Source organism: Ovis canadensis, chromosome 3, assembly GCF_042477335.2.
Source record: "Ovis canadensis isolate MfBH-ARS-UI-01 breed Bighorn chromosome 3, ARS-UI_OviCan_v2, whole genome shotgun sequence".
Taxonomy (NCBI): Eukaryota; Metazoa; Chordata; class Mammalia; order Artiodactyla; family Bovidae; genus Ovis; species Ovis canadensis.
Genome location: NC_091247.1, coordinates 126,029,759 through 126,318,116, shown reverse-complemented (window position 1 = coordinate 126,318,116; position 288,358 = coordinate 126,029,759).

The window sequence follows — 288,358 nt, the reverse complement described above, 5'->3', positions numbered from 1 at the left end:
CTACAACTCCTGTGGTCAGAGATAAAACTTTCCCTCCCTTTCAGTTAAGGCAACTGTCTGACCCCCACTGTGCTTTCTGTTGCCACCACCACCATAGCAGTCACTCATGGCTGAACTGAGGCAGAAAAAAAAAAGAAAGAAAGAAAAATAGAACACTCCCCACTGTGACCATTAGAAGTTTCCTTTTCCCACTTTTTGGTTCAGAATATGAGCACTTTCTTTGGAGATTTTTCTTATTGCACACTTCTGGTCTGTGGCTGTCATTGAATCTAGGATGAGTAATAGGAAAGGAAAAAAAAAATCTCACCGCTGGTTAAGTGATGTTATTAATACAAAGTCTAGATATCTTCCATGATCAGTCTGCAGCCATGACAAATATACTGGGGAAGATGTTTTGTCTGATCATAGCAGCAAGGGGAGCTGTGACTCATGTAAGCTGCAAAGTTCTAATCTTAGGATATAATGAATATTTTATAATATGCTCTAATTTCTTAGTACCATTTAGGTGTTACAAAGCTTGTATTTTTAAAAATTTGACCTTTTATGTACACTGTATATAGGAAATGGCAATCCATTCCAGTACTCTTGCCTAGAAAATTCCATGGACAGAGGAGCCTGGTAGGCGACAGTCTATGAGATTGCAAAGAATCAGACACAGCTGAGCAACTTCACTTACTTATAAATCACGCATAGCTACATTTCTGGCTCTTTTTAATCTCAAAATCTTGTTAATTTTTCTTTACTTTCTCTATTTAAACAATGTCATTATATTATTGATATGTTCTTTCAAGCTTCTTTAAACAAACAGGATAAAGATGCTTTTTTCCTCTATTTAGTGACAGGTACAGAGGTGTACTGCTCAGATCCCTTCTGAGAGATGAACTGGCTGCCAAGTTACAAGGAATGCAATTATCTGACAATTCCCACCTGTAAGTGCCTAGCTTAATTTTTGAGCTAATTCAATTTGTTTCTTAGGATAGTCCCAGACCAGGCAGTAGTACAAAGGTGCCATCCAGGTCTAGGCACTTTGGTCAAGTGAGAAGAAAGTGTTGATAGAAAGGAAATTTTATCTAGAACCCCAAATGTATTTAAAATTCCAGGAGAAGGTAAAAATTAAAGAAGTTCAATAGTTAAAAATTACTGAAGAATGTTTTCCTGAGTTGAAAAGACTCATCTAAGATTGAAAAAAGCTCAGACAATTCACAATGAATGGATGAGAAAAAACAAAAAACAAAACCAAACAAAATACAAACCTTAGAATAACCTGGTAAAATTACTAAAGGATAGTAGTAAGGAAAAATATCTAAATTCTTTCACCTTTAACAAATCATCACTATTAAATTTCATATGCAACATTATATAGAGTGTGCTGTGCCTAGTCGTACAGTTGTGTCCAATTCTTTGGGACCCCATGGACTGTAGCCTGCCTGGCTTCTCTGTCCGTGGGGATTCTCCAGGCAAGAAATCTGGAGTGGGTTGCCATGCCCTCCTCCAGGGTATATTCCCAACCCAGGAATCGAACCCAGATCTCCTCCTCTATGGGATCTTCCCAACCCAGGGATTGAACCCCGGTCTCCTGCACTGCAGGTGGATTCTTCACTGTCTGAGCCACCAGACAGTCCCAAGAATACTGGTGGGGGTGGCCTATTCCTTCTCTAGGGGATCATACGGACCCAGGACTCCTGCACTGCAGGCGGATTCTTTACCAGCTGAGCTAACGGGGCAGTCCCATATGTAATGTAGATAGATTTTCCACTTCTGTAACGTGTTCTCAGGTTGGGTTAATGTGAAACAAATGAACTAAATTCTGTTTCCTAATGGCAATCCACTCCAGTACTCTTGCCTGGAGAATCCCATGGAGGGAGGAGCCTGATAGGCTACAGTCCATGGAATTGCAAAGAGTCGGACATGACTGAGCGACTTCACTTTCACAAACAATGATATAATTAGACTAAGTGATAAACAAAGATTGAAAATAATAATTTGTAATAAAAAACAGTTACATGAAAACAAAACAAGCACAAATACAGGCATATTCATATTAGATATACTAAAATTTGAGAATAAATATATTTAAGAAGAAATGTCATTGATTTATTTCAAAACAAAATAAATTCCATAATGAATTAAGTTAATTTTATAATAAAATAAAATAATACATCATAGATGAGAAATAGAAGAAATGAAAAAGGAATTAGAGGAGGAATAAGGGTTAGAAAGAAGAGAAGGAAATTAGAAAATTAACTTTCTCAAACAAAAAATATTCATATATTATATAAATATTCACTCATATAAGCTGTTAGTAAAACCTCTCAAGTTGTTGCCACAAGGAAAATTTAGACAATTAAGATTTTATAGGCTCTTATTATAATATAATGAAGTTAGATACAAGTAATAAAAAGGGTGTTAACAGACATCTTAACTACTTGGAAATTTGGAAAACCACATATAGGTGCCTCCAGAATCAAACTTAAAATAATGAAATTTCAAACTATCTAGAAAAGGAATAAAAATAATATATTTTATACTTATACATATGGAATAAAGTAAATGCTTAAGTTGAAAAGTTATAGCCATAATTCATTAAAGAAGAAAGAGGAAAATTTTCAAAGAATATGGAATTATCTTTTGAGGTTAGCTAACCTACAAAAACAAAAATACAATAAACTATTTTAAACAGTTATTTAACAACTAATACAGTTTATAAGCTCTCAGCAAATTAAATAAGGAAAAAGAAATAAATATGTAAGTAATATTAGAAAAACAGGTTAAGCTATTTTAAAGAAAATATTAAATGTAACTTTATAAAACAAATGTATATTTGTCTAGAGACATGTGAATCATCAAAACTGATCCAAGAAGAGGCGAAAAGTTTATGTAAACTAATTGTATTTAAAAAGATTAAGTTCAATTAATACATATTGAAAAATGAGCTAGTTCTAGTTGTATAATGGCATAATTTTCCCACTTAAAAATGAGGTTAAGTTTGATGTTATTTAAATTAAAATAAGCTATAGAAAATATAGAATTTCAAAATTTATTTTATAATGTCAAATTCCAGTTATCGTCCATGAAGAAACCTTTCTGACCACCTGTAATTCATTAAACACTCCTGAAAAGTCAAGTAGGGATAAACTATTAACAGATCAGCAGTCCCAATCCTTCATGGCATAAGGGACCACTTTCATGGAAGACATGTTTTACAAGGACCATGAGGCAGGCTGAAGGTAGTTTGGGATGATTCAAGTATTTATTGTGCACAATAAAATAATAATAATTAACAATAAATAAATTTCTAGTATTATTACATTACCTCCACCTCAGATCAACAGGCATTAGATCTTGGAGTTTGGGGACCCCTGCTATACGTAACAGCTGCCAACAGACATCAACCTCAAGAAAGTCAAGCTGATTCACAAGTAACTTATGTACCAGCCACAGGAAATTATATATTGATTAACATAAACTAAAGATGAAAAAAGTAGAAGATTCAACTGTAACTTGGGATGAAATGAAAAGTAATTTAGAATGGGCATGCAAAAGATCAAGGAGCTTTATGGCATAGCAATATAAACTATCAAAACCATAGTTTGGAGAAATAACACACCAAAAAGAAAAATAACGTGAGATTCAGAGACTTGTGGAACTGTACTGGAAACTCTAAGAAGCTTATAGAAATATATTTGAAAATACAATTAGTGGAGTGGCCTCCCTTATTTATTCTCCCTTATAGCTCCAGGGTCTATCTTGTGGCTAACAATGTCTTGCTTTGCTTCCTTTATTTTAATTTTAGTTTGAATCCTCATCCTAAAATGGACAAGAGGAAAGTTATATTCTCACACTCAACGTGGATTGCAGAAAGCCATTTTCAGTACTTACTTCCTAAACCTTCTGCTTTTAGAAGATTACTATTCACTACCCACTTCAGTATTCTTGTCTGGAGAATTCCATGGACAGAGGAGCCTGGCTGGCTGCAGTCCACGGCATGGCAAAAAGTCAGACAGAACTAAGTGAGCACACACTTAGCACTGAGCACTCAACGTTACACTAAGTACATCTCTGTGTTTGGAAATGTACTCAATGTTTGAAGAAGTAGACAATACAGATAACCTGTGTTTTTTCTATATGCTGCTAAGTCGCTTCAGTCATGTCTGACTCTGTGTGACCCCAGAGACAGCAGCCCACCAGGCTCCCCCATCTCTGGGATTCTCCAGGCAAGAACCCTGGAGTGGGTTGCCATTTCCTTCTCTAATGCATGAAACTGAAAAGTGAAAGTGAAGTCGCTCAGTCGTGTCCGAATCTTCGCAACCCCTTGGACTGCAGCCCGCCAGGCTCCTCCGTCCATGGGATTTTCCAGGCAAGAGTACTGGAATGGGGTGCCATTGCCTTCTCTGTTTTTCTATATAAATACATATTATTCATAATAATATAATCGTAAGCACATGTGCTCCAAGTATAGTAGGCCAGAATATACCAAAAAGGAAACAAGTCAACTGGCAATTCGCACACTTTCAAATAGAAAATTCACTAGAAATGTCTCTGATTAATCAATAAAAACATGAAAATGTTCTCACCATCATTAGTTATCAAGAAAATAAAAACCAATACCATAATAAAAACACAACCAATGATAAAAGGTTGTGCAATACCTGGAACTTATATTACTAGTGGCAGTGTTAAAAATATGTTATAGCCAAAAAACAATATGTGCTATACACATTTGGAAAAATGTATTTAAGCTTCTTATAAAATTAAAACTATACCTATCCCATGACTTTGCCATTCCAATTCTAAGTATATACCCAAGAAAAATGAAAACGTGTTCAGAAAATATTGTATGAAAATATTCATAACAGCTTTCTTTTTAATGACCCCAAACTGGAAACATTCCATATGTGTATCAATAGGAGAATGGACGAACAATAAAATAGACCACTGCTGCTGCTGCTGCTAAGTCTCTTCAGTCGTGTCCGACCCTGAGTGGCCCCATAGACCGCAGCCCACCAGGCTCCTCTGTCCCTGGGATTCTCCAGGCAAGAAAACTGGAGTGGGTTGCTATTTCCTTCTCCAAAATAGACCACTACATAGAAATAAACCACTGGTACATGCAACACCATAGGTTATTCTCCAAAACCTTATGCTGAGTGAAGTTTTCTTGCAATTTTAGGAGCTTAAATAAATCAAGCAAATCTTGTTTATGGTGGCAAAAAAATTTGGAAAATCATTATTTTCATACACATGGGGCAGGAGTTGATGGTAAAGAGCATTCAGAAAATTCCTGGAAATATATAATAGTTAGATTGCATGTCTTTATATTATGGGTCACATGGGTGTATGCATTTCTCAAAACTTCATGAAAACACTTAATATATTTATTTAGAACTAAAGTTCATATGCTGAATTTTATTCCTTTATGCTCTTAGCAGTTTATAAAATATATTGACTATTTCTCTCAAACTTTAATAAATTATAGGAACCACTGAACTTATTTATTAAAACCGTGGAAACCCAGGTCTTTTTTCAGAATATTCTGATTCATTTTATATGTATATAATTATTTCAATTTTAGTAATTTGCGAAATTCTACTTTACGAAATAGACATTTCTACGCTATAAGTCAAAAATGTAAGGCTCACTGACTTTCCTGGAACTTTGCTGTTTTTATTTATTTCCTTTGTCAGTGATATTGAAAATCAATTTTTACAGTAATGCTGTTATTTATAAAATATGCGGAAAATCATGGACTTCCTTACAAAGAACTAGTCTTTATTTATAGAAAATAATTGTTTTAGAGAAAATATAAGCTGTGATTTTTAGAAATATCAAAAAATATCTCCAGGGAGACTTATTTTCCATAATTACTATGCAATTAGAAAGAAATTTAATGTTATTAATTCCAGAATTTGGTAACATCCATTTCCTTTGGGTAAACTTAATTCCTCTGAACTTCTATTAACCATAAAAGAAGATAGTAATAGATTCGCCCATTAACTAGACACTGAATGACAAATTCTGGGAAAAGATCATTTTTCAGACTATAAAAAAATTCGCAAGTATTAGTTGGACTGTTTTGAAATTGCAAAATATGTATGTATAGATCTTTGTGGAATAATGCAATACAGTTAAGCAGAAAGTATTTAGAATATAAACACTGTATGCAGGTATGCTTAGTTAGAGGAATTTTCTGACAAGCTTAAAAATAAAGACCTTAACTTTTTCAATTTGTCTGCCAAAATGTGTGTCAGTGTGCATTTGTGTGTGTGTGTGTGTGAATATCTGTGTATTTGTTAGTTCTTTCTTATAGTTTGAATTAGTTCTTTTTGACAGTTTACATCTGTTTATTCAAGCAAGGGGAAGGAGAAAGTAATCCCTTTGTTAAAATTGTCCACGCTGCAATGCTCATGTTCTGCCTTTTTTCACATTTACATTCAAGATTGCTCACTATGTTTTGACTGAACTTGCCTCAACCTCAAGACTCCAAGTGCCCTGTGACTTTTCATCCAGACACATGAAAGCTGGGAGTTGTCAGGAACACCTAGATGTATATGTAGCTTTCACAAGTAACATCAAGCATGCAGGTGAGAGCAGAGGTTAGCTTATTTAATATTTCCCATAATCTATAAATAAAAATGGCCTTTTTGGATGAAAGGCAGAATTGAGCAGGCTATTATTGTTACTAGGAGGAATTTACAGTTGTTATTAGAAAGAAGATAAATTTTGTGAAAGTAGATATATTGCAAGAGCCATCAAACACTCCTTCTGGAGCAAATGAAATGTTTCCTACATGTTTAGTTACTGCTATTCTGATATTTATAAGCACATACTTCTTAATTTGACATTATTTTGTTCTACAATAAAAAGTTATTGGCCCAAAGGTAAATCTCTCAATGGAACTACTTTTTGGGGAGGGGGTAAAAATGTGTAATAGCAAGTTGGATATTTTCTGTGTTTACACCTGTTACTCTATTCTTTTGCTGTTGTTTATTTGCTTTAATTTATTTTTTAATTGGAGGAAGTTTGCTTTACAAGGTTGTAATGGTTTCTGCCATACAAACAAAATCATATATAATTATGCATATAACACATATCTCCTGAACCTCCCTCCCTCCCCCTCCCTCATCCCATCCTTCCAGACCATCAGAGAGCATCTGTCTGGGCTCCCTGTGTTATATAGCAATTCCTCATCAGCTCTCTCTTTTACACATGATATTGTATAAATGTCTATGCTACTTTCTCCGTTTGTCCTTCTCTCTCTTTCCCCTACTTTATCCACAAGTCAGCTCTTTATATCTGTAGTCTATTCTTAAAAGAAATGTTTTTTGAGATGTTTAGATTGAATCATTCTACCATGTTAGTTTCATGACTGCAGCCATGAAATTAAAAGACGCTTACTCTTTGGAAGAAAAGTTATGACCAACCTAGATAGCATATTCAAAAGCAGAGACATTAGTTTGCCAACAAATCTCCGTCTAGTCAAGGCTATGGTTTTTCCTGTGGTCATGTATGGATGTGAGAGTTGGACTGTGAAGAAAGCTTAGCACCGAAGAATTGATGCTTTTGAACTGTGGTGTTGGAGAAGACTCTTGAGAGTCCCTTGGACTGAAAGCAGATCCAACCAGTCCATTCTGAAGGAGATCAACCCTGGGATTTCTTCGGAAGGAACGACGCTAAAGCTGAAACTCCAGTACTTTGGCCACCTCATGTGAAGCGTTGACTCATTGGAAAAGACTCTGATGCTGGGAGGGATTGGGGGCAGGACGAGAAGGGGATGACAGAGGATGAGATGGCTGGATGGCATCACTGGATGGACGCGAGTCTGAGTGAACTCCGGGAATTGCTGATGGACAGGGAGGCCTGGGGTGCTGCGATTCATGGGGTTGCAAAGAGTCGGACATGACTGAGCGACTGAACTGAACTGAACTGAACCATGTTAGTTAAAAAGAATTTATTAATGGAGAGATTACATAAGAGGTTGCTCCTTCTTTATGTTAATTTGTTTGGTCTGTTACCAAGGAATGATTTTGTTGCTGTTCTATACTTTGTGTTTTACGGAAATTGCTAATTATATGTTCACAGCATGGAAATCACGCACTCACCTTTTGAAGCCAATGGGATATAATGAAACAAGAAGTTATTTTGAAGTAAAACAATTCTCCTTTTTAAAATTTTATTTTATAAAAATATCAATTTTCCATCTCACATGCAGGTATTCTGTAATTATTAGCCATTCATTATTCAAGAAGACTCTTTAAACTTGCTACCTGTGGTTTGAATTTCCTGGGTATTTTGGCTAAAGTGATATAATAAATGTGAGTTGTTCTTTGAGCATGTTTGTGCATCATTGAGCCCTGGAGATATGAATATATTGAGGTTATGTAAGAAGTCTCTGAGTGTCTTTCCCCTTTAGGTAAACTTACAATCTTTCCAATTCTGCTGGGATATATTAAAGTTATCTGATTACATATGACACATATTTGTAAATGAATGTTATCAAATTGGTCTATCTTTATGCTGTCTATCCTTAAGTTTATGTTGTTAAAATCTGCAATCAAGGTAAAAAGTTTGTGTTGGTATTTCTGAAATGGTTTCTATAAAGTTTTAAGTACTTAGATTTTAGAATCTTGAGATTTGCCTCTCTGGAAAAAAAAAATCCTGCTTTTGATTGTCTTTGCATTAGTCACACTGATTCTTCATAAACTTTGTTTTTCTGCCACGAAACCATTTTGCAACAAATTGGCACATAGAATTTAAAACAATGTTTTATGTTTTCAAATAAACATCAAGTTTAAAATTTTGCTTTATGTGACTGTTTTGTTTTGTTTTCTACTTACTTCACTTCAAGAAGGATGAATTTGACTGGAAACCAGTGCTGCTGCCATCCTCTTAAAAACTGATGACTATTGCCGTTTCATTCTTTTGTCTGTACTCCCAAATTCCCTAGTTCTTTGGAAACAACAGCAATCAGACTCCAGTTCCCACTACTCCACTGAAAACAAGTCAACGTCACTAGCAAGCTCTATTTTAACAAAACCTATAATTACGCCTTTGTCTTAAATTTTCTTAACCTCACTGCAACATTCTAAATAGTCACAATCTTCTTTACTACAGCTGTAAGGAAGAAACGCCTAATCAATACCTTATTTATTTTTTCCTTCTTCAGTAGTAATAAAGTTTTAGCTGGATACACTTCCATCTTTTTAAAAGCCACTATTTTCAAAGTCTACAGCAGGTAGTTAAAGCGATGAAATTAGGTACTTGCCATTTGGATGTGTGCAGAAGCGACGTGTGCCTCTTTACAATTAGCACCTTAAATAGGAGTAAGCTCCTTTTGCCACTTTTTGTTTTTCCTTTTCTTGCAGCTAGGAGATAACTAGAACAGAAGCAGATACATGGATCCAGAGTTGGAAGCTGTTTTGAGAATAACAAAACTGTCCTAACAACCTGGACTGGAATTACTAGACTAACACATTAAAACAACTGTGTTAACCCAGAATGTGTTTCAGTATGTTGTTTCACAGTATCTTATCTTGTACACAAAATTCTTCAGTACACTTATAAACTACTTACTGTGCTGGTTTCCCTGTCACTTATTTGATCATGACTGACGCTTACTCCTCAGAAGAAAAGTTATGACCAACCTAGATAGCATATTCAAAAGCAGAGACATTACTTTGCCGACTAAGGTCCGTCTAGTCAAGGCTATGGTTTTTCCTGTGGTCATGTATGGATGTGAGAGTTGGACTGTGAAGAAGGCTGGGCGCCAAAGAATTGATGCTTTTGACCTGTGGTGTTGGAGAAGACTCTTGAGAGTCCCTTGGACTGCAAGGAGATCCCACCAATCCATTCTGAAAGAGATCAGCCCTGGGATTTCTTTGGAAGGAATGATGCTAAAGCTGAAACTCCAGTACTCTGGCCACCTCATGCGAAGAGTTGACTCATTGGAAAAGACTCTGATGGTGGGAGGGATTGGGGGGCAGGAGGAGAAGGGGACGACTGAGGATGAGATGGCTGGATGGCATCACTGACTCAGTGGACGTGAGTCTGAGTGAGCTCCGGGAGATGGTGATGGACAGGGAGGCCTGGCGTGCTGTGATTCATGGGGTCGCAAAGAGTCGGACAGGACTGAGCGACTGAATTGAACTGAACTGATGTTTCCTTTATATGCTCTCTTTCTCTCTCTCTCTCTTTTTTTTTTTTTTTGCCCAAAATTTAGCTACCTAGGGTTTAGTCTCCCGCTCCTTTCTCTTTTTTTATATAACATGGCCTCATGGCTTTATATGCCCACCTATATGTTGTAACTTCTATGGAATATTGTTTTTTTCAAAACCCCATGAAGTCATGTTTTCACTTGAAAAACTACCAGAAAGTTCAAATGTAACATGTGTTGAACAGGAATCTTAATCTTGATCTCCTTCCAAGTTTCCACCTCTGTCACCTCATCTTGGTGTAAGGAACATGTCAACCTTGCACTTCTGGCTCTCACATCCAAATGCATCAGGAAGCTGGAGTTAATTTTTACATTTAAAATTTAAGAAAACCTGTTTCCAGGGCAGGAATAGAGACACGGATGAGAGAATGGATATGTGGGATGAATTGGAAGATAGCATTGACATATATACACAATCATGTGCTTCACTTCGTTGTACAGCAGAAACTAACTGCAGAAACTAATACAACATTGTACAGCAATTATCCTCCAATTAAAAAAAAAACGATTCTCAGAGAAATGAAGAAATTCGAGAAAGTTAAGGAAGTGATGTGTGAAGAAAATGAAACAAGATAGATTTCAAATCAACAACCCAACTTTACAACTGAAGGAACTAGAAAAAGAGCAAATTAAAGAGCAAACATTCAATTACTAAAATCAAGAATGAAAGTGAGGTCCTACTACCAATTCTAGAAAAATAAAAATGAATATGAATGTATCCATCAATAAATTAGATAACCTTGATGAAATGAACATGTTTCTAGAAACACAAAACCTTACCAAGAAAGGATCACAACACAGAAAATATTTATAAATATATAAAGAGTTCAAATGAGTAATCAAAACTTACCACAAAATGAAAGCCGAAGACCAGATAATTTTATTGGTGAATTTTATGATAAGAAATAATATCAATCTTTATCAATCATTTCCAAAAAATAATTAAAAAGGAAGGCACTCTTTCTAACTTATTCTGTAAGACCAGCTTTGCCCTGATACCAAAGCCAGACAAGCACAGTAAAGAAAAACACGATACAGTATTACTATAGACAAATATCCCTTATGAGCGCTGATGTAAAAATCCTCAATGAGATGCTAGCAAATAGAAGTCAGCAGTAGTGAAAAGAATTACACCATGTCCACTTGGGTTTATTCCAAGAGTTCAAGGATCATTCAACATATAAAAATTGATGAACACAAAACACTATGTAAAAAGAATGAAGAAAAAAAAATAGGATCATCTCAGCTGATGGAGAAAAATCATGTGACAAAATCCAATACCCTTTCATGATAAAAAACATTCGGCAACCTAGCACTAGGAAACTACCTCAACATAACAAAAATCATATGTGAAAAACACATAGTGACCATCACAGTCAGTGGTGAAGCACTAAAAGCATTTCCTCTAAGATCAGTAACAAGGAACAAATGCCCACTTTTACCACATCTATTCGACCACGGAAAGTTCCAACTAGAACAATTAAGAAAAAGAATCAAAATACATTCAATATGGAAAGGAAGAAATAAAACTTAACTACCTTTTAATGCAGATGATATGATCTTTTTCATAGAAAACGCTGACAATCACACATATACACACATACACACACACACACATACATGCACCTATTAGAGTTACTAAATGGATTAGTAACTTTAATATCTCTAATAATAATAATTAGTAACCCTAATTATCAAACTAACAGGATAATAAAGTCAAAATGCAAAAATGACTTGCATTTCTATGCATGAACAATCTGAAAAGAAAATTACAATAAAATTCATAATACCAACAAAAAGAAGAAAACACTTAGGAGTTAACTACAAAACTATAACTCATTACTGAAATAAATTAAAGGTGTAAATGAATGGAAATATATGTCATATTCATGGCTTGAAAGTCTGAATATTGTTAAAATGTGAATATTAAATGTCAATTATTAAAATACCAAAGCAATCTATAGATTCAATGCAATCCCTATCAAAATCACAGTGACATTTTATGCAGAAATAGAAAAACCCATTCAAAAATTTATATGGAATCTCAAATCCAAAATCACTAAAACAATCTTAAAAATAAATACCAAAATGGGAAAACCGACACTTCGTGTTTTCAAAACTTAGTACAAAGTTATGGCAATTAAAATAGTACTGTATTGACATAAAGACAGATAATATAGGCTAATGGGATAAACCAGATAGTTCAAAAATAAGCCCTCATGTATAAATAAGTTTATAAGGTTAAATAAGTTTTGACAAGACCATTCAATGGGAAAAGTAGTCTTCAATAAATGGTGCATTAAAACTGTATATACACATGCAAAGTAATGACTTTGGAGCCTTACCTGACACCATACACAGAACTTAACTCAAAAAACATCAAGGTTATAAATGAAAGAGCTAAAGCAATAAAAGTCTTAGAAGGCAGCATAGGGCAAAATCATGACATTGAAATTGCCAGTGATTTCTTAAATACTATACCAAAGGCACAGGTAACAAAAAAATAAGACAAAATGGACTTTATAAATTTTTTTTTAAATATGTGGATTAAAATACACTATCAACAGAGTACAAAGGCAAATTGTAGAATGGAGATGTTATTTTCAAATCATATATCTGATAAAGATAAATCCATAATTTGTAAAGAACTCCTAAAACTCACTAGCAGCAACAACAAAAACCTAATTCAAAACCACGCAAGAAACTTGAATAAATTATTCTCCAAAAAAGCTATACACATGGGCAATAACATACACATGAAAAGATGGTAAACATCACCAATCATTAGGGGATGTACAAATTAAAACTACAAGGAGATACTAAAAAAAAAAAAGCTAGAACAAAATAAGCATTAGTAAAGGTGTGGGGAAACTGAAACCACTGTGCACTGCTGCGGATATGAAAAAGGTATACCTTTATAGGAAACAGTACTGTGGTTCCTAAAAAAAATATTACCATATGATCTGCAGATCCCTCTTCTGGGTATACACCCAAAAGAATAGAAAGTATGTTCTCAAAGAGACATTTGTACACATATGTTCATAGAATAAGTTGTGGGTTGTCATTTCCTCCTCCAGGATATCTTCCCAACCCAGAGATCAAACCACACCTCCTGTGTCTCCTGCATTGGCAGGCAGATTCCTTACCACTGCACCACTTGCAAAGCGCCAAAATATGTGAGCAACCCAACTATCCATGGAGGGATGAATGGATAAGCAAAATGTGGTACATACACATAACAGAATATGATGCAACAGAAAAATGAAGGAAACTCTGACATAGGTGACAAGATGGATGAATTTTGAGGACATTATTCTAAGTGCAATAAGCCAGTCACATAAAGACAAACTGTATAATTGCACTTACATGTCATAGAGTAGTAAAAATCATAAAAACAGAGAATATAAAGATGAGTTCCAAACAGAGGGGCAATGAGGACTTATTTATTCTTTAACAGATACAGTTTCAATTTCAAGATGAAGATGATTATAAGGATGGACTTGGATGGTCACAAAACAATAAGAATATCCTTAATGTTACGAACTGTGCACCTAAAATGTTAAATTTCATGTTATGTGTATCTTACCAAAATTTTTACAAATTTTTACTTTAAAAACATCATACTTAACAACACATATGGACACCTTATCTTTGACAAAGGAGGCAAGAATATACAATGGAGTAAAACAATCTCTTTAACAAGTGGTGCTGGGAAAACTGGTCAACCACTTGTAAAAGAATGAAATGATCACTTTCTAACACCGCACACAAAAATAAACTCAAAATGGATTAAAGATCTAAATGTAAGACCAGAAACTATAAAACTCCTAGAGGAGAATATAGGCAAAACACTCTCCGACATAAATCACAGCAGGATCCTCTATGATCCACCTCTCAGAATACTGGAAATAAAAGCAAAAATAAACAAATGTGATCTAATTAAAATTAAAAGCTTCTGCACCACAAAGGAAAATATAAGCAAGGTGAAAAGACAGCCTTTGGAATGGGAGAAAATAATAGCAAATGAAGCAACTGACAAACAACCAATCTCAAAAATATGCAAGCAACTTATGCAGCTCAATTCCAGGAAAATAAACGACCCAATCAAAAAATGGGCCAAAGAGCTAAATAGACATTTCTCCAAAGAAAACATACGGATGGCTACAAACACATGAAAAGATGCCCAATGTCACTCATTATTAGAGAAATGCAAATCAAAACCACAATGAGGTACCACTTCACACCAGTCAGAATGGCTGCGATCCAAAGTCTACAAGCAATAAATGCTGGAGAGGGTGTGGAGAAAAGGGAACCCTCCTACACTGTTGGTGGGAATGCAAACTAGTACAGCCACTTTGGAGAACAGTGTGGAGATTCCTTAAAAAAGCTGCAAATAGAACTACCTTATGACCCAGCAATCCCCCTGCTGGGCATATACACCGAGGAAACCAGAATTGAAAAAGACACATGTACCCCAATGTTCATCGCAGCACTGTTTATAATAGCCAAGACATGGAAACAACCTAGATGTCCATCAGCAGATGAATGGATAAGAAAGTGGTGGTACATATACACAATGGAGTATTACTCAGCCGTTAAAAAGAATACATTTGAATCAGTTCTGATGAGATGGATGAAACTGGAGCCGATTATACAGAGTGAAGTAAGCCAGAAAGAAAAACACCAATACAGTATACTAACACATATATATGGAATTTAGAAAGATGGCAATGACGACCCTGTATGCAAGACAGGAAAAAAGACACAGATGTGTATAACGGACTTTTGGACTCAGAGGGAGAGGGAGAGGGTGGGATGATTTGGGAGAATGGCATTGTAACATGTATACTATCATGTAAGAATCGAATCGCCAGTCTATGTCTGATGCAGGATACAGCATGCTTGGGGCTGGTGCATGGGGATGACCTAGAGAGATGTTATGGGGAGGGAGGTGGGAGGGGGGTTCATGTTTGGGAACGCATGTACACCCGTGGTGGATTCATGTCAATGTATGGCAAAACCATACAGTATTGTAAAGTAAAATAAAGTAAAAAACAAAAACAAAAACATCTGGAGAAGGAAATGGCAACCCACTCCAGTACTCTTGCCTGGAAAATCCCATGGATATAGCAGCCTGGTAGGCTATAGTCCATGGGGTTGCAAAGAGTCAGACACGACTAAGCGACTTCTCTCTCTTTCTTAGCAAAACATCATACCTTATTTTCCTGTGAGGAGGAATGAAAAAAGGTAGGAAATAATTGACAAGTAAGAAAAAAGTTCTTACATGCCAGATTTCATTGCTATTGTGTTCTTTTACCTAAAAGAGTAAACTGCTTAGAAAATTGATCTGTGGAACAATGAGACATCCAGGAATCTTGGAAATATTTTGAGGTTGGTTTGTATCAGGTTTTTGAACCAAATAAACTGGCCAACACCTAACCTGTATCTAAGAACAAAGTCAAAGAGTAAAGAGGTGAAACAAAATTAATCAGAGTCAACCATGTTATTTCTATTTCTCTTAAATTCATAGATTAGAAGATTCTAAAGGTTATATTTCTAATAACATATTAGAAGGTTTCACAACATTCCTCCAATAAATAGTAAACATTCATCAGTTTCACAACAACTGGATTAATCTAACTAGAAAAATTCTATCTGTTATGGAGTTGGCCTCATCCTAGTCTATTTGGGGATAGGGTCCTATTAACACTCTCTTTTGCGGACTCAGGTCTGAGCAATTCTTGATCCACATCAGTCAAACTGCCCATCCCTAGAGAGATATATGTTAGCAAAGAGTAGGTGTTTCCTAGTAGGGAAAACCCAGGTACTGACTGAGGTGGACTTCTTAAATCTATCCCTGAACTAAGACTCACATTACCAAATTAATAGATTTGGCTTTAAATTGTTTGTGTTTCCTAAAGCTTTCTTTTTCTGGAAAATAAAACAAAACATAGACTTATCACTATTATGCCAACAATTATTTGAACTATTTGATTGGCAGATGATACTGCATTCATAAAACTCATTTGTTTACTGTACTTTCCTTTATCAATTGAATTATTCTCCTTTCTTCATGTGAAAATGAGATACAAATCAGTTGACTAGGAAATACTAGACTTCTATAAACTTTATTTTGAGTATCTGCATGGATTTGTGGCTTAAAACAAGATATTTTCATTTAAATGTAATCTACGTAAAAAAAATAAGTTAAATTGTCACAGTTTGGCAAAAGAGGTCTCTTCAAGATGACTCCTTTGAATAAACTTCTGATATTATTCAAACTTATAGTTTTTTCCTCAAAAAATCAAAATGATAAGACAAAGCCCTGTTTATTAAAGTGAAAAATACTATTAGTACCAATATTTGTGCCCTAGGAGTTTTCATTATAGTGCTATATACAAGCATATGGGATAAAGTAGGATAGCACACAAATTGTTATCATTTTGAAACATGAAAGAAAAATCTGTTAAAAGTTTTTCTTTTTTTGTATATTTGCAAAAAAGATTAAGCTTACTTTAGGTTTATAGTTAATTAAAACTTCCCCTCACCTTTTAAAATCATATTGGCCACCTGATGTGAAATCATCTCATTGGAAAAGACCCTGGTTCTGGGAAAGATTGAGGGCAGGAGAAGTGGTGGGGGGGGGGCGGACAGAGGACGAAATGGTTAGATGGCATCACCAACTCAATGGACATGAGTTTGAGCAAACTTTGGGAGATAGTTATCTGCATTTCATGGGGTTGCAAAGAGTCAGACACAACTTATAGACTGAATAACAATCATGCTAGTAACCATTAGTTTGCTATAACAAGATAACCCACCAGGTGACTTAAAAAAAAAAAAAAAAACACAAGTATCAAATTTATAGAAGCTAGAAGTCCAAAATCAACACACAGGCAGGGTTGGTTCCTTTTGAAGACTGTGAGGGAAGGGTCTGTTCCAGGTGTTTCTCCTTGATTGGCAGATGGCATTCATCTCTCTACTGTCTCTTATCCTGCCATCTTTCCTATAGGTATTTCTGTTTGTTAAAGGTTCCCCTTTTTATAAGGACACCAGTAATACAGGATTGGAGCCTGCCCAAATGACCTCATTTTATCTCTCTAAAGACTTACCTCCAAATAAGATCACATTCTGAGACACTGGAATATAAGACATATGAACTCACAGGGAGGACACAATTCAATCCATAACATAGACATACCAAAAATTGTATTGAAATCACACAGCTGCCACAGAGATTAGAAGTACATAACTTTCCTTTATTTGATCTCTGCCTTAGCATTCTGAAATTGATTCGGAAGAACAAAAGTCACTCACTATTTTTAACTTTACCAGAAAACTAATAATATTTCCCTTATAGACATGAATAATACAATTCATTATGGTTAAATTTTAGAGAACGTGGGGAGGCTTTCCCATTTTAAATTTCATTTTCTACTCAGAATTATGAGCAAGTACAATTTTTCTTATTTTATTGAAGAGGAAATAGGCACTGGGATATCAAATAAATAATTGAATGCCACCCATCTCTGGACAAATGCAAGACGTGAATCATGTGACTATAAACATGTTCTTAGATATAAATTACATTCCCTCTCACTGAGTAAATTATTATGCATGGACAGTCTTCTAAGCTCAATGGATAAGAGAATGTTCAAGGCTGTAGATACAATTCTGCCAATTTGATATGTAAAAGGATGGTTATAATTTTCTTATTCAGCTCAACTGTTTATTTCATGCAATCTTTACATCATATGAAGCTCCATGATATTCAATCTGGGGAATAGCCATCATGATTTTGTTTTCTTGGGTGTTTTATGATTTAGCAGGGTTTCTAAGCTAGTGAAGATTTCTCTACCTTTATCTGTGGTAGTCCTTGCCTTTGGTTAGTTATTCCTGGATGCAATCAAACTTTGGAACTATTTAGCATCAGTTTTTCACTGTGAACTTCCTTGACCATATAGTAAATACCCAAGTAAACAATTCTTCTTTTCAGCTACCTTTGCTAGCCAAGAGGACATTGGTCAACATTCTCATCGAGGCTGCAGATGGCTTGGGGTCCAGAACTAAAACTCAGTACTCTTATTACCATAATTTGCAAATGCCCTAACTGTGATTATAGGTTGAAGGTTAGCTTGCAAATTTTTAGTTCATTTTTTTTTCTCTTTTTCCCTTTGCCTTAGGGGATTTTTGTTACTCTCCTGCAAGAAGAAGTTTATATTAACAAATGTTTTCTATATTTTTCAACATTTATGGTCATTTTTATTAGGAATTTTTTCAGAGCATCTGTCTTGGCATATTAATGGCAAAGGAAGTCCAAGTTTTCTCTACTTTCTGCCAATATAGTAAACAAAGAACTTTGATCTTTTAAGTTCCTCTAAAAGAACATATGGCTTCTGAAAAGAGATAAGGATACAAAAAGCAAAAAAGCTTGACAACAAGGTCAGCTCTGCAGGTTGGCCACAAATTTTATAAAGCAACAAGTTTAGTTCAGTTTGGTCGCTCAGTTGTGTCTGACTCTTTGCGACGCAATGAACTGCAGTATGCCAGGCCTCCCTGTCCATCACCATCTCCTGGAGTTCATTCAAACTCATATCCATCGAGTCGGTGATGTCATCCAGCCATCTCATCCTCTGTCATCCTCTTCTCCTCCTGCCCCCAATCCCTCCCAGCATCAGAGTCTTTTCCAATGAGTCAACTCTTCGCATGAGGTGGCCGAAGTATTGGAGTTTCAGCTTTAGCATCGGTCCTTCCAATGAACACCCACGACTGATCTCCTTTAGAAGGGATTGGTTGGACCTCCTTGTAGTCCAAGGGACTCTCAAGAGTCTTCTCCAACACCACAGTTCAAAAGCATCAATTCTTCGTTGCTCAGATTTCTTCACAGTCCAACTCTTACATCTATACATGACCACTGGAAAAACCATAGTTGTGACTAGAGGGACCTTTGTTGGCAAAGTAACATCTCTGCTTTTTAATATGCCATCTAGTTTGGTCATAACTTTCCTTCCAAGAAGTAGTGTTTTAATTTCATGGCTGCAATCACCATCTGCAGTGATTTTGGAGGCCCCCCAAATAAAGTCTGACCCTGTTTCCACTGTTTTCCCATCTATTTCCCATGAAATGATGGGACTGTATGCCATGATCTTATTTTTCTGAATATAGAGCTTTAAGCCAACTTTTTCACTCTCCTCTTTCACCTTCATCAAGAGGTTTTTTAGTTCTTCACTTTCTGCCATAAGGGTGGTGTCATCTACATATCTGAGGTTATTGATAGTTTTTCTGGCAATCTTGATTCCAGCTTGTGCTTCTTCCAGCACAGCGTTTCTCATGGTGTACTCTTCATAGAAGTTAAATAAGCAAGGTGACAATATACAGCCTTGACGTATTCCTTTTCCTATTTAGAACCAGTCTGTTGTTCCATGTCCAGTTCTACCTGTTGCTTCCTGACCTGCATACAGGTTTCTCAAGAGGCAGGTCAGATGGTCTGGTATTCCCATCTCTTTCAGAATTTTCCACAGTTTATTGTGAAGGCTTTGGCATAGTCAATAAAGCAGAAATAGATGTTTCTCTGGAACTCTCTTGCTTTTTCTATGATCCAGGTGATGTTGGCAATTTGATCTCTGCTTCATCTGCCTTTTCTAAATCCAGCTTGAAATCTGGAAATTCACAGTTCACGTATTGCTGAAGCCTGGGTTGGATAATTCTGAGCATTACTTTATTAGTGTATGAGATGAGTGCAATTGTGCAGTAGTTTGAGCATTCTTTGGCATTGCCTTTCTTTCGGATTGAAATGAAAACTGACCTTTTCAAGTCCTGTGGCCAGTGCTGAGTTTTCCAAATTTGCTGGCATATTGAATGCAGCACTTTCACAAAGACCTAATCAAAAATTGATCACAAAGTGATACAATGTTTGTGCCACTTCTATCAAATTTGTGTTTTTATAGCCAATGCAAATAATTTTCCTCCTCAATGTGATACTATTTGCAACCACTGAAATCATGACAATCATTTTACTTTTGTAAGTAAAGCAGAATTTTATTATAAAGAAATATAAAGTAAAAACTACACATCACTTCTATGCAGTTATTTTTATATATATTATATGAAATGGAGATACTCTAAAAAGAAACAATTATCTTAAAATCAAGATTTTTGATCAAGTATAAATATAAATTAAGATGATTAGGGAATCACTAGGGAATCTGACCAAGATTGGTTAAAATAAGATATATATCAGTAATTATTGAAATGTTACAACTATTCCACTGCACATTGTCAAACAATTTCTCCAGATACACATTGCTTATATAAGCACAGGATTAAGTTGTCATCATTCTCATGTTTATGCCAAATTGACCAAAATTCTTTACTTGGGTTGTTTAGTCTATGGTATATCATATTTTCATTAAAAATCGATACTATTCATCTATTTAATCTTATAGGGAATTTTCCTGAACTGTAGGAGCTTTAAACCTCTTGTACTTGGTTTATCATTTCAACTTTTAAAAGATGTTAAGTACAAAAATATTGAAAACTGAATGTATTTACATATCTCATCTTTCCTATTTGACTGTATATGTCATAAAGATCAGTGTGAGTAACTCATTTCTTAATATTACTGATTTTGACTGGCTAAAAGAAGTTGTAAATATTATGAAATGCTCTAGCTCATAGAAAAGTTATAAAGTTTATAAAGTAAGCACAATCTGATAGCACATTTGCCAAATGTAGTTAGTATAATATAATTTATAATATATCAACTCTCACCTTTACCTGCTTTATACATATATTAATTTACTTGTGTGTGTATATATATATATATGTGTTTATATATATATCTATATCTATATAGGTATATATATGTATTTACTTGTCTTCATCCATAAGAATACAAACTGCAAGAGAGCAATGATAATCTGATTTTTTTTTCATCATATAGGCTACAGTTATTGATTTGTCTAGTCAGTGTCCCTTTCTCCTTACCTTTATTAACTGTTCTTGATACTCGTTTGGGAAGCCACATCTCATGAACTCCAAGTCCATGCTTCTTTCATGACAAGCTCTAACACCTGGTCCACTTGAAGTTTAGAAGAGCTATTTAGTCTCAATTTTGGCACTTGGTTGAGATTAATTGGTAAATATCTTTCTTGGATTAAAATTGTGAATAAATGTAAGGTATAGAAAATTATTCAGCCATTGTGTCAATGTAGTTAAAGGACCACTTTAAAATGGAGAAAACAAACAAATAAGGTAGAAAAAGGGTTAATATTTTATGATACTAAAATATCTCATACATTGAAAATTATACTAAAAATACCAAAAGTATTGAAATATATGCAAAAAATGAAATCAAACTTATACATCTGGACACATACATGTGGAATTTTCAGCAATAATTGATTACTAAATAAAATATATTATGTACTTACCTAAATAATTGATATTTTTTCCTTTTAAAGTAGGCAAATGTATTTCTACATAAGTGCCCATTTAGTCCAGGCTATGGTTTTTCCAGTGGTCATGTATGGATGCAAGAGTTGGACTGTGAAGAAAGCTTAGCACTGAAGAATTGATGGTTTTGAACTGTGGTGTTGGGAAATGGTGTTGGAGACTCTTGAGAGTCCCTTGGACTGCAAGGAGATCCAATCAGTCCATTCTAAGGAAGATCAGCCCTGAGATTTCTTTGGAAAGAATGATGCTGAAGCTGAAACTTCAGTACTTTGGCCACCTCATGCGAAGAGTTGACTCACTGGAAAAGACTCTGATGCTGGGAGGGATTGGGGGCAGGAGGAGAAGGGGATGACAGAGGATGAGATGGCTGGATGGCATCACCAACTTGATGGATATGAGTTTGAATGAACTCCGGGAGATGGTGATGGACAGAGAGGCCTGGCGTGCTGCAATTCATGGGGTCGCAGAGTCGGACACAACTGAGCAACTGAACTGAAAGAGATACAAAGATAGATTAATCCAGAGGGATATAGGGCTCCCAATGCTGACAGAAGTAGAGGGATACCTCTAGTCAGGTTTTATAAGGAAATAATATAGTCATTACCTATTTCAAGTTATCTTAGTACATTTATAGCCTTGAAAATTCACTTTGATTCTGGATGACTCTCTACGAACAATGGTTTTATTCAATGGGAGGGAATGTAGTATATGTTAGAGCAGAGATTCTTGTCAAACTGCCTATTCACATCCTGCATTGTTCTGTAAAGTTGTATGATGTTCATTTACCTGTTTGACCATCCAGTGTTTAGTTTCCCTCTCATTAAAAGTGGGGTAATTGTTACTTGCTCGTAATGCACTGTAGTGTGAAAAGACTTAGACACATTCTCCAAATATTAACCATAATTAGTAGTATTAATTTTCATATCTGTAAGGGAAAACATAGTGCACTTAAATGTCCATAAATGAGAAGTATATACACATATTGAAGTAGTTGTATATTTTTCAAATTGACAGTTAAATTCACAATATAATAACAGACTGAAATTATGGGCTAAACACTAGGTAAGTTTTTGTATTCTCTTCCTAGGCATTAGCATATGGGCAAAAGTAAATTAATAAGACTACTGCCACATCTTAATGTTTTGTTTTTCTCAATATTTTAGAGTTTCAGTGCCTGCATACAGGGTAAGAGCACAGGCTCTGGCGTCCACATTCTGGAGCTCAGACTCTGGATCTGGCTCTTTCACACTAGCTGGGTCAGCCGAGCAACTTCTTTAGCACAATCCACTTACCTATAAAACAGGGATCCTAATAGTAGCTATCTCATAGGGGGTATCATTGGAATTACCTGAGTTAATATGTGAGAGGAATTCATACCAATGCATGGTCTGGATTTTTTAAAAAGATTTTTTTGCATGTGAACCATTTTAAAAGTCTTTACTGAATTTGTTAAAATATTGCTTCTTTTGTTTATGTCTTTTTTTTGGGGGGTGGTGGTGTAGTGAAGCATGTAGGGTCTTAGATCCCTGATGAGGAATCAAACCTACACTCCTGCATTGGAAGGCAAGTCATAACCATCGGACTGCCAGGGAAGTCCCAGCACGGATTAAATGACACGAAAGTTTCTTTAAATAGAATAAATGAGTAAAACCGCTTATAGAAATAAACAGGAATTATAAAACACATCTATTCTTTTTTGCTTTACCTGTGTTCTTCAAGCTAATTGCACATCTTTTCTTGACATGCATCTGTATCATGCATTTGTATGAAATATACCTTTCTATTTATTTTTTTACTAAAGCCAAGAATCACTTTCTTCTAGGAGAAAGAATAAAACCCTAAGTTTGGGACAAAACCAAACTTCATAGAAAACTTAGACATAAGGATATAAAGCTGTGAATAAAGGCACTTTACAAACACCATGTGTCCACAGACATGATATTTTTCAAGAGAATTTTTTATATCAAATATTCAGAATTATTAGTATTAATAAATGCAACAAAGCATAAATCATCTTTAAAGCTCGAGTGTGCTGTTTTATATCATCATGTAACCTTCTGACCCATTTAAAATGAACATGTAGGGAATCCATTTTAACAGCTTCTTCCTGTAGGCTTGAGGGACTCTAGAGCTAGCACAAGTACTACACCAAAAATGTCATTGGGTATTTTCACTCATTTAAAGATTCCCATGCCAGAAAGTTTTGTGTTGAGATGGCATCTCCTAGGAATACAAGTGAATAAACAGCACAGAAAGAGGCAAGAAAAGAGAAATATTTGTTCAACACTCTGCATGCTGTAACAACGTGCAGCATCATTTATGATATGTTACCTCAGCCAAAAATGACATGATGTTATAAATCACTAATTTCTCAATTTTGGAAAGGAAGTTGGAAATATGGGAGAAGGTCATATTCAGTTCAGGTCATGAAAACCAAAAATGCACAGGTTGGACTTTTTATGTTTTACTAAATCCCAAAGGAGGTTCAATATCATAGTTATTACTATTATTTTCCTCTTGGAAAAGAAAGGAAATGGAAAAATTCTTGCCCGATTTTTGAGGCATTATAATATGGCCTGGGAGAGTTTTACTTTTTATTTAATACTTATTAAATCCTGGTTATTCTTTATTCCATAAGCTAATATTTCACCAAATAAACATTAATGACTTTTTTTTAAAACCTACTTCAGCAATACATTTTTCTTTACCTACAGTGATCATTCTAAGTTTCTGCATCCTGGATTTTGATCTAAAGGAATAGTTCTAAACCAGTATTGGAACACATCATTTTAAAAATTTATGCCACAAGGTTTTCAAAGTTGAGATATTCTAAGTAAGAGGACCCTAGAGATTCAAACAGCTGGTTTGAACCGGAAAGAGTGCTCGGCGAAAAGAATGAGAAATACATGCATTTTCAAAGGCTTTCTCCTGTCACTGTGCCAATGGACTCTCTTTCACCCTTAATAAAACTTCTGTTTCTTTCACTTGATCTAGGTGGAAAGAATCACACAAAGAACCACAGGTAAAAGATGAATTATCCAACAGAAGAAACAGAAAACTTAGCTGTGTATGTTTCAGAGGATGTTTAATTGCCTGGAAAAGTTTCCTTGAATATTCAGAGGTCAGCTAGCTAAGGATGACGGTAGGCTCCCCGTTATGGCCCCTTTGGAGAACAAATCTATCAACTTCATGTTTTGTATTCTAGTAAAGAGCAGCAAGCTTACTGAATAAGGTCACTGGAACTTTACTCTAGAATTTGTTATGTAAAACAAATCCAAGATATACTTTATCAACTGGAATTCTTGCTGCTCTTTTCATCCATTTACACCACATATATTCATCTCTTATTTCCTATGTTTAAAACTTTTAAGCAAATAAAATAGGGCAAAGTAATTCACATCTTCTGCCTATAATGGAAATGACAGCCTTGTGAAAGACGGGGATAAATTTAAAGTACAATAGAAAGAAATAGGAGTCTTCATAATTACATATAAACAGTGCAATAGGGGAAAGTGTGGCTTAGATGAAGGAGTCAGACAGATGAAGATTAATATATCATCTTTATTTATGACAAAAGATAAGTTGGAAGACATAGCTTGCTAACAGTGCATTGAAGAATTACACTTATTCACCCAGGTACAATCATAGCTGAAAAACCACAAACTTCCTCTATTGAGGTTAACCTTGAAAAATTTACAACGTGAAGAGCCCCCTGACTCTAAAAGAGGAAAGAGTTAAGCTAAGCATATCCGGTTAGTTTTGTTAGATTTCTAATCAGAATACTCATTTCTCCCCCAGAAAGAAATGGATAACCAGTGGGGAAAGAGCTTGAAATATCATTTTAGTGAGTTCCTCCACATGGAAACATGCACTGTAACATAAACAGCAACACACCAAGACACATGACTCTAAGAACTGAATTACTATAAGGCAGACCCTCCCTGGGGCCACCTGATTCCTAACTCCCTTTCACAAATCTCCTTACTCTGGGAACAAAGCAAAAGTCTTGGGATCATGAATCCTGATATCCCACCCTCACCAGATCACTTCCCAAACACAGGATGGCATGTAATAGCATATATAATCATTATAATGTGCAATACTCCAGGATTTTGGCATGTATTAAACTATTATTGGTCACACAGAGTTTAAGTCATAATAATTAAGGATTGGTTATGTAATTTGAATTTAAGAATGAAAGTATTGGATTGGAACATCGTTCTTCCTATATAGTTTGCTGTTTGTTTCAGTTTGCTCACACTCTTTTTTCTTAAGTGCCAAAACACTCACACTCTTAAAGAAAGTGATTTATCCATATATTTAAACAAGCCAATTAATGATATTATCATTATGATTTAGAAAACATATTTGAGCCTGAAAAGTATTTATTATTTTTTAGTCACTCCCTCCCTTTTCCTGTTTAGAAATGCCACTTAGACACAGAATTTTGGTTGAGATCATCATAAATGTTACTTTAAAATGATAAGCAAATGGAAAAAAATGATCTTTTCTTCTCTTAATTTAGTGAATGCTACAGATATCTTGCTCTTCTAGAGTGCACCTAAACAAAACTACATTTTTAAATTTCTCAAACTTATATGGCCATAATGGTTTCTAGTACTATCTCAGAGAAATCTTCTGGCCAAGACACAGTCCAGTAGCTAGGAGAGGTAATTCTCTGTAGCCAAGTGCAAGTTTTCATGTTTAAGAACAAGACCTCGCAAAACTAAGACCTAATTTAAGGAAAACCAAGACCTACGTTAGCAGGTACCTTCACTTCTATCATAGGATCTCTATTTTGATATAATGACTACTGTTCTGGGACTTGAAAAAATAAAATCACCTGGAATATTTAAATTAAGATGAAAATATTCTGTTGCTTTTTAACTGTTGATTGCCAGAGAGAGACAAAATTTAAATTTCATTTTCTGATAACATAGTATCAAATAAAAATCAATATCTTATTGTAGAAATATAAAATTTTTAGTATGGATTATATGTTAAAGCTTGTATATATCAAAACTAAATAAATGGTGACAAAGTTTATCTGCACTTTCCTCAAAATGCAAACCTAAGTACTTGACATGCTGACAACTGTTAACCTAAGGTGAGCTACTACATCAAATGACCTTCATTAGCAAATTAAAATAAGCAAATTTGCCTTGCAGTTATTCTTCCTTCTGCTTTACTACCATATTGCTAAACCAAGGGTTCACTAAGAATTTTTTATCTGCCAGTTTATATTTTCTTCAAATTTTATAAACTTTGACTAGTATTTTATCCAGTATTTGTTATGCTCACCTTTTGGAGGGGATTACAATTACATATTTTATACATCCTACATATATTAAACTCTTAGAGATTATTTCATCTCAAACTTTCTGGTGCTCTGCTCTTACTTATTTTTTGAATGTGTTTCTTTCTGGATGGTTTCTATTGTTAAATCAACAGATCCAGTGTTGATTGCTTTTATTTCTTATAATAGCTTAGTCAAACATAATGAATGCCTAAGAAATCACCTGTTCTTAAAATCTTGGGAGTTTACATTGGATAAATAATTTAATGTTAATATTTATATTTTTTCTTGTCAAAATAATATTTGACAGGTATACAGAAATATTTACTGAATAATCCTAGGATTTCATTTCAACAATGATTAAAAAACACTTAATAATTGTTAGATGGTGACTTGTATACTGGTTACTGTCCCGTAATCAGATGATTCTCATAGCAAATCATCTGTACTGAAGGGTAAGTATGATTTTCATTTAACAGGAAAATAAGTTATCAAGATTAGGACAAAAGAAATTACCGTGATGCTAGTAAACCATAGACTCTTTCACTGCAGCCCAAAGTCTATGCTATTTTTCCTATGACCTGAAGAAACTATTCTTCTAAGGGAACAAATAGACATTTTCTGGGGATGGGAGGTGGAGCACTGGATTTTGGGAACTTACACCAAATATAAAATGAATTAATATTTAAGAAATTAAGGAATATATATTTTTGCAGCATAAATTCTAGAGATTAAAGCTTGACAAATTCAGCTCAGCTATTGGGGCATGAAATAAAATAAGGTTAAAAATCACAAAATTTTGTGAAGTGTAATACCCCTAAAAAGTGATGATCAGTGATTCTAAAAGGAACGAGTGAAAAAGGTCTAATTTTACATTCTGAACTTCATATCAGTAGATACTTCTATATCTGCCCTTATCATTAGTGGCAAAGAATGAGTCAATATTAAAAAAAAAATCAGTTTATATTAGCCTCATTGTATTCTGCCTCTTTAAAACATTCAGTTAAGTGAGGACTTACCATTCAAAATATTTAGATGTGCTCATGCCATGGAAATATGTGATTTGCATTTTGTATCAGAATTGGAGTCGTTAAGATTAGGAAAGCTGGATAAACATCTTCTTGCTTCCAACTTTCAAAATAACAACTAATTGTGCAATTTTAAATATACCTCATGGAAAAATAGAAATGATATTATGGAACAAATATATCACCATCAGACATATTCATTACTCACAATAATTACTTGCAGACTGAGTTACTTCTCTATTGAAAGAATATTTTTATTTTTTTCTTAAATGACAAATTTCATCTTTTATAATACTTGTGATAACCACTACAAACAAAAGCAGATTCTTGAACAAATCTCCAGGGAATGTACTTAAATAGGAAGTTTTTTTCATGTTTATTATTTCACACAGTTTTACTGAGTTAAAATATTTAAACTCTTTGTGTGTATGATTTAGGGCTTTCCTGAAGACTCAGACAGTAAAGAATCTGCCTGCAATGCAAGAGACCAGGGTTCCATCCCTAAGTCAGGAAGATACCCTGGAGAAAGGAATGGCAACCCACTCCACCATTCTTGCCTGGAGAATTTCAAGGACAGAGAAGCCTAATACTTATTCACTGCAAAGAGAATATACTAGGAGCCTGGTGTTTATTCACTGAAAATTTTTATGACCGAAGTGGGAAGGAAACTAGAATTTTTTTCAGGATTTCACATTCATCCTCCTAGTAATAGATTGTTAAAATAGAATGCCTCACAATTATTCTCTCATTTTCTCCAGGCATTTTCCTCTAATATTTTTCATTTGTTTTCTTGTTTTGAATCAGTGAGAAAATTAGAAATAGTTCTGAAAAAAATAAGAGAACATTTTTATCTTGGCTTCTTTTTGCTTGAAATTGATGACATATGTATTATATAAAATGACATGTTATCCTAACATAAATAAAATGTTTCAGTACAAGTTGTGAATGAAACATTTAGTAGAAACTCTTGCTGGGATTTCATAACTAACCCACTTCAGATTTGTAAAATAATGATATTTTAAATTTTTATTTATTTTTAAACAATTTTATAACTTCATACTAATCCAAAAAGATATAATGAACAAGTATATATTAGGCATGCTTTTGCACTTGGCTATTTTTGGCTCAGCATAATCCTTGTGAGATCCATCCATGTTATTGTATGTATAAGTTAGTTTGTAAGAGTATGTGCATACAAGCCTTTTTATGGAATGTGTGTGCATGTTAGTTGCACAGCCATATCTGACTCTTGGCAACCTGATGGACTGTAGACCACCAGGCTCCTTTATCCATGTAATTCTCCAGGCAAGCACACTGGAGTGAGTTGCCACACGGCTTGCAAGATCTTTGCTCCCAGACCCAGAGCCCATGTCAGTGAAAGCACAGAATTCTAACCTTTAGACCATCAGGGAATCCCCTGAAATATGTTATATTTTTAGGCAAATATTTAAAAATGGGATTACTGGGTCATACGGTAATTGTACATTTGTCTTTTTTAGTAATTAGCAAACACCTTCCAGAATGGGTTGTGGTATTTTACAATACCACCAGCAACATATGAGTCAATTTGACCCACCTCTTTGCCAAAACAGACAGTAGTCTGTTTAATGTCTGTGTCCTAGTGGGTGTGTTTTATAGTTTTAACTTGCAATTCTTTGATAACTAATGCTACTGAGCATCTTTCCTATGTTTATGTGCCATTCATATGGTATTTAGTGAAATTTCTGTTCAAATCTTTTCCAGACATTTACATAGCATTATCTGATTATCAAATTATAAGAGTTACCCCCACCCCTAGTTTTGTTGAAATACAATTGTCATATAACACTGTGTTAGTCTAAGGTATGAGCTTCCTTGATGGCTCAGCAGTAAAGAATCTGCTTATACTGCAGGAGAGGAGGGGGTGTGGGTTCCACCCTTGGATGGGGAAGATCCCCTGGAGGAGGAAATCGCAACCCACTCCAGTACTCTTGCCTGGAAAAATCTATGGACAGAGAAGCCTGGTGGGCTACAGCCCATGGGGTTGCATAGATTTGGACATGACTGAGCATGAGCACTAAACACGGGAAAAGTTTCCGGTATACGATGTGATGATTTGGTGTTAAGTATCCATTGCGAAGAGACTATCAGAATCAGGTTAGTTAATACATTCTCTGTTCTAAAATTATACTCTCTAATGTGTAGCAGGGAAATGTATTCAGTTTCCTCAGAACATGAGCATTCTACTTTTGATTCCTAGCATCAGGAAATGTTTGGAGATGGAGAAAATGTGGAACTGCCTACTGAAAGGATGAGACACTTGAGAGAGTACCTGGTTCAGTGATTGCTCCTTCTCTGAGATGGGTCTCAATACATGTTATTGGTCTCTAAGCTTTTTCTATGCTAACAGCATCTGAATTCTAAACATCCTAAGCCCAACATGATGCATTGTCTGACCCAAGTTGAGCCAAACATGTCAGTTATATTTTCCTGATGACTCCTGTAGGATTCAGATCAGTGCCCACGATTCGAATTAAGCCATTCAGAAATCTTTACTAGATTCCCCAACCTATAGCAAAGAGCAGGTGAATCCTTCTCCAGAAGTACTAACTTTGACAGAAGAGTTTTAGAAGCTATTGGTGACCATAGTTCATGTGGAGAAAAGAGTGGGGAGTACAGAGCTCACAGTCAAAGAATAGAAAGGATGAGATTAATTGATTTGTGGTAAAGTTGCAGAGTATCTAAGGGTAGTTAACATTAAATGATTATTCACCCAGGGATATAGTCTATGCCAAGTGAAACCATAATTGTTTTAAATTCAGTTTGGAAAGCAAAGAGTAAATATTCATTCTAAATTTAAGTTAGTTGTGCTAGATCTTATTTTTAGAGATTTGATGATCTGAGGATTATCATGCCCCCTTGTTATCTTTAGTTGCAGATAAATATGTATGTTTATAATCTTTACCAATGTGAAAAAAAACAAAAAAATATTGAATTATTCTTTATAATTCAATGAATTAAATGGTGCTTTTGCTTATTTTATTCATACTATATATTGTCCCATAAAGTTAACCTATCTATATTAGGGAATAGAAACATCTTAAGAGCTTTACACAAGCTCAAAAATTTCAGTGATTGCTTTTCTCTCTTCTGGCTAAATTATTTTCTAGAGAGGATATATTATTTAACAATAAAATATTATTAAAATAATCCAAAATTATACTTAAATCTGTCCTGTTTTTCCTAGACAGTTACATTGCATTGAAAACTTACTGTTAACACATTAAAAACAAAAAAAGAACTGACACTAGTTAAAGAAATACAGGAAGTTACAAATTGAGAACAATACACATTGGTAGGATAGAGTTAAGTTCTCTGTGCAAAAATACTGATGATTGTTTTTATTTTTTGCATTTTAAATAGGTCCATGCTATATTTAGTAGGGACATTTAATGCTTGGATTGACAATATTTTTCCGGGCTGTGCATTTCTGTGTTGAGTAGGATAAGAAACAGGAACACATCACTCTCATCCTCTTCAGACAATTCCCCTGAAGCTTTATTTATATTGGAATGATTTTAAAACCTCTCTCAACATTTGAAGGATTGTCTTGTTCCAGTATAACCTATGAATCAAATTCCCTTTTCTAATTTCTTTAGTCTCTACAAGGTCTGTCTGTTCTATAGCTACCCACCCTTCTTTTTTTCTCTCCTTGGAGATTTCCTTAATATTTTACTATTCTAGGGACATAGCAAGTGGGTGGTATCCATGTAAGTGATTTCTTCCTCTCTCACAAAATAATAGGTACTTGATGTCCAGTTTCAGAAAGAGATAGATAGACTGGTGAATATATTCCTGAAACACTAAAATATTACATAGGAGTAACAGAGGGAGAGAGAGAGAAAAAGAGAAATACAATTTTTTTAATTTGATAGTAATTATGATCATAATTAAACTGCTCCAAACTTCTATTTCCCATAGACTACATTCATGTATGATGGATGGTAGATATTAGAGAGATCACACATATTCCAGCCACCTCTTCTTCTACATACTCTGGCTTATCTAGCACTTTGTCCTCCCACCCGAATTTAGCAGAGCCCATGTGATGTGATTTGACTGCTAGGCTGACATTTGAAGAGGCAGTCAGTGCCTTCCCATTATCCTGTTCCTTTACTGTAACAACTTGCAGCAGCAAATAATGGCAATGAGAGGCTGGCTTTCATGGTGAGATGATGATGACAACAGGTAGACTGCACAGAAAACTCAAAATACTCATTGAGGATAAACAAGACATAAAATATGACTCTTGCCACCGATATTTGGAAATTGTTTGCTACTTCATAATAAGCCCATTTCCTGATAGATATAACCAAATTTGAAAGACATACAATTATCTGTAGTATTTAATTGGAAATGTCTTTTTTTCATAACTAATATATTTACTCTGGGTAATATACTTTTATAAATCTTTATTATTTTGTAACTTCAGATGCATGATGCAGCATTTAGTATTTAAATTAATGAATCACTTTTACCTTATAAGGAGTAATTTGGAGTAACTTTTAAGAATAAAGACACAGAGAAGGTTATGTTACCCTGATATACAGAATAGCAACTTCCTTAATTAAGGAATGTTATTTTGTTCAACTTTTTATGTTTTTAATATTTTGTGCAACTATTTATAAGCTTTTGATTCCTGAATTACTATGTTCAATTTTTGCTTTAATTAAATTGTTCTGCAATTGTTACTTAAAACTTTCCCTTTCATTTTATTTTTCAAGGAATCTTATTAAATACACATTAAAGCATTATTTTTTTTTTCAATTTCACATTTCTTTTGTCTTTCCTGTCTTTGTCACTACACTGAGTATTCCTTGGATACATCTTCTTCTAGTTCTCTATTTCTCTCTTCAGTTGTATCTTTTCTTGCTCTTTCATCCATCTGCTGACATTTATATTTTCAAACAACTACACTCTTTAAAATTTTCTTAAAAATCTTGCACAGAAATTTGGCTTGCTAATACTGTGTTTTTGGCAGTTTCAATAACGTATGTCCTACTGGTGCTACTTAATTGCTCAGTCATGTTCAACTCTTTGCAACTCCATGGACTGTAGCCCACCAAGCTCTTCTGTCCATGGGATTTTCTAGGCAAGAATGCTAGAAGAGGTTGTCACTTCCTTCTCCAGGGGATCTTCCTGACCCAGAGATCAAATCCACATCTCCTGCATTGGCAAGCATATTCTTTACCACCGAGCCACCAGGGAAGCCCAATTTATGTCCTAGAAGATAATTTTTTTTTTTCCCCACAAATAAGTACCAGTGGCTCAGCACTAAAGAATCTACCTACAATGCAAGAGATGCATGAGATTTGGGTTAGATCCCTGGCTTAAAAGATCCCCTGGAGGAGGAAATGCAATCCACTCTGTTATTCTTGCCTGGAGAATCCCATGGACAGAAGAGTTTGGCAGGCTATAGTCCATAGGTGACAAAAAGGTCAGACCGACAGCACACACAGCAGTGCTCTTGAAGAAATTTCCTAATTCTTAATACACCAGCAATGCTGCAAAAATGTGTCTTTCAGCAATCAGTGGTTCTGCAGTGAGTATTCTTGTAAAGTATTTCTTTTTTTTTTTTTCCCATATCTAATGGTTTAGGAGTAAACTCCAGAATGTATATTTTCACAAGTTCACCCCTTGGTGATTCTGTGGCAGTTGAATCACTGAAGAGTCTGAGAAATATGGCTATTAATATGTACAACATTTATTGCAAAACCATGTTAATGGTCTTCAGGATATCAATAATGGGCTAAAGCTTAGACTGCAAAGAAATCCAACCCGTCAATCCTAAAGGAAACCAGTCCCAAATTGGAAGGACTGATGCTGAAGCTGAAACTCCAAAGCTTTGGCCACCTGATGTGAAGAACTGACTCACTGGAAAAGACCCTGATGCTGGGAGGAGAAGGAAGAGGATGACAGAGGATGAGACGGTTGGACAATATCACTGACGCAATGGACATGAGTGTGAGTAAGCTCCGGGAGTTGGTGATGGATCAAGAAGTCTGGCATGCAAGTCCATGGGGCTGCAAAGAGTTGGACATGACTGAGTGAACTGAACTGAAAAGTATGATATTTCAGAATGTTCCCTTTGGCATCACTCTGCAGAGTGAAAGGAAGAGATCAGTTCAGTTCAGTTCAGTTGCTCAATCGTGTCTGACTCTTTGTAACCCCATGAATCGCAGCACGCCAGGCCTCCCTGTCCATCACCAACTACCAGAGTCCACTCAGACTCACGTCCATCGAGTCAGTGATGCCATCCAGCCATCTCATCCTCGGTCATCCCCTTCTCCTCCTGCCCCCAATCCCTGCCAGCATCAGAGTCTTTTCCAATGAGTCAACTCTTTGCATGAGGTGGCCAAAGTACTGGAGTTTCAGCTTTAGCATCATTCCTTCCAAAGAACACCCAGGGCTAATCTCCTTCAGAATGGACTGGTTGGATGGTTGGATCTCCTTGCAGTCCAAGGGACTCTCAAGAGTCTTTTCCAACACCACAGTTGAAAAGCATCAATTCTTCGGCACTCAGCCTTCTTCACAGTCCAACTCTCACATCCATACATGACCACAGGAAAAACCATAGCCTTGACTAGACAGACCTTAGTCAGCAAAGTAATGGCTCTGCTTTTGAATATACTATCTAGGTTGGTCATAACTTTTCTTCCAAGAAGTAAGCGTCTTTTAAGGAAGAGATAGGATGGAGGAAATGAAACGAAGTCAAGGACAGAGGAAGAATTTAAGGACTGAGCTGAAGTAGTCAGAACAAAGGGAGATGGAATTGAGTAGATTTAAGACTAAGAATTATAACTGATGAGTTTTAAGGACTGTTAGAGCTTCCCTCATAGCTCAGTCGGTAAAGAATCTACCTGCAATGCAGGAGACCGGGGTTCAATTCCTGGGTTGAGAAGATTCCCTGGAGAAGAAACTGTCAATCCACTCCAGTATTCTTGCCTGGAGAATCCCATGGATAGAGGAGCCTGGTGGGCTACAGTCCATGGGGTCGCAAGAGTTGGACATGACTTAGCAACTAAACCAGCACCACTGAAGATTATTAAGTTGTACTGCTGCTGCTGCTGCTGCTGCTAAGTCGCTCTAGTCATATCTGACTCTGTGCGACCCCATAGACGGCAGAGGCTCCTCTGTCCCTGGGATTCTCCAGGCAAGAACAATGGAGTGGGTTGCCATTTCCTTCTCCAAGTTAAGGGGTGAGAGGGTAATAAATAGAAGAACCAGATTCCAACATTTATTCTTACCTTGGTGGATGCTGGTTACATTACTTTAGATAGGGTAAGTGGGACTTTTGATGAGTTTCTTTAAGGGTTAAAGATAGAATAGCATGATTTTAGCCTTCAGTACTCTGAAATTGGTATGAATCTACAGGGACAGTAAGGAGGCAGTGGTACAGAGATTTGAGAGACAAGATATGAATTTGTTCCATACATTTTGAAGCTATAATCACGTGAAGCCAGGTCTCCTGCATTGCAGGCAGATTCTTTACCAGCTGAGCCACATGGGTAGCCCAAGAATATTGGAGTGGGTTGCCTATCCCTTCTCCAGCAGATCTTCCCGACCCAGGAATGGAACTAGGATCTCCTGCATTGCAGGCGGATTCTTTACCAACTGAGCTATCAGGGAAGCCCCATATATATATGGAGCATATATATATATATATATATATATATATATATATATATATATATATATATATATATATACATATACCATAATCATATATATGGTATTTAAAAACATGGAAATGAATCACGTGATCCTGGAAGATTGTAAAGAGGGGAAAGGAAATGAGACAAAGAATTGTAACATATATCATTATTAAAAATTGACAGAGAAATGGAACTAGTGGATATTGTTATGCTGCATTTTTATCCAAGCACAAAATAAGGCATCGTAATACAATATTCTATATTTGGTTTTATTTGTTCATTGTTTTGGTGCTTGGGACACTAGACTCCAAGTCTGGATAATAATTTATACCAGCTGTTATCAGTCATTATTGTGCATCATAATAACTTGTGGAAGTTTCAGAGACAGACATTCTTGGGCCTTATCCCTCAAAGTTGTAATGAGAGGATTTCTGATATACTGCCAGATTTACAAATCACAGCTTTATACTTATCCAAGTAAATTTTCATAGAGTTAAAAATGAAAGGTTTAAGTGATAATAACTCCTTATGCTAATTTATTAAAATATGTTCTGTATTGCTATAAAATATATATAGAATATATATATTTTGCTACTTTTATTATCTTTATGTGAAATTATTGATAAGTAACTATGCCATGTATTTACCTATTGTCTCTGAGATTCAATTCAAATATCCTACACCTATAAAAAACTTAAGTGAAACTTCTCAAATGTACATTGTCTTCTCTTTCTGTTCCAATTTAATGCTTTTAAATGTTTAATGCTTTAATACATATATATGTATATACTTAGAAGTCACTTTGAGTCAAGTCAGCTATGTATTGGAAAGTAGTTATATATATATATATATATATATATATATATACATATATACACACACAGAGGGAGAGAGGGTCCAGTGTTAACTAGAAGAATGGATTAACATTGTTTTTGCATATGTTTCATATTATACATCATACTCCAGGGACTTGTTTCACTCAGAAATCCACTAGGTGGCATTACAAACTATAATGTTTTAATAATTCACTGATTAAACACTTAATAAAATCATATAATAAAGCCACCTGTTCATAATTTATTTCTAATAACCTGAGATAGGTCTTCTACCTTTATTTTCAATTTTGATAATATAAATATTTTATTAAAATTAATATTCGTTCAAATATTTTATTGAAATCTATAAAGTTATTTAAGTATTTATAATAATAAAGGACCTAGTTGAGAGACATTATTATAATGCTGTATATTTATTCTCCTGAGACACTTTTAAATCTCATAGGTCTTATATTTCAAAATCCCACGTTTAATGAATATTGTCTGAAAAAGGGAATAAAAACAACAAAAAGAGCTTAGATAGCAAAACTTGGGAGACAGTTATTAATGAGGCTGGCATTGTTAGCTTACAAGAGTCAGACATGATTTAGTGACTAAACAACACCACCACCAACAAAAGCTACTCTGAATATATGTTTCAGCAATTATACTTCTTGGTGTTCATTAGAATGAGGTGAAAACCAAATCCACAAAAAACGCTACAGATGATGCTTATAGAGGCTTTAATTCACAATTACCAAAACTTAGAAGCAACCAAGATGTTCTTCAGTAGATAGATGAATAAATAACCGTGATACATCCAGACAATGGAATATTATTCAGATCCAAAAAGAAATGAGCTATGAAACAATGAAAAGAGAGAGAGAACTCTTAAATTCACATTACTAAGTGAAAAAGGATAACTTGAAAAGGCTACATACTATAGCTACATACTACATACATAGATTAAAACTCTATGACATTTTAGAAAAGGCACAACTATGGAAACAGAGAAAGACCAGTGCTTGTATGGAGAAGGAGAGACAAATGAACAGGAAAACAGGGCAGTGAAACAATATGAATCTACAATGTAGGTAATTGCATTATCCATTTCTGAAAGCACATAGAATGTAATATCTAGAATGAAGTTTAATGGACTGTGTTTGATAATGATTCAGTGTAGGTTCCTCAGTTGTAATAAACGTACCATTCTGGTGTGGGAAATCAATCCGGGGGGAGACTGTGTTTGTAGGAAGTAGAGGGTACATGAGAATTCTTTACTTTCTGCTCAATTTTTCTGTCAATCTAACAGTGCTCTAAAAATAAATATTTAAAATGAAGAGAAGAGTGACTTTAGAAAAACCATCTTCATCTAAGTTTTAAGAAGAAATTTAACAGTGAATAGCTAATAAAATTAAGTTGTAACTGAAAATCTTACCCTGCTCAAAAAACCACTTGTTCCAAAAGTCATTTCCACAAACATTTAAGAAACTGAATATTAGAACCATTTACAAACACTTTCAGAGAAGACAACAATAGTTATCATTTCCCAGCTCATTTATGAGACTAGGATGGCTATTAAGAAAAGCTGATAATAATACTACATAAAAATACATTTCAGTCTAATCACATTTATTATTATATGTGTCAAAACCCTAAACAAAATATTAACAAATGAAATCCAGGAAAATATTAAATAGAGTAATTGAGCATAGTTCTTTTGACTTTATCTCAGAGACTCCAGGAATAAAATGTTGATTTAATAAGAAAAGTGATTAATGAAATACATGGTATTAACAGGAAAACAACTGTATGATAATGTTAATCAATGAAAAAACATATTTTGATCATATTTACCATGCATTTAGGATTAAAAATATTAAATCAGAAATATGAGGAATTTGTTTAAGATTTTTTAAGGGTATTGAATTCTCAAATCCTCTCATTAGTATCTGTTAACTTAAATAAATCATCAAATCTTTTCCTCAAGAATTTTGTAACATATTATACTTTACATGGCAGTTTAAATACACACTATATCTTTCTACTTAATCCTTAAAATAACATAATGGATTACATAAAATAAATTAGGGCTGGGACACAGAGATGTTACAGTGAATGTCAAATAGTGAAGTTGGAACATAGCAAAACTATGTTTAGAATATATATATATATATATATATATATATATATATATAATGACTCCCACTTAAGAGCTCTTTTAAGAATTCTAATATCATCTCTTCAGAATTGCAATCATGGATTTTTGTGAGTAGCCAAAAGTCATTTCTACAAGTATGACTTAATGTGAAAAGAGGCAGCTACATTTCATCCTTTGCGTTGAGTCCAGTTCTCTTCACGATTTATCCACACGGTGTCATTGCCTGAAGCATTGCATCTTTTAGGTGGTGACTTGTGAAGGAAGGTTTGGGAAATATAAAAACAATGGAAATTTATACTGACAAAATTGAGGTGACTGGTCCAAATTTTCCAGTCTCTCCAGGCAAAAAAATGCAAATATCAGTGTAGTGCAAAACCTGTAGAATTTGACAGTTTCTTGGAAAAATGCAATGCCATAGTCAAATGAAAGCTCGGGGAACTCAGAAAACTGGGGACAATGTATACCCCTTTGGATGTCAGTGTGCATTGTAATCACATGGACTTGAGATCAGGTAAGAGTGTTTAGATGATTATGTATAATAGACCAAATATAAAGATATTACAAAATTGTTCTTGAACACAAATGATAAAACAGCTTCTACATATTGTTTGCTGGTCAAGAACTTCAAAACATCTTCTAAAAAAATTGTGGAAATTAATATTTAGGAAAGTAATTCTCAACATTTTCCCTGAAATTTTAGTGATACTGAAAGCATGAGGGTTTTTAATATATTTATGCAAATATAATTAGACACACTCACAGACATAAACACAAGGGAACATAACCAACTTATTGATGTTAAATCATCCTCTAATATAATTAGCCACTTCCTACCTGAAACACATTCTAAGGAAATCATATGAAACCCATGTTTACTTAGCTGACATTTTAACGTAAACAAAATAAAGGTATACTTACATAATATAAGAAACAAATATAAAATATTCTTGAATAATATTCAGTGATTTTTGAAATAATTTAACAGTTTTTGATACTAAATTTATATCTCTGAAACAATACTTTGTTTTTTGAAAATGCAAATACATCATTTTGTAAATGTTCATGAAAAAAATCTCATTTTTCTTTGGACCATCCTTGATCCAATGATCTATTTTCGTTGCTCAATAAGAAATTATTTTATATTTGTTTCATAAACCAAGCAATATTACTTCCTTTCATTTACTTGCTAAAATTATAAAACAGCTAACTTTTTCTACTGTCACTTTTTACAGGAATGATAGCTATTTATATATCATTAAATTTCATTCAGTTAAGTTCAGTTCAGTCACTCAGTCGTGTCCGACTTTTTGCAACCTTATGAATTGCAGCACACCAGGCCTCCCTGTCCATCACCAACTCCCGGAGTTCACCCAGATTCATGTCCATTGAGTCGGTGATGTTATCCAACCATCTCATTCTGTCATCCCCTTCTCCTCCCACCTTCAAGGTAAGGGTTAGGGTTGAATATGTTATCTAGGTTGGTTATAACTTTCCTTCCAAGGAGTAAGTGACTCTAAGTTTCATGGCTGCAATCACCATCTGCAGTGATTTTCAGTTCAGTTCAGTCACTCAGTCATGTCCGACTCTTTGCGACCCCATGAATTTCAGCACGCCAGGCCTCCCTGTCCATCACTATCTCCCGGAGTTCACTCAAACTCACATCCATTGAGACAGTGATGCCATCCAGCCATCTCATCCTCTGTCGTCCTCTTGTCCTTCTGCCCCTAATCCCTCCCAGCATCAGAGTCTTTTCCAATGAGTCAGCTCTTCGCATGAGGTGGTCAAAGTACTGGAGCTTCAGCTTTAGCATCATTCCTTCCAAAGAACACCCAGGACTGATCTCCTTTAGAATGGACTGGTTGGATCTCCTTGCAGTCCAAGGGACTCTCAAGAATCTTCTCCAACACCACAGTTCAAAAGCATCAATTCTTCGGCACTCAGCTTTCTTCATAGTCCAACTCTCACATCCATACATGACCACAGGAAAAACCATAGCCTTGACTAGGCGGACATTTCTTGGCAAAGTAATGTCTCTGTTTTTCAATATGCTATCTAGGTTGGTCATAACTTTTCTTCCAAGGAGTAAGCATCTTTTAATTTCATGGCTGCAGTCACCATCTGCAGTGATTTTGGAGCCCCCCAAAATAAAGTCTGACACTGTTTCCACTGTTTTCCCATCTATTTCCCATGAAGTGATGTTATCTTTTGTTATGTATGCTCTCAAATTTGCCTACAAAGTTTTACATTATCTACAATTAGCACAGATTCTATCCTGACAGTGACTTCTGCTCATTGTCTGATGGATACATTTTGTCATTCATAGACATACATGATTTAATCTTTCAATATGAATGAGTACACAAGCAATAGAATAATTTTTTTCCAGACACTGTAGTAAATATTTTCTGTGTATCATCTGATACAATCTTCTCAAAACAGCACAAGGGGGCTATTGTTGCCATCTCTCTTTTTTTAGATGAGGAGACAAACTACTAAAGGACTAGAGAACTTGTTCAAATCTATATAAAATGTAAGTGACTAAAAATGACTAAATATCAGTTACGTTTTCTAATAGCTGAGGATACATGTGGCAAATACCTGTAGTCTACTTGAGAATAATTATCTGAATTAATGGCTATACCTGAAAAATTAGAAAAATCATCTGTCTTATTTCCTGCTGCTAAATTACAGATTATAAAAGAGAAAGGACAGCTTAGAGTAGGTGCACTTGTAGCTAAAAACAAGATGAATCTATTAGAGCTTCCTTCTGCTTCTCCATAGCTGGTTACTTGCTCCAAAGAAACAAGGATAAGAGACCAGGTAAGTTGCATTGAATTTCTTCCTTTATGGGTTTTTCTTCATGTGTTTTTCAAATACAAACATCAGGATTGTGTTTACAAATTAACTTTAATCTTTTTAATTTGTAGCTGGGTCTATACAGTTTATAGAGTGTAAAGGTATTTGGATATTATGCTAGACTTGCCAAGCTGTGGAACCACATAAGGGATTAAAATATTTGAGAAAGAACTGTTGAATCAAAACAAAATGGTAGATGTGAAAAGTAGAAAGATTTAATTTGGTAGAACTATAGATTTAGCCAAGGTTAAACAAATGGGCATGGTTTCCCTGGGAGTTTAGTGGTAAAGAACCTACCTGCCAATGCAGGGGATGCAGGTTCAATCCCTGGCTCTGGAAGATCCCCTGGAGAGGGAAATGGCAGCCCACTCCAGTGTTTTTGCCTGGAGAATCCCATGGACAAAGGAGCCTGGTAGTCTATAGTCCATGGAGTCACAAAAGAGTCAGCTACAACTTAGCAAATAAACAACAGCAACAACGCAAGTGGGCATTAGTGAGAAGGATATCAACAGGCCTTGGCCGTTCTCTTTAAAAATTCTATTTCATTCTTTCAAATATTGTGATAAAATTATCTTATTGTATATTTCTGGGGGGTACACATTTTTCAGCTAAATGTTACTAATGGAGTCTGGGAAATCCTGTGTATTATGAATCTTATTGAATTGACAGTCTCAATTTCCTTAGAGATAGAAAGTTAGATAACTGACATTGTTAGGTATTATTCAGGAAGTCATAACTATTAAAGCTTTTAAAAAAAGATTTGCCAGAGATATACCATGTTCTTGGATTGAAAGAATAGACTCAATACCCCTTGAATAGATTCAAGGGATTAGATCTGATAGACAGAGTGCCTGAAGAACTATGACAGAGGTTCATAACATTGAACAGAAGGCAGTGATCAAAACCATACCCAAGAAAAAGAAATGCAAAGAGGCAAAATGGTTATCTGAGAAGCCCTTACAAATAGCTGTGAAAAGAAGAGAAGTGAAAGGCAAAGGAGAAAAGGAAAGATATACCCATTTGAATGCAGAGTTCCAAGAATAGCAAGGAGAGATAAGAAAGTCTTGCTCAGTGATCAATGCAAATAAATAGAGGAAAACAATAGAATGGAAAAGACTAGAGATCTCTTCAAGAAAATTAGAGGTCCAAGGGAACATTTCATGCAAAGATGGGCACAATAAAGGACAGAAATGGTATGGACCTAACAGAAGCAAAAGACATGAAGAAGAGGTGGCAACAATACACAGAAAAACTATATTAAAAAGATCTTCATGACTCAGATAACCATGATGGTGTGATCACTCACTTAGAGCCAGACATCCTGGAATGCAAAATCAAGTGGGCCTTAGGAAGTATCACTATGAACAAAGCTAGTGGAGGTGATGGAATTCCAGCTGAGCTACTTCAAATCCTAAAAGATGATGTTGTTAAAGTGCTGCACTCAATATGCCAGCAAATTTGGAAAATGCAGCAGTGGCCACAGGACTGGAAAAGGTCAGTTTTCACTCCAATCCCAAAGAAAGACAATGCCAAAGAATGTTCAAACTACTGCACAACTTCATTCATTTCACACACTAGCAAAGTAACGTTCAAAAATCTCCAACCCAGGCTTCAGCAGTATGTGAACTATGAAATTCTATATGTTCAAGTTGGTTTTAGGAAAGGTAGAGGAACCAGAGATCAAATTGCCAACATTCAGTGGATCATAGTAAAAGCAAGATAATTTCAGAAAAACATCTACTTCTGTTTATTGACTACACCAAAGCCTTTGACTGTGTGGATCACCACAAACTGTGGAATATTCTTAAAGAGATGGGAATATCAGACCACCTGACCTGTCTCCTGAGAAAACTGTATGCAGGTCAAGAAGCAACAGTTAGAATCAGACATGGAACAGACTGGTTTGAAATTAGAAAAGGAATATGTCAAGGCTGTATATTGTCACCCTGCATATTTAACTCATTTGCAGAGTACATCATGGGAAATGCCAGGTTGGGTGAAGCACAAATTGGAATCAAGATGCCAGGAGAAATATCAATAACCTCTCATATGCAGATGACACCACCTAATGGCAGAAAGTGAAGATGAACTAAAGAGCCCCTTGATGAAAGTGAAAGAGGAGAGTGGAAAAGTTGGCTTAAAACTCAATATTCTAAAAACTAAGATCATGGTATCTGGTCCCATCACTTCATGGCAAATAGATGGGGAAAGAATGGAAAGAGCGATAGACTTTATCTTCTTGGGATCGAAAATCACTGCAGATGGTAACTGCAGCCATAAGATTAAAAGACGCTTGCTCCTTGGAAAAAAAGCTATGACCAACCTAGACAATTTATAAAGCAAAGATATTACTTTGCCAATAAAGGTCCATCTAGTCACAGCTATGGTTTTTCTAGTAGTCATGTATGGATATAAGAAAGCTGAGCACCAAAAAATTGACACTTTTGAACTGTGGTGTTGGAGAAGATTCTTGGGAGTCCCTTGGACTGCAAGGAGATTCAACTAGTCCATCCTAAATGAAATCAGCCCTGAATATTCATTGGAAGGATGGATGCTGAAGTTGAAACTCCAGTATTTTGGCCACCTGATGCGAAGAACTGACTCATTTGAAAGAACCCTGATGCTGGTAAAGATTGAAAGCAGGTGGCAACAAAACGATAAAGGATCAGATAGTTTGATGGCATCACCAACTTGAGAGACATGAGTTTGAGCCAACTCCAGGTGTTCATAATGGACAGGGAAGCCTGGTGTGCTGCAGTCCATGGGGTTGCAAAGAGTCAGACATGACTGAGCCACTGAAGTGAACTGAACTGTATTGGAAGCATCAATATTGTGAAAATGAGCATACTTACCCAAATCAATCTATAGATTCAATGCAATTCCTATAAAACTATCAATGATATTTTTCACAGAACTGGAAAAAATACTTTCACAATTTGTATGAAAACACAAAAGACCCTGAATAGCCAAAGCAATCCTGAGAAAGAAGACTAGAGCTGGAAGAATTAACCTTCCTGATTTCAGACTATAATGTAAAGCTATAATCATCAATACAGCATGGTGCTGGCACAAGAACAGAAATACAGACCAACAGAACATGATAGAAATCCTGAAGATAAATCAGCAGACCTATAGGCAGCTTATCTTTGACAAAGGTGTCAAAAACATACAGGGGAGAAAAAAATAGTCTCTTAAACAAATGATTCTGCAAAAGTTGGGCAGCCACATGCAAAAGAATGAAATTTGAGCACTTAACACCATACACAAAAATAAACTCAAAATAGATTAAAGACCTTAATGTAAGATCAGAAACTACAAAACTCTTAGAGGAAAACACATAGGCTGAACACTCTTTGATATAAATCACAGAAAGATTTTTATAATGCACCTTCTAGAGTAATTGATATACAAATAAACAAATGGGCCCTAATTGAACTTAAAAGATTTTGCACAATGAAGGAAATTGTATGCAAGGTGAAATGAAACCTTCTATATGGGAGAAAATAACCACAAATGAAATAACTGATGAAGGATTAACCTCCAAAATATATAAGCAGCTCCTGCAGCTCAATACCAGTAAAACAAAAAACCTAATCAAAAAGTAAGCAGAAGACCTAAACAGACGTTTCTCCAAAGAAGGTATACAAATGGTTAAAAAACATATGAAAAGATGCTCAACATCACTCATTATTAGAAAAATGCAAATCAAAACTACAATAAGATAACATCTCACACCAGTCTGAATGGCCATCATCAAAAAATCTACAAACATAAACGCTGGAGAGGGAGTGGAGAAAAGGGAATCCTTTTGCTCTGTTGGTTGGAATGCAAACTGATACAGCCACTATGGAGAACAGTATGCAATTTCCTTAAAAACTTGGAATAAAACTATCATATGACCCAGCAGTCCCACAACTGGGCAGATACCCTCAGGAGACCATAACTGAAAAAGACACAAGTACCCTAATGTTCATTGCACCATTATTTTCAATAGTTGGACATAAAAGACTCTGATGATGGGAGGGATTGGGGGCAGGAGGAGAAGGGGACCACAGAGGATGAGATGGCTGGTTGGCATCACCAACTCAATGGACATGAGTTTGAGTGAACTCAGGGAGTTGGCGATGGACAGGGAGGCCTGGCGTGCTGCAATTCATTGGGTCACAAAGAGTCAGACATGACTGAGCGACTGAATTGAACTGAAGGACATGGAGGCAACCTAGATGTCCCTTGACAGATGCATGGATAAAGAAATTGTGGTACACAATGGAATGTTACACAGCTATAAAAAGGAAATCATTTGAATCAGTTCTAATGAGGTAGATGAACATCAGTTCAGTTCAGTTCAGTTGCTCAGTCATGTCCGACTCCTTGCGACCCCATGAATCGCAGCACGCCAGGCCTCCCTGTCCATCAGCAACTCCTGGAGCTCACCCAAACTCGTGTCCATCTAGTCGGTGATGCCATCCAGCCATCTCATCCTCTGCCGTCCCCTTCTCCTCCTGCCCCTAATCCCTCCCAGCATCAGAGGCTTTTCCAATGAGTCAACTCTTCGCATGAGGTGGCCAAAGTACTGGAGTTTCAGCTTCAGCATCGTTCCCTCCAAAGAAATCCCAGGGCTAATCTCCTTCAGAAGGGACTGGTTGGATCTCCTTGCAGTCCAAGGGACTTTCAAGAGTCTTCTCCAACACCACAGTTCAAAAGCATCAATTCTTTGGTGCCCAGCCTTCTTCACAGTCCAACTCTCACTTCCATACATGACCACTGGAAAAACCATAGCCTTGACTAGACAGACCTTTGTTGGCAAGGTAATGTCTCTGCTTTTCAATATGCTATCTAGGTTGGTCATAACTTTTCTTCCCAGCAGTAAGCATCTTTTAATTTATGGCTTCAATCACCATCTGCAGTGATTTTGGAGCCAAAAAAAAAAAAAAAAAAAAAACAACGAAGTCTGACACTGTTTACACTGTTTCCCCATCTATTTCCCATGAAGTGATGGGACCAGATGCCATGATCTTCGTTTTCTGAATGTTGAGCTTTAACCCAACTTTTTCACTCTCCTCTTTCACTTTCATCAAGAGGCTTTTTCGTTCCTCTTCACTTTCTGCCATAAGGGTGGTGTCAACTGCATGTCTGAGGTTATTGATATTTCTCCTGACAATCTTGATTCTAGCTTGTGCTTCTTCTAGCCCAGCATTTCTCATGATGTACTCTGCATATAAGTTAAACAAGCAGGGTGACAATATACAGCCTTGATGTACTCCTTTTCCTATTTGGACCAGTTTGTTGTTCCATGTCCAGTTCTAACTGTTGCTTCTTGACCTGCATATAGGTTTCTCAAGAGGCAGGTCAGGTGGTCTGGTATTCCCATCTCTTTCAGAATTTTCCACAGTTTATTGTGATCCACACAGTCAAAGGCTTTGGCACCTAGAGCCTATTAAATAAAGGAACTCAGGAAGACAAATATCATATATTAACGAATATCATATATTAACGAGTATATGTGAAATCTAGAAAGATGGTACTGATGAGCCTATCTGCAGGGCAGCAAAGGAGACACAGACATAAAAACAGGCATAGGGTCACAGTAGGGGAGGGAGAAGGCAGGATGACTTGAGAGAGTAGTACTGAGTTATATACATCACCATATGTAAAGTGCATAGCCAGTGGGAATTTACTGTATGAGGCAGGGAACACAGTGTCACCCCACTTCAGTACTCTTGCTTGGAAAATCCCATGGACGGAGGATCCCTGTAGGCTGCAGTCCATGGGGTCGCTAAGAGTTGGATATGACAGCGACTTCACTTTCACTCTTCACTTTCATGCATTGGAGAAGGAAATGGCAACCCACTCCAGTGTTCTTGCCTGGAGAATCCCAGGGATGGGGGAGCCTGGTGGGCTGCCGTCTCTGGGGTCGTACAGAGTCGGAAACGACTGAAGTGACTTAGCAGCAGGAAACACAAAGCAGACGCTCTGTGACAACCTACAGAGGTGACATGGGGAGGAAGGTGGGAGGAAGCTTTAAGAGGAAGGGGGTATATGCATACTTATGGATGATTCATGTTGATGTATGGCAGAAATCATCACGATATTGTAACCTAATTATCCTTCAATTTAAAAAAATTTAAAAAACACAAAGATTTGCCAAAATTTCTTTCTAGGGCTTCTATATCAATTTGTGGAATACCAATAGTTCTTATTAAAGATATAGACTCTGGTTCCTACTCTAAAATTTACTGAGTCAGGTAAAGCTTAATATATTTAAGTTCCTTAAATTACTATGTACATTAAAATGGAAAACTCCTGATCTACAAAATACAACAGTGCATGTGTTTTTATAATTTTTTTTACCATACTTTCCAATTTAGAATTGAGTCCCCCAAATCTGAGAGTATCAGAAGGCATAGTTACATTAATTTTTTTGTTTAATATTTCTATCCTCCATAAAATATCCATTCAGCACTTACTGTGTACTAACTGAGAATCTGCATTTGGCACTGCTTGTTTAATGAGTGAAGCACAGTTACAGTTACAGACAATCATGCTCCCAATTGCTCAGTCATGCCCAACTCTTTGTGCCCCCATGGACTGTAGCCTGTCAGGCTCCTCTGTCCATGGGATTTTCCAGGCAAGAATATTGGAGTGGGCTTCCATTTCCTCCTCCATGGGATATCACAACCTAGGGATCAAACTCATGTCTCCTGCATTCCTGCACTGGCAGGCAGAGTCTTTACCGCTGAGCCACCTAGGAAGCCCACATGATGATGAGTAGAATACTATTCTTATTTTTAAGACACAAAATAATAGAAGACATAGTCATACAAATCATTACAAATCCATTGTGATATCCTTTTCTTAATTTGGACTCATAGTTTCACTAACATACATTCTTTGTCACAATCTTTAGATAAATACTGTTGGCTTTTAATTAGTATACAACTTTATATGGTAACATACAGTATTTTACATTTTATTTATTGTTATAAATAATATATCCTTATAATTGAGGAATCTGAAAAGCATACTAAAATGTAAAGGCTTTTCCCAATAAATTACATATTTCAGTTCTAATATATGTGACTTCTCTGTCACATGCTTTATTGCTTTCATTGAGCAGTGTACTCAGTCATCCAAAGTGCATCTGCACACTTTTTACTCTAACAGTTCATCTGAACAAGTTCCTTCAAATGACAACTTTTCTAGCTGTTCACATTTATGAAAATGCTAATTCTTTGATGTCAGCTGCCTAGATGGTTTTCTCTCCAGTTGCAGATGAAAATCAAACAAGATACATACAATAATTTTGTTTTGACCAACGGGAAAGTGAGCATCTTACAATGAAAGTATGAGTTACTCATGTTAACACATTCTTTCTTTGCCTGACTGCTTTGTTCATTTATTTCTAAGAAGATCAAAATTCTTAATAATTTTATTCATGTATTAATTAATGTCTTCATCAAACATTTATTGAGGTATGTACCAGGTACTCTTGTAACTGCTCATGATGCCATCATGCAATTTATATTCTGGTATTAGGGACAAGAAATCAATTAGGGACAAGATTAACAATAAGCATGTTACATGATATAGTGGAAAGTAATGCTAAGTACTTGAAGAAAAATGAAGCTGGATAAAAGTAGAGAAAATTGTAAATGGGAAATAGGCTCTTATTTTATTAATAGATTAAGTGGTAAGTCATCTTAAGAGATAATGAAAATGAACCATGCTATTATCTTGAGGAATGTGTTTCCAGGCAGAAGAAAGAGCATTTACAAAAGCCCAGGTACAAAACATGCTAGTATGTTTGAGTCATAGCAAATAACTTGCTGCTGCTGCTGCTGCTAAGTCACTTCAGTCGTGTCCGACTCTGTGTGACCCCATAGACGGCAGCCACCAGGCTCCCCCATCCCTGGGATTCTCTAGGCAAGAATACTGGAGTGAATTGCCATTTCCTTCTCCAAGCAAATAACTTACTATAGCTGAAATACATTGAAAGAGAAAGAGGGTGATAGAAAGAACAGCCAAAGGCCAAATTATGCAAGGCCTTCTAAACAAATAGTTTAGCTTTTATCCCAAGGTGACAAAAGTCTATCGGGAAATTTGATGTAGAAATTGCAGACTTATTTTCCACAGAATTTTATACAAAATATTATTAGAGAGGGCTGACTGGCATACCATAGAGACTCTGAAAATAGATTTTTAAAAATTATTCATATAAACTGCTCAATATATTTATGAGTGTATATTGAGGTGGTAATAAGAAGGTATCTCCTATAGTCATTCAGGGACACAAACTTACAAAGACTATGCCATCTTCAATATATACCTTCCAAAATTGCTAGAGTATTTTCATCCAGTTGGTAAAAGAAGAAAGAACTAGATGATCTCATATAGAAGTCCTTTACAGGAACAGGCCTGAAACTGGTAAGCATCAGTGCCTTAGCAGTCCAAAAGCTAGAACCTATTCACATGGCCATGCCTAACAAAGCGGTGAAAAATACAGTTTAGTTATGTGGCCAAATGAAGAAAAAAACACATGGAATTGTAGACATTTCTGCCATTTCAATATTTTAGGTTTTATAACATCATGAGCACTATTTTGTGAATATTATAATCAATTAAATGAACTTATTTTTAAATGTATAATATGAAGAGTTTTGAAAATGTATACATATTTATGTAACCACCGTCTCAAGGATTTTTGTTATTCCCCAAATCTCCTTCCTCATGTTTTGTAGCTATTCATATCCACTCTGAATTACAAGCAATCATCTGTTTTCTGTACTATAAATTAATTCAGTCTTATTTATAATTCCTCATAAATGGCATCATACACTATGTAGTCTTTTGTATCTGGCTTCTTTCAGCACAGTTTTTTGAGATCATCCAAGTTGCTGCATGTTTCGCTAAATTTCCCTTTTTGTACTGAATAGTATTCCACATATACACCTGCCAGTTGAATGGACACCTGGCTTATTTCCAGTTTTTTAGTATTATAAACTATGCTACTGTTAACCTTCATATGTAAATATTTATATGAAAACGTACTTTAATTTTAGATATTCTAGAGGGTGTGCAATGATACCTCTGCAATTCTAATTTGCACTTTTATAATGGTTTAAAGACATTTTATTAATTTCCTTCATATAAATCAATTATATAGTTTTTCTTATTAGATATTTCCTATTTTCCAATGTATGTATTCAATACAATAAATTTCCCTGAATACTGCTTTACCTGAATACAGAAATTATATTATTATGTTTTCATTTTCCTTTATGTCAAATATCATATGATTTATGTCCTATGTTTTGCTATGACCTACATTTTACATGTACATATATATAAATGAGAACTCCTTTCTTTTTTATCGTATGCATGCATAAATATACACACATAAATACAGTGTCTGGTGAATTTATCATTTACTTAAGCTGCTTTTCCATTATTTTCATTTTAATTTTTTCTTTAAATACTGGATATGATTTACTCTATTGATTTCATGACCTTCTAAGGATTACTATACATATTCTATTACAGAATGGAGTTGTGAAGAAAAAAAAAGCTTTGGACATGGAGTAAAATGCTAAGTGTATAGGTCTTATTTGACATGTATCAGTAAGGGAAGGCAAAATTATGATTATAAAAACTCCAAAATAGTATTTAATAATACTTACTTGCTCATGCCATCTCTTCACTGCAAGTAGGCAAAGGATTTCTGCTCCTAATCATAGAACAGGGGCTCAAGCTGATGATAAGCAGCAACATCAGATTTTAAACATCACTGGAGGAAAAGTAGAATTCTAGGATATAGATCTTACCTATTTCTAGAGTGGTGAATACTGGAAATATTTTGCAAAAGTACTAATGATTATCTCACTCATTTACTAAGTGCCAGCAACAACAATTTATTTTATTTTAAATTTCTAGCTAATATTAGCTAGAAATTAAAAATATAAATGAATATAAATATGTATATATATAAATACAAATAAATAAATACAGTTTGGCTATGGCTTAATCAAAGGCTCTGGAATATGTCTAATTCATAGGCCATTTTTAATGTTTGCTAATATTAGCAAGAAATTAAAATATAAGTACAGCTTGGCCATGGCTTAACCACAGGTTCTGGAATGTCTAATTACTTATGTTCCCAAAATTGACATCATATTCTGAACTTACATAATTAAAGTTTTATCTCTTTTGATTTTGTGATGGTTTAGAGATTTCTCCTAGAAAAGGCAATTTCTGAGATTTTTATTAATTGGGAATTGATTATATTTTTTATAAATTTAAATAAATTAAATTTATCAAGAATAAAATCTTTTATAATCTAGTTTCTTTCTTTGTATGGAGGATGGATTAGAAAATTAATATTTACACATAGTGCAACTAAATATCTTTTAATAAAACTGTCAGTAAGAAGCTGACATTTCTTTCTTTGTGCAATTTACAAATGACTTGTATCTAATCTCAGAAGTAAAGTTATGTCTTACTTATTAAGTTACTTGCTAATTTATCATCTGTTGATTTTGCCAAACATAGTGGCAGAACTGATATTTAGCATTCAACATTTGCCACAAAAACGATGAAAGAGAATGATAGTATAACTTGCTAAGATTAATATTATTTAAAATAAAAAAAGCAATCTGGCTATGCTTAACTGCTGACATTCTTTGTCCGATCTAGTTGAATTTGCTTGTGGCTTAGCTGGTAAAGAATCCACCTGTAATGCAGGAGACCCTGGTTTGATTCCTGGGTCTGGAAGATATACTGGAGAAATTATAGGCTACCCACTTCAGTATTCTTGGGCTTCCCTGGTGGCTCAGCTGGCAAACAATCCGACTGCAATGCGAGAGACCTGGTTTTGATCCCTGGGTTCGGAAGATCTCCTGGAGAAGGGAAAGGCTACCCACTCCAGTATTCTGGCCTGGAAAATTCCATGGATTGTACAGTCCATGGGTCACAAAGAGGCAGACATGACTGAGCAACTTACACTTTCACAACATAATGTAGTTTATCAGATTATTTTAGAATTTAAGTAATAGAAACTATAAATTAATATATATTTTGCTAGAGATAAAAAATTAAAATTGCATCTTAGTTTTAGAAAGAAACATAAAGAACAAGATATCTCTAAAAAGAAGCATTCATCTTCATATGAAAGCACTATCTTCTCTTGGTAAAGGATTGCTTGAAATTATGCAGGCAATATTGTGACTACATATTTTTAATTGGGCTAAGCAATATTCTGAAAGATTAATTTTTTCCTGATTATGGATTTTTTGTTATACCTGTGAAGTTATTTTAGTGGAGGAGTCTTCACTTTTTGCTGTTAAAAACATTTTGGTAATAAAAATATGACCAAATATGACTGTTGAGTTATCATTATATAAGCAGTAAACACAAAAGTTTATTAACTTTATAGACAATGAAATAATGACTTGCAATTTTTTTCTGGAAGATTTAGTTAATAATTTTGAAAAATATTATTTTTCTTTAATTGCATGTCTATAAATTACATATAGGAAATTATAAAAAATATATAGTTTCATATTGAAATTCTTTGAAAAATAATTTTTCATTTTAACAAAATACTAGAGAGGAAGACTGTTTCTTGATAGTGCATATATTTTTAAATATGCATTTGTTCACAATAAATAATTGCATTAGTTTATAACACCATATTTTCTATTATAATATGCAAACTTTGCATAACATTTTTATAATATATAGACTATCAGAATTCCATCAGTAATTATTGGAGAATAGTTTTAGTGTAGGTTTGGGGATGTTAGAAAGAGATGGTGACAATAATACCAGTAAATCAATCCACTTTACTGCAGTTATTTTCAACTCTGTTTCATTGTCTGTTTTTACATTTATTTTTGAACATACTGACTATGATTTAGTGGCAAAAAATTTAAGAAAACATCAGCGGAGCAGCTCAAGTAAAAGTAGGTTTGGGAATGTCATTATTTCTCTGTTCACAAAACTAATTGCTAGTGTGTCTAAGAAGGGTTAAATGAGTGTGGTAGTACCCAGGCAACCAACTCTGTGGGTATTAGCATCTGACCTCTTGAGAAAACACAGAAGATCCTGGACATTTGCAAATATTAGCAATGATATTATAAAGGATTCTTTAGGGCAGTTAAATCTTGTTTGCAGACACTGTGATACAGATATGTTACATCTGCATTTCAAATGAGTTTTCATCATTTGCTAGTTTAAATGGGGCTAGAAAGCTCCCAGATGATTACATTAAAACTGTTTCACTTCACTGTTTTTTTAAATCAAGCAATAGCATCTATTCATTTTCAGAATATCACTCAGCAGGGTTGTAGCAGGAAATGTACTTTCTATGTCCAAAATAAATAATGCTTAGAGTATAATCACAGAATTCTCTTTGACTTTAAGTTATAAATCATTAAATAAGTATTAATAAGTTATTCAAAACTGAACATGCTTTAATTAATTATAAACTAGTTTATATGTCATTCAAAAATATGAACTAAGTGTCTGTTATATACCAAACAACTCGAGTTGGTGGTTGTGAAGATGAATTAACAAGTTAGTCTGTTTCATTGAATAATACAATAGAGCTCATCAAAGAAATGAAGGCAACGTAACATTACAGGCTACACTGAACTGAAAATATTGCCATCAGTTCCTCCAGCAAACTTGATTTGTAGCACACAGAGCTCCATCATCATGGTTTTGTAAATATCAAGTCCTCAAAGACACTGTTTTCCAGGATATTACTTTTGAATGTTTTTGAACATGCACCAGCATTATAAATACAGTTTACATTACAAAACAGTGTGTACCCAGACACACAATCATAATAATTACAGAAACTTAAGTTTCATGAAATAATACTTATCCTTATTGTGTTTGATGCACTCATATTTTCAATCCTATTTCAGTAAATTCTACACCTTAAATTGATTTCACAACCCAGCTAATGGGTCATGATTCTCTAATTCATTTATCTCAGTTTCAAAAACACTACACAAGTGATTATCCTGGTAATTGGTGGTAAAATGGAACAATTCTAAGGCTAAAAATTATAGGTGCAAGTAAACAAATTTTATGTTTAAAATGGAATGTTGGGTGAAGTGAGAACTCAGAAAAGGAGTCGTTGTACGTGTGTATTTTCTCCCTTATCTTTGTTGTTGTTGTTTGCTGTTTATGGCTTCTGATAAATCCTTTTAAATCAATAATTTGAGATGTGGTTGAGCCTCATTTAGCCTAAGCATAGAAGAGAGAAATCTGGTTGAATCTGTTAATCTTGTGGGAAAAGAATAATAATTCAAAGTTATGTGCACAGCTAAATAGCCCTGAGAGAGTAAAAGCTATTTTTATGTTAGCTTTTATAAGTTCAGAATCTCATCAATTTAAAACAGTTTTAGGAAACATGTGTGGTGGTAAGTGTGGAAATTAAGTAAGACAATTCCCATATAATCTGAAGGAATCACTTTGGAATTGGTAATAGTCAATGAGAAGTCATCAATTAAATGATCAAATAAATAGCTGCTATCAACAAAATTTCCCAGAAATGTGTCTTGGGAACATTCATTTTAAATTATGGTTACAAAAAGAAATTCTCTAGAAATCCTCATATGTAACTGTCCTTAAGATATTGTCAAATGGTGAATTAATCGCCTTCTCAGTCTCCAAAAATTTTACAGTGTCTCCTGTAGTTCTGTCATTTAAACTTTTGGGAAATAATTCTGTGGATCATTGGGTACCTAGAAAATCAGAGGTCATAATGCTGTCACATTTAGTCCAGATACATGAACCATCTGCATGCATCTGTAGAAAGATATAAACACCAGGGCATAATAGTATTAATGAAAGTTGAGCTAAATTAACACACTAAGTCTTTACTGCATGAGTTTGGTGGCTTAACTAAGCAACAGAGGTTGACTCTGTCCCTACTCATTTTCTTTCCCTTGTTTCCTCCTTATAATGTGACAAATAAAGAACCACAGAAATAAGGTTTTAAGTTTTCCAAATCCAAACTCTCAAAAGTAGAAAATATTAGCTATTAGAAATACTTTATTTATCGCCATTCTAACACATTTTGGAAGAAAAAAAATTTGATCCTTGGAAATGTTAGTCCCTAGAGCAATAAAAAGGAGAGAAAGCCCATGTAAAATGTGATTCGATGTGACACGAGTTGCTAATTCTTACGTGCCAGTCCAGGGTTCTCTGTCTATCGCTGTGCCCGCATCAAGGGCTTTATGAAACAGGAACAAGTGCCAGATAAACTATATTCTTTGATCTCAGCCACCTGGTGCAATGACTTATTCTGACCACGCCAGGGCCACTAGACCTGTGGAAAATGCATTTACTTAGTTCTCAGTATTCAGTGTGACACTGGGGACCGATGTGAGTTAATATAAAGCTACTCATCAGTCAATAATGTTCACCGTGAGGGTTATTCCAGTCCTCTAACTTCATACCTAAAATGATAATATTATCTCAACTGTGATTGATTATCTATAGACACATTATACTATAAGCTTCCTCTCCAGTGACTTAAATTGACATTTTGTTCTGTCTTTTGAATTTTCCCATTGTGTCCTCTGAAACTCCAATCATTCCATGATTGATCATCTCTCTACCTTCTGCCTTGAGCTTCCAGTAAGGTCTCCTTTGAGAATATCCATTTCCTATACCTCACACATTATCTCACCTCAACCCTGAGGCAGCTTCAGGAAAATGGTTTTTCCTTTAATAAAACCCTGCTTCTCTGAGGCCTGTTCTTCTGAGCTTGACTACATTTCACTCCTACAGTTCCTCCGGCGATTTAATCCATGCACTCTTCTATCTTCTTCCTCACCAGTACTGTCTTCAGTCAAAGCTAACTTTTCTTCAAGTGCAAGCCCTATTCTTTGAACTGTTGTCTTTCAGATTTCCAAACACCATACCACATCCTTTTTATTTTTCATATTCTGGAATTAAAAAAAATCTGAGTAAATATGAAGTCTGACTATGTGTTTATATCATACTGGTATAGGAAAAAATCCTACAACAGAGTATAAAAATGTCTTCATTATTGTGAATACTACAACATTTTACTATTCCATTGGGTCTGGCAATCTTTGCAATGATTTCTTTTAAACGTTTATGTTTCCACCCAAATACATCGTCAATAGAAAACACTTCCTCTTAACAGAGATGGGGAGGTGAGAAATAGCACAGGGTTTCTTTTCTTATGTGAATTTTAAATTTTCAAGAGGCTTATCAAACATAGTCCTGTCTGTGTTGTAAGTAGTCGTGGTTGCTGTTTAGAAATAAAGCATTTTATGTCGCACCAGAGAATAAAACTTAAAATACAATGAGAATAAACTTAGAATTAAGCAACTTTCTGTTAGCTCTCATTATAAATAAATATAGGAGAGAAATTTATCCTGAAAATTATGAAGCTATAGTAATACTAGGAAGATGGGTTGAATTTGGTCTACAACAAGAATTTTATTAGGTTGGTAGCAGATGTTTTGTTAAAATTTCCATAATTTTTTAATAGGTCAGGAATCCTTAGGTTTCCATTTTAAAACTTTTTGTTTTAAGCTAAAATTAAAGTTAGAAACTTTTATTGTATTTTTATTTATTATTCCCTACCAAAAATATCTCTGCTTTCACACAAATGTTATTGTGAGCTCATTTATTTCATGATTTTTCTAGAGAATCCTGATTTTATAGAGTAGAGACCAAGGGGTTTTAATCATGGGTCTCCTCATATAGGGAATAAATAATCTGAATTGCCAGGAGGTAACATTCCTGCTTATTTAACTTATAGGCAGAGTACATCATGAGAAACACTGGACTAGAAGAAACACAAGCTGGAATCAAGATTGCCTGGAGAAATATCAATAACCTCAGATATGCAGATGATACCACCCTCATGGCAGAAAGTGAAGAGGAACAAAAAAGCCTCTTAATGAAAGTGAAAGTGGAGAGTGAAAAAGTTGGCTTAAAGATCAACATTCAGAAAACGAAGATCATGGCATCCGGTCTCATCACTTCATGGGAAATAGAAGGGGAAACAGTGGAAACAGTGTTAGACTTTATTTTTTTAGGCTTCTAAATCACTGCAGATGGTGACTGCAGCCATGAAATTAAAAGACGCTTACTCCTTGGAAGAAAAGTTGTGACCAACCTAGATAGCATATTCAAAAGCAGAGACATTACTTTGCCGACTAAGGTCCGTCTAGTCAAGGCTATGGTTTTTCCTGTGGTCATGTATGGATGTGAGTGTTGGACTGTGAAGAAGGCTGAGCGCCAAAGAATTGATGCTTTTGAACTGGGTGTTGGAGAAGTCTCTTGAGAGTTCCTTGGACTGCAGAAAGATCCAACCAGTCCATTCTAAAGGAAGTCAGTCCTGGGTGTTCCTTGGGAGGACGGATGCTAAAGCTAAAATTCTAATACTTTGGCCACCTCATGTGAAGAGTTGTCTCTCTGGAAAAGACTCTGATTCGGGGAGGGTTTGGGGGCAGGAGGAGAAGGGGACAAAAGAGGATGAGATGGCTGGATGGTATCACCGACTCACGGGACATAAGTTTGCGTGACCTCCGGAAGTTGGTGATGGACAGGGAGGCCTGGCGTGCTGCGATTCATGGGGTCACAAAGAGTCAGACACGACTGTGCAAATGAACTGAACTGAACTGAACTGAAAGATAAAAGGCTAATTCATGACCAATCCATTCAGGAATATAACAATTCTTCCTTGATTAATGTATAAATATATACATAATCTTTAATACCTGCATTTTATTTAATGTGTTTCAAAAGAGACTGGCAAACTGGGCAAGAAAATAAAACAATAAGAATGCAAAGAGGGTTATAATTGAACCATTTAGAAAAATAATAAATTATGGAAATATAATCAAAGTTAGATATTAATAATTATAATTTTATGGTTACTGTTACATATAAAGTTTGGATAATGAATAGTACATAAAAAGAATAACAGTAGAAATAATCACATATAGTAAAAAACAAAAGGTGGACTGAACACAAAAGAAAAGTGGTAAAAGAATAAAAAATAGAAAATAATTTGACAGAATCTATATAAAGAACATTGGAGAAGGCAATGGCACCCCACTCCAGTACTCTTTCCTGGAAAATCCCATGGATGGAGGAGCCTGGTAGGCTGCAGTCGATGGTGTTGCACAGAGTCAGACATGACTGAGTGACTTCACTTTCAGTTTTTACTTTCATCCATTGGAGAAGGAAATGGCAACCCACTCCAGTGTTCTTGCTTGGAGAATCCCAGGAACAGGAGAGCCTGGTGGGCTGCTGTCTATGGGGTCGCATAGACATAACTGAAGCCACTTAGCAGCTTAGCAGCATAAAGAACATAGAAGAGGGCACCACTACCCACTTCAGTATTCTTGACTGGAGGATCCTGTGGACAAAGGGGCCTGGCAGGCTACAGTTCATGGAGTTGCAAAGAGTTGGACATGACTGAGTGACTTAGCACAACACATAAATGATGTACAACATTTAAGTAAGTGAACCAGGTCAGTTCAGTTCAGTTGCTCAGTCGTGTCCGACCCTTTGCGACCCCACAAATCACAGCAGGTCAGGCCTCCCTGTGCATCAGCAACTCCTGGAGCTCACCCAAACTCATGTCCATCTAGTCGGTGATGCCATCTAGCCATCTCATCCTGTCGTCCCCTTCTCCTCCTGCCCCCAATCCCTCCCAGCATCAGAGTCTTTTCCAATGAGTCAACTCTTCGCATGAGGTGGCCAAAGTATTGGAGTTTCAGTTTTAGCATCAGTCCTTCCAAAGAACACCCAGGGCTGATCTCCTTTAGAATGGACTGGTTGGATCTCCTTGCAATCCAAGAGACTCTCAAGTGTCTTTTCTAACACCACAGTTCAAAAGTATATATATGTATTGCCGGGGTCCAGCCCCGGTGGATCCAGGGAATTCGAAGGGTGGACGGCGTTGGCGTGAGAAAAATTTATTGATTGATATAAGAAATATAAGATTAGATTAGGAAGAAATAGTATAGTAGGAAGATTAAGTGGAGAAAGAGGGCTGAATAGCTTGGATTACGCAGAAGACCAATAAAATTCCAGACAAGGAATTTGCACCATCTACGTTGGGCCACCGGCACTCGCTTGAATATCTAAGGGTGCCTCTCCTTAGGCTCCCTTTCGCGCGGGTCTTAACAGCCAGGGCAAGTAAGTAAACCTGGCAGCCTCCGCGCCCCAGATGGAAATTCAGCCTGAAATTAAAGTAAAGAGCAGAGGGAGGGAAAAGGAGAGAGAGAGAGACACAGGGGAAACCAGTCCAGCGACTGGCTCTCCTTCTATTGTCCTTCAAGGCCTTTGATACTTTTGATTATACATAGAGATCAATGGGTAATACAAAATTATGTAGCATTAGCAGCCCAGACTCTTTCTGTATATCTTTTCGTATACAAAAGGTCTCAGGTAATTTACATTATCTTCTGGCCAAGAGGCTTGTTAACACTTTTTGGCTCTCTTCCTTAATGAATGTTAGTTTCGTTTCCCCTGAAGTGTTTTTCTTTAATCTGCATCTCCTTAAAGCGTTAAAGTTACATCTCTATAGAACAAAGGTGCAGTGGGTTATAACAAAGAAGGTACTTAACTCAAAGATCTAATGTTGCTAACTCAGGTCTACTACTTGTTTTTCTATATACCAACTATATCTAAAAATAAAGGATATGAAAATTTGGCAGCAAGTATTGGCTCAACAAATGAAACTTTTAATCAGTCCTATTCTAAAGATTTTGACTCCTCGGAAGCCCCTACATTCCTAGGATGTTTTAAGATTCCTATGCCTCCTGTGGTCAGGAGGCCTCAAACAATCACATACGCAGCTGTACCTACGAGTCCTGCAGGCAAGCTAAAAAGCCATCAGAGGGGTTTTGGATTGAAACACTCTTTCAAATGCAGAAGACTAAAGCCCTGAATTGACTTTTTCCAGAGAATATCAGAAAAGTGGAAAAGCAGAGCACAAAAACCGGCAGATTTTTGTTGGGGTACATGCTTAGGAATCTCCAGAGGGGCCCCTGAAGTCTGAGCACGCCTTGCGTATGTCAGCTTCCTTCCTCATGACCTTGTCGCGGGTGGGATTCCTCACACTGGCTCCCGGCAATGTATATATGGCAAACAGTTAAAAGAAAGTCACTAAGTGTAGAGCACTAATCTATAATTCTATGGTATGCTACAGTCCATGGGGTCGCAAAGAATTGGATCAACAGAATGACTTTCACTTTCACTTTTCAAGATATCCTAGAGGGTATAAAGAATCAAAAAGTATTTTTTGTTCTTTTAAAAAAATAACTAATAATATGTCTAATATTGAAGAGACGATTAATGCTTGGTGATTAGAGAATAATGATTCAATTTAACAACCTTTACAGTTAAGTAACTCTAAGTAACAAAATATTCACTGTTAAGGAGAAATAAACGATAATAATAATACAACAACAATAAAGCTTCAATTTGTTCATAACAAAAAACAAGGGGCTGGGAGATGAGGAAACAAGATGACAAGACGTTTTTAGTGGAGATTATCTGGAGAATAAATCATACATAGCAATGAGCTGTTTCTCTCTTACATGAGGGCACTCTCCATTTAAGAATCATTTTAGGCAAAATCTCACCCAACCAGTCTTTTCTAAATCAATATTCTTGCAAAGAATCATTGTATGTTTCCATAGAAATTATATAATGTACCAATGTTAGATATCAATATTATCTGATATTATACTGATATTAGATATTATATAATATACCAATAAATTATCTAATTGAGTTAACTAATAAAATTAGTTATGTTGTACTATAATAATGCCTTAACAGTTCTTTTTCAGTACACTATAAACTACTACAAGGGGGGAAAAATTGTCTGATTTAATTTTCCACAATGTATCTTTCGCAGTGCTTAGATGATAACATATATTCAAAGAATAAATATCTGATGAATATAGTGCATGAATCAGTGACCGAAATAGAGAAAGCTCTTAGATTAATGCATTTGCAACTGAATTGACCACATCTATCCTAAAACAAAGACTAATTAATAGTTAACTTTTATTTCTCTGTACATCTGTTAAATATGAGGTCCTATCTTTTATTTCTATTTTTGTTAATCTTTTCTCAAAACATTAATGTTTATCTCATTGCAACTTTATTGTATACCATGCCATTAATTACCATGATTATTATTTATATTACAAAATAAAATGTTTTAAAATGTTTGTGATGTAATTTAAAATGAATCTCCTTCATGAGTGTTCATTGAGTTGATGTCATTCTCCATTGGTTTAAAACCTGGTGCATGACAAAAGGATCCTTCAAAAGTGCCAAGTATTTGGGAATTGTGTCAAGACTTGAAAAAAGAGGTAAAAAGTAGAACTTATGAAATGGAATACATGTGGAGTGAGTAAGCTTTTGTGGCCATAAAATAGATTTTAAATTTGATGACACTAATGAATACGGACTCTGCAGGCTAGATATTTCCAGTTGAATAACATTTTGAATGTTAAAGGCTAAGAAATAAGTAAGCAGCTTTACATTTTATTCTCCATAGATATTTGGCCTGAAATGTATACTGTATCTTGTGGAGCCTTACTCTACAGGCAAGGGCAAATTTTATACTGACATGTCAGAAGCTCTCTGCGTAGTTTTCAGCATGAGAATTTTAGCAATCAAAAGCCTTGCTACAGAAGGAATATCAATTGAAAGGATGTCAGACATCAATCTTAAAGACTTCAACGTAGATAAAAATGGTAATAAACTTATGAGTAACAATTAAATGAAAATATTATATACTGTTCTTTATATTATACTTCTATCAAGACAATTTTTTCACTGCTTTTTCATGAAAATAAGTACCTAAAGCTAAATTCCCCTCTGTACAAAGTTATATTTAGTTATAGCTCCTTCTTTGTATTTGAAAACATTTGCTCAGTTCAAGGAAGGGTTCTCTTATCTAGACATGATTGGCAGATTTATTATCTAAATTATTAAGTTTACATAATACAAAAATAAGCTTATATTCCATAAGACATTCCTCAGTGATAGAGGAAATTTTAGATACAAATTAGATAACAAGGAAAAGTCACATTTTAAAATAAAATGCTTAGAAAAATCTGTATTACAGGTATTATATTCTCTGGCAATCAGAGATTGACTGTACTCAAAACAACACTGAAATACTGTTTTAAATCTAGGTTTGTTCATATTTGGTAATAAACAGAGATTTCTATAAACCTGACTTGATTAAATGGATATAAAAATAATATCCTGTAAAATCAGTCATTGCATTTTAATCACTGTCTGCAAGCTCACTCTGGAGAAAATACTCAAATATCTATCATCATTCCTTAGCCATTACTTAGAAAATAAATGTAGCTCAAGGATTTAAGTGCGTCCCAGAAAATGCACTCCTTAAAGCACATTTGAAAGCTCATGGCTTTAGAAAAATAAAGGTTTTTGCATGACTATTTACTAAAAATATATATATATAAGCTATTAATTTGTGAAATCAAATCATTCATGTGTAAGTTTTCATATCCTTCATTCTGCTTAAAAAAAAATCCATGTAAAATACTAGAGCATATTTTGGCTGATGTAGAATTTTAAATCTCAAAGGTATACTTATTTTCATATTATTTTTTTATTGTTCAATCACCATGGCTACTCACATTCAACTCTTCGCACCTGCAGGTGAATCAAAGCCAACTTCTAAGATGTTTTGGCATCTTACGTCTTCTTCATAGGGGAAAAGATAAAGTCAAACTCTGGTTTTTGCTGACCTCAAATTATAGCTTTTATGAAAAGCAGCAGATACCCTTGTCATCTCCACCCCTCCCTCCACTCAACTGCCTGATCTGTTTTATTCTCAGTGATCCCTGTCTTCATGAGACTCCGCAAGATTAGTTGAGTATACATACAAAGGGAAATAACTTTGCTGGTACTTCAGGACCCACTGGCTCATCTAACTGTAATAAATTATGGCATATCTTTCTGATTACTTATACTAGATCACTGACTAATGTCTCATCACATATTCCTGAACTGTTTAAGTAATTGTGTCTGCTATTGTAAGCTTTATTTGAGACTGATGGACTGCAATGTGAGTTATGAGACCACAATTGGAAGATCTTATTATAATATGATATTTAACTTTCTTTCCACAAATGTTAAATGATGCATGAATATTATAAAAGTATGTATGCTGAACATGTGACTATTGACTAATAATGCTAGCTTCACTTCTGATTAAATAAAGAAAAGGAAAGCACCTTAACATTAATAATCAACTTTGTGTTATCCATCCACAAAAGAAAACATTTTTAAGGAAACATATGTAGTTTAGTTGATTGTGTGAAATGAAAAGCTTACAATTTTGGGCATAAATTTTTAATTATATATCATTTTTATCCAAGTTATGAACTATTAGTCATTCTTTCTTCGTCATCTTTGGTTTTTAGGTGCCTGGAAAAACTGAATTTTTGTTGAGTTTCCTATATTACCCAAATGCACATTTATTAAAGTATGATTTGAAGCTACAACATCTTATGGGACTTGATTTTTTTTAACTGTTAAAACCAAGCTGGTATGCTCAAGTAAATGCACTTGATTTTAGTAACTAAATTACAAAATGGGGTTAAAAATTGACAATGTATTTATTTCCCTTCCATATAGTCATCTTGAGTAAAGTCTGTACTGTTTACTAAGTCTAACCACTTGAAAGCTGTCTAAACCAAAATAGCATAAATAATACCAAGAGAGCAAATCAAGAAGGGGGTGGAATGTGCTAACCAAAAATGCTAAATCTAATGCAGTTATGCTAAAAAATAATGTAATTCTTATACAGAGGGCTGCAGTATAGAGGGTGTAAAGGTATTACTTTGCAGAAAAAAAATACTGGAAAGTAGCTGTTGGGGTAATCATGGAAAAATTCACGATAATAGCTTTTCTGAATTGTAAATGTTTTAGAAGATAGAGTCATGAAGATATTAATAGTGATACAATAAATTTGTTTTTGAAAATGGATCTGTATATAAAATTTAACACCATGGTAAAATACCATTTTATTGTGTATACCATGTATGTATATGTATACTATGTATATGCATACCATTGCACAACTATACACATGTTCACTTCAGCTCAGTTCAGTTGCTCTCAAGTCGTGTCTGACTTTTTGGGACCCCATGAATCGCAGCACGCCAGGCCTCCCTGTCCATCACCAACTCCCAGAGGTCACTCAAACCCACGTCCATCAAGTCAGTGATGCCATCCGGCCATCTCATCTTCTGTCATCCCTTTTTCCTCCTGCCCTCAATCCCTCATACATTAGCTCTATTTTTAGGTTTGTTTTTTTTTTTAAGTAATCTACATACTGTTGTTCATAGTGATTGTACTAATTTAGATTTCCACCAACAATGTAGGGAGGGTTCCCATTCTCCACAGTCTCTCCAGCATTTCATTTGTAACTTTTTTGATGATGGGATTCTGACCAGTGTGAGGCCAATGTTTCTTCAAATATTGCTTCAACTCTGTTCTGTTCTGTCTCTGGGACTTAAGGCAGACATATATTAGATGTTGCCAGTGCATATCATTTACAGCATATATTTTATATGTGCATATAATCATATAGAGCTATTTTATGCTCTATTTTCTATTAACATCTTTCATTTTTATGTTTTAATTTGACTATTTTCATTCCCCTATCTTCCATTTCACATTATACTTTTCTACTCTAACAAATGTATGTTAAATCCATATGCTACATTCTTTAAATTGCAGATATTAATACATGATTTTCCACTTTTTGAACTTGCATTGTTTCTCTTAAGATTTCAATTCTCTAGTGAATGTGTTCATAATTTCATCTACTTTTTTCTATTTTTGCATTTTCTTGAACATATTAACTGTTGCTTAAAGTGATTTTCTACTAATTCTACTATCTGAATTACCTTTTTGGTTGGCTGCTATTGTCTGTTATATTGTCATATTTTATCAATAACATGTCTAATAAATTTTTACTGTATGTCAATGATTTATTAAAAAAAATAACAGAGGCACAAGATGCTGTTTTCAAGAGAAGGTATCTTCTTTCCTCTGTTAGGTAGTAGGACTGAATTAGAGATGGCTGTGTTGTGCTGAAACAGTCTCTGGGGCCTTCAAACGATTTACTTTTGTAATTTTTCCAGCTTTTTTTTATAGTTGTTATCAGCAGCAGTATTGACTTTCTATTACCTAAGTTATCACACTCGAATTGGAAGTTACTAGTAGTTATTTTAAATAAGCAATGAAGAATTTTCCACAAGATGAGTGGAATGCTTGGAGTAAGAAATGAAAGTTCAAGAAAATCCTAATCTACTTTTGATAATGTTCAAGATACAATAAGCCCGACTCAAAACTAATAATAAAAATTAGATTATACACTAAAAAAAAAATCTATATTGTTCAGCAAAGAGACAAATATTTGTTTTTCCCTGTTGTGCTACTCAACAAAAATTAACAGGGGAAAAGAGAAAAAAGAGACGACAAAGATGACTTAAAGATTTGTATATGCAATCCTATCTTATTTAGCAATTAATCATGACTCTTTTACATTTAACCTGATTTAATACTGTCTTCTTGAAGTCTTCCATAATCCCTGACTTTTCTTTATTCTTATTAGTAGTAGGTAATGTTACACTTACCTGTTGATTATTTTTAAGTTTTCTGTATCTCTTTGTTTCAGAAATTTGACTAAAAATGCCACTTATTTAGATTTGAGTTTTGATATACTCCCTTAATCTTTCTGTTTTCCTTCTTATCAGGAACCTTCTAACTAAACCCTGTTATCTAAAATCTATATTGTGGGAGTGGGTCTGGTAAGACCTTTCTATTGTTAGTGAAAGTGAATGTCTCTCAGTCATGTCTGACTCTTTGGGACCCCATGGATTATAGCCTGTCAGGCTCCTCTGTCATGGGATTCTCCAGGCTAGAATACTGGAGTGGGTGGCAGTTCCCTTCTCCAGGGTATCTTCCTGACCCAGGGATAGAACCTATGTCTCCCTCATTGCAGACAAATTCTTTTTTTTTTTTTTTTTTAAGAGAAAACATGAATATGCTTACTATATTAAAAATGCTTGAAGTTCTTGAAAATCAACAGGAAAATATTAAGATATAAATCAAAATTAAATTGAGTAAAGTATCTATTCATTCAGTTCAGTTCAGTTCAGTCGCTCAGTCATGTCCGACTCTTTGCAACCCCATGAACCACAGCACGGCAGGCCTCCCTGTCCATCACCAACTCCCTGAGTCCACCCAAAACCATGTCCATTGAGTCGGTGATGCCATCCAACAATCTCATCCTCTGTCATTCCCTTCTCCTCCTGCCCTCAATCTTTCCCAGCATCAGGGTCTTTTCAAATGAGTCAGCTCTTAGCATGAGGTGGCCAAAATACTGGAGTTTCAGCCTCAGCATCAGTCCTTCCAGTGAACACCCAGGACTGGTCTCCTTTAGGATGGACTGGTTGGATCTCCTTGCAGTTCAAGGACTTGCAGGAGTCTTCTCCAATACCATAGTTCAAAATCATTAATTCTTCGGTGCTCAGCTTTCTTTATAGTCCAACTCTCACATCCATACATGACCACTGGAAAACCATAGCCTTGACTAGATGGATATTTATTGACAAAGTGATGTCTCTTCTTTTCAATATGCTATCTAGGTTGGTCATAGCTTTCCTTCCAAGGAGTAAGCATCTGTTAATTTCATGGCTGCAATCACCATCTGCAGTGATTTTGGAGCCCAGAAAAATAAAGTCAGCAACTCTTTCCACTGTTTTGCCATCTATTTGCCATGAAGTGATGGGACCGGATGCCATGATCTTAGTTTTCTGAATGTTGAGCTTTAAGCCAACTTTTTCACTCTCCTCTTTCACTTTCATCAAGAGGCCCTTTAGTTCTTCTTCACTTTCTGCCATAAGGGTGGTGTCATCTGCATATCTGAGGTTATTGATATTTCTCCCGGCAATCATGATTCCAGCTTGTATTTCATCCAGCCCAGCGTTTCTCATGATGTACTCTGCTGCTACTGCTGCTAAGTCACTTCAGTCGTGTCTGACTCTGTGTGACCCCATAGATGGCAGCCTACCAGGCTAAGAACACTGGAGTTGGTTGCCATTTCCTTCTCCAATGCATGAAAGTGAAAAGTCAAAGTGAAGTCGCTCAGTTGTGTCTGACTCTTCACGACCCCATGGACTGCAGCCTACCAGGCTCCTCTGTCCATGGGATTTTCCAGGCAAAAGTACTGGAGTAGGATGCCATTGCCTTCTCCGCAGACAAATTCTTTTACAATCTGTGCCACCAGGGAAGCCAACTGAAAAAGTATATAAAGCCTTGATAAGGCTAGCAAGTGGGTCACTGTCTGATATCTATGCCAGTTTTCTCTGTCTCTTTTTTTCACTATAATAAAACTCTGCTACCCAAAAGCTCTGAGTGATCAAGCCTCAGCTCTGGTCCTGAAGCTAAACTCCCTTCTTCAGAGATCACAAATCTGACACTGTTCACCATAAGCTATCATTACTAAATAATATTTTATTGCTTAGAACTAATGTTAAGCCCCTATATTATTCTACTGTGATTTTTTTTTTTTTTGGCTATTCCCCTCACATGGTGTAGCCACATTACTTGTTTTCAAAATTAACTTAAATTACCAGGGTATTTCTTGAGAGTGGTTAAATATGTTTTAGAAATTTTGCTTGTTATTTAATCAGTGAGACATTGGGGGAATTGTCCTCTCTTTTTAGATTATTGTCTATTTCATTATAATCTGTTCTTTAATTCTAGAATTTACATTTGTTCAGTTTTCTTTCTTTATTCTGTTTTCCATTATTTATATTTTCTGTGAATCATTTTATCCTTGGATAAGGACAACAATATCCTAATATTACTTGAAGAGATTGGATATTATTATAATTATACATTCATACACAAAAAAAGCAAGTATTTGGCCACATAAATATACTTAATAAAACTGAACAATGGTGATAAACTTGCTTGGATCTGGGGATCATACAGAGAAGCAACAGAGTGCAGTGGGTGAAAGGATTGTCACTAGTATCAGTCAACTAGAAATACAGATGATGCAATTGCCTACCAGGTGGATAAAATTAACTCAGATAAACATTTTGGGGGTACATATAAAGAAGAATATAAGTTCTCCCAATAAGAAAATGTGTACTTCTTATTGAATAATACTTATTTATATCCTATCATATTCATATTCTTAGTGAATGATTTAATATTTTTTGAATATTCATATATCAGTATTATAGCTTGGAATGCCTTGTGTATTTATATTTCTCTCAATACAATCCACAGTCAGAGAATATTTACCACAGAATTTTTTGCTCACTAAAATTGGTGATTTAATAATAATACAATATAAAATAGCTATAACTATCAAAACTTCGGAGTTTCCCAAGGGTAAAACTCATCAAGACATGGCAATAGAGACTTGGCTTTTGTTTTTATGAAAAATTGATCTAAACTCCACATTCTTAGCTGGATTCCTACAGTATTTTCTTTGGCATTCATGTTTTGAAATGTGGTGGGATAGTTTTAAAGGCAATGTCTGATGGAAACTGTTGAGTGCCAAAGGGCCCACAATTTGAATTGACAAAGATCCCATTAAAGAGGTCAAGAGTTAACATTTCATAATGTTTGTATAAAATAAAAGACATTGACAGAGCACTGACTCATTCAGTTAGAAAACTGGCATAGAAACAAGGCAGGCAGTAAAGTTGGAAATGGACCTAAAATACTGATACTAGAGAAAGAGAAAGTTAACTAGATTACTTTTCAGAAAGCAAAGACTTTAAATTAAATGAGACATTTAAATGAGACAATGCCTTGAATAATTTTAACTAGTGAGATCTAGATTTTCCAAGTGGCAAATTTCTAAGGAAAAGAGAATAATAAACATAGGTGAGATGAAGTTTAGAAACTGGTAAGTAGGCAAAGGATGTTCTCTGAGAGCTTTGCAGTTACTAACTTTACTCTTCAGTGGAAAATCTGACGCAGTTTGAAGGCTAGTGAAAGGCACATTTTATATCTCTTTTTGATTTTTAAAATCTTTTTCCTTACACCTTCTCTTTGAAAACAGTTGTCATTTTCCCTCATGTTTTCTACTTCAACATTCTACTCATTCTGGTGTCTAAATAATCAGTTTAGAATATTTCCAGGTTAAGTGAAAAATCTTACTTTAGAAATCTGCTAAAGAACATTTGATCAAAGTTATAATATTGATTTAAAATATTAAATGGACTTGCATAAAATGTCAGCCAAATCAAATAGCTTACTGGGAAGTCACTTCATAAACATAAAACAATGATAGTATCCTTTAATATAAAATAATGAGTTTATTGCACTGTAATTTTTTCATATTCCCACATGAAGTTATATTGAATTTGAGGTTAGAAGATACATCATGCATGTAATGGATTCTCAAATCTTTCATTATTGAATATGTTTTCTCTTCTCTTTTTTGACAGCTCAACTCAGCTAGCTGCTATTTACATGGCTCCTTACAGATGATTATTTTATGATAAAATCATTAATAAGAGTTATCAACTTTAATGAAAACAGTGTATATGTTTTTATTAAATGGATAAATCATATTTTGATATAGTAAACATTTTCCTTATTTACCTCAATTGAAAGTAAAATAAATTGAATGGCATGGAAAAAGTCCAACAGTGATTAAACAATCTATTTAATGTCATTTTTTTCCCTCAGCATGTTATTTGCACCTTAGTTTTTATATTGTATCCCTGAATAATCTAAAATCTCAACATTTCTAAAAATTAACAACAGAAATTACTTCATAAATTGTGTGTGCTAAGTTGCTTCAGTAGTGTCCAACTCTGTGTGACCCTACGGATTGCAATCTGCCCGGCTCCTCTGTCCATGGGTTTCTCCAGGCAAGAATGCTGAAGTAGGTTGCCATGCCCTCCTCCAGGGGATCTTCCCCACCCAGAGACTGACCCCACATTTCTTATGTCTCCTGCACTGGCAGGTGGGTTCTTTACCACTAGCGGCACCTGGGAAGCCCACTTCATAAATTAGATGCCCCCCCCCAAATTAATTGTTTCAAGATTTGAGTCTTTAAGATGTTACCTATTTTGGAACAAAAAAGAAATCAACTTTTTCTCTTTAATTTTTATTTACAATTCTTTTGATTTCAATGGTGAAACTATAGTATCATAAAATGAGCCCATTCAGAAGTGTTCTTAGTCCTGGAAAGATCATATTCTGAGTAGACATCATGTGAAACTGAGGTTAAAATTAAACTGCTACTCTGCTAACCCCTTGGGAGACATTTGTTCCTTTCCAAAACACCCATAAGACATCTGGTCCACACTAAAACATACTTGATATTCGGTCCTATCCAAAACCACTTGTCCTGGATCAAATATGCTCATGGACAAATGGTCAGGACCATATTGCAAGGTCTTTTTGGAAGGGACCAAATGACTTTGGGGAAAATAATGTCTTATGAAACAACGTCTTATGGATGTTTTGGAGAGAACCAAATGTCTGCTAGCCCACAAATCCTGTCTCTGAAATTATGCTATTTTTCAATTGTGTTTCCTAGGTAGTCCTTTTTCTTCATTTTTCTATTACTATATTTCATTTATTGTTTATATGGTCACTGAAACTAAAATATAGATGCAAAAACCCTCATATTCCTTTTGTTCATTAGCAATCAATGTTTTATCTAAATTAATCTATGCTGAGAAGTATTCCTATTCTAAAGGGTTTGAGCTTTCATTTCAAAGCATAGTATAGCCACCTCCCTTCAGCTATTTCTTTACATAGAAGAACTTTATGGAAATGCTGATTGCAAATTTCAGTGGGAAAACCACAGTTTTTATACACAACAGGACAAATTACAGAATCCCTTTAAGCTGTAACATTTAGCGTAAATCTTAAAGATGGAAAAATCCTTAATAGTTTTGCTACTGCCTGAAAAAAACAAAATACTTCATATAGTTGTTAAACATTCATAGAAAATTACTCTTTAAAGTTTACTGAAGCCTTTTCCTACCTATATTTTGTGTTTACCTGTTATAAGCATTTAAGTACTAATCCTTCCACAATAGTTATCTTGATTTTTTTCTTACTCTAAAATGAATATTGAGATAGAGAAATCACTAAATATTTTCTTTATCAGTTTTCAATTTTTAAAAAGCTATTAGAATATTGTTTATTGTCTAATGAAAAGATGAAAGGTAAATTTACAATTGTAAAATTCTTGAAAATACACAAAGAAAAGCAAATAATATTATAGTAGTAATTCTACAACACAGGGAATATGATCGGTAACAATTTGTGTTGCACCAGTTGTTACAACCCTTTTTTCTTGCAATAATTTTGAATATAGTTAAGATTATACAGTAAATGTCATTTTTATCCCACTTTTGCTTATTGCCGATACTTCCTATATTCCATTTTTCCTCTCATTCTAAATCAGAAGGGAATTACTGTGTTTCTTGTTATATACTTTTTACTTGTAGTATCATGAACCATAATTCATTGTTATTCCTGCAATTTGAATATGAATTACATAATTTATTAATTGTGCTAGCTGAACAACTAATCTAACATCACTTAAGGATTTCATCTTCTAAATATGCAATTAGCACTACCCACTGCACATTAGTGTTTTGAGGATTAAAGTAATTTTTTCAAAGGCTTTGGGTGCCAAGTCACTTGAGTCATGTCCAACTCTTCTTGACCCTATGGACTGTAGGCTTCCAGGCTCCTCTGACCATAGGATTCTCCAGGCAAGAATACTGGATTGGGTTTCCGTGACCTCCTCCAGGGGATCTTCCCAACCCTGGGATCGAACCCATGTCTCTTAGGTCTCCTGCATTGACAGGCAGTTCTTTACCACTAGTGTCAGCTGGGAAGAGCACACAGAAAATGCTTACCAAGTTTAAGCTGTTTCTTCTCCTCTTTCTCCTTTTTCTTTCCCTTGTCAATTACTACTGCTGCTACTGTCACTACTCTCAGGTCAACTTCTATTACAGGTAGCAATACGAATACTATCTTTTAATACTAAATCTAATACTATATTTAATGAACAGAAATAGTCAGATTTTGCGAGGAATAATGGCCTCCAAGTTCATCCATGTTGCCAAAAATGGAAGAATTTCTTTCCATTTTTAAGGCTGAACAATATTCCATTGTGTGTTAAATTTTTCTTTATCTACTTGTGCATAAACAGACATTCAGGTTGCATCAATGTCTTGGCTATTTTGAATAATACTGTGATAAACGTGGGGTTGTAGATATCATTTTGATATCCTGGTTCCATTCCTTTAGATATATACCCAGAAGTGGGATTGCTGGGACATATCTTTCTATTTTAGTTTTCTAAGAATTTTGCATGTTGTTTTCCATAATGAAGAAGGGCTCCCTTTCTGCTACATCCTTACCAACACTTGTAATCTTTTTTTGATTATAACCATTCTATCTGGTGTGAGGTACATGATAGCTTATAAGGATTTTTATTTCTTTCTCTGATGATTATCTTCCCATTTGTTTATTTTTTTTAGCAACAGCTTTATTGAGATATAACCATTCAGTTCACTCATTTAAAGTGTATAATTCAATATTAAAAACATGTATTCACAAAGTTGTACAACTGTCACAGGAATCCATTTTAGAACATTTTCTCACTCCCAGAAGAAATACTGTACCCTTGCACCATTACCACACAAACCCTATTTACTAGCACTGCAGTCATAAAAAAACAATGATCAATTTTTTTTTTAGTTTTTTTAAATATAAATCTATTTATTTTAATTGGAGGTTAATTACTTTACAATATTGTATTGGTTTTTCCATACATCAACATGAATCTGCCACAGGTATACATGTGTTCCCCATTCTGAACCCCCTCCATTCTCCCTCCCCGTACTATCCCTCTGAGTAGTCCCAGTGTACCAGCCCCAAGCATCCAGTATCATGCATTGAACCTGGACTGGCAATTCATTTCATATATGATATTATACATGTTTCAATGCCATTCTCCTAAATCATCCCACCTTCTCCCTCTCCCACAGAATCCAAAAGACTGTTCTATGCATCTGTGTCTCTTTTGCTGTCTCACATACAGGGTTATCATTACCATCTTTCTAAATTTCATATATATGTGTTAGTATACTCTATTGGTGTTTTTCTTTCTGGCTTACTTCACTCTGTATAATCGGCTCCAGTTTCATCCATCTCATCAGAACTGATCCAAATGAATTCTTTTTAATGGCTGAGTAATACTCCATTGGTATATGTATCACAGCTTTCTTAAACATTCATCTGCTGATGGACATCTAGGTTGCTTCCATGTCCTGGCTATTATAAACAGTGCTGCGATGAACATTGGGGTACATGTGTTGCTTTCAATTCTGGTTTCCTTGGTGTGTATGCCCAGAAGTGGGATTGCTGGGGCTTGGAGAAGACTCTTGAGAGTCCCTTGGACTGCAAGGAGATCCAACCAGTCCATACTGAAGCCCTGGGATTTCTTTGGAAGGAATGATGCTAAAGCTGAAACTCCAGTACTTTAGCCACCTCATGCAAAGACTTGACTCCTTGGAAAAGACTTTGATGCTGGGAGGGATTAGGGGCAGGAGGAGAAGGGGATGACAGAGGATGAGATGGCTGGATGGCATCACTGACTCGATGGACATGAATCTGAGTGAACTCTGGGAGCTGGTGATGGACAGGGAGGCCTGACAAACTGTGATTCATGGGGTCACAAAGAATTGGACACGACTGAGCGACTGAACTGAACTGAACTGAAGGCAGTTCTATTTCCAGTTTTTTAAGGAATCTCCACACTGTTCTCCATAGTGGCTGTACTAGTTTGCATTCCCACCAACAGTGTAAGAGGGTTCCCTTTTCTCCACAACCTCTCCAGCATTTTTTTGCTTGTAGACTTTTGGATCACAGCCATTCTGACTGGCATGAAATGGTACCTCATTGTGGTTTTGATTTGCATTTCTCTGATAATCAGTGATGTTGAGCATCTTTTCAGGTGTTTATTAGCCATCCGTATGTCTTCTTTGGAGAAATGTCTAGTTCTTTGGCCCATTTTTTGATTGGGTCATTTATCTTTCTGGAATTGAGCTGCAGGAGTTGCTTGTATATTTTTGAGATTAGTTGTTTGTCAGTTGCTTCATTTGCTATTATTTTCTCCCATTCTGAAGGCTGTCTTTTCACCTTGCTTATAGTTTCCTTTGTTGTGCAGAAGCTTTTAAGTTTAATTAGGTCTCATTTTTTTTTTTTTTTTGCTTTTATATCCCATATTCTGGGAAGTGGATCATAGAGGATCCTGCTGTGATTTATGTCAGAGAGTGTTTTACCTATGTTCTCCTCTAGGAGTTTTATAGTTTCTGGTCTTACATTTAGATCTTTAATCCATTTTGAGTTTATTTTTGTGTATGGTGTTAGAAAGTGATCTAGTTTCATTCTTTTCCAAGTGGTTGACCAGTTTTCCCAGCACCACTTGTTAAAGAGATTGTCTTTAATCCATTGTATATTCTTGCCTCCTTTGTCAAAGATAAGGTGTCCATAGGTGTGTGGATTTATCTCTGGGCTTTCTGTTTTGTTCCACTGATCTATATTTCTGTCTTTGTGCCAGTACCATACTGTCTTGATGACTGGCTTTGTAGTACAGCCTGAAGTCAGACAGATTGATTCCTCCAGTTCCATTCTTCTTTCTCAAGATTGCTTGGCTATTCGAGGTTTTTTTGTATTTCCATACAAATTGTGAAATTATTTGTTCTGGCTTTGTGAAAAATACCATTGGTAGCTTGATAGGGATTGCATTGAATCTGTAGATTGCTTTGGCTAGTATACACATTTTTACTATATTGATTCTTCCAATCCATGAACATGGTATATTTCTCCATCTGTTAGTGTCCTCTTTGATTTCTTTCATCAGTGTTTTATAGTTTTCTATATATAGGTCTTTAGTTTCTTTAGGTAGATATATTCCTAAGTATTTTATTCTTTTCGTTGCTATGGTGAATGGAATTGTTTTCTTAATTTCTTTTTCTACTTTCTCATTATTAGTGTATAGGAATGCAAGGAATGTCTGTGTGTTGATTTTATATCCTGCAACTTTACTATATTCATTGATTAGCTCTAGTAATTTTCTGGTGGAGTCTTTAGGGTTTTCCATGTAGAGGATCATGTCATCTGCAAACAGTGAGAGTTTTACTTCTTTTCCAAATTGGATTCCTTTTATTTCTTTTTCTGCTCTGATTGCTGTGGCCAAAACTTCCAAAACTATGTTTAATAGTAGTGGTGAAATTGGGCACCCTTGTCTTGTTCCTGACTTTAGGGGAAATGCTTTCAATTTTTCACCATTGAGGATAATGTTTGCTGTGGGTTTGTCATATATAGCTTCCATTATGTCGTGGTATGTTCCTTCTATTCCTGCTTTCTGGAAAGTTTTTATTCTAAATGGATGTTGAATTTTGTCAAAGGCTTTCTCTGCATCTATTGAGATAATCATATGGCTTTTATTTTTTTAATTTGTCAATGGGGTGTATTACAATGATTGATTTGTGGATATTGAAGAATCCTTGCAACCCTGGGGTAAAGCCCATGTGGTCATGGTGTATGATCTTTTTAATGTGTTATTGGATTCTGATTGCTAGAATTTTGTGAAGGATTTTTGCATCTATGTTCATCAGTGATATTGGCCTTTAGTTTTCTTTTTTTTGTGGCATCTTTTTCAGGTTTTGGTATTAGGGTGATAGTGGCCTCATGGGATGAGTTTGGAAGTTTACCTTCCTCTGCAGTTTTCTGGAAGAGTTTAGTAGGATAGGTGTTAGCTCTTCTCGAAATTTTTGGTAGAATTCAGCTGTGAAGCCGTCTGGAACTGGGCTTTTGTTTGCTGGAAGATTTCTGATTAGTTTCAATTTCCGTGCTTGTGATGGGTCTGATAAGGTTTTCTATTTCTTCCTGGTTCAGTTTTGGAAAGTTCTACTTTTCTAAGAATTTGTCCATTTCTTTCAAGTTGTCCATTTTATTGGCATATAATTGCTGATAGTAGTCTCTTATGATCCTCTGTATTTGTGTGTTGTCTGTTGTGATCTCTCCATTTTCGTTTCTAATTTTGTTGATTTGATTTTTCTCCTTTGTTTCTTAATGAGTCTGGCTAATGGTTTGTCAATTTTATTTATCCTTTGAAAGAACCAGCTTTTGGCTTTGTTGATTTTTGCTATGGTCACTTTTATTTCTTTTGCATTTACTTCTGCCCTAATTTTTAAGATTTCTTTCCTTGTACTAACCCTGGGGTTCTTCATTTCTTCCTTTTCTAGTTGCTTTAGGTGTAGAGTTAGGTTATTTATTTGACGTTATTTACTATCTGTTTGTATGTCTCCTTTGCAGAAATTTCTATTCAATTATTTGCCCACTTTTTGCCATTGAGTTGAAAAAGTTTCTTTTATGTTTTTTGTTACATAATACCACTTGTTTGAAAAATATAAAATAGTCAAAGTCATAGAAGCAAGGGTAAAATGGTAGTAGGCAAGGCCTGGGAGAGGAGCAAATAAGGAGATATCAGACAAAGGGTGTAAAGTTTGATATGAAAGATCAATACGTTCTAGAAATTTGTTGTAGGGCATAATGACTATGTTAACAATACTGTATATATAGTTAAAATGTGGTTGAGAGGATACATCTTAAGTATTCATATCACAAAATTAATAATAAAATAGTTCAAAAAGGAGAAGGAAATTTTGGGAGGTGACGGATACATTAATGACATAGACAAACAAACATAAAGCATCAGATTTTGGAGTCAGAAAATATAAATAAAATCTTTAGTAGATTTCTACAAATTGTGTGGATTGAGAAAAGAATGTAATCTCTGTGCCTTCCAGACTTTTCATTTCTAATAATACAGCTGCAAAGCTATCATTTTTATGTATGGCAATGTGGCTTGCAAAACTTCTGGCACATATTAGGAATCAGGTAAATATTAGTCCTGGTTTAATCTCCAAGTTTCCCTTATATAATTCAATTATTTGAATTTAACTTTGTTCAAAGTCTATATATTAATTATCAATATGCTCCAAAATTTATGTTCACCATTACTGAGAAACAACAGAAACTGCTGAAGGTCCAACTATCTAAAACAGTAAGAGAAGGAAATGGAGGATAGACTGAATATGTCACTGATATTATAAAATTATTTTCAAAATTTCTATTCCTAAATATCCATTTTAATAGGTGGAACAGGGAAATTTGAAAGTACGGAAGAATACTTATATTTAACTTAGTTTACTGCAACCTTGTCTAAATTTTCTCTTAAGGAAATGTGTTATCAATTTATGAAATGGAAAACTCTGATTATGTTAAGTTGCATAGGACTGACCTTTGAATAGAGTTGCAATTAATGCATTATTTTTATTTCAAAATAAATTCCTTAGAGATGTTAACTCAGAAAGTGAAATCCTTTTACACTGGAATAAAATCAGTTTTAATATTTTAATATTGTAATAGTAGGCTAGACAAATTAATTGTGACCCTTTAAAATTTAAAAACAGCTTTTAATTATTTGAATAATGCATATTTTAAATGAATATGTTTATAATTACAATGAAAGTCTGGAAATAATGGAGGTATTTGAAGAAAGCTGAAGGCAAAAGTTGCAAGAAAAACTAAACACCTGTTCAAATAAAAGCCATTGGCTATGTTTGAAATGTTATCTTCTGCATAGGATCTGTGTATAGGAATCTCTTTCAGAAATGCTTTCGTATTTGATGGCCACAAAACCAATGTTGTGACATTCTGTACTTGCAAGTTAAGAAAAAATGATCCAGAGATCACAAGCTCACCAATTCATGATAAAATTTTAAAAAGATAAATAATTTTCATCAGGTACTATCAAATATGGTTTTGTTTGAATTCCATTATACATTTTTCTATGCACTTAAGTAGATATTTAGGACATTACTTTTCCATTTTAAAAATTCCAGTGGGTAGATATTTTTATAAGTTCCTTATTTTCCTTCTGCAAAGCAATTAAATACCAGCTATTGCTGAATTATAATGTCTGACTAGTGCCTGTATTTTAGTACTGTAAATGTTAGTGAGGCAACCTATGATATAGCTTTGAAATCTTGGCATGAGAAAACTAGTATCTTAACAGAAAAGAAAAAACAGCTAGTGGAAAGTTATCTAGATTTGAAAAGACAAACATAAAGAAGGAAAATGACCTAATTAATGTTTAAGCTGATGAGTAAATATGATGTATTGCTTTTTTCCCCATTGTTTAGTACAACATACATTGTTACCAAGAAATATTTGCTCATTTAAAATAGAAAACCCAAAGTGACAACTTGGTAGTTCAGTTAAGCATAATAGAACTAGTTATATCCATTCTCTTCTCTGGGGGAATCTTCCCAAACTAGGGGTCAAACCCAGGTCTCCTACATTGCAGGTAGATTCTTTACCATCTGAGTCACTAGGGAAGCTTATATAATGAGAAGATAAGTAAAATGTTCGAGGGTTAGAAAGAATTTGCTTTTTCATTTAGGAATAAAATTTATTTTTCCAAGAGGCAATTTGGTGAATCAGTCAGTTCCAAGAAAGCAGAAAATAACTTGAGTGCTTGAGGCAAACAGGAAAAGCTTGATCACCGACCTAATTAAATCGGTACTCTTTAAGGATTAATACATTATATTTCTATTTATTTCTGAGATCGTCATTTCCAGTTTTCTGCTATTCAGGTTCCTGGGTGCACTTCATATACAGTGATTCTTGATTTCAGCACTATCGATATTTTGTGCTCTATAGTTTTTGTTATAAAGGGGTTGCCCTCTGCATTGTAAGATATTTAAGAGCATTTTTATCCTCTACTCACTACTCATTCATTCCACCTCAATCATGACACTCAAAAGTTACTCTGAATTTACTGAGCTTCCCCAGGGGGACAACATTGCCCCAATGAGGCCTTTCTAATCCATGGGAACATAAAACATTCTTTATCTATTAGTTTTGGACTTTTTAGGTTTTTTTTTTTTTTTTCATTTTTGACTGTTATAAGCAAAACCCGGACATCTGTATACAAGTCTTTCTATGGATGTTTTAAGTTTTCCTAGGTAATACATAGAGAAGTTACAGGGGTTCATTTGTCTGGGATATCAACTTTCAACATTCACTGTTTTCTGCTAAGTGCTCCTCATTCTTATGTGTTTTCTGCTAAGTTTGGTGCTCTTTTTCATGCTTACAATTTCCTCTTAAGAATGGGAATCATTTTTGTTATGGCTGGCTCATGTTAGGCTGCAGAAAGACTGTTTTGTTTTTTTTTTTTTTTTAATATTTTCAGATCCCTTCATGACAGACCCAGGAAATGAAATATTTCTGTTCCTCCTTTGGAATGTTGAGTCATGAAAGTTTACTTGACTCACTAAGCCCTTTGTACCTACATTTTTTTTTTTCTGATATACTCTCCACTGGTTTTATCCAAAAGGAAAGACAAAAATGAAGAGTCTAGACTCACATCCAACAAATGTTTGAGGTTCTTGCTTTGGTGGGGATAAGTTCTGAATCCAGAGCTCAGTTGTCTACAATAGCTCTTCTCCCATTACCACCTCATTAACGCCCTCTCCTTTCCAGCTGGGTGGGAGAATAGGTACATCAATCTGTGCTCCAGAGATTAAATCAGATCAAAAAGTCTCCGCTTGGTCCACAGCTTCTTTCACCCACCATCCCAGAGAGTTGACATTGGAAAGCTCTTCAGAGACTCATGTGTCCTCACAAACTTGACTGTTAAAGCAACAGCCAAAACTTGGAGGGAAAATATCTACATGCAGCTTTTCTCTTCCTAGACTTGCACAAATACATCAAAATATCAGAAAAAAAAATTGTATCCAGAACCCTGGATACAATTGGAGAGTCTTCAAAGAGACTCTCTTCCCCAATGTCTTTAAATAAGAGGAAGGGCAAATATACTAGAGTCAATTCAAATGCCCTCCTATTGAGGCAGATTTAGCTGGTGAGAGGTAAACCCTGGCACCTCTCATACAGATTTCAATGACTAGGGAGGTATCAGGGGAGTTGAAGAGTGTCTAAGTGAAGAAGGAAACGTTGGGTGTAGACAGACAGTATTATATATAGTATTAGCATTTATGATAAAATGCTAAAAGTTATTTCAGAAGAAATTATTGTGAAGCTCTATGGCACATGTGGGGGAAAATTAAAAAAAAAAAAACCTTTTAGCTCTAATTTTGTATTTATCTTATTGTGTTAGTTTTCTTAAAGTTTCAACAAATTACATAAATTTTATGTCTCACAAAACCTGCTTTTGCTCCTTAATTGTACAGATTATTGCATGGATGGGGAAATAATTGCCTGGACTTTAGGAAATATATATGGGCTGGATATATATTTCTGGGAATTACCAGCATACAGAAGGAATTTGAAGTCATGAGTCTATCTCAAAGGGATTAAATATATATAGAAAAGAAGTCCAAAGAAGAATCCCTGAGGCACACCGCAAATTTAAAGGCCCTGGAGACAGTGATTTTAGACACATTGCAAAAGATGAAAGTCAGTACACTGGAAAAGAACAAAGAAATAGAAAATTTAAGAAATATGGTGGTTCAGATGCCAAATGAAAGTAATTTTTCTAAGAAGAATTGATCAGCCATGCCACATGATGGCTAATCTCATTAATACCAAAGAGAAACACAATAATAATAACAAAAGTAATGGCTAACACTGACCTTAATTACCTTATGACAAAAGATGTTCTAAGCACTTTAGTTCTAGTCAAACTCACTTAATCCTCACAACAGTTTTATGAGGCAATTCTTACTAATGCTTCCAGTTTTGGAAAATGTGAACTCTGAGACCTCCAAGAGTTAAGCCGTGACGTGTCCAAGATCTTACAACTAGAAAGCAGACAGGTCAGGATTGGACCCCAGGCCACCTTGGCTCTGGAGTCTACGTGTTTCACAATTCAGAGACCGATTTCTTTGTCAGTCTTTGAGGACAAGTCAAAGCATTTGTATATTCACACTGTGAATTTTGCCAATGACTGTTTCAGTTCTGAATGTGTTCATTGTCTGTGGAATCTACTTATTCAGTGTAATGATGGGTAATTTATTTCCTTCTTACAAATTAATAACTTACATGACATCATAAGAGGAATCCATTGTCTCTGTTTTTGAATCTAGGACTTTCAACAAGGGAATCATATTTTTCCTCACTTCATCTTCCATTCTGTTATAGTCATTTATCGGCATTTTTCATCTAATTGTCAAACACTGACATACTATTAAAATGTAAAGAAGGGTAGAATTTCAGCTGTTAATGAAAGATTCAGTGCACCTGTTTCTAATTAGCAGGTGGTGGTGGCTGCTAAATCCCTCCTCTATGTATCTGGGAGGACGCTCTTGAGACCATGTCATCCATTCATCCTCTGAGTTATTCCAGAGCCAGTTCTGCAGGCAGAGTCTTCATTCTTGTTGCAATAGATTCTCCCTAGAGGGAGGCACACCCTCCAGCAGAGCCCAAACCATAATTGAGATTTCCTGGCAAATTCCATGTGTGAAGAATCAGCCCCTGAGAAACCCTGCAGGAGGAACTTTGCATTGATTTCAGCTGTGCCTAATTTACCATAAAACTTTAGAGAAGGTAGTAAATTGGTTAGTGTTTTGAAACAGATTCTCCTACTATAGAGGACAAAGAAGAAGGAAGGTAGCATATGCACTATTTTGTCTTTGGAGGTGAAAGGAAATCTGCTTTTCATGCCATTTCAGATACCCATGACTAAACAAGGATGGATAAGTCGACAGGGTACGTAGATTTCATGTTTTGTTGTGAGTTTTATTTCAGTGGGATGAAACCGATCATCTTCAGCTTATAAAAACAGGCACAGAAAGAATAAAAATCAAGGACCCTAAAATTATTTAGTGAAACTATGTGATTCGATGTGACAGAGTGTCACTAATACCTATGGTGCAATCCGTATTTATAAACAGAATTTGCTACTTGTCACAAATCTGGAAAACAAATACATTTGTTGTACTGTAATGCCCTTAGGAAGGATTGCATTTGATCATCTGCCTTGGTCCTCTCCATGAGACTTTGCTGAAATAAAAGAACTATAGTAATATTTGAACTAAAGATTCCACTGGATTTATAAAAGAAAGTGTCAAAAACATATTTCTTTGAAATATTGAGTGATGTTGAGCATCTTTTCATGTGTTATAGACATTTCTCCAACGAAGACATACGGATGGCTAACAAACACATGAAAAGATGCTCAACATCACTCATTATCAGAGAAATGCAAATCAAAACCACAATGAGGTACCACTTCACACCAGTCAGAATGTCTGCAATCCAAAAATCTGCAAGGAATAAATGCTGGAGAGGGTGTGGAGAAAAGGGAACCCTCCTACACTGTTGGTGAGAATGCAAACTAGTACAGCCACTATGGAGAACAGTGTGGAGATTCCTTAAAAAACTACAAATAGAACTGCCTTATGACCCAGCAATCCCACTGCTGGGCATACACACTGAGGAAACCAGAATTGAAAGAGACACATGTACCCCAATGTTCATCGCAGCACTGTTTATAATAGCCAGGACATGGAAACAACCTAGATGTCCATCAGCAGATGAATGGATAAGAAAGCTGTGGTACATATACAGAATGGAGTATTACTCCTCCATTAAAAGGAATACATTTGAATCAATTCTGATGAGATGGATGAAACTGGAGCCAATTATACAGAGTGAAGTAAGCCAGAAAGAAAAACACCAATACAGTATACTAACACATATATATGGAATTTAGAAAGATGGCAATGATAACCCTGTATGCAAGACAGCAAAAAAGACACAGATGTGTATAGAGGACTTTTGGACTCAGAGGGAGAGGGAGAGGGTGGGAAGATTTGAGAGAATGGCATTGAAACATGTATACTATCATGTAAGAATAGAATTGCCAGTCTATGTCTGATGCAGGATACAGCATGCTTGGGGCTGGTGCACAGGGATGACCCAGAGAGATGGTATGGGGAGGGAGGTGGGGGGGGGGGGTGTCAAGTTTAGGAACACATGTACACCCGTGGTGGATTCATGTCAATGTATGGCAAAACCAATACAGTATTGTAAAGTAAAATAAAGTAAAAATAAAAATTAAAAAAAAAAGAAATATTGAAAAGATCCTCAGTGGGGTTGAGATTATGTAGAAATCCAGTCACAAATAATAAGGATGATGCTCAAACTTGCTAGGAGTGAGTAAAGGGCAGATAATAATTATTTTATTAAAATGATGTATAACACATATTAAACAGAAAATAATACCATAACCAAATTTATCTGAGAATTTTATAAAAAAGAGAACTGACTGCTGTATTTAAATTCTGAGAAATTCTCTTATAAATTCTCCTATAAAGTCTCTTATTATATTCACTTGTTTTGTCATCAGTTTTGCTTAATAAAAGGTGTCTATAATTGTACGAAATCCATTAGATTTTCTTTTCTTGGGTTGCTAATATTCTCTGTTTATTTAAATCATTTGTTAAGTGTTTAGCCATTCCAACAACTTAGAGAATTACTTATTTCCCTAAGTACCTTTATCTTAGTTTATACCTAATTCATGACTACTCTGTTTCTTAATTAATAGCTTTGAATATTTAATAAATAAAATTTTAATATTTAAAAAATTAAAGTAATATTAAATGATATTTAATATTAAGTGATATTAAATAAATATTTAATAAAGAAGTATCCCAAGTTGCAAATAGTCTATACATATATATTAAGATAGATATATAGATAACCAGTATTTTAGGTATTACAGATGGAGAGCAGATTTGAAAATGGAACTTTCAAGTACTGATAATATGTTGTTGTTCAGTCACTCTGTTGTGTCCAACTCTTTGAGACCCTATGGACTGCATCACGCCAGGCTTCCTTGTCCTTCACTATCTCCTGGTGTTTGCTCAAATTAATGTCCATTGAGTAGATGATACTGGAGTGGGTTGCCATTTTCTACTCTAAATAATAAAATATTAGTAGCTAAAAATGTTATCTACCTTATGTATTTATTTCTTGGCCTGTGGAGTCAGGCCTACTCAGTGTTGGATTCAGGCTCTGTCTCAGCAGCTCAGCAGTAACTCTGAGCCTTTTAATTAGTAGACTTGGTCCTCAGCATCCTTATATGTATAACTGGGATACCAATATAATTTACTTGATGAGTTATGGGACAAAACAGAATGATATGTAAAGAGCAAAGGAAAACATCAGCTTCATAATAAATATTCAGTATATGGTATTTATTTTTCTTCTTATTAAATGATATGGGTTGATATTATAAAAGCAATATATTTTGTGGTATAGGTAAACTGTAGAAGTTGGCCAGAAAACTTAGACTCTGTTAATGTTTTTCTCCTCATTTTGCTATTATATGTATTATAGTTTTCAAATGAGTTGAATAATTCTAAAAATCGAATGTCTACCTCATCTAGAGTATACAGAACTAACGTGTGTGTGTATTTAGTTGCTCAGTCATGTCTGACTCTTCTCACTTCCAGGAACTGTAACCACACAGACTCCTCTGTCCATAAGATGCTCCAGGTAAGAGTACTGGGGTAGGTTGCCATTCCCTTCTCCAGGGGATCTTCTCGACCCAGGAATCATTGCAGACAGATTCTTTACTGTCTAAGCTACTAGAGAAGCCCATAGGGGGCTAATACTTATTATCAAAATCAAGTATCCTCAAAATGAGCCAAAGTTTTAACAATGCCTGGGCCAACTGATAGTTATAGAATTGGCTTTCAGGTGACTTTAACATTTATGTCATTATAATCACTTATTAAAATTTGATTGTGAATATCTATATATTGTTAGTTGAAGAGTATCATTTAATTAATGTTGATGAAAACTAATAGCTCTCCACAAAACTTTTTAAGGTATAATAGTCTATCTGACTACATTATTTCAAGATACAATCCATTCTTATAATTTACAGTAGCTATAATCTATAAAGTACATACAAACACTGAATTAATGAATACTAAATCACTGCCTCTAGAAGAAATACAGGGTTAAATCCTTGTGAGCCTCTGATCATAAGACTTTTAGCAACTGATTATTAGGTAATTTGTTTTATCTAAAGACAACTTTATTTAATATACATTATTGATTTATTAACATTGAACTCAATGAACTCAATAGAAGTCAACTGCATTGTAACTCCTGCCTGAACAAGTTTATCTAACATGTATTATTTCCTTAAGACACATCAATGCCTATTGGTGCTTGTGAACGAAAGACCCACTTCAACACTACATTTGGGTACATTTAAAACAATAAAACCACCAACAAAAAGCCACAAAATTAGCACAAAATAGATCACATAAATAACTCAAACTTTACAGTATAAAAGCTGAAGCAAAATTAACAATGTCACTTTGGCCTTAGTTGGGAATGTGTCAGGCAACTCAAATTTTTTTTGCTTCTCCACTCAAGTCTGCAAGTGACTATGAAACTGTCATGTATACTGATGTCAATGTATAGCAAAAACCACTACAATATTGTAAAGTAATTAGCCTCCAAATAAAATAAATAAATTAATTTTTTGAAAGGGATACAAATAAATTTTCTTTAGTAGGCATATTTTCAAACATGGAATTTATGATAAAGAGAATTGACTGATTATTTTCAGGGATTTTCTTTTGCCAATGGATGTTTAGGGGAACTGTATCCTATTTTGCAAGTTGACACGTGTTAACCATAAACTTCATGTCCTAGAGAGAATGTAAATTAGCCAATTCCAAAAAAAGAAACTGTCACCTTTTATGTCTTCACTATGAGAGTTGGCTAAAATTGGTGTAATAATGAACACAGACCAACTGTGATGCACCTAGGAGACAACTAATTTAGGAAATCTGTTTCTTTAGTATAAAAAAGGTTTTCCTTATAACACAATTTCCAACATTTCTGAATAACAACAACACAAACAAGAGCAACAGAAGAAAAGTTTTATGATTTTTTCTTGATACAGAAATGCAAGCTACTACTCCCAGAGTCTACATACATCTTAGAAGTAAACACAATTAGATATACTCTTGTTATGGAGTCTCCAGCTTTACTCCAGGCAAAAGTGGTGTATGTGACACCACAGTTTGTAGCTTTCTCAGTCTAAAGACAGGAGGTTTACAGACCAGAGAGAAAACACTGACTTGAAGAAGACCTTTTGTTTCCTTATCAATTCAAACCTTTAATGACCTAAAAATTGCATCACAGTCATAATTCAATGTATCCATGAGTTTAACCATATTTTTTCTGTTTTCTAAAAGCTATTTGAAATGGATGAACTAATCAGCAGACAGATTTTGACAATTTCTAAATTCAGTGGAAGAGGATAGACAATGACTAGAACATTTGTAAAGAGTTCAGTTCAGTTCAGTCGGTCACTCATGTCTGACTCTTTGTGACCCCATGAACTGCAGCACCCCAGGCCGCCCTGTCCATCACCAACGCCCGGAGTCCACCCAAACCCATGCCCATTGAGTCGTTGATACCATCCATCCATCTCATCCTCTGTCATCCCCTTCTCCTCCTGTTCTCAATCTTTCTCGGCATCTTTTCAAATGAGTCAGCTCTTCAAATCAGGTGGCCAAAATACTGGAGTTTCAGCATGAACATAAGTCCTTCCAATGGACACCCAGGACTGATCTACTTTAGAATGGACTGATTGGATCTCCTTGCAGTCCAAGGGACTCTCAAGAGTCTTCTCCAACACCACAGTCCAAAAGCATCTATTCTTTGGTGCTCAGCTTTCTTTATAGCCCAAATCTCACATCCATACATGACCACTGGAAAAACCATATACTTGACTAGACGGACCTTAGTTGGCAAAGTAATGTCTCTGCTTTTGAATATGCTGTCTAGGTTGGTCATAACCTTCCTTCCAAGGAGTAAGTGTCTTTTAATTTCATGGCTGCAATCACCATCTGTAGTGATTTTGGAGCCCCCCAAAATAAAATCTGATACTGTTTCCACTGTTTCCCCATCTATTTCCCATGAAGTGAAAGGACTGGATGCCATGATCTTCATTTTCTGAATGTTGAGCTTTAAGCCAACTTTTTCACTCTCCTCTTTCACTTTCATTAAGAGGCTTTTTAGTTCTTCTTCACTTTCTGCAGTAAGGGTGTTATCATCTGCATATCTGAGGTTATTGATATTTCTCCTGGCAATCTTGATTCCAGCTTGTGCTTCTTCCAGCCCAGTGTTTCTCATGATGTCCTCTGCATATAAGTTAAATAAGCAGGGCGACAATATAAAACTTTGATGTACTCCTTTTCCTATTTGGAACCAGTCTGTTGTTACATGTCCAGTTCTAACTATTGTCTCCTGACCTGCACACAGGTTTCTCAAGAGGCAGGTCAGGTGGTCTGATATTCCCATCTCTTTCAGAATTTTCCACAATTTATTTTGATCCACACAATCAAAGTCTTTGGCATAGTCAATAAAGCAGAAATAGATGTTTTTCTGGAACTCACTTGCTTTTTTGATGATCCAGCAGATGTTGGCAATTTCACCTCTGGTTCCTCTGCCTTTTCTAAAACTATCTTGAACATCTGGAAGTTCACAGTTCACATACTGCTGAAGGCTGGCTTGGAGAATTTTGAGCATTACTTTACTAGCATGTGAGATGAGTGCAATTGTGTGGTAGTTTAAGCATTCTTTGGTGTTGCTTTTCTTTGGGATTGTAATGAAAACTGACCTTTTCCAGTCCTGTGGACACTGATGAATTTTCCAAATTTGCTGCCATATTGAGTGCAGCACTTTCATAGCATTATCTTTTGGGATTTGAAATATTTCAACTGGAATTCCATCACCTCCACTAGCTTTGTTCGTAGTGATGCTTCCTAAGGCCCACTTGACTTCACATTCCAGGATATCTGGCTCTAGGTGAGTGATCACACTATCGTGATTATCTGGGTCATAAAGATCTTTTTTTGTACAGTTCTTCTGTGTATTCTTGCCACCTCTTCTTAATATCTTCTGCTTCTGTTAGGTCCTTACCATTTCTGTCCTTTATTGAGCCCATCTTTGCATGAAATGTTCCTTTGGTATCTCTAATTTTCTTGAAGAGAACTCTAGTCTTTCCCATTCTATTGCTTTCCTCTATTTCTTTGCATTGATCTCTGAGGAAGGCTTTCTTATCTCTCCTTGCTATTCTTTGGAATTCTGCATTCAAATGGGAATATGTTTCCTTTTCTCCTTTGCTTTTCACTTCCCTTCTTTTCACAGCTATTTGTAAGTCCTCCTTTCTAAAGAGAGTTTTAGTTTATTACAAATGATGATTCCTAAAAAATATTCATTCAAGCTTGAATATTTAATTATTAAGAATAAAATACATTTTGAAGCTATGCTTCCTAATCTCTTTCAAGTTACAGTTCAATTCAGTCGCTCTGTCGTGTCTGAATTTTTGTGACCCCATGGACTGCAGCATGCCAGGCCTCCCTGTCCATAACCAAAGCCCAGAGCTTGCTCAAACTTATGTCCTTTGAGTCGGTGATAACATCCAGCCATTTCATCCTCTATTGTCCTCTTCTCCTCTCACCTTCAATCTTCACAGCATCAGGGTCTTTTCTAATGAGTCAGTTCATTGGATCAGGTGGCCAAAGTATTGGAGTTTCAGCTTCAGCATCAGTCCTTCCAATGAATCTTCAGGGTTGTTTTCCTTTAGGATTGACTGGTTTGATCTCCTTGCAGTCCAAGAGACTCTCAAGAATCTTCTTCAACACCACAGTTCAAAAGCATTAATTCTTTGGTGCACAGTTTTCTCTGTAGTCCAACTCTGACATCCATGCATAATTCCTGGAAAAACCATAGGTTTGACTAAACTGAACTTTGTTGGCAATGTAATGTCTCTCCTTTTTAATATGCTGTCTAGATCGGTCATAGCTTTTCTTCCAAGGAGCAAGTGTCTTTTGATTTCATGGCTGCAGTCACCATCTGCAGTGATTTTGGAGCTCAAGAAAATAAAGTCTCTCACTATTTCCATTGTTTCTCCAAATTTGCCATGAAGTGATGGGACCAGATGCCATGATCTTCGTTTTTTGAATCTTGCATTTTGAGCCAGCTTTTTCAGTCTCCTCTTTCACTTTCATCAAGAGTCTCTTAGTTTTTCTTTTCTTACTGCCATAAGGGTGGTGTCATCTGCATATCTGAGGTTATTGATGTTTTTCCCTGAGCAGTTCTCCTGGGTTCCCTTACCCTACTGCTCTCCACCCTTTCCCAATAAAACCTCTTACTTTGTCAGCACATGTGTCTCCTCAGACAATTCATTTCCGAATGTTAAACAAGAGCCCAGTTTTGGGCCCTGGAAGGGGTCCCTCTTCCTGCAACAAATGGCGACTCTGGTGGGAACTCTTCTTCACTGAGACTGACATCCTGACCACTCGGGGTACTCAGGGACCAGCTCGCCTGCCAATGGACTAGACCCAGCGGCCGCAACTGGGACCCTTTTGTTCCTGGTCTCCTCCTGAAGGGTACAACTGGCAAGAGGGCCCCGACTGGTAAGGTAAAAGAGATTTTATTGACCTCTCTCTCCTTCCCTCTCTCTTTCCTCTCCTTAACCCATCCTATCCTTCTCTGTTTTTCTAGTCCCCTGGTCCTGGATGCAGAAGTCTGGTCGAAGGGCCCTCAGCCTGAGCTGAGGATTGGAGACTGATCAGCTCCTCTTGGCAGAGAACTCGAATTCTGGTTCTGGTCTGGTCTGATTTCTGGTAGGGCCAAGTTCCAGTCCTCCCTTCTCTGGAGGCCCGGGGAAAAGTCCCATAATGCCTGGGTATCTGTAGGTGGCAGGAGACATCTGTAAGGCCACCCCTTTCGACCCCCCTCTCCTGCTTCCTCTCCGTTCTTTCAACCTGGCTTCCTTTCCTCCCTTGAAATCTTTGATGTTAGTACTTGGATCTTAAGTTCTGTGTCTCTATAGGAGATCTTCTGAGAGACTGTATTCTTGTATTTAAGGGCTTCCCTGGTGGTGCAGAGGTTAAAGCGTTTGCCTGCAATTTGGGAGACCTGGGTTTGATCCCTGGGTTGGGAAGATCCCCTGGAGAAGGAAATGGCAACCCATTCCAGTATTCTTGCCTGGAGAATCTCATGAATGGAGGAGCTTGGTGGGCTACAGTCCATGGGTCACAAAGAGTCAGACACGACTGAGTGACTTCACTTTCCCTGCAAACTTGATTCCAGGTTGTGCTTCATCCAGCCTGACATTTCACAAGATGTACTCTGCATATGAGTTAAAGATACAGAGTGACATATATACAGCCTTGTCATACTCCTTTCCCCCTATGTCTGCTTCTTACTGTTGCTTCTCGACCTGCATACAGATTTCTCAGGAGGCAGATAAGGTGTTCGAGTATTTCCATCTCTAAGAATTTTCCACAGTTTATTGTGATACACGCAGTCAAAAGTTTTGGTGTACTCAATAAAGCAGAAGTCTATTTTTTTCTGGAACTCTCTTGCTTTTTCTATGATCCAACTGATGTTGGCAATTTGATCTCTGGTTCCTCTGCCTTGTCTAAATCCCACTTGAACGTTTGGAAGTTCTTGGTTCATGTACTGTTGAATCCTAGCTTGGAGAATTATGAACACTACTTTCAAGCTACAATTTGTAACAAAAAACTTTAACAGTAATCACATTTTTCAATTGTATTAACTCTTCTATCAGTTCAGTCACTCAGTTGTGTCCGACTCTGTGACCCATGGACTGCAGCAGGCCAGGCTTCCCTGACTCTCCAATAACTACCTTTAACTTCATTTGAAACATGGAGGAAAATAGATTACTGTGTTGCTAAATTTGCAAGGTTTTGCTTATGTCCAGTGATGTGTTGTCTAATTTTTAACAATCCTTTGTCCAAACACACACACACACACACACACACACACACAAAGACACACATAAACAACCATTTATTTTGTATTGCTTGTTGATTTGACTGCATAAAGAAATACTCCCACCATAGCTGATTTTAAATTAGCAATATGTCAGTCACTAAAGATGAAACAGAGATGAGAAGCAACAGAAACATTCAATTTTCATGACAAGATCATGAAAGCTGAATCCAACATACCACTGGCTATATCTCTAAATGATTCTTTTCATTAATATGAATTATTCACCACTCAAAAACAATTATATTCTTAAGGAATATAGCTTATTTTGCATTATATGTAGTATTAGGGCAAAAAGTACCAATATTTGAAATTTAATTGCACTTCCTATTTTTTCTAAATTTTATGTATTATTGAAATGCTATCATTAGCATTTATCTTCAAAGACACAAATCATGTACAAAAACTTTATATATATTATTTATAAATAATTAGTATGTATAAGCATATAATTTGTTCATCAAAATTTTATACTGGAATAGTCAGGCTGAAAATCAATCTTATCTTTCTTCTGGTATCCTTCTTAATGCCTGAAAGGGCAGTGCATGGGCATATATGTTTATAGGTGTGCATATGTTTGAGTATGAAGATGCATGTGATGGTGAAAAAGAAAGAAAAAAGTAGGCGGAGAGTACTGCTTAGATATTCCCAACATGATTGATCATTAAGAAAGCATAAAACTTACTGGTTGAATAGGAAATGATTTGTGACAAGGTATTAACAACCTCAGACATGCTATAGTACTTCTCTAATGACAGAAAAAGAAGAGGAACTAAATATCCTTTTGACTAAGGTGAAAGAAGAGAGTGAAAAAGCTGGCTTGAAACAACATACAAAAACTAAGATCATGGCATCCGGCCCCATCACTTCATGGCAAATAGATGGGGAAACTATGGAAACAGTGAGAGACTATATTTTTGGTCTCCAAAATCACTGCAGATGGTGACTGCAGTCATGAAATTAAAAGACGCTTACTCTTTAGAAGGAAAACTATGAGAAATCTAGATAGCATATTAAAAAGCAGAGATATCACTTTGCCAAGTGATCTGTATAGTCAAAGTGGTCTGTATTGACCATCTGAATACAAGTGGTCTGTATAGTCAAAGCTATGGTTTTTCCAGTAGTCATGTACAGATATGAGATTTGGATCATAAAGAAAGTTGAGTGCCACAGAACTGATGCTTTCAAATTGTGGTACTGAAGAAGATTCTCAAGAGTCCCTTGGACTGCAAGATCAAACCAGTCAATCCTAAAGGAAATCACCCTAAATATTCATTGGAAGGACTGATGCTGAAGCTGAAGCTCTAATACTTCAGCCTCCTGATGGAAAGGGTTGGCTCTTGGGAAAAGACCCTGATGTTGGGAAAGATTGAAGGCAAAAGGAGAAGCAGGTGGCAGAGGATGAAATGATTGGATAGCATCACCCACTCAGTGGACATGAATTTGTGCAAACTCCCGGAGGTAGTGAAGGACTGAGGAGCCTGGGATGTTGCACTCCCTGGGTGGTGAAGAGTAGGACATGACTTGGAAAATGAACAATAACAAAAAAATCATGAAAATATATATGAAATATTGAAACAACTGAGGATCCTTTCAGTCAAAAATTTTCAAAATGCATTAAGGGGATCAAGAGGGGTTTTTTTTTTTTTTTGGTTGTTGTTAAATTTATATTCTATTTTTTGTTTCTTTTCTAGACATTTTCTTTTTACTCTGGAATTAAGATTCCAAAATAGGATTTTTTTTCTTCTTTCTTTTGTTGAATATATATAATAGAGTTTGGTTCATCATAGTATGTTTTAGGTATTTGAAGTAGTTGTAGGTGAGAGACTAGGAATTAGTGCTTTGGGGTAGTGATACAAACTTCTGTTCAAATTTTATAAAAGTGTTTAATTTTAGAATGTAATTTCAGAATTCTGGATAAGCTCATGCTTAAAATAATTTCATGCACTCTCAAATCATGTAGTACTTTTGGCAATTACTTCTATTGCAAACAATGTTTTCAAGTTAAATATTATATTTACTTGAATTTGATTTAATATTCATATCTATTTTTACATTCAAACTGAATTAAAATCAGATATATCTGTAACCATTAATATTTATTTGCTAAGGAGAAGGAAATGGCAGCCCACTCCAGTATTCTTGCCTGGAGAATCCCATGGGAAGAGGAGTCAGGTGGGCTACAGTCAACGGGGTCACAAAGAGTCAGACACGACTGAGTGACTTCCCTTCACTTCACTTCAAAGCTTATTTAAGAATAAGTCTCAGTTGAGTTCAGTTCAGTTGCTCATTTGTAACTGACTGAACCCCGTGGACTGCGGCACACAAGTCCTCCCTGTCCATTACCAACTCGTGGAGTTTACTCAAACTCATGTCCATTGAGTCGGTTATGCCATCCAACCATCTCATCCTCTGTCGTCCCCTTCTCCTCCCACCCTCGATCTTTCCCAGCATCAGAGTCTTTGCAAATGAGTCAATTCTTCACATCAGGTGGCCAAAGTACTGGAGGTTCAGCTTCAGTTTTTCTAATGAATATACAGCACTGATTTCCTTTAGGATGGACTGGTTGGATCTCCTTGCAGTCCAAGGGACTCTCAAGAGTCTTCTCCAACACCACAGTCCAAAAGCACCAATTCTTTGGCATTCAGCTTTCTTAACAGTTCAACTCTCTCACATCCATACATGACCATTGGAAAAACCATAGCCTTGACTAGATGGACCTTTGTTGGCAAGGTAATATCTCTGCTTTTCAATATGCTATCTAGGTTGGTCATAACTTTAGTTCTAAGGAGTAAGCGTCTTTTAATTTCATGGCTTCAATCACAATTTGCAGTGATTTTGGAGCCCCCAAAAATAAAATCTGACACTATTTCCACTGTTTCCCCATCTATTTCCCATTAAGTGATGGGACCAGATACCATGATCTTCGTTTTCTGAATGTTGAGCTTTAAGCCAACTTTTTCACTCTCCTCTTTCACTTTCATCAAGAAGCTTTTTAGTTCCTCTTCACTTTCTGCCATAAGGATTGTGTCATCTGCATATCTGAGGTGATTGATATTTCTCCTGGCCATCTTGATTCCAGCTTGTGCTTCTTCCAGGCCAGCATTTATCATGATGTCCTCTCCATATAAGTTAAATCAGCAGGGTGACAATATACAGCCTTGATGTACTCCTTTTCCTATTTGGAACCAGTCTGTTGTTCCATGTGCAGTTCTAACTGCTGCTTCCTGAACTTCATACAGGTTTCTCAAGAGGCAGGTCAGGTGCTCTGGTATTTCCATCTCTCTCAGATTTTCCACAGTTTATTGTGATCCACACAGTCAAAGGCTTTGACATAGTCAATAAAGCAGAAATAGATATTTTTCTGGAACTCTCTTGCTTTTTCCATGATCCAGCAGATGTTGGCAATTTGATCTTTCGTTCCTCTGCCTTTTCCAAAACCAGCTTGAACATTGGGAAGTTCACAGTTCACATACTGCAGAAGCCTGGCTTGGATAATTTTGAGCATTACTTTACTAGCATGTGAGATGAGTGCAATTGTGCAGTAGTTTGAGCTTTCTTTGTTATTGCCTTTCTTTGAGATTGGAATGAAAACTGACATTTTCCAGTCCTGTGGCCACTGCTGAGTTTTTCAAATTTGCTGGCATATTGAGTGTAGCACTTTCACAGCATCATCTTTCAGGATTTGAAATAGCTGAACTGGAATTCCTTCACCTCCACTAGCTTTGTTCATAGTGATCTTTTCTAAGGACCACTTGACTTCACATTCCAGGATGTCTGGCTCTATATAGTATATCAACTATGTAATCAATCTTTCATTGCATATATGTACTGCATCTTCTTTATTAAACACTCTATTGATGAACATTTAGGTACTTCCATGCCCTGGCCATTGTAAATAGTGTTACAATGAATATTGGAGTTCATATATCTTTTCAAATTACGGTTTTTTCTGGATATATGCCCAAGAGTGGGATTGCTGGGTCACATGGTAGCTCTATTTTTAGCTTTTTAAGGGACTTCTATACTGTGACTATAAAAGTTTAGATTCCCACAAACAGTATAGAAGAGTTCCCTTTGCTCCACACCCTGTCTAGCATTTCTTGTTTGTAGAATTTTTGATAATGGCCTGTCTGACCAGTGTCAGGTGATATCTCATTGCAGTTCTGAATTGCATTTCTCTAATTATTAGTGATATTAAGCATACATTTTGGTATGTGAGAATGCTTTGTAGGTTACTTGAAAAAAGTGAAAAATGATGTGCTTATGGTGTGTTTACACCTGTGTAGATCATCTCTTCTCCCCTCACAAGGAGAAAGGACATGAATAGCTTCCCTTTACAATATTTACCCAATATCATCTACATGGAAGGCATGTTCAAAGAATAGTATATGTATTAATTTAAAGAAAATTAGTTCATCTTCATTTTACAGAGAATTGAACTGTCTTTACACAGGAAGCAACAGATCAGGTATTCAAACAGCCACTGGTTAAACTCACAACATACCTGCTGATCCAGCACATCATGCTGTCTCTTCACAAATGTGTCAATCCCAAAGTAGACTAATATTCACCATCAGTAAAACTAGATATTCCTGATGGCATATCACGTATTGTAAGACTCTAAATTCTATGCACATCCACCAATTAGTTCTCAAATGCTTTTAATCCATTGACATTAGTTTTGTACTGGTTAATGATCTTGAGTATAATGCAGAGGTTTGTAACTGAATGTTAATTGGTGTTTCACTTTTAAATTGTCAATTATATTGATAATATTTGGCTCTGAGGGTATGGATGATGCTAGACCAGAATAGATGTTATTTAGGCAATTTATTTTTTTCAGTTTTCAATTTTCATATTTTAACAGACTTAGTAGCATTTAGAAGTTGCAAGTTAACCAAATTGAACACAAAGTTCATAGAATCCCCACTGGCCTCCTGTCTCACTAATGCCCAGCCTCCCCAGCTCTCAATCCCTACCACATAGAAGTACATTTTGTAAAATCAATAAACCCACATAAATAATGACATATAATTATTATCCATGGTTCATAGTTTACCTTAGGTTTCATTCTTGATGATGTAAATTCAATTAGTTCAGGAAACATATAATGATATGTAGTCATCATTATATTATCACACAAGCCATTTCCACTGACCTAAAAATCCTCTAGGGTCTATTGATTCATCTGTGCTTCTGCCATCCTCTTGCAATCACTGGTCTATTTACTGTCTCCACAGTTTTCCCTTTTCCAGAATGTCATGTACTTGGAATCACACAGTATGTAAACGTTTTCAGGTTGGCTTCATTCTCTTATTTCACTGTCTTTTCATGATTTATAGCACGATTAATTTTTTGTGCTGAATAATATTACATTGGCTAGATGTACTACAGTTTACTTATCCATTCACCTACTAAAGAACATTGGGATTGTTGCCAATCTTTGGCAGTTACAAATAAGGCTGCTATAACATCCATATTCAGGTTTTTGTGTGGACATAAGGCCTCATATTACTTGGGAGCACAATTACTGGATCATATCATAAGAGCATGTGTAGTTTCTAGGAAATGGTCACTCTGATTTCCAATGTAGCTGTACTATTTTGAATTTCCACCAGCAATGAATTAGAGTTCCTATTGCTCTATACCCTCACCAGCATTTGATATCATCAATATTTTAGATTTTAGCTATTCTAATAGTTATATAATGCCATCTTTTCATATGACTATTTTCTATAAGTATATATTCTTTTATAAGGTATCTATTTTAGATCTCTTACCATGTTTGGATTATTATTTTTTTTTTACTGTTGACTTTTAGGCTTTCTTTGTATAATATATTTTGGAATATAATATTTACTATGTACATCTTTTGCAAATAATTTCTTTCAATTTGTGGTTAATCTTCTCATTTTCTTGACAGTATCTTTCATAGAGCAGAAGTTTTAAATGATGTCCAGAATACCAATTATTTCCTTCAAGTATCATGTCTTTAGTGTATATTTAATTATTGCCAAACACAAAACCACCTATATTTTTTATACCTCCTAGAAGTTGTACAGCTTTCTGTTTTACATTTAGATTTATAAACCTTTTTGAAAATATTTGTGAAGGATATAATGCACATCTATATGTATTATATATATATAATATACATAAGATATATTTATATGTCTTATATACATTAAATATCTACATAAAAGATATTTTATGTATCTATTTTTTTGCATTTCAATGTCAAGTTTTTTCAGCATTCTTTGAGACTATTTTCACTCCTTTGTCAAAGATCAGTTAACTGCTCTGGGCTCTTCTGGGTTCACTTGTTATACCTGCCTATTCTTTTCCAATATCACACTTTCATGATTACTGTATCTTTGTAGTAAATCTTAAATTCAAGTGTTGTCAGTCTTCCTCTGCCTTTTCTAAAGCCAGCTTGAACATTTGGAAGTTTTCAGTTCACATACTGTTGAAGCCTTGCTTGGAGAATTTTGAGCATTACTTTGCCAGTGTGTGAGATGAGTGCAATTGTGCAGTAGTTTGAACATCTTTGGCATTGCCTTCCTTTGGGAATGTTATAGGTTCAACTTTGCAACAGGTTAATTTCTCCAAAAAGTAGAATCTGAGACTGAGATTTGCATGCAGAAATTGTACTGGGGAATGCTCTTAAGAACTATAAATGTTACTATGCTTATGCCTAAGTATTTCACATTGTGGTGCTAATATAAATGTTATTGTATTCTGAATTTTAAATTTTAATTTTCCATGCTGGTAATAAAGGAAAGAGGTTGAAACTTGTATTTTGTGATTCTGCTATAATTGCTTATTGGTTATGGCTATTTGGTGATTTATTGTAGGTCAGAATGAAGTTTAAAGGCAATAAAAATAGAACTACCCTGTGTACAAGCAAGTCAATACAAACAACCAAGAGAAGAATGACTGCATATAGGTGAATCCGTCCCACTATCCAACAAAACATCTTCTGTAGTATTCCTTGGTTCCTGATACTGAGTATTCTTCCACAGTTGTATCCCCCTAGCATGGCACCCCACTCCAGTACTCTTGCCTGGAAAATCCCATGGATGGAGGAGCCTGGTGGGCTGCAGTCCATGGGGTTGCTAAGAGTTGGACACGACTGAGAGACTTCACTTTCACTTTTCACTTTCCTGCATTGGAGAAGGAAATGGCAGCCCACTCCAGTGTTCTGGCCTGGAGAATCCCAGGGACAGGGGAGCCTGGTGGGCTGCCGCCTATGGGGTCCCACAGAGTCAGACATGACTGAAGTGACTTAGCAGCAGCTTATTTATGTGTCATGGACTGTGAGATACCAGATCTGTGGACTCAGATATCTCTCTCTGAGTGAGAAAAATATGAATGACCTGGTAAAGCATAAACAGATCTCCTAATTGGAACTTACTGTTTCAACTCTGAGCTTTCCTGGTGGCTCAGCGGTGAAGAAATCTGTCTGCTATGCAGACGGTGATAGAGACGTGGGTTTGATCCCTGGATCAGGAAGACCCCCTCCAGGAGGGCATGACAACCCACTCCAGTAATCTTGCCTGGAGAATTCCATAGATAGAGGAGCCTGGCTGGCTAGAGTCCTTAGGATTGCAAAGAGTCGGGCATGACAAGTGACTGAGCATGCGCACACACACACACATTTCAACTCTAGCAATCGTGGTAACTTAGCCAAGCAGAAAATGGTCAGATGTTTACTGCTGCTTCGTGACTGCTATTATAGACAGCTATAGATTACTACCCCCTGACCTTTGTTCCCATATATTTGGGGGGAAAAATTGTAGTCTATGACTTTCATGTCTTCCTTTTGTCAGTTGGTATAACACTCTGGCAAGTACCACCACTTATCAGTGGAGATGGCAACTTACTGAAAAGTTGGAAGTGAAAGTCACTCAGTCATGTCCGACTCTTTGTGACCCCATGGACAAAGTAGTCCATGAAATTCTCCAGGCCAAAATACTGGAGTGGGTAGCATTTTCCTTTGACAGGGCATCTTCCCAACCCAGGGGTCAAACCCAGGTCTCCTGCATGGCAGGCGGATTCTTTACCAGCTGAGCCACAAAGGAAGCCCCCCAGTATTGGAGTGGGTGGAAGGGTATCTTCCTGACCTAGGAAATGACCGGAGTCTCCTGAATTGCAGACAGATTCATTACCAACTGAGCTATCAGGGAAGCCAGCAGCCTTCTATCCAAGCCTACTAATGGCCATATTGATGTTGCTAGGCCAGTTATATAGAGATAAATTTCTTACTATGACAGGAGTATAGGCACTTGCAACAGCCACTTGTTTCCTAAGGAAATTGCAGTATAAACTCTGAGTTATCTGCTTAAGATTCTATAACCAAGTTTACATCTCAATTTTGGCTTAACTAGGTCATTTTCCATCTTATTGTATACTTCGCTTTCTAGTCACTGATGAGGAAAAGTCATACACCATTGCAAACTGTTTCTAGGATGAATCAAAGCCTTCAAAATATACAGACTTACAAATATGCCAAAGACTTTGATGTGTGGATCACAATAAACTGTGGAAAATTCTTAAAGAGATGGGAATACTAGACCACCTGACCTGCCTCTTAAGAAATCTGTGTGCAGGTCAGGAAGCAACAGTTAGAACTAGACATGGAACAACAGCCTGGTTCCAAATAGGAAAAGGAGTACATCAAGGCTGTATATTGTCACCCTGCTTATTTAACTTCTATACAAAGTACATCATGAGAAACGCTGGGCTGGAAGAAGCACAAGCTGGAATCAAGATATCCCAGAGAAATATCAATAACCTCAGATATGCAGATGACACCACCCTTATGGCAGAAAGTGAAGAGGAACTAAAAACCCTCTTGATGAAAGTGAAAGAGGAGAGTGAAAAAGTTGGCTTAAAGCTCAACATTCAGAAAACAAAGATCATGGCATCTGGTCCCATAACTTCATGGGAAATAGATGGGGAAACAGTGGAAACAGTGGCTTACTTTATTTTTCGGGGTTCCAAAATCACTACAGATGGTGGTTACAGCCATGAAATTAAAAGACACTCCTTGGAAGAAAAGTTATGACCAACCTACCCAGGATTTTAAAAAGCAGAGACATTACTTTGTCAACAAAGGTCCATCTAGTCAAGGCTATGGTTTTCCAGTGGTCATGTATGGATGTGAGAGCTGGACTATGAAGAAAGCTGAGTACCGAAGAATAGATTCTTTTGAACTGTGGTGTTGGAGAAGACTCTTGAGAGTCCCTTGGACTGAAAGGAAATCCAACCAGTCCATCCTAAGGGAGATCACTCCTGGGTGTCCATTGGAAGGACTGATGTTGAAACTGAAACTGCAATAGTTTGGCCACCTGATATGAAGAGTTGACTCATTGGAAAAGACCCTGATCCTGGGAAAGATTGAGGGCAGGAGGAGAATGGGACAACAGAGGATGAGATGGTTGAATGGCATCACTGACTCAATGGACATGGGTTTGGGTGGACTCCTGGAGCTGGTGATGGACAGGGAGGCCTGGCGTATTGCGGTTCATGCGGTCGCAAAGAATCAGACATGACTGAGTGACTGACCTGAACTGAACTAATATGACAATTCTTAACTCTAAGATTCAACTTTGTATTAGGTTAATTTCTCCAGAAAGTAGACTCTGAGGCTGAGATTTGCATGCAAAACTTATCCTTGGGAATGCTCCTAAGAACTATAACACTGCAGGGTTGCAGCACTGCAGCTGTAATGTCACTTCAGAGTTGAGGCCTGAAAACAACATGAGGTCTTCATGTTTTCATTGATATATCATCTTTTTCTCTGCAATTCCCTAAGGAAAATGTTCCATTCTTCTTATAACTTCCTAAAACTCAGCTGTACAAGGACAATATGAGGCACTGGGGTCAGATAATAGTCACAACTCTACCACTTACTAGACATACTACTTTATGTCTTTTGGACTGAATTTTGTCATCTGTAGAATTAAGGGATGTAAATAACGATTCTACAGAAGCTAAAATGGCCTGAATGTGCTTAAACAATCACAGATGAAATGAAATGATGGCTATGGCTCTCAATAATATAGCATTTGGGTGGAGAAAAATAAATAGTTATATAAATAAAATAATATTTAAAGTATGGAATGGATTTATGACAGTTTATTGTGAAAGTTCCTCTATCTTGGCTCATGCTTGAAACATTCCCTAATGAAAAATATTTGAAAAAGATCTGTTTCTAAAAGTATATTTTCTATGTTTTGTTTATAAAAGTATTGCTTAAAAAGCTAATATAAAAGATAATGCTAATTTTCCTAATCTGCTCTATAAACCATATCCAAAATTTCTATCATGTGAGCATATAAAACAACAATACAAACATCTCAAGAATTCCAAGTGTTCCTGGTATTGAAAGTTTAGATTTTTTTCTCATTAAAAATTAGTACTGTGTTACTTCATCACCTCTGAAAAACAGAGCTATGGCTTCTTATTCACAAGTGAAGAGACTCTCTCCAGCCATTAAAATTGTGTTAACTTCTGTGTCTACTCTAGTAATTTATGATTACTTTAAATTCAAAATATATCCTTGTAAATGTGATGCTATGCTCAAAAGTAAATTGAAATAAGAAATTACATGCTTTTTCATATTCTTCATAAAGACATTCACATAACATGTTACTCTGGTTACTACACAAAATGTTTTATTTTCATTACTAGCATTATCATCATTAATACCAACCTTGTCTATTACATTATTAATGTATTGATGACTAGGCCCTTAAAACATCTTTTTAATTATTTATTTTTAGCAACTGACATAGCATCTAGGACAGAAGAGGTCTAAATTAATTTTTATTAAAATTAATTTACTTTATCTGTTTCTGCATTTTAAAATCTGCTTCTGATTTTTTCTCCTACTTTTTTTCTGCTGACCATTTATTTTTCTTATAAAAAAGCTTTTATTTATTTTACTTTAAAAATTTATTTTTCTTATATTATTCTGTCATTTTCTCAAAAATAGGACACCAGTGTTCTGTAAACACAGGTTTTAAAACTCTTTCCAGCTTTTCTTGTTTTCTAGGTGTGACTTAGTAAGTTATAGTTGCCTTAATCCATTATCTTTCTTCTATGCTCATTCTTGTTATTGATTGGCCTTTCATTTTCTTTTCTTTTTCAAGGTAGTCTTTTATAATTACCTGACAGCAAGGTTCAGTACATAACATAGAGAAATTCCTTTAATACCCAGATAATGGTAATTTTAATGATGATTATAAAAGAGAAGAATAAGAGCTTTTATTATAGAAAATATTAGAAAGTATGAAATAGAAATAAGCCTATCTTCAGTGAGATATTACTTTATACAAATATAACCTAATGTATTAAAAAGCAAAATTCACTATTTCCTGCTCAAATGTATACTGACTATACTATCTAATCTTCCTCGTGACTCTCCCAGGCCACAGATTAGTTTCTTAAAATGATTTGTAAATTGTTGTGGAATTCAACAGGAATATACAAAAAGAATGCATTTTTATTTTAGCAGTGAATTCTTATTCAAACCAGATACTCAGTGAAGCAATAGCACATCAGAAAAAAATTAAAATGCCTATGAAGTGTGAAGGGGTAATAGAAACAAAGGTTGCCTGTAGCATAATGTACAGCACTAGGCAAATCTGTGCTTCTTGCACATACTTAGCATCTTGATTTTTTGCGTGACTGTAAGACAACCCCATAGATGAGGTGGCTTATAAAACAATAAAAATTTATTTTCACAGTTCTGGAGGCTGGGAAGTCCAAGATCAAGGGGCTGGCAGATCAAGTGTTTGGTGAGAGCCTCCTTCCTGGTTCACAGATTTCAATTTTTCTGGTGCGTGTTCACATGAAGGAATGGGCTTACCTGGTGGCTCACATGGTAAAGAATCTGCCTGCAATGCAGAAGACCTGGGTTCAGTCTCTGGGATGGGAGGATCCCCTGGAGAAAGGCATGGCAACCCACTCCAGTATTCTTGCCTGGACAGTCCCATGGACAGAGGAGCTTGGCATTCTGCAGTCCATAGGGTTGAAAAGAGTTGGACACAACAGAGCAACTAAGCATGCATGCATACATGAAGGAAAAGCAAGAGAGCCTTGTGTTTTTTTTTTTAATAAGAAATGAATCCTGTTCATTAATTAATACTGCCAACAAAGGTCCATCTAATCAAAGTTATGGTTTTTCCAGTAGTCATGTATGGATGTGAGAGCTGAACTATAAAGAAAGCCAAGCACTGAAGAATAATGCTTTTGAACTGTCATGTTGGAGAAGACTCTTGAGAGTCCCTTGGACTACAAGGAGATTCAACTGGTCCAGCCTAAATAAGATCAGTCCTGAATATTCATTGGAAGGACTGATGTTGAAGCTGAAACTCTAATACTTTGGCTACCTAATGTGAAGAGCAGACTCATTGGAAAAGACCCTGATGCTGGGAAAGATTGAAGGCAAGAGGAGAAGGGGACGACAGAGGATGGGATGGTTGGATGGCATCACCAACTCAATGGACTTGAATTTGAGGAAGCTCCAGGAGTTGGTGATGGACAGGGAAGCATGGCATGCTGCAGTCCACAGGGTCACAAAGAGCTGGACATGAGTGAGTGACTGAACTGAACTGAACTGAATCCTGTTCATGAAGGTTCCACCCTCACAACCTAATCACCTCCCTAAGACTGCACTAATCACATTGTAGGTTGTGACCTGAACATATACATTTTAATGGGACACAAACATTGAGTCCCACCTACATATGAAGCAGGAGGATAGCAGACTGCTATCTTCTCCTTTCCCTGTATGAGAAAACACTAAAACAACTGTGATGGGAAAGTAATTAGTATAGGAAAATCCTGAAAGATGATGCTATGAAAGTGCTACACTCAATAGGCCAGCCAATTTGGAAAACTCAGCAGTGGCCACGGGACTGGAAAATGTCAGTTCTCATTCCAATTCCAAAGAAAGGCAATGCCAAAGAATGCTCAAACTACCACACAATTGCACTCATCTCACATGCTAGTAAAGTAATGCTCAAAATTATCCAAGCCAGGCTTCAGCAATACGTGAACCTTGAACTCCCTGATGTTCAAGATGGTTTTAGAAAAGGCAGAGGAACCAGAGATCAAATTGCCAACATCCGCTGGATCATGGAAAAAGCAAGAGAGTTCCAGAAAAATATCTATTTCTACTTTATTGACTATGCCAAAGCCTTTGACTGTGTGGATCACAGTAAACTGTGGAAAATTCTGAAAGAAATGGGAATACTAGACCACCTGACCTGCCTCTTGAGAAATCTGTATGCAGGTCAGGAAGCAACAGTTAGAACTGGACATGGAACAACAGACTTGTTCCAAATAGGAAAAGGAGTACGTCAAGGCTATATATTGTCACCCTGCTTATTTAACTTACATGCAGAGTACATCATGAGAAACGCTGGACTGGAAGAAACACAAGCTGGAATCAAGATTGCTGGGAGAAATATCAATACCGTGAGATATGCAAATGACACCACCCTTACGGCAGAAAGTGAAGAGGAGCTAAAAAGCCTCCTGATGAAAGTAAAAGAGGAGAGTGAAAAAGTTGGCTTAAAGCTCAACATTCAGAAAATGAAGATCATGGCATCCGGTCCTATCACTTGATGGGAAATAGATGGGGAAACAGTAGAAACAGTGTCAGACTTTATTTTGGGGGGGGCTCCAAAATCACTGCAGATGGTGACTGCAGCCATGAAATTAAAAGACACTTACTCCTTGGAAGAAAAGTTATGACCAACATAGATAGTATATTCAAAAGCAGAGACGTTACTTTGCCGACTAAGGTCCGTCTAGTCAAGGCTATAGTTTTTCCTGTGGTCATGTATGGATATGAGAGTTGGACTGTGAAGAAGGCTGAGTGCCAAAGAATTGATGCTTTTCAACTGTGGTGTTGGAAAAGACTCTTGAGAGTCCCTTGGACTGCAAGGAGATCCAACCAGTCCATTCTGAAGGAGATCAACCTTGGGATTTCTTTGGAAGAAATGATGCTAAAGCTGAAACTCCAGTACTTTGGCCACCTCATGCGAAGAGTTGACTCATTGGAAAAGACTCTGATGCTGGGAGGGATTGGGGGCAGGAGGGGAAGGGGACGACAGAGGATGAGATGGCTGGATGGCATCACGGACTCGATGGACATGAGTCAGTGAACTCCAGAAGATGGTGATGGACAGGGAGGCCTGGCGTGCTGCGATTCATGGCATCGCAAAGAGTTGGACACGACTGAGTGACTGAACTGAACTGAACTGAACTGAAAAACATTTAATTATAAAATTAATTATATAAAACTTTTAATATTTATCTTCAGATCTAAAGATAGCTCTCATCCTGCTAGGATCCTCTTTCTCAACTGTGATTACTAATTTATTTTGGAAATTCTTTCTCCCAAGAATAGTTGCAGTGTTCATTACAAATAAGTATTCACACACACACACACAAAATGCCACAACATACTTTCCAAACCACATGATATATAAAATGTACATAAATTGGAGAAATTATATTAATTTTTCATATGTATCCTGTGGACAGGAAAACACAATCTCCCTGAGATTTGTCTAATGAGAGTTAAAAGATATAGAAGGTTTCTAAAGTATAAGGCCTTCTAACGTTCACAGTATCCAGAGAAAAACAGAGGAATGTGTCCTTAACATGAGTGAAAGTTGAAGGTGGATTGTTTAGGATTTTAGGATTTGAATAGTTGTAGGGTAAACATGCCAAGAACAGTGATGCAAAGGTTACATGCATTTTTTAAAAATGGGGAAATTGTCTCATACATTTATATTTAAAAGTTTTCAACGATTGTTATACTGGGATAAATTAGCACTTCTTTCACCGAAGTCAATGCCATCTCTCTGAAAAATGGAAATCTTGCTTAAATAGAGCTCATATAAACCTTAGACAGATATCTCATTTTAATAGTAACTCAAATACCAATTGCTTTATGAAATATATACATAATATGTGCAAAGCACTATGCTGGGCAAGGGCATGTAAATATATATGCAAACATACTTCCCTTGCTCTTGAAGACTATGCAAACTGAAAATAAGAGCAGACATAACCCAATACTGTAACAAAGGGTACAAAATAACACATGACAAGATACAAATATCACTCCAGTGTATGGGAATTTAGAAGAGGACTAGATTAATTCTGGCTGGGGGGAAATTTTCATGGTGGCAGAGGGATTTGAATTGGGATTGTGGTAAAAAATATGAATTTAAGGATGATTAATATTCTAGAAAAGGGATTGTATAGGCCCAAAACAATAAATCAAGAAGATGAAAGCTGTATATAAGGAATTTGTTTAGTTTGATTAAAATTAAAATTCAGTGATGAGGAAAATGATTGCTACTTTGGAATAGATTTGTGGAGGGACTTTAACAGGCAAGCTATGAATTGCTATTTAAAACTGACATGAGAAGTGTTACAGTGTATGAAGATAAATAACTATAGTTAAAAGATATTACTTTGTTGCGTAAGGATAGAAAAATAGATTCTATGTTGTGAAAAGGTTTACAAAGACTATGAAATTTTGAATTTATCTAATATTCAGCTTCTGATAGTCTACATAAAAGTTTGCTGAATTTATCTGCTTCTGGTTTGGGTCTGTTTGCAAAGGTGCTGAAAATATCTGACTAGTTAATTAGGTCTCATAAGACCAGACCACCTGATCTGCCTCTTGGGAAATCTATATGCAGGTCAGGAAGCAGCAGTTAGAACTGGGCATGGAACAACAGACTGGCTCCAAATAGGAAAAGGAGTACATCAAGGCTATATATTGTCACCCTGCTTATTTAACTTCTATGTAGAGTACATCATGAGAAATGCTGGGCTGGAAGAAGCACAAACTGGAATCAAGATGGCCGGGAGAAATATCAATAACCTCAGATATGCAGATGACATCACTCTTATGGCAGAAAGTGAAGAGGAACTAAAAAGCCTCTTGATGAAAGTGAAGGAGGAGAGTGAAAATTTGGCTTAAAGCTCAACATTCAGAAAACTAAGATCATGGCATCCGGTCCCATAACTTCATGGGAAATAGATGAGGAAACAGTGGAAACAGTGGCAGACTTTATTCTGTTCTGTTCCAAAATCATTGCATATGGTGATTGAAACCATGAAATTAAAAGATGCTTACTCCTTGGAAGGAAAATTATGACCAACCTAGATAGCATATTGAAAAACAGAGACATTACTTTGCCAACAAAGGTCCGTCTAGTCAAGGTTATGGTTTTTCCAGTGGTCATGTATGGATGTGAAAGATGGGCTGTGAAGAAAGCTGAGTGACAAAGAACTGATGCTTTTGAACTGTGGTGTTGGGGAAGACTCTTGAGAGTCCCTTGGACTGAAAGAAAATCCAACCAGTCCATTCTAAAGGAGATTAGTCCTGGGTGTTCTTTGGAAGGACTGATGCTAAAGCTGAAACTCCAGTACTTTGGCCACCTCATGTGAAGAGCTGACTCATTGGAAAAGACCCTGATGCTGGGAGGGATTGGGAGCAGGAGGAGAAGGGGATGACAGAGGATGAGATGGCTGGATGGCGTCACTGATTCTATGCACATGAGTTTGAGTGAACTCTGGGAGTTGGTGATGGACAGGGAGGCCTGGCATGCTGTGATTCATGGGGTCGCAAAGAGTCAGACACGACTGAGCAACTGAACTGAACTGAACTGAACTGAGACTTAATTATGTTGTTGGTGTTTAAAGCGAATCTCAAAACTCTGGTGCACTGAGATACCCTGGCCAAAGAAGGAGTTCCCTTGGAGATTCTCTGTTAGACTCTTTCAGTGTTAATTGCAAAGAATGTTCTCAGGACATGGTTTTGAGATGCTATGCCAACATTCTATGAACATTAACTGCTAACGTACTTCTGAAAGTTTAGAAGGGTTATTGAAAAAGATGCACATGGGTGTAACTGTAGTACTTGTGTTGATGTAACTCACTGGGTAGTGATTTCACTACGGTCATCCTATTAAGCAGCACATAGATTTTATCAAACTACTTCTAGAAGGATTTTTCTGGAAATCCTATCCTCTTGCTTTTCACCTCTTTCCAGGATTTTAAAGCATGAGATATCAGAATCAGAATACAAACTTTTGTTCTAAGAAATAGGGGCATTTGGCATATATACACTGAAAACATTCTTATTCACAATTCTACATCTTATAACCTTAGGAAGCTATAGCTTAAAAGGTCTCACTAGACAGTGCTATTTCTAAGGATACCATGAAGAACAGTTGTAGTAATCACGCATGCTCAGTCGTGTCCAACTCTTTGCGCCACACGGACTGTAGCCCATCACTCTCCTCTATCCATGGGATTTTCCAGGCAAGAATACTGGAGTGGGTTGCCATTTTCTACTCCAGGGAAGCTTTCTGATGCAGGGATCGAACCCATGTTTCCTGAGTTTCCTGCATGCAGGCAGATTCTTTAGAGCTGTAAACATGAAATGTCATTGAACATTTCAATAGAGGTAGTGTCATTTGCAGAGATTCTAGGTCCACTGAGTTCACTTTCAAGGCAAACATGTTATATACTTTAGCATTTCCAAAAAATGCATCCATCAGTGTACAGTACAGTATGAAAAGTACTATATCATTTAGCATGTATTTATTTGAAAATTTACTAAAAAAAAGAAACACCTTAGGGATTAGTTTTAAAGCATTCAATAAACAACAGTAGGCAGAAAGAAATAACATTGTCACTACTCACTTCAATTGTCCTTCTATTAATGAGTATTATCATTAGCTGTCACCCTATTACTCTCTAGCTTTCATCCCCATACACTTAAAGACGAAAACTAAATAAATATACTCTCTCTAAAAGACAGATTATAGAGAAACTTATAATTATTAGTTTGTGACTAGAGAACAGAATCATCTGGGGACTCAGAGAGCAAAGCATCAATTTATTACTGAATTGAATATGTCATTTCTTTTTCTCCCTTGGCCCTTGCGTTGGGAGAATAAGCGTAGAAAATCAGAGAGTCAAAGTAAGTACATCAATTCGAAAGGAAAGAGAAGACACAGGCCTTTAAAATAATTAGTGTAAATATGATATTTTTGACTATTTAAAATCTTAGTCAACACTGGGATCTTGCATGAAAGAGAAAACAAAACACTTTAAAAGAAAAATTAATTTAGTGAATTGATTTATTTGGTTTGAAGAAACTGTTATCAGTTTGACATATTCTAAATATACATCAACTTATTATCTTCATAATAGGTGAAAACCAAATTGGAACACTATTTTAAGTGTTGATTAATTTCTCTTATGTATTTATCATTATATTAAAATTTATGATTTAAATATTTGGAAACCGAATAAAGTATCAACATAATCAAGGAAAAAATTGTTCATCAAGCTGTTTGTAGAAAAACCAGAATTTAGTAATGTTTAACAAAAAACATATTGTAATTTATACACACACATAATATGATACACAAAATCATAGACAAAGCCATAGAAAAGAAAAGCAGGAGAGAGTGAAGAGGAATAAAGAATTTGATGAGCAATTTATTTTTTGAGTGGCCTCGTCTTTGTTTATAAGACTTTGTTAAGAAAAAAGCCAGGCCTCTGATATAGCATGGTCATTTTTTATATTATCTCTCTGTGTCTCTTTCTCTCTCTCTCTCTCTCTTTTATTTTTTTTAAACAATTACCTTCTTACCCTTGACTTGCCCTGTGGTACATTCTTTCAATTCCTCTCAAGGTCTAAAATAATGAAACATAAATATCTCCTAAAATGTGTATTAACTATATTTTAAACAATGCAGTATACTTGTTAATTTTGTTTAAAAATCCCTCTCAGTATAATGGGACAAAACAGTATGCAAATAAATTCCTTCAAAATGGTGTTTATTATAATAATAATCATAATTAAATATGGCAGCTATCAGTGAAATCATGAGATTCTATGGGGACTCACTGGCTTTTATTCTTTCTAGATAACTGTACAATTGATAAAAGTGGTTATTGTCAACACTGTATGGAAATTATTCACAAACATTCTAATGAGGTTATTCTTACAAAGGGATAAAATTAAACATGACAATTATCATGTTTTGCTAATTGTTTTCTAGACATCCAGAATGCATTTTGATAAGGCCTTTTCATTTCAATACTACCAGTTTTTCTGAGCAACTCCAGTTTGTATAGAGAAGTATGTTTCAGTCCTAATAAAAAAGAATGGTTTTTCAGCCTCAAATTCTTTCAGCAATTTGAACAGAACGCAGACAGAGCTGTGCAGAACTCCTTCAGGGGTTGTAAACTAAATGTCCATTATGACCTTTTGAAATCTGAGGCAGGAAAAATAAAATCAGAGGCAGGAAAATAGACAAATGGGAATTCTCAGTGGTTTCATAGCCATTCAAGATATAGGATGTAATTGTATTTGTTGACTAAATACAGAATGAATAGAAAATAGTACTTTTCATTTGGAAAACAAAACATCAATTGATTTATTTGAATAAAATAATTTATGAAGTTTTTTGTTAAGTCCTATGGAGAAAATTGCTTTATAATAACTGAATGCTGTTATTAACTAACATTTAGGGAAATTTTTGTATATGTGGCTAGGGTTTTTACCTTTTTAAAACTGTGTGATTCAGATAAATTCAAACAAAATATAAGCCTAATTACTAGGACAATAGTTGGGTTTTCAACTTGGAAAGATCTTCTGGCACTAGGGTGTAAGAGTCAATTTAATTTAAGGCTATACTATTCTGATCTAGGCTCAAGTCACACTGACTCTCTCAATATATAATTAAATTCTCTTGATGGTGATCTTTCACATGAGAATTGTAGCAATCTATAAATAATTGGGCTTCCCTGGTAGCTCAGAGGTTAAAGCATCTGCCTCCAATGCAGGAAACACAGGTTCAATCCCTGGGTCAGGAAGATCCTCTGGAGAAGGAAATGGTAATCCACTCCAGTATTCTTTCCTGAAAACTCCCATGGACGGAGAAGCCTGGTAGGCTACAGCCCATGGGGTCGCAAAGAGTCAGACACGACTGAGCGACTTCACTATACTATAAATACTGCACTGAAACTGAGCATTTGGAAAATACTTCAAATTTTATTGCTTATAGAGAGAGAAGGGCATTGCAGTCATGTATCTAAAGTAAATAATTCTCTTATTAAATACATTTCAATGCAGTATTTGTAATAGCAGCTATACAGAAAAGTATTTAATTTTCATATTAAAATTATCTCCTTAAAAATTATTCTCTTCAAAAATTAAAATGGAGATAATTTTAAAATTACCTCAAAAAGTAAATGGAGATACAAAAAAAAGTATGATTTTCCTAATGAATCAACCAAATTTAAAGAGAAGCAAAATGAATGCAATACTGCATTCATAGTCAAGAATCCAAAAGTGGAATTTAACAAAGATTTACTTTGTTAATTTTTAAAAACAATTTTTATGCTGTGATATTTTTTTAATGATTCTTGACTTTCCTTAGCTCAAAATACCCAAGTATTAGAAAATGAAAAGTTCCATTATTTATAGCTAAGTGCACAGACAAATGGCTAATGTCCTCAGAAGTCAGGTTACCTTTGGTTTCTGTTTTTTTTTTTTCCCCTTTTAATTAAGAGGGGGGCAACATCCCCCTCTCAGTTATTTGACTGATTTTGCAACCTCCCACTTAAGAATGGAGGATAACAGGGTTATTCCCCATGAGTGACTCCATCACTTTACTCATGTCTGAACTATTTTTATAGCTTGGCCATTATCCAGAATTCTAACAGCAAGAATACTGACAAAACTCATGGTGTGTTTAGAATTGCCTGACTGTTCAGATCTCTAAAACTCACCAAAAGGTGGGTTGATATATGGAAAGAATAGTAGTGTTTTGGGTCATCAGACCACTCAGGTTTCATATGTTCTGGTTTCAATAAGATCTCAAAGATTTCCCAAACCTTTGAAGTGTTTAAAAGTGTCCACACATACTCATATACACACTCAAAGTAACATAATGTGAATATCTGAATCATCAACATGAAAGCAATAAACTGTATAGCATGTTGGCAAAATACAGAGAAAGGCATTTGTGCTTTTAAAATGGCACAGCATTTAATTATATAGAGTTTACAAACTGTGAGGAGCATGCTAATTGAATGTGTGTATCCTCTCTGTTAAAATACTTCAATAGCCTTGTGAGATAAAAAGTGTACTATAACAAAATATAGAACATGAAATAGAATATAGAATAATAATTCAGAAGTTATTCTACAATTTTAAATGCATATCATGGATGGGGAAACAGACACAGAAAAATTAAGTAAGTAATCAAAGTTCACAGACAGACTGAATAGCGGAACAGTACCTTGAACTCAGGAAGTCTGATTCTTAAAATTGCGCTTTTATTTGCTATTATTTTCTCCTATGCAGAAGGCTGTCTTTTCACCTTGTTTGTATTTTCCTTTGTTGTGCAGAAGCTTTTAATTTTAATTAGATCACATTTGTTTATTTTTGCTTTTATTTCCAGAATTCTGGGAGGTGGATCATAGAGGATCCTGCTGTGATTTATGTTGGAGAGTGTTTTACCTATGTTCTCCTCTAGGAGTTTTATAGTTTCCTGTCTTACATTTAGATCTTTTATCGATTTTGAGTTTATTTTTGTGTGCGGTGTTAGAAAGTGATCTAGTTTCATTCTTTTACAAGTGGTTGACCAGTTTTCCCAGCACCACTTGTTAAAGAGATTGTCTTTACTCCATTGTATATTCTTGCCTCCTTTGTCAAAGATAAGGTGTCTATAGTTGCATGGATTTATCTCTGGGCTTTCTATTTTGTTCCATTGATCTATATTTCTGTCTTTGTGCCAGTACCATACTGTCTTGATGACTGTGGCTTTGTAGTAGAGCATGAAGTCAGGCAAGTTGATTCCTTCAGTTCCATTCTTCTTTCTCAAGATTGCTTTGGCTATTCGAGGTTTTTTGTATTTCCATACAAATCTTGAAATTATTTGTTCTAGTTCTGTGAAAAATACCACTGGTAGCTTGATAGGGATTGCATTGAATCTGTAGATTGCTTTGGGTGGTGTACTCATGTTCACTATATTGATTCTTCCGATCCATGAACATGGTATATTTCTCCATCTCTTAGTGTCCTCTTTGATCTCTTTCATCAGTGTTTTATAGTTTTCTATTTATAGGTCTTTAGTTTCTTTAGGTAGATATATTTCCAAGTATTTTATTCTTTTCGTTGCTATGGTGAATGGAATTGTTTCCTCGATTTCTTTTTCTACTTTCGCATTATTAGTGTATAGAAATGCATGAGATTTCTGTGTGTTGATTTTATATCCTGCAACTTTACTATATTCATTGATTAGCTCTAATAATTTTCTGGTGGAGTCTTTAGGGTTTTCTATGTAGAGGATCATGTCATCTGCAAACAGTGAGAGTTTTACTTCTTCTTTTCCAATTTGGATTCCTTTTATTTCTTTTTCTGCTCTGATTGCTGTGGCCAAAACTTCCAGAACTATGTTGAATAGTAGCGGTGAAAGTGGGCACCCTTGTCTTGTTCCTGACTTTAAGGGGAAATGCTTTCAATTTTTCACCATTGAGGATAATGTTTGCTGTGGGTTTGTCATAGATAGCTTTTATTATGTTGAGGTATGTTCCTTCTATTCCTGTTTTCTGGAGAGTTTTTATAATAAATGGATGTTGAATTTTGTTAAAGGCCTTCTCTGCATCTATTGAGATAATCACATGGCTTTTATTTTTTAGTTTGTTAATGTGGTGAATTACATTGATTGATTTGAGGATAGCAAATGAAGCAACTGACAAACAACTAATCTCAAAAATATACAAGCAACTTATGCAGCTCGATTCCAGAAAAATAAATGACCCAATCAAAAATGGGCCAAAGAACTAAATAGACATTTCTCCAAAGAAGACATACAGATGGCTAACAAACACATGAAAAGATGCTCAACATCCCTCATTATCAGAGAAATGCAAATCAAGACCACAATGAGGTACCACTTCACACCAGTCAGAATGTCTGCAATCCAAAAATCTGCAAGGAATAAATGCTGGAGAGGGTGTGGAGAAAAGGGAACCCTCCTACACTGTTGGTGGGAATGCAAACTAGTACAGCCACTATGGCGAACAGTGTGGAGAGTCCTTAAAAAATTGCAAATAGAAATGCCTTATGACCCAGCAATCCCACTGCTGGGCATACACACTGAGGAAACCAGAATTGAAAGAGACACATGTACCCCAATGTTCATCGCAGCACTGTTTATAATAGCCAGGACATGGAAACAACCTAGATGCCCATCAGCAGGTGAATGGATAAGAAAGCAGTGGTACATATACACGGTACATATACACAATGGAGTATTACTCCTCCATTAAAAGGAATACATTTGAATCAGTTCTAATGAGATGGCTGAAACTGGAGCCGATTATACAGAGTGAAGTAAGCCAGAAAGAAAAACACCAACACAGTATAGTAACACGTATATATGGAATTTAGAAAGATGGTAATGATGACCCTGTATGCGAGACAGCAAAAGAGACAGATGTGTAGAGCAGACTTTTGGACTCTGAGGGAGAGGGTGGGATGATTTGGGAGAATGGCATTGAAACGTGTATACTATCATGTAAGAAACGAATCGCCAGTCTATGTTCGATGCAGGATACAGGATGCTTGGGGCTGGTGCACAGGGATGATCCAGAGAGATGATATGGGGTTGGAGGTGGGAGGGGGGTTCATGTTGGGAACTCATGTACACCTGTGGTGGATTCATATCAATGTATGGCAAAACCAATACAGTATTGTAAAGTAAAATAAAGTAAAAATAAAAATTAAAAAAAATTTGTACTTTAGCCATTGTATTATGTAGCCTCCTACTTCTAATCCAATAAGCATTTTGTTAACACAACATTTTATACATTTTAAGAAAAATCATAAATTCTAATCTGAATTTTTGGTAACTCACGGATATTCTATTTATTTTCTAAACCATTCCATATACATTCTAAAGAGGAGATGTACAGCCAAGCTGTACATGGGTTGCCATTTCCTTCTCCAGGGGATCTTCCCTACCCAGATATCGAACCTGGGTCTCCCACATTCTAGGCAGATGCTTTATCTTCTGAGCCACCAGATTCTAGGCACAGCCAAGCTACATATGTATAATTATTTTCATTTTACATTCTACTGCTGCGATTCATGGGGTCACAAAGAGTCAGACACGACTGAGCGACTGAACTGAACTGAAGGAAAATTATTGCTTATTTTTAAACTGAAAATGGTGTTTTTAATAATTTAAATATCTAAACTCTTCAGTTAAAATGTTTGTACCTACTGGATTTATAAAGTTAAATCAACTTATTTTCCAATTAACAGAGCTTATCCAATTTTCAAAATGTAATGTTATGATTCATTTTCTAAACTGTGCTACTATAATGGGTAGAGGGAAGATATTTTTCTTAATGAAGAATACATTTACCTTGGAGAGCCGAAATGTCTATATCAATTTTACAAATTTGGTTTATACTTAGAAAATAATGTTGGATTGCAGGCCCATTTCAAAGTAGTTTATCTCCAGCATAACACATTGCCATTTATATTTGCCATTATGTCTCCAGTAGATGTATTTTATGTACTGTACAAGAGATCTGATTTGTACAATTTTTTTTTTCTTTAAGTCTGAACTACATTTTCCTGGGGTTTTGTAACTAAGCATTTTTGCTCTTAAACACCTGATATCTGCTGTCACCTTGTGGTAGTAAACTCTGAAAGCTAAGGTAAAATATTATGGTTGGTTGTAAAAGTCATAGTACAATTATCATGGGACTCAAACCTCAATTAAAATAATGATAAAAGTACATCTTTGAAAAAGGTATTAAAATTACAGAAACCTGCCTCTGCAAGATGGAAAATAAATCACCTACATCCTATAAATATTAGTTTTCAGAAATACTAATTTAAGCAATCCTTAGAAAGCATTTGAACTCAAAACATGTCATCTTCTGTAAGACCAATGTGAAAGTTATGTCTAGTATTATACAAAAGAAATAAAATTTACAGACTAAAAATTACTCAGAAATTATTGGTCTTGATTTTTAACAACTGGGCTTGTATACTAGTGTGACAATAATTGTATATCAACTGTATGTTTTTGTAGAATCCTAAGATTTATATTTATATTCATATTCATACTAGTGTTAAGTATAATGTATAGGAAGAAACTAGAAATTATTTTACTTGGACTAAGTCAGAAGTTATTGATCATGTCAAAATTTGATCCTGTCTGTATCATTTTGGGCAAGGCACTGAATTTTTTTAATATAATTTATTTTATCTATCAAATCTCTGAAATAACTGATATATATGTTTTTAATATTAAACTACCTCATTAAATTTAAACATCATTCAAAACAGAAAAATTGATAAAGTAGATTTAAAAAATGACTAAATTATATGAGTATGAGAAAAGATAGCATCACCCTCTCTATAAGCAAACTGGGAGTTATTGAAGGACAGGGGAGCCTGGTGTGCTGCAGTCCATGGGGTCACAAACGGTAGGACATGACTTGGCAATTGAAAACACACCTCATATTAAACAATATAGGAAGATTGAAAGTAAAACATGAAATAAGACATTCCATGAAAACATTAATTTTCTTTAAAAGTGGCTATAGTAATATCTGAAAAAACAGACTGTAGTGCAAAGAAAGTTACTAGAGCTACAGGGACACTGAATAATGATAAAAGGGTCAGTTCACTAGTCAAATGTAGTAGTTTTATCAGTTCAGTTCTGGTCAGTCACTCATCATGTCTGACTTTTTGCAATTCTATGGACTGCAGCATGCCAGGCCTCCCTGTCTGTCACCAATCACCAGAGTTTATCCAAACTCATATCCATTGAGTCAGTGATGCACCAAACCATCTCATCCTCTGTTGCCCCCTTCTCCTCCCACCTTCAATCTTTCCCAGCATCACGCTCTTTTCCAATGGGTCAGTTCTTCACATCAGGTGGCCAAAGTATTGGAGTTTCAGCTTCAACATCAGTCCTTCCAATAAACACCCAGGACTGATCTCCTTTAGGGTGGACAGATTGGAATTCCTTGCAGTCCAAGGGACTCTCAAGAGTCTTCTCCAACACCACAGTTCAAAAGCATCATTCTTCTGTGCTCAGCTCTCTTTATAGTCCAACTCTCACATCCATACATGACTACTGGAAAAACCATAACGTTGACTTGATGGGCCTTTTTTGGCAAAGTAATGTCTCTGCTTTTCAATATGCTGTCTAGGTTAGTCATAGCTTTTCTTCCAAGGAGCAAGTGTCTTCTAATTTCATGGCTGCAGTCACCATCTTCAGTGATTTTGGAGCCCCAAAAAATAAAGTCTGACACTGTTTCCCCATCTATTTGCCATGAAGTTATGGGACCCGATCCCATGATCTTAGTTTTCCGAATGTTGAGTTTTAAGCTAACTTTTTCACTCTCCTCTTTCACTTCCATCAAGAGGCTCTTTAGTTCTTTTTTGCTTTCTGCCATAAGGGTGGTGTCATCTGCATATCTGAGGCTATTGATGTTTCTCCGGGTAATCTTGATTCCAGCTTGTGTTTCATCCAGCACAGCGTTTCTTATGATGTACTCTGCATATAAGTTAAATAAGCAGGGTGACAATATATAGCCTTGACGCACTCCATTTCCTATTTGGAACCAGTCTGTTGTTCCATGTCCAGTTCTAATGTTGCTTCCTGACCTGAATACAGACTTCTCAAGAGGCAGGTCAGGTGGTCTGGTATTCCCATCTCTTTCAGAATTTTCCACAGTTTATTGTGATCTACACAGCCAAAGGCTTTGGCATAGTTAATAAAGCAGAAATAGATGTTTTTCAGGAACTCTCTTGCTTTTTCCATGATCCAGTGGATGTTGGCAATTTGATCTCTGGTTCCTCTGCCTTTTCTAAATCCAACTTGAACATCTGGAATTTCAGGGTTCATGTAATGTTGAAGCCTAACTTGGAGAATTTTGAGCATTAATTCTATCATGTCAGATGAGTGCAATTGTGCAGTAGTTAGAGCATTCTTTGGCATTGCCTTTCCTTGGGGTTGGAATGAAAACTGAGCTTTTCCAGTCCTGTGGCCACTGCTGAGTTTTCCAAATTTGTTGGCATGTTGAGTGCAGCACTTTAACAACATCATCTTTTAGGATTTGAAATAGCTCTACTGGAATTCCATCACCTCCACTATCTTTGTTTGTAGTGATGCTTCCTAAGGCCCACTCGACTTCACATTCCAGGATGTCTGGCTCTAGGTGAGTGATCACACCATTGTGATTATCTGGGTCATGAAGATGTTTTTGTACAGTTCTTCTGTGTATTCTTGCCACCTCTTGTTAATATCTCCTGTTTCTGGTAGGTTCATACCCTTTCTGTCCTTTATTGTGCCCATCTTTGTTATGAAATGTTCCCTTGGTATCTCTAATTTTCTTGAAGAGATCTCTAGTCTTTCCCATTCTACTGTTTTCCTTTATTTCTTTGCATTGATCGCTGAAGAAGGCTTTCTTATCTCTCCTTGTTATTCTTTGGAACTCTGCATTCAAATGGGTATATATTTCCTTTTCTCCTTTGTCTTTCTCTTCTCTATTCACAGCTATTTGTAAGGCCTCCTCAGACAACCATTTTTCCTTTTTGCATTTCTTTTCCTTGAAGATGGCCTTGATCCCTGCCCCCTGTACAATGTCATGAATCTTTGTCCATAGTTCTTCAGATTGGGTCTGTCTACCTGACCCAATCCTTTGAATCTATTTGGCACTTCCTCTATATAATTGTAAGGGATTTGATTTAGGTCATACCTGAATGGTCTAGTGGTTTTCCCTACTTTCTTCAATTTAAGTCTGAATTTGGGCATAAGGAGTTCATGTTCTGAGTCACAGTCAGCTCTTGGTTTTGTTTATTCTGACTGTATACAACTTCTCCATCTTTGGCTGCAAATAATATAATCAATCTGATTTCAGTATTGACCATCTGGTGATGTTCATGTTGTAGAATCTTCTTTTGTATTGTTTTAAGTAGGTGTTTGCTATGACCAGTGTGTTCTCTTGGCAAAACTCTATTAACGTTTGCCCTGCTTCATTCTGTACTCCAAGGCCAAATTTGCCTGTTACTCCAGGTGTTTCTTGACTTCCTAAGTTTGCATTCCAGTTCCCTATAATGGAAAGGACATCTTTTTTTGTTTTAGTCCTAGAAGGTCTTGTAGGTCTTCACAGAATCATTCAACTTCAGCTTCTTCAGCATTACTGGTCGAGGCATAGACTTTGATTACTGTGATATTGAATGGGTTGCCTTGGAAACGAACAGAGATCATTCTGTCATTTTGAGACTGCATCCAAGTACTTCATTTTGGACTCCTTTGTTGACTATGATGGTTACTCCATTTCTTCTAATGGATTCTTGCCCATAGTAGAAGATATAATGGTCAGCTGAGTTAAATTCACCCATTTCAGTCAATTTTGGCTCACTGATTACTAAAATGTCAATGTTCACTCTTGCCATCTCCTGTTTGACCACTTGCAATTTGCCTTGATTCATGGACCTAACATTCCAGGTTCCTATAAAGTATTGGTCTTTATAGCATCAGAATTTACTTCCGTCACCAGTCACATCCACAGCTGGGTGTTGTTTTTGCTTTGGCTCCATCTCTTCACTCTTTTTGGATTTATTTCTCCACTGATCTCCAGTAGCATATTGGGCACCTGTCGACCTGGGGAGTTCTCTTTCAGTGTCCTGCCATTTTGCTTTTTCATACTGTTCATGATTCATATTGTTCATTAATCATACATTTAATAGTTTTATATTCTTTTTAAATTATATTTTAGCTTAGGAATTCAAAGTTGGACAGGTTTTTGTCATTGTTTAAACTTTTTATCTCACTACCTTAAAAATGCCTTCCATGTATATTTGTTTGCCTTATTCCTGAAAAGAATTCATGTATTATTTTTATTATTTTCCTCTACCTGTTATATGTCTTTTATCTCTGACTGCTTTAATGATTTTCCTGTTTATTTCCAATTTACAGGAATTACTTCAAAGTGTCTAGGTGTTGTTTTATCATATTTACTTGGGATTTTTCTGAGGTCCTAGAATATGTTGATTATTGTTTCTATGGAAAATTTTGACCTTTTAAAATATAGCTTTGTTTTCCTATCTTTTTTCTTCTACTTGTTCTACAATGAAATGTTATGTTAGACTTTAACTCACTGATAACTAAGTTCACTAAGCTTTAGTCCCTAATTATTCAATTCTAAAGTTTTAATTTGATTGGTTTTGTTTATGTTTTGCTTCTAAAGACTTTTTGGAGATGTTTTATAAAAGCAGTTTTAGGTTACAACAAAACTGAGAAGGAATTGGTACAGAGATTTCTGATATATGCCTGCCCCTACACATGTATAGAGTTTCCCATTATCAACATATTCACCAGAACCATACATTTCTTACCAAAGATGGACCTACATGGACATATCATAATCACTCAAAGCCCACATTTTATCATTGGGTTCACTCTCAATGCCACATGTTCTATGAGTTTGAACAAATGTATAGCGATATATGGGTTTCCCTGATAGCTCAGATGGTTAAGAATCTGCCTGCAATGCAGGGGACTCAGGTTCAATCCCTGGGTTGGGACGATCCCCTGGAGAAGGGAATGGCTACCCACTTCAGTATTCTTGCCTGGAGAATTCCATAGACAGAGGAGTATGTCAGGCTACAGCCCATGGAGTCACAAAGAGTCAGACATGTATGAGTGACTACCAGTTTCACTTTCATAACAATATATGTCCATCATTTTACTCTCATTTTCACTGCCCTAAAATGATTGTTTTATAGTTTTCCATTCTCTGAATATATTCCTCATCTGCCCATTCATTATTTTTTACCTTTTCTTATAGATCATGATCTGTTAATCCCAATATCTGAGTCACCAGTGGTTCTGCATTTATTTGTTTTGATTATGAGTTCATTTTTTTTCTTTTTTACTTTTATTTGTAACATTTACTGCAATTTATGAATAGATTACAGTGGAAATTAATATGTACTATTATTTCACTTTATTCATTTTGTTTTTCCCTGAAAAGTACATTTCTTCTTATGCCTGCTGGCAAAAGTGAGGAGAGAACCATTTGCATCTTACTAAGTGCAAATTGATTTGTGGTGGGCTGCAGGTTTTGATAATTGCTATAGCTGCTACAGCCAGTATACTGGATCTTAACAAGGTTGACTCCTGGGAATCAGATTGTTACTTGCCTTTAGATTCATTGGTAGCATAGCTTCTAGTTTCAGAAACTACAAATATAGTACACAAACACTATGCTAATTGTTTCTTTCGTTCTAAACTTCACTGATCTAACAATAAAAAAGTAGAGCAGTAGAAAAAATTGAGAGACTGCATAAAGATTTAGCAGGCAAAAACTCCTAAAACAATTTTTAAAAATCAAACTTATTCCTATCTGTAACAACATCTCTACATAAAAAAGTATTTGTGGTTTAGAGCAGTTGTTACCATGTGCTTCCCTGGTGACTCAGATGGTAAAGGCGTCTGCTTGCAATGTGGGAGACCTGGGTTCGATCCCTGGGTGGGAAAGATCCCCTGGAGAAGGAAATGGCAAACCACTCCAGTACTCTTGCCTGGAAAATTCCATGCAGGGAAGAGCCTCATTGGCTACAGTCCATGGGGTCACAAAGAGTCAGACATGACTGAGCAACTTCACTTTCACACTAGTTACCAAGGTAAAGTAATACCTTGCAATTGAAATTATTGAGTTTTTAGATGACTCTAAATTACAGATAAATATTCCTCAATTATATGTGTGTGTGTTTAGTTGCTCAGTCATGTCCTATCCTTTGTGACCTCTCAAAATTGTGTTATAATAAATGTTCTTTGTTTTATAAACCATAGTAACTCTTTACATTCATTCTTGAAAACAATAATTCCTATTTTCAGTGAAAAGGGAACAAACTCTGTCAAAACATTATATTTGATTTTTCCTTTTGTAAGAATTTACAAGTTAAATTTTTTATCTAAACTTCAGTTCTTCCAAGGTTATTTATTTCTGTCAATAAGTTTGTAATATCCCCCCAATCCCTGTCAACAATTAGTTTCCTCACATAAAATAATAAAACTTAAAAGATACATAAATGCTAAAATTCTGTTTAGGGAAAAAGTAAAGAGAAACTAAAGTGAAAAATTAGTTATTGGAAAAACTAACAATATCATGTCATGAGGTTAATATTGACATATTAGAAAGGTGTTGTTAAATTAATTTGATTATGATAATATAAAAATGATACTTATCACCTCAGTGTAGGACAGAAATAATACTAATAACTAAGTCTTTATATTTCTAGTTCTTCCTATTTCTAATATTTAAATTATGACAAATATGTATATATATATACATATTATATATATACATATTATATATATACATATAATATATATATATATATATAGAGAGAGAGAGACAGAGACAGAGACAGAGACAGAGACAGAGAGACATAGACAAACTATTCCAGAATGTGTAAAATACTGAGATAATTCTTAGAAATGTCATCAGACATTAATATTACTGATATATTATATGTAACATATATGCACAAAATCATATTTTTCTAATACATAATGAAAAGTCTCTAGTATTTTGAAAAGAACCTGAAATTTGTAGTTTAAGGAAGTTGAATTTGAACTTAGCTCTACATTAGCTGGTGACAAGTTCTATCCTTCTAAAATATGGATAATAAACAATTTTTCAGTATTTTTAGGAAGAATATATGAGATGTAAATGGACTGTGCCTGGCATATTGATTATCCTAATTAATATAAATAGTTCTATTAGAAAAGTCAGAGGAGTGTTCAGAGCACATTCAAGAATAAAAACATTAAAGGTACAATTCTTATTCTGGGATTGATTTTCTGTCTGCCTCTTAGCTTCACCATGGCAACTCTGGAAATATTTAATATCACACAGAGTTTTCTTATGGATTAAAGAGTAGGCAGCGTTATGCTACTCCATGAAGTGGATTCATATGGTGAGTCCTCTTATCTTAGTAAGAGAATGGTGCAATTTCATGTAAGAAAATACAATATCCATAGTTACTAGAGGCATTTTGAACTGCCTCCTTATAATAGTTACTTATTATTCTCTTCCATCCATACATTTGATGCTTCTTGTACCCAGGAATATTCATATCTGGGAATAAACTTTCATGAGTGAGCACAGAACATAAAACAAAGGAAAATCTTGCAATTTTCCCTATGACTCAAACTGTTTGAAAGCTTACCTTGTTCTTATTTTTAAAAATAAGGTTACTTCATTAATTCACTTTATAGTGTATGCACATGATTTACTAAAACAGAATGCACTACCCACGAATACATCTATTAGATTCTTTTGCTTTTTGGTGTATTAAACTGCGGAAAATGGAGAGGAAGTAAGAATTTATTTTTAAAATTAATTAATTTATTTTTAATTGGAGGCTATTCACACTATTGTGGGTTTTTTTTTTTTTTTGGCCATATTTTGACATGAATCAATCAGGGATGTACATGTGTCCTTCCCCAAAGCACAATGGAAAGGTCCCTGTAATTAGGCAACATACAAAGTGGTTTATAAGATAGTTTGATGGAAAAGTAGAAATCAATTCTTTTTAATTAACAAAAAGAATAATTAATACATCCTGATGAAAAGGTCAGTTTTCATTCCAATCCCAAAGAAAGGCAATGCCAAAGAATGCTCTAACTACCGCACAGTTGCACTCATCTCACATGCTAGTGAAGTAATGCTCAAAATTCTCCAACCCAGGCTTCAGGAATACGTGAACTGTGAACTTCCTGATGTTCAAGGTGTTTTTAGAAAAGGCAGAGGAACCAGAGATCAAATTGCCAACATCCGCTGGATTGTGGAAAAAGCAAGAGAGTTCCAGAAAAACATCTATTTCTGGTTTATTGACTACGCCAAAGCCTTTGACTGTGTGGATCACAATAAACTCTGGAAAATTCTGAGAGAGATGGGAATACCAGACCACCTGACCTGCCTCTTGAGAAATCTGTATGCAGGTCAGGAAGCAACAGTTAGAACCAGACATGGAACAACAGACTTGTTCCAAATAGGAAAAGGAGTACATCAAGGCTGTATATTGTCACCCTGCTTATTTAACTTCTATGCAGAATACATCACGAGAAACGCTGGACTGGAAGAAACACAAGCTGGAATCAAGATTGCCGGGAGAAATATCAATCACCTCAGATATGCAGATGACACCACCCTTATGGCAGAAAGTGAAGAGGAACTAAAAAGTCTCTTGACAAAAGTGAAAGAGGAGAGTGAAAAAGTTGGCTTAAAGCTCAACATTCAGAAAACAAAGATCATGGCATCCGGTCCCATAACTTCATGGGAAATAGATGGGGAAACAGTGGAAACAGTGTCAGACTTTATTTTTTGGGGCTCCAAAATCACTGCAGACGGTGCTTGCAGCCATGAAATTAAAAGACGCTTACTCCTTGGAAGAAAAGTTATGATCAACCTAGATAGTATATTCAAAAGCAGAGACATTACTTTGCTGACTAAGGTCCATCTAGTCAAGGCTATGGTTTTTCCTGTGGTTATGTATGGATGTGAGAGTTGGACTGTGAAGAAGTCTGAGCGCCCAAGAATTGATGCTTTTGACCTATGGTGTTGGAGAAGACTCTTGAGAGTCCCTTGGACTGCAAAGAGATCCAACCAGTCCATTCTGAAGGAGATCAGCCCTGGGATTTCTTTGGAAGGAATGACACTAAAGCTGAAACTCCAGTACTTTGGCCACCTCATGCGATGAGTTGACTCATTGGAAAAGACTCTGATGCTGGGAGGGATTGGGGGCAGGAGGAGAAGGGGACGACAGAGAAAGAGTTGGACACGACTGAGCGACTGAACTGAACTGAACTGATGTTACAAAAGCAGATATGACAATACCTGTGATTTTTATTTCATTGTTCTATTTACATTACATAAATGTTAAAAAATGAAAAGTTACATGTTTCTTTTCAACCGTTTAATCATATATCTAAAGAAACTTCCTTCCTAATTACCTGAGTCAAAGATAGCAAGTCTCGATAATTTACCAAATTATTTGCCAAAGTAATCCTCATTATTTGGGGTTTTATTGGTTTCAACTGGAGAAAACTTCATTCAAATCATACCTTTTATCACATTGGGAGTAATGAATCCTGCTTGAGTCTTTCTTACTAAGCTCATTAATTTTCATGATGTTCCTTCATTGCTTAATAGATTTTATTTATAACACAACAAAATAAATCAATTTTTGCAAAATGTATTTCCCTGACATTTCTTTATAAATCTATTTATCTTCTTTCTGTATCTATCATCTATATTGATAAATTTCAACAGGAACATGTATATATATACATATCTGCATTTATGTATTTATATCTATATATTTGTATCTATAGCTACATGTAATATAACAGTGAAATTATCTACAGGAAAATTTATATATGAATTTGGAGGGTAAAATCCTATGGACAGTAAGTGTGCACTTGATTGAATAAGTGACATTTGAGACTACTGATGAATTAGCTTTTCACAGGTTTATTGCAGCTACTTGATAAATTTCCTATTGTCTAACTGTGATGGATCATGGAATTTGCTGAAAATAATAATGACAAGAAAACTAGTGCGCATGTGATCCTACAATCTCTAAGAACATAATAGTAAAATCAATGATTTCTGTTAAGTAGAAATCTTCTGCGTGTGGTATGGTTTCAGAGACTCTGGGCTGATTCTACCTGTTAACAAAGTCAATGTTTCCATATTGTCTGGGTGTCTTCCAGGTTAAACTGACTGAGCCTGGATTATATTAGTGGTTCTATAGTAGCAAAATTGCATCTGGAGACCATACGCACACTTTCTTTCTTACCAGTTTTCACTTGGTTATATTTATTGAACTTATGGAAGTGTTGAGTGAGTCATGGCAAGCTGCCTGTCAAGTGAAAGGTACCATCCAGCCTGGCTGAAGTAAGCACAAGGACTCAACATCTTTCTATATAAGTGGCTGGTAGGCAACAATTTGGCTACTTCATATTAATAACTGCATATGTAAGCAATAAAGTCACTATTATTATATGAACAAAATTATACTTGGAGTTTTGTCATTTTATCTAATGGAGGAATTTGATAAAATGCAGGAAAGCCTTCCATCCAACCTTCTACTGAGATGTCACCTCAGATTCTCTGTATGTTTCCAATACAAAGCAATACAACATTCCATTGTTGAATTATCCTAATGGGAATGCCTGGTCATTTCTTAAGTTCTAGATTTGGAAGAAAAATAGAGGGTAAAAACAAAACTAGCCTAACTGCGAAATTTCTCAAGAAGTTGAGATGTAACATCTGTAGGCTATAGGTACAGGTGATTCCATTATCAAATTAGAAGTTGTACTGAATAAACTCGTAACAATTTTCAAGTGTAACCCTGTCATTCTAAAGTGCCATGAATGTTGGTGTCTGAAAAAAGAAAATTTTAATCTTTTCACTTGATATCTGTCTTTTGCATTTCCCCAAAACTGATCTGAGTACTTTACTCTAAAACAATGGCTCTCAATGGTGGGTAATTTTGCTGCTCAAGGGACATTTGGCAATGTCTAGAGATATTTTTGATTGCCACAGCTGGGGAGAATGGGTGCTATGGGCATGTAGTGGGTAGCAGCCACCGATGCTACTAAACAATGATTTCACATCTCTTGCATTTCCTGGATCGCAGGTGGATTCTTTACCACTGAGCCACCTGGGAAGCCTACAATAAATACTGCAGATCAAAAGAGAGTTATTTGACTGAAACTGTCAATTGTTCCAAGTTTGAGAAACAGTGATCTAAGGATATGCAATTAACCCAAGTATTTAACATAAATAATTTTAAAGTCATATTGCTTTCTTTTTTGTTGATATATAATTGAGATAAAATATTACATTAGATTCAAGTATAATACTATTGTGATTTGACACTTTATACATTATGGAAAGGTCACGACAGCCAACCTGAAAATCTTCTGTTTCAATTCAAAGTTATGAAAATAACAATATTATTGACCATATTGATGAAGCTTTATATTACATCCTAATGGCTTATTGGAAACTTGTACTTATTAATCCACTATATCTACTTCGCCATTCTAATACATTTCCCCTCTGGCAACCACCTATTTGTTCATTCTCTATAACTATGGATGTTTTCATTTTGTCTTGTTTCTTTTCATTTTTAAAAAAGCCAAATTGTGAGATGAAAAGGTATTTGTCTTTCTATGTCTGCCTTCTTTCAGTCCAGTTCAGTCTCTCAGTCGTGTCCAACACTTTGCGACCTCATGAACCACAGCACTCCAGGCCTCCCTGTCCATCACCAACTCCTGGAGTCCACCCAAACCCATGTTCATTGAGACAGTGATGCCATCCAACCATCTCATCCTCTGTCATCCCCTTCTCCTCTTGCTCTCAATCTTTCCCAGCGTCAGGGTCTTTTCATTGAGTCAGCTCTTTGCATCAGGTGGCCAAAGTATTGGAGTGTCAGCTCCAGCATCAGTCCTTCCAATGAACACCCAGGACTGATCTCCTTTAGGATGGACTGATTGGATCTGCTTGCAGTCCAAGGGACTCTCAAGAATCTTCTCCAACACCACAGTTCAAAAGCATCAAATTTTTGGTGCTCAGCTTTTTTCACAGTCCAACTCTCACATCCATACATGACCACAGGAAAAACAATAGCCTTAATAGATGGACCTTTGTTGGCAAAGTAATGTCTCTGCTTTTCAATATGCTATCTAGGTTGGTCATAACTTTTCTTCCAAGGAGTAAGCGTCTTTTAATTTCATGGCTGCAATCAATATCTGTGGTGATTTTGGAGTCCCCCCAAATAAAGTCAGCCACTGTTTCCACTGTTTCCCTAATCTATTTGCCATGAAGTGACGGGACCAGATGCCATGACCTTCGTTTTCTGAATGCTGAGCTTTAGGCCAACTTTTTCACTCTCCTCTTTCACTTTCACTAAGATGCTTTTTAGTTCCTCTTCCCTTTCTGCCATAAGGGTAGTGTCATCTGCATATCTGAGGTTATTGATACTTCTCCCAGCAATCTTTGTTCCAGCTTGTGCTTCCTCCAGCCCAGCGTTTCTCATGGTGTATTCTGTGTATAAGTTAAATAAGCAGGGTGGCAATATACAGCCTTGATGTACTCCTTTTCCTATTTGGAACAAGTCTGTTGTTCCATGTCTGGTTCTAACTGTTGCTTCTTGACCTGCATACAGATTTCTCAAGAAGCAGGTCAGGTGGTCTGGTATTCCCATCTCTTTCAGAATTTTCCACAGTTTATAGTGATCCACAACAGTCAAAGGCTTTGGCATAGTCAATTAAGCAGAAATAGATGTTTTTCTGGAACTCTCTTGCTTTTTCCATGATCCAGCGGATGTTGGCAATTTGATCTCTGGTTCCTCTGCCTTTTCTAAAACCAGCTTGAACATCAGGAAGTTCACGGTTCACATATTGCTGAAGCCTGGGTTGGAGAATTTTGAGCATTACTTTACTAGTGTGTGAGATGAGTGCAATTGTGTGGTAGTTTGAGCATTCTTTAGCATTGCCTTTCTTTGGGATTGAAATGAAAACTGAGCTTTTCCAGTCCTGTGGCCACTGCTGAGTTTTCCAAATTTGCTGGCATATTGAGTGCAGCACTTTCATAGAATTATCTTTCAGGATTTGAAATATTTCAACTGGAATTGCATCACTTCCACTAGCTTTGTTCATAGTGATGCTTCCTAAGGCTCACTTGACTTCACATTCCAGGATGTCTGGCTCTAGGTGAGTGAACACACCATCGTGATTATCTGGGTCATGAAGATCTTTTTCATGCAGTTCTTCTGTATATTCTTGCCACCTCTTCTTAATATCTTCTGCTTCTGTTAGGTCCCTACAATTTCTGTTCTTTATTGAGCCTGTCTTTGCATGAAAATTTCCCTTGGTATCTCTAATTTTCTAGAAGAGATCTCTAGTCTTTCCCATTCTATTGTTTTCCTCTATTTCTTTGCATTGATTGTTGAGGAAGGCTTTCTTGTCTCTCCTTGCTATTCTTTGGAACTCCGCTCAAATGGGTATATCTTTCCTTTTGTCCTGTGCTTTTCGCTTCCTTTATTTTCACAGCTATTTGTAAGGCCTCCTCAGACAGCCATTTTGGTTTTTGGCGTTTCTTTTTCTTGGAGATGGTCTTGATTCTTGCCTCCTGTACAATGTCATGAACCTCCATCCATAGTTCACTAGGCACTCTATCAAATCTAGTCCCTTAAATCTATTTCTCACTTCCACTGTATCATCATTAGGGATTTGATACAGGTCATTCCTGAATGGTCTACCAGTTTCCCTACTTTCTGCAATTTAAGTCTGAATTTGGCAATAAGGAATTCATGATCAAGTCACAGTCTGCTCCCAGTCTTGTTTTTTGCTGATTATATATAGCTTCTCCATCTTTGGCTGCAAAGAATATAATCAATCTGATTTTGGTGTCGACCATCTGGTGATGTCCATGTGTAGAGTCTTCTCTTGTGTTGTTGGAAGAGGGTGTTTGCTATGACCAGTGTGTTCTCTTGGCAGAACTCTATTAGCCTTTGCCCTGCTTCATTCTGTACTCCAAGGCCAAATTTTCCTGTTACTCCAGGTGTTTCTTGACTTCCTAGTTTTGCATTCCCTACAATGAAAAGGACATCTTTTTTGGGTGTTAGTTCTATAAGGTCTTGTAGGTCTTCATAGAACCGTTCAACTTCTGCCTTGTTTAACTTAGCATAATACTACTTAGATCCATCCATGATGTCACAAATGCCAGGGTTTCATTGTTCAAGGGTGACTAATATTCCTGTGTGTGACTGTGTGTGTGTGTGTGCGTGCACGTGCGTGCCATCTTCTTTAGCCATTATTTGTCAATGAGTGCTTAAGTTGCTTTCATACACTGGCTATTGTAAATAATGCCACAATGAACATTGATAACACTGATGTGTATTTATCTTTTCAAATTAGTGTTTTTTTTTTTTGTTTTCTCCAGATAAATACCCAGAAGTGAAATTGCTGGATTATATTGATCTACACTTAATTTTTTGAGGAATACCCATACTATTTCTATAGAGGCAATTTACAGTCCCACAAAGAGTGCATGATGGGTCCACTTTCTCCACATCCTTGACAACGCTTATTATTTGTTGTCTTTTATGAGAGCCATTCCAACCAGTGTAAATTGGTATCTCATTCTGATTTTGACCTGTATTTCTCTAATGATTAGTGATGCTGAGCTTCTTTTCAGTTGCCTATTGACCATCTGCATATCTTCTCTTGAAAAATGTCTATTTGAGTCTTCTGTCCATCTTTAAATGGGGATTTATTTTTTGTTGTTAAGTTGTATAAGTTCTCTGCATCTTCTGAATATTAACAAATCATTGGATGCATAATCTGTGAAAGTCTTCTCTATTCACAGGTTGCTTTTTAACTTTGTTGATAGTTTCCTTCACGATGAAAATCTTTAGTTTAATGTACACCCATTTGTTTGTTTGTTTGTTTGTTTTGCTTTTGCTTCCCATATTGTTTTCTACATTGATCAGAGTATATTCAGAAACGCAAATGACTTGATCAGTACCACAGAGCTAGAAAGTAAATCAGTTGAACCCAGATTTTCTTGGATTCATAAGCAATGCTTTATTAATACATTAAGAGAATGCTTGCTTCTCATGGCAAAGTGAAGAGAAATGAAGTGAGGTCGCTCAGTCATGACAGACTCTTTGCTATTCCATGGACTGTATGTAGCCTACCAGGCTTCTCTGTCCATGGGATTTTCCAGGAAAGGGTACTGGAGTGGGTTGCCATTTCCTTCTCAAGGAGATCTTCCTGACCCAGGAATCGAAGCTGGGTCTCCTGCATTGCAGGCAGACATTTTACCCTCTGAGCTACCAGGGAAGCCCTCTCATGGCAAAGGTATCATTAATTTCAGAAGTAATTCATGACCCTTCTTGTTATTAATTGGTTCTAGTACAGCTAACCAAAACCAGAAATTTTTGAAAGCCTTTTAGCATGATTTTACCTCTCTAAATATATAACCTGCCTCTTGAGAAATCTGTATGCAGGTCAGGAAGCAACAGTTAGAACTGGACATGGAACAACAGACTGGTTCCAAATAGGAAAAGGAGTACGTCAAGGCTGTATATTGTCACCCTGCTTATTTGACTTCTATGCAGAGTACATCATGAGAAACGCTGGACTGGAAGAAACACAAGCTGGAATCAAGATTGCTGGGAGAAATATCAATCACCTCAGATATGCAGATGACACCACCCTAATGGCAGAAAGTGAAGAGGAACTAAAAAGCCTCTTGATGAAAGTGAAAGAGGAGAGTGAAAAATTTGGCTTAAAGCTCAACATTCAGAAAACGAAGTCATGGCATCCGGTCCATCACTTCATGGGAAATAGATGGGGAAACAGTGGAAACAGTGTCAGACTTTATTTTTTTGGGCTCCAAAATCACTGCAGATGGTGACTGCAGCCATGAAATTAAAAGATGCTTACTCCTTGGAAGAAAAGTTATGATCAACCTAGATAGCATATTCAAAAGCAGAGACATTACCTTGCCTACTAAAGTTCATCTAGTCAAGGCTATGGTTTTACCTGTGGTCATGTATGGATGTGAGAGTTGGACTGTGCAGAAGGCTGAGTGCTGAAGAATTGATGCTTTTGAACTGTGGTGTTGGAGAAGACTCTTGAGACTCCCTTGGACTGCAAGGAGATCCAACCAGTTCATTCTGAAGATCAACTCTGGGATTTCTTTGGAAGGAATGATGCTGAAGCTGAAGCTCCAGTACTTTGGCCACCTCATGTGAAGAGTTCTCATTGGAAAAGTCTGTGTTGCTGGGAGGGATTGGGGGCAGGAGGAAAAGGGCATGACAGAGGATGAGATGGCTGGATGGCATCATGGACTCGATGGACGTGAGTCTGAGTGAACTCCGGGAGATGGTGATGGACAGGGAGGCCTGCCGTGCTGTGATTCATGGGGTCACAAAGAGTTGGACATGACTGAGCGACTGAACTGAACTGAACTATATGAGTATATGCCTAGGTACTCTTTCAGCTGTAATAATATTGCCAAAAAGGGTGCAAAATTTTCTTACTTCTCCACTTCATGGGATGTCACTTCACAGGATGTCTGCCAGTTATTTAGCTTGCATATTGTTCCTTTCTGTTGGTAGGAGGAGAGAGGAATGGAAAGTATAAGTCTGCTGTAGTTCACTTAACTCTGCATCTAGCAAATGTTCATTCCTTGTTTTAAGTACTGATGCACAATTCTTCTATATGCACTTTACAGATCATTTGCTATAAATATGCACATGGAGTAGTGCATACTTCTAAAGGTCTATGATCAATTTCTACTCATGACTCTTGAATTTTTTTTTTTAGTAAGTGAAGAAACTTTATATATCTATATCTATCTATATCTATATCTATATCTATATCTATATCTATATCTATAACTCAGCAAAGTAATATTGGAGTAGAATCACAAGGCTCAGGTTAGTATCACTGACGGTGTCTATGGGAAGAAATATTGGAGGCAAAATTGGGTCACATATCAGCCTCAATTTGTAGAGGTAATGGAAATCTCTTTAGGAAAATGATATGAGAGAAATCAGAATCAGAAACACAAATTGTGAAACATAAGCTACCACTCTACTTTGGTTTGCAGCAGTGGTGTGAAAAGTAGGTTTCTTTTCTTAACAGAGAAATAATCACGAGGAGCTTGGTATAGTCAACTCATAGTGACTCTTTAATCATATTTTCTTTACCATGTTTGTGTTCTACCTGCACACATATTTGCTAAAGTTTTAAAATTTCCACTGTAAACATATATTTCTTGTTCTTAGAAAATTTTTTCATAGACTAAAAAGTTTACTTTATTGTTTCTATATATTTTCTTCCAGTGTTATTGATATAATTGACGTGCCACATTATATAAGTTTAAGGGATATCACACAATGATTTAAAATACATCATGAAATAATTATCACAAAAAATTTAGTGAATATGTCTCATATATATATATGAAAAAAAAAGTTTTCCTCATGAGAACTCTTTGGATTTACTCTCTTTACTTTCATATATAATATACAATAGTGTTAATTATATTAATCATGTTGTACATACACTCCTAGTATTTATTTCTTATAACTGGAAGTTTGTACCTTTGACTACCTGTATCCAATTGCCACTCTGCCTCTGATAACCACAAATGCGATCTCTTTTTCTATGACTTGTTTGTGTTTATTTGCTCTTTGAGGTATAATTGACCTACAACACTATGTTAGTTCCTGGTACTCAACATAGTGATTTGATATTTCTATACATTATAAATAATCCCCCAATTTAAAATTTTATATAGCTGTTAAACTATTGACTTCAATTTCTTATAAACTATTTTTATTCATTAATGAAAATTTACTTTTGAAGACAGATGTAACTTTTTAGGTATTTCCATCTAGTCTGTGTTCTCCTCACTCTTACCCCTCAACTTCCCCTCTTAATTCTTCTCCCTATTTCAATTCAGCAACAGTCATGTCCAGGAAGATTTTTTTCTTTTGGCAACAAAAGTGAGAATGAAAAGCACCTGAGATGGAGGCTGTATGGCAGCAAACACAAAAACTGTAATGTGCTTCTAGGAAAAATACAGTGGCCTAATCACAAGAAAGAAAGGCACTCTGGATGAGGAAGTAATAGCAATTGTCATAGAGAGGGTATGAGGGCAGAATTATAGCTTCTGATTTTGCTCAATTTAAACTTGCAGGAGATTTAAGATACGTGGTTTGATCCCTGGGTCGTGAAGATTTCTGGAGGAGAGCATGGCAACCCATTACAGTGTTCTTGCCTGGAGAATTCCCATGGACAGAGGAGCTGGGCAGGCTACAGTCCATACAGTCTTTGGTAGCAGAGTTGGACATGACTTAAGTGACTGACCACACACACAAACTTGTACCTCTACACTGTTGAGGCTGGAGAAACTTAAGCTCCCTTATTTTAGCATTGTCAGCAGCATCTTGTTACTAATGCTAGGGTACAACACCCTCTGCCATATATTATCTGTCAACATAATCCATGCTTAACAACAAGCCATTTTCCCATTTCTCTCACTGAAATCTGAGTAATCCCTAGTTAAAAAAATGAGGATATGTAATCTGTTATGATTTTTTTAACTCTATTTTCTACATTTTTTCAGAGTGTATTTTACTAATTTTGTGACGTTTGCTTTTTCATTGTAACAGCAACATTGATGTTATTTGAACATTGATCATGGTTTTTCTTCTAATTATAATAGAGTGTGTTCTAAACTTATCAAGAATATTTAAATATATTTTGTAGTTCTTAATATGGTTTTGGTTGCTTGTTAGTTTTTTATTTTTAATAAAATATTTTAACCTTCCATTAAAAAATTCATATCTAATTATTGAGCAGTTTATGAAGAAACAAATATTTCTACAACAAACACATAGTGAGAACCTACATATCATCCTATATTTGCTTTAATCTAGAGATCAAGTAACCGCTTTTTAAGCATCTGCAAACCTCCCATGGTTGGGATAAGAGCAGAAAATAAATAAACAAGCAAGTACATATGCTGGCCTTAGAGAGATTACACTCTAGTGGGAAAATCAGGCAACAAATAAAACACAATGCTTATACAGAAAATGTATATGTATAAAATAGTCAGTGACCACAGACCAAAAAAAAGTTATATATTTCATTTGGGCTGGGTGGGAAAGGGAAGGACATACAAATTACAGTTTTCCAAAAAATATCATAAACCATCCTGTAGTCCATAATTTTAATTTTATTGATTTAATACCAACTTTGGTATTACTAAGTAGTGCGGGGATGTTCAGTCACTTCAGCTGTCTCTGACTGTGCAATCCTATGAAGTGTAGCCCAACAGTCTCCTCTGTCCTTGGGATTCTCCAGCAAGAATCCTGGAGTGGGTTGCTAGGCTTTTCTTCAGGGATCTTCCTGATCAGGGATCAAACCCAAGTCTCTTATATCTTTTGCATTGGCAGATGGGTTCTTAACAGCGCCACCTGGAAGCCCATTACTAGATAGATGTTTAACTAAAATTATACATTATTTGGTAGATAATGTATCATTACTCTGTGCTGGTGTTCACACACACACACACACAAACCCACACACATTGACTAATAGAAAAACTGGTGTTTTAAATCATTTTCATGGTAGAGTCAATGAAAATTACATCAGTATAACATGAGTCTTTCTTTGTAGGTATGGGTGGTTAATATATCAGAAACCCTTTATAACATGAATATAGAATTCAGTTTCTCTCACTTTTATTGTACAGACTCTTATCTTTCAAAGTAACCTATTTCACTTTGAGATATCTATAACTGCCAGTCCAGAAACTTTTACCAATTTAGTAATGATGGGTAGTATGTAATATGATGGGTCCAAATAAATGGAGTTGCATTGTAATTATTTTTAGTTAAATTTCAACAGAGACAAAACCAATTTCCAAATGACGTAAGTTTTCCATGTTGCTTCTTATAATGGCTTATTTATATCTATATTCATCAGATCTAATTCAGTATCTAGCTAAAATCAGGCATTAGATATATGGTTATTTAAGCTTTTATACTTTCTGAAAAATTGTTCTACATTTGGAGCAATCTACAAGTTATAATAAAAAAGTTAGGCTTGAGGATCATATTCATGCATATAATTTTAAACTAAAAATGCTTAAGAAACAACTTTTCTCATTTGAATTTTATAAAAAGAAACTCACAGCATAGTCCAGGTACAAAAGTTTAGGAGTGCCACACAATTTGTTTAAACTTTTTATTTTTCAGTTTCTTCTGATATTAAACAGACTTCTACATCCATGGTACCAATGTGTACACTGGATTTCAGACTAATCAGAAGTTTTCAAAGTGCAATTATTACATGATACTTTTGCCCTTTGTAAATCTGGAATTAATTTGGTGATGTATAAACAATGAAAGGAATCTAAAATATTTCAAAATAATTCAAAATAAAATATTTATTTCATTTAGGTTTTGCCACAATTGACCTTATTATCTTGACACTTCTACAATCATTGTCTCAAATGAAAAGAAAAAAGTTCATTTCAAGGGAATGAACGCTGAAATAAAGAATAATTAAAAAGCATTCAGAATTGTCTATTAACTGTTGTTCTTAAATGCAATATTAATACATCAAAGCTCCAATTTTATTCACTTTACTTACATATACATGCACATCTATGTATCATTTTATTTAAGGATTTGGGTTTTACTTTAAAAATAATTTGTTTATTTTTTATATCATCTTCTGTTTCCTCTACTTTCTATGTAGTTCTTTTAGTTGAAATTGGCTCTCCTAGGTTGTTTAAATATGTTAACTTATCTTCTCGAATTTTTCAGATGTGATTTCTTTTTCCTTTTTATGCTTCCTTCACTTCCCTGAATAGAGTTTTTCTCCAGGGACCATTTTAGTTTTTGTGAGAAATTAATCATATTAAAATCATATTAAAAGTAAAGTAAAAGGAGAGGCTACTCAGAGGTTTGCACTCGTGAATGAAACCTTCCAACTGATAAAATTCATTTTAAAATGACTTGGTGAAGAGTCTGACATTTTCCTGAGCAGTCCCAAATGCCAAAATGTAGATGATTTATTCTGGGCTACAACTGCAACTATTCTAGTCCTCCCAGTCATACAATTATATTTGTTTATATGTATTTACCTAGGAGGTGGGTGTTTGCCTTTTAATCATCCTGTTTGCAGAAGTGGGTGATTTGGCATTGGCAAATCATCTCTCCTTTTTATTCAACCTTCTCTGAGGATGTTCTGAACTGTGACTTCCACTGCCTACTTTATCCAGCAAACAGACACACTGTTCTTATTCCAGGTTACAACTGCCTCACCACAATTGTTCTGTCTATTGATGTGTGTTTACATGCCTTGGATCAATGGTAAAGCATCCTCTTGCTGTGAAGATTTGATCCTTGAATCGGAAAGATCCCTTGGAGAAGAAAATGGTAACCAACTCCAGTATTTTTGTCTGGAAAATCTCATGGACAGAAGAGCTTGGCAGACTACAGTCCAAGGGGTCACAGAGTCAGACATGGCTCAATGACTCAAAAATAGCAAACAACAAATCATTGTAATAAGTCTCCAAGAGGGCTACAAGGTCAATTTAGTTCAAAATCTTGAATAAGAATCACAAAATATCTATTAATGTTTGTTGCTTTGATTAGTCTAAATCCTTAGCAAGAGACACTATGTCTCACTAACTTTTCTTTGTTAGTTATTTGGCATAGTATCCAGGTCAGAGCTGGCACTCAATGATGTCCATTTGAGTAATTAATGTTCATCTGCAATATGTTCCTTTTTCAAAACTCTTTTCTACTCAAGAGTATGAAAGAGATTCTCTTTCTATACATATAGGTATGCATTCTTGCTCTTCATGAATCTCACAAAGGGCAGCTAAGAGAATGTCACTGAACTTCCTCTAGCTCACCCCAATTTCAGTAAAACATATATGACATCTTGGACTTTGGAAGGTAAGTAATTTATAAATCCCAAAATGAGTGTTTAATGTTGCTGGATACTCAAATATTACCAAATGGGTTATGAATTGGTCAAGAAACCTATTAGTTTAAATATCCAAACATATTTATTAATGTGGTATATCACATTGACTGATTTTCAGACATTAAACCATTTTTGCATCCCTGGGATAAACCCCACATAAACACTGTGTAAGACCTCTTTAACGTGTTGTTGAATTTGGTTTGCTAACATTTTGTTGTGGATGTTTGCTTACATATTAGCTAATGATACTGGCCTATAAATTTCTGTCTCTTTTTGTGGTGTCTTTGCTTGGTTTTGATACCAGCACGATGCTGGCCTCATAGAAAGAGTTTGGAAGTACTCTTTTCGCTTCAATTCTGGGGCATAATTTAGAAAAAAATGGGTGTTAATTATTCTTTAAATGGTTAGTAGAATTCACCTGTGAAGTTATCTGGTCCTGAACTTTTGTTTGTTGGCAGCTTGTTTGATTACTGATTCAATTCCATTATTGGTAATCATTCTGTTCACTTTTGTATTTCTTCAGTCTTAGGAACTTGTACGTTTCTAGTAATGCATCCATTTCTTTTAGGCCATTCACTTTCTTGCAGTATAACTGTTCACAGTAATCTGCTATAATTATTTGTGTTTCTATGGTGTTGGTTGTCACTTCTCTTTCACTTCTGATTTTATTTATTTGGGCACTCTTTTATTCTTGATGAGTCTTGCTAAAAGTTGATAAATTTTATCAGTACTGCCAGCTAAAAAACTGGTGATTTTTATTATGTTACGGCAACTATTTGGTACAACTGCTGTTATTTGTTAACCTAGAAAGCAGACCACTTACCCATAAGTCTATAGCTACATTGAATAATTTTGGGTGTATCATGTTTGGAGAAGCTATTTATTTTTGTTCAGAGATTTTCTTTGAGGTGTCTCCTTGTGAATTTCAGCTAGATCTTGTGAGTCATAACTCTGGTATATCTAGTCTAAGGAAGGTTTTTCAGATAGCTTACTGCTTCAGATGTCTTTATTAAAAACAAGAGCAGACAGATGATTTAAGCATAGATGACAGTAACCAAAAAAAGGTAATCAGTGGGCTTAAATGTGATGTCAAGAACAGAGCTTAAGGAATGGTTACTCAACAGCAGAATTTTCTGGAAATGAATAAACTAGAAATGTACTGCATAAATTTACTGCCAGAGAAATGACTTTGAATTGAAAAATTATCTCAGGTTTTATTCCTATAACAGCCCCAAGATTTCACGGGCAGGAAGTAGATTCCAAAAGCTTCCCATGTCTAGAGAAGACACACATTCTAACACTCATTAAATGTGACTATGTAAAATAGCAACAACAACAACAAAAATGATGCATCAGTTATTGTAGACAGTTTCACTAAAAGATCAAAATCTTATAGGACAAGACCAAAAGAAAAAAAAAAAACGCTTTATTTTTTTAACTCTACAATGTTTAATTTGAAATCAGACATCTCTCTGGAGCAGACAGCTCCCATGTAAGTATATGTTTCCACCATCATAAAGAGGTGTCCCTTACTTCACTGGTCAAAAAAAGGCACATAGCCATATGTAACTTCAAATGGAAATCAAAGAACACTTTTTCCTCTGCCTATTAAGTGGAGAGGATTTCATTACTATTGAATGTTAATAATGTCTACCACAAACCAATTTAAGGAATATCTCTCCAAGAACAAAACCAGGAACCACAGGAAAAAAGGGACACAAGTGTTACTTTCAGAGAAAAGAACAAAGTGCAGCCTGCTGGGCTGACAGAAGAACTTACTTACAGAACTGCACCCACCTTGATTGCTGCCTGTTAGGAATTGATAACTGAATGTGTTTGCATTCTTCCTTTTTCCAAATGGGAGTTTTTATCGTATTTGTTTTGTCATTGTAACAGTTTATGTGAGAAGATAAATAGCACATATTTTTTTTTAAAAATCATTTTTTCAGGGGTGGTCCTAAGATGGCAGAGGAATAGGACAGGGAGACCACTTTTGCCCCCACAAATTCATCAAAAGATCATTTGAACGCTGAGCAACTTCCACAAAGCAACTTCTGAAAACTGGTGGAGGACACCAGACACCCAGAAAGGCAGCCCATTCTCTTTAAAAGGAGATTGCTGCTGCTGCTAAGTCGCTTCAGTCATGTCTGACTCTGTGCGACCCTATAAATGGCAGCCCACTAGGCTCCCCCGTCCATGGGATTCTCCAGGCAAGAACACTGGAGTGGGTTGTCATTTCCTTCTCCAATGCATGAAAGTGAAGTCGCTCAGTCATGTCCAACTCTTCGCAACCCCATGGACTGTAGCCTACCAGGCTCCTCTGCCCATGGTATTTTCCAGGCAAGAGCATGGGAGTGGGGTGCCATTGCCTTCTCCATTAAAAGGAGATAGGACCAAACATGAAAGACAAAAAGAGAGACCATAGAGTTAGGGACTGAGACCCAACCTGGGGAGGGAGTCGTGAAGGAGGAGAAGTTTCCAAACAGCAGGAAACCCTCTCACCAGCAGGTCTGTGGGGAGTTTTGGAATCTCAGAGAACAACATAACTGGGAGGAAAAACAAAACAAAACAAAACAAAACCCACAGAATACACGCCTAACTGCAACTCCCATCAGAGAAGTAGCCCAGACATTCACGTCCACCACCAGTGAGCAGGGGCTGGACAGAGAGGCAGAGATTGTATATTTAGGGTAAAGACCAGGGCTGAAAGCCCTGAGGGCAATCTGGGGGACCTAACCTGAGACAGCAACAAAAACTGCAGGAAAGCCGGGGGGGGGGGGGGGGGAGGGAAGAGAGAGAGAGAAGAAGAAAAAAAAAGAGAGAGAGAACTTTTCCATGAAAAGCTCTAATCTAAAGCTCAGCCTGGCAAGCTCACAGAACAAAGGATTGAGCAAATACCAAAGGAGAGCTAGCAGGCTGCACACCAGCCCCTATCCCAGTGGGAGGCAGAGAGACAGGCATGCAACAGTCAGAGCCAGAAGGCAAGGGGCGATCTCAGGCCCAGAGACAACACCCTCCACCAAACTGTGAACAGGCTTCAAGTTCCTAACCAAGTCTTCCTGGGATCCTGGATGGTTGACATCTGCCAGGAGGGTCAAAGCTTGAGATCATCTCCCCAGAGGAGACACACGACATACCTGAGACAGTGCTCTCACAGCGCACCTGGGAAACTGAGCAGCCAGGACTGGGGAGGTGATTAAATTGCATGGTCCTCCTGGGACAGTGTGCTCACCAAGCACCTGGTTGAGTCTGTGTCTTTGTGGAGTATCTGAGAATCTGACCCTGAGCAGCTTAGAACTGGAAAGTGCAAGAAACACAGGGCCTGCTTTGGACAGTACCTCTGCAGAGAAACCTGGAGCCTGACCAGTGTAAATCTGAAAAGCACATGCCATCCTGAGCTGGGACAAACCCAGTGTGGTCCATAAACTCTGAGCTCTCCCAACAGATGCCAGTGATACTGTTTGCAGTGTTACTGCCTCCCCACAACACAGCTGAACAAGTGAGACTTAATAAGTGACAACTTTCGCCCCCTTGTGTCAGGAGAGAAATGAGACACTGGAGAGACATGCAAACAAAGGAAGCCAAAATAAACAAAGAAGAGGGAACTGCTCTGGAAGTGACAGGTTCAACAGATTAAAACCCTACAGTTAGCACTGACTAAGCGTTGGAAGGAACCTATAGATCTTGAGAAGTATAAGCTGGAACAAGGAACTATTTGAAACTGAACTGACCCCACAATGCCCTCAACAGCTCCAGACAAATTCCTAATATTTTTTAATATTATCATTTAATTTTTTTAAGTTCCTTATTCCTCCTTTAATTTTCATTTTTATAACCTACTATTACCTTGCAAATAAAAAAAAAAGAGACCCAATTTTTAAAGCAAATGTCATATGTATCAGTTCAGTTCAGTCGCTCAGTAGTGTCTGACTCTTTGTGACCCCATGAACCGCAGCACGCCAGGCCTCCCTGTCCATCACCGTCTCCCGGAGTTCACTAAGACTCACGTCCATCAAGTCCATGATGCCATCCAGCCATCTCATCCTCTGTCATCCCCTTCTCCTCCTGCTCCGAATCCCTCTCAGCATCAAAGTCTTCTCCGATGAGTCAACTCTTCACATGAGGTAGCCAAAGTAATGGAGCTTCAGCTTCAGCATCATTCCTTCCAAGGAATCCCAGGGTTGATCTTCAGAATGGACTGGTTGGATCTCCTTGCAGTCCAAGGGAATCTCAAGAGTCTTTTCCAACACCACAGTTCAAAAGCATCAGTTATTCAGCACTCAGCCTTCTTCACAGTCCAACTCTCACATCCATACATGACCACAGGAAAAACGATAGCCTTGACTAGACGGACCTTAGTTGGCAAAGTAATGTCTCTGCTTTTGAATATGCTATCTATGTTGGTCATAACTTTCCTTCCAAGGAGTAGGTGTCTTTTAATTTCATGCCTGCAGTCACCATCTGTAGTGATTTTGGAGCCCCCAAAAATAAAGTCTGACACTGTTTTCACTGTTTCCCCATCTATTTCCCATGAAGTGATGGGACCGGATGCCATGATCTTCGGATTCTGAATGTTGAGCTTTAAGCCAACTTTTTCGCTTTCCTCTTTCACTTTCACCAAGAGGCTTTTTAGTTCCTCTTCACTTTCTTCCATAAGGGTGGTGTCAACTGCAAATATGAGGTTATTGATATTTCTCCTGGCAATCTTGATTTCAGCTTGTATTTCTTCCAGTCCAGCGTTTCTCATGATGTCCTCTGCATATAAGTTAAATAAGTAGGGTGACAATATACAGCCTTGACATACTCCTTTTCCTATTTGGAACCAGTCTATTGTTCCATGTCCAGGTCTAACTGTTGCTTCCTGACCTGCATACAGATTTCTCAAGAGATAGGTTAGGTGGTCTGGTATCTGTTTTTTGTAATTTTTGTGATTGATTTTGTTTTGTAGTTTTAATGTTGTATTTTTGAAGTCTAACCTCTACTCTAGATTTTTAATCTTTGCTTTTTGCTATTTGCTATCAATTTTGTACATTTAAGAATCTAATCTTCCATATCCATTTCCACTTAGGAGTGTGACTACTGGCTTGATTGCTCTCTCCACTTTTGACTCTCCCCTTTTTCCCCCATGATACCCCTATCTCCTCCCTCTCCCTTATCTTGTCTATTTAACACTGTTAATCTCTCTGAGTCTTCCGGGCTTTGGAGAGCACTTAGTGAACTGATTACTGGCTAGATCGATCTCTCCCCTTTTGACTCCCCCTCTTCTCCTCCTGGTCATCTCTGTCTTCCTCCTCCCTCTCTTCTTTTCTACGTAACTCTGTGAACTTCTCTGGGTGTTCCAGACTGTAGAGAGCACATAGGGAGTTGATTATTGGCCAGGTTGCTCTTTCCCCATTTGACTCCCCCTCTTCTCCTCCTGCTTTCCTCTAGCTCCCTCCTCCCTCTTCTCTTCTCCTTGTAACTCTGTAAACCTTTCTGTGTTTCCCTCACTGTGGAAAATCTTTTCACCATTAAGCTAGATGTTTTATCATCTATGCTGAATAGATGGAGAAGTCTTGAGGCTATTGTAAGAATAAGACTGAAAGCCAGAGGCAGGAGGCTTAAATCCAAAACTTGAGAACACCAGAAAACTCCTGACTCCAAGGAACATTAATCAACAAGAGCTCATCAAAAAGCCTCCATACCTACACTGAAACCAAGTTCCACCCAAGAGCTAACAAGTTTCCGAGCAAGACATACCATGCTAATTCTCCAGCAATGCAGGAACACAGCCATGAGCATTAAAATGCAGGCTGCCCAAAGTCACACCAAAACCACAGATACCCTAAAACTCACTACTGGACACTTCATTGCACTTCAGAGAGAAGAGATCCAGATCTGCTCAACAGAATACAGACGCAAGCTAACCTAACTAGGAAACCTTGACAAGCCACTCATCCATCCCCACCACAGGCAGCAACCTCCACAATAAAGAGGAATCACAAACTTCCAGTCTAGAGAAAGGCCACTTCAAACACAGCAATCTAAACAAAATGAAAAGGCAATGAAATATTCAGCAGGTAAAAGAACATGATAAATGCCCACCAAACCAAACGAAAGAGGAGACAGAGAGTCTACCTGAAAAATAATTCAGAATAATGAGAGTAAGGATGATTCAAAATCTTGAAAACAAAATGGAGTTACAGATAAATAGACTAGAGCCAATGACTGAGAAGATGCAAGAAATGTTTAACAAGGACCTAGAAGAAATAAAAAGAGAGTCAATCAATAATGAATAATACAATAACTGAGATCAAAAGCACTCAGGAAGGTACGCACAGTAGAATAACTGATGCAGAAGATAGGATAAATGATGTGCTAGATGCAATGGTGGAAATAAATGAAGCAGAGAGGAAAAAAGAAAAAAGAATTAAAAGAAATGAGGACAAGAGAGACCTCTGGGACAATGTTAAATGTCCCAACATTCAAACCATAGGAGTCTCAGAAGAAGACAAAAAGAAAGGGCATGAGAAAATACTTAAAGAACAGACTTTTGGACTCTGTGGGAGAAGGCAAGGGTGGGATGATTTGAGAGAATAGCACTGAAACAAGTATATTACCATACGTGAAACAGATCGCCAGCTCAGGTTCAATGCATGAGAGAGGATGCTCAGGGCTGGTGCACTGGGATGACCCTGAGGGATGGAATGGCAGGGTAGGTGGGGGGTGATTTCAGGATGGGGAACACATGTACACCCATGGCTGATACATGTCAATGTATGGCAAAAACAACTATAATATTGTAAGCATTCAGCCTCCAATTAAAATAAATGAATTAATTTTAAGAAATTTAAAAAACCCAATAAATTTCATATGCAAATTGGATAGAAGGGAAATAACATTATTCAAAGATCCTGAATTTTAAACTAGATGAAATAACCATATGGACTCTGGATTTTCTTCATTGAAGAGAGAATAAATATGTTCTATATATGGGTGAAATGATATGAACTGATATTTGGTGGAAAAGAATTGAAGATCACACAGAAATAGCTACATATTCCTATGATCCATTATAACTTTCCTCTTGTGTGATTGAACCCCTAAGGTTTTAGTTAAGCACATAATTACTGTCTCTTTCTGGGTCCTCTAAGAACCATATGACAAATTATGATTACAGACGAAGGAGATTTAACCTCCATACTGAATGGAAAATCACAGATGGTTAATGACAAAACTAAATTGATTATATTATTTACAGCCAAAGATGGAGAAGCTCTATAGAGTCAGCAAAAACAAGGCTGGGAGCTAACTGTGGCTCAGATCACAAACTCTTTATTGTCAAATTCAAACCCTCATTGAAGAAAGTTTTTCTCATTGGAAAACCACTAAACTATTCAGGCATGACCTAAAGCAAATCCCTTATGATTATACAGTGGAAGTGACAAATAGATTCAAGGAATTAGAACTGATATACAGAGTGCCTGAAGACCCATGGACAGAGGTTCGTGATATTGTACAGGAGGCAGTGATCAAGACCATCCACAAGAAAAAGAAATGCAAAAAGGCAAAATGGTTGTTGGAGGAGGGCTTATAAATAGCTGAAAAAAGAAGGTAAGTCAAACGTAAAGGAGAAAAGGAAATATATACCCATTTGAATGCAGAGTTTCAAAGAATATCTAGGAGAAATAAGAAAGGCTTCCTCAGTGATCAATTCAAAAAATAGAGAAAAACAATAGAATGGGAAAGACTAGAGATCGTCTCAAAAAAATTAGAGATAACAAGGGAACATTTCATGCAAAGATGGGTGCAATAAAGGACAGAAATGATATGCACCTAACAGAAACAGAAGATATTAAGAAGAGATGGCAAGAATACACAAAAGAACTCTACAAAAAAGATCTTCCTGACCCAGATAACCACGATGGTGTGATCACTCACCTGGAGACAGATATCCTGGAATGAGAACCCAAGTGGGCCTTAGGAAGCAACACTACAAACAAAGCTAGCGGGGGTGATGGAATTCCAGTTGAATTATTTCAAATCCTAAAAGATGATGCTGTTTAAGTGCTGCACTTAATATGCCAGCAAATTTGGAAAACTCAGCAGTGGCCACAAGCCTGGAAAAGAGCGGTTTTCATTCCAATCCCAAAGGGCAATGCCAAAAAATGTTCAAACTACTGCACAATTGGACTCATTTCATATGCTAGGAAACTAATGCCCATAATTCTCCAAACCAGGCTTCAACAGTACATGAACCATGAGCTACTAGATGTGTAAGGTGGATTTAGAAAAGGCACAGGAACCAGAGATCAAATTGCCAACATCCATTGGATCATAGGAAAATCAAGAGAATTGCAGAAAAACATCTACTTCTGCTTTATTGATTATGCCAAAGGCTTTCCCTGTGTATATCACAAAAAAACTGGAAAATTCTTTAAGAGATAGGAATACCAGATCATCTTTCCTGCCTCCTGAGAAATCTATATGCAGGTCAAGAAGCAACATTTAGAACTGGACATGGAACAATAGACTGATTCCAAATTGGGAAAAGAGTACGCCAACGCTTTATATTGTTACCCTGCTTATTTAGCTTATATGCAGATTACATCATGCAAAATGCCAGGCTGGATGAAGCGCAAGCTGGAACCCAAGATTGCCGGAAGAAATATCAATAACCTCAGAAACACAGATGACACCACTCTTATGGCAGAAATTGAAGGGGAACTAAAGGGACTCTTGATGAAAGTTAAAGAGGAGAGTGAAAAAGTTGGCTTAAAACTTGGCATTCAGGAAAGTAAGATGATGGCATCTGGTCCCATCACTTCATGGCAAATAGATGGGGAAACAATGGAAACAGTGACAGACTTTATTTTCCTGGGCTACAGAATCACTGCAGATGGTGAATACAGCTGTGAAAATAAAATATACTCACTCCTCTGAAGAAAAGCTATGATCAACCTAGACAGCATATTAAAAGGCAGAGACATTACCTTGCCAACAGAGGTCCATTTAGTCAAAGCCATGGCTTATCTAATAGTCATGTATGGATGTGAGTGCTGGACTAAAAAGAAAGCTGAGTGCTGAGCAATTGACACTTTTGAACAGTGGTGTTGGAGAAGACTCTTGAGAGTCCTTTGGACTGCAAGGAGATCAAACCAGCCAATCCTAAAGGAAATCAGTCCTGCATATTTATTGGAAGGACTGATGCTAAAGCTGAAACTCCAATATTTGACCAGCTGATGGGAAGAAGTGACTTGTTGGAAAAGACCCAGATTCTGGGAATGATTGAAGGCAGGTGGAGAAGGGGATGACAGAGGATGAGATTGTTGGATGGTATCACTGGGTCAATGGACATGAGTTTGTGCAAATTCTGGGATCCGGTGATCGATAGGGAAACCAGGCATGCTGCAGTCCATGGGGTCGCAAAGCATCAGACACAGCTGAGTGACTGAACTAAAATGGAAAAGGATTACGAACTTGTAAGGAGCACTTTCAGTCTATGATGCAGTATATAGCATGTGTGAAGGAAGAATGGAAGGTAAAATAATTGGGCAATAAGACCTTAGTTTAACCCAGCTTTGAGAAGCATATGCCAGAACATTATGGAATTCCAGACGAAAATGATTACCTATCAAAGAGGTTCCAAACAGAAACAGTTGAGCTCCAGTAACCTAGGAAGCACAACTATTGACTTAGTATAGGCCAAAGACAGAACAGCATTGGCTAGAAAGCTACAGTAAATCAAAAGTTCAGCCACAGGAATGATGTCCTTCAATTACATTTCTCCTCCATTTTATTTTAAAGGGCGATCTGAGCCATGTGTTATCATGAGTGACATATTATTCAACTAGACAGTGCCTTTATTGAGCTCTCTTGAATTTATGTATATCCATGACTGATTTGGCTGATGGAATAAAATAGTTTTTGCTATTTACAGTATTTTGTGAGCCAGTTTCTTGCTTTCTATTTTCTCTTTCCCTCATTACAAAAGTTAAAATTTTGATATCAGGTAAGTAAGAAGAGGCTTCAGGTAATGATATATCCTTTAAATGATAAATTTTTCATGACTCTCAGGTGGGCTGCTTGCCATGCTAGTTTAGCTGACCATTTCTAAAATAACTTCCCATCTCTAGACTGTTGATTGAGAGATAATCAATCTTCTAACTTATTTGGATCAAAGATGCTGAAGTCTCTTTTTAGTAGCAATTAAACCTATCTAATGCAAATAAATATTACCCCTATATAAGAGCAAAGTAACCAAAGTTCAGAAATTTATTTCTCAAGATTCCATCATTAGTAATCAACAGAACTAGTGCTCAAAATACAATTGCAGAACTAGCAATATGATCATTGCTTAAGATCCTTCCTAGATGAAGACAATTGAAATTTATTCTGACTTCATCATTACTAGTTGTATGATCTTTGACAAGTCATTTCATTTCTGTAAACTTGAAATTCCTCTTCTATGATGTGGTCATTAGATTGTACTTACTTAGTAGATTATGAATATACATTAAAGAGGATAGTATTCCCAATAAATATATAACATAAATATTATTCATAGTTATTAAATATTGCTAGTACTCTTGTTCTACATCCCTTTCATTACTCTCCCATTCCCTAACTATTATAACCCCACACTTATTTACACTCACTTTTTGTAGATGCACAAATACAGTTGCTAATATATTAAAATAATCCCACTCAAATTCTAAATGTGGCTCTCCTTTAGCTACATGTTCATTTATTTATTTAATTTTATAAAGTAAAACTGATAGTGCAGAAGACTATTTGATAACACAGTATGGGCTTTCAAAAGGTATTTTACTACTCTAAAATGTAAAGAAATGAAAGAAAGTTTGAAGGATTACGAAGTATCAGGAAAAAAATGTTTGACATATTAGGGGATAATTAAAAATATGACCAACAATAACCATATGGATCAGTTAATGAAATATAAATGGTCACTAAAAGGCCAACAGAAAATATGAAGGCTGCAAACAGTATTTGTTGGTGTGAAAAGATATTGTCTATGGGGAAAAAAAATACAGAGTTAGGAAGAATAAAATTTTGTTGTTGTCTAAGTGACTGTTCAAACATATTTCTATAAATATAGAACCGGTGAACCTCTGAAGTTGCTCAGTTGTGTCCGACTCTTTGCAACCCCGTGGACTGTAACCTACCAGGTTCCTTCATCCATGGAATTTTCCAGGCAAGAGTACTGGAGTGGGTTGTCACTTCCTTCTGCAGGGGATCTTCCTGACCTAGGGATTGAACTCAGGTCTCCCGCATTACAGGCAGACACTTTACCATCTGAGCCACAAGGGAAGCCCCTGAATATAGAAATGAGGGGAGAAAACAAATATATTTCATATGAGAGAAAGTAAACAAATGTATTTATAATCAATGTGTTTTAAATATATTTATTTAGGTGACAAACCTATATTCCAAGTAATGACATAGGGAAAGGATATAATAAAATGAATATATATTCTATGGCAATGAGTTTCTGGAATAATATCTTTTAAAAACCTGTAATTTTAATGGGGTCATTGGGAAGAAAGCATTTGGCTTCTGAAGAGGAGGTCTGGAGTTGACTTGAGGTGTTTTCAGTTAGAGACAACGTGTTTGGGCACAAACTTGTACATACCATCTGTGATTAAACACGTGGAAACCTACTAGCTATGAGAGGTTATCTAGATTCTCTTGATCTACATCACGCTCCTTTAAATTGTACGTGATGGTTGGTTTAAACCATCTGAACATTTAAGCTCATTTTTTCCTTGTGTTTCACTAAAAACAAACCTTAAAATCTAAATTGGTTCTAGTTTGAACAAAATGAGGCTATCATTATTTACAACATTATTTTCCTGTTGGTTTTTGAGATGTTGAAAGTAAATTAAATTGACTCAACATCTTTGCCTCTTTCACTCTGCTAAGAATGGAAATATTGCTTGGACAGCAAGGCTAATCTCACCATCTCTATGCTGTATTCCATCACTTCCTCTCCATGCCTTGACTAACTGTCTCTCTTATTCATACCCAGATCAAGTGTCTCCTTCATTTCCACAAAGCTTTGAGTCAAGCTTTTCTTTTACTTACTCCTCAGTCTTTTGCAGCTTGGGGTCTATCCTCATATCTTTATTGAAACAGGTCTGGTTAAAGTTGTGAATGGTCACTTTGTAGGAAAATTGACTTTTAGCTATTACTTTTTTGGTTTCTCTTGGATTTGATCAATTTCTTTTTCTTCCTATGATTTTTTAAACTTGAAATCTGTGATAAAACACCTTCACATATTCCCCCCCATGTATATAGCAACACGTTCTCCATCTCTTTCATGATGTTTTCTTTATGCTCAATTTTTAATTTGAGCATAATTGATTTACCATGTTGTGTTCATTTCTGCTTTATGACAACGTGAATCAGCTATGAGTATTCATATATCCCCTCCTTTTGGACCGTCCCTCCCACACTCCTTATCCCATGCCTCTAGGTCATCACAGAGCATCAACCTGAGCTCCCGGTGCTATAACAGCAGCTTCCCATTAGCTCTCTATTTACACGAGGTAGTGTCACATGTCAATGCCACTCTCTCAACTTGTCCCTCTCTCTCCTCCCTGCCCATGTCCACAAGTCTGTTCTCAATGTCTGCAGCTCCATTTCTGCCCTACAAATAGGTTCATTAGTATAATTTTCCTATACTCAATTTTTATCTGTTGTCATTCACCAGTTTTCATCTTTTCCACTGGCACCTCTACTTAGTGAAAACACTCATTTCCATGACTTTTCTCATCACCTAGATGCTCATATGTGTCAATTTTAAAAATCTTTCCATAGTTCTTTTCTAAGATTACATTTACTTATTTAATTCCATAACACAAATTCTAACTTGGACATCCTAGAACCAACACTTCACTAAATGTGTTCTCAAATCAATTTGCCTCTCATTTACCACAAAATCTTTCCCTTTTCTGATATTTACAGAGAAGAACATAGTATAACATTCAGTGTCTAAGCTAGAAATCTAGTTTTCAGTTGTCAATATTTCCTTTATCCCTTGCATCCAAACACTGATTGAAGTCCTCTCCATTCTCCTTGTCTCCACTGAACATTTTTACTTCACAAGACTGCACATCTTATTTCACATCTTTCACCAGATTAATCCCACAGCTTTCTGTCCTTTCTTTTTCTATATTTGTATTTTCTCCACTGTTCTCCACATTGATTTTAGAATATCCCTTTTATGAAAATGATTATAGTATTCCTTTTCATAGTTCTTTATTGATGGATAAATAATAATTCAAAAAAACTAGAAAACACATAGAAATAAAATTTCCACTTGATCCTAGGAGAACATTTATCTCACTCTGGCAATTTCTCAAAACTGGAAAGAGTTTTAATTTGGAGCAATAGGAACTCCATTGAAAATATGAATTCAGCGCAGGTTCTAGTTGTGTTCCTGTTTCAAAGCATTGCTGTAAAGATAGGATATGATAAGATAAATGTATTTTGTACTCTATACACTTTTGAATATAAATATCATTTGTATTCATATCACTGTTCTCCACCTTCTTCCACTAACTCACTGTGGTCATGCTTTTCTACATGCACTTTCTATTCCTACATCTATTTCTGTTCCTTTATGTTGTAATTAAAACCTGATTCTTTCCCTAAATCTTTACATAATCTTTAAAAAAAAATCACTGCTTAGCCTTATTTAAGATTTCCTAAAATGTATCAATAGCTCTTTCACATTTTCCCCCTGTCAATTCTCTGCTATTGTATCAGCAACCCAACAACACATTATTTTAACCATTTAGGGTCTTGGACCTTATAGTCACTTAATGCCTATTCAAACTCTGTCTTTCTTGCACATTAGAAATTAATATGATATATCAAATGCCTACAAAGGATCATTGATTCACGTATAACATCTGCTTCTTTTCAGTCACTATTCATTTTACATGTGCTCAGATTCAGTTTCTGCTCTAGAATCAGCTGTCATATTTATGACACCAAAAATGTTTATTAAATGAACAAAGTCAAATCAAGATACATTTTGAGCCTGTATTATGTTCTCTGCATTCATGTGTGTTGCGACTTAAAAAGGGCTAACTGAATGAGGCATATCAAGAAATTAACATATATAGATATTTTAAGGAGATTAGCACTAGCCTGAGCAAAGTTGGATATAGAGTAATGAAGAGGATGGTGATTATCTCAATGTTTAGAAGGATACTTAGGACATTTTCCAGGACTATTGCCTGGAAAATCCCATGGGCAGAGGAGCCTGGTAGCCTGCAGTCCTTGGGGTCACAAAGAGTTGGACATGACTGAGCGACTTCACTTCTTAGGACATAGAAAGTGAAAGTGAAAGTGAAAGTGAAGTCGCTCAGTCATGTCTGACTCTTTGCGACCCCATGGACTGTAGCCTACCAGACTCTTCCATCCATGGGATTTTCCAGGCAAGAGTGCTGGAGTGGGTTGCCATTTCCTTCTCCAGGGGATCTTCCCAATCCAGAGATCGAACCTGGGTCTCCCTCAGTGCAGGCAGACACTTTACTGTCTGAGCCACCAGACATAGTTGACACTAATTATTTTTTAAATAAATGGCTTCCCTTAGACAAGAAATGAAAAGCTTTAAAGAGGATTTGAAATTTCAAAAAAAAAATGCTAACATTTCAATGATCATATGCAAAGTGAGAAAATTTTAGGTTCATTTGAAGCTGATAATTATGGGCCCTCTCCTTCTAAGTCCTCATTCCACTACAGAAGAAAGATACAATAGATAAAAAGTTCAATTTGCTTTCCTTCATTGTGGGAGTAAGGATGGAGGGAAGTCAGAAATAGAGTTTAGTTAAATATCTCAAGAGATTTTGAATGCAATTTGAAGAATTATTACCTATTTGGATGCCAATAGAAAACAACAATGATTTTTGATGGAAAATAAGCAAAGTTAATTATAATTTCACAGGATAATTTTGCAAAAGGGATCTGCATGCATATGTCAAGGGGGAAGTACAAAAGAGGGGACACCATTAGTGAAACATGTTAAAATACAATTCTCTCTATCTCAGAGGTAGTTGAGGTTAAAGAGGTCAAGAATAAAGTACAGATTCAAACACGCTTACAATCTAAATCCTGTTGCAAGCCACCTGTGCAAGATGTGCTAAGAAATTATCATGTGGTTCTACTAGCCTTAGTCTTTCATATGACCTCCACCAGCAATATAAGGAATGGTGTGTGTGTGCTCAGTCGTGTCCAGCTCTTTGCAACCCCCTAGACTATAGCTCTCCAGGGATTGCCTTGGGATTTTCCAGGCAAGAATACTGGAGTGACTTGCCATTTCCTACTGCAGGGAATCTTCCTGACCCAGGGACTGAAATTGCATCACCTGCGTCTCCTGCATAACAGGCAAATTCTTCACCCACTGAGCCACCTGGGAAACCTAGGAAATATAAGAAAGACAAAGAATTTATTGAGCTTTTGATGGACCTCTTTTTTTCATAAGAGAACTGTTACTGTATTACATAATACATGGATTAGTTCCATCAACTCTAGTCCAAGGCAAAAGATATAAAGAGAACAAATTTGGAAATATTTTAAATAAAGCTTTATAGATTTGGTTGAAACTATGTTTATAATTCCTCTACAATCTCACATTTGTCTTTTATCTTCAAGGCTAAGTACTACTGAATCTATGTTTTTATCATGTAATGCTTATGTACATGCCTAGATTTGCCTGTTATCTATTCCCTGGTGGCTCAGCCAGTAAAGAATCCACCTGCAAAGCAGGAAGAGACCTGGGTTCAATCCCTGGGTTGGGAAGATTCCACTGGAGAAGGAAATGGAAACCCACTCCAGTATTCTTGCCTGGGAAATCCCATGAACAGAGGAGCCTGGCAGGCTATAATCCATGGGGTAGCAAAGAGTTGGACAAGACTTAGAGCTTAAATCACCACCACATAAACGCATATGTACATATATACCACATATACATGTATAAACAGTGAGAAAACACTTTGCTGTACATAATCAACAAAACTTACTATCATAATATATGTTTACAACAGTTTTTATAAATGCAAAATTGTTTATACAATTTATCCATTGTGGTAAATATAATTCATCTATTCAAGTACAAGTGTATTCACCTTGTTGCTGTTTGATTATCCACTGTATTTATAATTTATATATTTTTATGTATTTATAATTTTGAAATCTACTTCATTTGGGTTGCTATCACAAATAATGTTGAAATGAGTAACAATATATTTATGTCATCATACAAGTACCTGAGTCTTAAAATACAAGACATTGTTTCATTTAAAAATAATACCCAAAATATTTAAGTTCTGTTTTTCAATAAGCTATAGGCCTATCGATGTTTAAACACCCAAATTCTTGAATTTTAAAGATTTGTGTCTTAAAATTTTATATGTCGTATATTCCCTCCTTAGGTTTATGTTATATTGTCTGGACTATTCTTGGCCTTTAAAATTCCATAAGAATTCAGTGAAGAGTTTCTCAATTTTAATGAAAAAAAATATTTGTGAGTTTGATTCATTGCTTTGAATTTATGGATTCATTTTTAGAGAATTGATATCTTTTTACTATTGAGCATTCTCATTCATGAATACTATACATCTTTGCACATAATTGTCTTATTTTAAAACATTCATTAAAAACTATAATTATCCCTATAAATATCTTGCTTTTTAGGGTTATTCCCAGGTGCTAGAAAATGTTACTACTATTGTGAGATTTTTCTTAAATTTATTTGTTTAGTTTTAATTGGATGATAATTGCTTTATAATGTTATGTTGGTTTCTGCTGTACAACACAAATCAGTCATAACTATATATATATGTATATATGCATAATTCCCTCCATTTTAAGCCTCTTTCTCTGTGAAATATTTTTAAATTATGCTTTCTAATTAGTTCTTGTTAGCATATAAATTTTTAAAATGAGTACATATCCATGAGCTTGCTATGCTCAGGCAATATTTAATAAGTAATCAAAATCTTTGCTAGCTTTTCTATTGAAAATAAGAACATTATATGAAAATGAAGAAAAGTAAAATGTGTATCATTATTATGATTTAACCTAGGACTACTCATGCAATACAAAAAGCAGTAAAATAATGATATCTTATTTTTATTGATATCTAAAGAAATGTTTCTAAAAGCCCTCCATTTACTAAATAAAATTTTATTTTGTTTTTATTTTGTTAATGTTCTTAGGGATATTTGCTTCTATTTCTTTTTTTGTGAAAATGTTGAATTTTAGTAGTACATATTCAATATATATCAATTTTCTGTATGAGTTGAAATCATTATCAAAATCTTACACTTTAATAATAATGTAAAAACACTACTGGATTAAATATCCTAGTGTTAAATAATGATTTCATTACTGGCTTCTTGGCTATCCAACATATATGTACTTTCTTCATGTGTAAGGCTATTTTATTCTCACTTATTCTTTGGAGATTCTGCGGCTGCATGGAATTTATTGTTTTCTCCTCTAAATCTTAGGGGACAATATAACTTCACTTCAATTCTAAAATTTCTTCTCAGACCCTAGGAACCTCTACCAATGCAAGGTTTCCTTAATTTATATTGTCTTTACAGTCATTATAGCATGTAACTATTTAACTCAAGCCACTTTAAATCTTTACCTGTTTAAACCGTTTGAAGGAAAGAATCTTGCCTTAGATTATTTTGCGTCTCTTCAATTTTTCCCATACTGTGGTATAAGATGAATAACTAATGATTGATTCATCAATCAAAGAGAACAGCAATGGAGATAGAATATATAAATGTGGAGAAAGAGCACACACACATACAGAAAATATCCAGATGTATCTGAGATAAAGGAATGAAAAGTAGAAATATGGTAAAAAAAAAAAATAGCTTGCAAGATTCACCAAGGGAAAAAGATCTATAGAAGAATACATAGTGGATATTGTTTGAAAGTAACTACTTTGCAAAATTTTGATTTTCTATTAAATTATTAGTGCTCTTTAAAAAAATGAAATAAACAGAGATCACAACTCAACTCTGGCCACCTGATGAGAAAAACTGACTCATTAAAATTACCTGGATGCTGGGAAAGAGTGAAGGCAGGGGGAGAAGGGGGTGACAAAAAATGAGATGGTTGGATGGCATCGCCTACTCAATGGACATGAGTTTGATTAAACTCCGGGAGTTTGTGATGGACAGGGAGATCTGGTGTGCTGCAGTTCATGGGGTCACAAAGAGTCAGACATGACTGAGCAATTGAACTGAACTACATTGAACTGAACAACTCCACATCTTACCTCTGAAAATTATGGAATTGAGGGGCAAGGAGAAAGCGTATTGAATAGCCAAGAAGATAGATTATATATATATATATATATATAAATATAATTTCTGAACATATTTGAAGAAAACTATACTAGTTACACTATACACAAAGTTTTAATACTAAATAAACATAAAATTACATTCTTCTGAAAGATGTTCCTACAGTTTTTTAAGTCACTTCCATATATATCACATACAGTGAAATCATTTCTAAAAAGAAGTGACTTAGGCAAACCAACCCTGATGGTTCATTAAAATGTTACTCTGTTTTCATATAAAAATCATAGGATTGTGCTTCTGTATAAAGTCTGTACATTCAACAGTGTACAATACTGACACATTTAAAAAACAAAGATCAATCTCAATCTTTTTGACTCAATGCTATATGTTTTTTTTTTTTTTTAAAGAGAAAAAAAATAGTGCAAGACTCAGAATTTTGGAGTACTTTATATGTTTTTCTTAATTTTACTTATGGACTGGCTGCTTCTATGCTGCTGCTGATGCCCCTGAGCTGTGTGTGTCACTGTTGCCACTATAAGTTCAGTTAAGTTCAGTCACTCAGTCGTGTCCAACTCTTTGCAACCCCCATGTACCGCAGCACGCCAGGCCTCCCTGTCCATCACCAACTCCCAGAGTCTACTCAAACTTATGTCCATCGAGTCAGTGATGCCATCCAGCCATCTCATCCTCTGTCATTCCCTTCTCCTCCTGCTCCCAATCCCTCCCAGGATCAGAGTCTTTTCCAATGAGTCAACTCTTCCCATGAGGTGGCCAAAGTACTGGAGTTTCAGCTTTAGCATCAGTCCTTCCAAAGAAGTCCCAGGGCTGATCTCCTTCAGAATGGACTGGTTGGATCTCCTTGCAGTCCAAGGGACTTGCAAGAGTCTTCTCCAACACCACAGATCAAAAGCATCAGTTCTTCAGTGCTCAGCTTTCTTCACAGCCCAACTCTCACATCCATACATGACCACAGGAAAAACCATAACCTTGCCTAGATGGACCTTTCTTGGCAAAGTTATGTCTCTGCTTTTTAATATGCTATCTAGGTTGGTCATAACTTTCCTTCCAAGCAGTAAGCATCTTTTAGTTCCTGGCTGCAATCACCATCTGCAGTGATTTTGGAGCCCCAACAAATAAAGTCTGACATTGTTTCCACTGTTTCCCCATCTATTTCCCATAAAGTGATGGGACTAGATGCCCCATCTTAGTTTTCTGAATGTAGAGCTTTAAGCCAACATTTTCCACTCTCCTCTTTCACTTTCATCAAGAGACTCTTTAGTTCTTCTTCACTTTCTGCCATAAGGGTGGTGTCGTCTGCATATCTGAGGTGATTGATATTTCTCCTGGCAATCTTGAGTCCAGCTTGTGCTTCTTCCAGCCCACTGTTTCTCATGATGTACTCTGCATGCAAGTTAAATAAGCAGGGTGACAATATACAGCCTTGACATACTCCTTTTCCTATTTGGAACCAGTCTGTTGTTCCATGTCCAGTTCTAACTGTTGTTTCCTGACCTGTATATAGGTTTCTCAAGAGGCAGGTTAGGTGGTCTGATATTCCCATCTTTCTGAATTTCCCACAGTTTATTGTGTTCCACACAGTCAAAGGCTTTGGGATATTCAATAAAGCAGAAATAGATGTTTTTCTGGAACTCTCTTGCTTTTTCCATGATCAAGCAGATGTTGGCAATTTGATCTCTGGTTCCTCTGCCTTTTGGAAAACCAGCTTGAACATCAGGAAGTTCACAGTTTACATATTGCTTCAGCCTGGCTTGGAGAATTTTGTGCATTACTTTACTAGCATGTGAGATGCGTGCAATTGTGCGGTAGTTTGAGCATTCTTTGGCATTGCCTTTCTTTTGGATTGGAATGAAAACTGAGCTTTTCCAGTCCTGTGGCCACTGCTGAGGTTTCCAAATTTGTTGGCCTATTGAGTGCAGCACTTTCACAGCATCATCTTTCAGGATTTGAAATAACTCAACTGGAATTTCATCACTTCCACCAGCTTTGTTCATTGCTACTATAGCCTTTTATTAAATAAAATATCATCTCTTAGATACTGACTATGTGAGAGTTGGACTATAAAGAAAGCCAAGTGTTAAAAAATTGATGCTTTTGAACTGTGGTGTTAGATAAGACTCTTGAGTATCCCTTGTACTTCAGGGAGATGCAACCAATCCATCCTTAAGGAAATCAGTTCTGAGTATTCATTGGAATGACTGATGCTGAAGCTGAAACTCTCCTTTGGCCACCTGATGTGAAGAACTGACTTATATGAAAAGACTCTGATGCGAGAAAGATTGAAGGCAGGAGGCAAAGGGGACGACAGGGAATGAAACGGTTGGATGGCATCACCGACTCGATGGGCATGAGTTTGAGTAAACTCTTTGAGTTGTGACGAACGGAGAGGCTGGCATGCTGCAGTCCTTGGGGTCACAGTCAGACAGGACTGAGCGGAACTGAACTGAACTGAGACTCTGACCAAAATACCAAGCATATTATCTCTTAATCCTTTTTTAACATTGGTGTGAGATGAATAGTTCACCTATATTAGCATTTCTTATGATGTGCTCTTTAGAACATTAGTTCCATGATACATTCTTCAAAAAGACATGTATAGGTGTGGAGAGATGGATAGATAATATGTACGCATGGCCGCTTGTTGAACGCATTTCCCTCCAGAAATGCTGCCTATTATACCATCCCTTAGAGGATTACAATGGTCTTAAAACATATTATGCAAAATCTGAGAATTCCTGCTGAAATTCCTGAAAAATTGTTTCAACATTCAATTCAACATTTTGAGAAAGCACTTGTAAAAACATTGAGCAATATTTCCAAGGTTACTATCACATCATAACTGATTTATCTCATTAGACTGTAAGGTTTCTGAGGGTTGGGAGTGGGTTCAAGGGTTTTCTATGTTAGCCAACATGGGTAATAATGAGTTTAGAGAATTCTATCACTGTTCAGGAAGATAGAAAAGAGCAAGAGAGAAGCAAGGCAAATATTAATAAATAAATAGTAACAATTTGGATTTTGACATTTCTGGGATGTCCTGTGGGGTCTGTCTCCTTAAATTTATAATGTACAACATTTGAAATATTTAATAAAATCATAGCTTTTCCTTACGAGTTATTTTCCACAATGGTGAGATCACATTTAATCTTATTTAATTATGAAAATCACATTTTAAGATAGTTATATTTAAATTAAAATGTGTACTAGGAAAATAAATGGTTCTGAAATACATACATTTAAAAAAAATAAGTGAAAACTGAGTTTTCTAGCTTGAAGACAAAAAGACTCAAGATGAGAGGAATGGTGGAATGTAATGGTGCCTTTCAAATGTTTGAAAATCAGACTAATATGAGTGGAATCAAGTTTTCTCACAGATAAAATCAGATCTCATGTAAAGTAGTTGTTTAATGACTCCCCTGAAATCCTAGGATGCACTTTCCAACTGTCTGGCTCAGAAAGTAGTGAGACAAAGTCTGCAATCATTGGTAGCATCAAGGCATAGCCTGACAAAAACAGGCATTTGTGGAGGAATTAAACATCACAGTAACATTTTGTTTTAGGATCTCATCTAACCCTAACATACTATCACACTAAATTTGTGGTTAACCTCTGCAAATAAGATCTAGACATCTAGAGAAAGTTGTATTCTCACTCTATAAATGTTCTGCTCATTCACTGATGTCAAATTATGACATCAGCTTGTTTCTTTCTTTGCATTACTTATGAATGAAATTTCTTCAGGTGGAAGTGTTAATCTTTTCAGCTTTGCTATAAATCTGTCATCTCAGAAGGGTTCTTTCATTTTGGTAGAATTTGTATTTCATCTAGAGCATTGAAAACTGAATTCTCTATCACACTGTGAAATAGGTCATTTAATAATTCATGAAATGTGAGCCTTTTGAAACCTCCATTTTGCCTCCACTTGAATACTTTGGCCTTTGGTCTGTATCAAAAAAGAGTCTCAACATGTGGAAGAAATCATGTGAAACCTGAAGAAGGTTTTATTCTTAGACACATAAACTTGAACAAATTCTTGCCAGTGGCAGGGCTATCAAAGGAGTATGGCATCCATTTGAGCAAATTCTCCCGGAGAGACCCCCAACTGAATGAACTTCAGGAAAGTTAGTGGAAGGCAGGGTAACTAAGCATTATCCAGCCAGTCATCTTCCACAGTGCAATGAGCTAAGAATCCAGTTGCTCCTGCTGCTGCTCAGTCAGTGCAGTCTCTCAATCATGTCTATTTGCGACCCCATAGACTGCAGCAGGCCAGGCTTCCCTCTCCATCACCAGCTCCCAGAGCTTGTCAAATTCATGCCCATCAAGTCAGTGATGCCATACAACCATCTCATCCTCTGTAATCCCCGTCTCCTCCTGCCTTCAATCTTTCCCAGAACCTGAGTCTTTCCCAATGAGTCACTTCTTTCCCATTAGGTGGCCAAAGTATTGGAGTTTTAGCTTCAGCATCAGTCCTTCCAATGAATATTCAGGACTGATTTCCTTTAGGATTGACTGGGTTGATCTCCTTGCAGTCCAAGGGACTCAAGAGTCTTCTCCAACACCATAGATCAAAAGTATCAATTCTTCAGCACTCAGCTTTCTCTATAGTCCAACTCTCACATTCATATATGACAACTGGAAACACCATAGTTTTAACTAGACAGACCATTGTTGGCAAAGTAATGTCTCTTCTTTTTAATATACTGTCTAGGTTGGTCATAGTTTTTCTTCCAAGGAGCAAGCGTCTTTTAATTTCATGGCTGCAGTCACCATCTGGAGTGATTTTGTAGTTCAAAACTACAACAAAACCATCTATCACTGTTTCCATTGTTTTCACATTTATTTGCCATGAAGTGATGGGAACTGATGCCATGATCTTAGTTTTCTGAATGTTGAATTTCCAGTCAGCTCTTTCATCCTCCTCTTTCACCTTCATCAAAGAGGCTGTTTAGTTCCTCACTTTCTGCCATAAGAATGGTGTCATCTGCATATCTGACGTTATTCATATTTCTCCCAGCAATCTTGGTTCCAGCTTGTGCTTCATCCAGCCTGGCATTTTGCCTGAAGTACTCTGCATATACGTTAAATAACAGGGTGACAATATACTTGACATACTCTTTTCTCTATTTGGAACCAGTCTGTTGTTCCATGTCCAGTTCTAACTGTTGCTTCTGGATTTGCATACAGACGTCTCAGGAGGCAGGTCAGGACGTCTGCTACTACCATCTCTTTCAGAATTTTCCACAGTTTATTGTGATCCACACAGTCAAAAGCTTTAGCATAGTCAACAAAGCAGAAGTATATGTTTTTCTGGAATTCTCTTGCTTTTTCAATGATCCAAAGGATGCGGGCAATTTGATATGTTTCCTCTGCCTTTTCTAAATCGAGCTTAGACGTCCAGAAATTCATGATTCATGTACATTTGAAGCCTGGCTTGGAGAAATTTTGAGCTTTACTTTACTAGCATGTGAGATGAGTGCAATTTTGTGATAGTTTGAGCATTCTTTGTCATTGCCTTTCTTTGCGATTGGAATGAAAACTAACCTTTTCTAGTCCTGCGGACACTGCTGCGTTTTCCAAATTACTGGCGTATTGAGTGTAGCGCTTTAACAGCATCATCTTTTAGGATTTGAAATAGCTCAACTGAAATTCCATCACCTCCACTAGCTTTGTTTGTGGTGATGCTTCCTAAGGCCCACTTGGGTTCTCATTCCAGGATGTCTGGCTCTAGGTGATGATCACACCAACATGATTATCTGGGTCATGAATATCTTTTTTGTACAGTTCTTCTGTGTATTCTTGCCACCTCTTCTTAATATCTTCTGCTTCTGTTAGGTCCATACCATTTCTGTCCTTTATTGAGCCCATCTTAGCATGAAATATTCCCTCGGTATCTCTAATTTTCTTGAGGAGATCTCTAGTCTTTCCATTCTATTGTTTTCTTCTATTTCTTTGCAGTGATCACTGAACAAAGCTTTCTTATCTCTCTTTGCTGTTCTTTGGAACCCTGCATTCAAATGGGTATATCTTTCCTTTTCTCCTTTACCTTTAGCTTGTCTTCTTTTTTCATTTATTTGTAAGGCCTCCTCAGGCAACCATTTTCCCTTTTTGAATTTCTTTTCCTTGGGGATGGTCTTGATCACTGCCTCCTGTACAATGTCACAAACCTCTGACCATAGTTCTTCAGGCACTGTGTCTATCAGGTCTAATCCCACGAATCTGTCACTTCCACCATATAATCATAATGGATTTGATTTTAGTCATACCTGAATGGTCTAGTGATTTTCTCTACTTTCTTCAATTTACGTCTGAATTTGCCAATAAGGAGTTCATGATCTGAGCCACAGTAAACTCCTTGTCTTGTTTTTGTTGACTGTATAGAGCTTCTCCATCTTTGGTTGCAAAGAATATAAACAATCTGATTTCAGTATTGACTATCTGGTGATATCCCTGTGTAGAGTTGTCTCTTGCGCTGTTGGAAGAGAATGTTTCCTGCGCCCAGCGTGTTCTCTTGGAAAAACTCTGTTAGCCTTGGCCCTGCTTCATTTTGCACTCCAAAGCCAAATTTGCCTGTTACTCCAAGTATCTCTTGACTTCCTACTTTTGCATTCCAGTCTCCTATAATGAAAAGGACATCTTTTTTTTTTTTTTTAGTGTTGGTTCTAGAAGGTCTTGTAGGTCTTCATAGAACTGTTCAACTTCAGCTTCTTCAGCATTACTAGTCGGGACATAGACTTAGATTACTGGAATATTGGATGGTTTGCCTTGGTAACGAATATAGACCATTCTGTTGGTTTTGAGATTTCATTGCATCGAGGACTATTTTGTTGACTGTGATGGCTATTCCATTTCTTCTGAGGGGTTCTTGCCCACTATATCTAGTAGCAGATACAATGGTCATCTGAATTATATTCACCTATTCCTATTCACCTATTTTATTTCACTGATTCCTAAAATGTTGATGTTAAATTCACTTATTCCTATTCACCTATTTTAGTTCACTGATTCCTAAAATGTTGATGTTCACTCTTGCCATCTCCTGTTTGACCTCTTTCTATTTACCATGATTCATGGACTTAACATTCCACTTCCTATGTGATACTGTTCTCTACAGCACCAGACTTTACATCCATCACCAGTCATATCCACAAGTGGATATGTTGCGGATGTGAACCTGGGGAGTTCATCTTTCAGTGTCTTATGTTTTTGTGTTTCCATACAGTTCATGGGGTTCTCAAGGCAAGAATACTGAAGTTGCTTGCCATTCCCTTCTCCTGTGGACCATGTTTTGTCAGAACTCTCCAGCATGACCTATCCATCTTGCTTCGCCCTGCACAGCATGGCTTATAGTTTTACTGAGTTAGACAAGGCTGTCATCCATCTGATCAGTTTGATTTGTTTTCTGTTATTGTGGTTTTCATTCTTTCTTCCCTCTGATGGACAAGGTAAGAGGCTCATGGAAGTTTCCTGATGGGAGAGACTGTGGGGAAACTGGGTCTTGTTCTGATGGGCAGGGCCATGCTCAGTAAATCTTTAATCCAATTTTCTGTTGATGGGCAGGGCTGTGTTCCCTCCCTGTTGTTTGACCTGAGACCAAACTATGGTGGAGGTAATGAAGATAATGGTGACCTCCTTCAAAAGGTCCCATGCACTCACTGTTGCACTCAGTGCCCCCAAATATGCAGCAGTCCATCACCAACCCACCCTTCTGCTGGAGACTCCTGGATACTCACACGCAAGTCTGATCAGTCTCTTGTGGGGTCACTGCTGCTTTCTCCTGCTTCCTGGTGTCCACAAGATTTTGTTTGTGCCCTCAAAGTGCCTGTTTCCCCAGTCCTGTGTAAGTTCTGGCGGCTCTATGGTGGGGTCAGTGGTGACCTCCTCCCAGAGGGCTAATACCACACCCAGGTCTGCTGCACTCAGAGCCCCTGCCCCTGTGGTAGGCCACTGCTGACCCGTACCTCCACAGGAGACACTCAAACACTCAAAGGCAGATCTGGCTCAGTCTCTGTGGGGTCTCCAGGTGTGCACAAAGTTTTGTTTGAGCCCTCTGAGTGTCTCTGGAGGGTATTTTGATTCTAAACATGGGTTTGATTTGAGGTTTGATTCTAAACATGATTTTACCCCTCCTACCATCTTCTTGGGGCTTCTACTTTGCCCTTGGATCTATCTTTTTTTGGTGTGATCCAACATTCTCCTGCTGATGGTTGTTCAACAGCGAGTAGTAATTTCAGAGTTCTTGCAGAAAATGAGCACAGGTCCTTCTACTCCACCATCTTGGATAGTAAACTGCTACTGTTACTATTATTTAAAAAATATATTTGTCAACCAGGTAACCAGGACCTGCAGCTGTACTATTCCCTTTACATTCACTGTACTTTTCATTTTATTTCTAGGGGGATATTAGAAATCAAATAAGTTCAGGGTTATACATGATGTGGAAAATACTGGGAATTCAAAAGTACATTAACTACCAATTATATATCTTGGCTTAAAACAATATGCTGAACCATTGCTAGGTTCAGTGCATTAAACCAGTGTTCATGATCCTATCTTAATGGAAGACATTTTTCTTCACCTATGTATGTCCTTAACAGCATTATCCATCCTAATTTCTTATATAATTATATGAAAACCTATGTCTAATATATCTGGACACTTTAAAATAATAAACAATCTTGCTGAACATGATGTTAATACACTCAAGTTTCAATCTTCTTCAGAAAGACTGAAGATAGTGGTTTACTGTAAGAGTGTGGTAGAATATATTCTTCCAATTGTGAGCTGCTTAACAAATTTAGCAATAAGTTTTCAAATAATTAATGCTTAATGTACTGTGTATCTTAACTGGAGAATTATAGCATAATACTATTTTGCAAAATTAAAGCCAGGAAAATAAGCTGTGAGCTGATATCAGTATATGTTTTAGTAAGGATGGTTAATTTATCCTCTTTTCAGAGAAGCAGGTGCAAACTAAAATAATTTTTAATTTTATGTATAAATGTATATTTACAAAAGTGGAAATGTTAGGCACTCAGATGTGTCCAACTCTTTGTGACACCATGGACTATAAAGTCACTAGGCTTCTCTCTTCATGGAATTCTCCAGGCAAGAATACTGGAAAATGTGTTATGTATAGTCCTATGAAATTTACGTGTAATCCTACAAACATTGTTAACCTACAGAAACGAATTTCATTTTAAATTCCTTGAAATGAGTGGTTTCTATACTGAGAATTATTCCTCAATAATTTAAATCTTATTGAATTATCATGCTTATATTTCAATAGTTTTATATATATTTCAGAAAGGAATTAGCTTAAAATGTCTCATAATCAATGAGATATGCAATATTTATTTAAGTTATTTTAGAACTAACTACATTTGGTGAGTCTATATTACTCAGCTTCTTTGGTGACTCCGATGTTAAAGAATCTACCTGCAATTCAGGAGACCCACATTAAAATCCTTGGTTGAGACAATACACTGGAGAAGGGAATGGCAACCCACTCTAGTATTCTTACCTAGAGAATTCTGTGGACTGAAGAGTCTGGTGGGCTGCTGTCCATGGGGTCGCACAGAGTTGGACACTACTGAAGTGACTTAGCATGCATGCAGGCATTGGAGAAGGAAATGGCAACCCACTCAAGAATTCTTGCCTGGAGAATCCCAGGGACAGAGGAGACTGATGGGCTGCCATCTATGGGGTCGCACAGAGTCAGACACTACTGAAGTGACTTAGCAGCAGCGGCCAGTATTCTTGCCTGGAGAATCGCATAGACAAAGAAGCCTGAAGGGCTACAGTCCATGGAGTCTCAAAGTGTCGGAGATGACCGGGCAACTAACATTTTTACTTTTACACTTGGTAAGTGTATATTATTAACATTTATAGTGAATGTCTACCATGCAGGGGAAAAAAAAAATGACCATGAGGATTATTCTTTTTTGGGGGGGGATGTTAACATGTAACTTTGTTAAATAAAATTTTGTTAAAATGCATTTATTTAAATACCTTTATTTATTAAATAAAGTTCTTGTCTTTTAATTTCTTTTTACTCTCAAGTAGGGGCTATCTGTCCATTTCCTAATGACTATTAACAGCTTCAAGAATAAAACTCAAAATCCTTTGAAGAATCCTGCTTAATATGCAAAAGGCCTATTGGTCTACAGCCCCATCTCACTGCACATTTCCCCTTTTAAATCATTATCAATCCTAGCATTTCCCAAGAGTGTATTCTGGATTAAAATGTATTTAGTTAAAAAAATTAAGCCAAACCCCTAATACACACTGTGCATTTTTGTGAAATTCCCAAGGAAGAGAAGATATACAGTTTTTCTTAAGTTTATTTGACCACAGATGCCTTTTATTGTGGACCATTCCTCTAGAATACTTTAAGGAACACATTCTGCAATACAATTCTGTATGGAAAACCTTGAAATTTCTCCTCCTGGTAAAGTCTTGTGTATCCTTCAAATTTCTGTTCAATGTCAATTCCTTGTTACATATTCCCTTGACACTTGCAGACTATGCTAACTAATTACTCTCATTCCATACTTAGCTTTTTTCCTCTACTTTAATAGTTTTCATATGCAAATACCATTGCCATATTTCATCAAATCTAAGGCATCAATGGGTATGACAGCGTTAGTTGCTCAGCTCTGTCTGACTCTTTGTGACCCAATGGACTGAAGTCCACCAGACTCTTCCATCCATGGAATTTTCCAAGCAAAAATACTGGAGTGGGTTGCCATGCACTTCTCCAGGGGATTTTTCCAACCCAGGGATTGAACCCAGGTCTCCTGCCTTTCAGGCAGATTCTATACGATCTGAGCCACCAGGGAAGTACATGTATCAAAATTTTTCATCCTTTAAGAAACCAAAATTAATAATATTAAAGCTATTAATATTAATGTATCATTCTAGATAAAATTATACTAATAGAAATGTCTTTTAGGCTTATTTAAAATAATTTATTATATGATATTTTATGCAGGCATAAGGAAAATATAAATGAAATGAAGAGGGAAAATTGTTTCTAAAGCTACTCTAAATTCTGACTTCAATTTTTGCTGTTACTTTTCAATAGGATTGCAAATAGTTGCTATACAGTAGCATTCTCTATTATCAAGAGCATTCACAATTTATGTAAGAGAGGGCTTCAGAACTGTCTCTGAGTTTTCCTTCATACCCCCTCATTCTGTAATTTTTGATGTTGGTGTTTATTTGATCATTCAACAATGTTCCATTCATGTGAAAAAAAATGATAACTATATAACAGTAACAACTTGACAGAAATTATAATATACTATTGACTATAAGACTTATCCTAATTTTAGAGATCTTACAATGTGAAAAATATAAATCTTAAAATTGAGGAATTGTTATATCTTTCCATTTCCCAAATAATAAGCAATATATCTCTTGAGGGAAGGACCTTGTCATCTTGAAAATCAACTGGCAGTCTCAGTTCCCACCTACAGACTCACTCTCTCTCTCTCTGTCTCTCTGTCTCTCTCTCTCTCTCACACACACACACATTTATTTTTACACAGGTTTACACATAACTAAGTTGTTGTTGATGCATCTGTATAAATATTTCCTGCTGGTGGGCTGCCATCTATGGGGTCACACAGAGTCGGACACGACTGAAGTGACTTAGCAGCAGCAGCAGCTGATTTTTATGTTGCCTATTTATTAGATATTTCTGATGTTATAATCCCTAAACTGAATAATACATAGGTTAATAGATATATATGAAAGTGAAGTCACTCTTTCGTGTCCAACTCTTTGCGACCCCATGGGCTGTAGCCTATCAGGCTCCTCAGTTCATGGAATTTTCCAGACAAGAGTACTGGAGTGGGTTGCCATTTCCTTCTCCACAGGATCTTCCCAACCCAGGGATAGAACCCAGGTCTCCTGCATTGTGGGCAGACACTTTACCATCTGAGCCACCAGGAAGGCCAACAGATATGTATAGGTTTAGAATAGTTGAGCAACTCCCCACTGGGCCTTAAAGATTCACTCTCATTGCAGAAAAGTTTGCATATATTGAGCCAATTTGATTTTTAAAAATAGAAAAGGTCTTGTCAATATCTATTTCTAGCCAAGATAAGTGGTTATTGTTATAAAATAATACCTGTAGTAACTAACCAATAGCGTAATGTACTTTCTCTTAATTTCTAAGCATACATACAAAAAATTTTTTTTGCATAACTTATACACATTCAGACAAGAGATCTACCAATTTATGAGAACATCCTTCACATATACATTTAGATAAATAGAATATTCCTGCTGATAAATAGGTTTATTTGTGCTGACAGATTAAGAATTGACTAAAGTAGCTGAGCAGTTTTAAATACTAACAGCAAATGTTGACTTATTATTTTTTTAATCTCACTTTTCTCAGGGAATCTGGCAATTGCATAATTTTATTTATTTAATCCTAATTTAACATGCTGTAAAAAATCCATCTGGGGCTAATCCCAAGTTCAAAACAGAATATAAAGTTAATACCCCTTAAGTAGGTATTTTTGTCATGAAGAAGTCTTTGTTTTCCAAAGAGTCACAAAAGTTGTTATAGGTCAAAATATCATATCCCTACCCTTAGAATTTTTAAACACTGACTACAGCTATTATTCAAAAACGCTGCCATTGTTTTTTTTAATAACTTAACTATAGATAACATTTTAAGTGTTCCATCAACTAATAGGAAATATTTGAGATAAGAAAGAAGCAATTTAAAGGCAGAAAAAAAGGTCAAAGAAAATGAGAACACTAAATCACAAATACATGTTCACCTCAATTTCATAGCAGCATCATTTATAGTAGCCAAGATATTGAAAGAGTATATATATATGTACACAAAGAGAGAGACACACACAATGGAAAATTACTTAGCCATAAAACAACGTGAAAATTTTCCATTTGCACCACCATGAATGAACCTGGAAGGTAGTAAAATGTCAGACAGAGAAAGACAAATACTGTACATACACCACTTAGATGTGGAACTTAAAAAAATAAAGTGAATGAATAAAAACAGACTCATAGATATAGGGAACAAACTAGTGGGCACCAGTAGGAAAAGGAAAAGGGATAGGCACAAACAGAGTTAAGGGATTAAGAGGTACAAATGATTATGTGTAAAGAAAATAAGCTACAAGGATACACTGTACAACATAAAGAATATAGCTGGTGTTTCATAATAACTTTAAATGAAGCATCATCTATAAAGATATTGAGTCAGTGTTATACCCCTGAAAGTAATATATTTTAAATTAATTATAACTCAAAACTTTGAAGGTACTATTTTGTCTCATAAACCTTAACACTCTTATTTTTGTCTTGTTGAACAAGTATGTAATATAATTTACTTACCAAATTTAACTTAACTAAAATATATCTGCGCATCAAAATGTCACATAGGAGTTAAAATAAGCCAGGTATATTTAGAAAACTGTGTGGATAAAGGTTAACAAGTTTTCTCTCTTTAGCAAAGAGAACCTCTTAAAATAAAATAAAAAAATAAAGATAAATGAAATCAAAAGAAATGAAAACAATGGGTTAAACCGTCAACTGAGTCATGTTAAGATACTACCACTGAAAGGAATTACATATATAAATGTAACAATGAAAGCACAGATGGAACCTAAATAGATAATACTTTTGATGAAGGTTTTCACCTAGTCAAATCTTTTTTTAATCTTGTCTTCTGAGCAGAAGTAGAAAAAATTAGTTGGCTATCATCTTGGCAGATTCACGATAGTTGCCTGTGTACACGGGCACATGTGCATACATGTATTAGTGTGCATAAGAACTTACCAGAGTGAAGTAAAATGATAAAGATTACTGGTCCCAAAGATTTTGAACATAAAAAACAGAGATGTGTAAGTCAATGTCAGGATGTCAAAAACATAACATAAAAGTTAAAGTTATGAAATATGTAATATATCACAATTTTGTAAAGTGTCCTTTTTTTTCCTTGTAGTAAGCACTAAAATTATTCAATTTGATTATGTAATTTCTGTTACTAACTGGTACAGCAATAAATAGTGCACAAATTTCTCTGAGGAGTTTTTGAAAATAGCTTCAAGTATTTTGTATTTACAAAGTGTATATATATTTATATATGTGTATATATGATATATAATTATGCATGATATAGTACATAATATATATAATATTAAAATAGAATCAATTAATCTTAATTTTTATATCCTTCTTAGAAGCTAAAAAAGTTTGAGCAATTGAATTAGTGCTATATACAGAGAAGTTACATCTAAAAACCATCATTGGGCTTCCCTGATGACTCAGTGCTAAGGAATCTGCCTGCCAATACAGGAGACAGGGGGTTGATCCCATATCCCTGAAGATCTCACATGCCTGGAAGCAGCTAACCCTACATGCCCCAACTATTGAGCCTGTGTTCCAGAGCTTGGGAATCACAACTACTTGAGCCCTGGTAGCACAACTGCTGAAGTCCATGTGTCCTAGAGGTCCATGCTCCACAACAAGAGAAGCCACTGCAATGAAAAGCCTATGCACTGCAACTACTGAGTATTCCCAACTTGTGGCAACTAGAGAAAAGCCTGTGCAGCAATGAAGACCCAGCACAGCCAAAAATAAATACATTTATTAGAAACAAAAGAAGACTAGCATTTATTTTCTAATTATCTACATTCTATATGCAGACATCATGAAAAATGTAATTTAAAAGTTTGATTCATTTAATTAAAACATTTGAATCACATAAAAATCAACATTTAAAGAAAATATGAACTGATTCTTTTTCTGTTTCTATTGCTGCCTTATGTATCAATAAAACCTGAATGTATATCTGTTAGTTATGTATACTTTTTAATTGCAGAAATAACTTTTAACGAAGCGGTGCTGCTGCAATGCACATATCCAAGGCTATCACTTGAAGGGGATATAATATGGAGATTGGTTTATTCATTGCCCATTCTATTCTCTTTATAGTAAACCTTCTGACCTAAAAAGGTAAGAAACAAAAAGAATAAAACAACCAAATCAACAAACAAACAAACAAGTAACTATATCAAAACATTTAAATATGCAGATTCCTAAACTCCTCTGCAACTCAGTTGTTCCTGAATGACTGAGATTCTATAAATTGATGCATGCCTGTGATTTTCAATTAGGAACAAATTGAGTAAAAGAAAGAAGCATGGTAGAAGGCAATCTCATATTGACACAAATTGCAGGAAATTTCCTGAAGCGGCAGCTTCCTGAGGCTTCAGTGGCAGTTGGGTCAACCATGGCAGTAGCAACATAACCTCAGAGGCTGAGAACTGTTGCAGAAAGTTTGGTTTAGATTGCACCTTTCTGAGTCTCCAGATGATTTGTAAGCCACCCAGGATCTGGCTACAGTCATTCCTATAAGAATACCTTCTTTTGTCTGCAACTGAACCATAATGCTTATACAGTTGTTGTCAAGAACAGTTGTAGACATCATTCCCACAAAGAAAGGAGTCTTTGGGAATGGCAGTCCAACATTATTTCAGATGAAAGTTTAGTAAGCACTCATTTAGTATTAAAGGATGAGATATGATCTCTCCTATATTTTTAACTGAATGTCTTTGGGTGCCATACAAGCAAAAGGCCAGAAAATGTCAAGAATAGTAGAGACAAGTTAAATGACAATAGAAGAAAATACTTCAAAATGCATTATATGAGGCCAACATTATGCCAATCCTAAAGACAAAGAAGTTAGAAAAATATAGAGCCATATTCTCAAACGTAGAGTCACAAAATTCATAATTCAATTTTAGTAAAATTAATCCAACAGTGTGTAGAAAGGACCAAGCTGAGTTTATCTTGGAAATGTAAATTTGAATTTTGAAAAATTTAAGGAGCAAGATATACATGTGAGGCAGATGTAATGACAAATGGAACTGATATTAACAGAATAAAAAAAAAGAAAAATTAAAAAAAAACTATCTCAATAGATGTAGAAAAAAAGCATTTTTCAAAATTCAAATAACAATGTACACTAAAAAAAGAAAGCCCCCCAAATTCAGGCTAGAACTGAAATGTCTCAGTCTTTTAAAGGACACATATAAAAAGGTTTGGTTTCAATGTTGGCCACACGAAATAATGAGAATAGAGTAGGCTGCCCAAAGTTACTATACAAAATGCAAAGAGAAGGTGTAGGGGCAAATCTTTCATCAAATTTTAAATCAAACAAAGTAAGGGAAATTGTGAAAAATAATTTTATAGTGGTCAAATTCATTAAAGAACAAGGTCAATGTTATTTTTGAAGATAAGGTAAGACACATACATACATACTTACATATTTGTATATATCTTACCTTATTCTCAACAAATATATATGCACACATATGGGCTTTCCAGATAGCTCAGTTGGTAAAAGATATGTCTGCAATGCAGGAGACCCATTTTGATTCCTGGGTAAGGAAGATCCACTGGAGAAGGGATGGGTTACCCACTTCAGTTAAATGTATTCTTGCATTTCCCTTGTGGTTCAGCTGGTAAAGAATCTGCCTGCAATGTGGGAGACCTGGGTTTGATCCCTAGGTTGGGAAGATCCCCTGGAGAATTCCATGGACTGTAGAGACCATGGGGTCTCCAGGAGTCAGACATGACTGAGAGAGTTGCACTTTCACTTTCACTTTCATATGCTTATAGCTTCAAAATGTATTGAACAGATTCATATCTTGTCTCAATTCTCAAATCTCTAACCCATTTGAAATTGTTACTAAATATAAGAACAATAGACAATGTCAGATGGGAGAAAGAGCTTATATATACATATAAATAAGCCTATATATATATATATATATATACACACAGAGAGAGAAAGAGAGAAAGAACTATTTAAAAAACAGTACAATGGAAGAAGAAGGGTGCCAAGGGAGCAAAAATTGAGGTTATAATAGTGTTTCAGTGAAGACTTAAGGTCCTTTGTCTAAAAATATGAACTAAAAATGACTATACTTGTATCCTTTCAGCATTATATCTAGAGAGTTATGTTTTAAAACAACTTAGAGTAGAAAACTATATAAATAAATCACTGGGTACACAAAAGTTTCTGCATATTTTGTAAACTTCAAATTAACAAGAATGGAATGTAACACAAAACAACAGCTTGGAATACATCCATTGTTTATTAGAGGCAATGTTTTCTTGGTTTTCTGGTTCATCCTATTTATCTGCATAGTCTTTTTCTAGGTCACAGAGCACATCAATATTTGTATTCTTTTAGTACTAAGAAAAGTATTTTAGAATTATGATAGAAATTATATCAGTAACATTCTTTCATCTTATAAATACTAGTCTTCCATTTTATTCTAAAATGTGTATCTAAAAGTCATAATTTTCTTTGTGAATGCTAACATGCTAACAGCAGCTGCCCTTTACTGGAAGAGCCTCAGTTGAAATTAACATTTGGATATTTTGGGAGTATTATTTCTTAAAATCTTGAGGGCTGTTAATATTAGGGTCTCTGAGTTATTCTAGCTAATTAAAGGTTTAATTAATTAAAAATAATCTAAAAGTTGTCATACTGATTTCTGAAATAAGAGACTAGCTCAAACTAATTTTTAAGTGCTTTTTGTTCATTCTTCATCATGAAGAGATAATACAGTATCATGAGATTCAGGGGGAGATGTCTCTCGGAGAAAACTTCATTTCTTCTATATCAAAGTCATGAAATTGGAGTCATACTAGGTGTTTCATGACTTTATATTCCACAATAAATTCTGGGATCAAAGATGTAAATGAGAATGAGAGAGTTACAGTGATGGAGTAATATGGAGAGATGGGACAGCGGAAAGGCAGAAAAACTCAAAGGGAGAAAGATAAGCCAATATAGAGAATGAAAAATTAATGATTCTAACTATGGCTACATTAAGCAAAAAATGAGAGCAAGGTGTAAGGATGCCTGACTGTCTGCAAATATCCAAGGACATGGATACAGATAGGTCTCAGGAATAAACTTAAATCCGAGGCTGTAAAAGATGACAGGAAAGATTGAAGGCAGGAGAAGGGGACAGGATGAGATGGTTGGATGGCATCACTGATTCAATGGACATGAGTTTGAGCAAGCTCTGGGAAATAGAGAAGGACAGGATTGCATGCTGCAGTCCACGGGGTTGCAAAGAATCAGACTGAGCAACTGAACAACAACAGGGGTTGTAATACACACCAGAGTCAGATGCATGAGCTTACAACAGTCACTCAGAGCTGCTCACTCAGAAAGAGTAGGGCTTAAACGTTAATATTCTGTGGTTAATCCTGAAATTACCATTTATCTCTGAAATTATATTTGTAGGTGGAGTTCCATAGGATAATGGAATATGTCACAGGGAGCCAAGGCACTGAAGTGGTCTTGCTCCCTGCCCCTCTCCTTTTCCTAGGCTGTCTGTTCCCCTGTCCTCTGGCACCCTGGCCTGCCAGCTCATATCTGTTCTCAGTTGCCCACTGGTCCCTGATGCACTTGCTCCTCAAGGCCTTGGCCCCTGCACTGCCACCCTACAGCCCTCAGCCTACCCAGTGACTGTAGAGACCTGGGCACAAGTCAGAATCAGGAATGCAGCATGGGCAGCAGCCATCCTCTCCCCAAGCTGGCAAAGCCATGGCTCTCTCACTGAACAACTTGGCAGGTTAGAGCTGTTGCGTATTCATAATTTAGGTACTGATCATTCTGCATAGGGATCCTAATCCCTTTGGAATTTTGTCACTGTGTGTTGGGGGTGACTGGCTTATGGAAAGATTGGCTTTCCTTGGCTGGATCACATATTGGACCAGTGTCTGGACTGGGAAAGGAGATGCATGGGGAGCAGAGCGTGTATACATCACCGGTACTTCTCTGAGGGTCTGCACTTGCTCTGCAAGTATCCTCATTCTCAAGGAGGCACAACATTTCATGGGATATTAAAATCATCTGATGGGTAAAGAAAGAGACTGCAAAAGATGGGGAAAAAGTTTCATGTTTCAGTATGTTTAACAGCTGGGTTTCCCAGGTGGCACAATGATAAAGAATCCACTTGCCAATGCAGGGAAAATAAGAGATACCGGTTTGATCCCTGAGTTGGAAAGATCCTCTGGAGGAGGGGATGGCAATCCGCTCCAGTATTCTTGCCTGGAGAATCCCATGGACAGAGGAGCCTGGCGAGCTGAAAGAGTAAGACATGACTGAACGACTGACCTACTGATTGACTGACCCTTAATGGCTGCACTTGTTTTTGCCTTTTTGGATAAGAGGTCTCATCTTTTCATCAACACTGGGCCCTGCAAATTATGTAGCCAGACCTGATGCCATCAATACTTTCCCCCTTTATCCCATCTTTGTTTCTTTCTAAATGTCTGCTTTATTCTTCCATTTCTTTCTGTAACTCAACTCTTCCTTGGATATGATGACCCATTAGACATATACACATGTGCACACACAAATACAGCTACTGGAAAGAAGTACTGGAAACTCAAAGTGTTTGAGCTTTTTTAGAAAAATTTATTTATTTTTTATTTAAGGATAATTGCTTTACAGAATTTTGTTGTATTCTTTCAAACCTCAACATGAATCAGACATAGGTATACATATATCCTCTCTCTTTCGAAACTCCCTCTCATCTCCCTTCCCAGCCCATCCCTCTAGTTTGATACAGAGCACCTGCTTGATTTTCCTGAGCCATACAGCAAATTTCCATGAGCTTGAGTTTTTATATCAATCACCAATAAATAATTCGCTTTCCAGAGATAAATTTCCAGTGAAAAGAGTATAATTTGTCTTTGGTCAATTTTAAATATGTCCACTCTGACAATAATCTTAGGAGTGGAAGACAAGATGTCAGGAAAAAGTAGGGTGATAAAGTCAACTACATTCATAACAGAGTAAAAAGAATAGGGTCTCAGGTAAAACAGGAAGTTTCAAAGCATACCTGTACATATAAATTCCATAAATAAAAAATTATAATAAAGTAGATTAAGTTAAAAATAAACCTATTACCTTCTGAAAGATATCAGAAAATTAAACTGATAAGAATCAACTTGGTATATGTATGGAAAAGCTACCCCTAAAACTATGAAGGGAGGTAGGTATCAGACCCTTGCTCTCCTACTTTTCATTAGGACTGAGACCATTTAAGCAAATATAACTTCTTTGTTCCAGAAAACATAAAACATCAAACTAGCACGTCTTTTCACTGCTTGCTTCAGAATATTAATATAAATAAGTTTAATTGGGCAACCCATTTTCTCATCTGAGCAAGCAGCTTTCTTTTAAGGATAACAATTTTCTCACTTGAAGGAAACAGCTTACTTATATTATAAAGCAACAGCTTGCTTATCAACATTCATCTAAAAACCCTTAAGCTTAAGTGTTTTATCGTTATATAATGCCCTCTAAAGCATACTTCACTGCAACATCAGTGGTATTAATTATTCACTGAGCAAAATAAAGACAGTTGTTTTTTGTCAGAGCTGAATTTTCTATTGGCATGAACTATCATATTCAAATGTATCAGGCATTTCCCATTTATTTATTTTTAAGAAAAATCCATGTTCTGTGTTGGGATAAAATATTGACGAGCATGGCAGTATTCTGGTTTTATCTTTCATTTGCTGCAAGATAAGGATTACCTGTTAAATTCTAAATTTTATACATATATATCCTAAGTATGTATATATATATATGTTATATATAATATATATATATATTTAACATTAGTTGCTAAATTCTAAATTATGCATATCTATCTATCTATCTATCTATCTATATATATATATATATATATTTACATTTCTTATTTTTCAACCAGGGACACCTGTGCATGCATGAGGTTATTTGACAATAATTGGACACCACTCTGGTTGTCACAACTGGACTGGTAGATACTACTGGAGTTCAGCAAACAGATACAAGGGATGTAGCTCAATGTCCCTACAGTGTGCAGAACAACACTTCATAACAAAGAATTACCAGATTCAAAATGGCAAGAGTGTTAAGGTTAAGAAATGAATAACGTGTTTATACCTAGCCAGTAAGTACAAACAGAGAGGAAGGGATGTTCTTATAGATACAAACTATGTATGGATGTGAGAGTTGGACTGTGAAGAAAGCGGAGCGCCGAAGAATTGATACTTTTGAACTGTGGTGTTGGAGAAGACTCTTGAGAGTCCCTTGGACTGAAGGGAGATCCAAACAGTCCATCCTAAAGGAGATCAGTCCTCGGTGTTCTTTGGAAGGAATGATGCTGAAGCTGAAACTCCAATACTTTGGCCACCTCATGTGAAGAGTTGACTCATTGGAAAAGACTCTGATGCTGGGAGGGATTGGGGGCAGGAGGAGAAAGGGACGACAGAGGATGAGACAGCTGGATGGCATCACGGACTCGATGGACGTGAGTTTGAGTGAACTCCGGGAGTTGGTGATGGACAGAGAGGCCTGGCGTGCTGCGATTCATGGGGTCACAAAGAGTCAGACACGACTAAACTGAACTGAACTGAACTGATCAGTGGTTCCTCCTGAAGTTGAGAATGAGATTAACTCTCCCATCGCATGAAAAAGAGGGAGATGTGGCTACAAACATGTGTTGTGCATTAGTCGCTCAGTCGTGCCTGATTCTTTGCAACTCTTTGGACTGTAGCCCATCAAGCTCTTCTGTCCATGGAATTCTCCAGGCAAGAATACTGGAGTGGGTGGCCATTCCCTTCTCCAGGGAATCTTCCCAATCTGGGGATTAAACTCAGGTTTCCCACATTGCAGTCAGATTCCTTACTATTTGAGCCACCAGGGAAGCCCCAACTGAAGCAGTTTTGCCAGAAGTGATAAGCACAAATTTAATAGAATTCTACCATAATATATATTATATATAACATATTATATATATTATGGTAGAATTCTATTAAATATATATATTAATATATATTAATATGTTATATATAGCATATTATATTTAATATATATTATATTATGATTTAAAATATTTACATTCTGTTCTCTAATAATAATTTCCATAGTTATGGAAGGACAAGACTGAATATGGCAGTGTCATAGACATGACAAAAAGTCCCCACTAGTGTTAAGTTTCTGGTTGAGCCAATCATTTAGAAATAGATTAACGACTAAACGCTCCATAAGTTGCCCCTCTATCATTTTCCATGTTCTATGCAGTCACCTATTAACTGTTGATACCAGATGCAAAATATCAAGTGACTTGGTCTACAAAAGGAAATAGATATGCCACTCACCAATTCTGCTGTTTCAAGTGATATTTTTCAGTTAAAAATAAACTCCATCTTTCTGATATTTTACTTACAACATGAGTGAAAGATACTTTCACTCAGAGTCTTGCTAGAGTCTCATCCAAACACTGCTTGAAACAGCTCAATTTTCTCTACGTGCCACACTGCTTTCACCTGAGATACTGAAGCTCAATATTTTACTGTGTAGGGAATAAATACTCACAATGACGTTTTTAAGACTATAGTCAGATTTAGGCAGAGTGATGACCCATATGAAGTTTAACACTCTTCAAACAGATCCCGGATGTGGTCTGAAATTGTCTCTGCTCTTTCAAAAGTTACGGAATCAAATTGCTCTTATTTTCAGCATAATTTGCTTCTCTGAGAAATAGCATTCTTACTAACTCTGAAACTGGTTAGGGAAATCCAGTTAGCTCTCCTAAGTCAGTGTGAAAACACAGAATGCTAATGCTTACAATTTTTGTCTCATTCATTATTAATTTGCATTTTTCAGGGGGGACTTGATGGTAGCTAGAGAATGTAATTTCTGAATAATGACATAAAATTCTTAAAATATTATGAGGTAGACAAGTATAGATACACTTTCTGTTTTAAATAATTGTGGTTATAGGACAAACTGCTTTCAATTGTTCTCTGATTATTGGAATTTTGTTGTCATTGGCCAATTATAGTGCACAACAGTGGTCTACCAAATTATTTTGAAGAAAATTTTACAAAAATTTTTACAGAAAATTAATTTTAATGTTTACAATTTACTTGTAACCAAGCAGCAAGCAAACAAATTTAAATTGAAATGTTAAACTTGGATCATGTATTGTCTCTTTTTTTGGTAAAATGATCAGTTTTATTAAGAAATAGTTGTGTTTCAAGATGCTAATATCTAATGTGACTGATTTTTATTAACAAGACCCCATGGACTGCAGCCTACCATGCTCCTTCGTCCATGCAATTTTCCAGGCAAGAGTACTGGAGTGGGGTTCCATTACCTTCTCCAAATATTTTGAAATGCTTTCCATATGTCAGACACTGTTGTCTTAATCTGTACATATGTATAAATGCATGCATGCTTGTGTGAGTGTATGAGAATAACCCATTTAATTCCAAAGGAGTATGTCAGGCTGTATATTGTCACCCTGTTTATTCAACTTATATACAGAGTACAATATGAGAAACGCTGAGCTGGAAGAAGCACAAGCTGGAATCAAGATTGGCGGGAGAAATATCAATCACCTCAGATATGCAGATGACACCACCCTTATGGCAGAAAGTGAAGAGGAGCTAAAAAGCCTCTTGATGAAAGTGAAAGACGAGAGTGAAAAATTTGGCTTAAAGCTCAACATTCAGAAAACGAAGATTATGGCATCTGGTCCCATCACTTCATGGGTAATAGATGGGGAAACAGTGGAAACAGTGTCAGACTTTATTTTGGGGGGCTCCAAAATCACGGCGGATGGTGATTGCAGCCATCAAATTAAAAGATGCTTACTCCTTGGAAGGAAAGTTATGACCAACCTAGACAGCATATTCAAAAGCAGAGACATAACTTTGCCAAGAAAGGTCCATCTAGTCAAAGTTATGGTTTTTCCTGTAGTCATGTATGGATATGAGAGTTGCACTGTGAAGAAAGCTGAGCGCTGAAGAATTGATGCTTTTGAACTGTGGTGTTGGAGAAGACTCTTGAGAGTCCCTTGGACTGCAAGGATGTCCAACCAGTCCATCCTAAAGGAGATCAGTCCTGGGTGTTCTTTGGAAGGACTGATGTTGAAGCTGAGACTCCAATACTTTGGCCACTTGATGGGAAGAGTTGGCTTATTGGAAAAGACCCTGATGTTGGGAGGGACTGGGGGCAGGAGGAGAAGGGGATGACAGAGGATGAGATGTCTGGATGGCATCACCAACTCAATGGACATGAGTTTGAGTGAACTCCGGGAGTTGGTGATGGCCAGGGAGGCCTGGCGTGCTGCAGTTCATGGGATCGCAAAGAGTCAACACGACTTAGTGACTGAATTGAACTGAACTGAACTTAACTGAAGTGCTGAATTAAGTTCTACTTTCAGATAAACTGAAGCACAATGAGATTAAGTCATGATGATAAATAATAAAGATGAAATTCAAGCTCAAGCAGTCTTGCTCTGAGCTTGGATTCTCTAAAGCAGGACTTTCTTCAGATTTACCTCTATTAACAGATTATCAGGCAAGGTGCTGTAAGTATATGTTGTGCTAAGAATGAAATGTATTTTAGAAATGAGTTTTGACTCACTGTTTTTTTCTACTTAAAAATTTTCAAACCATAAACTTCAATTATCTAAAAATATTTCTCTTTAGTTCTGTACATTTGCACTTATTCATTACTTTCTAAAACTGACTTTTTCAAGGAGATAAAGTTTAATTTTAGTTGAATACTTTATTTTTCACAAAACATATAAAACCACATAAATCTTGTGAGGTAATGTAGAAACATCCTTTAATTTGTGTTTTCATTAACAGAATTACTATGCCATTTTCATGCTAACCTTCAATTAATACTTTTCTACATAGTTAACACATTCTATATTTTATTGTGATATAAATATTAATATTTCTGCATTAATTCATGTCGTTTATACTTTAACTAGAAGGCAATGGCAACCCACTCCAGTACTCTTGCCTGGAAGATCCCATGGACAGAGGAGCCTGGTAGGCTGCAGTCCACGGGGCCGCACAGAGTCGGACATGACTGAAGCGACTTAGCAGCAGTAGCAATAGCAGTATAATAATTATAATACTCATGGTAGTTTTCTAACTAGCTAGTTACAATCTCTAACTTATACCTGTAAAATTCATCTTTTTAGTTACCAGCTGATTCTTCTCATACACTGAATTCTTTCACATGTATTAAAGAGAATCCTGATTTTCATCTGTAGTTTCATCTCTCCTCTCCTTCACTTCTTGTAATGGAAGTGCTGAGGACATCAACCTAAACTTGTCCAGTTAGAATATCATATTTCCTGGCCAAGGTGTTTGATCATCTTGAATATACATATTGAGACAGGATACACTTCCAGCTTGTACTTGGATATTAATTTGTTAACAAACAAAAATATGTTCAACATAGTGTCACCAAAGTATGCACCTACCAGAAAATACAGACAGCATAAAAGCAAAAACAACAGTGACAGGCCTGATGACCCAATTTCAGTTGTGACTAAAGCTAGCTATTTGCATTAACATGTCGCTGATCTGGCCACAAGCATGTATTCATCTAGTATGTATCAATATATATTTTTCTAAGTACATTTATAGTTAGCATATAATTATATATCATATATATGTAATTCTTTTACTGTTAAGATTTACATAGTGAAAAATGACTTTTTCTATTTGTCACAAGTAAAATAATCCTAAATAAACAACCTATTACTAATAGAATACTAATTTTCTATGAAATCAATAATCTTTTTAACCTCATTTTGTAGTTTCATATTTTTCATATTTTCAAATACCTCTCATATATTTTTCTTTCTCTCCCCTTTAATGTTGCTCTGTTTTCTTCATTTCCATTATTATGCAGAAAAGTTTTATTTTTTGAATATTAAGAAATACAATAATTATGAAAAATAACACCCTAGTTTCATGATTCAAAACTAAAAACTGCTAAATATCCCATCTGAGTCTATGTTTTCTAATAAGTGCAATAGTTTTTCAAAACGAGGTAGATGCTCAATATAAATATGTATATAATCTGTATAGATTTTATTTAATTACTATGATGAATATTATACTATGATAATAATACACCCCTCAAACACCATTATATGGTTATATCGTGTGCTCTCATTTGGATACAGTGGTTTGTTTACCAATTTCCTTGTGCTGCACAGCTGGAAAATTTCCAGATTTGTACTATCATAAATATGGCTAGATTAAATAGAATATGCAAAAATATATTTGTGTGATTCTTGGATTGTTTTCCAAGAATAAAGTATCAAAAATTAAGTTATCAAGTTCAAATTTATACAGAATTCCAGAGAACTTCTACTTGCAAACATGGATGGCTCATGAACATCCCCTGGTCACCCTCTTAAAAATTTCTGCATTATTTTTTCAGTAGACTTGAGTTTGGACTGTGTTCTGGTCCCTCCCTCCATCCCTGCTGTTAGAATAGCCTTTTTTTTTTAGTATAAATTTATTTAATTTAATTGGAGGTTAATTACTTTAAAACATTGTATTGGTTTGCCATACATCAACAAGTATCCACCACAGGTATACACGTGTTCCCCATCCTGAATCCCCCTCCCTCTGCCCTCCCCATACCATCCCTCTGGGTCGTCCCAGTGAACCAGCCCCAAGCATCCAGTATCATGCATTGAACCTGGACTAGCGACTCATTTCATATATGATCTTATGCATGTTTCAATGCCCTTCTCCCAACTCATCCCACCCTGTCCCTCTCCCACAGAGTCCAAAAGACTGTTCCATACATCTGTGTCTCTTTTGCTGTCTTGCATACAGGGTTATTGTTATCATCTTTCTAAATTCTATATATATGCATTAGTATATTATATTGGTGTTTTTCTTTCTGGCTTACTTCACTCTGTATAATTGGATCCAGTTTCACCCACCTCATTAGAATGGATTCAAATGTATTCTTTTTAATGGGTGAGTAATACTCCATTGTGTATATGTACCACTGCTTTCTTATCCATTCATCTGCTGATGGACATCTAGGTTGCTTCCATGTTCTGGCTATTATAAACAGTGCTGTGATGAACATTGGGGTACACGTCTCTTTCAATTCTGGTTTCCTTGGTGTGTATGCCCAGCAGTGGGATTGCTGGGTCATAAGGCAGTTCTACTTGTAGTTTTTTAAGGAATCTCCACACTGTTCTCCATAGTGGCTGTACTAGTTTGCATTCCCACCAACAGGGTAAGAGGGTTCCCTTTTCTCCACACCCTCTCCAGCAATTATTGCTTGTAGACTTTTGGATCACAGCCATCCTGACTCGTGTGAAATGGTACCTCATTGTGGTCTTGATTTGCATTTCTCTGATAATGAGTGATGTTGAGCATCTTTTCATGTATTTGTTAGCCATCTGTATGTCTTTTTTGGTGAAATGTCTATTTAGTTCTTTGGCCCATTTTTTGATTGGGTGTTTTTATTTTTCTGGAATTGAGCTGTATATAATTGCTTGTATATTTTTGAGCTTAGTTGTTTGTCAGTTGCTTCATTTGCTATTATTTTCTCCCATTCTGAAGGCTGTCTTTTCACCTTGCTTATAGTTTCCTTTGTTGTGCAGAAGCTTTTAAGTTTAATTAGGTCCCATTTGTTTATGAATAGCCTTGAATAAAATATTTCTTACCTCTAAAGTTCTGCCCAGTGAAGTTTTGGCTTTGATAATTCCTATCCACATGGAAAATGGGTTCTACAAAAGGGAACAAAAAGCGCATATATATATATATATATATATATATATATATATTTTAAATGTTTCTGAATGCCACTTTCTGAGCCAGACAGTTAACATTCACTGTACCTCACTCTTCCCACTTGTAAAATGGGAGTAATAATGCAATATGGGATCTGTTTCAAACTATAAATAGTATATACATTTTAAAGCTAATTATCCAATATAACTTAGCTTTCAATACATACCATTGGGAATGCTCTGGAAATTTTTCTCAGTATTTTACACATTAAATTAAGGTCCATGAATCCAAACTCTATTACCACATTTGTAAACAAATTATAGTGTTAAACTTTAAGGATACTGAACAACAGCACTTTCCCTTAAAAGGCAGCCTGACAGATTAACTAAGCATCATGACTTTTATAATCCTGGCTTTCTGAATATTTGGATATTTATATATTGACAGTTTTTCTAAATGAAAATATCGAAGGCTATTTATGGTAATCCTGCCTGACAAAATCTACATTTCAAGAAATTATTCCCCAATTGTTCAAATCTTCTCCAGTGCTTTTAACACAAAATCTTGAAATCAAATGTAGACTGTGTTGATAAGAATCCATGTTGCTAAAGTGATAAACTAAATCCAGCTGTGCAAAAAGTCAAACCATGGTGAAATTATGCAAGAGTTTTGTATGCCTTAATATTTTAGGTGCATGGCACAGAATCTCAAATGTTCAAAAATTCCCAAAATGAATGTTTTTTTTTTTTTGTGAATACTTTAAATTCACCTATTATTTCTGCTTTCTGGACTTGTTCTCCTTGCTGTAATTATAGATTTCTTTTTAATACCATTATCTTGCATAGGTTTTTTTTTATTACACCCACAATGTATCAACACCTAATAATATGAAATAAGACAATAAAGGATGTCACCTGTATACATGCTTTCTGATTATTCTTAACTATATAGCTTAATCTTGTTCTACAAGTCATTATTAAAATGTATAAGAATCCACTAGAGACAATTTACCATGTCATTATTATTGCTGTTTATTAGTGGTTTCATTGAGCATAATGTAGGCTCCAGTAAAGTAGTAGCTTTTATTTTAGAAGCATTTTGTGTTTAAATCATTGTAAAACCATCTGCTAATATGTTATTAGAAAGCACATTACAGTTGGTAATTTAAATCACAACAGCCTATGAATTACCTAAATTTAAATTCTCATTTTATAAAGGATTATATACTAAAATTTATCAATAAATCCTTAAAACCAGAAAAAAAAAGAACGATAAGTAAACACTAAGTAGTAGCTTTTAAAAGAACAATAAGTAAAATTCCCAAGTGAGTTTGAACATTTTCAGCAAATCATTTCAAAGTCTTCTACTTTCCTCAATCAATTGGCTTTTTTTTTCTTAATTTATAAATAAAATAAAATAAAATAGGATGGAGAGGGGCTCTCCCCTAGAGAAACTTTGAAGACAAAAAAAAAAAAATCCATACTTAAATGCATGACATTAACATCAGGCTTATTAGAAGTAAATGATAGAGTACATTTATTTTCTTCTAATATGTAACTTGATGTTCCTCTTGGTAATAAAGTTGAACAAATTATTAATTGCTGACAACTAAAAGGATTGAAATTATGTTAGCATGAATACCTAAAATATATGCTTTCATTTTTGCCCTTAGTACCCTGCCAATGCATTCTTCATACTGCTAGTTGAGTGGTGTTTCAGAAACACCAGTCTACTCTTTCATTTGTAATTATAAATTCTGAATTTCCATCACACAATGATAAAATCATTTGATGGGACTTATTTGATTTTATTTCATTTTCATTGGATTGGGAATTGGTTAAACTAGAAGTATTTCTGAGTATTTTTTCCCTCCTCAGGTGAGACAGGGTGGCTAGATTAGATTGGGCTTTGAAACAGAAATACTTCTGAGATATTGTGGGTTTGGTTCCAATCACTGGAATAGAGTATTTTAATTAAAAAGTCACATGAATTTTGTTTGGCTTCTCAGTGCATATAAAAGTAATATTGAAAAAATACTGTATTATATTAATTGTGTCATAACACTATGTCTAAAAGAACAAAGTACTTAATTTAAAGTGGAAGGTCTTACTTGGATGTTGGTGGCTGCTGACTGATCTGGGTGGTGGTTGCTGAAGGTTGAGGTGGCTATGGAAATTTCTTCAAATAAGACAACAATCATATGTGCTGCATTGATTGACACTTCCTTTTACCAAAGGTTTCTCTGTGGCATGCAATGCAGTTTAATAGCATCTGACCCAGAGAAGAAATTCTTTCACAACTAGAGTCAATCCTCTCAAGCTCTGCCGCTTTATTGACTAAGTTTCTGTCATATTCTAAATCAGAAAAAAAGCTATGACAAACCTAGACAGTGTATTAAAAAGCAGAGACATCACTTTGCCAACAAAGGGCCATCTAGTCAAAGCTATGGTATTTCCAGTAGTCATGTATGGATGTGAGTTGGGCCATAAGGAAAGCTGAGCACCAAAGAATTGCTGCTTTTGAACTGTGGTGTTGGAGAATACTCTTGAGAATCCCTTGGACTGTAAGGAGATCAGACCAGTTAATCCTAAAGGAAATCAATCCTGAATAGACATTGGAAGGACTTATGCTAAAGTTGAAGCTCCAATACTTTGGCCACCTGATGTGAAGAGCCAACTCACTGGAAAAGACCTTAATGCTGGGAAAGATTGAAGGTGGAGAGAAGGGGATGACAGAGGATGAGATTTTTGGATGGCATCATTGACTCAATGAACATGAGTTTGAGTGAGCTCTGGGAGATGGTGAAGGACAGGGAAGCCTGGTGTGCTGCAGTCCATGGGCTCAAAAGTCAGACATAACTGAATGACTGAATAACCTTTTAAATGTCATTTGAACAATCTTCACAGCATTTTCACTAGGAGTAGATTCCATCTCAAGAAACTACTTTCCTTGTTTATCCATGAGAAGCAGCTCCTCATCCATGAAAGTTTTGCCTTGAGATTGCAGCAATTCAGTCACCTCTTCAGGCTCCACTGCTAATCTAGTTATCTTGTTTATTTCTCCCACATCTGCAGTTACTTCTTCCACTGCAGTCTTGAACCCCTCAAAGTCATTAAGTTCTTCACATGTATCTGTTATTTCATTTTATTTTACTTTATATGATTTGATTTAGTTGATTTGATTGGATTGACTTTATATTTCCTTTAGCTTCCCTCAGTGTTCACCTTGCTTTTGAAGGCTCCTTCACATATTTCTAGTACCCCAGGATCACTTTGCCTCTGTATGTTGAAATTTATTCAATATTTTTTTCATATTACCCCACTATTGAATTATATTTTGAATCTATCCTTTCTACTTGTCAGTGAACAGCATATGTGCAGAATCAAGTTTTATTCAGAATTTTTACTCTTACACAATATATTTAGAAAACTTAAGTATATATCAAGTTGTTTGCTGAAGCTGACTTTAAGTAGATGTGTGTATGAGTGTGTGGGTATGTTTATACAAGTGTATATAGTTTTAGTTAGAACTGTACTAATAACCACATGCAAAATATTAAAATGGGAAATTTGAATTTAAAAGCTGAGGCACTAGAAGGAGTGATGGTGAGGAGCTTTTATGATCTTACAAAATTTTCAATTTAAACCAAATAAAAGAGTAACAATAGATTAAGGAAAATACTGAGATAGTAGACTCTTGTGAATTAAAAGTTTAGATGATTCAGACTATAACTTCAGTTGATAAAGGTAATTTTTTTTTCCTTAATTATAATAAAAATTTTAACTGCTGAGATATCTTAGTACTTAAATTAACCTGACTAGATAAATGGTTAAATAGTTTGGAAGACCTGACTCATGTCCCTGTATCTTTTTAGGTGAATTCTGCCAAATGGAAACCAAGAAAAGCTTAAAACTATCTTATGACACTTCAAATCTTCCAGTATTCTTGATATTCAGACTTTAAAGCTACCATGATATTTAACACCTTCTTTCTTTGCCCCACATTAACCTGCTTCAGGCAGTCAATTATTGTGCCTTACTGAATCCTCTCTCCAAATATGAAATACATCAGTCCACTCTTCTTATCATGCTATGACCTATTTTATTCCTTTTCAACTTATATATTTCAACAGTATTTTTCAATTTCTTTACTCAATTACTTCCTAAAAGAATTTTAATAGCAACAGATATACTTGTATTTTTAAGATGAAATAAAAAAATTATTCATCTTGTTTCAACAATTATAAAAGAATTCTATATATTGACTTTTAAAACAAACTGCTGTGATTCCACTTAAATGTTTAAGTGATAAACTCCTAATAACATAAGGACTGAACACCCACCACCATGTATTTAAATATTCATGTAAATAACTTTTTAGACCAGCATAAATTCTCCATTACTGCTTGAATGCATGCATTCAAGTTGCATGCATTGAATTTGACTTTTCTAAAAAACCTTACCCTAACATATTTTAATGACCTAAACGTTATCATGTATTTATATGTATCTTTTACCATATATATATGTATGTATATATTTACATACAGACTTTCTTGAGAGAGTAAATTCTTCATATGTTTGTATATACATGTATGTCTATATATCCTTTGCGCATAGCTGTAGCCATACAGTTATCATATCATATGAATGACCTCATTACCTTTACTCAGTAACTTTCCACATTTGGCGACTTAATTCCAGAAAGCGGAAGAAGCACTCTGTAAGTGACTACCCCCATTCCCTACCCCATGATGGATAGCTACATGCTTTCCCTTAGCAAAAATCCCCAGTTTCATATTGTGCAGCATATTCAAGTACTCACAGAGACACACAGACCCGGAAGCTCACCATGCACACTGGAATCAATTTCTTATAAGGAAAAAAAAAAAAAATCACTCCTTTCTTCAGTCTCCAGAGAATCCTACAAAGCCATATGTTCAGTTACTCACTGATATAAGAGGTGTGGAAAGGTTGAGAAAGCCTGCTGAAATGTTGAATAATAATCAATTTAGTGATACACTTATGCCTTTATTTTGAATACATCTAAATTTACACTACTTTATTAGTGAAACAGACACATTGATACAATTCAAACAATATTCTTTAATACAGTATTTACCATGCAGACGCATTATCATTTACCTAATCTTATTAGAAATATTTTTTCACTTGAAAAATTAAAATTTACTTAAAAAATTAAACTAATAGTTAATGTCAAATTAAGGAAGGAAACATACCAGGGAAGATCATATAATAAAACTATAATTGAATCATTATTAAAAATGGATAAATGATTTCTAAATAACTGTGGAATCAGATCCAGTGTCCCTGGATGTGGGGTTTGTTTGCTTGTATATTTTGCCAGTGGATAATTATTATCAATTTTATTTAAAAAAGAGCATCAGTTCAGTTCAGTTCAGTTTAGTCGCTCAGTCGTGTCCGAGTTTTTGTGACCCCATGAATCGCAGCACGCCAGGCCTCCCTGTCCATCATCAACTCCTGGAGTTAACTCAGACTTACATCCATCTAGTCAGTGATGCCATCCAGGCCTCTCATCCTCTGTCGTCACCTTTTCCAAAAAAAGCATAGGACTTTAAAAAATATGCATTTTTAAAGTATATTGAAAATATACTTTATATATATATTTTTGTTTGTTTGATTTTAATCACTAAGTCATGTCTGATTCTTGTGACCCCATGGACTGTAGACCACCAGGCTCTTCTGCCCATGGGATTCTCCAGGCAAGAATATTGGAATGGTTGCCATTTCCTTCTCCAGGGGATCTTCCCAACCCAGGAATAGAACCCAGGTCTCCTCCATTGCAGGTAGATGATTTACTGGCTAAGCCTGAGGGAAGTATATTTAAAATATACTTTAGATATACTGCTATATATATTTGATGGTAATATTATATTTATTTATTTTCATAAGTAGGAGAATAAATGTCTCTAAGAACTTGCAAATGAGAAAATAAAGTTGCTCTGTGACTAATATTATAGCCATTTCATAATTTATTATACCAGATATATGCAAAATCACCTTCAACAAATAGAATGATGCATAGGACACTGATACATATTAGAAAGACCAAATGAAATAGTAGAATTAATTTAAAAATTTTTCAGTCCACTGCAGATGTTATTTCTGCTGGAATATATGAGAAGAACATTCACTGAGAAAGGAATTTCCAGATCTAGTCCAAGGTCCAGGGCAAAGAATTCTAAGGCTAAAGAATATAACTGGCTTGTCCCAATGGTTTACAAAGCTGTCTTACCAAAAATAAATTACAAGTACTTTATACTAGTAATAGGGTTGAGCCTACTGCATGCTAAGTTACTTGAGACATTTCGGACTCTTTGCCACCCTATGGTTTATTATTGAGTCACAATTCACAAGGATTCTTCACAAACGGAAAATCAATAACATAAAGAAACCAATGAAAAATATGCCCCACTTCCTTTTAGTACCAATCTTGGAGAATAAGTTAATTTATTAATGTTTATCTTAATAAAATTAAGACATTTAATTTTAGTAAGAACAAGAAGATATCTTAATTCTATCTGTGTGTGCTGAGTCACTGTTCTTGTTTGAGTCTTTGCAGACCCATGGACTGTAGCCTGTCAGGCTCCTCTGTCCATGGGATTTTCCAAGCAAGCATACCAGGTTGGATTGCCATTTCCTACTCCAGGGGATCTTCCCAACCCAGGGATGGAACCCGAATCTCTTATGTCTCCTGTATTGGCTGATGGGTTCTTTACCAATAGTGCCACTGGGAAGCCCTAACAGTAACAGTAACAGGGTTGTAAAAATAAATAAAACATGTTTAGTTCTCCATTTCACCATGCAATGCAGCTAATAATACTTTTATTTGTTTACTCTTGGGGGGTCTTACCAACAAATGTATGATTTATGATGATAATTTGGCTTTCCCATGTTGTTTTCTAACAAAAAAGAAGCGCTTAGCAGATGATACAAGTGCATTTCCTTCAGCAGATATATTTTCACTTTAAGTGAATACATTGCAGAGCTGATTTATATCAAAGTATTGTTTTTAACCTGGCTATACAGGTTATATACACCCTTAATAGAAGGAGCTACTATTTGCCAGAAAAGTCATGGTTTTAATTCTAAAACTTAGATACCTACTCACGTTATTTAAAGACCATTTTGTCGAATCTCTTCATGAATAACCAGACAGCTCTCCCTTGAAAAGAATCTTCTGCTCATACTGTGTATCATATTGTTCTTTTAATTAGCATGCTTAATAACTAGTTGGTGAATATTTACTAAATAAATAGTATTTGAATATGCTACTAGAATGGAAATGGCTGAATAAAGAGCTCTTCAGTATATACCAAAATTCAAAGGAAAATTTGGTACTTTCATTCATTCGTTTATTCATCCTTTATAATCATTGTGTTTAGTTTCAAATACAACACACTTTCGTATCAAATGACAACCAAAAACGGTTACACACACAATGATAAAGCAATGTAAAATAATGATAAAGTGTTAAAATAATATATGACCCCTGTAATTATAAAATTTCTGAGCTTTCTAGAAACCATGACAGGAAAAAATAATAAATTGTAAGATTGATTGGATTCATTATTGGCTTTCTTAAAATATATTTAGACATTGCTTTTTGGCAAAAGCTCCAATTTAAGTATCATAGAACTAGGGGCAAAAATGTTAATTCTACTATTGCTAAACTGTAAAATTTGATTCATCCTCATTAAGATTCAATCTCAACTTTGCATGCTTATGAGACTGTCTTGGGGATCAAGTGAGGAAATACACCAAAAGGTGCTTTGGAGTCACAGACAATTCTTTCTGTCATTTGAGCTGTAAAATGTTTCTTAGAAATATTTAGTTATACCATTTTAAACCAGAAGTTTGCCTTTCAAACTGAGTTTAACTACCTTTGATATGGGAGGAGGCAAAACCTTGGAAACATTATTTAAAGCTTCATTTTTGGGTCATTTGCATTTACTTAATGACCCTATTAAATTAATAATAGTGTCCTTCAATGAACTTCTTAATAGGACAATAATAAAATCATATAAATTAAATTTATATGTATTAAATTACTTTCCATATTTTAAATATTTTCATTCATTTTCATTATATCAAGCAATCAAAGAAAATCAAAGTATTATGTACAACCAATTTGTTTCTAAATTTAAAATATCTGTAAACATGACAAGTGACACATTACTTCTAAAACTGAAAATGCAGAAAGTTGGTCAAAAAAACTAGAGATCAGATTTTTTATGTTCAATTTTAAAGACTTTCTTTTAGCATTTTAAAATATCTGAAAGACCTGAATCTTTTCCTTTTTTACATGGCTAAATTTTTATAAATAGGATTCATTAGATAGCTTCTCTTCTCATCTCCATTTTAACCTTAATAAGTTGGCTTCCATTCGCATTGCTTTAGCAAGGTGCCATTGGGATGATTTACAAGGACCTTATAATTGATAAATCAATCTACATCTTCTCTGTCTTCATCACTCTTGATTTCTCTATAGCATATGTCATTACAGCCCTTGTCCTCTGTGACATTTTTCTCCTAGGCATCTCTAATGTTACACTTTTACACTCAAAAGTAAGAGAAAAAACAAACTTATTATTTTAATTCCTAAGCCTCTTCTTTTTCTTTTTTCATTGTGGAACCACAATTCAGGTCAGACAGAGCCAAAGCACTGGAGACATCATCTACTATTCATCTGACTTTGTAATACCTATTTTAAAAAAATAAGACAGCTTGAGTAAGATTATAAAACCACTAAATAAAATCTGTCACTTTTCTACTTACTGTCTTCCAGTTCAAACTGACTAAACAAACAAACAAAAAAGATCAAAGTACTCTATGCTGACTTATAAAGTTCTATCTACTTCTTCCTCTGACCATTCCATCCTCTATCTCTCAGGCTCCAGGCATAGAGACCTTCTTCCTGTCCTTTGAAAACACCAAGTTTCTATGTTTCCTTCTCAGTAGCCCTTGGCACCAATTGTTGTGCTGTGTTTAGTTGCTCAGTCCTGTCTGACTCTTTGAGACCCCATGGACTGTAGCCCACCAGGCTCCTCTGTCCATGGGGATTCTCCAAGCAAGAATACTGGAGTGTGTTGCCATGCCCTCTTTCAGGGGTTTTTCCCAACCCAGGGGTGGAACTCAGGTCTCCCACATTGCAGGTGGATTCTTTAACGTCTGAGCCACCAGCGAAGTCCTGCACCAACCGCATACTTCGTCGGAAGTACTCCTTCCGTCTAGTGTCCTGTGACTGACTGCTTCTTTACTATCACGTTCTATGTTTTACATCACCTTCCTGGAGAAGCCTTTCTTGACCAGTCTGATTTAGAACATAAGCTCCCCAAGAGTGGGGAGTAGGAAACTTCTTTGTTTTGAAAATCTTTCTATTATATCACTAGGTCTTAGAACAGCGTGTGACATGTGACATTAAACATTTTTCAACGATGAATAAACATTATTTCTAACACAGAAATATCTTTTCATCCCTCCTTTCCAACACATAATAGTTCAGAGTATTGTTGCCTTTTTCCTTAGAATACTAACCACCTTGACGGAATTCTTTCAGATTTGCCCTCTGTGATCATGTTACTTCCATTCCCAACAATCTACATTAGTTTTCCACATTTCAAAGAATGAGATTCCATTCATGGTTTGCTATTATCCAACCCAGGCTTGCTTGTTCTGTGCAGTGTCATTTATAATTCCCCCATCCTCCCCTTTCCTGAAACTCCTCTTTCCTGAAACCAAGCTATTGCATTCACTCATCTTGTTAAACTGGGTTTATCTGTCTCTTGAACATACCTTGTACATTTGTCAGCTATGATTTTTATATTTCATTTCCCAAACTCAGACTGATTACAAAATTTTATCAGCTAGAATCATACATTTGCCTGTAAGTTTCAGTTCACATTTCCTCTTTTGAGGAGAATTAATGGCTCTCCTTTGTGAATAATATAAGAAGCACTTTATCGAAAGTACAGAGTGAATACATGCGTGCATTCTCAGTCACTTCAGTTGTGTTCATCTCTTGTGACCCTATGGACTGTAGCCCACCAGGCTCCTCGGTCTATCAGATTCTCCAGGCAAGAATATTGGAGTGGGCTGCCATTCTCTTCTCCAGGGGATCTTCCTGACCCAGAGATCAAACAGTGTCTCCCATATCTCCAGCACTGCAGCTGGATCTTTACCCACTGAGCCACCTTGGAAGCCCACAGAGTGAATATCTTACATCAGTTGCCCACTCACCTGTTTCTACACAAGGCAGCCAACTTGGCTCAGGCAGGAATAAACTATTAGTACACATTCTTGAGTTCTTATCTTATCTAACATGTGTCTTGCACAGAAAGGCCCAGTAAATAAATATTGAATGGTTATTTGGATGTTTACAATTCCATAATACTAGTATAGTCTGACATTTCAGTTTATTAGTATCAAGAATTATTTCATAAAGTATACATTCAAAATTTCCAAATAGAAAGCAACTATTTAAGATGATATGGGGTGGGAAGTGGGAGGGGGCTTCATGGTTGGGAACTCATGTACACCCGTGGTGGATTCATGTCAATGTATGGCAAAACCAATACAGTATTGTAAAGTAAAATAAAGTAAAAATAAAAATTAAAAATAAAATAAAATAATATATGCCTTAAACTTCTGAAAATCAAAAAGAATTACTATGTCACTATTATATATATTGATTTTATTTCCTGTTCATTCTTTTTTTTTTTTTAAGATGTTGGGTATTATATTTTATTGCAATAAGTAATAGTAAGTTCAGTTTAGTCGCTCAGTCGTGTCCCACTCTTTGCGACCCCATGAATCGCAGCATGCCAGGCCTCCCTGTCCATCACCAACTTCCGGAGTTCACTCAGACTCATGTCCATCGCGTCAGTGATGCCATCCAGCCATCTCATCCTCTGTCATTCCCTTCTCCTCCTGCCCCCAATCCTTCCCAGCAACAGAGTCTTTTCCAATGAGTATTTTTGCTTTATGCTTACTTTAGTTTAAAGTAAAGTTGAAGTTTTTGTCTTCTTTAAGATTTTTATTTTGATTCTTTGATTTTTGTTTGTTTTTCTCCTTAGGACATAAAGCTGCTTGGTTGAACTTCCCCATCTAAATACTTTATAATTCATTATAATTGCGGCTCTCTTTTGAAAATATTTCTGTCATTACTAGTTCTGAATGCCCTGCTGCTTATGAGATGGAAGCTACCAAAAACCCTACCAATCCATCAACAAGCCAACATTCGTTGTCCTAGGGATTGTACCCTTATTTTTTATCTTGGGTTCTATAAGACTGAGTTCTTATTAGTAAAATAAAAATGTACTTTTATTTCAAAAAAATTGAAATACAACATTCACACATACCCATTCATTGTGTTTGATACTGAACATTTTGAAAGAATCTATTACAAATACTCAATACAATTTCTTATTTTAACTAAACTTTTAAAGGTAATTAATGCATCACGCAACCTTGAATAGGTACACAGATTATGCTTGGCAGTGACTCTAACAAAGGTTTTATGTAGGGATTCAGATACCAGTGAACAAAATACTTTTTTTAATCTTTAAAAAATGTTAATTGTATGGTGAAACCAATACAATATTGTAGAGTAATTAACCTCTAATTAAAATAACATAAGTTTATATTAAAACAAAAAAATAAAAAATATTAATTGAAGAATTGTTAATTCGAGAATTTAGAAGAAGCTTTTGTTGGTTGCTCTTCTAGGATATGTCATTTCTTAAATAATATTTGAAAGTTTTAGAAATTGAGAGCTACAAACCATTCAGTATCTAATTTCCTTATCTCATCTCTGAAATGTATTATTTGATGTCACATCTCTAACCTGTCCCAATGAAATGTGACAAAGCACGCATTGTTTAATGTTCCATTTACAATGCAGAAGATTTTTATAGCTGTTCCATTTTCTTGTAATTTTGTATGGCAAATGTCTTCTGCAGAATAAATATAAGTATTGAGCAAGAGATCAGACATTTTGCAATGTATCCTCTAGTTTAAACTAGTTTAAGGATAGTGCTTCTTTAAAAAGTAGAAAATTGAAGTGTTAGATAAAAGAAATAGTTCCTTAACATTGCTCATAAAGGATTTTGCTGTTGTGTTTCTGTTTGTTTGGGAAATGTATTTTTTGAAATATATATTTTTGATACATCCACATTTAATTCCCTGTTAATTTATTTCCTCACTGGAAAAGTGTATGTTATGAAAATAATTTTTCTCCATTTGCTATCCCTGAATAACAAAGTATGTGGTGGAAAATATGTCTTTATTTTCAAGGGACTAAGAACTATTAGTAAGTCAAATTAGAAATTTAAAATATAATAAAAATAAAATTGATCTTTTAAAAAAAAATGATCACACCAATGCAACTACTACTACTAATATAAGTACTGAGCCAAGTACTGGACTAATTAAATTCCTTGTTTCACTGAATGCTTAAAATGATCCTAGAATGGAAATTATAGAGAAAAATTCAGTATTTTGCCCAAATTCTTAATATAAGTGGCAAAAGATATATTTTATTTAACATCTAAGGCAGAGACAGTATAAGCTATTAACTCCTGTGTGATTCTACTTCTTTCTTCCTTCAGATCATTATGTGTGTGTACACACACACACACACACACACATGTTTTTCACACATTGAATCAATTGTTATATACACACAATGTTTTAATGTGGGAAAACATATTCAAAAACACTAGGAAAGCTATGATTATGCAGAAGGGCTTTGTAAGTTTTCAAATGTTTAGGTCCATATGTCTCTGAAAGAAATCTTTTCTCTCATGCTATCCAGGGCAGGATATTAGAAGACATGTTGGTTATTTGGCCAAATTAACTCATAATTCATTCTCAACTCATTTTAGAAATCCATATAACAGTCCAGAATTAGGTGCCATAGCTGTTTTCCTACCCAAGTCAATATTTATTTGTGATATATTTGTTATTCAATAAGTAGTATGCCAAAATAGTGCTTCAGGGAAATTTAATGTGGCCAAAATAAATGCATAGGTTATTTAGACACATTTATTTTCTCTATTGTTTTATTTATCCAAAGTTTGTTTTTTCCTCTGCTTTGTTTCTTAATTTTGAAATATATGATAGAGAAGGGAATATTCAAGTTCTATATATCTGTTAGGATATATTAACCAACTTATTCCTTGATTGTTTTCCTCTTTACTGCATGCTTTTGAGGCATTGTATAAATAGTAAATGTGGTGTCTGCCAAAGCACAACACACACACACACAAACACACACACACACACATACACACACATCTAGTACATTTTTGTTTTCATAGTTTGAGCACTACTAATATAATACCAAACTAAACAAGCTAATTTTCATTCACACACTTGAAATTCAGTTAGAAAAAAATATTCTTATAATTATTACTGTAAGAGTTAAGATTTATTTTAATATATAGTGCTGGATATTATATCATTCCCTCTGAAAATTCCCATTCCCACATCTTTGACTTAAATGTTGACAATCCAATCACATTACCATTTTAGGCAAAGGATTTACAAAGAAGAAATAACTAATTAACAAACAATATGTTAGACTCTGTGTGAGGAGTGAAATTTGAAATGGAGAGCAGGACAGATGTGGTCTTTCCTTTGAGTGCTTACAATATAAATCAGAAAACAAGCAATTAAACAGAAGAGAAAAAAATGTGATACTCTAGTAGCTGAAGCTAAATAAAATCAGGAGCATGGTGAGATGATAAACATTCCTAAGTACCTAAGACCATGACTTTTAAGGTGATACCTGAAAAAAATTAACTAAGATGTATTCAGAAAAAGAGGTCAGGAAGTGAGATAAAGTGATCAAGTGAGATATTACAGCCACTACTAAGACTGAGATATGTGAGCAGAATCAAAAAACCCAGGAACGGAGTGCAAAAGCAAGAAAGATGAGCATTGAAACCCTAGAAGTATGTGGAGACCAGGCTGGAATGGCTCTGTGAGTCTTTTTAAAGACCGCTGAACTATCCCAGAGACAAGGGAAGCCCTTTCCATTTGTATCCTGCATCATTCATTTCTCATAAAAATATCACTCTCCTTGCATTCAGGTAAAAAGATGGCATGGGGACAGTAAAAGTTGGGCAAAAATAAGATGCAATATTTTTAAAATCTTGTAGATACAAAAAATATGTAGAAAAGATATTAAAGCTACATCTGGCTTAATGGAAGCTCAGAAAAGTGCAAGGGCATATAGGGAGAAAATCATACCTACTCCCTAGATTTGCCTCCATATGGCAGGCTGAACTCAGCCAAGGTTGTGAGCAGACACTGAGAACTGTAATGAGGAAAGGCAACATAAATGGGGATGGAGGGGAAGGAACAGCAAGTCATTACTCAGACATAGAACATGTGGGCCTATGAACCTAATGCAGAAGAGAAAGGAAACATTTGAATTCTTGTATCATTCAACATAAAATGACAGACTTATTTGCTGTTATCTGTTCCTCTTGCCTCATATTTTGCCTTAATGTATATGCACAGCTGTTGTTTTGGACCTAAGAGAATTTATATTCAACCAATTAGTCTATGGTTTTAAGGGGATTTTTTTCATAGTTGTCATTAATCAAGATTTTAAGGTAGTAAGTTTAGTTAGAAACACATGTTTTATATTCCTTGTGGAATAACTTCTCAGGTAAATTAATACTGTATTCCAAAACATTCTAAGTTCTATAATATTTAATATGCAAAATTATTAAGTCATTTGGAAATCATTACCTTCCTATTTCTTGAGTAATGAATTTTTAAATCTTATTTAAGGCTTTCCCTGAATGCTAAAAATAAATGGGAGAGGAGAACTGTATTTTAGCAAACTGCTGCAAACTGTGTTATATTGGCACTCAGACTGTAATAAAAATGATTGCTTAGATTATTGAGGTCTTATTTTAGTCATTAATTGTTTCCTCTAGGTTTCATAAATATCAGAAAAGGATAATGAGAGAAAAGGGGTCTAGAAAAGTGTGCTGTCTCAAGGAAGCAAAATTTCTCACATGATTCTCTCATTTCTTAGCCTTCTTATATACCTCTTCCCAACCATATTCCTGTTATATGCCAAATTTTGATTATATCAGATATATACCTATCCTATAAATTAAAGGAATTATTATGGAAGATTATGAGTTCAGGCTTACTCATAATAGCTCAAATTTTAATTTATATCCAAATTCTAGCATACAGTATTCAGTAGATCCTTGATTTTATATGTTACTTAATTTTTTTCATTTTATTTAACTTTAAAGAGGGATTCATAAAGCCTACCTACCTTAAATAAGATTGATAACTGAAGGTGCTAATTTAATAAGCTGGCTATATAAAAGTCTTAGTTTCTTCTTCATACCTAGCAATTTGTCAAGAAAAAACAATACTAAATATTTTATTACTACCGTTTTTTTCCCATCCATAGCTAATTACAACTTTAAAAAAATACATTTGGGAAACTGAATATTTAAGGTAGAAATTGATAGTTTCCAAATCTATTTGGAAACTGAATTTCATAATGTGTATAACATAGCAAGCAAGTGTGTTATTTGATTATAACCACTACTTTATTGAGAAGCCAATTATATTTATCATTAGAAATTGTACTGATTCTCTACAGCATGGATATTAAAAAGGTAAAAATTGTTGCCAAGCCCTAGTAGGAAAAAAAAAAAAAAGAAAAAACAGTAGACCATACCCCAAAATCCAGTCAACTAATATTACTTTGGTAAGTATCCAACTATCTAAGACTGAAAATAGAAGGACTTTATTCCAACTCTAACAATAATTAATTGGTTATTTCATTAAGCCATTGTAAAGTGACTATATGCTTATATCTACAGATACAACATTTTTTATAATGTGCTTGATTGTCCAGTAACTGAAAGCCACTGACCACTCCCTTCTAAAGTTGGGGACAATGTTTTCCAGAATTTCCTTCCATATCTGGTCATGGGCTAGAATTTGATAACGAGGGACAAGTCCTATAATATTCGGGATGCAGAAGAGACAAAGAAGTCCTTCTGCTCAAAAGGTCATGGCATTCAGTTGTGAGGAATTTGCAGAACTCAGATACCTTTAAGAATTTCCTTTCATGACGGTTTCTCTGTGAGTTCTAGCTTCTACTGTGTCCTGCTCTTCAGGATGGGTTCTTAGTGATTGAGTGGGAATAACTTTCCAGACCCTCACTGATGTAAGCTCCTTTCACATTCTTATAAGCCATAATTTACACATAAAACACCTTACTCTTTTATTCTAGTAGGGACTCAATTTTCCTGAAAAAGCCAAACAGATGAATTTTTCCAACACATGATGCATTTATGTGTGAATGGCTCAATACTGTTCTATTGATGCTCACATATGAGAGGAATTTCAGGTTGCCTGCCTTATCTAAGTAGTTTCATGTATCATTCAAATAACAACAACATGGCTTCAACCAAATTTATTACATGTATGCTACCAAAATATTTCATTTAATTACTTGAGTTAGTCTTAAGTTTATATTAAGAAGTAGAAACTATGGATGTCTCTAATTCAAAGATTGAAAAAATACGTTAAAAAATTTTTGGTAATGTTGAAATTAATGCCATCTATAGTTAGTCATTATTAGAATAACTTCTACTCTCATCTTTAATTAAAAACATCAATAAAAATTAAGTATCAATAAAGAGATGGTTCAAATGCTTCAGGCAACTACTAAATATGCATCTTTATCACTGCTATTACACCTGACAATACCACTATTTCTCACCTAACCACTGGATATGTTCCTAAAAATCTGCTATTCAGCAAAAAGATTACACAAAAAAGAAATTTCTATTATTTTAAGGGGAAAAATTATATGTTCCATTTGAATTCAATATACCAAGCCAATTTTTATAGATGTTTCTAAGCCAATTTGATCAATTGAAGCATTATACATTAGAGCATATGAGTAATAAAAGCTGTATATTACATGGATATTAAAAAATATAAAAATTGACAAAATCAGTTTGTATATCAATATAATGATATTCTCTGGTGGCTCAGACAGTAAAGAATCCACCTGCCATGCGGAAGACCTGGGTTGGGAAGATCTCTTGGAGAAGAGAATTGCTACCCACTCCAGTATTCTTGTCTGGTGAATTCCATGGACAGAGGAGCCTGGCAGGCTATAGTCCATGGGGTCACAGAGAGTTGGACAAGACTGAATTACTTTCATTCACTTCGTAATCTAAGGAAAACTTATTTATTTTCCAATAAAGAAAAGAGGTCAGAGGGAGAGGTGGTTGTTGATGGGGGAAGGGGTACGAGGAACAAATGTGGGGCTCTTTGTCATCCACACTCAAACTGCACTTAAAATCATGGGTAAGTAAAACAGCTTTAGGACAAAGTAAAGGCGAATCATGAGAAAGTTCTGAAATACATGGAACTATCACATGTATAGGACTTAGTGGTAAAAGAACCTTCCTGCCAATGTGGAAAACATAGTAGATGTGGGAAGAAGATCCAGAAGATTCCCTAGAGGAGGACATGGTAACCCACTCCAGTATTCTTGCCTAGAGTACCCCATGGACAGAGGAGCATGTCAGGTTACAAAATGCATAGGATCACAGAGTCAGACAGGAATGAAGTGACTTAGCAAAGCACAGCAGCACATCACATGTACTCAATAGACTGAAAAGTCATATGAGATGCTATATCTTTACCCCTCTCATTGAGTATGTGTGTGCAAAAAAGTGCTTTGTATTTATCCAAATACCAAGGACAATTAAATTTTCTGACTTTCTCTCTTATAAACTGGTAAATATGTCAGTACCTGAAATCATAATACCAAACTATTTGAATCTTCTTAAAGTTTTTCTTAAAGTATCTTTTTTTTTTTCTTTTTAATACTATGCCTGAAATTGCTCTCTGAAACCCTCTACCTCTTAACCAGAGCTGGCATTACTACTCAAAATGGTTGCTGGGAGTCTGAGAAGGGCTGCAGAAAGCTGCAGATGGTTAACTATTTTCTGGATCAATCTTTTCCTTGATTTGTATTTACATCTAAAAAGATTACAAAAAGACCGGAATTTGTGGAAAAGTATAATTGACCTCAAAATATAAAGGAAGAGAATTCTGCCTCCCATTGCAAAGTGTTTCTTTCCATAACAAAGATAAATCTATATAGTTAAGCTGTTTTCCAAATTTAAAATTATTTCTATAATAGAATAGGCTATTTTAACTTATTTAAAGACAATTATAATCTATGGAAAATTTAACACCTATCCCTTCGTATTAGCTGGTATCCTAATTATTGTAAGTCCTTTCCAGCTTTCTACTAAATTTCTATTTAAATCGGAATACATTCTTTCTTACATTGGATCAAAATGCAGATAATTTAGTTACAAAAAATCCATTGGTATTGGCTGTGTTTTTCATTTCCTTTCTAGTAATAGCTATCTTTCCCTACATGATTGAGTGTTGACATCTGTTCTTTGGTGCCACAATAAGAGAATAATTATTTTCAGGTGTTTGGTAAATATCCAGTATTTCCCAATAGTTTCATAATCATAATCTAAGTACACTGAAAAAAGTATAATCCCAAATTGAAGTTCATTGAAATCCCGAGCTTACCTAATATTTTAAATAAACAGTTCTTACTTTCTTTGATTTTGATTTACATTTCTTTTTTAAAGTAAGTGTAAATTTGAAGAATTATCTAGAAGAATTTCATTTACTCCCAAAATTGTTGGATTGAGAACAAAATCAATTTCTTTATCTTCCCTAAATAACACAAGACCAGTGTAAGTGTTATTGTATTTCCACTCAATCTTAGGTTGCTGCCTTTTCTTTTCATTAGGTCTGACTGGAGCTGTTTATGTACATATCAAAACACATTTAGAGAAAGAGTATCTAGGTGCATAAGCTTTTGTATAAATTCTATTTTTTTCACTTAACATTTCATATAGGGTGACGGGGGTCATTTATCCCAAATATGAGATGAACTCACATTCACAAATTTAAGTAAAGGTATAAAGTAAAATGACAAGAGTATGCAATCAGGCCAGATGGAATAATTTTCAAGAGATAGTAGGACACTCTTGTTTCTCTCCTTCAGTAGGAAATTTTTACAGTTTCCTGAAACAGTGCCAACATTTTTGGTATACTTCTCTCAAATTCCCGATTATCGCTATCATATAAGCATGAAATATTGCATTTCAATAGTTCACTCATTTTTTTCCAAGTATGTAAATGAAAATAGTTGAACTTTGCATAGTTTTATTCTGAGAAGACAATCTTAAAATTATACAATCTCTAGAGTCAAATTTCCAAAGGAAAAGTGTTATATAGATCCTTTAATTCTCTAAATCTTTAATAAGACAGAGTAGAGTGGAAAAAAACAAAGAAAATGGATGCAAATATTCAGGAAAGTTAACGTTTCATGATCATCTTTATACTCCTTTTACATGCTACCTAGAAATGAGTGCTCTCTCGTCTCCAACTCTCATCTGTCCATTTTCCTGTCCAGCCCCAGCCTCCAAAGTCCACCCATCTTCTCTTCTCTAGCCTAGGATCTGTTCACCTGATATCTATAATCCAAGTTCATCATGCAAGACACATCAGTACACTCTTTGCCGATTTTAAAAATTTAGGAGTTAAAATAAGTTAGTTATTTTAATACTGTTTTATTTAGATATACTAAGGTAAATAATTCAGTGAATTTTAAAAAAGAGTGTCTATATGAAATTCAGGGCTTTTAAAAAATGCTTTTAGATGTCTTGGGAGTTCTTTCAGTTTCCACAATTATTAATGTAAATTGTGTCACCTGAGTAGTAAAATTAGAACATGCTTATGATTTGTGTCAATCTTATGTCAATCGTTAAAGTAGAGACTGAACTTAGAGTATTATTTTAAATCTTTCATTTCTTGTAAGGATTATTTTTTGATTTTTCAAATTATCATATGGTTTCTGCTCAAATAGAGAAAAAACAGAAAGATAATATGACAAAACAGTAAATGTCAAAATACTGTCATGATTATGTATAAAATGAAATATTAAACATTTCCATTAAAAGCTTTTAGTACGAACAGGTCACAAGTGAGCCAGAACACTGAAAGCAAGATCTTTCCAGCTTTGTTTCACTAATTACCAGAATTTTATAGAAAAGAGTTTTTGCAATGACCCAAATATGCAAATATAAAACTTGTTTCATCTGAATAAAAGTACAGGAGAAAAAGGCTTTCTTTAAATGTTGCTTCATTACATTTACATTAAAGTGAGGCAATTTATGAATAACAATATATGAACATAAATGTAAAGTTTTTAAATGTATATTTCTTTTTGGAAGCCATTTCTTTAAAACCTTTTTACTCAATCTCAGTTTGAACTGAAAAGCAAACATAGAGACTGTTAATAACATTATGGAAATGTTGGGTGTTTTGAGGTGTTCCCTCTTTTGACCATCAATTTTCTCTTTGCTTTAACTACTAAAAAAAAAAAAACAACCAAACAAAAAACAACGAGAATATAAAAAGGACATCAATCTTCTGTGTTTAGGGGCCAGTAAGGAGATCCAACCAGTCTATTCTGAAGGAGATCAGTCAGCCCTGGGATTTCTTTGGAGGGAATGATGCTGAAGCTGAAACTCCAGTACTTTGGCCACCTCATGCGAAGAGTTGACTCATTGGAAGAGACTCTGATGCTGGGAGGGATTGGGGGCAGGAGAAGAAGGGGACAGCCGAGGATGAGATGGCTGGATGGCATTACTGACTTGATGGATGTGAGTCTGAGTGAACTCCGGGAAATGGTGATGGACAGGGAGGACTGACGTGCTGTGTGTCACAGCATGGGGTGACAAAGAGTCGGACACGACTAAGCGACTGAACTGAATTGAACTGAGCTGACTGAAGGCTTCACAGTACAATTATCTAGAACATAGAAGATATAAGAAGCCAGCGGGGAGGGGTTTCCTAAGATGGTGGAGGAATAGAATGGGGAGACCACTTTCTCCTCCACAAATTCATCAAAAGATCATTTGAATGCTGAGCAACTTCCACAGAACAACTTCTGAACTCTGGTGCAGGACACCAGGCACCCAGAAAGGTAGCCCATTTTCTTCAAAAGGAGGTAAGACAAAATATAACAGACATAATAAGAGACAAAGAGTTAGGGACTGAGACCCATCCTGGGAAGGGAGTCATGAAGGAGAAGTTTCCAAACAGCAGGAAGCCCTCTCACCAGCGGGACTGTGGGGAGTTTTGGAATCTCCACAGAGGGCAAAAACAACAACAACAAAAAACACAGAATACACACGTAACCACACTTCCTAGGGGAGAAGGAGCCCAAACGCTCGGGTCCGCCACCAGTGAGCAGGTCTGGGCAGGCAAGCACGGGTTCTATGCGTAGGGTAAGGAAGTAGACTGAATGCCCTGAGGACAATCTGAGGGAGCTAACATGAGATGTGTGATAGCAACCCAAACTGTGGGATAGCCAGAGAGAGAAAAAAAGAGATAACTTTTCCACTAAAAGCTCTAACTTAAAGAGAAGCTTGGACCACTCACAGAACAAAGGATTGAGTGAATACCAAAGGAGAGCTAGCCAGTATGGACTGGCCCATTACCCTGCTGCAGGCAGAGAGGAAGGCAAGCAGCAGCCAGAGTTGGAAGGCAAGGGGCAATCTGGCCCCAGAGACAGCATCTTCCACCAAACTGTGAACAGGCTCCAAGTTCCTAAGCAAGTTTTCCCAGGATGCTGGATGGTTGACATCTGCCAGGAGGGTTGCAGCCTGAGATCAGCTCCTCAGAGGAGATACATGGTGAGAGGGTAACAGGCAGGAAGGCCAGGCTTCTCCAAATGGAGGAAATAGCCTGCAAGTGTCAGACATTTTTATCTCTCTTAAGCGGCAGGAAGAAACAAACTAATGATATTTTTTCCTTCTCTATACAGATTTAAAGGAGGTTTCTCTTAAAATTCTGTGTTGCCATGACACCTGGTTTCCCTTGAAGTTAACCATTGCCTTTTTCTTATGGAAATATTTATCTTAAGCTATGCTAATGGACTATGCATTTACCCCAAACTCTGTCTTCAAGTCGGTTCCACCTTTTGGGCTCAGAACCTGCTTGATAAACCAGTATGTTATACTCTGATATTGTTCCTCTAATCTATGCAAATTAAACTATTTGTATGGTGCTCTGCCCTTCCTCAAGATTCAAGTTAATCCTTTTATGGCCCGAGATAAACCATTTGGTGCCAAGATTATCCCAAAATACATCTAATAGATGAGGAGCCTGGTGCCATTCTAAGTTTTGAGACATTCTTTTCTTTCATTAACAGACTGCTGGTGACTATATAACATCCAGCTGAGGACTAGCAGGGGGGTACATTTTCTGCCCCCTTCTGATGCCTATGTCAGAAGCTTTCTCTATCTCCTTTATAGTTTAATAAAACTTTATTACACAAAAGCTCTGAGCGATCAAGCCTCTTCTCTGGCCCCAGATTAAATTCTTCTCCTCTGGGGGCCAAGAATCCCAGTGTCATGATTCAACAACAACCTTTCAACGGCACACCTGAGATGGCATTCTCATGGCATAACTAGGAAACTGAGTGGCTGGGACAGGGGAGGTGATTAAGACTCACAGCCCACCTGGGACAGTGCACTCACAAACACCTGGTCGCCTGCACTGCTTGGACCTGGGAAGGGCACAAAACCCATGCCCAACTGAGTCTGTGTCTTGGGGCTTCCCAGGTGGCTCAGAGGTTAAAGCGTCTGCCTCCAAGGAGAGTAGACCTGGGTTCGATCCCTGGGTCGGGAAGATCCCCTGGAGAAGGAAATGGTAACCCACTCCAGTATTCTTGCCTGGAGAATCCCATGGATGGAGAAGCCTACTAGGCTACAGTCCACGGGGTCGCAAAGAGTCGGACACGACTGGGTGACTTCACCTTCACCTTCACCTGAGAACTTGAAACTGAGCAGCTTAGACCTGGGAAGTGCAGGAAATGCAGGGCCCACTTTGGACAGCACCCCTGCAAAACAACCTGGAGCCTGAGCAGTGTAGACGGGGAGAGCACATGTGCCGTGAGCTGGGGCAAATCCAGTGTGGTTTATACACTGCGAGCACTCCCCACACACGCCAGTGATTTTTTTTTTTTTTTTTGCAGAATTCCTCCCTCCCCACAACACAAGTGAACAAGTGAGCCTAAACAAGTGGCCACCTTTGCCCTCTTGTGTCAGGGTGGAAATTAGACACTGGAGAGACCTGCAAACAGAGGAAGCCAAAATAAACAAAGAAGAGGGAACAGTTCTGGAAGTGACAGGTGCAACAGATAAAAACCCTGCAGTTAGCATTGACTAAGCATTGGAAGGGGCCTGTAGACCTTGAGAAGAAGTATAAGCTGGAATAAGAAACTATTTGAAACTGAACTGACCCCACACTGCCCTCAACAGCTTCAGACAAATTCCTAAATATACTCTATTATCATTTCTTAAATTTTTTATTCTTAAATTCTTAATTACTCCCTTAGTTTTCATTTTTATAACCTATTATTACCTTGCAAAAGAGAGACCCTATTTTAAAAGCAAATTTCATATATATATATATATTATAATTTTGTGATTGATTTTGTTTTATAGTTTTAATATTGTATTTTTGAGAGTCTGAACTCTAGATTTTTAATCTTTGCTTTTTGGTATTTGTTATCAATTTTGTATCTTTAAGAGTCTAATCTTGAGTATCCACTTTTACTTAGGGGTGTGAATATTGGCTTGATTGCTCTCTCCCCTTTTGACTCTCTCTTTTCTTTCCCAGGTCACCTCTATCTCCCCACTTTCCCTACTTTTCTCTACTTAACTCTGTGAATCTCTCTGGGTCTTCTGTACTGTGGAGAGCACTTAGGGAACTGATTACTGGCTAGACTGGTCTCTCCACTTTTGACACTTACTCTTCTATTCCTGGTCATCTATATCTCTCTCCTCCCTATTCTCTTCTCTCTGTAACTCCATTGTCCTCTCTGGGTTTTCCAGACTGTGGCGAGCACATAGGGAGTTGATTACTCGCTAGATTGCTCTCTCCCCTTTTGATTCCCTCTTTTCTCCTCCTGGTCACCTCTAGCTCCTTCTTCCCTCTTCTCTGCTCCATGTAACTTTGTGAACCTTTCTGGGTGTCCTTCACTTTGGAGAATGTTGTCACCATTAACTTCGATGTTTTATCATCTGTGCTACATGGATGGAGAAGTCTTGAGGCTATTGTAAGAATAAGACTGAAAGCCAGATGCAGGAGGTGTAAATCCAAAACTTAAGAACATCAGAAAACTCCTTACTCCAGGGAGCATAAATCAACAAGAGCTCATCCAAAAGCTTCCATACCTACACTGAAACCAAGCTCCACCCAAGAGCCAACAAGTTTCAGAGCAAGACATACCACACTAATTCTCTAGCAATGGCAGGAACACAACTATGAGCATTAAAATACAGGCTGCCCAAAGTCACACCAAACCCACAGACACCTCAAAACTCACTACTGGACACTTCATTGCACTCCAGAGAGAAGAGATCCAACTCTACCCACCAGAATACAGATACAAGCTTCCCTAACCAGGAAACCTTGACAAGCCCCTCTCAAACCCCACCCACAGGGATTAACCTCAACAATAAAGAGGAACCAAAAACTTCCAGCCTACAGAAAGGACACCCAAAAAATAATCTAAATAAAATAAAAAGGCAGAGAAATATTCAGCAGGTAAAGGAGCATGAAAAATGCCCATCAAGCCAAACAAAGGAGAAGAAGAAAGGGAGTCTACCTAAAAACGAATTCAGAATAATGACAGTAAAGATGATCTAAAATCTTTAAAACAAAACGCAGTTACAGATAGAGCCAAGGATTGAAGAAATGTAAGAAATGTTTAACAAGGAAATAAAAAAGAGTCAATCAATAATGAATAATGCAATAACTGAAATCAAAAGCACTCTGGAGGGAACCAACAGTACAATAACTGAGGCAGAAATAGGATAAATGAGGTGGAAGATACAATGGTGGAGATAAATGAAGCAGAGAGGCAAAAAAGAAAAAGAATGAAAAGAAATAAGAACAATTTCAGATATCCCTGGGACAATGTCAAATGCCCCAACATTCAAACCATACGTGTCACAGAAGAAAAAGACAAAAAAGAAAGGGCATAAGGAAATACTTGAGATAATAGTTTAAAACTTCTCTGAAATGGGAAAGGAAATAGCCACCCAAGTCCAAGAAACCCAGAGAGTCCAAAACAGGATTGACTCAAGGTGAAACAGCCAAGTTCAGTTCAATTCTGTCGCTCAGTCATGTCCAACTCTTTGCAACTCCATGAACTTCAGCACACCAGGCCTCCCTGTCCATCACCAACACCCAGTGTTCACCCAAACTCATGTCCATTAAGTCGGTGATGCCATCCAGACATCTCATCCTCTGTCCTCCCCTTCTCTTCCTGCCCCAATGCCTCCCAGCATCAAAGTCTTTTCCAATGAGTCAGTTCTTCACATCAGGTGGCCAAATTATTGGAGTTTCAGCTTTAGCATCATTCCTTCCAAAGAACACCCAGGACTGATCTCATTTAGAATGGACTGATTGGATCTCCTTGGTGTCCAAGGGACTCTCAAGAGTCTTCTCCAACACCACAGTTCAAAAGCATTAATTCTTTGACACTCAGCTTTTTTCACAGTCCAACTCTCACATCCATACATGACCACTCGAAAAACCATAGCCTTGACTAGATGGATCTTAGTCAGCAAAGTAATGTCTCTGCTTTTGAATATGCTGTCTAGGTTGGTCATAACTTTTCTTCCAAGGAGTAAGCGTCTTTTAATTTCATGGCTGCAGTCACTATCTACAGTGATTTTGGAGCCCTCCAAAATAGTCTGACACTGTTTCCACTGTTTCCCCATATATTTCCCAGCCAAAAACACATATTAATTAAATTAACCAAGATGACATTATTTTTAAAAAAGCATGGGAAAAGCAACTAATAGCACACAAGGGGATTCCCCTAAGGATAACAGCTGATCTTTCAATAGAAACTCTTCAGGCCAAAAGGGAATGGCAGGGCATACTTAAAGTGATGAAAGAGAAAAGTGTACAACACAGATTACTATACCCATCAAGGAACTCATTCAAATATGAAGGAGAAATCAAAAGCTTTACAGATAAGCAGAAGATGAGAGAATTTATCACCACCAAACCAGCTCTTCAGCAAATGCTAAAGGATATTCTCTAGACAGGAAACACAGAAAGTGTGTGTAAATTCGAACCCCAAACCACAAACCAAATGGCAATGTGATCATCAGTTCAGTTCAGTTGCTCAGTCGTGTCTGACTTTTTGCGATCCCATGAATCGCAGCATGCCAGGCCTCCCTGTCCAGCACCAACTCCTGGAGTTCACCCAAACTCATGTCCATCCAGTTGGTGATGCCATCTAGCCATGTCATCCTCTGTCATCCCCTTCTCTTCCTGCCCTCAATCCCTCCCAGCATCAGGGTCTTTTCCAAAGGGTCAGCTCTTCGCAGGATGGCCAAAGTTTTGGAGTTTCAGCCTCAGCATTAGTCCTTCCAATGAACACCCAGGACTGCTCTCCTTTAGGATGGACTGCTTGGATCTTCTTGCAGTCCAAGGGACTCTTAAGATTCTTCTCCAGCACCACAGTTCAAAAGCATCAATCCTTTGGCACTCAGCTGTCTTCACAGTCCAACTCTCAGATCCATACATGAGCACTGGAAAAACCATAGCCTTGACTAGAAGGACCTTTGTTGGCAAAGTAATGTCTCTGCTTTTTAATATGCTATCTAAGTCGGTCATAGGAGAAGGCAATGGCACCCCACTCCAGTACTCTTACTTTGAAAATCCCATGGATGGAGGAGCCTGGTGTGCTGCAGTCCATGGAGTTGCTAAGAGTCAGACATGACTGAAGTGACTTAGCAGCAGCAGCAGCAGCAGCAGCAGCAGCAGGTTGGTCATAACTTTCCTTCCAAAGTTAAGTGTCTTATAATTTCATGGCTGCAATCACCATCTGCAGTGATTTTGGAGCCCAGAAAAATAAAGTCTGACACTGTTTCCACTGTTTCCCCATCTATTTCCCATGAAGTGATGGAACCGGATGCCATGATCTTAGATTTCTGAATCTTGAGCTTTAAGCCAACTTTTTCACCGTCCTCTTTCACTTTCATCAAGAGGCTTTTTTTGTCTTCAGTTTCTTCCATAAGGGTGGTGTTATTTGCATATCTGAGGTTATTGATATTTCTCCCGACAATCTTGTTTCCAGCTTGTGATTCTTCCAGCCCAAGGTTTCTCATGATATACTCTGCATATAAGTTAAATAATCAAGGTGACAATTTACAGCCTTGATGTACTCCTTTTCCTAATGGGATCACACTTATGAATTATTATCTTAAATGTAAATGGGTTGAATGCCCCAACCAAAAAACAAAGACTGACTGTATGGATACAAAACAACACCCCTCTATATGTTGTCTACAAGAGAGCCACCTCAAACCAAGAGACACATCCAGACTGAAAGCGAAGAGCTGGAAAAAGATATTTCATGAAAATGGACACCAAAAGAAAGCAGGAGTAGCAATACTCATATCAGATAAAATAGACTTTGAAATAAAGGCCGGGAAAAGAAGGACAGTACATAAATGACCAAAGGATCAATCCAAGAAGAAGATATAATATTAGAAATATATAAGCACCCAACTTAGGAATACCACAATATGTAAGCAAATGCTAACAAGTATGAAAGGGTAAATGAACAGTAACACAATAATAGTGGGAGACCTTAGTACCCTAGTCAAACCTATTGATAGATCAACTAAACAGAAAATTAGCAAGGAAACACAAACTTTAAATGATACAATGAGCCAGTCAGACCTATTTGATATCTATAGTACATTTCATCCCCAAACAATTGATTTCACCTTTTTCTCAAGTGCATATGAAACCTTCTCCAGGATAGATCACATCCTGGGCCGTAAATCTAGCCTTGGTAAATTCAAAAGTATTGAAATCATTTCAAGCATCTTATCTGATCACAATGCAGTAAGATTTGATGTCAACTACGGGGGGACGGGGAAACTATCAAAAATGCAAACGCATGGAGGCTAAACAACACACTTCTGAATAACCAACAAATCACACAAAAAATCAAAAAAGAAATTATAATATGCATAGAACCAAATTGAAACTAAAACACGACAACCTAAAACTTATGTGATTCAGGTAAAAGCAGTGATAAGGCTAAGGTTCATAGCAATATAAGCTAACTTCAAGAAACAAGAGAAAAATAAAATAAATAACTTAACCTTACATGAAAACCAACTAGAAAAAGAAGAAGTGAAGAAACCCTTAATTTTGTTGTATAAGGAAAGAAATCATAAAAATTAGGGAAGAAATAAATGAAAAATAAACAAAGAGGATTATAGCAAAAAATCAACAAAACTAAAAGCTGGTTCTTTGAGAAGATAAATAAAATAAACAAACTATTAACCAGACTCATCAAGAAAAAAAGGGAGAAGAATCAAATCAATGAAATTAGAAATGAAAATGGAGAAATCACAACAGACAACACAGAAATACAAGGGATCATAAGAGAATACCATCAGCAACTATATGACAATAAAATGGACAACTTGGAAGAAAAGGATGAATTCTTAGAAAATATAACCTTTCAAAAATGAACCAAGAAGAAATATAAAATCTTAACAGATCCATCACAAACATGGCAATCAAAACTGTAATCAAAAATCTTCCAACAAATTAAAGCCCAGGAAAAGATGGCTTCACAGGTGAATTTTACCAAAAATTCAGAGAAGCGCTAACACCTATCCTACTCAACCTCTTCCAGAAAATTGTAGAAGAAAGTAAACTTCCAAACTCATTCTATGAGGCCACCATCACCCTAATACCAAAATCAGACAAAGATGCCACAAAAAAGAAAACTACAGGCCAATATCACTGATGAACATAGAAGCAAAAATCCTTAACAAAATTCTATCAAACAGAATCCAACAACATATTAAAAAGATCATACATCATGACCAAGTGGGCTTTATCCCAAGGATGCAATGATTCTTCAATATTTGCAAATCAGTCACTGTGATACACCACTTCAACAAATTGAAAGATAAAAACCATATGATTGTCTCAATAGATGCAAAAAAAGGCCTTGACAAAATTCAACATCGATTTTATGATTAAAAAAAAAAAAAAAAAAAACCTCCAGAAAGCAGACATAGATGGAACATATCGCAACATTATAAAAGCCATATATGATAAACCCACAGCAAACATTACAATGGGAAAAATTGAAAGCATTTCCCCTAAAGTCTGGAACATGAAAGGGTGCCTACTTTCACCATTACTATTCAACATAGTTTTGGAAGTTTTAGCCACAGCAATCAGAAAAGAAAAAGAAATAAATGGAATCTGGATTGGAAAAGAAGAAGCAAAACGGCTCACTGCTTGCAGATGACATGATCCTCTACATAGAAAACCCTAAAGACACCACCAGAAAATTATTAGACCGAATTAATGAATATAGCAAAGTTGCAGGATATAAGATTTATACACAGAAAATCCTTGCTTTCCTATACACTAACAATGAGAAAACTGAAATACAAAAAACCCCTGCAAAACACTGGTGAAAGAAATCAAAGTGAAAGTGAAGTCGCTCAGTTGTATCTGACTGTTTGCGACTCGTGGACTGTAGCCCACCAAGCCTCTCCGTCCATGGGATTCTCTAGGTAAGAATACTGGAGTGGGTTGCCATTTCCTTCTCCATCAAAGGTGACAAAAATTGATGGAGAAATATACCATGTTCATGGATTGGAAGAATCGATATTGTGAAAATGAGTATACAACCCAAAGCAATCTATAGGTTCAATGCACTCCCTAACCAGCTTAGTTCAGTTCAGTCGCTCAGTCGTGTCCGGCTCTTTGTGACCCCATGAATCGCAGCACTCCAGGCCTCCCTGTCTATCACCATCTCCCGGACTTCACTCAGACTCACGTCCATCGAGTCCGTGAAGCCATCCAGCCACCTCATCCTTGGTCGTCCCCTTCTCCTCCTGCCCTCAATCCCTGCCAGCATCAAGTCGGCAAAGTAATGTCTCTGCTTTTGAATATGCTATCTAGGTTGGTCATAACTTTTCTTCCAAGGAGTAAGTGTCTTTTAATTGCATGGCTGCAGTCACCATCTGCAGTGATTTTGGAGCCCCCCAAAATAAAAGTCTGACACTGTTTCCACTGTTTCCCCATCTATTACCCATGAAGTGATGGGACTGGATGCCATGATCTTCGTTTTCTGAATGTTGAGCTTTAAGCCAACTTTTTCACTTTCCTCTTTCACTTTTGTCAAGAGGCTTTTTAGTTCCTCTTCCTCAATTGAGATAATCGTATGGCTTTTATTTTTCAGTTTGTTAATGTGGTGAATTACATTGATTGATTTGCAGATATTGAAGAATCCTTGTATCCTTGGGATAAAGCCCACTTGGTCATGGTGTATGATATTTTTAATGTGTTGCTGGATTCTGATTGCTAGAATTTTGTTAAGGATTTTTGCATCTATGTTCATCAGTGATATTGGCCTGTAGTTTTCTTTTTATGTGGCCTCTTTGTCAGGTTTTGTTATTAGGGTGATGGTGGCTTCCTAGAATGAGTTTGGAAGTTTACCTTCCTCTGCAATTTTCTGGAAGAGGTTGAGTAGGATAGGTGTTAGCGCTTCTCTAAATTTTTGGTAGAATTCAGCTGTGAAGCCGTCTGGACCTGGGCTTTTGTTTGCTGGAAGATTTCTGATTACAGTTTCAATTTCCATGCTTGTGATGGGTCTGTTAAGATTTTCTGTTTCTCCCTGGTTCAGATTTGGAAAGTTGTACTTTTCTAAGAATTTGTCCATTTCTTCCATGTTGTCCATTTTATTGGCAGATAATTGCTGATAGTAGTCTCTTATGATCCTTTGTATTTGTGTGTTGTCTGTTGTGATCTGTCCATTTTCGTTTCTAATTTTATTGATTTGATTTTTCTCCCTTTGTTTCTTGATGAGTCTGGTTAATGGTTTGTCAATTTTATTTATCCTTTCAAACAGCCAGCTTTTAGTTTTGTTGATTTTTGCTATGGTCTCTTTTGTTTCTTTTGCATTTATTTCTGCCCTAATTTTAAAGATTTCTTTCCATCCACTAACCCTGGGGTTCTTCATTTCATCCTTTTCTAGTTGCTTTAGGTGTAGAGTTAGGTTATTTATTTGACTTTTTTCTTGTTTCTTGAGGTATGCCTGTTTTGCTATGAACTTTCCCCTTAACACTGCTTTTATAGAGTCCCATAGGTTTGGGGTTGTTGTGTTTTCATTTTCATTCGTTTCTATGCATATTTTAATTTCTTTTTTGACTTCTTCTGTGATTCATTGGTTATTCAGAAGCGTGTTGTTCAGCCTCCATATGTTGGAATTTTTAATAGTTTTTCTCCTGTAATTGAGATCTAATTTTACTGTATTGTAGTCAGAAAAGATGCTTGGAATGATTTCAGTTTTTTTGAATTTACCAAGGCTAGATTTATAGCCCAGGATGTGATCTATCCTGGAGAAGGTTCCATGAGCTCTTTAGAAAAACGTGAAATTCATTGTTTGGGGTGAAATGTCCTATAGATATCAATTAGGTCTAACTGGTCTATTGTATCATTTAAAGTTTGCATTTCTTTGTTAATTTTCTGTTAAGTTGATCTGTCCATAGATGTGAGTGGGGTATTAAAGTCTCCCACTATTATTGTCTTATTGTTAACTTTCCCTTTCATATTTGTTAGCATCTGTCTTACATATTGCAGTGCTCCTATGTTGGGTGCATATATATTTATAATTGTTAAATCTTCTTCTTGGATTGATCCTTTGATCATTATGTAGTGTCCTACTTTTTCTCTTTTCACAGCCTTTGTTTTAAAGTCTATTTTATCTGATATGAGTATTGCTACTCCTGCTTTCTTTTGGTCTCTGTTTGCGTCGAATGTCTTTTTCCAGCCCTTCACTTTCAGTCTGTATGCGTCCCTTGTTTTGAGGTAGGTCTCTTGTAGACAACATATATAGGGATCTTGTTTTTGTATCCATTCAGCCAGTCTTTGTCTTTTGGTTGGGGCATTCAACCCATTTACGTTTAAGGTAATAATCTATAAGTATGATCCCATTGCCATTTACTTTATTGTTTTGGGTTCAGGTTTATACACCCTTTTTGTGTTTCCTGTCTAGAGAATATCCTTTAGCATTTGTTGGAGAGCTGGTTTGGTGGTCCTGAATTCTCTCAGCTTTTGCTTGTCTGTAAAGCTTTTGATTTCTCCTTCATATGTGACTGAGATCCTTGCTGGGTACTGTAGTCTGGGCTGTAGGTTATTTTCTTTCATCACTTTAAGTATATGTTGCCATTCCTTCCTGGCCTGAAGAGTTTCTATTGAAAGATCAGCTGTATCCTTATGGGAATCCCCTTTATGTTATTTGTTGTTTTTCCCTTGCTGCTTTTAAAATTTGTTCTTTGTGTTTGATCTTTGTTAATTTGATTAATATGTGTCTTGGTATGTTTTGCCTTGGGTTTATCCTGTTTGGGACTGTCTGGGTTTCTTGGACTTTGGTGATTATTTCCTTTCCCATTTTAGGGAATTTTTCAACTATTATCTCCTCAAGGATTTTCTCATGGTCTTTCTTTTTGTCTTCTTCTTCTGCTACTCCTATAATTCAGGTGTTGGAGCATTTCATATCGTCCTGGAGGTCTCTGAGATTGTCCTCATTTCTTTAAATTTGTTTTTCTTTTTTCCTCTCTGATTCATTTATTTCTACCATTCTATCTTCTACTTCACTAATCCTATCTTCTGCCTCCATTATTCTACTATTTGTTCCTTCCAGAGTGTTTTTGATCTCATTTATTGCATTAATCATTATATATTAACTCTTTTTTATTTCTTCTAGGTCCTTGTTAAACCTTTCTTTCATCTTCTCAATTCTTGTCTCCAGGGTATTTATCTGTGATTCCATTTTGATTTCAAGATTTTGGATCATTTTCACTATCATTATCTGGAATTCTTTATCAGGTAGATTCCCTATCTCTTCCTCTTTTGTTTGATTTCGTGGGCATTTCTCCTGTTCCTTTACCTGCTGGGTATTCCTCTGTCTCTTCATCTTGTTTATATTGCTGCATTTTGGGTGGACTTTCTGTCTTCTGGCGGTTTGTGGAGTTCTCTTTATTGTGGAGTTTCCTCACTGTGGGTGGGGTTGTATCAGTGGCTTGTCAAGGTTTCTTGGTTAGGGAAGATTATGTCGGTGTTCTGGTTTGTGGAGCTGAATTTCTTCTCTCTGGAGTGCAATGAAGTGTCCAGTAATGAGTCATGAGATGTCAATGGTTTTGGAGTAACTTTGGGCAGCCTGTATATTGAAGCTCAGGTTTGTGTTCCTGTGTTGCTGGAGAACTTGTGCGGTATGTCTGGCTCTGGAAGTTGTTGGCTCTTGAGTGGTGCTTGGTTTCAGTGTAGGTATGGATGCGTTTGATTAGCTCCTATTGATTAATGTTCCCTGGAGTCAGGAGTTCTCTGATGTTCTCAGGATTTGTACTTAAGCCTCCCGCTTCTGGTTTTCAGTCTTATTTTTACAGTAGTCTCAAGACTTCTTCTATACCACACTGTTGATGAAATATCTAGGTTAAAGATGAAAAGTTTCTCCACAGTGAGGGACACGCAGAGAGGTTCATAGAGTTGCATGGAGAAGAGAAGAGGGAGGAGGGAGTTAGAGGTGACCTGAATGAGATGAGGTGGAACCAAAAGAGGAGAGAGCAAGCTAGCCAGTAATCACTTCCTTATGTGCGCTCCATAGTCTGGACTGCTCAGAGATGTTCGTGGAGTTATACAGAGAAGAGAAGAGGGAGGAAGGAGACAGAGGTGGCCAGGAGAATAAAAGGGGGGAATGAAAAGGAGAGAAACAGATCCAGCCAGTAATCAGTTCCCTAAGTGTTCTCCACCATCTGGAACACACAGAGATTCACAGAGTTGAGTAGAGGAGAGAAGGGGGTGGCAGAAGGCAGAGGCGACCTGGTGGAGAAAAAGGAAAGTCCAAAGGAAGAGAGAGCAGTCAAGCCAGTAATCTCTCTCTCTAGTAAAAAATGGGTACTGAAGATTGGGTTTTTGAAGGTATAAAATTGATAACAAATATCAAATGCAAAGATTAAAAATGTAGAGGTTGGATTTTAAAAAATACAATATTAAAGAAAAGAAGAGAAAAAAAGTCACAAAAATTATTAAAATATATATATGAAGTTTGCTTTAAAAATATGGTCTTTTTTTGAAAAGTGATAGTAGGTTATAAAAATGAAAATTAAAGGAGTAATAGAGGACTTAAAAATTTTAAAAAAAAGTTTAAAAAAAGAAAAAGAAAAGAGGAAAGAAAAAAATGATCATAAAAATAGTAAAGATAGGGTGCAGCATGCTTGGGGCTTGTGCATGGGGATGACCCAGAGAGATGTTGTGGGGAGGGAGGTGGGAGGGGGGGGGGTCATGTCTGGGAACGCATGTAAGAATTAAAGATTTTAAAATTTAAAAAAAAAATTAAAAAAAATAATAAAAATAATTTAAAAAAGGAAAAAAAAAGAAAAAAAAATAGTAGAGATATATCTAGGACTTTCTCTGGTGGTGTTGTGGGGAGTGTGGGGTCAGTTCATTTTCAGATAGTTCCTTGGTTTGGCTTATATTTCTCAAGATATATAGGCTCCTTCCTCTGTAGTCGGTACTAATGACAGGGTTTTAATCTAGTGCACCTGTCACTTCCAAGGCAGTTCCCTCTGTTTTAGCTTCTTCTGTTTGCTGGTCTCTTCAGTGTCTGTTTTCCACCCTGACACAATGGGGGCTGTGGTGGACACCTTTTTTTTTCAGGCTCATTTGTTCAGGCGCGCTATGGGGAGGGAGGGATGCTGCAAACAAATAACACTGTCGTGTGCTCGCAGTGTCTCAGCCTCACTGGGCCTTCCCTGCTCATGGCCCACACAGCTCAGGCTCTAAGTTGCTCTGCTGGGAACGGTCCGAGGCCGGCCCTGAGCTGCATGCACCTCCCAGGTCTAAGCCACTCAGGCTCAGGCACTCAGGTAGTCCTCAGAGGCACAGACTCAGCTGGGCCTGCGTTTTGTGCCCTTCCCAGGTCAGAGTAGCTCAGGTGTTTGGCGACCATGGTCGCTGCGACTTATCACCTCTCCCGTCCCTGCTGCTCAGTTTTCTGGGTGTACAACTGGCTCACCTTTTCAGGCGGTTGATAACTGTCCAGAGCCTCAAGAAGTCTTAGTTAGCAAAGAAGCCTGTTTGCAGTTTGGTAGTTAATGTCTCTCTGGGGCTGCTATTGCCCCCTTCTGGCTCTGGCTCCCTGTCACTAGAGGGGAATGGTCTGCAGCCGGCTAATTCTGTTCCATCCTTTTTTCTGTGCACAGTCCTGGCGGTGTCTTATGTTAGAGCTTTTCGCGTGGTAGCTATCCCACAGTCTGGTTTGCTAGCCCAAGTTAGTTCACTCTGGTTACCCTCAGGGCATTCAAGCCCGATCCTTAAAAAGCAATGCAGCCCACACCTCCCTACTCAGCCTCCACTTGCTAGTGGTGGATGCAGGCATCTATGCTGCTTCTCCACTTGGGGAGTTACCGTTAAGCTTGTAATCTGTGGGGTTTAATTATTAATTTATTTTTCTTCCCTGTTATGTTGCCCTCTGTGCTTCCAAGGCTCACCACAGACTCGGCAGTGAGAGTGTTTCCTGGTGTTTGGAAACTTCTCTCTTTTTTTAAGACTGCCTTCCTGGGACGGAGCTTCCTTCCGACCTCTTTTGTCTCATTTTTTGTCTTTTATATATTTTCCTACCTCTTTTTGAAGACAATGAGCTGCTTTTCTGGGTGCCTGATGTCCTCTGCTGGCATTCAGAAGTTGTTTTGTGGAATTTACTCAGCGTTGAAATGTTCTTTGGATGAATTTGTGGGGGAGAAAGTGGTCTCCCCATCCTACTCCTCCGCCATCTTAGGACCGACCCCCTGGCTATTATTCTGAAAACTTTTCTTAAATATCAGCCTCACTCAGAATCTAGACACAAGTACTTTTGGATCAAATCCAGACAATTCCCTGGGACTTCCTATTTATTTATTCCACTTTATTTCTCCCCCAAAATGATTCTCATCCTCTATCAACTAGGTTGCATGTTTATTGAGGGGAGAGGTTTTCTACATTGTTTTAATGTTCTATCTAGTGTGCATGAGTATTCAGTTGCTCAGTCATGTCCAACTGTTTGTGACTCTATGGAATGGAGCCTGCCAGGCTCCTCTGTCCATAGGATTCTCCAGGCATATATGAGAGTGGCTTGCCTTACCCTTCTTCAGGGGATCTTCCTGACCCAGGGACTGAACTGGTACCACCTGCATTGGCAGGTGGATTCTTTATCACTGCATCACCTGAGAAGTCCATATCTACTGTATCGATACATAAAACAGAGCCTGACATATGGTAACTGCTTTACAAATATTTTTTGAGTGAACTAAATGTTACAGAATAGAAGAAGGATATAGGAGGAGTGAAGAATTGATGCTTTTGAACTATAGTGTTGGAGAAGACTCTTGAGAGTCCCTTGGACTGTAAGGAGATCAAACCAGTCAATCCTAAAGGAAATTAGCCCTGAATATTCATTGGAAGGACTGATGTTGAAACTGAAACTCCAATACTTTGGCCACATGATATGAAGAACTGACTCCGTGGAAAAGACCCTGATGCTGAGAAAGATTGAAGGCAGGAGGAGAAGAGGATGATGGAGGATGAGATGGTTGGATGACATAGCTGACTTGATGGACATGAGTTTGAGCAAGCTCTGGGAGATGGTGAAGGACAGAGAAGCCTGGTGTGCTACAGTCCATGGGGTCACAAAGAGTCGGACATGACTGAGGAATTGAACTGAAATGAACAACAGTTAAAATCCCCTCCTCTTTCCCATTATTTCATCTAATTATAACTAGGGTTATTATATTTGGACATGACAAAGCATTGAACCACTGAATTACATTACTGATAACCTCTTTATGTTTGTTAACTTTTTAATTTATTTTACTTCATATGTAAAATTAAAATGGAATAATTAAAATAATTATAAGTTAAACAGTATATCACATATGAAAATATGAAAAAGTAACTATGGTTTACACTGTAGTGGAAATTCAGAGAATACTTAGCATTTACCCATAATCTATACATACTAATCTGTTATTGCCAACTAGATATTTATGGACCATGCAGGTAAACACATTTAATTCTGAATATAAGGAAATTGTATGCATCTTCCTTTAAAAATTGTTGCATGAAGTATATATTTTGGACAGTTCTACATTATTTTTTGTAATCCATAACCAAAAACCATATGGATTGTCATGAAATATGATTCAAATAAGAAAATATGGATAGTTTATGTCTTTTTAATTTTCTATGAAGTATTAAGATGTTCTATTAAACAAAATTCCATGTTTGACATTTCTGATGATATGTTTCATGTTTTATTGACACTAAACTAATGTAGATACCAAGCTAGGGACCAAATCTCTTCAGAATATTGCCAAGGGTAAATGAAGGTAGCATTTTTCTTTTTGCTGTAATATCAGTGTTGTTCTGAGAAAGACATAGCACCATTTTTTAGATCAGTTATTAACTCTTTTACTCAACTGGTTGAAAGTTATTGCTTGTTTTCTCTTTGACCCATTCACAAAAATCTAAAAAGGCAAATAGGCTTGGAATATAGTAGGTGTTCAATAAGTATTTTCTGAAGAAAAGATACATTAAAAAGGAAGAAATGAAAGAAGGGAAGGGATGGAGAAAAGGAGGGAGGGAGACAGAATAAAAGAAAGGGAGAGAAGTAGGGGAAGAGAAGTGAGGAAGGAAGGAAATCTTTTGTGGAATGTGAAATTAAGTGTCAATACCATAGGAGAGTGAAAAATTTGGCTTAAAGCTCAACATTAAGAAAACTAAGATCATGGCATCTGGTCCCATCACTTCATGGGAAATAGATGGGGAAATAGTGGAAACAGTGTCAGACTTTATTTTGGGGGGCTCCAAAATCACTGCAGATGGTGATTGCAGCCATAAAATTAAGAGACACTTACTCCTTGAAAGGAAAGTTATGACCAACCTAAAAAGCATATTAAAAAGCAAAGACATTACTTTTCCAACACAGGTCTGTCTAGCAAAGGCTATGATTTTTCCAGTGGTCATGTATGGATGTGAAAGTTGGACTGTGAAGAAAGCTGAGCACTGAAGAATTGATGCTTTTGAACTGTGGTGTTGGAGAAGACTCTTGAGAGTCCCTTGGACTGCAAGGAGATCCAACCAGTCCATTGTAAAGGAGATCAGTCCTGGGTGTTTATTGGAAGGACTGATGCTAAAGCTGAAAGTCCAATACTTTGGCCATCTCATGTGAAGAGTTGACTCATTGGAAAAGACTCTGATGCTGGGAGGGATTGAGGGCAGGAGGAGAAGGGGACTACAGAGGATGAGATGGCTGGATGGCATCACCAACTCAATGGACATGAGTATGAGTAAACTCCAGGAGTTGGTGCTAGACAGGTAGGCCTGGCGTGCTGCAATTCATGGGTTGCAAAGACTTGGACATGACTGAGCGACTGAACTGACTGTCCGAACTGAACATCAACCTTTTCCTACATTGAGGCTTTTGCTCCCCACGTACTCTATATTATTGTACACTGGGTATCCCGTGCGGAACATATACATCAGAGCACAGTACCTAACATTCTATCATAGTTAATCATTTTTACTGATTAAAGAATCTATCCTTGTTATGGCTAATACATTTATGATTAATTCTAAGTATATCAACCTGAAAGAAAACTATTTTCATGACTTTTAGAAAAGCAACATATGATTCTACTGGAAAAGAAAACAGGCATTTACAATGCTTTTCTTTTCACTGGTCATCTTTATTTTACTCCCTACTGAACATTTTTTTGATGTTTTGCAATCTATGAAAGTAAAAGTGTTTGTCATTCAGTTGAGCCCAACTCTGTGACCCCATGGACTGTGGCGCACCAGGTTCCTCTGTCCTTGAAATTCTTCAGGCAAGAATCATGGAGTGGGTTGCCATTTCCTTCTCCAGGGGATCTTTCTGATCCAGGGATTGAACCAGGGTCCCCTATACTGCAGGCAGAATTTATACTGTCTGAGCAACCAGGGAATATCTTTTTTTTTCCCCCCTTTTTTACAATCTGTGGATTAAGCCAAGTGCAACAATTTCTCAAGCACAATTTCATTGTAAAAACTTTGTTTTTTTCTAAGATTATTTACAATTATTTTAAGTGCTTAGATATTTACTTTATACACAAGACATAAAAACTCATGATAACTTTTTGCATTCTCCTATAAACCACTGCATGACAAAGAACATTTAGTTTCCTCTACGTAACAAATTCCATATACAATGTAAGCCTATGAAATATTTCCAATAGAATGCATAATAGTGTCTATCTCCCCTTTTGAATATTTGGCAAATAAAAAGAGATTATTTCTTACATTCTCTTAACATCTATAATTTTATTATATACTTTATTTATTCCATTTTGTTTAAGGATAAGATAATCATCACAAGAGAAGATCTGTGTATTCAAGATATAATGCATGATCAAACATTTGTAACAAATTTTACTGTTTATTCCAGTGTAAAATGGAGAAAATTTTGACTTTGATTTCCTACTAACAACCTGACAATTTTGCTATGCTGCACTATCATTATTCAAAATAGTTATCAGAACAAAATCTACCTAAATCATGCTTGATTGCCAGCTATTGTCAAGTAATCATTCAGATACTGAGCAGTTTGAATAAAAATCTGACCCAAGTTATGTGACTTAAAAGGACTCCAGGTATGGACAAAATATTGTGGTTCAAGAAATAGTCTCCAGTTGGCATTTCTTTAGAACTGGAAGAAGCTTCATAGATGATTTGTTCAAATACAAATATTTAATGTAGTATAGATCAAATTTAATATTACCCAGTATTGCAATTATTTATTTTCTTATCTATTTCTTCAGACACTTTAAATTCCTTAATGAATACAATAATATTTTTATTTCTTTCTATAGTAGCTACTATACAGTTGGTGTTCAAAAAAAGCTAATAAATTTATATGATACTATTTATCAATTTAGATTTGAGATTATGTTTAGATTTTTTAAATACCTAAAAAAATCTTAATATATCACTCTGCCACACAATTTCAAAGGGTCTCAAAATCAATTAATTCAGAAAAAAGTATGCAAATTCACTAATAACACAGTGACTTCAGACTAAATTTTCATGTATTGGTTTCATTTCAATTATTTTAAAAATCATTGCTGTTTTTTAATATGGCATCCTCAAGAATTTTGAATGTGTAGGGGAAAAACCTTTTTATGAGTAGGTCTCAGGTATACTTTGTGGAATAAAATTCACATTTAATGGCAAGATAAGAAAAATCTAAACATAAAAAGTTCTTCTCTGCCCTTTGGCCTCCTGTCTCCACACACTGTGCATAGTGTACGAGCATTACACATCAACAAATCCTCTCCCATCAGCAGGAATATGCGCTGCATCATAAACAACAACATTCTCCCAGAATAAAAAAGACAACTGCTTAAAAGATACCATTTCTTCTTGATCTTGTAAGGGACGCATGACTCACCACAATGATGCTTGCATCTAGATTATATAAACTGCCAATAATATATCATTTGATGTACAGCCTTCTGTCTCAAAAAACTTATATAACTGGACCTTGATTTCTAAGGGGAAGAATAGTTCTTAGAGCCTTTGTGATGTTCTTCCCAGGGTATAATCCTCAAATTTGGAATAAAATTTTCCATTTCCTTCCTAGATTGACTAATTAATTTTTGTCAACAACTTGAAGCATTAAATTAAACAAATCCTGAAAATACTATCTCAAAAAATGGAACTTTTAGAATGAAAGTATTCTAAGTATTTTCAGAATACTGAAAAAACAAAGAATTACTATTCTTAATGGCACTTTTAATAATGCAACATGATCTATGTGAGGAATTCTGTTTTAAGTGTATGGTTCACCTCACATGCTTACCATCAGCTCTTTTCTTTTTTTTTTTTCTTTCTTGTTAATATATGAGCATTTAGGCAAGTTCTCCTTAAAATGTATAACATCCAAGAACAACAATATGATTCATAAAGCCCCCAGTATGGGGCTTCTGGGCTATCCATCTCTTGAATCCATATTCTGAATGAGTTCTGTTTTCTTACCATTCCTCTTTTTTGTCAGATACTAGGGATTTACTCTTTGCTTTTGTCCTGGCATTTTATGTTCTTTCTGAACTTTGTAGAAATACTTGGAGCATTTCTTCCCTCTTAATCCTGTCAAATTACTTGATCTTTGACATTCTGAGGAGACCTTAAAAACAGCTGAGAAAAGAGAAGCTAAAGGCAAAGGAGAAAAGGAAAGATATACCCATCTGAATGAAGAGTTACAAAGAATAGAAAGCAGCAATAAGAAAGCCATCCTAAGTGATCAATGCAAAGAAATAGAGGAAAACAACAGAATGGAAAAGACTAGAGATCTCTTCAAGAAAACTGAAATACCAAGGGAACATTTTATGCAAAGATGGGCTGACTAAAGGACAGAATCAGTATGGATCTAACAGAAACAGAAGATATTAAGAAGATGTGGCAAGAACATGCAGAAGAACTATACAAAAATGATCTTAATGACCCAGATAACACAATGGTGTGCTCACTCATCTAGAGCCAGACACACTGGAATGTGAAGTCAAGTGGACCTTAGGAAGCATCACTATGAACAAAGCTAGTGGAGGTGATGGAATTCCAGCTGAGTTATTTCAAATCCTAAAAGATGCTGTTAAAGTGCTGTACTCAATATGCCAGCAAATTTGGAAAACTCAAGAGTGGCCACAGGCCTGGAAAATGTCAGTTTTCATTCCGATCCCAAAGAAAAGCAATGTCAAATAATGTTCAGACTGCCACGCAATTGCATTCATGTCACACACTAGCAAAGTGAAGCTATAAATTCTCTAAGTGAGGTTTCAACAGTACGTGGATCTAGAACTTCCAGATGTTCAAACTAGATTTAGAAGAAGCAGAGGAACCAGAGATCAAATTGCCAACATCTGTTGGATCATCAACAAAGCAAGAGGGTTACAGAAAAACATCTATTTCTGCTTTATCATCTATGCTAAAGCTTTTGACTGCGTGAGTCACAACAAACTGTGGGAAATTCTTAAAGAGATGGGAGTAACAGTTCTCCTTACCTGCCTCCTAAGAAACCTGTATGCAGGTCAAGAAGCAACAGTTAGAACTGGACATGGAACAACAGACTGGTTCCAAATAGGGAAAGGAGTATATCAAGGCTGTATATTGTCACCCTGCTTATTTAACTTTTATGCAGATTACATCATGTGACATGCCAGGCTGGATGAAGCACAAGCTGGAATCAAGATTGCTGGGAGAAATATCAGCAACCTCAGATATGCAGATGAAACCACCCTTATGGAAGAAAGCAAAAAGAAACTAAAGAGCCTCCTGATGAAGGTGAAAGAGGAGGGTGAAAAAGCTGGCTGAAAACTCAACATTCCAAAACTAAGATCATGGCATCTGGTCCCATCACTTCATGGCTAATAGATGAGGACACAATGGAAACAGTGAGAGAGTTAATTTTCTTGGGCTCAAAAGTCATTGCAGATGGTGATTGCATGGATGAAATTAAAAAATGCTTACTCCTTGAAAGTAACTATATGACACACCTAGGCATTGTATTGAAAAGCAGAGACATTACTTTGCCAAAAAAGGTCCGTCGAGTCAAAGCTATGGTTTTTCTAGCTGTCATGTATGGATGTAAGAGTTGGACCGTAAAGAAAGCTGAGTGCTTAAGAACTGATACTTTTGTACTGTGGTTTGGGAGAAGACTCTTGAGAGTCCCTTAGACAGCCAGGAGATACAACCAGTCCATCCTAAAGGAGATCAGTCCTGAATATTAATTGGAAGGACTGATGCTGAAGCTGAAGCTCCAATACTTTGGCCACCTGATGTGAATAACTGATTCATTGGAAAAGGTCCTGAGGCTGGGAAAGATTGAAGGCGAGAGGAGAAGGGGACGACAGAGGATGACATGATTGCATGGTATCAGTGACTCGATGGACATGAGCTTGCACAAGCTCTAGGATTTGGTGATGGACAGGGAAGCCTGGTGTGCTGTAGTCCATGGGGTTGCAAAGAATCAGACATGACTGTGCAACTGAACTGACATTCCCAGCCCTGGTGTCACTTTCTAGTATTTATATTATCTTGATTCTTATCATGTACCATATCCTTATGCATCAGTTCCTTTTTTTTTTTTTGCCACTTTGTTTTTTAACTGAAGAATAATTGCTTTACAGAATTTTGTGGTTTTCTGTCAAACATCAACAAGAATCAGCCATAGGTACACCCATATTTCCTTCCTCCTGAAACTCGTTCCCATCTCCCTCTCCATGCCACCCTTCTAGATTGTTACAGAGCCCCTGTTTGAATTCCCTAAGTTATACAGCAAATTCCTATTGGCTATCTATTTTACATATGGTACTGTAAAATTATCAAAAGGGAATTAATAATTTGCCTGTCTAGCTATCGAAACTAAATGGCATAGTTTCTACCCTCACAGCATTTAGTACTTGATTAGGGTGAAAGCTTTGTGATCGATTGAATCTAAAGCTCTCTGGATGCTGCTTGCCTACTGTTTTTCTTACTTTACTTACTTATTTACTGTTTTTCAGTCTTGGAAAACTTATCTGAGATATTGAGATTCATTTTTTCACTACCATATATTCACATGACAATGTTGTACTAGTTAAATAAAATAAGTCATATAAATTGGATAGGATCTAATTTACAATTGGTGTTACACTTTTACACTTTGTATTCTTTGGATTTAAATCTTCAGATGCTGAGACAGCTGTCATTTGGAAAATACCTTTCCAAAAAAAAAAAAACCAAATATCCTGTCCCATATCAGTCAGAGTACCAGGAGAAAACATACTCTCAAATTGTTCAACAAAAGAAAATTTAATTTAAAAAAATCTGCTATTCATCTGCTGATGGACATCTAGGTTGTTTCCATGTCCTGGCTATTATAAACAGTGCTGCGATGAACATTGGGGTACATGTGTCTCTTTCAATTCTGGTTTCCTCAGTGTGTATGCCCAGAAGTGGGATTGCTGGGTCATAAGGTAGTTCTATTTGCAATTTTTTAAGGAATCTCCACACTGTTCTCCATAGTGGCTGTACTAGTTTGCATTCCCACCAACAGTGTAGGAGGGTTCCCTTTTCTCCACACCCTCTCCAGCATTTATTGCTTGCAGATTTTTGGATCGCAGCCATTCTGACTGGTGTGAAGTGGTACCTCATTGTGGTTTTGATTTGCATTTCTCTAATAATGAGTGATGTTGAGCATCTTTTCATGTGTTTGTTAGCCATCCGTATGTCTTCTTTGGAGAAATGTCTATTTAGTTCTTTGGCCCATTTTTTGATTGGGTCGTTTATTTTTCTGGAGTTGAGCTGCATAAGTTGCTTGTATATTTTTGAGATTAGTTGTTTGTCAGTTGCTTCATTTGCTATTATTTTCTCCCATTCAGAAGGCTGTCTTTTCACCTTGCTTATAGTTTCCTTTGTTGTGCAGAAGCTTTTAATTTTAATTAGATCCCATTTGTTTATTTTTGCTTTTATTTCCAGAATTCTGGGAGGTGGATCATAGAGGATCCTGCTGTGATTTATGTCTGAGAGTGTTTTGCCTATATTCTCCTCTAGGAGTTTTATAGTTTCTGATCTTACATTTAGATCTTTAATCCATTTTGAGTTTATTTTTGTGTACGGTGTTAGAAAGTGTGGTACATATACACAATGGAGTATTACTCAGCCGTTAAAAAGAATTCATTTGAATCAGTTCTGATGAGATGGATGAAACTGGAGCCAATTATACAGAGTGAAGTAAGCCAGAAAGAAAAACACCAATACAGTATACTAACACATATATATGGAATTTAGGAAGATGGCAATGACGACCCTGTATGCAAGACAGGAAAAAAGACACAGATGTGTATAACGGACTTTTGGACTCAGAGGGAGAGGGAGAGGGTGGGATGATTTGGGAGAATGGGAATTCTAACATGTATACTATCATGTAAGAATTGAATCGCCAGTCCATGTCTGACGCAGGATGCAGCATGCTTGGGGCTGGTGCATGGGGATGACCCAGACAGATGTTGTGGGGAGGGAGGTGGGAGGGGGGGTCATGTTTGGGAACGCATGTAAGAATTAAAGATTTTAAAATTAAAAAAAATAAAAAATTAAAAAATAAAAATAAAAAAAAATAATAAAAATAAAAAAATCTGCTAGAAGACAGTGAGAGAAATCTAGATTATCTTGAATTTGGCAATGACTTTTCAGATATAATACCAAAGACATGCTCCATGAGAGAAAGAACTAATAAGTGAAAGTGAAAGTGAAGTTGCTCGGTCGTGTCTGTCTCTTTGCGACCCCGTGGACTGTAGCCTATCAGGCTCCTTCGTCCATGAGATTCTCCAGGCAAGAATATTGGAGTGGGTTGCTATTTCCTTCTCCAGGGAATCTTCCCAACCCAGGGATTGAACCTGGGTCTCCCACATTGGAGGCAGATGCTTTAACCTCTGAGCCACCAGAGAACAAAACTCTGTTAAATTTAAATTTTTGCTCCGTATGATACTGTTAAGAGAATAAAAAGTCAAGTCACAGCATGGTGGAAAAACTATAAAACACATATCTGATCTAGGACTTATAGCCAAAATGTGCAAAGGACTCTTAAAATTTAACAATAACAACAGCAACAGAAGTTTAAAAGATGAACAAAAGATTTGAAAGACACCTCATCAAAGAAGATATACAGATGCCAAATACGCATACAAAAAGATGCTTAGCACAACATGCAATTAACAAATTGCAAGCTAAAACAACAATGACATATCACCACATATCTATTAGAATGGCTAAAATTCAAAATATTGACAACACCAGAATAGTAGTGCAGCTGTGAAACAAGAGGAATTTTCATTCATTTATGATGAAAATGCAAAATGTTACAGTCACTTTGAAAGTCAGTTTGGCAGTTTCCTATAGGCTATGTATAATTTCATTATGCAACCCAGCAATCACACTCCTAGATATTTGTCCAAATGAGTCGAAAAATCATATCCACATTCATGCATATCCATGTACATATTTAGATTTTATTTTATTCATTATTTCCTGAACCTGAAAGCAACCAAGATGTTCTTCAATAAGTAAATGGACAAAAACAGTATGATATATACAATGGAGTATATTCTGATAAAAAAGTAAATAAGCTATCAAGTTGGAAATATACATGGTAAATCTTTAAATGTATATTGCTAAGCAAAAGAAGCCAGTCTGAAAAGATTCCTATTGTGTGATTTCGACTTTATGACATTCTTGAAAGGCAAAACTATAGACACAGTGAAACAGTCAATGGAGGACAGGGTTCAAGGGGAGGAAGAGTTGAATTGATGGAGCAAAGGGCATTTCTAGAGCAGTGAAATTATTCTGCATGACTTTGTAATGATGGATACATGATATTATACATTAGTAAAAGCCATGGAACTATAATAAACAAACAGTAAATTATGATAACTATGGAATTTAATAATTATGTATCAATATTGGTTCATCGATTGTAACTGCATTAACATGAGATGTTGTTTCCTGGAGAGGCAAATATGGAAACTCTAATTACTATATATGCAATTTTCCTGAAAACCTGAAACTTCTCTAAAAAATAAAGTCTGTTAAGAGAGCTAGACTTATAAATGAATCTTCTATGACTTGTGTTTGTTAGTCTCTCAGTCATGTCTGATTCTTTGTGACCCCATGTAACATAGTCTGCCAGGCTCCTCTGTTCATGGGATTTTCTAGGCAAGAATACTAGAGTATGCTGCCATGCCCTTCTCCAGGGGATCTTCTCCACCCAGGGATTGAATCTGTTGAATCCTAAATGAACCAAAATAAATTAAAATTACTTCATATTGATTTTGACTTGATTTGCAGACCACTGGATAAGTTGGAGACAAAGATGTTTCACAAACCTTAGGGTTGTGTTTGCTCATCTATTTGTTCTGATATTCATCAGATTTTAATTAATGTAAAATGGTTTACATTAAATTTGTTGTTTCTGGTTTTAGTCTCTTTTACAATAGTACAATGAAATATCAGCATGAATTATAATAACACAGATGGATACTTTTAATAAATATTTTGTATAATTTAAAGTGGAAAATTAATTAAATTGGAAGGATTTCAAATGCCTGTACATAATATATTTATGTACTTTAAGATATACTGATATAATAAAGCATGTAAAACAGATAAATAACATATGTAGTCCTGGAACAAGAATCAGAGTTTGTGAGTCAAATATTCAGCTAGTAAATAGTTGTTTATACTTTGATAACATCTAATCTCTGAGCCTCATTTCCTGATTTGCAAAATGAGAATATTTGTATATATGATTTTCAGTTATCTTTCTGGATTTAATTTTTATGTGTGTGTATGTGTATGTATGTGTGTTTACAATATATTATTACTTGTTTGCAATAAACATTGAGGTACAGTCACCTTTTATGAAATGATAGGTCTTTCCTGCACTTCATGGTATCTAATTATGCAAAAGGAGATTGCCAGAGTGACATAATATTCTACTTATTTATTTTATATGCCTTTCTTGGGAATTATTATGCAGTTATTGTTTGAGATTTTGGCACAAGGGATTTCTCATTAGTTTCATATTCAGTATGTTTATGGTGGTTTTAAATAGTAAGAGACAGTTGGTTTATATCTTACTAGCTATGGAAAAAACATTATAAGTATTCTGAAATAAACATTAACACTTGTCCTTGACTCTAAAACTTGACCTAGTGAAGGGTCTGGTCCTTTAATGATAAAACACATAATAGTGGCTTACCTCTGTTCTTCAATTACATTAAATGATTCCCTTGAGTTTTCAATGAAAAGAAAAATATCTTCTATGTTTTGGAGCAAAATGCACATTTAATTGGCTCCCTGACAGATGTTACATTTTAACTTATTGAAAAATAAACATTTGACTGTACTACACAGATTTTGATACTGTGCATCTTTTGGGATCCAGAACATCTGGGGAACTGGGTAGGTTATTACGCTTTCTCAGCACAGCTATTATTCCTTTATCCAATGCATTGTATATAAGTTCCTCCCTTTGATAGAATATTTAAATCATTTCTTATACATTCACATTTTAGTAGGTGGGTTTCTCACTCGATCTCATTCCTCCCTTTTGTGTTCCTCCTACACTTTTCTTTTTTTTTTTTAGCTTTTTATTTTTTAAATTTTAATATCTTTAATTCTTACATGCGTACTTGAGCCAACACAGCCCCAGTTACAGACCTACAGGTTCACGGTACATCATTTTCACCACTCCCTTGATGGGACACCCCCCCCGCCCCCGGCCCCCTGCTTTACTACTATTTACTATTTACTACCCTTTACTACTATTTACTCTACTATCTCCTATCTTTTAACTCATCTCACAATTGTTTTCCTTGGTTCCAAGAATCTGGATTACTAAACATTCTGAAAAGGACACCACAGGGTATTGATAATTTTTAAGAACATGCAGTCACTCAATTTACATGGACTCATTTAACTTGGCAAGCCAAATGCTTGTCCTTTAGTTCAGTTCCGTTCAGTCACTCAGTTGTGTCCAACTCTTTGCGATCCCAGGAATCGCAGCACACCAGGCTTCCTTATCCATCACCAACTCCCAGAGTTCATCCAAACTCATGTGATGCCATCCAGCCATCTCATACTTGTCCTTAATCATCCCCAGTTCTCACTCTATTCCTTTTCTTCTATGAGCTCTCACTTCTTACAGTCTAGCTTCCCGAATGTCAGTGCAAGACTATCTTCACACAAAAACACAAATACCCACAAATAACAAAGGGAAAAGAAAATTTTGTCATCATTGAGTATGACCATATAAAGATTCATCCCACAATAACTCTGATTGAGAATCAGTTTAGATTTCCTTATCTGCATGACTGTTTTAATTTCAGGGATGTGAAATTCAATGCCTCAAAACTGAACATTTTTATCTGCAAATAATCTTCCTCTTGATGTAATTAAGCAAAAAGAATGTTATATCTACATAAGTCACCTGATCTGAATAGATTTGCCTTACTTATTTCTAAACTTTTGAGGAGACAGAAAACTTGCTTCAATTTTAGTGTTTCTAAAACTTTTTGAGCCATCCGTATGTCTTCTTTGGAGAAATGTCTATTTAGTTCTTTGGCCCATTTTTTGATTGGGTCGTTTATTTTTCTGGAGTTGAGCTGCATAAGTTGGTTGTATATTTTTGAGATTAGTTGTTTGTCAGTTGCTTCATTTGCTATTATTTTCTCCCATTCAGAAGGCTGTCTTTTCACCTTGCTTATATTTTCCTTTGTTGTGCAGAAGCTTTTAATTTTAATTAGATCCCATTTGTTTATTTTTGCTTTTATTTCCAGAATTCTGGGAGGTGGATCATAGAGGATCCTGCTGTGATTTATGAAAAGATGCTCAACATCACTCATTATTAGAGAAATGCAAATCAAAACCACAATGAGGTACCACTTCACACCAGTCAGAATGGCTGCGATCCAAAAATCTGCAAGCAATAAATGCTGGAGAGGGTGTGGAGAAAAGGGAACCCTCCTACACTGTTGGTGGGAATGCAAACTAGTACAGCCACTATGGAGAACAGTGTGGAGATTCCTTAAAAAATTGCAAATAGAACTCCCTTATGACCCAGCAATCCCACTTCTGGGCATACACACCGAGGAAACCAGAATTGAAAGAGACACATGTACCCCAATGTTCATCGCAGCACTGTTTATAATAGCCAGGACATGGAAACAACCTAGATGTCCATCAGCAGATGAATGGATAAGAAAGCTGTGGTACATATACACAATGGAGTATTACTCAGCCGTTAAAAAGAATTCATTTGAATCAGTTCTGATGAGATGGATGAAACTGGAGCCGATTATACAGAGTGAAGTAAGCCAGAAAGAAAAACACCAATACAGTATACTAACACATATATATGGAATTTAGGAAGATGGCAATGACGACCCTGTATGCAAGTCAGGAAAAAAGACACAGATGGGTATAACGGACTTTTGGTCTCAGAGGGAGAGGGAGAGGGTGGGATGATTTGGGAGAATGGGAATTCTAACATGTATACTATCATGTAAGAATTGAATCGCCAGTCCATGTCTGACGTAGGGTGCAGCATGCTTGGGGCTGGTACATGGGGATGACCCAGAGAGATGTTGTGGGGAGGGAGGTGGGGGGGGGGGTCATGTTTGGGAACGCATGTAAGAATTAAAGATTTTAAAATTAAAAAAAAAAATTAAATTAAATTAAAACTTTTTGAGCTCTTTTGATTTGTTGGTTGTTTTTTGTTTTACTTTTGTTTTTGTGCTAAGAGCTTTGAGAGGATGATTTTCCTCCAAGGGTAATAGAGGCTTCAGGAAAAAAAGTCAACAGGCAAACAAACATAAAAGACAAGCTTCTTAAAATCAAAATGTATTCAATCTGGATTGTACTAACTTGAAAAGAAATGCTAATTCTGATATTTTAATTAAGAATAGATTTATATTCTAGTTTGTGAAGAAGATAATCTGTCCCTGGAATTTAATAATTTATCACTAGCAAAATCATTTCTCCTATGTGAGTACACTTAATACATTAAATGCACATTCAGCAAACAATATAAAAATTGAATTATTAGGGAATATAAAACAATCTATATTCATTGGCAGAGCAGAATGTCCTTTTTAAGCTGCAATAGTCCCTTTTTAGTTAAAACATTTAAAATATAGCTTATCCATTATACAGTATTTTCTAATTTAAAGAGGCCTGTGGTATGCAGCAAGCTCTGCAGATATGGACAAGATCACTTTCAGGTAATATAATCTCAGAAAGGAGTTTTTGATATGACTAAACTATATTTTGGTCTTTTTTCAGGATCAAAATTGTTACATAGAATACACTGTATTGTAAGAGAACAGAGATAGAGTAAAGTATAAATGTAGATTGAACTACCTGCTGAAAAATAATAACAGAAACTCTTAATCCTAAAAATTATGATGGAACATGGATTGATGGGGGAACTCTGCATTGTGGAAAATGGAATAATGTGTTCTGAGAAACAGTTCTGATGAGTCTTGAGGGCCCTGAGAAGACTAGTCCAGTGAAGAGCCAGTGGGTCTAACTTAGGAAAAAGAAGATTATAAAACTGTTTAATTACCAACATTTGTGTAGTACTTTTGTTTCAAAGTGTTTTCCTTGTATTTATCACAGTCAATTCTCTAATTCTGTACAGTAGTCATAGTATTGATCAGTGTTCTAATTTAGACAAAAACTATATGAGAGATTGAGTCTTATTAACAAATTCACTTTGCTATGTATATACACACTGATATAACTAAATCTTACAAATAAATGTGAGGAGTTTGAAAAATTTTCTGAAAACACTAAAGAACACAAAATTGTGGGAAGACAAATATACGCTTGTACTCAAATTACAAAAATTATAATTAGCTAACAACATTACTGCAATTTCAAATGCAATTTTTTTTTATCCAACATTAAATTTAGGTTTACAATATAACCCTACTTCTTAGAGATATAACATGCAATTTTTTTCATTAAAAATAATAATACTAAAATCTTTTAAACATTTCACATTTAAGTTTACTTACAATGGGATCCATTTCTTTCCTTTCTTGGTTTTCTACAGAAGTGAGCTTTATGATTTTATGTTCATATATACCAGTTGGAAGAAAAGAAAAATAATTTACCCATAGTAATTCACATTTTTTCCTAAAAAAATTGATCAGAGAATTCACATTATAATAGCCAATAATATAAATAGCATAAAGGTCTTGAGAAGTCCCTCTGTAACCACTAAATTTTAATTTGATTTTTAAACTGAATCTGAACTGAGTTTGAAAATTGTTATCACTCTCATAGTCTTATATGTGTGTGTGCGTACTCAGTCCCTTCAGTCATGTCGAAGTCTTTGTGACCCCTTGAAGACTCATCTGTCCATGGGATTTCCCAGTTACAGTCTTATATACCCACATAAAAATACATTTGTGTAATACCTATTTAATGATAAATGATTTTGAAAATAACATATAGAAAGCCAGCCAAAGGAAAATAAAATTGGTACCATGAAGATCAAAAGGGTATATGCGAAATGACTTTTTGAGTGAACATGCCTATTTATGTAATATAAGCTGTTTACTAGAATTGTTTACTACTTAGATGTAGATATATGAATAAAGCATTTCAAGTTTTAAACTTGAAATTTTACTTAAATTTTAACTTAAATTTACTTTCTGATGAGATTTTTTTCCTAAGGCAAATTGGTAGATACGAAAAGCAAACTCTACAAATAGGTCAAATAGATTCCTATAAATCATATAGGTATTTAAAGTTCATGGATAGCACTATCTGATCATTCTTTCGTGATTTTCTTTCTCTGTATTCAGCATAATGTGTAATATAAAAATGCCTTGCTGCTGCTGCTAAGTTGCTTCAGCCGTATCTGACTCTGTGCAACCCATAGACGGAAGCCCTTATACCATGCTAAAAAATAAACTACTCTTTTAAAGAATATGGATATATATATGTATATATCCAGCACTCTTGCTTGGAAAATCCCATGGATGGAGGAGCCTGGTGGGCTGCAGTCCATGGGGTCGCTAAGAGTCGGGCACGACTGAGCGACTTCACTTTCACTTCATGCATTGGAGAAGGAAATGGCAACCCACTCCAGTGTTCTTGCCTGGAGAATCCCAGGGACGGGGGAGCCTGGTGGGCTGCAGTCTATGGGGTCACACAGAGTCGGACACGATTGAAGCAACTTAGCAGCAGCAGGAGCAGCAGCAGCAGCAGCAGCATTCATTATCTACATTAAAAACGTAATATCTACCTTAATATATCTACCATATACTTAATAATCTACCATAATATCTACCTTAATTATCTAACTTAAAAACATAATAAATCAAAAATCTAAGAATTTGTCATTGGTGATAAATTAATTCTTGGCTTCCCTTGTGCTCAGCTGGTAAAGAATCTGCCTGCAATGCGAAAGACCTGGGTTCGATTTCTCCATTGGGAATATTCCCTGGGTAAGGGACATGCTACCCACTCAAGTATTCTGGCCTGGAGAATTCAAGGACAGTATAGTCCATGGGTCGCATAGAGTCAGACATAACTGAGCTACTTTTACTTTCACTTTCAAATTAACTATACTACTAACTTTAGTCTGATTTCTCCAGGTTTTCCATGGTTTTTTTTTTTTTTTTTTCCGTTCCAGGACTCAATCTTGAGTTTTCACTTGTATTTAGTTTTCCTGTCCCCCTGTTGTTATTCAGTAACTAAGCCGTGTTCGACTCTTTGCAACCCCATGGACTGCATCACCTCAGGCTCCTCAGTCCTCTCAAGTCTTCTCCAGCAGCACAATTTGAAAACTTCAATTCTTTGGCTCTCAACCTTCTTTATGATTCAACTCTTGTGACTGTACATGACTTGGAAAAACCACAGCTTTGACTATGGAGACCTTTGTAAGCAATGTGATATCTCTGCTTTTTAATATTCTGTCTAGATTTGTCATAGAAGTCCTTCCAAGAAGCAAGCGTCTTTTAATATCATGGCTGCAGTCACCAGCCACAGTGATTTATGTGCCATGATAGAAGGGGGAAAAGTGGAAGCAATGAAAAACTTCTTTATTCAAATCCTAAAAGATGATGCTGTGAAAGTGCTACATTCAATATGCCAGCAAATCTGGAAAACTCAGCAGAGACCACAGGACTGGAAAAGTTCAGTTTTCATTCCAATCCCAAAGAAAAGCAATGTCAAAGAATGCTCAAACTACCACACAATTGAACTTATCTCACAAATAAAGTAATGCTAAAAATTCTCCAAGCCAGGCTTCAGCAATACCTGAACCGTGAAGTTCCAGATGTTCAAGCTGGTTTTCAAAAAGGCAGAGGAACCAGAGATCAAATTGCCAACATCCGCTGGATCATGAAAAAAGCAAGAGAGTTCCAGAAAAACATCTATTTCTGCTTTATTGACTATGCCAAAACCTTTGACTGTGTGGATCACAATAAACTGTGGAAATTCTGAAAGATGGGAATACCAGACCACCTGACCTGCCTTTTGAGAAACCTGTATTCAGGTCAGGAAGCAACAGTTAGAACTGGACATGGAACAATAGACTGGTTCTAAATAGGGAAAGGCGTACGTCAAGGCTGTATATTGTCATCCTGCTTATTTAACTTATATACAGATTATATCATGAGAAACTTTGCACTGGAGGAAGCACAAGCTGGAGTCAAGATTGCCCGGAGAAATATCAATTACCTCAGATATGCAGATGACATCACCCTTATGGCAGAAAGGGAAGAAGAACTAAAAAGCCTCTTGATGAAAGTGAAAGAGGAGAGTGAAAAAGTTGGCTTAAAGCAAACATTCAGAAAACTAAGATCATGGAATCCAGTCCCATCACTTCATGGGAAATAGATGAGGAAACAGTGGAAACAGTGTCAGACTTTATTTTGGGGGGACCATGGTGATTGAAGCCATGAAATTAAAAGATGCTTACTCCTTGGAAGGAAAGTTATGACCAACATAGACAGCATATTAAAAAGCAGAGATATTAGTCAACAAAGGTCCATCTAGTCAAGGCTATGGTTTTTCCACTAGTCATGTATGGATGTGAGAGTTGGACTATAAAGATGAGCACAGAAGAATTGATGCTTTTGAACTGTGTTGTTGGAGAAGACTCTTGAGAGTCCATTGGACAGCATGGAGATCCAACCAGTTCATCCTAAGGGAGATCAGTCCTGGGTGTTCATTGAAAAAGACTGATGTTGAAGCTGAAACTCCAATACTTTGACCACCTGATGTGAAGAGTTGACTCATTTGAAAAGACCATGATACTGGGAAAGATTGAGGGCAAGAGGAGAAGGGGACGACAGAGGATGAGATGGTTGGATGACATCACTGACTCAATGGACATGGGTTTGGGTAGACTCCGGGAGTTGGTGATCCTGGACAGGGAGGCCTGGCGTGCTGCGATTCATGGGGTCGCAAAGAGTCGTACACAACTGAGCAACTGAACTGAACTGAACTGAACTGAACTGATGTGCCATGAAGTGATGGACCAAATGTTATTATTATTATTTTTTTAGTGTTTTCCTGTTCCCTAGTCTCCTACAAGCTGTGATAGTTTCTCAGTCTTTCCTTGTGTTCTATAATCATGACAATTCTATGAATATTTCCCAAGTAATTTTGTAAAATATACTTCAATGTGTTTTCCTCTGTTTTTTCTTATGATAATATTTATTATATATATTGAGAGGGGAAAGAATACCATCCAAATGGTATTCTCTCTTCAGAGTAGCATCTCAGGGAATCTCTGATGTGTGATATGTATGTGTTTTACTACTGGTGCTGTTAATATCAGCTTCTAGGTTAAGGTGGTATTTGCCTTGTTTCTCCATTTAAAGTTACTCTATTTTCCTTTATAATTAATACATATCTTAGGAGAGATTCTTCAAGACATTCAAATGTACTGGTTTCCTCAAAAAATATACTAAGTTTATTACTACTCAGTTGATTTTACCTGGTATAATGATCACTATGGTATTCTAATGGTGATTTTCTGAAATTTTCTTCATTTATTCTACATTATTACTGGAATTCTTCTGTCAAGAAGAATCTTTTTATTCAATTGTTTGTTTATATCACTACAGATACATGTATTTCTTTTTATTACTTCATCAATTTGTGTAGTTATTCAAATTGTTCCAGCTCTTTCATGTTGACTTCTATACCATTTGGCATGTCCTAATTCTTAATTTTGAGTATTTCTATATATTTTTACAACATAAGATGCTCCAAGATGATCTTTTACTCTCCCTTTGCCAACCCTACAATCAGCTCTTCCATGAGCTCTAGTTCTTTGGTAATAATTCAGTGAATGGTTATTAACCAATAAATTAAGATGGTGATACTTATTAATTATATTTTCATTATTATTCATTTTATCCACCTAAGAAAGAATATTCCTATGTAAGACCTGCTAGTTATATGACTGATCAATACGTTTATGTCCTAACATATTGTTTCCTCTATAAAATGTGGATAATAATAATACATCTTTATGGTTCTTAAAGGCAATTGAGAAAGTGAAAGTAACTTGAAATTATAAAGCCTTATTGTAATTCTAATGATAATATCATCATGTGGGAATTTCCAATGATGTTATTGCTCCTGTATATGACACTTACTTCAGATTAATCAGGTAAAAAATATATGCTTCTACCAATGCCATAACTTGCTGTTTAGAAACTTAATATTTGGCTCACAATTCTCCTCACAACCTTTTTATTGCATTGGAATTTCAGAATATGCTTTTGAAAGAAGGATAAATTCTTCACTTGTAATAAATACTTAGTCTTGGGAAAAGTACAAAAAAAAAAAAAGAGAGAGAGAGAGAGAGAAAGGACAATTACATCTGCTCCACTCGTTCAGGTATGTTTTACAGAATTTAAACAGAAAGTCATTAAAGGTGTCAATTTTCATATCAGCCACAAATTCATAATACAACAGAAAATGAGACTCAAAATCTATTTTAAAAAAAGGTTGGCCTTAAAACTCCTCTGAATAATGCCACAGAAAGATTTACTTTAAGAACTTTTAACTGAAATTTACTTAGAAAGGCAGGAGTAACTGTAGGTAACCTTTGAATGATCAGAACTTATGGTTGAACAAACTGTCCCAAAGCCAGGCAAACAGGGAATTTCCACAAACCCAACCTCACAATTTGCCAATGGATCCTGCTGTTTAAAAATACATACAGGACTTCCAAAAAGAGAAATAGGAAAACTATTCATAAGAATTATCCTCATATCATCATTTTAAGCCTGATGACTCATGGCTATAGGAATCTTATTTTGGATATAGCAGCTTCGTGATTCCATACTTGGAAAAGGAGCTGCCCTCCAAATTCTGAGGTGATGATGCTCAAAACATTTAAGAAGGAATTTAGGAGTCAATGGTAGGCCAACATCAATAAAAATCTCAAAGAGAATCTCAAGATTAATGAAGGAAACATCATATGATTTTTCAAGCATTTCAGTAAGAAAGAATTAAAACTATCATATCAAAAACTATAGCAGAAGAATTTCATAAGCAGCCAGTATTTTGAAAATGTCTTAAATGGCAATATTTTACTGACTCTTTTTTTATGTGGAATTTTTTAGAGGTCTAGTTTGAAATGCACTTGCAAAATATAAAGATGTATTTGCAATAACAACAGCAAGTAAATTTAGTTATATTATATTTGACACCAATGTCAACAATGGAAGAAATTATGGAACTAGTGGGAGTATAATTTAGGGACATTCAAGCTTAATTGAAAAGATTCATGTTTATGCCTGACTTTGAAGAGGCTATCTTGGTTGTATTTTGCATAGCAAAATAAAGTTGAAATATAAAAAGAATATTGTAGGCTCCTTATGTATAACTTTAGTGGGAACTTCAAAATCTTCTTGGCCCTAATTCATACACTAGCCACTGCAATGGTAATAGGTGATGAACATTTTGACCAACTTCATGCAGATATGACTGATAGTACCTCAACCCTGCATTCTGCCAGGGATTTTCCCTGAAACTGTAGAAAGGGAATATATGAGAAATTGCTCATCATGTACATATGTTCAAATCAGAAATATGCAGTAATCAAAGCCGGTGGGATCATCTTCAGCCCTTAGGTATGAGAATGAATAGAGAAATATTTCCTCATTGGACCCTCAGGTGCACAGTTCTGAGATGTTTTGGCTCTTAGAACATCCTTAGGAGATAAAACAGAGTTGCCTGTAACACTGAAGTGAAACTGTTAGTCACTCAGTTGTATCTGACTCTTTCTGACCCCATGGACTATAGCCAGCAGACTCCAGATACAGTTCATGGATTCTTCAGACAAGAATACTAGAGTGGGTTCCATGCCCTCCTCCAGGTGATCTTCCCAACCCAGGGATCAAACTTGGGTCTCCCATATTGCAGGCAGACTTCTTTCTGTCTGAGTTACCAGGAAAACTACTTGTCAAATCCATATAACATCCTTATGTTGGCTTTTTCACCATTCTCATTTTCACTCCCCATTGCTTGCACTCCTGCTCCCTGAGATTATATTTTCTCAAGATTTTCTTTGCGAAAAATTTAGGCTGAGATAAGTACTATTTCTGTTCTTTGAGCCTTAGGTGGGGTGGGGAGGAAATCAGAGTCTTTCAGATCTTTCATTATGTGCTGACCTTAAACAAATTATTAAGTTACTCAGCAGCAAACATGAAAGAGAATCAGATTCCAAATTAAAACACTCTAGTTCTATTTACTTTATAATCCAAATTTCATGATACCATAAAATGAAAGCCCAAGTATAACTTTAGAAATTGTTAAAGTTCTCCATTAATTGTTTTATGTTGAATTCTAAATCTCTGTAAAGAGAGAGCCACTGGTAAAACAATGTAATGTACAAAAGTACTGATCATTTTCTTTTAAATGAGATTTATACTACATTCTCTTTAAAATGAATTTATATCAGATTGTTTTTAAATGGAAACTTTTTAGAGTATTAAACGACTTAATTATTAAAATAAGCATTTTAGCCAATGTTTTTAAAAATACATCTATCGTACAAAGCAATGAATTTCTTGTCTGCCTTATAACAGTATCATTATTCCACAGAAAAGTTTCTTCCCTATCACATTAAGATTATTCATTTAGACAGCTATAAACATATTTTGACATGTTTACTTATTGTGAAATGTCATGAATTCTTTCTTTGTAAAATACATCAACTTTGAGTAAATAATATAAAAATTATAAATTAAGGCACCAGATAGTGGGAATTTTAATAGTGAAAATGAGATATTCTACATCACATTTTCATAAAATTATTTCAGGTTTTGGTCTCAAGTTGCAACCAATTTTTAATAAAGTTATCATGGACACAGTTACTACTTTTTATTGATTATAAAGGGTTGTCAGTCTTTTACAACATAATTGCCAGTAAAATTTTCTCTGGTGCAACTGTGTGCATTTAAGTGCTAGCTTAATAGACTCATGGAAAAAAAGGGAAAAGACAAAGCTTGTTGATCTGTATTATTAATTTTCTAAATGTTTCTTTCTCCCCAGTATATCAATACTAAAGACACTGGAAAACCTTAGGGGAAAAATTTATTCACCAATAGAAGATCTTCTCTATATAAATAGCATTTCAATGATGATCAAAAGAAAGCTTAAGAGAAAGGGAAAAATACATAACCCCTTGTGCATACTACTTGGAAAGATACACAAAGTAATTGGTTTCTGTCCAACCAATTTGCATTTCAAATTAAATATTTAAGAAATACATCAACATAAGTCTTAATCAGCACACAGATCTATTGTGAAATATTCAACACATCATGGTAGCCATGCTCTCAGTAGAAAAAAAAAATAATTTTACCTATCAATGAACTGCAGAATTATTTTCTTATCCAGCATTTTCCATTGCTAAAGACAACACAATAATAGACATACTTTGCTATAGTAAGACTATCCTTTTACTGGAATGGACAGCATCATCTTAAGCTCACAGGACATATTTTGCCCAAATAGATATTGATTGCTGAAACTGTATATGTATCTGAGGAATTATTTGTACATTTTAGGATATGCTTCTTCCCTGGAAATTCATGTATATATTGTGGTGGAATTTCTAAAAGAAGTGTCTTTTATTTAAATTCAAAGTATTTAAGAAGAAGGGATCAAATGAAAAAGAAAACCCTGAAAGAAGAATAAATTATGCTCATTTTTATATTTAATTATTCATATAAAATTATATTATAGCAAATAGATAAGAAAGACCAACATAAGAAGATCTTTCAAGTGCCCTGTCAAGTCTTAATTCCACTTATGTTGAAGAAATAACCTGTAGATGTATAATAAGGAGGGGAAAAAATGCCAGCAGTTACAAGGATGAAGATTGAGTCAAGTATTTCTTGTTTGAAACATTTTTAAAAAATGAGATTTATTTTTAATTCATACTGTTAAAATAATTTTATATCACTCTTTTTTTCCCCACAGTTTTCAGTAGTCCAGAAAGTATAATTAAATTTTATTTATATCTTTTTCTTTGCATTTCATTCTTCTTTCTATTTGTCCCACTTAGTCACTCAGTCATATTAGACTCTTTGAAAACCCTCTCAGGCCCCTCTGTCCATGGAATTCTCCAAGCAAGAATACTGGAGTGGGTAACCATTCCCTCTACCAAGGGATCTTTCTAACACAGGGATTTCAATCTGAGAAAAAGTTGGGGAGATAAATAGCAAAAAATAATGTCTAGAGTTTTCCCAGGGTTCAATAACTAATAGAATCCCCTGAAATATAGATTGGACTACAAAGACCAGGAAATAGTTTCATTCAATAGGAGAGACAGCAATGGATTTTGACAGTTTCACGTGAATTGGGGTTTTTTAAAGGGTAAAATAAATCTACCCTAAAGATTATAATCATGAAACAGACCTCATGTAACCATGGTAGCAAATTTCACAAAATCTATGTTGTTTCCCCTGTCTATTACAAATATTTCACTTTTAAACTGTTTTTAGATTTGTGTAACCCATAAGCTGGACAGAAGCAAAAGTATAACTTTTCTGCATGCATCAAAGATTCTTACAGGTAGAATAAAGTGAAAAAAGCAAGTCACAACACATACACAAATCCAAGGTACACAAAGCCAAGAAATATCAGGCAGCAAATTTAGACTTGAAGAGATGTAAGCATTATTATAAGATAGTTAATGCAAAAGAAACAAAAGAGACCATAGCAAAAATCAACAAAGCCAAAAGCTGGTTCTTTCAAATGATAAATAAAATTGACAAACCATTAGCCAGACTCATTAAGAAACAAAGAGAGAAAAATCAAATCAATAAAATTAGAAACGAAAATGGAGAGATCACAACAGACAACACACAAATACAAAGGATCATAAGAGACCACTATCAGTAATTATCTGCCAATAAAACGGACAACTTGAAAGAAGTGGACAAATTCTTAGAAAAGTACAACTTTCCAAAACTGAACCAGGAAGAAATAGAAAATCTTAACAGACCCATCACAAGCACGGAAATTGAAACTGTAATCAGAAATCTTCCAGCAAAGAAAAGCCCAGGTCCAGATGGCTTCACAGTTGAATTCTACCAAAAATTTAGAGAAGAGCTAACACCTATCCTACTCAAACTCTTCCATAAAATTGCAGAGGAAGGGAAACTTCCAAACTCATTCTAGGAGGCCACCATCACCCTAATACCAAAACCTGACAAAGAGGCCACAAAAAACAAAACAAACAAACAAAAAAAAAACCAACAACAAAACAAAACCACTACAGGCCAATATCACTGATGAACATAGATGCAAAAGTCCTTAACAAAATTCTAGCAATCAGAATCCAACAACGCATTAAAAAGATCATACATCATGACCACATGGGCTTTATCCCAGGGTTGCAAGGATTCTTCAATATCTGCAAATCAACCAATGTAATTCACCACATTAACAAATTAAAAAATAAAAGCCATATTATTATCTCAATAGATGCAGAGAAAGCCTTTGACAAAATTCAACATCCATTCATGTTAAAAACTCTTCAGAAAGCAGGAATAAAAGAAACATTCCTCAACATAATAAAAGCTATATATGACAAACCCACAGCAAACATTATCCTCAATGGTGAAAAATTGAAAGTATTTCCCCTAAAGTCAGGAACAAGACAAGGGTGCCCACTTTCCCTACTACTATTTAACATAGTTCTGGAAGTTTTGGCCACAACAATCAGAGCAGAAAAAGAAATAAAAGGAATCCAAGTTGGAAAAGAAGTAAAACTCTCACTGCTTGCAGATGACATGATCCTCTACATACAAAACTCTAAAGACTCCATCAGAAAATTACTAGAGCTAATCAATGAATATAATAAAGTTGCAGGATATAAAATCAACAAACAGAAATCCCTTGCATTCCTATACACTAATAATGAGAAAATAGAGAAATTAAGGAAACAAATCCATTCACCATTGCAACGAAAATAATAAAATACTTAGGAATATATCTACCTAAAGAAACTAAAACACTGATGAAAGAAATCAAAGAAGACACTAGTAGATGGAGAAATATACCACGTTCATGGATCGGAGAAATCAATATAGTGAAAACGAGTATATTACCCAAAGCAATCTTATAGATTCAATGCAATCTCTATCAAGCTACCAATGGTATTTTTACAGAGCTAGAACAAATAATTTCACAATTTGTATGGAAATACAAAAAAACTTGAATAGCCAAAGTAATCTTGAGAAAGAAGAATGGAACTGGAGGAATCAACCTACCTGACTTCAGGCTCTACTACAAAGCCACAGTCATCAAGACAGTATGGTAGTGGCACAAAGACAGAAATATAGATCAATGGAACAAAATAGAAAGCCCAGAGATAAACCCGCACAACTATGGACACCTTATCTTTGACAAAGGAGGCAAGAATATACAATGGATTAAAGACAATCTCTTTAACAAGTGGTGCTGGGAAAACTGGTCAACCACTTGGAAAAGAATGAAACTAGAACACTTTCTAACATCATGCACAAAAATAAACTCAAAATGGATTAAAGATCTAAATTTAAGACCAGAAACTATAAAACTCATAGAGAAGAACATAGGCAAAACATTCTCTGACATACATCACAGCAGGATCCTCTATGACCCACCTCCAAGAATATTGGAAATAAAAGCAAAAATAAACAAATGGGACCTAATTAAACTTAAAAGCTTCTGCACAACGAAGCAAACTATAAGCAAGGTGAAAAGACAGCCTTCAGAATAGGAGAAAATAATAGCAAATGAAGCAACTGACAAACAACTAATCTCAAAAATATACAAGCAACTAATGCAGCTCAATTCCAGAAAAATAAAGCACCCAATCAAAAAATGGGCTGAGGAGCTAAACAGAAATTTCTCCAAAGAAGACATACAGATGGCTAACAAACACATGAAAAGATGCTCAACATCACTCATTATCAGAGAAATGCAAATCAAAACCACAATGAGGTACCATTTCACACCAGTCAGAATGGCTGCGATCCAAAAGTCTACAAGCAATAAATGCTGGAGAGGGTGTGGAGAAAAGGGAACCCTCTTACACTGTTGGTGGGAATGCAAACTAGTACAGCCACTATGGAGAACACTGTGGAGATTCCTTAAAAAACTGCAAATAGAACAGCGTTATGACCCAGCAATGCCACTGCTGGGCATACACACCAAGGAAACCAGAATTGAAAGAGACACGTGTACCCCAATGTTCATTGCAGCACTGTTTATAATAGCCAGGACGTAGAAGCAACCTAGATGTCCATCAGCAGATGAATGGATAAGAAAGCAGTGGTACCTATACACAATGGAGTATTGCACAATCACTAAAAAGAATACATTTGAATCCGTTCTAATGAGGTGGAGGAAACTGGAGTCTATTATACAGAGTGAAGTAAGCCAGAAAGAAAATCACCAATACAATATACTTATGCATCTATATAGAATTTAGAAAGATGGTAACGATAACCCTGTATGCGAGACAGCAAAAGAGACACAGATGTATAGAATAGTCTTTTGGACACTGTGGGAGAGGGAAAGGGTAGGATGATTTGGGAGAATGGTATTGAAACATGTATAATATCATATATGAAATGAATCGCCAGTCCAGTTTCGATGCATGATACTGGATGCTTGGGGCTGGTGAACTGAGATGACTCAGAGGGATGGTATGGGGATGGAGGAGGGAGAGGGGTTCAGGATGGGGAACACGTGTATACCTGTGGCAGGTTCATGCTGATGTATGGCGAAACCAATACAATATTGTAAAGTAATTAACCTCCAATTAAAATAAATACATTTATATTAAAAAACACCAATTTTTTTTAATAAATAAAAAGAATGTATCTAAATATATGTGTATGTATAACTGAATGATTTTGCTGTATAGAAAAAACTAACACATTGTAAATCCACTATTCTTCAATAAATATATTGTTTGTTTGTTTGTTTTTAAAGAAAACATGAAAGAAACAGAGCTTCCCTGTTGGTTCCCAGGTGGCACTGGTAGTAAAGAACCTACCTGCCAATGCAGGAGATGTAAAAGACGCTGGTTCCACCCTTGGGTTGGGAAGATTCCCCTTGAGAAGGCAATGGCAATCTACTCCAGTATTGTTGCCTGGAGAATCCCATGGACAGAGAAGCCTGGCCGGCTACAGTCCATGGGATCGCAAAGAGTTGGACAGGACTGAAGCAACTGAGCATGCATGTGGTAAAGGATCTACCTGCCGGTGCAGGAGACCAGCATTGATCCCTGCATCAAGAAGGTACCCTAGAGAAAGAAATGACCATTCACTCTTGCATTTTTGCCTGGAAAATCCCAGGAATAGAAGAGTCTGGCAGGCTACAATCAATGAGATCACAAAAGAGTCAGACACAACTTAGTGACTAAAACAACAACAATGAAATAAGGAAAAGGATAGGAAGCCCAGAAAGAAACCCACACACGTATGGCCAATTAATATATGACCAGTGAGGCAGGACTATAACAGGGAGGAGAGACAGTCTCTTCAAAAAATCCTGCTGGGAAAACTGGACAGCTTCCCAGTGGGAAAAAAAAAAAAAAAAGTGAAATTTGAACACTTTTTAACACCATGTAAAAAAAATAAACTCAAAATATATTAAAGATCTAACCATAAGATTGGACACTGTAAAACTCTTAGGGGAAAACAGGCAGAACATACTCTGATGTAAATTGCAGCGATATATTTTACAATCCATCTCCCAGAATAATGGAAATAAATACAAAAAATAAACAAATAGGATTTAATTAAACTAAAAAACTTTAGCCTAGCAAAGGAAACCATAAACAAAATGGGAAGACATCACACAGAATGAGAGAAAATATTTGCAAACAATGCTACTGAAAAGGGATTAATCTCCAAAATTTGCAAACAGCTCATGTAGCTCCATATCAAAAAAATAAACAAACAAGTTAATCAAAAAATGGGCAGAAGTCTTAACGAGGCAGTTCTCCGAAGACATACAGATAGCCAGAGACGCAGCAAAAGATACTCAACATCATCAGTTATTGGAGAAATGCAAATCAAAACTACAAAGGGACTTCACTTCATACCAGTCAGAATGGCCATCATATGAAAATTGGCAAAAAATAAATTTTGGACAGGGTGTGGAGAAAACGGACCTATCCTAAATGTTAGTGGAAATGTAAGCTTGTGCAGCCAGTATGGAGATTGCTATGAAGTTTCCTTAAAATACTAAAAATAGATCTATCATATGATCCAGCAATTCCACTTTTGGGAATATATCCCATAGAAAAATATAGTATTGAAAAATACAATAAGTAAGCCAGAAAGAAAAACACCAATACAGTATACTAACACATATATATGGAATTTAGAAAGATGGTAACAATAACCCTGTATGCGAGACAGCAAAAGAAACACAGATGTATAGAACAGTCTTTTGGACTCTGTGGGAGAGGGATGGGGTGGAATGATTTGGCAGAATGGCATTGAAACATGTATAATACCATTATAATGCCATATAAGAAATGAATTGCCAGTCTAGATTTGATGCATGATACAGGATGCTCGGGGCTGGTGCACTGTGATGAACCAGAGTGATGGTATGGGGAGGGAGGTGGGAGGGAGGTTCAGGATTGGAACACATGTACACCCGTGGCAGATTCATGTTGATGTATGGCAAAACCAATACAGTATTGTAAAGTAAAATAAAGTAAAATAAATAAATAAATAAATAATAAAAATACAATATTGTAAAGTAATTAGCCACCAATTAAAACAAGTAAATTTATACTAAGAATAAAATAAAATTAATGTCTTTCCATGAAAAAAAATGAAAAGAAAAAAAAAGGATAAGGGAATGATGAAAATATCCATCATTTTGTTTTGGAAAGACCATATACAGTTTCTAGAAATTAAAAATATTAGAAGTGGAATATAGAAGGATTTAACATCAGGTTAGACTCAATTGAATAGATAATTACTGAGAGGAAAAAGCATAAAAATTTAGTATAAGGTACAAAGAAAAAGAAAACATAAAATATAAGTAAAGAGGAATTAAGCTATAGAGAGGGACATTTAACAGAAAAACTTAGAGTTTCAGTGGAAGTTAAAAATGAATAAAATCCTCAGTATTATTCAAAGGTGTATATCCTGAGAATATAAAGCTATATGAAGTAACACAGGAACAGCATATCACCAGAACATGAATAGATTATATTAAATAGATTCAGTTCAGTTCAGTTCAGTTGCTCAGTCGTGTCCGACTCTTTGCGACCCCATGAATCGCAGCACGCCAGGCCTCCCTGTCCATCACCAGCTCCCGGAGTTCACTCAGACTCACGTCCATCGAGTCAGTGATGTCATCTAGCCATCTCATCCTCTGTCGTCCCCTTCTCCTCCTGCCCCCAATCCCTCCCAGCATCAGAGTCTTTTCCAATGAGTCAACTCTTTGCATGAGGTGGCCAAAGTACTGGAGTTTCAGCTTTAGCATCATTCCCTGCAAAGAAATCCCAGGGCTGATCTCCTTCAGAATGGACTGGTGGATCTCTTTGCAGTCTTAGGGACTCTCAGGAGTCTTCTCCAACACCACAGTTCAAAAGCATCAATTCTTCGGCGCTCAGCCTTCTTCACAGTCCAACACTCATATCCCTACATGACCACAGAAAAAACCATAGCTTTGACTAGACGGACCTTAGTTGGCAAAGTAATGTCTCTGCTTTCGAATATGCTATCTAGGTTGGTCATAACTTTTCTTTCAAGGAGTTAGCGTCTTCTAATTTCATGGCTGCAGTCACCATCTGCAGTGATTTTGGAGCCCCCAAAATAAAGTCTGACATTGTTTCCACTGTTTCCCTATCTATTTCCCATGAAGTGATGGGACTGGATGCCATGATCTTCATTTTCTGAATGTTGAGCTTTATGCCAACTTTTTCACTCTCCTCTTTCATCAAGAGGCCTTTTAGTTCTTCTTCACTTTCTGCCATAAGGGTGGTGTCATCTGCATAAAGAGATTAGGAACAGTTTAATATCTTCTGTAAATATCATAAACAACAGTTGGCATAAAAGATCATTAATGAAATGAAGTCCTATTAAATAAACAGTAAGCCACAATGAAAAATAAAATTATAACATCTTAATTACTTAAATGTTAAAGGAAAATCTATATGTACAACTTTAAATATATATATTCTACATATATAGAGTTGTTTTTCAGTTGCTAAGTCATGTCCAACTCTGCAACCCCATGTACTACAGCATACCAGGTTTTCCTATCCTTCACTGTCTTCTGGAGTTTGTTCAATCTTGTGTCCTTTGAGTCAGTCATGGCATTCAACAATCTCATCCTCTGTCACCCTCTTCTTCTCCTGCCCTCAGTCTTTCCCAGCATCAAGTTCTTTTCTGATGGCTCTTCCAATTAGGTGCCTGAAGTACTGGAGTTTCTGCTCCATATATAGACTATATGCACATAAATCTGTGATTTTTTAATTAGGAAAGGAGGGACCTCCTAAGCGGTCAGTGGAAGGCTTTGCCTTTCAATGCAGGGGATGTGGGTTCAATCCCTGGTTGGGGAGCTAAGATCTCACATGCCTCAAGGGCAAAAAAACAAAACATAAAACAGAAACAGCACTGCAAAAATTTCAATAAATACTTTAAAAATGTACCACATAAAAAATTTAAATTAAGAAAGGACACAAACCAACAGAAATTATATTAAGTTCTACATTTCTAAAATTACAAATATCTAAATATTAACGATGTCATAAGAAGAGTAAAAAGACAAGACTCAAACTGGGAAAAATATAATGCCATACATATCTAAAAGAGTCACATTATGAATGTATATACATACATACATACACACACTAAAGAATATATGTATGTGTCATATGCTGTACATTATAGTACGTATTTTATACATGAGTGCAATATAGTCCACACATTTTTAAGACAAAGATAAACAACCCAAAGGAAAACAGATGAATTTTTCTAAGGTTATTTGAGGAGAAGGCATACAAATAATCAAGAATCAAGTAAAATTATTTTAGTTAATTTATAATCAGAAATAGAAAAAAACAATGCTTCTACTTAAATGTAATAGGCCAGTAAAATTTTTTAAAAAGCAAAGAAATCTGAATATTGTAATAGTTGATAAGCAGGTGCAACAGAGAAACACTGATGAAAAATAATTTGACAATACCTTATTTGTCAGATACTTCTACTTTTAGACATATTAATATAACCTGGGGAGGAGAGGATCTTAGTTTGTATACCAAAAGTACATATGAGAATTTTTATCTTTAGTAGTTTTGTAGCAGTAAGTCTGTGAGCAAGAGAAAAATATTGAAAGGATATGTTCAGAAATATTGGAAATGACAGCAACTAAACAACAACTGTTTAAAGATGCTGTCCTCTTGTGAAAAGTTTATTCATTTCTTCCAGGTGTGTATCATTATTATTTTTCAATGCTGTTGTTGTTCAGTCATTAAATTGTGTTAAACTCTTTACAATCCTATGGACTGCAGCATGACAGGCTCCTCTATCACCCAGTAGCTTCCTGAGTTTGCTCAAATTCATGTCCATAGAGTCATTGGTGCAACATAACCAACTCATCCCCTGCTGCTCCCTTATTCTTTTGCCTTAACTCTTTCCCAACATTAAAAGACACTTGCTTATTGGAAGAAAAGCTATGATCAACCTAGACAGCATATGAAAAAGCAGAGATAATACTTTGCTGACAAAGGTCCATCTAGTCAAAGCTATGGATTTTCCAGTAGTCATGTATGGAAGTGCGAGTTGGACTATAAAGAAAACTGAGCACCAAAGAATTGATTCATTTGAACTGTGGTGTTGGGGCAAGACTCTTGAGAATCCCTTGGACTGCAAGGAGATCCAACCAGTCAATCTTAAAAGAAATCAGTCATGAATATTCGTTGAAAGGACTGATGCTGAAGCAGAAGCTCCAATACTTTGGCCACCTTATACAAAGAACTGACTCTTTGGAAAAAGACCCTGATGCTTGGAAAAAGTGAAGATAGAAAGAGAAAGGGATGACAGAAGTTGAGATGGTTGGATGGCATCACCAACCTGATGTAAATGAGTTTGAGCAAGCTCCAGGAGTTGGTGGTGGACAGTGAAGCCTGGTGTGATGCAGTCCATGGGGTCACAAAGAGTTGGCCTTGACTGAGCGACTGAACTGAACTTTCTCATCATGAGGGTCTTTTCCAGTGAGTTGCCTCTTGGCATCAGATAGAAAAAATATTACAACAGCTTGCTCAGATGATAAAGAATCCACCTGCAGTGCAGGAGCCACCGGAGATGAAGTTTTGATCCCTGGGTCGGGAAAAAGCCCTGGAGAAAGGAATGGCTACCCACTCCAGTATTCTTGCTTGGAAACTTCCACAGATAGAGGAGCCTGCAGAGCTATAGTCCATAGGGTCACAAAGAGTCGGACACAACTGAGCAATGGCTCCTCTGTCCATGGAATTTTCTAGGCAAGAATACGGAGTGGGTTGCCATTGCCTTCTCCAGGGGATCTTCCTGATCCAAGGATCAAACCTGTTTCTCCTGCATTGCAGGCAGCTTCTTTACCATTTGAGCCACCAGGGAAACCCACCTTCACTTTTCAAAGGAAAGTTAAAAATTACCTGCTAGAATTTGCTTCAAATTCTGAAGGAGAAAATAGGTTTTTAAGTTTAAAAATAAGTTATAGGAAATGCTAATGTTATAACTTTTAGAGGCATTAAACACAAAATGTAAATTACTGCAGGTTTTATTGTTTTTCAATGACTACAAAATTAGAACCACACTTTTCATCTATATTCCTAAGGTTTAGGATCAATTTAACTAAAAATGGGTAATGCCAAATATAAGTTCTTAATTTTCAGGTCCATATATAATTTGCTAGAAATTTAAATCTCTCCACATTACAGATGTATTTACAATTGGTTAATTAAAAAGTTGTTTAGGAAGGATGTTTTTGATGCCAAGGAGAATTGAGATCATTTTAAAATCACCATTAATGAATCATATCTACCTGTTTTAAATAACTCAACTTGCATGTGTATATTTAAGTTAAAAAAAGAAAAGGAAAAATTCAGTCTGAGTATGAAAGTATACTCTGCCAGCCATTTGAAATAACACCTTAATTCAGGGAAAAGTGCATTTACTCTACATTTTTGCCCACAAGATGAAAAGTTTTAAATATTTACAATGTGCTTCATTTTAGGCACGTCATAAAATTTATTTAGAGTCTAAGAAAAAATTGAGAAATAAATGCATATTTATTACACAACTCAGAAGCTTGTACCAAGAAAACCAGGTGATCCAGGATCCAAGAAATAAATGATCCTTTTCATTTTGTAAGGCACAAGTTGTTTTTGTATGCTGTGACACTCAAACTTATTTTCCTAATCCTTATAAACTGATTTAAACAAGAGACAATAATTAATGACACTAATTACAAAATTTCTAGAGGAATATTTCTTTTAGAGAACAAACTGTCTTCTAATTTTTCCACATCTTTTCTTAATTCAATTTATATTTACATTATAGTTTTATGTATGTGCATAAAAATAAATATACTGCATTAAAGAAATATTCCTGATGTATACACCTGGATGTATAGGACTTTTATATAAAACTCCATAGTTAAGAATTTTGCACAATAATACTAATGTCTGTGGGCCTCCCAGGTAGCACCACTAGTAAAGAATCCACCTGTGAATGCAGGAGTCATAAGATATGTGGTTTCATTTCTAAGTCAGGAAGATTTTAGGGGGGAAGGCATTGCAACCCACTCCAGTATTCTCGTCTGGAGAATCCTCATAGACAGAGGAGTCTGGCAGGCTATAGTCTATAGACATGACTAAAGTGACTTAGCACCCACACACATTAATGCCTGCATATGTGGGGATTAGCTGAGCAAACTCACTTTTTTGCCAGCAAAATTTTTGTTAGAACGATAGAGATAGTAAAATAAAGTGAATATAAAATGACAATTTCTCTAATTCATTCTCTCAATGTTCTCCTCTAAATCCATCAAGGTTGTGCACAAATGAAGTGTGCATTCATAAATACACAGATAATTGTCCACAAGTACACCAATGTACTGAAATTACAATTACATCTGTCCAATAAAGTAATAATTAGTTCTATATTTTTTAAATATTTTCAACAAGCACACATGCATGTTTTGCTTGCCTATATTTGTTTATAAAAATCATTTATACTGTCAACTATTATGCATCAAAATAAGTAGCTATTGTTCAATACAATTACAAACAAAATCTCATTAAGCAATTTTGTGGATGTTGACAAATTGAATTTAAAGTTAATTGGAAAAGTTAAAAATATATACACAAATTTACATTCCTACCAACTGTTTAGGAGGATTTTCCTTTCTTCACACCCTAATTAGGCATTTATTACTTACAGAATTAAATATTTTTAATTTTTTTCTTTAATTGGCATATAGTTAATTTATAGTGTTGTATTAGTTTCAAGTTTACAGCAAATACATTATGTGTGTGTGTGTGTGTGTGTGTGTGTGTGTGTGTAATATACATATATCCTTTTTCAGGCTCTTTTCCTATATAAGTTATTAGAGAATATTGAGTAGAGTTCCCTGTGCTATAGTAGATTTTTTAATGATGGCCATCCTGACTAGTCTGAGGTGGTATCTCATTATACTTTTGATTTCCATTTCTCTAATAATAAGCAATACTGAGCATTGTTTCATGTGTCTGTTGGCCATCTGTATTTCTTGGAGAAATGTCTATTTACATCTTCTGCCCATTTCTTGACTGGGTTTGTTTTTTGGAATATTGAGGTGCATGAACTATTTATGTTGAGATTAATCCCTTGTCAGTTGCATTGTTTGCAAGTATTTTCACCCTTCCATAGGCTTACTTTTTGCATTGTTTAGGGTTTCTTTTGCTGTATAAAAGATTTTAAGTTCAATTAGGTCCCATTTGTTTGGTTTAGCTTTTGTTTCCTTTACTCTAGGTGATGGACCCTCACCGCTCCCAAAAAAAAAAAAAAAAAAGATACGTGATTTGTGGCAAAACTGTTCTCTATATACAATGGACTACTACTCAGCCATAAAAAAGAAATAACAACACTTACAACTAAAGGGATGGACCTAGAGATTATCATAATATGTAAAGGAAATCAGAGAGAGAAAGACAAGTATCACATTGTATCACTTATATGTGGAATCTAATGAACTTATTTACAAAATGGAAAGAGACTCACTGAATAGAAAGTATTCTATGGTTACCAAAGGGGAAAGATGGGGAAGGATAATGGAAGAATCTACTGCAGAGCGTAGGGAACTATATTCAATATCTTATAATAACCTATAATGGAGAATAATCTTGAAAAGAATATATATATATAGTATGGTTGACTTATAATGTGTTAAGTATACAGAAAAGTGATTCAATTATATATATACATATGTACTATATATAAATTAATTAAATGCATTAAATAAATACTGTACAATTTCTAATCCTCCCTTAGGAAGTTTTTATTTGCTTTGTTTCACATTTTAAAATAATATTTTTCCTATAAACACAAGATTTGGTAACTGAAAAGATGGCTAATGAACTAACCAATTAGCTTAATCATTAAAATTTTTGTTTAACTGCTCAGATTATAGAAGAAAAGAGAGTTTAACACTTCATTCTATTATTCATTCTCAAAGCACAGAGCAATTTCTACATATTTCAGTTTGACAGACAGTCCTTTCTAACAAACAGTTGTTTCAAGGTCAGAGCTAAGTATTGTTGGCAGAGATGTGAGGCAATAGACTGAACACCAGCCAACATGTACTTCGGTTCCATCCCTTGATTTCACCAGCACTAATTTCATTCACTGATAATTTTTTAAAGGTGAAATTGTTACTGCCTCTGCAAATCTTCTGTAAATGATTTAAGCAAGTTTATTTCCTCTCCTTTTCCATTTTATGCTCTAGCATTGCAAACAGGGATTTCTCCTAAGTGAACAGTCTTTCAAATCATATCAATCAGTGACTGAATTTACTAACATTTTTTAAAAATATCCACTTATAATATATGCTTGGCAGGTTTTCTGGTTTCCAGTTAAAAGTAATTCTCCTACTTAAAAATGGCTTTTAAAGTGAAACTCTACCTAAAAATGTAACATTTATATCACTTTGTGCTTTTTTTTTTTAAACTAGCAGCATTTGTTAAAACTGCATCTTCTCACCAAAATGTCCAAACGAGAGTCAAGAATGAAAATGGCTGTTAATAATGTCCATAAGCGCAACATTTATATTGAGGGTATTTTAAGACATAATATATAGCATATCTGTTCCTTGATATAACATCTAATACAAAGAAATTTCCCATTCACTTTTTCATGGTGTTGAATTAAAAAATCCAAAGTAGAGAGGGAGATCAAAAATCAACACAAATAAGATTTTTTCTGACTTGACTGTAGTTGTATTTTTAATTATTACTATATAATAAAAAACATTTCAATAAGTACAGAAATGCTGAAACATCTTGTGTCTCTAAAGTGGTAGATTTCACAAAAATTTCTTTATTGTTTGCTAAATAACTGTCAATATGGAAAAATACACCTTTACTTCTCAAGGTGAAAAGCTCACAAAATTATAGCTTTAATCTATAAAGTTGATGTAGAATTTCAGTAAATCAAATGAAACAATGCTAGAAATTATCAGTTCTTATTGATAAACCAAATCACATTTATTATATGTTTAATAATTCATTTGTACTGTTTAATAGTTTCTGCATTGCACAATTTTTGCAGTGTCTTCTCTAATTAGTACTGTGTAGAATTAAAGAAACACAATTTAGAAATGTTCATAACTGTTTCGTACATATTACAATGCAAAAATAAAATAAGTGTATACATACATATAATGGCTTCCCTGTGCCTCAGGTGGTAAAGAATCTGCCCCCAATGCAGGAGATCTGGGTCAGAAGACCCCCTGGAGAAGAGAATGACTACCCATTCCAGTATTCTTGTCTAGAGAATTCATTGACAGAGGAGCCTGGTGGGTTACAGTCCACGGTGTCTCAGGGTCGGACACAACTAATTGACTAATACTTTTGCTTTAGATTACCATAATGTTGGTTATATAAATTATGCAAGTATAAGAAACTCCTTTTTAATATTGAATATTATATTTGAAGCTTATCTAAATAATTATGTGATAAGCCACAGTATACATAAAATTTTGTCATGCTTTTGACTTTTGCCTTTGTAAAAATTCTCAGAAGATTGCTAGAAAAGAATTTGAACACTGACTTCAGACAGTGAAGAAGAATTTTCAAAAATTTTACCAATTTGTATTGCTACAAATAGTCTTTTGAGAATACCCATTGGAGAATATACTGGAAATTATTATTGCATAGAAAATATTTGTCTTTTGCATTGGTTAAAAATCCATCTCATTGACATGTACTGTAACACAAAGTGACATTTATAATTTTAGAATTCATTTCTTAAATTTTCTGTAAAATATTTATTCATATTTATTCATATCTACTGTGACATTACTTATTAATATGCAAGAGCTTTGCATTTTGTAGATGGTAGTAATTCATTTCCCAATTCATACATTATTTTCATTTAACTTTTCCTATTATTTTCAATGTCTAGAATTTTAACTGTGAATTGAAATTTTTGTTTCCCTTTTTGACACTTTTTAAAAATATGTATGCACTCATCTCACACGCTAGTAAAGTAATGCTTAAAATTCTCCAAGCTAGGCTTCAGCAATACATGAACCGTGAAATTCCAGATGTTCAAGCTGGCTTTTGAAAAGGTAGAGGAACCAGAGATCAAATTGCCAACATCCACTGTCATCGAAAAAGCAAGAGAGTTCTAGAAAAACATCTATTTCTACTATATTGACTATGCCAAAGCCTTTGACTGTGTGGACCAAAATAAACTGTGGAAAATTCTTCAAGAGATAGGCATACCAGACCACCTGACTTGCCTCTTGAGAAACCTCAAGAGGTTTTCCTGCAGGTCAGGAAACAACAGTTAGAACTGGACATGGAACAACAGACTGGTTCCAAATGGGAAAAGCAGTACGTCAAGGCTTTATTGTCACCCTGCTCATTTAACTTATATGCAGAGTACATCATGAAAAATGCTAGGGTGGAAGAATCACAAGGTGGAATCAAGATTGCCGGGAGAAATATCAATAACCTCAGATACGCAGATGACACCACCCTTATGGCAGAAAGTGAAGAGGAACTAAAGAGACTCTTGATGAAAGTGAAAGAGGAGTGTGAAAAAGTTGGCTTAAAGCTCAACATTCAGAAAACTAAGTTCAAGGCATCTGGTCCCATCACTTCACAGCAAATAGATGTGGAAATAGTAGAACAGTGGCTTACTTTATTTTTCTGGGCTCCAAAATCAGTGCAGACGGTGATTGCAGCCATGAAATTAAAATACGCTTACCCCTTGGAAGGAAAGTTATGACCAACTTGGACAGCCTATTAAAAAGCAGAGACATTACTTTGTCAACAAAGGTCCAACTAGTCAAGGCTATGGTTTTTCCAGTAGTCATGTATGGATATGAGAGTTAGACAATAAAGAAAGCTGAGTGTTGAAGAACTGATGCTTTTGAACTGTGGTGTTGGAGAAGACTCTTGGGAGTACCTTGGACTGCAAGGAGATCCAACCAGTCCATCCTAAAGGAAATCCGTCCTGGGTGTTCATTGGAAGGACTGATGTTGAAGCTGAAACTCCGATACTTTGGCCACCTGATGAGAAGAACTGACTCATTTGAAAAGACCCTGATGTTGGGAAAGATTGAAGGCAGGAGGATAATGGGACGACAGAGGATGAAATCTTTAGATGGCATCACCAACTCAATGGACATGAGTTTGGGTAAACTCTGGGAGTTGGTGATGGACAGGGAGGCCTGGCATGCTGTGGTTCATGGGCTTGTAAAGAGTCGGACACAACTGAGCAACTAAATTGATACTGATGGCTGATAAATAAAGCAACAAAGATGAGTCTCAAAACCCTGGCTAAAACATCCTATAGAAAACAGTATATGTGTGATTTCTTTTACTTGAATTTCTGAAAGTAACATATGATGGAAAAATTATCATGACATTAGTAGCCTCATAGTACATAATAGAAAACTGACTGGCAAGGATATTGCAGAATTTTCTGAAGTGATTATTATAATATTCTGTATCTTAACAGGAGGCTAAGTTACAGAGGTCAAAGTTCAGTGAATGCACACATTAGTTTTGTACACTTAACTACACTCAAGTTTTACACCAAAAGGAAAAAAAAAAGTAAATAAATATCCGACTTCATTTCATAAATTTCATTCTGAATTTTTTATATAATCTTGAAAGGTTACTTTCTGCCTTGTTATTACAAAACATTGGCTATATCCTCCATGTTGTCAGTGCATCCTTGATCCTATCTTACAGCCAACTGTACCTTCCACCTTGTGTGTGTGCGTAGTCGCTCAGTCGTGTCTGACTTTGTGACCCCATGGGCTGTAGCCTGCCAGGCTCCTCTGTCCATGGGATTCTCCAAGAACCAGGCAAGAATACTGGAGTGGGTTGCCATTTCCTTCTCCAGGGTATATTCTTTACCCAGTGATGGACCCCACTTCTCCTACATTTGCAGAGGGATCTTTTATTGTCTGAGACACCAGTGAAGCCCTGGTAGTTCAGCTGGTAAAGAAACCTTCCACCTTATCCAGCCCTCTATGACCCCTCTCCTGCTCCCCACTCATAACCATTAGCTTGTCCTCTATATCTGTGAGTCTGTTTCCTTTCGTTGCATTCACTAGTTTCTGTATGCTTTAGATTAATCATATAAGTAATATCATATTGTATTTGTTTTTCTTGCTCAGACTTATTTCACTTAGCATAGTGCCAGGTCCATCTCTGTCTCTCTGTATGTTATATACATATAAATATGTATATATGCCACATGTCTTTATCCATTCATCTGTTGATTGACACTTAGGTTGTTTCCATATCCTGTCAACTCTATATATAATGCTTGCAAGAAAACTGAGGTGCATATATCTTTTTGAAATTTTTTCAGTGGAATTGCTGGATCACATGGTGGTTTTGGTTCCCAGGTAGCACAGTGGTAAAGAATCCACCTGCCAATGCAGGAGATGCAAAGAGATGTGGATTCTATTCCTGGGTCAGAAAGATACTCTGAATTAGGAAATGACAACCTACTCTAGTATTCTTGCCAGGAAAATTCCATGGACAAAGGAGCCTGGTGGATTACAGTCCATGGAGTCGCAGAGTCAGACAAGACTAAGTGGGTGACTAAGCACAAACATGGTAGTTCTATTTTTAGTTATTTATCATTTCCCAGTCTGACTTCTTGATATAGACTTGATAGTGAGAAAGTCTATCTTCATTTAATGAACATTTTATGAAAATGTTTAACTATGCTCAATTAAAATAATTAAATTTTATATAGTATTTAATTTATATTCAGTTCAGTCGCTCAGTTATGTCCAACTATTTGTGACCCCATAAATCGCAGCATGCCAGGCCTCCCTGTCCATCCCCAACTCCCAGAGTTCATTCAGACTCACGTCCATCAAGTCAGTGATGCCATCCAGCCATCTCATCCTCTGTAGTCCCCTTCTCCTCCTGCCCCCAATCCCTCCCAGCATCAGAGTCTTTTCCAATGAGTCAACTCTTCGCATGAGGTGGCCAAAGTACTGGAGTTTCAGCTTTAGCATCATTCCTTCCAAAGAAATCCCAGGGCTGATCTCCTTCAGAATGGACTGGTTGGATCTCCTTGGAGTCTGAGGGATTCTCAAGAGTCTTCTCCAACACCACAGTCCAAAAATATCAATTCTTTGGTGCTCAGCTTTCTTCACAGTCCAACTCTCACATCCATACATAACCCCTGGAAAAACCATAGCCTTGACTAGTTGGACATTTGTGGGCAAAGTAATGTCTCTGCTTTTCAGTATGCTATCTCGGTTGGTCATAACTTTCCTTTCAAGGAGTAAGCGTCTTTTAATTTCATGGTTGCAAGCACCATCTGCAGTGATTTTGGAGCCCAGAAAAATAAAGTCTGACACTGTTTCCACTGTTTCCCCATCTATTTCCCATGAAGTGATGGGACCAGATGCCATGATCTTCGTTTTCTGAATGTTGAGCTTTAAGCCAACTTTTTCACTCTCCTCTTTCATTTTCATCAACAGGCTTTTTAGTTCTTCTTCACTTTCTGCCATAAGGATGGTGTCATCTGCATATTTGAGGTTATTGATATTTCTCCCGGCAATCTTGATTCCAGCTTGTGCTTCTTCTAGCCCAGCGTTTCTCATGATGTACTCTGAATATAAGTTAAATAAGCACGGTGACAATATACAGCCCTGACCTTAAAGATAAAATTACTCCTTGAGTTTAATTAATTTATTTCTGATGTTTGTATAACATGTATGGAATATGTATTTTTACCAAAACTTAAGTCATTATTCTATAATTTATACATTTTAAAATTATAGCTTTTTACTATACTTTGTCTGATATGTCACTGTTAACATTATCTCTCTAGAGAACATTTTAATATCTATTGGGGCAAGTCTTCTATCATCTTTTCTTTCAGAAAACTTTGTTTTCTTCCTTTATTTCTTTAAAAATAAACATTTAGACCTGTTTGTGACTGTCAGGAAAAATAATCAGTAATGTAATTGAAATTGAAGAATTATGTGAATTGAGAAAATAGATTTTCAATAATGAATTATTGGACCAGCAGGACAGTATCTTTCTGCATTTTTAAGTAATTGTTGAGATTTTCAGTTTATAGTTCTGTCCATGTAGATTTTTCACAATTCCTTTTTAAAGTCAATTTTACCAAAGTATCGTTTACATACAGTAAAATGAATCCATTCTTAAGTGTATTTTTGAAATGTTTTGATAAATTTATTGACCCATGTAACCACTACACCAATCATAGTAGAAAAATGTAAAATTCCCCTTGTGCCTCTGCTCCCAAGATTTGCTTTCCTGTGTTAACCAAAATTTCAGAAACAAAGACCTGACTGAAGTAAACAGGCATCTATTTGTGGTTTGCTAGTACTGGAGCCTGCAAAGCACCAGCTCCACAAACACTTGAAAAGTGTTCCACTAAACTATGAAATGGAGGAAACTTATAAAGGTAAAAACTGCAAGGCCACAGTGAGTTATGTAAGTTGTTTGTCAAGAATTATTATTGCAGCTGGCAAGAAGGAGTGGTGCCTATTAAGCAAGAATTGGTTAAAGTCTGAAATGGCTGCATAGTTATTAAGAAAACAAAGTTACAGCTAGTAAGTGTTAATGTTTCAGGCATGTCTGACCCTTTGTGTCCCAATGGACTGAAAGCTCCTCTGTCTGTGGGATTTCCCAGATAAGAATATTGGAATGGGCAGCCATTTCCTTCTCCTGGGAATCTTCCTGACCCAGAGATCAAACGTGGGTCCCCTGAATTGCAGGCAGACTCTTTGCTGTCTGAGCCACCAAGGAAGCCAGTAGATGTTGTTGTAAAAATGATGGGAGAAATGTCTATTTAGTTCTTTGGCCCATTTTTTGATTGGGTCATTTATTTTTCTGGAATTGAGCTGTATAGGTTTCTTGTATATTTTTGAGATTAGTTGTTTGTCAGTTGCTTCAATTGCTACTATTTTCTCCCATTCAGAAGGCTGTCTTTTCACCTTGCTTATAGTTTCCTTTGTTGTGCAGCAGCTTTTAATTTTAATTAGATCCCATTTGTTTATTTTTGCTTTTATTTCCAGTATTCTGGGAAGTGGATCATAGAGGATCCTGCTGTGATTTATGTTGGAGAGAGTTTTGCCTATGTTCTTCCCTAGGAGTTTCATAGTTTCTGGTCTTACATTTAGATCTTTAATCCATTTTGAGTTTAGTTTTGTGCATGGTATTAGTAAGTGTTCTAGTTTCATTCTTTTACAAGTGGTTGACCAGTTTTCCCAGCACCACTTGTCAAAAAGATTGTCTTTAATCCATTGTATATTCTTGCCTCTTGTCAAAGATAAGGTGTCCATAGTTGCACGGGTTTATCTCTGGGCTTTCTATTTTGTTCCATTGATCTATATTTCTGTCTTTGTGATGCACCATACTGTCCTGATGACTGTGGCTTTGTAGTAGAGCCTGAAGTCAGGCAAGTTGATTCCTCCAGGTCCATTCGTCTTTCTCAAGATTGCTTTGGCTATTCGAGGTTTTTTGTATTTCCATACAAATTGTGAAATTATTTTTTCTAGCTCTGTGAAAAATACCGGTGTTAGCTTGATAGGGATTGCATTGAATCTGTAGATTGCTTTGGGTAGTATACTCATTTTCACTATATTGATTCTTCCGATCCATGAACATGGTATATTTCTCCATCTATTAGTGTCCTCTTTGACTTCTTTCATCAGTGTTTTATAGTTTTCTATACATAGGTCTTTAGTTTCTTTAGGTAGATATATTCCCAAGTATTTTATTCTTTTCGTTGCAATGGTGAATGGAATTTTTTCCTTAATTTCTTTTTCTACTTTCTCATTATTAGTGTATAGAAATGCAAGAGATTTCTGTGTGATGATTTTACATCCCGCAACTTTACTATATTCATTGATTAGCTCTAGTAATATTCTGGTGGAGTCTTTAGGGTTTTATATGTAGAGGATCATGTCATCTGCAAACAGTGAGAGTTTTACTTCTTCTTTTCCAATTTGGATTCCTTTTATTTCTTTTTCTGCAAAAATGGGCCAAAGAACTAAATAGACATTTCTCCAAAGAAGACATACAGATGGCTAACAAACACATGAAAAGATGCTCAACATCACTCATTATCAGAGAAAGGCAAATCAAGACCACAGTGAAGTACCATTTCACACCAGTCAGAATGGCTGTGATCCAAAAGTCTACAAGCAATAAATGCTGGAGAGGGTGTGGAGAAATAGAAACCCTCTTACACTGTTGGTGGGAATGCAAACTAGTACAGCCACTATGGAGAACAGCATGGAGATTCCTCAAAAAACCGCAAATAGAACTGCCTTATGACCCAGCAATCCCACTACTGGGCATACACACCGAGAAAACCAGAATTGAAAGAGACACGTGCACCCCAATGTTCATCCCAGCACTGTTTATAATAGCCAGGACATGGAAGCAACCTAGATGTCCATCAACAGATGAATGGATAAGAAAGCAGTGGTACATATACACAATGGGAGTATTACTCAGCCATTAAAAAGAATACATTTGAATCAGTTCTAATGTGGTGGATGGAACTGGATCCGATTATACAGAGTGAAGTAAGCCAGAAAGAAAAACACCAATACAGTATGCTAACACATATATATGGAATTTAGAAAGATGGTAATGATAACCCTGTATGTGAGACAGCAAAAGAAACACAGATGTAAAGAACAGACCTTTGGATTCTGTGGGAGAGGGAGAGGGTGGGATGATTTGGGAGAATGGCATTGAAACATGTATACTATCATGTAAGAAACTAATTGCTAGTCTAGGTTCAATACAGGATACAGGATGCTTGGGCCTGGTGCATGGTGATGACCCAGAGAGATGATATGAGGAGGGTGGTGGGAGGGGGGTTCAGGGGTGGGAACTCATGTACACCTGTGGTGGATTCATGTCAATATATGGCAAAACCAATACAGTATTGTAAAGTAAAAAAATACAAAATTAAAAAAAAAGATAAAAATGATGGGAGATATAATTAAGTTTGGTACTGTATAGTTCAGAAAGATCAAGTTCCAGGTGCTGGACTGAGACCAGATCGTCAATAGCTATCTGACTCTATTTTATATTCCCGAACTCTGATAACTTCATTATGATTTCAATCTGTCATCATCCTCCACCCGACAGAAATCAATATGATTTATAACTATAGACTTGTTTTTTCTACTCCAAAATGTCATGTCAATAGAAATTGATGTATATACTTGTGTCTGGATTGTGTCAGTTAGCATAATTTTGTTGAGAATGATCATGTTAATGTGTGCATCTTCACTTTTTATTTTTTGTTGTTTAGTCCATTATATAAATATACCACAGTTTATTTTTTTAAGTTATTATGTCAAGTTTGTAACTTCTAGGAATACAGCTATTATGAGTATTTATATAAACTATTTGAGGAACTATGTATTAATTTCTGCCTGTATAATAACTAAGAGTGAACTACTGGGTCATAGGGTAAATATGTGTCTAACATTATATAGCTTGCTAAACTATTTTCTAAGGTGACTGAATCATTTATACTGTAACTCAAAGTATTAAACTTCAGTAATTGCAGCACTCACCAATACTTAATGTTATATATATTTTTTAAATTTCAGACATTCTACTTGGTGTGCTATCTGATTTTACTGTGCATATCCATAATGACAAATAGTGTGAGCATTTTTTCATGTGCTTTTTGCTATCCATATATGTTCTTTGGTGAAATGTCTTATAAAATCTTTCATTCAGATTTTTTCTGTTTTTTTTTTCCCTTAGTTTTCAGTTATGTTAATTTTTCATCAAATGTTTGAGCTCACCATTATGCAATATTGACCCAGAATTTTCTTTCTGGAAAAGTATTTATTATTAAATTTAATTTATTTAATAAATATATTCTTGGTAAACTGTTTCTCTTAAAAAACCTATTCATTCTATGTAAAGTTGATAAATTTATTCTAACTTTCTTCAAAATATGTTTTATAATCTAATAACTGAAAAATTTTTATTGGTAGCCTCTGTTTCATTCATAGTATTAAAAATCTATTTTCTCTTCAGGCAGAGATGTTCCCAATGAACTAGGTTTGTTTTTTTTTTTTTTTTTTACATTGATTTATTTATGGCTTGTCTGTTTTCTATTTCATGTATTTTTCACTTCTCCTTTTGCTGGCTTTATGTTAATTAATCCTTCCTTAAAATGGAACAATTCATAGCTCATCAATTAAACATTCTTAGATAAACATGAAAAACTGCAGATTTCTAAGTGTTGTTGCGATTGCATCCCCTAAAATTTTATATATTTTTTTATTATTCATTTTTAAATGCTTTTTGATTCACTTTGCAATATTTTTTTTCTCAGCGGATGATTACAAGTGTCATAGTTAATTTCCTATATTTGTAGATTTTCTACATATTTTAAATATATATTTGTAACAGATTTTTCTGTGATCAGAGAACACATTTTGTATACTTTCAGTCACTTTCAATGTCCTGAGACATGTTACATGGCTCAGTATACATGTGTGCATGTTCAGTCATGTCCAGCTCTTTGTGACCCCACAGACTATAGCTTGCCAGGCTCTTCTGTCCATGGGATTTCCTGGACAATAATGCTAGAGTAGGTTGCCATTTTCCCCTCCAGGGGACACTCATCTTAATGAATGTTTCATATACGTTTGTAAAGACTATGTGTCCTGTGGTTGTTATGAGGGCCACGTATTATATATGTCAGTTAGGAAAAGTTGATTGATAGTTTCCTATACTCTTATAAATGTTTCTATTTGGTTTACCTATTTTCTAGAGAACAATGCTTAAATCTACAAATGTAATATATACTTATCTTAATGTATATATATATATATATATTTATACACATACGGAGGAAAAAGAGAGGGTAGAGAGGAAAATAGTGAGAGGAAGAGGGAGAGAAATAGGGTAAAAATTTAGCATACACTAATCTGAATTTTTTTCTTTGTTCTGGGTTAATATAATATTGAGGAAAATCCATATATTTTATTATGTAAAAGTACATATTACAGGAGAATTATTTTTTATGAAAAATTGAAAAAATCCTACCATTATATCTCAGCCTGTGAATATCCTTTAACATCTATTTGGTAATTGATGAATCATTTTGATTAATATTTGGTCAATTTAACTTTTCTATTTATTTGTTAATATTGATAATGCTTAGTTTTTCAGAAATCTTACATTTTAATATATGTACATACTATTTTAATATATGTACATTTTATTTTATACTTTAATGAACACCTTACTGTATATTGTTAATATTGCCTCTCTCACTCCTAATTTGAATATAATTGCTTATTTTAATTAGTCTGAACAGTATTTATATTTTTAAGACAAATGTATTTTCAAATTAACTGTGCTAGAAATAATTATGGATTTTGCTGTTTGTTTTATTGCACAACCCTTCCCCTTTTCATTTTCAGCTTGAGTCTATGGTCAGATTGCTCATTCTATTGGTTTTTTGGTATAATGAAATTAAAACAGAGTTCCCTCATTTTTTCATACTAAGATTATTTAGCAAACCTTGTGCAAGTCACTGACATGTTTAGGAACTTATGATCTAATTATAATTGCCACTCCAGTAGTGACAAAAATTAATACATGATATCAATGCACTTTTAATAACAATGCATATATATTTCACTCACATGAATATATTTTTTAACAAATATTTGCCTAAAAATTATAATCCAGATTAACAGAATGTGACTACTACTAATGTAGCAATAATTCTCCTTCCTGTGGTTACGAATCTGGTCTCCATTACTCTTATTCTACAGTGCTTTCATGGACAACCAGTAATACATGGTAGATTTAGCAGCCAGTTTAAACCTCTGGAATGTGTTTTTCTAAGAATGCTAAGTACCAGCATCTATGTATAGTTCCCCAGTAAATTCTTCCAATTCTCCTTTGATTAATTGTTTGGCTCACAAATTAATTGGTGGAATGCTAGCCTCTGCTACAGGAATATCTAGAGTTACTTGCATGGCATCCTAATAAGTTGAATTTATTTCCCCTTACCTTTTTTATTTTTAAGTGTCTGTTTCTTTCCTCCCTTCTTATATATAGTAAAGTATTTTGCAGATACTTTCAATGTAACTGATATACCAATTATTGGCCAAACCCATATTTTAAACTAATGTTGCTTAGCAGAAAGCTTAAATGCTAAAGGATAAGTACATGATAATCTTTCTTTATACATATTTATGTATGTATGTGTACATTCAAATTTATTGTAATTTTCCCCATTTTGTCACATATTTAAAATGTATTGCATTGGATTTTTACTGTGTTAAATATAAAATTTAAATTTATTTAGGTTTATTCAAGAATAAACAATAATTAAATCCATTAAATTAAAGTTAGTAAATAATAATTTAGTACTAATGGATTTTACAGGTAGTGCAGTGATAAATAATTTGCCTGCCAATACAGAAGATGCAGAAGATACAGGTTCAGTCCCTGTGTGGAGAAGATCACTGCAGTAAATAATGGCAATATGCTCTGGTATTCTTACCTGGAAATTCCCATGGACAGAGGAGCCTCGCAGGCCACAGTCCACGGGGTGGCAAAGAGTCAGATATGAGAGTGACTGAGTACACACAATATGATGCTATGATCAGAAAAACAAAAAAATATCACTGAGCACTTTCAATGTGGCTAATGTGACTGGGAGACTAAGTTTTAATTGTATTCAATTTGAATTTAATTTTAATAACCATCTGTGGCCAGCATTTTGAACAATGCTAACTAGAAATATCTATTTGTGAGCTGATGCAACATTACTTTGGCATAACTTTTCCTTACTGTTCTGGTCTTTTGTACACCTGATCATCCCAAATTTGATATCTGGCAAATTAACCACTGTGATCCAGTAATTAAATGATCAGTTTAAGCATTATTATCTGTAACATAGAGTAACTAATGAGATGCTCATCATATATATTAAATGTAAATATTGATAATATGAATGATGACCACAATAGTGAATTAAGATATAAGATCAAATTGTTTAACAGTATAAATAGTAAAGTTCCATTTCCATAAATAACAACCAATTATGTGCATATGGTTTGGCTTTTCTGTGCAATTCTCAATATTTTTAAAAAGAAAAAAATTTGAGGGAAATTTCTGATGGTTTTGTCATTGAAAATTTCAGAATAGAAGAAAATAATGTGAATCAGACTTAATGGTGGTCTCCATGATTTCTGCCTTCAGGTATCCAGACCCCTGTATAATCCTCTCACCTTAATCCTCTCTTAAAGGTAAGAGAAACCCAAGCAAGAAGGTAGGCACTGAGAGAGGGCATCAGAGGGCAGACAGACTGAAACCACAATTACAGACAACTAGCCAATCTGAATACACAGACCACAGCCTTGTCTAACTCAATGAAACTAAGCCATGCCCTGTGTGGCCACCCAAGATGGACGGGTCATGGTGGAGAGCTCTGACAGAGTGCGGTCCACTGGATAAGGGAATGGCAAACCACTTCAGTATTCTTGCCTTGATAACCCCGTGAATAGTATAAAAAGGCAAAAAGATAGGATACTGAAAGAAGAATTCCCCTGGTCGTTAAGTGCCCAGTATACTACTGCAGATCAGTGGAGAAATAACTCCAGACAGAATGAAAGGATGGAGCCAAAGCAAAAACAACACCCAGCTGTGGATATGACTAGTGATAGAAGCAAGGTTTGATGCTGTAAAGAGCAATATTGCATAGGAACCTGGAATGTTAGGTCCATGAATCAAGGCAAATTGGAAGTGGTCAAACAGGAGATGGCAAGAGTGAACAATGACATTCTAGGAATCAGCGAACTAAGATGGACTGGAATGGTGAATTTAAATCAGATGACCATTATATCTACTACTGTGGGCAGGAATCCCTTAGAAGAAATGGAGTAGCCATCATAGTCAACAAAAGAGTCCAAAATGCAGTACTTGGATACAACCTCAAAAATGACAGAATGATCTCTCTTCGTTTTAGAGGCAAACCATTCAATATCACGGTGATCCAAGACTATGCCTCAACCAGTAATGCTGAAGAAGCTGAAGTTGAACAGTTCTATGAAGATCAACAGCACCTTCTAGAACTAACATCCAAAAAAGTTGTTCTTTTCATTATAGGGTACTGGAATGCAATTGTAGGAAGTCAAGAAACACCTGGGGTGACAGGCAAATTTGGCCTTGGAATGCAGAATGAAGCAGGGCAAAGGCTAATAGAGTTTTGCCAAGAGAACACACTGGTCATAGCAAACATCCTCTTCTAACAATACAAGAGAAGACTCTACACATGGACATCACCAGATGGTTAAAACCGAAATAAGATTGATTATGTTCTTTACAGCCAAAGATGGAGAAGCTCTATACAGTCAGCAAAAACAATACCAGGAGCTGACTGTGGCTCAGATCATGAACTCCTGATTACCAAATTCAGACTTAAATTGAAGAAAGTAGGGAAAACCACTAGACCATTCAGGTATGACCCAAATCAAATCCCTTATAATTATACAGTGGAAGTGAGAAATAGATTTAAGGTCCTAGATCTGATAGATAGAATGTTTGAGGAAATATGGATGGAGGTTTGTGACATTGTACAGGAGAAAAGGATCAAGACTATCCCCATGGAAATGAAATGCAAAAAAGGAAAATGGCTGTCTGGGGAGGCCTTACAAATAGCTGTGAAAAAAAGAGAAGTGAAAAGCAAAGGATAAAAGGAAAGATATAAGCATCTGAAAGCAGAGTTCCAAAAAATAGCAAGGAGAGATAAGAAATTCTTCCTCAGCTATCAATGCAAAGAAATAAAGGAAAGGAACAGAATGGGAAAGACTAGATATCTCTTCAAGAAAATTAGAGATACCAAGGGAACATTTCACACAAAGATGGGCTCAATAAAGGACAGAAATGGTATGGACCTAACAGAAGCAAAAGATATTAAGAAGAGGTGGCAAGAATACACAGAAGAACTGTACAAAAAAGATCTTCATGACCAAGATAATCACGATGGTGTGATCACTCAACTAGAGCCAGACATCCTGGAAGGTGAAGTCAAGTGGGCCTTAGAAAGCATCACTATGAACAAAGCTAGTGGAGGTGATGGAATTCCACTTTTGTTATTTCAAATCCTGAAAGGTGATGCTGTAAAAGCACTGCACTCAATATGCCAGCAAATTTGGAAAACTCAGCAGTGGCCACAGGACTGAAAAAGTCAGTTTTCATTCCAATCCAAAGAAAGGCAATGCCAAAGAATGCTCAGACTACCGCACAATTGCACTCATCGCACATGCTAGTAAAGTAATGCTCAAAATTCTCCAACCCAGGCTTCAGCAGTATGTGAACCGTCAACTTCCTGATGTTCCAGTTGCTTTTAGAAAAGGCAGAGGAACCAGAGATCAAATTGCCAACATCTGCTGGATCATCAAAAAAGGAAGAGAGTTCCAGAAAAACATCTATTTCTGCTTTATTGACTATGCCAAAGCCTTTGACTGTGTGGATCACGAGAAACTGTGGAAAATTCTGAAAGAGATGGGAATACCAGACCACCTGACATGCCTCTTGAGAAACCTGTATGCAGATCAGGAAGCAACAGTTAGAACTGGACATGGAACAACAGACTGGTTCCAATAGGAAAAGGAGTATGTCAAGGCTGTATATTGTCACCCTGCTTATTTAACTTATATGCAGAATACATCGTGAAAGTAGGTTTTAAATAAATATTTGTGCAGTTTACAAATGACAAACAACTATTAACTGAATAAATATCAGTAAAAAAAAATTAAGCTCTCAGCTTTTAAGCCAGCCCTTCTTCTTGCTCCTTTTGAAAAAGTCAGCTACCATGTTGTGAGCTTCCCTATAGAAAGGGCCATGTGCCAAAGAACTAAGGGCAGCGTGCAGTGCAGTCAGAGGGAAACTGAGTGTGGCATACTGTCAGCCTGCAAGAAGCTGCACGCTGCCAAAACCATGTGAGCTTGGGAGGAGATCACAAAAAGGACAGAGTAGATGAGTTTTAAAATGGGCTTCAGTTGGTTATAGTCAACTATAGGCTATAGGCTATAGCCAAATCTAACATTCTTCATGTTGGCAATAGGTAAAAATCGAAGTCTCTTACTTCGAGTGTCTTATTTTTTAGGAAGATTCATAACTGAAGAAAGATAATGTTCAATGCAAACACAATCACCTGGATATATAACAGTAGCTGGTTAAGAATTTGCATCTGGAGATTGAATATTGGGAAAGGAAAACCAAGTATGACAGAAAATCAAATTCAAAACCTAATTTAGAAAAAAAAAATGGGTTTTTATTTACAGTAGCTCATTTCACATGAAATGGTTATACCCCAAACCCTTCAAGCTAGGCTTCAGCAGTATGTGAACCAAGAACTTCCAGACATACAAACTGGGTTTAGAAAAGGCAGAGGAACCAGAGATCAAATTGCCAATATTCACTGGATCACAGAGAAAGAAAGGGAGTTCAAGAAAAACCTCTACTTCTGCTTCATTGACTACACTAAAGCCTTTGACTCTGTGGATCACAACAAACTGGAAAATTCTTAAAGAGATGGGAATGCTAGACCACCTTACCTGCCTCCTGAAAAACTTGTATGTGGGTCAAGAAGCAACCACTAGAACCAGACATGGAACAAAATTGGGAAAAGGGTACTACAAGAGTGTATATTGCCACCCTTCTTAATTTCTATGCATAGTACCTCATGTGAAATGCCAGGCTGGATGAATCACAAGTTGGAATCAAGACTGCCAGGAGAAATGTAAACAACCTCAGATGTGCAGATGATACAACTCTAGTGGCAGAAAATGAAGATAAATTAAAGAGGCACTTGATGAGGGTGAACATGGAGAGTGAAAAAGCTGGCTTCAATCTCAGCACTCTACACACAAAGATCATGGCATATGGTCCCATCAATTCATGACAAATAGAAGGGGGAAAAGGGGAATCAGTCACAGATTTATTTACTTGGGCTTTAAAATCACCACAGATGGTGACGGCAGACAAAAGATGCTTGCTCCTTGGAAGAAAAGCTATGACAAACCTAGACAATGTATTGAAAAGCAGAGACATTACGTTGTCAGCAAAGGTCCATGTAGTCAAAGCTATGGTTTTTACCAGTAGTTATGAACAGATATGAAAGTTGAACCATAAAGAAGGCTGAGTGCTGAAGAACTGATGCTTTTGAATTGTGGTGCTGGAAAGGACTCTAGAGTCCCTTGGACTGCAAGGAGATCAAACCAGTCAATCCTAAAGGAAATTAACCCTGAACATTCATTGGAAGGACTGATGGTGAAGCTGAAGCTCCAATACTTGGACACCAAAGGGAAACAACTGATTATTGAAAAAAACAAACAAACAAACAAAAAAAAACAACCCTGATGCTGGGGAATACTGAAGGCAAAGAGAACAGGATGGCAGAGAATGAGTTGGTTAGATAGCATGGCAACTCAATGGACATGAATGTAAGCAAACTCTGGGGGACAGTGAAGGACAGAGAAGCTTAGCATGCTGCAGTCCGTGGGGTGGCAGAGTTGGACAAGACTTAAGAGACCAAACAACAACAACAATTCACAAAAACAATAAAGGTCCAATCTATTAAGGATGTGCTGTTCTTTAAAACAAACATGATAAAACTTAATTCAAAGAGATAAAATAAAATAGAGATAAATAGGGGGATTTCCCCAATGGTCCAGTGGTTAAAATGCTGCTTTGCAATGCAGGGAACTTGAGTTCAATCCCAGGTCAGGGAACTGAGATCCCACTTGCTGTGGGACAACTAAGCCCATGTGCCACAGCTAGAGAGTCTGGGAACTGGACTGAAAGTTCTCCATGACACACCAAAGAGCCAATGCAGTCAAATAAATTTAAAGAATAAATAAATAAATGGAAAAAGAATACTCTTCATGAATATATGACTCAGTGTCATATATATGACAATTTTACTAAAACACAACCTATGTAAACAAATTCTAAAAGTCGTAAGGTTTTTTAAAGGAACATGTTAAAAATAATTAGAATGAGTATAACCACGACAACTGTAAAAGAACAAGGTGGATGGATGATTTATATCAGTGAAGATAAACAGTTTATCAGTTTCAATAGAGTATGTTGACACAGGGACAGATAAATGGACCAATGAGACATAAGAGAGTGCTCAGAAAAAGACTCATACAATTATGGCAACTAGGTATATGACATACAAAGCTTTAGAATTCAGCTGGAAAATGACAGACTAAACACAAATGGTACAGGAATGACCATTTCAAAACTTTTATAGTTTTTATATGAAAAATAATAAATTCCTATGTTGCTAAGAAAGAGCAAACTCCAGAGGTATTAGACACCTAAATGTGAAATTTAAAAAAATAACTATTTTAAAGGATATTTACAGAAATATCCATATGCCCTAATAGTAAGAAAAATTCCCTAGAAATATCAAAGTAAAAATCATAAAAATAAATATACTAATAAATTTAAATACACCAAAATGAAAATGTTTTGTGTAAGTCTACAGACAGGAATATATTTTATCATGTAAAATAGAATTTCAGGTCCATGAAATGTGCTAATAAGTATAAAGCACTTTGAAAAGTAAATGACAAATTGTGTGCACAATATAAATGCTACAATGGTCATTATTTTTATGAATATACGAAGACATTCGTAAAAACCATATGAAACATTAACTTAAAAGTAGCACTTGAATAGAAAAGTAAGCAAAAATGTGAATAGCAATTGGAAGGAACAGAAATAGAATTGTCAATCGTGGTCGTGAAGTCATTGAGTCATGTCCAACTCTTTGTGACCCCATGGACTGTAGCCCACCAGGCTCCTCCATCCATGGAATTTTCTAGGCAACAGTACTGGAGTAGGTAGCCATTTCCTTCTCCAATTGTCAATAAATATGTACTAATCTCAGTTAGTAATCAGAAAAATACTGATGAGATGTCATTGATTTCCTGAGACTAGGAAAAATTAAAACCATTCTTGATAACAAATATTAGCAGCAATGAGAAACAATGAAAGCTTTATCACTCACCTGAGTAAACAATTGCTTCACCTATTTTCCAAAGTTAGCTAGCAAAAGCTAGTTGAAAATAAACATATTACACAAACTAGTAATTCTATTATTACTAGTAAAATTTGTATGCACCTCATACATTTGCACAATGTGACATTTTAAAGAATATTTATTGCATTTATTATAATATTTAAAAAGTTAGGGCTAATCTAAGTGTCCTCCAAAATGCTGATAAATGATGTTATATTCATACAGTTAAATATCAAAATTATTAAGTCTATAGATATCAACTTATAAATCTCAAAAACATTATGTGTAAAATTTTAAAAATGTGTAAACTTGTGTTTATATTTTTATGGACAATAAGTATTAGAGCTTCAGTTTCAGCGTCAGTTTTTCTATATTCTATATTCATCAGTCTTTCAATATTCAGGATTGATTTCCTTTAGGATTGACTGATTTTCAGAAGTGATAATAAACTATGCAATTGGCTGGGATGAGCATTGGAAAAAGACTGCTACTGCTAAGTCGCTTCAGTCGTGTCCGACTCTGTGCGACCCCACAGACGGCAGCCCACCAGCCTCCCCCATCCCTGGGATTCTCCAGGCAAGAACACTGGAGTGGTTTGCCATTTCCTAACCGGGAATAAACAAAAAGCTTTTGGAAATCTTCATTTGCACAGGTGTGTTTGTGTGCTTATTCGTGCCCTACTCTTTGAGACCCCATGGCCTGCAGCCCACCAGGTTCCTCTGTTCATGAGGTTACTCTAGCCAAGAATAATGGAGTGGGTTGCCATGCCCTCCTGCAGGGGATCTTCCCAACCCAGGGGTTGAACCCAGGTCTCCTGCATTGCAGGTAGATTCTTTACCATCTGAGCCACTAGGGAAGCCCTCATTTGCACACAGCAGTCAGAAATTGCCAACAGAATGTGGCCAAACAGACACAACTAAATAAGAAAGACATTAAAAGAATGTAACAACAGAGGATGAGATGGCTGGATGGCATCATCGACTCAATGGACATGAGTCTGAGTAAACTCTGGGAGACAGAGGACTGGGAAGATTCCCAAGCTGCAGTCCATGGGGTTGCAAAGAGCTGAACATGATTGAGCAACTGAACAACCACAACCACAATGTATAGACTTAGGGGAATAGAAGAATCTTGGTTGAGAGAAAAGAGAGAGAGGACTCAAGAATATTCAGAAGATTACATATTCCTAACACAGATTAACTTAATATACTCCAGGAGATCTTCCCAACCCAAGGATTGAACCCCCATCTTTTATATTTCCTGCATTGGCAGAAGGGTTCTTTACCACTAGCGCCACCTAGGAAGCCCAATTTAATATACACAAAGCTTAAATCACATGATAATGGGAGATTTATCACCTTTCAATAATTGATAAACCAAAACCATTAATGATATAGATAATTTGAAAAACTTAATCATAGAAACATAAAAAGATATAATTCAACCCCAAATAACCTATTCAGCTTTTCTATAGGTTTTCTTTGGGAAAAAAAAAACAAAAACAAAAACAACAAACCTTGAGATTATTCTCAAGTATACTTGAGTTTATCAAGAAGAAACTGCACATTACTGAAGAACATTAAATTGAGAGATATTCCAGAAAATTACATTTGACTTTATCTCATTTTTTTTCCAGCTAAGAAGGAATATTTCTGAAAATAAGGAAATATTTTCTGGGCTCTCTTGCAAATACAGTCGATCCCTGAAAAACATGGGTTTGAACTGCATGAGTCCACTTACACGTGGATTGTTTCTGATTGTAAATCCTAGTGTAATACACAATCCGTGGTTGAATTTCTGGACAGGAAGGAATCCTGCATATGAATGACTGGCTTTAAATTATTGGCTGACTTTCAGCTGCTGGGAGGGTGGGCACTGCTAACCTCTGTTTTGTTCTGGTGTCAACTATAAAGGTGATAAGACCTGTTCAAATGGGAGATAAGTGATAGCGATGTTTGCCACCTGCAATAATTCTATTCAAAGTCAGAGTGTATTATTTCTTTCCATTTTCTTTCATCTTCTTTATGACTGGAGTTTGGATTCAGTAACTGGAACTGAACCATGAAGCAGAAACCGGGCATTCAGGATGCTAGAACAGCTTGGGTCCTGATGCTTGTGAAGCTGACCTATAACTCTTGGACCATTCATTCTACTTTTATGTGTGAGAAAGCTAAATCTATACTGTGTTTAATCCATATGAATTTTGAAATTTTATTTTATTCAGAGATTAATCATATTCTGTATGTGACATAAGAAATAGTTGTTATAAATCCATCATAATGCAGATAGTTATGCACTAAAGGAGAAATAATTTGCTAATGTCTAACCAAAATCAAATAGGTCCTTTAAGTAGATCTACAATAAAAAAATGAAAAGTGTGTATACTTGAGCAGTCACATTGCATATTAATGATGAACAGATGTGTATTCAATGAATAGGTTAGGAAAATCACATTTCCAGTATCACCATATTCTATTTTAAAAGTGTTATCTGTGTAGTCAGAAACTGGGAAACATAGCAGATGGAAGAGTGTCAAATTATTTACTGAACATGTTGAAGATATGAAGAATTTTTAACTTGGAAACGTCTAAGTTCAAAAACAGTAGTAGTTCAGTCCTCTTAGTTCATCACCCTCTGTTAGTTTTTTAGAGAAGCCCACCTCTTTCATTTGAACATTACTTTCTAGAAGCTTGATTTATCTGTCTATACCCTATTAGTACTACATTTTGTACAAAATATTAACACTCAATAGATATTTGTAAAACAGTTTTTTTTTTAAACTGTTGTATAAAGTAGCTATTTTAGGGGACACATTTTTTATTTTGGATATATAATCATTTTTAGGCTTGCTGATTTGATTAATATGAATTTTGTCCACTGAAGAAGGGATAGGCTACCAACTCCACTATTCTTGGGCTTCCCATGTGGCTCAGCTGGTAAAGAATCCTCCCACAATGCGGGAGATCTGGGTTTGATCCCTGGGTTGGGAAGATCCCCTGGAGAAGGGAAAAGCTACTCATTCCAGTATTCTGGCCTGAAGAATTCCATGGACTATACAATCCATGGGGTTGCAAAGAGTTGGACACAACTGAGTGACTTTCACTTTCACTTTCCTTTCTTGAAAAATTACTTTTCTTCATATGTGAGTCTGGAAGCCCAAGGGCCAGGCTCTGAATTTTATGAGAGGCATGATGTACTGAAGAATATCCTACAAGCCTCATTGAGATATGCCCTTTCCTCACACAGTTACAGAATTCTGGATAAACATACAGCGGGCCACACTGATTTAAAAATTCAATTATCTTTTCAAAGACTAGTAAAGAAAAGGTGATGGATGGATGTTGTATTCAACTAGAACTGTTGCAGGAGTTCATGGGTAAATATGACTACGGATCAAGTGCCAAACTTCTCAACAAATGTAGGGACTTTCTAAGACATTTGTTGTTGTTTAGCTGCTAAGTCGTGTCCAACTCTTTTGAGACCCCATGAATTACAGCAGTCTGGCTCCTCTGTCCATGGGACTTCCCAGGCAAGAATACTAGAGTGAGTTTCCATTTCATTCTCTAGATGATCTTTGCATTACAGGCGGATTCTCTACCCCTGATTAACCAGGGAAGCCCAAGACATTTGTAGTCCCATATATTTACACATAATTGATGGAATCTAATATATACATTAATACGATGAATAACTGCAATGAAAAAGTGATCACAACTTATTAATTTTCATACATATCTAGAATGTCAAAAACCATTGGAGATTATGAAACACTTTATTAAGTTTAAATTAAATGATGAAATATAAAATATTTTGTATGTTCTGGGGAGGAAATTATGAATAAAACTCTTCCTAATAAAACTTCTAATCATATTTTATGCTTACAGATTAAAAATGTTACAAAAGTAAGGTCTATAACTCTAACAGCAGAAAGTATGTGTTAGGAAATTATAGGTGAGATATAATGCCTTGTGGCTAACTAGCAGGTATCACCAAGATCTGTTCTCCTCTATTCCATAGACATGGAGTTTATCTGTTCATATATATATATGTATATATAAAATATCTTATGCCTTTTGTAGCTACATGTAGCCCTGGGACTAAGATGTGGTCAATCTATGTCTGTTGAGCCTCACTGATGACAGTCACTTCCAAGAGGATAGAAAAGATTTTGTCATGCACTTCTGTGGCACTCACTCTTTTCCCACTGTCTGGATTATGGCAAAAACTAGATCAGCATCTTTTGACTTGGAAGCTAAATGTTGCTGCTAAGTCTCTTCAGTCGTGTCTGACTCTGTGCGACCCCATAGACGGCAGCCCCCCAGGCTCCCCCATCCCTGGGATTCTCCAGGCAAGAACACTGCAGTGGGTTGCCATTTCCTTCTCCAACGCATGAAGGTGAAAAGAGAAAGTGAAGTCGCTCAGTCGTGTCTGACTCTTAGCGATCCCATGGACTGTAGCCTACCAGGCTCCTCTGTCCATGGGATTTTCCAGGCAAGAGTACTGGAGTGGGGTGCCATTGCCTTCTCCGAGGGAACCGTAAATGCCCAACCAATCTTAGATCTTTTCCATCAGGATTGTTTGGACCTAAATGTCCATATTGTTTTATCCACAAGTATTTTGTGGTCTCTTTCTCCTCTCTTGTTAACAGAAGTTTACTGTATACCTGAATTAATACATAACTCAAAACTTATTGTTTATTAACTATTTCCTCTGATCTTAAGTTCACATGCTAATACTGCATTTGTTAGTTATCACTTAACTTCAGATTTATGTTCTCATTTAGATCCAGAAATACAATCTCTAAATCTTTTCATTCACTTATTTGAAACTTAAAACACAAACATTGCTTTGTAATGTTTTTTTCTTAAAAAATTTGTTTGAGTAGCTAAAACTGGGTTGCAGAATCTCATCAGGATCCTTTAGGCTGACAATATAAACAGGACAATTCAGCACATTGTGAAGTTCTCACTATTAACCACATTACTACTTGTTTTTCTTGGAGTACCCCTAAAATTCTCTCTACTTCTTGAACATTTTCCACTTCTGTTAGCCGTTTCTGTAATTTTCTTGGAAACTGAGTATTGCATTATGTGTGAGAAAACTACTGAATTAAGGGCAGAAGAAAAATTTTAAATTTCACAATCAATGATGATAGAGCCCCAATAAATACACATAAAATCACTGGTAGACCACAACGTAATGCAACAACTGGATTGTGGTTGATATTCAAAGAAATAAAAGGTTGAAAAAAATTGCTCTAGCCTCATACAATTTCTAATGTTCAAATGAAGCTAAAGTCCTGTTAGGGGTTATACTGGTTAGGAGGAAATGGTACATGTAAGTATATATACACTTCCAGTCATAAATATAGAGACACTCCCTTAAGTGTCTTATGTCAGAGAAATTATAACCAAGTATAATATATTTTAAAAGCTCATCCCTTATATGTCATACATCTAACTTATGCTTACAAATATTTACTAAATGACTTTTCCACACTAAAATGTGAATTCCCAGAAGGAAAGACATTGTCTGGTTACAAACCTCCCACTATCATGAATACAGCAGGCAGTTAATAAAAACTGTCTGTTCTCTGACTGGTCACTGTTTTCCATAACAATCTGTTTGCTTTTATTTACAATCACTGCAAGTACTGAAACTGAATATGTTCATCTTTTTTCGTTGTATATTAGGGCAATCAGAAGTGGCTGACTACATGAATAACCTCTGGGAGATGATGAAAGACAGGGAAACCTGGCGTGCTGCAGTTCATTGGGTTCCAAATAGTTGGACACGACTGAGCAACTGAACAACAACCACAGGTACATACAAATGTGAACAAAACAAACAAATTTATAAAAAGCAAGTGATTTTTAGTAAGTTCACCTTTGGTAGCCTACAAACAACAACAACAACAACGACAGTTTTGTTCATCTTTAATCACTGGCTTTAATTAAGCTATATTCTGTTCCTTCATGATATCTTTGGAAAACCTCGTTGCTTTCCAGTCATGCTTACTGATTTTAAAAATCCATCTCAGCACAATCCAACTGAACATTTTGATGATCTATTTATCTTCCCTTTCTCCCTTTTCCCCCCTCAGTATTGGCTGAGCCTTTGTCTGGGGTCCTTGGAGTGGAGAGCTCATAAGGTCCCTACTTTTTCTCTTTCCCCCCTCTTCTAGATCCATTTCTCTCCTTGTATTTTGGAGTCTGGAGGAGGGAAGGAAGGGGAAGGTCAAGCAGCCTTAATTAACTGGCCCTCCTGAAGTCTTTTTATGGCTGTGCCCTGACAGTGCCCTCTGGAGTCAGGAATGTGAGCTCTTCAGCAGGGCCAACAGGAGCCCTGCCACATTGACTGCATAGAAGATCAACTAAACTGCCATCTCTTACATTAACCCTAAGTTCCTGTTCCTGACAGATTAGTGGCAGATAAACTAAGGTGAGTTTGTGCTAAGTTGCTTCAGTTGTGTCTGACTCTTTGTGACTTTATGTACTGTAGCCCACCAGGCTCCTCTGTCCGTGGGATTCTCCAGGCAAGAATACTGAGTGGGTTGCCCTGCCCTCCTCCAGGGGATTTTCCTGACTGAGGGATCTAACTAACCCATGTCTCTTACATCACCTGCATTGACAGACGGGTTCTTTACCACTAGTGCCAGCTGGGAAGCCCAAACTAAGGTGAAATCTTTGTAAACTAGCTCAAGTTCAGCTATCCACAGTACCATCTGATAGCTGAATACTCTTATATTCTGAATATATCACTGTTGGGAAGGAAAATGATTTCCTCTCCCCATCTCAGGTTTCAATTCTGGCTCTGTAACAAAAGACAGATTAATGAAAAACACATATTTCAGTTTTAAGTTGCAAGAAAGCCCTCTTAAGGAAATGAAGACCCATCGAAATGGCAAAATTTAAATCCTCTTGTAATAGATTGAACAAAGTGAGGCAATTGTGGAAAAGTAAGTAAAATGTGTGAGGAGGCTAGAGGAAAGTAAGAATTATTTTCACAAGGTCTCTTTGTATAGAATTCTCTTAGTCTTAACTTTCCTTTCCTGATGATAAGAATGTTCCTTTTCTCATAGTACACAGAGGGCATGTTTCATATAGAATTTCTATATCCTATTTTCAGAAAGAAAAAAGCAGATCACAATATTCTTTTTGCATCTGCTGTTTTTCACATGCCTCTAGCTCAAAATGATCCTTGTACTAAAGTGGCATATTTTGGAATGGCATATTCTGGCATCTTTCATCACACACTACCCCCCAATTCAGATTTTTTTTCTTGAATTCTTTTTTCCCCTTGAGTATGTCTAAGAACAAAGCAAGCAACAGGCTTCAAAAGCATATGGAAAATAAGACAGACTATCCCAAATCCTATGGGAAACTCTCTGAGGCCCCTTCTCTTGGTTTCGACAAAGAAAGAATAAAGTTACCAAGAACTCAGGTTGCCCAACACTTTTCTTCTCCATTAACTTGTCTGTTTATTTTTCAGCACTGAACTTAAATCACTGGAAAGTAAATGATTATGTCAGAGCTTGTTCTACTACTCCTTAGTCAATTCTATACAGGAGTGCCAAGATATATTAATGACTGTCTTTTGGATATGGAGGCAGTTAGTGATTTTTGTGATCAGCTTTGGGATTTTAGTAAACATTTTGTATTTCAATATTATATATTTTATATTGTTGAAATTGTATAACATCCTGTTAAACATTAAAACATGTAAAATTAATACTCTGTTATACATGACCTAAAATGGATTAAACACAGTGCTTAGAAAAGAAACTAAAATTTCCATTAGATGGGTAAGTTCAGTACAGATTTTAATTAGAAATAGATGGTAAAGAAGCTGTATGCAATACAGGAGACCTGGGTTTGATCTCGGAGTCTGCAAGATCCCCTGTAGAAGGGAATGGCAACCCACCTCACTATTGTTGCCTGGAGAATTCCATGGACAGAGGAGCCTGGCAGGCTATAGTCCTTGGGGTCACAAAGAGCCCCAAACGACTAAGCAACTAACACTTTCACTTTCTGCTTAGGTTTTTCAGAAGAAAAAAATGAATTAAAGATAAAATTGAAATGAGAAATATAAATACATGCCCCCCTATTGACCCTACAGTCATTCTAGTCAGTATTCTATTTCTTTACTCTCATTCACAGCCATAATTCAATATAGGCCACTGATTATGCTGTCTTCATCTTTTCTACATATAAATATTTTCATCCATTGATATTTTTATAGGACATAAAGGAGTCTAAAGAGACTAACATTAGAGCATCCATTAGGTCATTTTGAATATGAAAATAATAAAACTTTACAACTAAATCTGAAGTATATTTTGAGCCACACACACACTGACCCATTCAAAACTACTCTGTTAATACTAAAGTAACCATAGTCTTAAATTTGTTATGCATTTATCCTCTCTATTTTTTACATTTTACACACACACACATTATATATATATATATATATATATATATATATATATGCACACATACAAACACACACATATATATACGATTGTATTATTGTTTAGGGTATATACACACACACATATATATATATAATTGTATTATATTTGGGGTATTGTGAATTTGATTATAGATATCTGAATTTCAGAACTGTCCTCTTGGGAGTATATTTTTGCATAAATACTTTTGGCATAAATAAGTAGGTAACTATTTATTCAGAAGTAAAATTCTCTTATTCTTATTTACATAAATAGGATTGTACTATTTGAATTTTTGCATTTATTTTCCTATAATGATGAGCACTTATATGATAATTTTAACTAATACAAACATTACATCTATGAACAATATGATACATGGCTCCTTGGTCCACCTTGAAATGAACTCAATATGTCATCAGCCATGAGTTTAAGCCATGACATTGAGACCACAGGATATTAATAGCCAATCTAAATCTGTCCAGCTAGTAAGTTTGGGGCTGATAGTCAGACTCAAGAAGTTTGAATCAACAGTTTTATCTAGTTATTCAAAAGCAGAGTTTTACCATGTTGTTCATATGATGACATCTTAAGACAATACACAAGTGGTAAATTGCAAGAATGGCCACAATTCTCCATGGCTCTCTTAGGAAAACCCCTTTGCAATGAGATTTGGCAGCACTACCCACCTAAAATAAAATCTGTCTCTCCGTCTACTGAATCTTGTGGCCTTGCAATCTGCTTTGCCAAGGGATTGTGGTAGAATCAAAAGTACCCAGGTTCTGTGTCAAGTCCTCAACAGACTGCACATTTACCCTTTCTTTAGAACCCAGCTGAGACAGCATTTGAACAAGTTCAGACTATCCCTACAGGATGAGACATGGCTGGTTGCTCTTATTGCTCTGATATGATGCCAACCAACACATAAGTGAAAATACATTAGGCCTGCCTCTCTCAGCCATCTTGCAACTGACTGGTAGCTAACTGCAGATGCATGAAAGAATTCAGCCAAGGATAAAACAAATTCTTTGTTATATCCAGTGCAAATTACCAAACCATATTGTGAGTTAAATTAATGGCAATTTTAAACCCCCTACCTGGGTTGGTTTGTCAGGCAACAACAGATAAATGATACAGCACATATTAATATCAATTCAGCACATATTAATATTTACTTCAAATAATTATTAATCTGGTCCAACTGTTGTAAGTTTCTGAATCAAAACTATTTTTTAATAAATCTGGTCTAAGCAAGTATATCATGTATTCTTTGACTGCAAACTGGTATGTAATAACCACTAAGAATGACATCATTGGCATCCTGAAAAAAGAAAGTTATTATTAGGAGTGTGGATACTATTCTGGTTATGAAGGTGATTTTCTTAGAGCTACTAAATCATTAAGATATCTGTACTTACTTTCAAAAATTATCTAGAAAGGTAAATAAAGCAAATATAGAAAAATTATAATTGTTAAATTTGGATATTATGTAGCATTATACTATTTATATATTTTTACTGTGTTTGAATTTTTCTTAAAAAAATTTAATGTTCCATCCTCCCTTCTTTCTATTGAAAATTATCTTCACTGCTAATAAATCCTGGACACAGGCTAGTTTTTATATTTTCAGACTGAAACATACTCACAAGTTGGCTTCATCTGGACCAAAATCCAAATGGCTTATCATGAAATGCTGACAACTAGGAGTGAATAAAATGACACATTTAACTTCCTTCTGTCTCTCCTAGTGAAACATCTTTCAGTTCAGTTCAGTTCAGTCACTCAGTTGTGTCCAACTCTTTGCGATCCCATGAATTGCAGCACACTAGGCCTCCCTGTCCATCACCAGCTCCCGGAGTTCACTTAGACTCATGTCCATCGAGTCAGTGATGCCAGCCAGCCATCTCATCCTCTGTCATTCCCTTCTCCTCCTGCCCCAATCCCTCCCACCATCAGAGTCTTTTCCAATGAGTCAACTCTTTGTATGAGGTGGCCAAAGTACTGGAGTTTCAGCTTTAGCATCATTCCTTCCAAAGAACACCCAGGGCTGATCTCCTTTAGAATGGACTGGTTGGATCTCCTTGCAGTCCAAGGGACTCTCAAGAGTCTTCTCCAACATTACAGTTCAAAAGCATCAATTCTTCAGTGCTCAGCTTTCTTCACAGTCCAACTCTCACATCCATACATGACCACTGGAAAAACAATGGCCTTGACTAGACGGACCTTTGTTGGCAAAGTAATGTCTCTGCTTTTCAATATGCTATCTAGGTTGGTCATATCTTTATCTTAAATTTAAATTTATTGTATTTGAGTGGAAGATTAATATCATACACATCAAATTTTGTTGCTTCTGTAGCCCTAATTTATTATGTTGCTCCCTTCCCCAATTTCAAATCAATTGTATTCATAGTCCAATCAGAGATAAAGGACCTTATTCTCAATGCTTTCAAATCATCAAATATCTATGACAATTTCTATACACACTAAATTTGGGTTAAAAAATAATTTAATGTAATAGGGATAATATTTAACTCAAAAACTTATTCTATAATGTGCTATGAAATGTTATAAGCATTCAAAGTTTAGCCTAGTGTTTGAAATATAAAATGAAGACTAATCAAAGTAAAGTTACTATTTTTATGGTTAATTCTAAACTATATGATCGTTTGATTCATTTAAACAGATATTAGTTGAATAACTATTATGTGCAGATATTAACTCAATATTCTGTTGGAAAATTTTGATGTAAAGCTATGTCATTAATATATTTTCATAAATATCTATAAATTAAACAGAATGTAGTAAATTTAGAATAATGTGCAAATAAAATATCATGAGGCTGTGTTTGAGAAAAAACATTTGCAGAGTTCTATTCTGAACTGATTGCTTCTCTTACTACCCTTCCTCATTCTTTTGCTAAAATGCCTCTGTCTTAGAACATATATTTTATTTGGTCACTCACAGACCAGACCATGTCTTAGGCTTCCCTGGTGGCTCAGCAGTAAAGAATCTATACCCACTCCAGTATTCTTGACTGGAGAATTCCAGGGACAGAGGAGCCTGGCAGGTTATAATCCATAGGGTCACAAAGAGTCAGACACAACTGAAGTGACTTAGCAATGCACAACCATATCTTAATCAACTTTGATTCACTGAAGTGTTGAAAACAAAACAGAGATGTTTCAAACCCAGGTGGAAAGACAAGACTTTGTAAGACCAGGAAAACTATTTTCTTGTCTATAAAACAAAATGGTTAAATTGCTGCTGCTGCCATTGCTAAGTTACATGTCCAACCCTGTGCAACCCCATAGAGGGCAGCCCACCAGGCTCCCGTGTCCCTGGGATTCTCCAGGCAAGAGCGCTGGAGTGGGATGCCACTTCCTTCTCCAAGGCATGAAAGTGAAAAGTGAAAGTGAAGTCCCTTAGTCGTGTCTGACTCTAGTGACCCCATGGACTGCAGCCTACC